Genomic DNA, 288,358 nt, shown 5'->3' with positions numbered 1-288,358 from the left:
TTTCCAATCTTGGGCTGCTATGGCAGTTGGAAAGGCCCCTGGAATTATTTGGTCAACCTGGGGAGCCTGTCTATATTATGGTAGCCTCTCCAGGCAGCACTCCAGTCCATGGCACCGCCTTGGGATTTCCACAGTGATATGTGCTGCAGACCCACCCCCAACATGTCCCTCCTGCCCTCAGTCCCATCCCAGCATACCCCTTATGCCAGGGCTTGTGAAGAAATCCTTGGAAGGCAGATTTATGGCTTTCTTCCACAGGGTCAGCACCAGGGCAATCCTTCATCACCTGGAACCTGGAGGTTTTAAGGTCCTTTTATGTCACTCTGGCCCTTTTATCTGGTTTAAAGGGGTCAAAGTAGAGGTGAGGAACTCACCCTTAGTCTCATCTTGCCATGCCTCAGGACCCCATCTGAAAAATGTGGCTATTTCCTTTATCTATATTGTCTTTAGATTGCAAACTCTTTGGGGAAAAGACTTTCTTATACTGTGTGTTACTTCAGGGCCTAGCCCACAGGGGCCCCAATCTTGGTTGGGGCTTCTAAATACTGATGTAAAATAAATAATAATTTGTTTGACTTTGTATTAGTTCATTTGTGACTTCTGAACACATTCAGTCATCTCCTCTGTTAGTTGAATGGCTATTCTGTTTAGACTAACTGTAGAATGCTGTAAGTGTAAGGCTCTATAACCTTTCCACTACAAACCCCTGTTTTTAGAGGCTTATAACTTAGTGACAAAAGTTCCCTCCTAGCACACATGACTTTAGTTTGGGATTACATTTTATTCTCCTACCAAATTTGTCAAAGTGCACGTTGGCAATTTTTGAATGAAGAGAACATTAAGAAAATAAGATCAGAGACAAGGTGGGTGAGGTAATGTCTTTTACTGGACCAGTTTCTGTTGGTAAGAAACACAAGCTTCCGAGCTTACAGAGAGCTCTTCTTCAGGTTCTGAAGAAGTCAAAGGCAAAACTCACCGGGCTGCTTTGCTTTTTCATTTTTATAGCCGTCTGAACCATTAATATGTACATTTAATGCATATTTAAAACTTTGTGAAATCCCTCAGATCTGCAGATCAGACACTATAGAGATTGTTTCATTTCAGCACAATGGTGTGATCTACCCTAACAACATTCCATATTGTCTAAGATGTTGGAGAAGTTAGTGTATTGACTTTTTGGAACAGAAGGATATCTTGCATCTTGCCCCACTAAGGCTTCTGATTACATTGTCATAACTTCAGGGTAGCTGCATCTCTATTTCTCCCATGGGCAGTCAGGCCTTGTGCTTCTGCCTTTCCTGGGGTGGAATCATTGGGGTTGTCTGACTGGGCTTGGCACCTGTGGTTCTTCCCTTCAGGAGTTTGTGACCAGTGGTGAACAGAATAGACCAAGTATTGTTAAAACTTAACACTAGAAACAAAGCATTCAGAGAAAAGGAGTTTAAAACAACAAAGTGGACTACACATACCTATCTTACCTAAAGACAAACCATCCCGTGATGATGACCCCAGCAGGCCTAGACTCTTCAGACCCCTCAAAGGGTGCTGGGTGTCAGTCTGAAGAGCTCCCCCAAAAATGATTGCTGCCCATCTAGGGAGAGTCACTTTTAATCCAGCCAGAATTTGTCTTCTCAGTTTCTGAGCTTTGTGGGTTTGGTAATCATAGAATCATAGAATATCAGGGTTGGAAGGGACCCCTGAAGGTCATCTAGTCCAACCCCCAAATCAAACCAGTTTGTTGGGATCAGCAGAAGAACAAATTAGTTTCCTCAGGTTCAATGGCTCTCCTATTGTCCTGTAACAACCCTCAAGTATTTGGTAAGGGGACAGTGTTACATCAAGCCATTATTTTGCTTTCCTGCCTGTTTCCCCACAGGCTTGGTGATTTAACCCACTATAACCATAGGGTGGCCAAGCGTCCGGTTTTGGACCAGAAAGTCCAGTTGAAAAGGGGACCTGATGGTGATGGTCAGATCTACTGACTGGACACCCCCAAATCTGGTTACCGTGGGAAGCATGGAGGTGCTGAGTCATCACCCGCGCCAGCCCTTACTCAGCCAGGGCCACCTCCTACCTACATTGGGGGGCTGCAACTCCCAGCCCCAGCTCTGCAGTCAAGACCCTCCCAACCCACGCAGGGAGTGGGGAGAGGGAAAGAGGAGCAAATGCAGGGAGGGGCCTCAGGAAGAAGGGGCAGGGCAGGAATAGGGCCTTGGGGGGGAAAAGGTGGGACAGGGGTGGTTCCGGCACGCCTGCTGGAATGTCTGGTTTTTAAATATTACAAAGTTGGCAACCCTAACCATACAGTAAACATAACCACCACCATGTTAACATACAATATTAATAAACTATTACAGCAGCCCTACTTTTGTCACACAAGTCATCCACATAAGCCAGGTTTTCTTAGAAAGGCCTGATCCAAAGCCCACTAAGGTCCCAGATTAAGCTTAAAGTTCTACTCTGAAAAGGGAATATGTAAAAACAGCACCTTCTTAGTTAGCACATGTCCTCAGGAAGGGGTCCACCGACCTCATTAGCACCCTCCTTGTGGCTGTGTCTGGGTATTAGCTCTCACGCCATCTGGTGCCCCCTTCCATTGGTTGCTCACACTGTGGCCCTCTCTCTCTCTGCGACTCAGGGTTCTCTCTCTTCATGACTCATCCCTCTGACCAGGTCACTGTGTAGTTCTCCCTTTTGGGGTAACAACAACAGCCCACTGGACAAGCTCTCTGGACAAGCTGCTTCAGACAGTCTTCTGTTCCACATCTCCAGCTCCTGTGCCACCTTCCCAGGGTCTGGTAGGGGAATCCAGACCCTCCCTCTGCACTGGGTTCCAGCCCAGGGATCCTATAAGCAGCTGCCAAGGTCTGCTCACTCCCGCTCCTTCCCTGGGCTTCTTCCTACCCAGACTGTCAGGCTCTTTCCAGTCTAGGACCCCAGGGCTTATTCTCCCAACTGAGTTTCTCACTCACCACCTGTCTGTACCCAGAGACAGACTGCAGATTCCCTCCCTGCAGCCTCTTCCTACTTTCATTTTCTGGTTTATAAGCCTAACCCAGCTCCTTCCCAAAATGGGCTTCATCTGCCATTAGGCTTTACTATTCTCTGGTGCCCCTCCAGGTGTAACATATAAGGCTAATTAGCCCCTTCTGGCCCACATTAACCCCAATGGGGCTTGTATGGGGTGTAAACCCATCAGTCCTTCATATGACCTAGAGCATAGTTACTGTACCTGTGAGCAAATGCTCCAGTGCTCTGCATATTCTTCAAGGCTTTTCCTATAGATTTTAGGACAGTCATAAGTGCAATTGTACCTGAATTTTCCCTTTATGGTCCACCTAAAGTACCCACTCTTAGGTTTCTGGATCCCAAGCTGTCACCTCTCTTGGGAAGAGACATGTGTCTCTCTCTCTTTTAACCAGGATTTTTTCCAGCTGCTCAGTTTCCTGCCTACTCTGTGAATTCCCCAGCAAGTCATACTGTCTAAGCAGGCCTGTTTTGCCTTCTCCTCAGAGTACAATTCTCCATGGATATAAGTTACCACACAGCCTTTTCTAAGCAAGCACATTTATTTGTAAGGTGAAATCATTACAGAGACCTCAGATTAAAACATCCTAATAAACTTACCATAGATCACCCCAGCTCCAACAAAGGCTCTGGGAGGAGTCAGTTCTTTAAACCCCATGAAGGGGGTTTTCTGTGGTCACAAGTTCATAACCGCCTGGGCTCAGAACAAGGACTCTATGAATCTGTGAGAGTCACTCCCTTATACAGTTTGGGCCTCTGATCCTGTCCTCGTGTGACAGGTGATCAGTAGACAGAGGTCCTCTCCCTAGGGTAAGGCTTCAAAAGGCTGAGTTCTTGCATAACTGGAGCAGGTACTTTGTTTCAAAAAGTCCTTTTTGAAGGTCATAAGACTTCCCATTAGTTACGTCTCTCTCCTAGAGACATTACATACAGTTCCACAATAATACATACACATTTGCATTTTTAATACAATGAACTCCTAAAATACTTAAGCTAAATTCAGTAAAGTTTGTCCAGGATATTACAGGAAATTATTATATCTGTCACAATGGGTTCTATTCCATATAGGTTCTTATACCATGCTCATCTGCATAGTATCTGATTCCCTTACAGTAATGCATTAAGCTATCTGACTGACATCTGTCATTTGTTTGTTCTCCCATCCTCTCCCCAGAGGAAGAGTGTGCAGTGGAGTGTTTTGTTTTGAATTTTTTTGAATATAGTATGCATGTAAATATATGTTGATATATGTTTATATGTCCATGTTAGAGAAAGCAAAGTCAAAGAAATGTACCTTGTACTTTGAGTAGAAGGTGATATGTTTGTGATGGTCCTTAGTTCCTGTAGGAGATAATTTCTTTTACTTTAACACTGTTTCTCCTGTTAAACTGGTATTTCCAAGCCAAATCTCACAATATTTACCCAAGAAAAATTTCCACTGATTGTATCCTTAGATTGTATTTTCTGCAGCAGTATATCATGAAATGCAGAACTGACCTATACTTACAGTGGGTCAGATTGCACCCAGGTGCTGCATGGGTGCACAAAAGCACCAGAAAACTCCCATCTTCTCATTATGTCTTCCATCCATGGAGTGTTCCCACACAATCGCCAGACCCTGCACTCCCACAAAGACACTCATCTCTCCTAACACCCTTAGCACTGTTGGTTGGCTATAGAAGGAAATACGCGATGGTGCAGAATATTCATACAACACATTTGTGCCCTCTTTAGGTACTGGAGGACCAAATAGTCTATGATTTTAACATAACTCCATGAAGTATGAATGCTGATGACCTTCAGAAGGAGTTGCATAAATAAGCCCAATCTTACCAAGAGCTCCCTTCAGGGAGTGGAGCTCTGAAACATTCTGAATACAGGTCTATGATTAATAAGCACAATCCGGTATATCAGTATTAACTAACTAGTAGTAAGTTGATTTCTGTATTTCCAATGGCCAATAATGATTCTTTCTGGAGTGAAATATTCAACATAGCCGAGTAATTATGCAGAATTATCTGGGATATCTTTTCAAGGCAGCAGCTCTTATGCACTGCTTTGAAAAATGAACCTCTGTATGTCTGAAAAGGACCATTTCTGTCAATTCACCACAGATTACAAAAGATTATTGGGTTCTAGTTTCACCTCATAACAGTTGTCTCTCTGAGCTGCATTGTTTTAGAAGATGAAGCAGCAGAGAAACAGAACAGTAGTTCTAATTCATATCCACTCTACTTTCCCCAACAGCTCATTTTCCTCTCTCTCTCCCCTTCCTTGCTGCTGCTGAAGGCAAGCTAATTAGGCTGTTCCCTCAAGAAATATTTATTCTGAGCTATAATAGCCACATCAGATAGACTGCTAGGATAAAACTCTCCATAATATAACCTTATAAGTGCCTATCAGCTTCTCATAATGTCTCCCTGTCTGCTTTCTTTTCATTCCTCACTTTGCAGGAAGAATTGTCTCATCCTGTTTTCTATTTGAGTGTTAAGCAAATTCACTTCAAAAATTTATGAAATAGGTTTCTTTAAACATGTTTTATATTTCCCCCTCCCCCTGAGCCTCCTTTTTATTGATACATTTCCAAGGCACGAAACATCAAATGTTAGTCAATAGAAATGCAGGATATATATCTATAGCTTTCTTTTTGTGAATGCTTAACCTTCTGTTAACCCAATATATTAAAATTCTTCAAACACAGAGTAGCAATGTTCATAATCTCTAGTTCATTATCTTAATTAGATCTGTCCTATATTATCCCACAGTTTATTCTCATTACTTTAAAGGTGATCAGCCTTAAAAAGGCATGTGAGAAGAATTCACTGAATTCTATTGTGGCAGCATTTCTCTGATCTGTCTTTGAATCTTTCAGGTGCAATAATGATAATGCTACTGGTATGTTTAATTAAAAACTGCATTTGAATAATATGAATATTCATTTGGGGGAATGAACACGGGATTAACTCAGGGGGTAAAATGTCTGTAATGGCCCAAGGAGGTGAACTAAGCTGGGCTCCCCATTAATATATAAATGAATAATTAAAAATGATGAAAAATCCAATGCATCCCACCCCACAATGCTTTGCCTAGGTGGAGTGTCTCCCCTCAGGTAACATTTTGCCTCATAAGCCATTAGTGTTCATCCCTTGATAACAAATTATACCACATGTACTTGACATACAGCCCTGCCCATAAGCTAATACCCTGTGCTAAATCTTCATTACATAATTAAGAAGGGTCATTGGCCTTTGAAAAATCTCAAGTCAAAGTGTTATACCAGGAATAGTCAGGTTCCCTTTAACAGTGTTCTAAGGAAGAAAATAGCAGCTAAGATTAAAAGTGGTTCTCCCGAAAGTTAATATGGCACACAGGAAACTACTCAGGAGGATATGGAAAGGAAAAGAGAAGTTCAAATCTTTGATAATGCAGCTTTCGATATCCAAATCCCTCCTGGGAAAACCCAGCACTTCAATATTCTGGGCAAGGATGTTAACAACGTAGCTTCTTTTTGTTCTGTGAATAACACCAGCAAAAAATATCAAAATGGCTCCTGGTTGTTTATTGTCATTTTTTCTGAGCACAGGAAACATCAAATAATGAACAGCTCTTGTATAGCTTATCTGCCATTGCAGGATGCTTTTTTTGTTAAATAAGGCTACAAAACAAAGATAAAAGCTCTTTGGTATAGGAACATTGTGTGAAGTTTAATGGCCGTTTGCCAGAGAGTGTTTTGCTGGCTGTTAACCAGTTGCCAAGGAAATTCACAGGATGTACATTCTAGAAGATTTTCCAAGAATAAAATGAAGTCAGTTAAGGAGGCTTTGCTTGGAGTGGAAGTGAAGTTCCAGGCTCATTAAGTGGGTGGACAGAGATATCTGACTTCGTGTATACAACCACGCTGGGGGAAACATGTCCCTCTCCTGCTCCTTCGTCACACCCTTGGCCTTCTGTTATGAAGTCTGTAACTGGGACAGCCTCATCCCCATATATGTTGTCTTTTCCTATGAAACACTGATTGTGGCCCTTTTTGCACAATCTCCTTGCAGTCCTACCACTGAATAGAAGTGGAAGCATCTCACAGATAGCTCCCCCATGTGTCTTCATTACCAGAGAGGAGATGCAGGAGTGAGAGGCTCCTCCTGACTCAGTCTTTCCTCACTGCTGCTGAAAAGGAGAAGTCAGAGGGTTGGCAGCTTCTATCAGCCACTCATCCTATGCTCCAGGACAGGAGATGCAAGGGGATAGATAATCTTTCAAGACAGATTCTTCCTACACTGCAGCAAAGACCTGGGAAGGGGCACCTCAATTAACCTAATCCTCCTTGGCACTTCAATTGTCTTTATTTAAGAGAGAATTGCTTTCACTAGAGGTCTAATGGTGTCATTTTGAACTGTTCTATGACCTGAAAAAATACAATACATTTATGTAAATAAGGACAAGATGAAAAAGTAAATTAATATTTAATTAGATTTCTATTAGATGGTCCATTTTTTGCTTATTAGGCAATAGAACTACAATATGTAAGGGAGAGCTTGAAGTCACAAGATATAGCATAAACACAGGCCAAGAATATCAAACGAGTGATTCTGAGACCCATCAAAAGTTGAGATGTTAAAAAGAGCCTGATTTTCAGAGGGTGGTGCACAGCACTGTCTGAAAGATTCCTTCTGGGTATCTCAAGTTGGGCACCCAAATACTAATCGCGAGTCACTTACGAAAATCTTGACCACAGCACACTGGTGCAAATTTATGGCATATGTAAACTCCACTGAAGTCACTGAATGGAGTGGCACCAGAAATAAATTTATCCCAGTACTTCTATCCGAGAGTGGCATAGTAGCCAATTCTGTGATACTGCAGAGCAGAATATGCCAATTCAGTGTTTTGTTGTGCTGGTTATGCTTTTTGCTGTTGATGGACTATTTTGGAGTTATTTTACATATGTTTGGATTTTATGTGGGTATTTCACAATAAGATTTATCCTGCAGGTGCACCTAGTAGGTAGGCAGCTGCGACTGCTTTCCTCCTCTTGCAGTTTCACCCCATTGTGGCATTGCAATGAGCTTGCATTTGTGCCAAAGATTTTCTTAAGACTTTGGCTGGAAGACTAGCGTTCCATGAATAGATCAATGTGATTAATGGGCTCTGTTCTGGGAAGGGGCTGATGCTTGCTTTTTATACCTTGCATATGTTTTGTACATTTTTGCGTAGTCTATGTGCCCATTGCCTGATAGTTAATCCCAACTGTGTCATTTAATAATATGCAACAAACAGAGAATGAAGTGGGACATCCTGCCTATTATGTCCTTGGGAAGAAGGATTTTATTCCCCATCAGATGCCACTGATAAAGCGCGTTGGCTTGCTTTCCTCAAGTGACAATTGCAGTTGTAAGTGTACAGCACAGAGTGCCACTTTAAAACCAAACATCTCAATTCACAAGTGAGAGAAGGATAAAGTTGTGCAGCTGGAGGATGCTATTTCTTCCCAGCAGCTGTCACTGAAAAGGCACGTGGAGGCTCTACATGTCGTGTGTCACAAAAAGCTTCATCCAGGGTTTGTCACATGCTTGGTGATAGAATGAAAAGTGTTTGTCAGAAGTTTTAAATAAAGTGTAATTATTCAGTTGGCCAGATTTTGCCCTAAATTCTACAAAGTTAAAGTCAGTGGAAGTGAGAAATCGATGTACATGAGATCCAAATCCAGCCCTACGTGTTTTGCATCATTTTATGTCACTGAAAGCTACAATGCAGAGAGTTTGATGCTGGTGTGAAATCTATTACTGAGACATTTTCAGTGGCACTTTTCGTTTCATCAGCTTGTGGGTTGTTTGGTCTTAAGGATGAATGAATGTGGGGGTCATCCTGAACCTGAATGGGAAAAAAAGGGAGCTGTAAAATTTGCCCGCCTATATTAATTCTGAATCTTTAGATTAAAAAAATGTTATATGCAATGTCCTCTGTACACTATACATACAGGACACCCAAAGGCTTCCAGAGCCCAAATTCAGCAAGGCACTTAGGCACACACCTACCATGTGGGTAGCCCAATCATAGTCACTAATCACATGCTTAATGGTAGGCTCATGCTTAAGTACCTTGCTGAATTGGGGCTCAAAGCAGTATGGCTGAATTACAAAGCCTTGATGCAGTTAGCTATCAGAGGGTAGGCTTCTACAAGTGAAGGCAGACAGAAATGTTGACAATGAGCCAGTGCTGAACAACAGGCTCTTAGTGATCATCTGAATAAGAATCATGGTGGTAGCCAGAGATGGGACAGGAACTGCAGCTGGTTCAGTGATGTGTCTGGCCTAGGAGTTATGTTAACTCGCACTTATGGCAACATGAATTTTCCCCCAATGTCTTGTTCCCTTTGTTTTGGATTTTAGTCAGCATTCTCCATGTATTAGCCTGTCACAGGATGGCAGCTGGAATGTCCAATTCCAACCTGCAGTTTTTGAAACCTATGTGAAATAAAAATGGATCTCCTGGAGAACACTGTTACCTGCTATTATGACAAGTGGAGATGTACACTAGAAACACAATGCTGTTAATTGATGCAGGGGCCACCAAACAATGCTTTGACACTGACATTTTGAATAGCATTCAATGGAACCAAATGGCGAGGGAACAAAAATCCCTAGCCATTAAGTGCCATGTAATTGTAGGTGAGTTTGAAGAATAAGAGATGACATCTCTGAATGTCCCAGTACATTAGTGCCTTTGCACAAGGACTCTTGTGACAAAGGGGAAGCCTGATGGCTGTGGTTCATTTAATGAATTTTGTATCTTTTCAGATGGAGGTTAAAAAAACATGAGTTACAGTGTGCCTCCCTGGATTGTGTTTATGCCAGATTTTATAAGGCAAATTGAATTGGGTCTAATCAGTATTTGAATGAGAGACTTCTGAAGAACCCAGGATTCTAGTGGAAGTAGTGTTGGTGCTTAGGAGGGGGAACTTATTCCCTCACAATTAGGATGGAATTAATATCCCAGCATGATGCTAGTGGTTCCTTGTGCTGCTATAGGTGACATAATTTAGATCAGAGATAAATCCAAGGTCTTAGCCTCTTAAAAAAAAGAAATTAAAAATCCCATGGCACTTTTCTCAAGAGAAGGGAGTTAACACCAGTTCAGGTTTCAGCAGTTCTTCAACAGAAAAACTTCGAGGGAAGGCTCTGACGAGAGACTGCTGAGTTGAATTGATTTGCAGGCTGGATGCAGTTGACTTGGGCTTGAGTAGAGACTGGGAGTGGATGGGTCATTACACAAAGTAAAACTATTCCCCTATGTTTATTCCCCTCCTCTCCCCCCCACTGTTCCTCAGACGTTCCTGATAACGGCTGGGAGGTAGCCCACCTTGATTGTCACTGCAAAAGGTTTTTTCCTCCCCGCTCTCCTGCTGGTAATAGCTCACCTTACCTGATCACTCTCGTTACAGTCTGTATGAGAACACCCATTGTTTCATGTTCTCTGTGTACATAAGTCTCCCCACTGTATTTTCCACTGAATACATCTAATGAAGTGAGGTGTAGCTCATGGAAGCTTATGCTCAAATAAATTTGTTAGTCTCTAAGGTGCCACAAGTCCTTTTCTTTTTGCAAACACCAGTTCAGGAGCTCACCAATGCAGTTCACCTCAAACTGCAAAAGTTGTCACCCTCAGTCTGGTTCAGGTTGCAAATGAGATTTTGAAAATGGGTTTATTGAGATGCAAACCTTTTTGAACTTCAGGCCTTGGAAACCCATATAAACTGAGTTTCACACAAAATCACCAGCCTTTTGAAAAAATCAAACTTGGAAGATTTTTTCACCTCTTGAAAAATTATTTTTCTCCTTTATTCAGTCATTCGTAATGTTCTTTGTATTCCGTTGTGAACTATTGTTGTGGCACAGTGTTAAAACAGCTGCTGAATTGTCCCTTCCTACTATCTGAGTTACAGCTATATTTTGGTGCTTTGAGAAGCACAAATAGCATGTAAAGTGTTTTGGGATCACACATGATGAAATGAGTTAGTATAACTCAATTGCAAACTGAAGCTATATTTAAAGTTGTTGAAGAGTTTTCATTAGAGATCTTTTTTGGTTTTGTTTTCAGTCAGTCATAGCTTCCCAAAATGCTCACCTTTTGGAATGAAAGTTTTCCGGCCTAGTTTTTTTCTGAAGGTGACTATTTTTTGGAATGTTTGAGGGGAACATAGTTCAACTGTTTTCAAGTGAGAGAAGAATGGAATGGAAAGCACAACCTATTAAGAAGAAAATCTTAATCCCTTGCAAAGTGCCTCTTGTATGGTGCACATTGAATTAGGCTGGGTTCTGCAGAAGACCTTTATTAATTCACTGCATCTTGTATATAGCGGTGTGTCTACACGTTGAGCTGGAGATGTGACATAGCAGACTTACATGGATTCAATTTTTCTGGAATACATAAAATGGTACACAAGATGTTTTACTTGTAGAATACATTGTATATTATATTAATTATATTATAAGGTCAGGCTTGACAAAGCTCTGGCTGGGATGATTTAATTGGGGATTCGTCCTGCTTTGAGCAGGGGGTTGGACTAGATGACCTCCTGAAGTCCCTTCCAACCCTGATATTCTATGATTCTATATTATATTATTTGGGAAATAGTATCTGATCATCATGTAATTGAAGTTTATCATAAGAGGCAAAGTTAAGGTTGTACATTCAAACTTAGTTTTAGCATTTCCTGAATACTTGAGTACTTAACCATGCAACATTACTGATCTGTTAATGTGATGTTTTGATGGAGTATATAAGTATAAGATCAGCCTTCCAGATGAAGTGTAAACAAGCATTGACCATTTTGGCATATTTATTTTTATCAATATCTATGGAGAGAAATTTGTATGGTGTGCACAGAGCATGTCCTGATCAGATGAAAAAATGGTTTGATTTTCATGCAGGGGAAACATCAGGAAGAAATGAATGCAAAGATGATCGCAAAATGTCAATCTTTGGGATGAAATGAGAATGGACTACATTTGTATTATTTCCAGTACTCAGGTCTCATTACAGTCATTTTCCCAATGAATACATGAATAGTATGCTATTTCATCTCCTCATTACCATCTCTGTCATGAAAAGGAGGTTATCAGAATCTTAATGATTCAGTTATTTAAACCTTTTTGAAAGTCTGTCTTTTGAATGACCTGTTTCACCTCCTCCTCACAGGTTACTAAGGATGGGAGTGGGAATTGCCTTCAAATCAAATTACTAAACAATGAAAAGGTCAAAGTAGCACAGATTGCTATTATCTCTATGACAAAGATTATAACAAGAATGGGAAAAAGCCCCTATCTGAATCATTCAATAACGCCCAGCCTCCACCCCATCCAAAAGCAAATGACAGTAACTGTTCTGCAAGGGCTTGATCCAAAGATCACTGAAGTAAACGGAAAGACGCCCAAGGATCCAGATTAGCTTTAGACTAGGGTTGGGATTCACATGAATCCAAATCAGGGCTGGGGCAATGGCAGACAACTGCACTAATGTGGTTGTTCCCATGAGCATGCTCTCTATTTCATGCCAAAATATTTTATGATTGGCAGTTTGTGATAGCAGCTTTGAGCTGGAAGATAGACCTCTTCCAATTTAGGAAGAGACTTTGAATTAAAACTGTGGTGGCCAGTTCAGATATAAAAATTCAAATCTGAACCAACCTTTGAATTTGAAAGGATTCAGAATTAGAATTGCTTGTTTTTAGCCCCTATATAAAAGTAGCACATGACTAAAATAGAAACAAAATCACCATCCTTAACCTAAATTCCATATAGAATGGCAAAAAAAAATTTAAAAAACCTCTGTGTTTGCATCTCTTAATTTCCTACAGCCACTCTTAAGGGTACAGTGAGGTTCTCAAACAATCCAAAACCTAGCAAAGAATTCACACTTTGAGAGTTGTATGTGCTTGGCAATTCTCAAAATGTGTCCCCAAGAGGTTTATACATAACTTGTGACAAACAACCTTTTATAGAGTCTTTCATAATCTTGAACAAATTATTTCATTTGCTTACAAAGCAGCAAATCCTGTCCCCTCCTTTTTTGAGCTGGAAGACATTGACCTTAGAGGAAGCTGTGAGGTTCTGTTGCAAAAAGCATGGGGAGGAAAGGGCAGGACAAAGCAATGAGACTACGCCCTATGAGCCAAAGAATTCTGCTCTGCAGGGGGTTCCTGGGCCTAGCCTACAAGGTGTGGGTAGAAAGGGGTAGAAACAAAGCAGGAAAGAAACATGGGTAAAGCCCATGGATCCAATGACTATATCAGTTTGCTGACCACTCTCCCACAGTGGAAGACTACATTCACTACAGCAGCCCTGAGTGTCTGCTACAGGCTTGTGGCCTGGAGAATAGGGAAGGGTTCCTTTGCTGCCTAACCCCTGCAGATTTCCTGAAGCACGCTGCTCACCCATTTGGGCTATATTCTGGTTCTAGGAATGGTTATTGGGGAAAAATAAAAATTGAAAAGTATTCTATGAAAATAAATGTTTATTTTGCATCAGATTTGGAAGCTACCTCATTACATGGTCTAGCTGAAAGAACTGTCTTCTGCCAGGCGCTGTTTAAAAACATTTCTGAATGCTCTACGATGCTTCACAGACATTTGAGACACTCAACTGGGAACACTGTATGATAGAAGCTGAGATTAGGTATTTTCCAATATCGTTATGACCCTGCGTGTGTTCACTGACCATTTTAAATGGTAAGCACAATTCACAGGCATAGACACTTCATGTTTAAAAAACTGATTTTTCTACGGTAGCCAGTAACATCGCATGAGAGCCTCATGAAACATGCCCAAAGAACAAATACAGCAAAGGATTTATCTACAAAGAATTTTTGAGTCTAAGGTGGCTGTGTTTACCCACATTGTCCCATCTCCATCTGAATAAATAAAGCGGTGTCATGGGATATGCTGGAATAGTGATAATGAGTTTTAAACCCATTTGCCCTGAGAAGTTTCTGCTGATAGTTTGCCTATCAAATGGATTTAAAATTGTATTGTCACTGCGTTGTTTTCTGCACTGATTGCTTTTGTATTGTAGTTCCATGCCTCAATAGACAATTTGATTGTATACATCAGCCACATTGTTCACAGGAGTCTGTCTGTAATGACTTGTAGTCTGAAACCCTTCTTTTTTATAATAAAGCTCCACATTTTCTTCTAAAATGATTTTTAACTTGGGGATGCTACATCTGAAAAAGGATGTTTCACTTTCTGGGTTTTTTTTCCAGCGACATTGCATGTTAGGAGACACTCAGCTTAGTTTTATGAAAGAATGTTGAAGAAAATATTTAGAAGGTAAATACATGTTGTAGTTATAGCTGCAAACATTTCCATGCTTTACACTAGTATAACGTAAACCTCAAGTATCCTGTGTTTAGCTTTCTATTCTTTTAAGTTCATAATGCACTAATCCTGACTCCTGAGGCAAAAATATGTTTCAACAGGTGTGGAGTCTGAAACATAGGAGTAGTCCCATTGGAGTCGATGGGATTACTAACAGTCTTAAAATGAATCCCATATTTAAATGCTTTGCCTAACTGAAGCCTCAAAGATCAGTTTTGAGCCCCTTCATCCCAACAAAACTGAGCCAACCTGTTTAAAATTTTTTATATATTCCTCTGCCAAAGGAGGGCTTTTGGGGGAAAGTTTGGTGGGGAGTCTCAAACATATTTTTGGGGAAACAAATATACACAGGTATTTTACTGTTTGAAAATTATCCTATTTTTTTCCAAAGTGCTCAGGCTAAAAACTCCATATTTTTGTTTTATTTAGCTGGCTTCCATGATGACTGATGCACCGGGTTAATTTTGGAAAGGCTGGGTGGTCACATTGAGAGTTCTGCAATTTAGATTTTGCTAACCTGAACAGCACTCCTTGGTCCAAAATGGAGATGAAAATAACTGCAGACTGTGTTTGTGGACATTCTAAGTTCTGAACTGACCGTGGGCGAGAGAGATCATGCAGGTGACGAAGGACTTGGAGCTAAGGATTTCTGTTCCTCTCTCTGCCACATTGCATGGCCCCACTATATAGCCCTGCGATGGGGTGTACAAACCCCACAACAAGGGGTAAAGGGACTGCTCTGGGCTCAGCCAGCCCTGCCACACCACATCTGTAGGAAATGCTCCAACTGGAGGAGGAGTAAAAAGGCAGGGAAGCAGTTCATTTGGTGGCAGACCATTGGGGAAGAGAGCAGACCTGCAACTCCAGGAGAGCTGAGGGAATGACAGAATCTATCTCTAAGACAACTGTCCAAAGGTCCCTCCCTAAGGGAAGGGACAAGCTGCTACAGAGACAGCCTGAGAGGGAACCTTTCCCTCTCATATGGGCTCTAAGTTTTGTTAATTCCCTGTCATGTGGCTGATACGTCTGTCACCCTTTGTGGGTTGGGGAAAGGTGTGTTACAGCCCTGCTGTTGAGTCTGTAGGGCTGCTCCCACCCCAATCTTGGGGCTGTGTGGCCCTGGGGCCTTAGTCAGTAGCCTGGCCATTGCTAGCAGGGCAGTGCATCCTAATGGCCAGAGTCAGCAATACAGCCCTTGCTAGCAGGGCAGGGTAGCCTAATGGCCAGAGTCAGTAGTACTGGTGAGCTAGGCCACCACCCCAGGGCAGGCAGTGGCCAGGATAGGGGGACCTGGGCCCACCCTCAGCACCAGGTCCTGATCCAGGGCCCTGTTGGTGGCAGGGTTGCCCACCACCAGCTTGGTGGGGATCCTGCTGAAACACACTGTGCCTGTCTATGGTTCTAGAACCATTTCCCTGCAAAGTTTCCCTGGGTCACTTCCTACCCAATTTTCTGTGGTTCACTGTCTCTGGGTCTCCACGGTCTCTCCCCTCTCTGTGGCATCCTGAGCATTTGTGTCAGGGTCTGTCTCTGTAGGCAGTCCTCCCCCAGGAGTCAGCAGCACACCTCCTTTCTTGCCAGCAGTCATCCCAGACTGAGCTGCTCTGCTGCCTTTTATATCCTGCATCCAGCTGGAGCATGCCCAGCAGAGCTAGGGGGTGTGGCCTCCTCAGGCAAGAGAGAAGGGTTAACCCCTGCTGTACCAGTGCAGGGCTGTTACATCCCATCACATTCCCCTTTACTTTGTTTGGACTACCCCAGCAGGGGAAGGCCCTAGGACTGAGCTGGCCCAGAAGAGTGGTCCATGCCACGGGAGGAGGCAGTTGCCACCCAAGAAAGGAAGAGAACTACTGTCAAGGTTCCTTCCCCACTCTGAACTCTAGGGTACAGATGTGGGGACCTGTATGAAAAACCCCCTAAGCTTATTTTTAATTTTTATTTTTAAAATTTCCCCAAGGTACAAAGTATTTTACTTTTTGCCGTTGGACTTTATTGCTGCCACCACCAAGTGTCTAATAAATATATAACAGGGAAAGAGCCCGCTTGGAAATGTCTCCCCCTCCACCCAAAATCCTCCCAAGCCCTACACCCCTTTTCCTGGGGAAGGCTTGATAAAAATCCTCACCAATTTGCATAGGTGAACACAGACCCAAACCCTTGGATCTTAAGAACAATGAAAAAGCAATCAGGTTCTTAAAAGAAGAATTTTAATTGAAGAAAAAGTAAAAGAATCACCTCTGTAAAATCAGGATGGTAAATACCTTACAGGGTAATCAGATTCAAAACATAGAGGATCCCTCTAGGCAAAACCTTAAGTTACAAAAAGACACAAAATCAGGAATATCCATTCCATTCAGCACAACTTATTTTATCAGCCATTTAAACAAAACAGAATCTAACGCATATCTAACTAGATTGCTTACTGACTCTTTACAGGAGTTCTGACCTGCATTCCTGCTTTGGTCCGGGCAAAAACAACACACAGACAGAGAGAACCCTTTGTCCCCCACCCCATCCAGCTTTGAAAGTATCTTGTCTCCTCATTTGTCATTTTGGTCAGGTGCCAGCGAGGTTATCTTTAGCTTCTTAACCCTTTACAGGTGAAAGGGTTTTTTCCTCTGGCTAGGAGGGATTTAAAAGTGGTTAGCCTTCCCTTTATATTTATGACAACTACCATACTACATGCAGCTGTCAGAAGATGCTTTGTGGTGAGTGGATACCCTTCAAGCTGCCTTAACCCAGATGATGACCTAGGAACAATCACAGGAGGGTGGCCCAGGGAGGGCAGCCTTAAGCATCCCCTGGCTGTCATATCACTGATAGCCCTCAAAGGGCCCTTGGTCGGAGTCCAGTTGACTGGGTTCCCCTACCAACAACCCCCCTGCAAGTCCAGGCCCAAGCCCTAATCAGTAGGTGATGCTACCATACCAACCAACCCCTGATCGAGGACCGTCACAAGCCCTCTTCATTCAGGAATTTGATAGCATTTCACAAACATGAATTATGTGTCATATACTGAGCGGTGGATATCATTATCTCCATTTTTGCAGATGGGAAAGCAGAGGCAGGAAAGTTAAGTAGCTGGCTGAAGGTCTCACAATGAGTCAGGGTGAGGATTAGAATTTGAAGTCACTGGGAGTTTTGCCATTGATTTTAATGGGGACAAATTTCACTCCTAGGGTATGTCTATACAGCAGCTGAGAGGGTGCTTTCCAGAGCAGATAGACACACTAGCTGTGCTCTGCTAGTGCACTAAACTAGCAAGGTGTCTTTGATGGCATGGATGGCACCTTGGGGGGTAGCCACCCTTGTATGTACCCACAGGGTTGTGGTTAGGTAGGACTGCACGTGAGCAGTTAGCCCATGCTGCTGCCTCTACTGTAGCAGCTACCCTGCTGTTTTTAGCATGCTGGCTCAAGGAGAGCTGGTGTGTGTCCAGCTACCCGGGCTGGGAAGTACCCTGCCAGTGACTGTGGATGTACCCGTAATCTGTTAGAACACATTACCGCCTCTGCAAGTATTTGTTAAACTAGAGTTGGGGTTTGTAAATATGCATCACCAGAACCTTAACATGACACTGTAGATGTCAGCAACCAAGAACCTTGACAGTGAAGTGACATTTAAAAAAAATCCACATTTGTACATTTGAATGTGAATGTGCACCAGCAACCTTTATTCTCAATTTTAATGCTCCCATTTTTCAATGTACGCCAGTTCCATAGTAAACTTAATGACATTTTTAAAATTAATTATAGCATATTATTTCTCTATAAGCAGAGGAACAGCCATTCCTGTTTCTCTTTGAAATTACCATTTCTGTGTTTTTGTTTAAATATTCTCTTGATTTTCCACTGAAAATACCAAATATTACAGTTCTTAATACCAAGTGAGCCTGTTGATGTCCAATGAACTGAAATTGTACACATTAGTCCTTCTTATTTCTAAAGTGAGAGTGTAAAACTTTCTAGTAAGAAGGCTAGAAAATGAGAAGAAAAATCAATAAATCACTTATGAAAAAGGATTACTTTCCCCAAATTATCCTAACGAAGCATTTATCATTTTTTAATCCTTCACTTTCTCCTCTAAACTGAATCCAATCATCTGTTTAACTCATGCTTTAGAACTTGCATTTTAGCTTGATGGCAATAATAATCAAGTGCGATAAATTAAATTAATATCCTTACAGATACAATTAGTTTAATAACTTTGCCAGCTCGTTTCCCTTATCATCCAGTTTATCACAGTTCAGTAATGTATTACAGTGCACCAAAGGCTCATTCTTTTTCTGTACCCACAATGGATCGATTAAGATTTTAAACATTGCTTGTTTTATTGCTCAAATTAAAATACCTTGCCTTTATATAGCACCTTTTATCTCAAATGGAAACTAAAGTGCCTTATATGAAGAGGAATATTTTTTGTAGGGTTGAAATACATGAACTGCTGGAGTAGAACACAATGTTCATTAACATTCTCAACAACGTTGCTAACTGTTTAGGACAGGAAGTGAAGAATATTATACCCACTGAAACTGCAAATAAATTTAATAAGAGTGTTGCTAGCACACTGGAGCTTATATTACATACAAGGTACATATGCATACACAATTATTCATGCTTGTACTCACACAGGCTAAAATCTATTCTGCTTGTATAACCTGAGTATTTGGGCTTTACGTTACTAGATCGTAGGCCCTGGTTCTCATGGGAGACTTCAATCACCCTGATATCTGCTGGGAGAGCAATACAGCGGTGCACAGGCAATCCAGGAAGTTTTTGGAAAGTGTAGGGGACAATTTCCTGGTGCAAGTGATGGAGGAACCAACTAGGGGCAGAGCTCTTCTTGACCTGCTGCTCACAAACTGGGAAGAATTTGTATGAGAAGCAAAAGTGGATGGGAACCTGGGAGGCAGTGACCATGAAATGGTCGAGTTCAGGATCCTAACACAAGGAAGAAAAGAGAGCAGCAGAATACGGACCCTGGACTTCAGAAAAGCAGACTTTGACTCCCTCAGGGAACTGATCGGCAGGATCCCCTGGGAGAATAACATGAGGGGGAAAGGAGTCCAGGAGAGCTGGCTGTATTTTAAAGAATCCTTATTGAGGTTACAGGGACAAACCATCCCAATGTGTAGAAAGAATAGTAAATATGGCAGGCGACCAGCTTGGCTTAACAGTGAAATCCTTGCTGCTCTTAAATACAAAAAAGAAGATAACAAGAAGTGGAAGATTGGACAAATGACCAGGGATGAGTATAAAAATATTGCTCGGGCTTGCAGGAGTGAAATCAGGAAGGCCAAATCACACCTGGAGTTGCAGCTAGCAAGAGATGTTAAGAGTCACAAGAAGGGTTTCTTCAGGTTTGTTAGCAACAAGAAGAAAGTCAAGTAAAGTGTGGGCCCCTTACTGAATGAGGGAGGCAACCTAGTGACAGAGGATGTGGAAAAAGCTAATCTACTCAATGGTTTTTTGCCTCTGTCTTCACGAACAAGGTCAGCTCCCAGACTGCTGCACTGGGCAGCACAGCATGGGGAGAAGGTGACCAGCCCTCTGTGAAGAAAGAAGTGGTTCGGGACTATTTAGAAAAGCTGGACGAGCACAAGTCCATGGGGCTGGATGCGTTGCACCCGGAATGCTAAAGGAGTTGGCGGATGTGATTGCAGAGCCATTGGCCATTATCTTTGAAAACTCATGGCGATCGGGGGAGGTCCCAGATGACTGGAAAAAGGCTAATGTAGTGCCCATCTTCAAAAAAGGGAAGAAGGAGGATCCTGGGAACTACAGGCCATTCAGCCTCACCTCAGTCCCTGGAAAAATCATGGAGCAGGTCCTCAAGGAATCAATTCTGAAGCACTTAGACGAGAGGAAAGTGATCAGGAACAGTCAGCATGGATTCACCAAGGGCAAGTCATGCCTGACTAATCTAATTGCCTTCTATGATGAGATAACTGGCTCTGTGGATGAGGGGAAAGCAGTGGACGTCTTGTTCCTTGATTTTAGCAAAGCTTTTGACACAGTCTCCCACAGTATTCTTGCCAGCAAGTTAAGTAAGTATGGGCTGGATGAATGGACTATAAGGTGGATAGAAAGCTGGCTAGATTGTCAGGCTCAATGGGTAGTGATCAATTGCTCCATGTCTAGTTGGCAGCCGGTATCAAGTGGAGTGCCCCAGGGGTCAGTCCTGGGGCTGGTTTTGTTCAATATCTTCATAAATGATCTGGAGGATGGTGTGGATTGCATCCTCAGCAAGTTTGCAGATGACACTAAACTGGGAGGAGAGGTAGTTACGCTCGAGGGTAGGGATAGGATACAGAGGGACCTAGACAAATTCGAGGGTTGGGCCAAAAGAAATCTGATGAGGTTCAACAAGGACAAGTGCAGAGTCCTGCACTTAGGATGGAAGAATCCCATGCACCGCTACAGACTAGGGACCTAATGGCTCGGCAGCAGTTCTGCAGAAAAGGACCTAGGGGTTACAGTGGACAAGAAGTTGGATATGAGTCAACAGTGTGCCCTTGTTGAAAAGAAGGCCAATGGTATTTTGGGATGTATAGGTAGGGGCATTGCCAGCAGATTGAGGGACATGATTGTTCCCCTCTATTCGACATTGGTGAGGCCTCATCTGGAGTACTGTGTCCAGTTTTGGGCCCCACACTACAAGAAGGACGTGGAAAAATTGGAAATAGTCCAGGGGAGGGCAACAAAAATGATTAGGGGAGTGAAACACATGACTTATGAGGAGAGGCTGAGGGAACTGGGGATGTTTAGTCTTCAGAAGAGAAGAATGAGGGAGGATTTGATAGCTGCTTTCAACTACCTGAAAGGGGGTTCCAAAGAGGATGGCTCTAGATTGTTCTTAGTGGTAGCAGATGACAGAACAAGGAGTAATGGTCTCAAGTTGCAGTGGGGGAGATTTAGGTTGGATATTAGGAAAAATTTTTTCACTAGGAGGGTGGTGAAACACTGGAATGCGTTACCTAAGGAGGTGGTGGAATCTCCTTCCCTAGAAGTTTTTAAGGTCAGGCTTGACAAAGCCCTGGCTGGGATGATTTAGTCGGGGATCGGTCCTGCTTTGAGCAGGGGGTTGGACTAGATGACCTCCTGAGGTCCCTTCCAAAACTGATATTCTATGATCCTATGAAAGTAATTGTGTTGCATCAGCACAATGTTAACACTGACAGTTTAAACCCCTTCATAGTTGTCTATTAGTATGTTTACAGAAAAGTTTAAAATATAGCTGTGAACTTTTCTGGCATACATGTGGGCTACTTAATCATTTACCAAGGGTTATCAGTTAGCTTCTTCCTTCCACTTATCTATTCTACTGCTGCTGAGAATACCTACAGCCATTTCTAGTTGAAGCAATATTCATTATTTGAACAGCTAAAGACTGGGATACTGGTACCATGCTATGTAGTGCTACATGAAAGAGTAACACATTTCACTTCATTTGAGAAGAAGGGTGATCCAGGAACTGGGGAGACCACAATTCAGTTTCCTGCTCCACCAATGACTTTGTGTGACCTTGGGCCAATCTCTTAATTTTGCTGTACATCTGTACCTGTAAAACATGGCGTATAGCACTTCTCCCTCACAGGGGTGTTGTAAGGATAAATACCTTAAGGATTGAGAGGTCCTCAGATAGTATGGTAGTGGGGGCCATATAAGGACCACATATTTTTCAGGAGGCTTCCTGTACCTGGGGGATTAACTGTAAACTGGACAGGTCAAAGTGTGTGGCAAAGACTCACAATGAGACAGACAAAAAAGTTCATACAGGAAATGAGCCATACTGTAGGATTCCTTCCACTAGTGTAAACAGGTTTTACTAAAACCTTAGCATCATGATTCTGTAATTCTGATTAAAATAATTTTCACCAATAAAAGAGAGGGGGCATCAAACATGTATAGAACAGCAGTAAGTTTAGCTCTAACATGAGGGACTTTTAAGTATCATTACCTTCTCAGTGCCTTAATTTCCCCTCGGATAAAGCAGTTTTGGGTTTGGCTCTCTAGCCAGACCTCAATAAGAGTCCCCATCTGCTTTGGGCTTCAGCAATCAATGTTGTTGATACAGGGGAGTTTCACACCTTCTCTACCTGTGTGGTAACACAATACATCTTCATTAGCCTTACCTTTATCTGCCCCGTTAATGTAGGGTTTCTAATTAATTTGCCTTCCCCTGGGTCTATCAATTGTCTTTCTCCTTCCTGTTTTTCCTAGTATTCACGATGCAGCAGGACTTCCTCCTACCCTCATCCAGCATCGAGCCCCTAAAAGAGGACTGCTACCATCTCTGGGTCTCCAGTCCACACCGGTATTATATTGCTCCAGGCCTCTTCCTTCACCTACTTCAACCCTTCCTGGGGTGCTACTATGTTCTGCTTCCTCTCAATATCTTTCCATAGTGGCCTTCCTACGATGAGTGCTTCCCTTCCTCAGGTCTCTCCACCCCCTCCTTCAGGTCCCTCCAACCCTCACCTCACCCCTTACAGACCTCTCCTAAACTGAACCCAGAACAGCTTTTTTATAGCCTGGCAGTCACATGATACCTTTGTAACATATATACCTTTCATCCATCTCTCCTGAGCATGACATATCTCAGAAATCTCTTGCCTTAACGGGACGAGCCCCATTAACAGCTGGCTGGTGGTGTCAGCTCTTAAAGGCATCAGGATGCTCTGTTACAGGAAGAAGCTCTCTGAGGCTAAATAACCAGGGCTCAAATTGGTCCTCATTACATTTGGTTAGTTAGGGTATTTTTTTTTTGAGCTTGCTATATTATTCAGAATAGGAACTTTCATTTTTTAAAAAAAGTAAGTCTCCAGGCTTTATAACTGTAGAGAAAACCTTGAAAACATGAAGTGTAACCAGTGTATTGACTCTTTCCTGCATTGGCAGAGAGCCTGAAACAATTGCTGTCAGAGGTATGAACTGTTCTGTTCATGTAAAAAGGGATAACTCAAAAGTACAATGATGATAAATTAACTTATTTATTATCTGTTTCACTGCTGCTCAAAGCACAAGAAAGGGAAAGGGAGGCTCACAGAACTGGACACTGTAATTTTGGTGCCATGAGTGGATGGTGTTTGGGAGAGAATTACCATTCCTTTCCCGCAGTCAATCTTATCTATGGAGACAAAAGGCCAAAAGGGAGGAGCGGAGCCCTTGACTACCGAGACCTGCCAAGAGGGAAAGAATCTCAGAGAGCACAGCAAGACCTCCAAGGTATCTCACCAGACAGTCCCATGCCCGGAGCAGGGGGTGCTAATTAGCTTCTTTAACTCGAGAGGCTGCTGCTTCTCTCCACTAGAGTCTGTCTGCAGACTCAGACAGACGTCACTGCATCTGTTATACTCAAATCACATTTCCTAGCTTTTCTTTGAAACCATGAAACACAGTTTTGAAGAAAATTAAAGCTGAGATTCTGAGGTCGTCACATGCCACTGGGTCCTAGGCCCCAGGCCTGCCCAAGAGAGTATCCAAACCCCAGTTAGGGTGAACTAACTTGGGGAGGCCACCAGAGCCCACGTGATCACATTTTGCACATCTATACAAACTGCTGTGAGTGGTGCCTCGTTCTGGCATCTCAAGTGGGTGGAGCTTGTCTTGTGGGTGGAGCTGTTTTGCAGTTTTGGCCCAACAAATAATTAAGTGTTCTCCTGAGCTGTTTTTTGGTGACAAGAGGAGTAAGGTCTCTTTTATGATGTGGGAGCTGGAAAACTTAATTAAAAAATAACCAATGACATAATAGCTCTTTGCAGTTATCTATCCCCTTACCTCTGAGGATCTCAGAGTGTATTACAAAGTTCAATTAACTTAATAACACCTCTGTGAAGCACATAACTAGGTGATACAGCCCTGGATAAGTTTCTATGTTGCTGTTTTTGATGCGATATTTGGATCTCAGGCGCTTCCAATCCTATTGAGTCTGAGCAGCATCCAGACGCTGTCTCTAAGTCCAGCCTATCAGGCACAATCTATGTCTGATACCTCTTCTTGGGATGGGGGTGCAGTGACCCAGCTGACTGAGGCCCCAAGACAAGTACTGACCCCTCCAAGTTTCCTCATTGTCTTATGCATGTCTTCCCCAGAGTGCCACCCCACATGGGCACTCTGTTTTACAGTTTAACCCTTTGAGGACTACATGGCAATTAAAGCTAGGAACATACAGGCTTTTCAAAAGACCTTATTAAACACACACACTTTACTCATGAAAAAGAACCAGAGATTTTATAGATCAATGGAAAAATAACAAGCACTTGCATGCAAACCCCTCCCTCACCACCACTGGGAGTCTGGCTTTTGGTCAGTGTCCTTCAGAGCATTCCAGTCCTTCCTGTTCCCTCACTCCTCTTGCTCAGCCTTTTTGTTCTGACAATGGTGTGTCCCCCTTTGCTAGAAAGCATCTTTTAAAAACTAGTTTCTAACACCAGGTTTTCTTTCTTTCTTTCTTTCTTTCTTTCTTTCTTTCTTTCTTTCTTTCTTTCTTTCTTTCTTTCTTTCTTTCTTTCTTTCTTTCTTTCTTTCTTTCTTTCTTTCTTTTTCTTCTGTTGGGGTTTTTCCATTTCATTCTTTGTAAGCTCACTGGCAGAGGATTGTTACCAGTTAATGGATTGGGCAATAACCTCCGCTGTCCTGCCAGGGCAAGGCTATCCAATTGCTGATAGCCTTTGATGGCCTTTTTTCCATTTCTCAGACATTTGCTGTTTTTCACCATGAAATGGAAGATTTAATCCACACTGAAGGTTATAGTCAGAAATAGATTTCAATAAATCAAATGGAATTCATGGGTTTATATAGACATATTCCCCAAACCATCACACTAGGGCACAAAGACGTTGCATAACTTGCTCAAAATCTTGAGATGAGTTGGTGACAAAGGCAGGAATAAAATCTAGGCATCCTTACTCCCAGACTCCTGCTCTGACCCCCAGACAACAGTCTCACTCTCAATATCACATTGTTATTTCATGTGATAGTTTGTATTTCAAACCTTTCATACATAAAAATGGTTGGTGGGTAGAAAGGAGAAGATGATACAACACTACTATGTTGGGCAGCTCCCACAAAGTGTCTCTTTTATCTATGGGCAGTCACAGAGCTTGATGGGTGTGATATCTGCTTTTCATTCATGCTAAAGGACGAGAGAGCAATCAAATGCTCTTTTGTTCAGTAATAACTAAAACAATGGAAACTGGGACTAATAACAAATGTCACTGACCAAAGACTAGACTGAATGCCAGGACAGGGGCTGAGGATTAACTGGATGGAACTATGTGTGTCTTTCAGTCAGTAGCAATTAGAAGCAGCCAGAAAGTAGGCAGAGAGGACCAGGAAAAAATGAAGAGACAGCAAGAGAACCACTTGTAATATGGGCCTGAGAAAAAGCCAGGAGAGAGAGCTTTTTGGGCACAGTTCCTGTTGGAAAGGCAGGCTTGGAATTGTAAGCTTTTTGTCTGTCCTGTTGTTGTGTTCAGGAAAACGAGGCTTTGTACATTCTTTTAAAATAAACAGGACTACAGCAAAACAAAATAAAACAAACAACCCCCCCACCCAAAAAACAAACAAACAAACAAACAAACAAACCCCTGACTCTATCAACAATTTCTCCTCCTAAAGGCAATCACCTGCCAGACCCCAAATATTTGCTAACTGCTTGGGTCAAAACTGGTAACCAACACAATTCAGCAGTGGAATTCTCTAAGTAGGCAGTAAAGCATGTTCTTCAACTGAGTTTTGAATAATAATTACATTTATGTTGCATGCCTAACTCAAGTTGCCTATATTTTACAAGGACAAAAAAAATATTCAAGGGCCTGATTCTAAACCCATTGATATCAACAGAAAGATTCCAACCGACTTCAGTGGACTTTGGAGCAGGCCTGTACTACTCATGCACTAAAAAATCTTCTCCAACTTACAATGAATTTATGGAAAGAATCCACTTCAGAAAGCCTCAAAACTGCAAGTATGCAGCTTAGTAAGGAAGCTAGTATCAGTTGCCTAAAAATAGCATAGATTTCACTATTCAAATCCAGATGCCTGACGGTGAAGGAGCTGCTGCCCTTGCATATTCTGTCTAGTTTTTAGTGGTTTGAACATAAGTGGCAGAAGACTATGTTTAAGGAAAGACTATAAGTGCCTCCTTTTATCAAATGTTCTGTACACCAAAATGGAACTACTCAAGGAGTTTGATTTCATGACATTTTTTCAATGAACTGTCTGGGGACTGATTTTAGGAACGGTACAGAGAGACTGATGAAATGATCAGTGAATTAAATTCACTCAGATGGATCTATAAAAGAACCTTGTACACAGTCTAATATAGTGCGAGGGTTCTTTCTCTAATACTAACTGAACGGGGCCACTTCTTCCTGAAAAGAGTTAGGGCCATATTCTGTCCTCATTTACACCCATATAAGCCCACTGACCCATGCAATCTTGTGAAATTCATTGCTGACTAGGTTTATATGGAGGTTGAATTTGACTCTACAATGGCTAGAGGCAGTTAATGGGCTCAGTAGAGCAGAAGGTGGTTTGGAGCTCACAGAATTAATTGAGAAGTCTGAGGGGAAAACAAAGTGTAGAGGGTAGAGATTTGATTGTGTGAGTCTGTGATGGGAGAAAGGCTAGAGAGTAAGTTGTTTGGGGAATCTGGAAGGGAGGAGAGAATTGACTAATTAAGGACAGAGAATGTATTGAATAGGTAGGGACTAGCGAATGGTCTGGAAGTGTCAGTGGACAGAGAATGGACTGATGGAGTTAAAGATGGACTGATGACGCTGAAGGGGGCACAGGAATCATTGGGGGCCAACAGGAAGGCAGAAGAAGATGATTGGGAAAAGAGATCTTTGATTTATTGATCTGGGGAGGCAGATAGTTTGGGGAGTTGGAGAAAGGGAAGAGGATGGTTTGGACAGGTATTATATTTGTGTCCTGGGCATGACATTAAATTGCATCCTTTACTGCCTTGTGGATACTTCTTGGTGAAGAAAGGCTGAGAGATCTCACCCCAACAGAAAAGGTGCTCACGCTGAAACAGTAGGCAGTTAGCAGCTCTATTTAGGTTGCTCTCTGGCAGAAGCTACAATGTTTATGTCATTGAACATCCAGACTCGCTCTGGCCTTTGGATTCTGGCTCAGTGTTCTAAAGGGGGACGGCAGGTCTATGGCAGCCTCTGTTCCTCTATAAATTTGCCTAGGCATATGCACTGAAGTTCTCTGCAAGGTGGTCACAGGGATCTGAGAGAGGCATAAGGGCCCTGGGGGCAGCTACCAAGTTTTCCAAGCAGCCCTGTTTAGGGATGGTCTCGTATGACGGTGGCCTTAGAAAAGGTGGGTCAAACAAACCCTGCCTCATTGTTTACATCCTGGCTCAACTGTTTTTATAAGCAGAATTGCTTGCTGGAATATTTGCACTTTGACTCCTGGATACGACTTTGAGGAAAACGGCTGTGTTTCAGAACTGATATTGCAGCTCTTTCAGAAACTTGGCTCTCAGACACAGACTTCATAAAGGAGAAAGACTACACCATTTACTGATATGGCAAACCTGAAGGAGTAAGGGGAGAGCATGGTGTAGGTTTTGCTAACAGAAATGAACTTATGTCATCATGTGAAGCTCCAATTGCAGTGTCCATACCTATCAGGACACTTCAAGTTAGCCTACAGAAGGGATTCATCAACCTCATCAGTGTCTATGCTTCAACTATGCAGGCTAGCAATGAGGAAAAGCGTAGCTTTTACCAACAGCTGGAAGAACTGATCAGCAGGATTCCTCAGAAGGAACCCATCCTAGAACTTGGAGACTTCAAGAGTTGGGTCCAATGCTGAGATCTGGCCCGGGATTCTGGGTAGGCATGGCATTGGACATATGAATGACAATGGTCTGAGAGTTCTCAAGCACTGTGCCAGTCAAGGCTTATCAGTGACTAACACCTTCTTTGTTGGTAACATCAGAAGAACAACTTCATGGAGACACCCGAGGTCCAAGCACTAGCACCAGATGGACTTGGTACTGACAAGACGTACATATTTGAAACATATCTTGCATACACAATCCTTCCAAAGTGCAGACTGTAGCACAGACCACTATCTTGCCTGCTGAAAAGTGAAATTTCAAGCTAAGAAGATTCACTGTAATAAAACTGCCATACAACTTCATATTGACTTGTGCCAAATCAATGATCCTGTCAAGAAACGGCTTTTGAATGAAGAAGTAGCAAAGACAGCCAGAAAGAATGAAACTGCTTCAGATGCATGAGAAGTCTTGAAGACAAGTATATACAATACAGCAATCAAGAGTTCACTGGTTCATAGACCATTTGGAGATACTGCTGCTACTCACTGAAAGGGAAAGATCTGCCCTGATCATCTACAAGTCTACTCCTACTACTGATTCACTCAACAACCTAAGAGAAGCTTGTAAGGTTGTTCAGATAGGTTCCAGGAGGTGTGTGCAAGAATTTTGGCCAGGTCTCTGGAACAGCATCCAATAGGCGACTGACACAGGTGACAGTAGATGGTTGTATGAGGGCTTTAGAAAGGCCATTGGGCTGATAAAGAACAAGATAGCCCCTCAGAAAGATCTGGATGGCAATATCATAACTGATAAAGAGAAGCAACTGGAGATGTGGATTGCGCACCATGCAATGATATACTCAAGGGAGTCTGTAGTAGACTAATGTGTGTTAGACAAATTGCCTGGGTTTGAAGTCATGACTTTGCTGGATGCCAAACCTACACTAGAGGAACTTGAATAAAGCATCAAAAAGATTCCTAACAAGAAAGCTTCAGGATCTAACTGTTTACCTGCTGAAATCTACAAATGTGTAAACAAAGACTTGCTGCAAAGATTGCACAAGGTATTGCCACTCTGTTGGAAGGAAGAAACACAAGATTTCCACAAGATTTTAAGGATGCTCATTTCATCCAACTCTATAAAAACAAAGGAGACAGAAGTGATTGTAATAACCACAGAGGTATATCTCTTCTTAACATCATGGAACAGATCTTAAGCCATATTCTTTTACCTAGACTTAGAACTTTAGCTGACAGAATCTATCCTGAGAGCAAGTGTGGCTTCCACTCGGGAAGATCTACCACAGACATGGTCTTCTCTGTAAGACAACTGCAGAAAAAGTGCAGAAAGAAGCATAATCCACTGTACATGTCTTTAAGAAAAACTTTTGACACGGTTAGTCGGTCAGGGCTTTACACTGTTCTGAAGAAGTTGGGTTGTCTACCTATACTGCTAAACATTGTGAAATCCTTACACAATGGCATGAAGGCAACTGTAAAGTATGGAAACCAAGAGTCTGACTTGTTTAACATCAACAATGGAGTGAAGCCAGGTTGCATACTGGCTCCTACATTGTTTAATATTTACTTCTCATTGCTGCTTGAACATGCATTCCGTGATGTTTGAGAGGGTGTCTATCTTAGCATTGGACATAATGAAGGTTTGTTTAACATTGCAAGGTTCAGAGCTAAGACGAAGATGAAGGAGATCATCACAAGGGACCTGTTGTTTGCAAATGAAGCAGCCCTTGTGGCTCACAGTATTGATGCCCTACAACATCTTAGTACCAAATTCTCTGATTCATGCAAAATCTTTGGGCTAGTAATAAGCTTGAAGAGGACTGTTATTCACCAAGGCTTTTCTGAACTCTTTTCAGATATCACCTTAGATGGTATTCATCTGGATGTTGTTGACCAATTTTGCTCCCTTGGCTCTACTGCAGGGGTTCCCAAACTTGGTTCGCGGCTTGTTCAGGGTAAGCCCCTGGTGGGCCATGAGACGCTTTGTCTACCTGAGCATCTGCAGGTGCGGCCACACACAGCTCCCAGTGGCCGCGGTTCACTGTTCCTGGCCAATGGGAGCTGCGGGAAGTGATGGCCCGACCCGTGCCACTTCCCGCAGCTCCCATTGGCTGGGAACAGCGAACCGTAGCCACTGGGAGCTGCGACCGGCCGTACCTGCAGATGCTTAAGTAAACAAAGCATTTTGTGGCCTACCAGGGCTTACCCTGAACAAGCCGTGAACCATATTTGGGAACCCCTGCTCTACTGTTACCTGCAATGTAGTTCTTGATGCTGAGCTCACTAATAGAATCGGCAAGGCAGCTAGGAACAATAACAAATTGTCAACTAAAGGGAAAATCCCCATTTAGGAGACATGTGTTTTATCCACTCTTCTGTATGGCTCAGAACCATGGACAACTTCTGTCAAACATGCCAAAAGATGAAACCACTTTCATATCAGATGCTTGCATAAAATTCTTCGAATAAGATGGCAAGACAGGGTGACATGTGGAAGTGTTAAATCGTGCTGGTATGTCATTCATGGGAACACAGATTAGTAAGAAAAATTGGCTTGGACATGTCAAGATAATGCCGGATTACAGAATCCCAAAGAGTGTGCTGTACACCGACGCTCACAAAGGGTCTCGAAAGAGAGGCAGACCACTGCGCACGTTTCAGGATGCTTGTAAAGATGAATTAGTATCCTTTGGAATCTCGGTGGATGATTGGGAAATGAGTGCAGAAGGCTGCTCTGGTTGGTGGAGTCAGCTTGTAGATGGATCGAGGCGTTGTGACGCAGACTGGATCGAGCTTTGTGATGACCGGCCTCAGAGGAGAAAAGAATCTGCTGCTTGAATTCAGATCATTGCTAGTGCTTGGGTGTGCCCTACGTGCGGATGGGACTGTCAGTCATGTATTGGACTCAGCAGCCATCAAAGAACTGAGAGGCACATACACCATACACGACAGTGCCATCGAATTGATCGTATTTGTGTGATAAGGAACATGTAAATTGTGTGATGAGGATGCGTAATCACAATAGAGTGAGCGGCAACAATCGACTCTTATAATTTTTTTTTGGCGGGGGGGCAGAGAAACTACGACTCATTGCCTTGTATCATGGAGAAGTCGCTGCAGGGACTCCAGCTGGGTGACTTTTTTTTTTTTCAGACAGCAACTCACATAGGAACTAACAGCAGTGCCCTTGGTGAGCACATCTGCGAACACGAAAAATTACAGCACCCCCTCTGCATACTTAACAATAGGGAAAAGAGATTAATGGATTGATGGAGCTGGGGCAGGGCAGAATATTAGATAAAACCACACATTTGTGTGCATGGTACCTTTAGATGAAGAACAATGTGGGGCTACAGGAATCCTGATGGTGGTTGAGAAAGGTCCTGGGAGTCTCATGCTCCCACAATCAGTTTTCTTTGACAGTCAGTTCAAGCACATCACATAAAGCTCTTACTGTGAACAGTTAAATGGATTAGGAGAAAAGTCAGTACAAACATTGATGAAAAAAATCCTTGGCAGATTCAAGGGCTCCATATCTCACATTATAAGAGTGTTGCAACAAACCTTACAAAGAGAGTGTCACTTCAAACAGGAAGTGCTTCTCATCTGCTAAGGTAACAGATATCCCATCAGCACTAAGGCTAACAATCCCTGAAGGTCAGGCCTACAAGAGGAGCAGAATACATCCAGACAAAAGTAGGAGGACACTGTCTCTGTTTCTTGAGGACAACCAGAATGGTATTGACAGAAATAACTCATGCTCGTTCAGGCACTGACAATGAAAACATATGGAGCAGCAAATCTAAGCTCAAGGTGTTGGATCTACTTGGACAGCTGAATACACAAAGTCAATGAGGTTCACAGATAGTGGTTATTGACAGTTGCCCAGTCAGAGGCAGAATAACCCTCACTTTTGTCAAAGGTTCTGACCTCTGTCCAGATGTCTCTATTTGTGAGTTTCATTAATTGGCTGTGTTATTTGTGGTTGCTATTTCTGATTTGTATCTCACAGTAGCACACAACAGGGGTTTAACTGTTTATAACCTTGGTTGATGTGATGTGTCTGAGGCCAGAAAATAACACTCTTGGGCCTCACACTTTTATTAGAGAGAGGATTGGAAACCTCCAATCCCCACACACCCCTCCCATTCCAATGGTAAATTTTTGTGTCATTCCCAGTTGCCAAGCTCTCTTTTTCTGATTCCATGGTGCTCGTGTCTGAGGAGATGCTTGAGCTGGGACCATTCTATTTCTTATTAGTGTTCGGAGGCTGTATCTTCTCCTTCTATTTCTGTGCTGTTCTAAGACCCAGAAGTTTTTTTCAGCAGAAAGGTGTCCTAGTATGTTTGTACCATTGTGAAATCCTATGTTGGTTCAGTATCCTGCTGTTTTAGATGGCGATTTTATCAGATCAGTGGGGAATTGAGCCAGAGCCCAGTGTGAATGCATCTGCTAATTAAAGCTGCAGCTCATGCTTTCCTCCCTCTTCCTGCCACCCCATCTTTCTGTTTTTATCACATTCACAAGCTGTTGATCACAGAATCCCAGTGTTTACATATTCAGCTCTGCAGATCAAGGAAGCCAAGGCTATGTCTACACTACACAGCCTATGCTGGCAGAGTTATGTTGGCATAGCCCCCTAGAGCAGATGCAGCATACACTGACAGAAGGAGATTTTCTGCTGGTGTCAGAACATCGCCTCCCCCAATGTCATTAGCTAAGCAAATAGGAAGCACTCTTCCATTGGCATAGCTGTGTCTACACTGGGTATTTTTTGCCATAGCTATGTCGCTGGTGTGTGTGTGCCTTTTTCACTCACCTGACTGATGTAGCTAGGGTGTGTAGTTTTCTTCCACACCCTGACTGACATAGCTATGCAGATTTGTGCTGGAAATGGCCCAACTTGATTATCATACACATCGTAAGGAGAGTGATCACTTTAGATAAGCTATTACCAGCAGGAGAGTGGGGAGGGAGGAGGTATTTTTTCATGCTTTGTGTGTATATAAAAAGATCTTCTACACTTTCCACAGTATGCATCCGATGAAGTGAGCTGTAGCTCAGGAAAGCTTATGCTCAAATAAATTGGTTAGTCTCTAAGGTGCCCCAAGTACTCCTTTTCTTATAGCTATGCAAGTATAAGATATAAGTGTAGACTAGGCCTTAGCTGGTGTGCATTAATCATGTTCACAGTCCCCAAAGAGGGTGATCAAGAATGTACATACCTGGTGTTCGTATAGGCACCCTTTAGGAACTAAGGCCTGGTGCACACTACTAGCTACATCCCTCAGGGCTGTGAGCAAATTTCTCGCCCTGAGCATCCTAGTTAGGTCAATCTAACCCCTGGGTAAGTGCAGCTCGCTCGACAGGCGGATTTGTCTGGCAACCTAATGACCTCCTTGCAGAGCGGTGGCTTAACTATATTGACAGAAAAATCCCTTCCCGCAGTATAGGAAGTGTCTGCCCTCCAGTGCTACCGCAGGGTGGCAGCAAACACAGCTGCAGTGCCCCAGATGTGCCGCAGTGGTTGGCTGTACTATAGACATACCCTACGCTTCTGCAGTGCCAAAACATGTCACTATGAGTCGGTATTTTGGTGGGATTGCGTCATTATGTAGCTTGTGCTATGAAACATTTAACAACTAGTAGACGAAAAATAGTACATACAGAAACCCACGATATGTTTACACAGGGTGGGCCTTATTCTTGGTCTCCTTTGATAAAAAGAAGTTAGGCCTACAAGATGGTTGGCAGCGTCCCTTTGGGAGACGTTAACTTTTTAATAGAGGAATATGAGAAGAAGCTGTATAAGAGAAGTTTGATTTTTCTCTTTATTTTTATTTTTTTAAGTGGCACTTCGTCCCCACATCTGTTCCTTCAGGGCAGTGGAATCCTGCCATAGGCTGAACCCTGTGTCCCACACATTCATGTGCGGATGCTGATAGCCAAGCTGAGCCCCAGCTACGGACTTCTCCTTTGTTCCAGACCAGATGTTGTATTTCTCCTTGGTAACAGTTAGCATGGTGGTACCTTATTATACATCTCTCTCTGGAAATTATGCCAGTGCTACTTCAGAATCGGCTAAGAGCTGTGCTGAATCAATGAGACAGCTGGCACCCTCTCTGGGGACTGAACGTTTTACCTTTTGGATTCATGCAGTCTCCGCTTGCTGAGATGTAGGATGCCATGAATGATTTTTCTCAGAGACAGGTGAGAACAAAAGAGCTTTGTAAACCTAATTCAATAGAAGCTGGAGACATGATGGTCTATTGATTACAAAAAGCCCACATACACAGTCCAGTTGCATTTTCCCTGTAATTGATTTTTGTATGAGCTGGAGGTGGGAATTCTATCAAACAGAAAAATGCCATGTCAGGACTTTACTCGATATACTTGCATGTAAGTAGGATTTCAGCACATATCAATGTCTGTATGGTATTTACAAAACACATAAGTGAGCTTTTTGATCATCTACAGACCATACAGATCATATCCAATTGAAACTGAAGGGGAATATGGATAGGCAGAATGTAATAATTACAGATGGGATCTGACCAAGATACAGGAAATAATGCCCCCCCCCAAAGTGGCATATTGTCTTTAGTGACCACAAGTAAGGAGCTCAGTTTTATTTTATCTGAAAGATAGCACCCTCATCTGTGGGCTGCATCCTAACCGCATCCTGAGATAGTTAATTGATAGTGAAAAGAAAAGGAGTACAAGTGAGCTGTAGCTCACGAAAGCTTATGCTCAAATAACTTGGTTAGTCTCTAAGGTGCCACTAGTACTCCTTTTCTTTTTGCGAATACAGACTAACACGGCTGCTACTCTGAAACCCTTACTTGATAGTGTCTTTGATGGATAACTGCTACCTACTGAATCACCAGTATCTCTTCCTAAAGCCTCAAGATATGCCTTGGAGGGTTCCTGTGCAAATACTGACCAGGCTTAGCTTACGAGATATGACAGGATCACAGTACAAGGTAGCAAGGATGCAGCAGTTGTTTAAAGCTCCCTGTTCAAGGAAGAGTTATCCACAAAAATGTCTTGATTCCTTTTCCATAGGAACCCCCAGCCCATATAACTTGCATTTCTATTTGTAGAATACATACTTGTTTCTGCAAGGTTTCCTGGTGACATCCATAGAATCATAGAATCATAGAATATCAGGGTTGGAAGGGACCTCAGGAGGTCATCTAGTCCAACCCCCTGCTCAAAACAGGACCAATCCCCAACTAAATCATCCCAGCCAGGGCTTTGTCAAGCCTGACCTTAAAAACTTCTAAGGAAGGAGATTCCACCACCTCCCTAGGTAATGCATTCCAGTGTTTCACCACCCTCCTAGTGAAAAAGTTTTTCCTAATATCCAACCTAAACCACCCCCACTGTAACTTAAGACCATTACTCCTTGTTCTGTCATCTGCTACCACTGAGAACAGTCTAGATCCATCCTCTTTGGAACCCCCTTTCAGGTAGTTGAAAGCAGCAATCAAATCCCCCCTCATTCTTCTCTTCTGAAGACTAAACAATCCCAGTTCCCTCAGCCTCTCCTCATAAGTCACGTGTTCCAGTCTCCTAATCATTTTTGTTGCCCTCCGCTGGACGTTTTCCAATTTTTCCACATCCTTCTTGTAGTGTGGGGCCCAAAACTGGACACAGTACTCCAGATGAGGACTCACCAATGTCGAATAGAAGGGAACGATCACGTCCCTCGATCTGCTGGCAATGCTCCTACTTATACATCCCAAAATGCCATTGGCCTTCTTGGCAACAACGGCACACTGTTGACTTATATTCAGCTTCTTGTCCACTGTAACCCCTAGGTCCTTTTCTGCAGAACTGCTGCCTAGCCATTCGGTCCCTAGGCTGTAGCAGTGCATGGGATTCTTCCGTCCTAAGTGCAGGACTCTGCACTTGTCCTTGTTGAACCTCATCAGATTTCTTTTAGCCCAACCCTCGAATTTGTCTAGGTCCCTCTGTATCCTATCCCTACCCTCGAGTGTAACTACCTCTCCTTCCAGTTTAGTGTCATCTGCAAACTTGCTGAGAGTGCAATCCACACCATCCTCCAGATCATTTATGAAGATATTGAACAAAACCAGCCCCAGGACCGACCCCTGGGGCACTCCACTTGATACCGGCTGCCAACTAGACATGGAGCCATTGATCACTACCCGTTGAGCCCGACAATCTAGCCAACTTTCTATCCACCTTATAGTCCACTCATCCAGCCCATACTTACTTAACTTGCTGGCAAGAATACTGTGGGAGACTGTGTCAAAAGCTTTGCTAAAATCAAGGAACAAGACGTCCACTGCTTTCCCCTCATCCACAGAGCCAGTTATCTCATCATAGAAGGCAATTAGATTAGTCAGGCATGACTTGCCCTTGGTGAATCCATGCTGACTGTTCCTGATCACTTTCCTCTCCTCTAAGTGCTTTAGAATTGATTCCTTGAGGACCTGCTCCATGATTTTTCCAGGGACTGAGGTGAGGCTGACTGGCCTGTAGTTCCCAGGATCCTCCTTCTTCCCTTTTTTAAAAATGGGCACTACATTGGCCTTTTTCCAGTTGTCCGGAATTCCCCCGATCGCCAGGAGTTTTCAAAGATAATGGCCAATGGCTCTGCAATCACATCTGCCAACTCCTTTAGCACTCTCGGATGCAGCGCATCCGGCCCCATAGACGTGTGCTTGTCCAGCTTTTCTAAATAGTCCTGAACCACTTCTTTCTCCACAGAGGGCTGGTCACCTCCTCCCCATGCTGTGCTGCCCAGTGCAGCAGTCTGGGAGCTGACCTTGTTCGTGAAGACAGAGGCAAAAAAAGCATTGAGTAGATTAGCTTTTTCCACATCCTCTGTCACTAGGTTGCCTCCCTCATTCAGTAAGGGGCCCACACTTTCCTTGACTTTTTTCTTGTTGCTAACATACCTGAAGAAACCCTTCTTGTGACTCTTAACATCTCTTGCTAGCTGCAACTCCAGGTATGATTTGGCCTTCCTGCTTTCACTCCTGCATGCCCGAGCAATATATTTATACTCTTCCCTGGTCATTTGTCCAATCTTCCACTTCTTTTAAGCTTCTTTTTTGTGTTTAAGAGCAGCAAGGATTTCACTGTTAAGCCAACCTGGTCGCCTGCCATATTTACTATTCTTTCTACACATCGGGATGGTTTGTCCCTGTAACCTCAATAAGGATTCTTTAAAATACAGCCAGCTCTCCTGGACTCCTTTCCCCCTCATGTTATTCTCCCAGGGGATCCTGCCGATCAGTTCCCTGAGGGAGTCAAAGTCTGCTTTTCTGAAGTCCAGGGTCCGTATTCTGCTGCTCTCCTTTCTTCCTTGCGTCAGGGTCCTGAACTCAACCATCTCACGGTCACTGCCTCCCAGGTTCCCATCCTGCTTCCCCTACTAACTCTTTTTGCTTCCCCTACTAACTCTTCCCAGTTTGTGAGCAGCAGGTCAAGAAGAGCTCTGCCCCTAGTTGGTTCCTCCATCACTTGCACCAGGAAATTGTCCCCTACACTTTCCAAAAACTTCCTGGATTATCTGTGCACCGCTGTATTGCTCTTCCAGCAGATATCAGGGTGATTGAAGTCTCCCATGAGAACCAGGGCCTGCGATCTAGTAACTTCCGTGAGTTGCCGTAAGAAAGCCTCATCCACCTCATCCCCCTGGTCCAGTGGTCTATAGCAGACTCCCACCACGACATCACCCTTGTTGCTCGCACTTCTAAACTTAAACCAGAGACCCTCAGGTTTTTCTGCAGTTTCATACTTGAGCTCTGAGCAGTCATACTGCTTCCTTACATACAATGCAACTCCCGCACCTTTTCTGCCCTGCTTGTCCTTCCTGAACAGTTTATATCCATCCATGATAGTACTCCAGTCATGTGAGTTATCCCACCAAGTCTCTGTTATTCCAATCACATCATAATTCCTTGACTGTGCCAGGACTTCCAGTTCTCCCTGCTTGTTTCCCAGGCTTCTTGCATTTGTGTATAGGCACTTGAGATAACTCACTGATCGTCCCTCTTTCTCAGATCGTCCCTCCCCTCTTGCGCGCTCCTGCTCGTGCTTCCTTCCGGTATCCCACTTTTCACTTACCTCAGGGCTTTGGTCTCCTTCTCCCAGTGAACCTAGTTTAAAGCCCTCCTCACTAGGTTAGCCAGCCTGCTTGCGAAGATGCTCTTCCCACTCTTCATTAGGTGGAGCCCGTCTCTGCCTAGCACCCCTCCTTCTTGGAACACCATCCCATGGTCAAAGAATCCAAAGACTTCTCTCCGACACCACCTGCGTAGCCATTCGTTGACTTCTACGATTCGACGGTCTCTACCCAGGCCTTTTCCTTCCATGGGGAAGATGGACGAGAACACCACTTGCACCTCAAACTCCTTTATCCTTCTTCTCAGAGCCATGTAGTCCACAGTGATCCGCTCAAGGTCATTCTTGGCAGTATCATTGGTGCCCAGGTGGAGAAGCAGGAAGGGGTAGCGATCCGAGGGCTTGATGATTCTCGGCAGTCTCTCCATCACATCGTGAATCCTAGCTCCTGGCAAGCAGCAGACTTCTCGGTTTTCTGGGTCGGGGTGGCAGATAGATGACTCAGTCCCCCTGAGGAGAGAGTCCCCGACCACCACCAGCTACCTCCTTCTCTTGGGAGCGGTGGTCGTGGAACCCCCATCCCTAGGACAGTGTATCTCATGCCTTCCAATCGGCGGAGTCGCCTTCTGTTCCCTTCCCTCAGATGTATCATCTAGTCCACTCTCCGCATTAGTACCTGTGGAGAGAACATGAAAACGGTTACTTATCTGTATCTGCGTTGCTGGTACATGGACACTCCCCTTTCTTCTTCTGGAGGTCACATGCTGCCAAATTTCTTCACCATCCTCCTGTCCCCGCAATGCAGCCTGCTCTGAATCTTCAGAACATTCTGTCTGTAGAAGCATATCCTGACGTCTGTCCAGGAAATCTTCAGTTTCTCTTATGCAACGCAGGGTTGATACCTGTTGCTCCAGACCTTGAACCTTCTTTTCCAACATGGAGACCAGCTTGCACTTTGTACAGACAAAGTCACTTCTATCCTGTGGAAGAAAGACAAATATGGCACATCCAGGGCAGGTCACACAGCTGAACACTCCCATAGCTAGAGATTTTTGCTGAGCTATGACAGTCCGAAGACTCTGTCTATCTATGAGATGCTGTGCGTTGGTGTGTCAGTGCAATGGTGCCCCCTCTGGCCAGGCATGGTGTGGCACCTAGAATCATAGAATTATAGAACCATAGAATCATAGAATATCAGGGTTGGAAGGGACCCCAGAAGGTCATCTAGTCCAACCCCCTGCTCAAAGCAGGACCAATTCCCAGTTAAATCATCCCAGCCAGGGCTTTGTCAAGCCTGACCTTAAAAACCTCTAAGGAAGGAGATTCTACCACCTCCCTAGGTAACGCATTCCAGTGTTTCACCACCCTCTTAGTGAAAAAGTTTTTCCTAATATCCAATCTAAACCTCCCCCACTGCAACTTGAGACTATTACTCCTCGTTCTGTCATCTGCTACCATTGAGAACAGTCTAGAGCCATCCTCTTTGGAACCCCCTTTCAGGTAGTTGAAAGCAGCTATCAAATCCCCCCTCATTCTTCTCTTCTGCAGGCTAAACAATCCCAGCTCCCTCAGCCTCTCCTCATAACTCATGTGTTCCAGTCCCCTAATCATTTTTGTTGCCCTTTGCTGGACTCTCTCCAATTTATCCACACCTGAGCTCACTCAGTCTGATGATGCTGTTGGATAATGTCATTCTGTACCAAAAATCACACCTTTGTTTCTTTGTGTTTGTGACACCTTACGTCCAATAAAGTGCCTTGTTTCAAGTTTAAAAAACCCCCAAACAAACAAACAAAACAATCTGAAAACTCTCTCTGCTTTTAAATCCATTGGAAGGAGGGGTGTTGGTAGGGGAACCCAAGCCAGCCCATTCCATTGGGTTCCAGCTCAGGGCCATTGAGCTAGATAAGCTGGATCAGCATTTGTTGACTCTGGCTGTGCGCTGAGCTCCTTCCTGCCTTCCCACTGGGTTTCTGCAGGCTCTTCGGCTAGTTGGTCTGGTCGCCTCTTTCTAGAGCATTGTCCTTGAGCGGCTCTTCAGGAGCTTTCTGAGAGGAATTCCCTTCTCCAGCCTGCACACTCATCTGGTAGCCACCCCAACCCTCTGCTTCCCCTCCCTCTTATCCTCCCAGCTGCTGTGAGTCTGCCAATGAGCAGGGGCCAGCAGGGATTATGTTTACCCTTTGGTTGCTGGGTGGCGTGGGTGCCTTTGCACTCAGGGATGCATATGAGGATGGAAGAATGGTAAGTGACCGCAAATAAGCATTTATAGAGAGCATTTGTAAGTACTCAAAAGATGTAATAGCAAGTTAGGTAGCAAGAACAACAACAAAACCATATGGCTGGGTCATGTTTTATTGAATGGGATAGGTCCATGAGGGGAAGGATAAGAGCAAAGAGTAAACACTTTCTGCATTCTGGTTGTGTTTGTCTTTTCTCTGGAAAGAAGCCTGAGGGGCTGCTGGGCTGAAAACAGAATTACTTTTCTTTTTTCATCCTCACATTCCTTCCTGCTTGACCAGATTTATCAAACAGCTTGGTCTGGGTGTCTTTTTTTGGAGCAAGTCAGGAAAAGTGTCAGTGCCGTGCGAAGGTCAGTTGCAAAACTATTACTCAATGCTGCTGAACAGAGAAACAACTACAGTCACAAACCAAAGCTTGTTTGTCAGGGCATGCATTACTGATGAAGGGGAGCAGGGCAGGGGAAGGGAAACCAGAACTCAGGGGTGAAAGCCTGATCCTGTCAAAATCAATGGGAGTATTGTCGTTGACTGTAGTGGAGCCAGGATTTCACCCCAATGTTTCTTTTGGGGAGACTTTATTATTATTATTTTTAAACTGCTTAATTTCCTCCTGTTGGATGCTGCTTTTCTAGCATGCTTACCTCTGAATGATCATAATCCTTTAATATGCAGCTAGCACCCTATTTTAACTGCTATAAGGAAGGGTGGGCAGCATTTATAAGAACTCTGTAGTGCATCCTTTCTCTAGGAAGAACATGGCAGTAGCTTTGAAAGAGACCTTTTAAAATAATTGTTCAGTACTCATAGCAGTTACATTAAGAGCTTGAATGGTCTCTTTTACGCACACCTGTTCCATAAATTACGCATTTGATTTTGACTTCACTGGTAAATTTGTACAAGCTGCTGTCTTACTTGCAGGAGGCATTCATGTCTCCCACATCAGGTCACAATAATTTCTGAGTATCATGGGGAGAGAAAGGTGTATGTGATCACACTATTTCTATACATTCCATACAGCTGGAAACGGTCACTTATGAATACATTGCCTTACTTTGTAGATCTGTCTGCAGATGGTAGCATTATATTTCCGAATTTAAGGAGCACAGCAGAATCTATACCTCTGGCATTTCAAATACATAGTCACCATTGAATTACACGAAGAAGAATGTGTTCTACACACTTCCTAGCAGAAAGAAGCAGGCACTGAAATAGCCAGTGACAGATAAAGACAAGATCCCCTGAGCACCAGGACATAGGTCCAAAGCTCAGAGAGGACCTCCAAATTTAGGAGTGTCGATCGTTCACTCCCAAGAAGCCACTACTAAAGAAGTACCCTGTTGCTCTCCCAGACTCAGTCACTTAGGTTTGTCTACATTCCAAAAAAAGTCATCGTAGGTTAGCAGCTAGAGTTGAACACCAAGCTGCCTTGTAGACTTGAACTTGAGCGGCTAACCTGCGTTCAAAGCTGAGGGCATGTCTACACTTACCTCCGGGGTGATTGATCTAGGGGTCGATTTATCGCGTCTAGTGAAGATGTGATAAATCGATTGCTGAGCGCTCTCCCGTCGACTCCGGTACAGCACCAGAACGAGACGCGGAGGCACAGTCAATGGGGGAGCGCCAGCAGTCAACCTACAGCAGTGAAGACACCGTGGTAAGTAGCTCTAAGTATGTTGACTTCGGCTACGCTATTTTTGTAGCTGCAGTTGCATAACTTAGACCAGCTTAGCTTGCCCCTCCCTCCCCCAGTTTAGACCAGGCCTAAGTTGCTGGGTCTTCACTGCTATTTTAACATGGGTTAATTAATCTGAGTTAAGAATGCAACTTTTTTTGCAGTGCACACAGACCTTATGTGAAGAGGCCAATCTTGAGCTTCTTTTACCTGAAGATTCTGTCAGAAAGCTGAGCCCAAAGTCACTAGGCATTTTAGAGACGCAAGGCTTTCTTCTACCCATGTGGGAGATATCAGCCTCCTCTCTTTTTCCCTCAAGCAAGTGAGAGTAGGGAGAAGGAACAGCTTAGACCCCACTATAGTGAAGCAGTGCAGGGAGATGAAACGGTTGAGTTGCCCACCACCATTCAGTGTGGGAAGCCTTCATCAAGAAAAAAGAATACAGCCTCACTGCCAGGAGATGTGGAAGGGAAGGAATTATCTCACCTGCTGCCTCCAGGAATGGGGATGGAGACAAGGAGTATGTGGGGCTTAAAATGTTGGTGGATCTAGGACCTGCAGTTGTCAAAGGACCAAATAGAAAGGTTGAAAAGATGAAAAATGACGTGCTACTCTTAATCTGATTTCAGTGTTATATGCAGGAAATTATTGACAGTAAAGTAGCCATGGTAGGTCTCCAGCAACAATGACAATGTAGAAGATTAAGCTAGTTGTCATTCTTTTGTCTCTTAAATATTGTGTTCTGAAATGACACACTGATGTGGGTGGCCATCTCATTTTGAGTCATATGACCATCATCTTGTGTTGGACATGGAGACTCAAAGCCCAGCAGTTTTGCCACTGGGTAAAAATTAGGTCTTTTTCAGAAACCTACCATTATTTCAATGGAGTTTTGCAGAACAAGCAAACCTACTATCTATTACAGGTTTGTCAAGTGACACCTGGGGTTAGCATGAATCAAATCTCCTCACAGTTTCTATGATGTATAGTTCCATCTCTTCCTCTTTGCTGTTCTGTGAGCTACTTTTTCTCCTATGCGGCCTGGTGCTTAGTCTCCCCCCACTTCATGGAGAGAGACAGGAAAATAGTCTGAGGGCTCACTTATTTTCTCCCCAGGGCAACACTGGGATCCAGACAAAGAACTCCATGACTCAAAAGTCAGTAAACGGTGACATGTAATGAGAAACACATGCAGGGAGAGCCAGCTAATGCCCACAACCTCTGTAAGACCATTGTAATGAAAAGAATCTTGCGTTTGTCACAACCTGTAATCCTAAAATTATCATATTACTTAATAAAATGGAAATTGACATCAGCATATTTCTACTGAAGTTTCATATCTTGCACCCGACTGAGAACACAGAAGCATCCAGTGCAACATAGCTAAATGAAATTCATGGTTAAGACTAGGAAAAAATGCACCACATGAAAATACAAGCGTCATGTGTTTATGAAATCCCATTTCATGAAAATAAGAGTAAAAAGTATGATTTAATTGGTACAACTATGTTTCCTTGCTGTAGTCCCCCTTTTAAAGGAGACTATATAATCCAAACATTGATTGGCTAGTATAAGATTCACATTTTACTTAAATCATACATCTACCCAATAAATGCAAATACACATGAATGTTGAAGTGTAACACTGTGAAGTCAATGGGTTTCCTCTGTGTAATTCAGGAAAAAGTCATGGTACATCCATGGTGAATATCTTAAATATCTTAAAATGCTTACTTGTTTATTAGCACATTCAATTAGCTGAAAGGAGTATGGGTTGCAAAAATGCTAACTACATGTTCATTTTTCTCCATATTCTTGGCCAACAGCACTCTTGCTGACAATTGCACTTTTCAAACAGTCCAGCTTCATACTTAGCATTATTTATGATTAATTTCACTTTACCTTGTATTGTAGTTCTGGCTACTATATCTCATTCTTATATCTCATTCAAGACAAGAGATGCTGTCCAGACTCCGGCTTTCTGTTTTGTATGTGCTCACATCTGTGTGCACTTGAGCTGGTCAAAAGTTTTTTTGGTCAAAATGAGTTTTCAGTGAAAAATATCTTTTTGGCCAAAATCAAAACATTTTTCAAAATGTGTCTGTTCTGACAAAGTTTCATTTATAAAATAAAATGAAACAAAGCATTTTCACCAGAGTGAAATGTCCCATTTTGATTTTTTTGAGTTCAAATGACTTTTAAAAAAACACATTGCTTTTTTATATCAAAAACCTTTTTAATGTTTTAAAAGGTCAACATCAAAATGAAACAATTTGATTTGATTGAAATGAAATGTTTTCATTGACCCCCAAATATTTTTTTCCCCAAAATGTAATTTTGTGGGAAATTTTGAAATTTTTCGGTTTTGTTCTTTTGGACCGGAAACTTTTGAACTCACAGAAGTCCGATGAAAGAGAAAATCTGGTTCCTGCCTAGATGGAGTGTGCACACTTGGCTGCACTAATAATTGCATGCCCAGATGATAGTTTTTGTACACAAAAAGTCCATTTATCAAAACAGATTTTGTGTGTGCAAATTTTACCATCTGCACATGCTGTCTGAATTGTATCTAAAGAAGCATGAACATTTGTCTGGAATTGTCTGTCTAATCTATCACTGTTCTTATCACTGCACTATTTGAGTGCCAATGGTGCTAGTTGCTCATGGTTCAGTTATCCTCCATATGTTTACAACTTCATTCTTTTCATATTTATTCCAGTATTTTAGTAGGGACTTAAGCTAAGTGCAGGAGTGCTATCCAAAAGTAGCAACAACATCAGCTGGAAACAAAAGAGTTGTACTCAAGATGAAGCTGTGTTGATATTTCACTTTTCTTCCTCCCTAAAGTCTTCATAACTCCTTCAGCAGTTTGGGACTATTAACTATTGTATTTCACAGGATGGCATCAGTTCCTAGACATCATCTTTTCCCATCATTATATGGCAAAAACATTTGTATAGAGCTTTTCTGTACTTCAGTTCTTCCTTGATCCTCTTCTGAAGCCACAATGATGTTCATTACACAGCGTTCCCACAATTATCTTTGTCTGTTAAGGAGCTGGTTAGCAAATGCTTTCCTGGGAACCCTGAAAGACGCTTGGCCCTTAATTTCTTACAGTCTTTTTTCAGCAACTACTTAAGTCTTCTCATGTGGAGGGATTAAAAGGTTGCTTTTTCTCTCAGATTTTCATGATGACGTACAGAGGTGAGTATTTTTCACTCAGTCACTAGGTCTTTAAGCAGTATACATACCTGAGGCTCTTCTTCCATTCATCTTCCTTCCTATCTGTTTCTCCTGTGTAATGTCACTTTCATCTCAGTTTTTTGTTAGCAGCTCATCTAGCAGCAGCTGGTACATAGTAGTACAGTATCCCATTTTCAAGAGCCTGATGCTGTACATAAAAGGATGCCTTTCATACCACGGTACTCTTTTTCATCTTTGTCAGTCACTGGTTCTAGTCCAATGACCTTTTCACTTATCTTTACAATACGCCTTTTCAAAATCACAAACAATTTCTTGCCACCAGCTCACTGCCTCTTCCATTTCCACTCTTTTCCTTTGCCAGAACTGTGTCATGTCACATCTTGTCACTGGGTTGTCACCGCTTTATTGAGAACTGATCTTGCATCTCATTTTTATTTTCATTTCACTTGTATACCACAGTGCCTATAACATCCTCATTTAGGGTTTCGAATTCTTGGCACCATTCCTTCCAACAGAAGAAAAAACAGGGTGAGGAGATATGAAGCTAAGCCAAATGACAAAGTCCTACTATAGCTAGAATAAACACTTATTATTGTGGGATCCTTCTTAAACACCTTAGTGCCTCGCTGTATAACAAGCTCAATTTTACACGGGACAGCATTAAAATGTTTGTATCTCATGATAAAATACTTTTATTATGCTAGGTACTAAATACAGCCATGGGTTGTCAATGTTCTTTGGTTTCAGTGATGAACTGCAGGGTTCATGCATCTTTAATGTCAAGAAGGAGAACACTTACTGAAGAGCTGCTCAATGTGCTGTCCATGTTATTAAACATAAAGACTCAAAAACTAATTCAGAAATGTCTGAATTCCTTAGAATATAGGGATGTTGTGAAAGCTGTGATTTCTGTCGGAGTTTGTTTGAGGAAGGACCAAAGGGAAACAAAAGTAACATTTCTCCCAGCTTTGAACAATGAGTATAAGTAGCAACAAATATATAATATGACATAGCTGGCATGCAGATCTTTTAATTTTTTCATTTTCTTGTCAGCAACTGTTAGATTTTGGGGGAGCCTAAACAGAGCCATTGCACTTCTGGTACTAACCCTCCTTGACGACAGGCCAAATGCCAAGTGAGTCAGAACGGTTGCTATTCTTACCCTCCTCAACTCCCCATCACTATAATCTTTACTCCTGTGTATAAGATCTGAGAAGGGGAAAGCCAACACTAAACGAACAGACAAATGTGTCCCCTTATAGAAGGCCTCCAAACTAACTTCACCCAGCAGAGTTCCAGTCGGGGGAGGAGTCACTTAACCCAGTCCGTAAGCCCCTTATCTCAGAGACTTAAATCAGAATAACCCACTTTACAGTCAGAAAAACAAGTTCCTCGGGCCTAGGTTAGACTAGTGACCTGGGGCCTGCAGCAACCAGCATGACTTCTGATGCACTGTCTCACCCCCATCAGCATCCTTTTTTCGTATATATAACCTAGCCTCAGGGCTTGATTGTGAGCACCAGACTGTCCCTTAAAGGGGTAGCACACCCTTCACACCTTGTTAAAAATGGATGGGATGTCGTTTTAGCTAGAAGTAGAGAAGCACATCATGGGAAATGCATAGAGCAGTGTTTCCCAAACTTGGGATGCCGCTTGTTCAGCGAAAGCCCCTGGCGGGCCGGGCCGGTTTGTTTACCTGCCGTGTCCACAGGTTCGGCTGATCGCGGCTCCCACTGGCCGCGGTTTGCCGCTGCAGGCCAATAGGGGCTGTGGGAAGCGGCGTGGGCTGAGGGACATACCGGCCGCTGCTTCCCACAGCCCCCATTGGCCTGCACTGCGAACCATGGCCAGTGGGGAGCCGCGATCAGCCGAACCTACAGACGCGGCAGGTAAAGAAACTGGCCTGGCCTGCCAGGGGCTTTCCCTGAACAAGAGGCGTCCCGAGTTTGGGAAACACTGGCATAGAGGATAGGTCTCTGCCCCCAGAAGATTACAAACTAGGCGCCAGATTCTGCAACTTTGCTTTCATTGAATAGCACTTATACATGCGAGCAGTCCCATTGGTGAAGTCAGTTGGGCTGCTCCTGAGAATTCATCTTGCTCTGTGTGAGTAAGTGGTGCTGATTCAGGCCCTGCATGGGTAATGGTAAGTGCACCCACACAGAACATCTGAACAAGGTCTTTACTTCACATCATCTCTTAGACAGCTTGTTATGGCTTAACAGCTCATTCCCTGGAGATGAAAAAGCAAAGGGGCAGCTCAACAGCAGAAGAGGAATTTCAGATTGACATCTAGGGCCACCTTTTTAAAAATAGCCTCTGCTTTTGCACCAACAATTAATTGTGACTAGTTGATGCAGCTGCAGATGAAATCAGGGAGAAAGTTGTCTAAATGATATAATTTGCACAGGCAGTTAACTGCCACCACATTTTAAAATCTGCAGGTGATAGAGGGCCCAAAATTATGGAGGCAAAAATATTGAGCAAGTTGAAGTCCCTTTAAATATCTGGTCATCAGTGCTGACAACATGATTCAGAAGGGGTTGATCGACTGGACAGTTCCTCAGGGAGACTGTCTTTAGCAGCAGCAACATTGTGAATATTTCCCTTCATTTTGGTTGATATTATAGGATCAGTAAAGCCTTCAGGAATGGAAGACATGCCACTGGCTGTATCCACTGGTTCAACGATGCACCAATGCGCTCCGATACTACAGATTTACTTTTGACTGTGAAAATGAATATATTGTAAGTGTTTATAACACTTGTATTATTTCCCTCAGGCACAATAGGAGAAGGTTCTGACAGCCAGGCCAGAAAGAAACACTGACCAGGAACTCCTGAGGCCCACTCCTGAAAGTCACCTATGGCCTAATCCTGAACCATTGAAGTCAATAGGAGTTTTGTCATGGTCTTCAGCGAGAATAGGCTCAGGCCATTAACCTCTCTGCGTCAGATACCACATACGTTAAAAGGGGATAATAATACTGATCTGCTTCAGTGGGATATTGTGAGAATGAATTAGTAAAACTATGTAAGTGCTAAGTATTCAAAAGTGCATGGAATTATTATATTGACTCATTTAATTAACAGTGAAGTTATAGTCCATTATATTAATTATATATATCTATGTTTAAATACATGTGTGTGTGTCAAATAATGGCTGAAGCTATATTGTGAGGGCTGTATGTTATAGCAAATGATTCAGCGTTTGCAATAAGTTTTCAGTGTAAGCCCTATTTAACCCTTAAAGAAGCACGGATTCCATTTATTTTAAACATATGCCCAATTCAGCATGGTTCAAGAAGGATGTCCAGCCTACCTTGTAATAAAATGCCACCTCAGCGTGGTTTATAGACGATGCCTTACAGGTATGTGTTGGCTTGGAGAAGGTGTCTGGTACAGCATGATGAAGAGAACAGTACGTTCATAGCAAAAATCCCATTTTGGAGCAGCTGTACGGAGCAAATAGTGTGAAATCAATTTTAACAGTGAATATTAAGTTTTACAGCATTATCAGAAAAAGATGCTATCACTAGTCCACAGATTTTACACTATTTTGTCTTAAATAAGGGTTCAACCAATTAGTCAAGAAGTTACAATTCAAGCCTTTAAAATAAGAGTATACAAATGTAAACTCTCTTCCTCTTTCTCTTTCTCTCCTTCTCTCAAGGTTATGCTCCTGCAAACATTTGTACACGTATATATACTATGGAACTGCTCACATGATTAATGTTAAAGCATAAATATTTGTAGGATCAGGATCAGCTAAAACGGCACTCATTTCCTGCACAATCTTGCACGGAGGAGGGACATATTCTGCATAAATCGGAAACCTCCATTACAATAGAAACTTCGTAAATAGAAACCACCATTACTATACATCTGTGCCACAAAGACATACAAAAGGATGTCCACAAGGACTTTAGTTATCTTTTATCTGCTTGAGGTTTAGTGGTGGAGTTTGTATGGTTGAGCTGATACTATCATTGTTTATATTCCAGCAGTGCCAGGAGGCCTCATTCAGGCCTGGAGTCCTGTTGTTCTGAGCTTTGTACAAATACATAAAAAGCCATAGTAAAGTAGGCTTCATCATCGGATTGGATTCATCTTAATTACAGAAGCCCATTTAGTTAGTATTTATAGCTGAAAAATTTAACCATTTGATGATCACATTTTAAAAATAAAATAAAGAGTATGAATTTCCCAGTTGCCCCAGGGTAGGTATATTGATGTAGCTTGTGGTGCTGAGAATCAGTAGAGTATGCCAGATATATGTTTTACTGAAGAGGGCTCAGGGTCACTGATCACTATAGGATGATTGAAGCCATGTAACACAAAATTAAGCTTAGAATAATACTGTAATAAAATGTTTTTGAGAAGTTGCGTTGTATTTTCACAGTGATCTCCTCAGCCCACGGATGCCTCCTTCCTTCTCTTATGCTCAAATAAATTGGTTAGTCTTTAAGGTGTCACAAGTCCTCCTTTTCTCTTTGCAAGAGTGGCTACTGGGGTGAGTTCCTATTTGAACTCCTCTGCTTTCCACTCTTCAACAGTATCCCCAGGTAGTGGATCTTCTCTTATATACTTTGCATTAGCAATTTTCTGCTTCACTGCACCTCCACTATGAGACAAGCTTTAAGATTTAGTGATCTTACAGCAGAGTTGAGTAACAGCACTTCCATTTCCTTTTACAAAAATTGGCATCTCTCTTGCCTTGTGAGAGCCTTAGCCACTGTCACTCAGACGACAGAGGCATCTAAACAGAAATAGCAACAGAGAAACCCAAGGAAAGAGCAACATCAGCCATTTGAACAACAGACATTTAGCTTTTGTATTTCTTCACTATCCTCTGTACATTATGGAGTAATTTTGTGCTCTACATTTGAATCTGAGCATACATCAAATTGAATCTTGGAATCATGGAAATGGTATCTCAGTTCCTGTGGGTGCATATATATTGTATATACACATCTATCTAACTAGTGTGCATTTGGTTAAGAAGCATAATTTCATTGAAGATGAGGTCTGTCCTTTAGGTTTACAGGCACAATTTGTGCCCATGAAATGAATGATGTTCACACATCTGGGTAGCTGCAGTCTTAAGGCAGGTTTCCACAGTTCAAATGTGGGTGTAAAAATGTGGACACAAGTTGGGCCCACAAAAGGAAAGGGACCCTTCCAAAAACTTATTCCTAACACTTGATTTTTTATGAACTGATGGTTTTATTATTGATGCATTGCATAAACTGAAGAAATTCAATAAATGCATGACATAGGACAACCTACTTGTGAAATAGTAGATGTGTTGGCGGTTTGCATGACTGACAAAGTAAACGATGGAGATGTAAGTAGGACAAGTGACCGACCCCCAGAAATGTGAATCTAAATTTTAAGGCCTGTTATGTGATGCTTGACTGATGCTGCATAATCTGCTGAGACGTCAGTGGACAAAAAGGTGATGTTCATCTTTTTGGTTTGGGCTCATTATGCAATTCTGGTTTAGCAGCTCTGAAACCATTTTTCATTCAAAAGAGAGCTCTTCATTTCTGGGTTGGGTGGAATCTTAAATGCATAAAATCAAATACCCTGATTCTCCTCAGTCTAATTTGTTATGTCCCCTAAATGTAAGGGGAATAGTTGTCTTTCTACAGAAAACATACCTCCTTCATCATCAGATTTAAGACAACCAATTATTTAATTGCTTAAGGCCCTGCAGGCATGCACACAACCAACTTACCAGCCACAGTTATTATCATTGATTATTATTTGTACTATGGTAGTGCCTAGAAACCTCAATTATAAATCAGTGGCCCCTTTGTGGCAGGTGCTGCCCCGGGCCACAAGCTTGATGACCGGCGAGGAGTAGACTGGATTGTACCCACCAAATATCATTTCACATAGTGTCTTGCAAAACCTAGAGTTGGCCATGATCTCCTTGCACATAGCTTGGGTGTAATAGCAATGAAGCACTGCTAAGCAGGCTAGGCACCTTAAGAATATGCAAAGTGAAACTCTTGATTAGTTAGGGACGTATCGTGTCTTCACAGGCCCATGTCAGGGCCAGTGCAAAAGTACATCACCCCAGTAAGTGTTTCAGCAGACGTTGTGTCTTAAACAGGCACAATGCTTTCTGGAGCTCACTGGCACACAGGGAGCACATATCTGTTGATGCAGCATGAGGTCCCCACAGCAGCTCACTAACACGGCTGAAGGGCTTAGATGTGAGGAGTAAAGCCATGGCTCAGCCTTCTCTTCTTCCCCCCATTCCTTTATGGTAGCTAGGGCTGCTATCACTATCCTATCCTTACTCTCAGTTATGTATGGGTTGCGGGATGAGGAGGAAATCTTTGGATACAAACATTCATAATGGTTTATGTTAACACTTATACTGTGACTCCAATTTTATTTGGAAATCAGCATCATATTGACATTAAATATAGGTCCTCCATGGATTTACATAGTGATGAATGTTGTTAAATTGGCAAATTGAGATTCCATGTTTTAAGCAAAAATTATAGCCCTACTGTATAATTACATAGCACGCTTTTGTAACAATGCTAAAACTATTCTATAAGGGTCTGATCCAAATCCCATTGAAATCAGGGGGAGTCTTTCCATTGACTTCACTAGGCTTGAGATCATGGTTACCACATAAAAATTAGCCTTAGGTACAGGTTGGAAAAGAGACGGCTAAGGGGAGATATGATTAAGGTCTATAAAATCATAACTGGTGTAAAGACAGTAGATAAGGAAGTGTTGTTTACTACTTCTCATAACACAAGAACTAGTGGTCACCAAATGAAATTAATAGGCAGCAGGTTTAAAACAAATAAAAGGAAGTATTTCTTCATACAAGGCAGTCAACCTGTGGAACTCCTTGCCAGAGGATGTTGTGAAGGCCAAGACCATAACAGGGTTCAAAAAAGAACTAGATAAATTCATGGAGGATAGGTCCATCAATGTCTATTAGCCAGGATGGGCAGGAATGGCGTCGCTAGCCTCTGTTTGCCAGAAGCTGGGAATGAGTGACAGGGGATGGATCTCTTGATGATTACCTATTCTGTTCATTCCCTCTGGGCACCAGGCACTGGCCACTGGCCCAGAAGACAGGATACTGGGCTAGATGGACCCTTGGTCTGACCCAGTAGGGCCATTCTTATGTTCTTATGTTCAGTGTTTACAATCCTGTCAGAGTGAAAAAAGACCGTTTTGCTGTATCGCTGACAGAACACTGTTAAATGCAAAATGTGAGAAAAGTAGAATATCTAGTCTCATTTTAAACATTGTTCTAGCTCTTTGCCTGTTATTTTAAATTTATGAATAGCTGTGTGCATAATTGTCAGTTTATGCTTGGGAAATGTCGGTTTAACGTAGGATGTATATTGCAGTATTATATGAAAACACAAGGTGGCACTGGAGGATTGTACCAATGCACTGTAATTAAATCCCCTTGTAAATCACATCATTGTCAAAGTCAAGGAAACCATAAATTTTTACATTAAATGATATAAACCACAAAAATTGGTCATTTCTCTTTCTTCTGATTTTGGCTTCACTTCCTAAGAATTTTTAGTAAAGTTTTGTCAAGAGGGAAATGGTGATGAGGCAGTACATAGCACAGCCATTACAAGTGTACAGCAAAGTAATCAAACAAATCGACATTCCTTTGTTTTCAAAACATGTATTTGCTAACAGTGTTGATCCTACAGCTGTCTCTTTTTGTGCCACATGTCCATACCTCAGTGATGACTGCACACGAGAAGATACATTTATTTCCTCAATAATTTATTTGCTACACTGATTGAAGCTTTCTTTCACATAGGTGTTTCCCCACCCTTAAATCACTCTAAATACAAAAGCTTTAGTCTGCATTTGGTTAAGGGGTCTTCCGGGATTCACCTGGGCTCTAAAAAGTTTTCACAACACACAGATCAATCCCAATGGTCATTCTGATATTTCACTTTTGTTCTTCATCTTTGAAAATAATTTACACAAGAAATTCATTATTTATCTTCTTACAACATATGAAATTTGGCAACTTTCTCCATCTACATAAGGCGTGGCCCCTAACCACAGTCTAATATTTCTATTACATCTCAAGAATACTAAATATATTGCTCCAGATTCTCTCTTGGGGTAAACTTGCATAACTCCATCAACTTCAGTGAAGCTATGCCAATTTACACCAGCCAGGGATCTAGTCCATTGCACATATTAATATATGCAGCATGTATAATTGAAGTGTCCAATGCAATTATATTTTTGCTTATGGTAATTTGCCATAAAAAGAACATGCTGTACATAAACAAATAGAAAATATAAATGTAACTTCAAAGGCAGACTGAAAAAGAACATAGTATAGTATAACCCTATGCCAGTGTAAGGTTTGCCCGTGTGGAGTCGCTTGCAGGATTGGGGCCTTAGAAAAAAAGACTGCCTAACTGGAACAATGCATGTCATGGCAAAAACTATTGGATAAGGACCTCAGTCTTGCTTCAGTTGAAGGTAATGCCAAAACTCTTATTGACTTCAATGGGAACGGGAGCTGGCCCCAAATTGTATGGGGCACACAATGCCATCAGACTTCAAAAGTATTTTGAACTCGGAAGTTACTATTCCACACACGGTTTGTATTGTAATGAAAAACTATGTCAAGTCATTTCATGATTACAAAAGAAATAGTTCAATGAAATAACTCATCACTCAAGTGCCGTACATCGTGTGCTGTCTGTTGAGTTAGCAGCAAAATCAGGATGCAGTAGGTGGAGCTTAGTTCACCAACTCATCTTACAGTAAAACAATTAAAAAAACCATGGAGTCTGAGTTCTCATGCTATTTAGTATAAGGGCCATTTCCCCTTACCTGTACACACCAGTGATTGTACTAAACATGAAGGAGATTGACAGATGAACCATGCACTTAGTCTGTTCCCTAAAATATCTTTGTTCCTTTATTAGAGGCTCCCCTAAGAAAAAAATAACTTACATGGCTACTGGAGCAATTCTATTCATTTACAGATCCGAATATTAACTTAGTAGCTGGCACAAAACAGTTCCTTTGCATATGTTAACAGTTGTATCATTAAACATAGGAACTGAGGCTGTTTGTTGCTCTACACAGAATGTGTGGCCTCTGTTCAATTCCCAGTGAGAAAGGGATCACATGACAAAAACCAGCACTAGTTTTCAGTCTTGCTCTCATGTGGATGGCCAAAAAGCCAAAGACGGGATGGGCTTGAAGAATGATCTGTCCTCTCACCTCTCAAGATGGTTGTTTCAGAACAGAGCTAAATAACACTGATGGGGCAAAAAGTGGAAACTTGCCCAGCTTTGCCTTTGCTGTGCCTGTTTTGTAGATAAACAGGCAACTTCTGTCCCCAGGTTTGTAAGCCCAGCGCTATTCCTGAGCATGAGGAATTCCCGTGAAAAGTAATAAGAAAGAATGACAGAAAGAAAGACACTATGAGAGTTCTCCCCAATTATAGTAATATTGGGATAGGAAGCTTATTCTTCCATGTGGTATGAATGGATGGCCCTTGACCACATTCTTGGGGAAGAATCTGACATTATGGGCTATACTGTACTACTTAGGCACTATCCCCAGCAAGTACGGGCCAGAGCTGTGCCACCCTAACCTCAGGGAGGGATTTTGCCTCAGAGGGATACAATCTGTTCCCCAGCTCTCCACTGCTCAGTTGCTCTCTATGGAGCAGCCTTCTCAATGGGGCATGCCTGGCCTACTCCATGGATTGATATAGTGCAACACAGCACCGCCCCCCAACCATTATGAGGCAATGTGCACTCCATGTAGTACATGGGAGGAATAGTTCTTGCCCTCCCCCAAGTTCAGGGACTGTGATTTTCCTTAGCCATTGTATGGGGCATGCAAGGGCCACAAGGGATGGCTTCTCAACCTTTCTACTCTCCCTGTGCAGTCACATGAAACCCCAGAGACAGCTGGACCTGTTGACTCTCCCCTACTTTAATTCCTTCTGTAGTGCAATTTAACGCCCTTACAGCTTCCTAACTGGTGCTATTCAGGTTGTGGTTTTTGCACACATACTTTAAACAGAACTTTTGTTACCAAGTTTTCTGTCTTCAACACATTTGGTCTCTGGGGAGTTATCACTTAATAATCTCTAGCGTAACCATCCTGAAGGATCCCAGTACCTGGATATTAAATAAGAGGTTCACTTAGACAGACTTTTTTTCTTTGTTTGTTGTTGAAATCTTATTGTGTCTTTAGGAAAATCACTCAAGTCTTTGTATTTTCTGGACAGACTATGCTCACTACACACTTCCTTCCCATTACTTTTCTTTATGGTGTTTCCTGGTTTTCTTGTGGGTGTAATTAACACTATTGTATCTTTCAGATAGCCACAGTATAACACTTCAAAGATCTAATAAATGAAATATCTGTGAAATGTAAATACTAAGATTTATTACACAGATTACAGTTTAGAAAAAAAGGCCTCCCATGTCAAGAAGATTAAAAAGCTCTTTTACTTATTTTTATTCATGATCTTGACAATTATTTTCTCTCCTTGAATTCAATGGTCTTGTTATTAAGCAACTGCTGAGCATAATCCTTGTTGTAAAGAAGTATACACATATAAATATATAAATTGCATTCCACTGAACTCAAGCTCACTGCTCAAGATTCTGATCATATACACAAGTGCAAATCTGGAATAACTCCACTGAAGTCCATAGAATCATACCAAATTTACACTAGCATAACTGCTATGAGACTCTGGTGCACCTTTGTACACTACAATCTACTCCATTCACAAGCTATTGAGAGCCAGCCTCAGCTCCCACTGAGGGCATGCCTCCTATTGAATTCAGTAGGAACTGGATCAGGTCCTGAAGCAGAAGGGGAAATTATAAAAACGTATCTCAGGAATTCAAGTCTTCTCTGTGGAAGGGGTTAAAATGTCTCTATTTTTTATATAGAATGTAGCAAAGTGTCACTTGAATGGTGTCTCTGGCTGTAATCACTTATAGGTCAATGGAATAAAAAAACCCCTCACAACCATTTTTTATGAAAAGAAATACGATTACTGCAATAAAATCAAATCCTGACCTTGCAAGATTATATAAATAAAATGTAAACAAAGAATGAAGACAAGGAACTCAGTTTGTACAATAATTATAAAAACTTGGTGAAAATACACACAGTTCCATGGAACAACAACAAAAAAAATCTATTAAATATGTGAAAGGGGTCTGTTTTAAATGGACCAAAGCATGGACATTCAGAGTTCGTTGCAATGGGACTATTCACATGAGTGATGTGAACAGGATTTGTCCCCATATACTCTGTAGTGCAAACACACAGAGGCAATGAAGCTAACGGGAGGCCACAATCTGTCTTTGTTGTGCATACACAACACCAATTGTATTCTTCAGTAGTTCAGCATGCAAACTGATAGAAAGATAAAGACTGTTTTGGTTTTTCATTTCAAGACAGCCACCTTGATATACTAATATAGCTCTTAAAGAGATGGAGCAAAACTTCCATTGACTTTAATAAGAGCAGGATTTCACCCATGGGCACTAAGTGTAACTCTGGATCCTAAATAAGCTGAACTTTGGGGAAAATTTAGATCGGGGCCAGATCCTCTTCTGTGTAAATCTCTGTAAGCTCCATTGATGCCAGTGGAGATATGTCCATTTACACAAGCTCAGAATCTGGCCTCAGACTGTGACCTCTGGCCCTCCTCTATTTCTTTTCTGGTTCATAGGTGTTTCCTTTATTTTTATTTTTGAAATGCTGTTTGACAGAAGAAAATAATCATTCATCGTTTGTGTGAGTTTTGTCATGAGGAACTGAGATCTACTTAGTATATACATTTCTTACACACTTATGCACATGAAATATAGTTTGCACAGCCAGCAGGTATGTTTAGGACAATACCTTGATAGTTATTAAATTATTGTTGTGATTTTCTTCTAATTCCAAAAGTAACTGAACTACATGACTATATGGACTAATCACTTGCCATTGTTTTAGCATTTTTTTTGATCCATTTGAGTCTTCTAAAACTATTTTTGTAATATCCACCCTTATAAACTCTTAAATTGGGATTTTTAATGGGAAAAACTCAGTGACTGAGAGACTGTCCTTTTCCTCAAACTGTTCTGCTAAGGACCATTTTATTAAACAGCATACAAATGGCTGCAATTAAAATGCTCTTTTGAAAAAATCCAATACTCCACCCAGGCTACGGTACTGATATTATATAGACTCACATAAAAGTCAAATTATTTTGTAAAAAGTCACTTGTAGTTAATGTCAGATATTCAATAGCATCACATTTCATATGAAAAATGTCACGTGTGCATATAACAGGAATCCTTTGGAACATTTTGTTTTTTTAAATCAATCACAGCCAGCTTCCTACTTGCTTCTTTAGCATGCTGTTTTCCTTCCATCAACCTCTCTCTGCCAACAATATAGATAAGTGACAATAGAAACAGCCTTTCTGAAGTAAAGCCCAATTCTACTCCAACTGAAGTCAATGCCAAAATTGCCATTGACTTCACTGGAAGCTGGTTTGGAGGAACAGCACCTGATCCAAAGTGGATTGAGGAGAGTCTTTCTATTGACTTCAGTGTGCTCTGGATCAGGCTCAGCATGTGTAGAAGAGAAGCCATTTCTTTCAAAAGTATATACAGCCAAAACCTCTCTCTTGTCCCTGTGATTAGACAACTACCCAGGAGTAGCCAGGAAGTGGAAAAGCGCATTCAGGGCCAGATCCTGCCCTTCTTATTCAGGCAAGACTTTCATTTAATTCACTCAGGGTGACATCCTGGCCCTGTTGAAGTCAATAGGAGTTTTGCCATTGATTGCAGTGGGACCAGAATGTCACCCTTGGGCTTTTACCTGGATTAGGACTGTGGGATTGGGCCCTCCAGTGTAATATCCTCTTAATGTGCCTGATTTAACACACATAAAGAAGAGTCGTCCTCCTAGGAACCCCTTTCAGATTTCCTTGGTGCCCAAGCACGCTGGACAGAACGTGGCATGTCCGTTAGTGCTGGGCAGATGCTCAAAGAGCACAGACACGGTCACTAAGGCTCATAACCCCTTTCCTGGGGTCTGATCCAGGGAGATGCTGAGCTCCCTGATCTCCCATTTACTTAAGATATGGGAACAGATCCTTTGACAGTAAGTCTTAGTACATGCGATCTCTGGACATATCAATGCCCAGAATCCTCTTCCACAGCTCACAGCTATCTGACATCAGAATTTGTGGCCAAACACTTGGCCAAACTGAAAGGATCCTATGGATCTTTCCTGCCTTCTCTACAAGTCTGTTCTCCCTCTTATTGAGCCCCTAGACCTGTAAATGAGAGACAGAGGGCTAGATTCTGCCCCCTTGGTCACAATGAGTAATATTTTACTCTGTGAGTAGCCCCATTGAAAGCAGGGGGATTTATTTGCAGGGTCAGTTACTACTCAACTCAGGGTCAGGTTTCAGTGGTGGCCGTGTTAGTCTGTATCAGAAAAAATAAAAAGAAGAAGAAGAAAAAAAGAGGAGTCCTTGTGGCACTTTAGAGACCAACACATTTATTTGGGCATAAGCTTACTGCTCAGTAGTCATGCTCCTGCTAGCACTGGGAGAGCGGTGGAATCTGGCCCAAGGCAAGGGCGGGGGTTATAGGATGTGTTCTTATAACAGTAAGTGGTTAGAGGCTGGCTGTGTGGGATAAAGCTCCTGCAGTAGAAGGCCGCACAATGGCTATTGACAGTGGCCAAAGGGGCAGCAGGTTTGTTTGCTTTGGGGTAGGAAGATGATGGGGCTATTGATCACCTGGGACTCTTTCCCTCCTACAGTTTCATCCCTGTTGGGGAAGGTGGCCAGGGAGCTAGCTAATCCAATGAATCTCTTCATCATTATTCATGTATATTACCGTAGCCTCTAGACCAGAAACCCAAGCCAGGCCTGGGCTACCCTGTGATGGGAACGGTTTCTGAAGTGGCAGAATATTGGGGTGATTTCCTCCAGGCTGCAAGCTTCATCCTCGATAACCAGAGAACCCTACATACACGGGGGCAGATGAGGCTGGAACAGGGATCTCAGACGCCTTGAGGCGTCCAACCTGTGGGTATCCTGAGGAAAGGACATTGTGTCTTACTGGCAGCGTTCATCTCAAAGCACTGATCACAAATCACCTTTTTATGGCCATGTTCCAAACGCAGCCCCCCCACCCCGAGTTTACACAACACTTTGCAGATCAGAATGGAGCCGTCGGGTTGCGGTATTAATCAGCGGGACGTGCTGGGGTGGGGAGCAGCAGGTATCTGGCAGGACAGCTGGAGCCATGGCTTTTCCAGCCGACCATGCAGACAGGTTGGCTCTTGGTTTCCCTTTTGTCAAACGCTAAATCAAGAGCTTCGGCACGCGACCTTTGGCAACACACCCGGAGAAGGCCGAGGGCTTGGCTAGGGTTCTCCGGAGAAAACAATGCCCCTCCCCGCATTTCAGAGGACCGGGTGACATTTTTAAATAGCCCCCACCCCGTTTTTTTGTTCCAAGACAAAGCCCCGTGGGACGATCGCTGTACAGAAGAAGGCAGACAAGGGCGATCAGACCTCGCTCCTAAGTCACGCCAGTGAGCAGCACCGCGGTGGGTAGCGGGGAGCCAGGCTTCCCAGCTCAGCCCAGAGGGGCTGCAGCGCCCGGGGCTGCTCCCGGCGCCCCCTAACGAGGAAACCCTCCATTAAATCCACGAGGCTGGTAGGCGGCTCCCCCAGCACCTGTAACCCACCTCTTCGCCTGGCTTAGCCTGTCCACGCCGCCTGTCTGCGGTCACCCCACGCCCCGGCTCGCTGGAATTCGTCAGCCGGAAACGATCCACAGAAAGAATCGTACCATTCAAGGGGGGTTGTGTGTGTGTGTGTGTCTGTCTGTCTGTCTGTCGGGGTGGGGGGAAGCCAGCGGCTGAACAATTCTTTATTGGCGTGGGATGTTAATTGCTACTGAAGGGGAAACAGCCTCCCGGTGCTAATGCCGTGAAAAGGGCCGGCAGGCAGCGGCGTGTCCTGGCCGGGACCGAGGAGCCCGGGAGAGCCCCCTGGTGGCAGGGCAGGGCCAGGCACAGCGCCTTGGGCGGGCTCTGATTCGCCGCCCGCTTTGGAGGGACTGATGGGATGCTGCTAAACTCGCCTTTCTCTCCCCCCAGCAGGGACTCTCGGACAGTCCGCGGCTCAGACGCTTTATTTTAAAGACGCGATCGGCCAAGGTCTTTACAGCTAGGTTTGATCAGGAGTGAAACAGCCTCGTGCCCCCCCCCCGACCCCCCCCCCCCGAGCTCCAGCCAACAAGTCCCGTGTAACCGAGACAATCAGCCGGGAAGGCTTCGCAGCGCGGCGGCCGCGGCGCCTGGCTGCCAGACGGGAGCTGGCGGTCCCGGCAGCCTCTCGCTTCTCCCCCTTGTAAGTTTCCTGCGACGTGGATCGAGTCGGGTCCCAGCCAGCGGCGTCTCCCTTCCCGCACGCTGGATTCACGGCGGCACCTGCTTCCACGGGACATCGACGAGCGTGACATGGAGAGGCGACGCGAAGGGGAGCCCCGGTTCCTAGGAGGCTGCCAGCCCCTGTAGGTTTACATGGAGCATTCCTGGCGCGCCCTGGCTGCGGTCGGACCCTACAGGCAGTACGTATGGAGAGCAGCGCCGGGGCCCCGGCTTGCCCCAGGATGCGGTCCTCCGGGGGGCTAGCTGGGGAGGGGGACATCCGCTTAGCCACATGTCTTCGGGCGACCTGCGGCACGCTCGGCTCGGGGCAAAGCCAGGCACGAGTGAGCAGGGGCAGAGTCAAGGCAGCTGCTTTCTTTAAAGTGGGCGGGTGGGCGCGTGTTTGGCTTGAACAGAGCCCGGTCGGGAGGCGAATCGCGTTGCCCTGATCGTAAGCGTCTAGGCGCCTCCTAGGTCCCCAATCCCGGGAGCTCCTGCCCCCCCCTTTCCCTCCCTTCTCCAGCCTGCTGCTGCGTGGCAGTGGCGGTGAACTAGCAGCCGGCTGGAGCCCGGATCCTCCTGATATAAGACAGCCGGGCAGGTCTGGCAGCCAGTGGCACCAAAGACTCCTGCCCAGCCACCTCCCTCGCCAAAGGGCTCCGCTCCCAGGAGCGCCAGCCCCAGCAGCGCGCCAGCCAACCCCGGACCATGCGATCACTTGGCTCTGACGCTGGATTAACTCGATTTTAATCGTTATTTGTCCCCCACCCCTCCGCCTCTCCCTCCTGCTTCTCCCGCCCCCTCTTCCTCTCTTCCCCCCCTTGCCTCGAAGTCTAACCTTGTCTTGTGGTCATGGGGTCTATAATTTCATTTTTGTCTAGGCTGGTGAGAGCTCTGCTTGTTCTGTAAAGTGGATGTCAGGTGGATCTATGGTCTCGAAGGAACAAAGAGCAAACGAAGGGAAAGCCGCGGAAGTTTGAGCCGGGAGGATGCAGGCTGTGTATTGGTACGCGGTGCTTCTGCTGCAGCCTACTCTCTACCTGGTAAGTTTCAGAGGTCCTCTTATCTTGGGGGGGGGGGGGGGGCGGAGGGGGAGAGGGAATCGGGCATCACAGACAAAACCAACCAACCAAAACTCATCACCCCACTCGGATCTCGGGCGGGAGCTCTCGGTTCCAACCGCGTGGTCAGGTTCCGGGGCTATTTCTGCTTTACTTTCCCTGCGTGTGTGAGTGTAAAGCCTGTAGGCTTTGTGCTGGGGCTGCAGCTGCACCTGCCGGCGACTTTCTGCTGGCGGGGGGGCTTGTGACACTAACCAGGAGGGGGAACATCTGCGCCGCCTCGCTTTGACAGCTTTCCCCCGGTGGTTTGGGGGGGGGGGGGAAGGAGGGAGTAGGGGTCTGTAACTTTCTCTCCGGATTGAAGTGTAGCTTCCAGAGCTGCCGATTCGTTCAGAGGACAAGTGTATGCGCTGCAGGATACTCGGGAAGTGTATAAAGCAGGCGGGGAATCATCGCCCCAGAACACGCCCCAAATAGGTAACGGCTCTAAAAAACATCCTTTCCCCACACCCAGGAAGGTAATAAAAGCGCAGGCTTTCTATGCCGAATGCACATTTTCCGGGGCACGTTTCCCCCGTGCCTCTTCTCTGAAGGGTGTGCTTTGAAATACCCTCTCAGCGTGTCTTCCTCGCTCATTCTGTACGGTAGGCAGGTTCTTCTTTACTACTTGTTACTGCTGCTAGAACCCCTTCCGGGTGGGGATCACTGTCACCGAGCCACAACAGAAGACATTCCTTTGGCCATTGAATACAGTACCGTCGTGTAAACGCTCACTGACAAGCGCAGCTAGTGTTTTCTGTATGAATTGTCATTGACTTCCGTAGCAAATCCCCTTGAAGATTACCAGGGGAACACAAGTAAGCAGGAGTGTTATCGCCTTTAACGCACACTTTAGTCCCTATATAATCACAAAGAACAAAGCAGGGTAGACGGCATGTCTTCAGTTCGCATCCTTTCTTTCCTATGGTGCATAGCAGGCAAATCAAGCTCTGGGGATCCGTTCTCGGGTCGGAAAAGCAGTTGAAGCTGCTTCTAGGCTCAGGCTGGGTGAAAATAAGGAAGAGCTGCAACCACGTAAGTGTATTTTCATAGCTGCACACTTAATGTTCAGATTGGACGAGAGGTGTCTTTAACCGGTCACAGGTTCAATGCAAGGGTTCCGGGCTGCTTTTCTGTGCGCTGCTTCCTACACTTGCAGCATGTGTCCGCCGGAGGGCGCTGCGCGTCAGCCTCAGCCCAGCCCGGGACACGTTGGGGGCGAGCAGGTCAGCACCGGGGCACAGATGAGGGGGCACACGTCTGTGTGGCGCCTGCCCGTACACCCTCCCCAAATGAACAGCAGCAAGTCAAGAGGCATAGCTGAGAAAAGTGAAACCACCCCAGCTGGTCTCCTTCCTCCGCAGGACGAAGCAGACAGCGGGGTGTAGAAGGAGGCAGGTCTGGAAGCTTAGAAACGGGAAATGGATGAGGCGGAATATGATGTAAAACGTAGACACGACAACCATAGCAGACGAGAGGGATGCTCGGGTACCGCTCAGCTAACCCGCGGCAGGACTCGAACACACACACACTCCCGACACGATTCAGGCCCCTCGCGTCACAGGTCGGCGGCACATCTGCAGCAAACGTTGCTACTTTGCGTGAATTTTATAGCATATGGCAAATAATCTATCAAACCCAGGCGCGAGATCGATCCGTTGTGCTACATTTTGAATGTGTTGGCTGGTAGTTAAACTGTTTTGCACTCATTACAACAACAGTGCTGGATTTATTCTAACGCGCCGCAGACTGAACACAAGCGCATTAATTCTCCTTTAATTGTAAACTGGGAGCATTTGAAAACCATTCAGTGTGCAAATTATGCTGATTCAATTACCGTTTAGTTACAGACTTCATTACCTGAATGCCTTCTTTTTTTCGCAGGGCTTGGCATTACAGAGGGAAGGACACACTTTTCCAATCTCCCTCAAAACAATGCAAAAATATGATACAATAAAATAGAGAATAAAAGACAATTTAGGGGGAGGGGACACTCTTCAGCCGGGTTGTAGCTTCTGCCAAAACACTCAGGGAAAAAATAAATCCAAAGGATTTCCCCCCCTCTAACCAGATACTTATTTCTATCATGTCTATGAATGTCTTTATACATTGATTCCAACATCTTGCTATAGATTTAACCTGTTTTATGAGGGGCTTTAAAAGTTCGCATTAGGCCCTCATGTAATAACAATCTGATAGTAGCAATGAAGCAGGACGTTTTGATTAAAACTTTAATGCAGTGTCAGGAACCAGCAAGATGCAACGTTGTGCTATGCCTCTCCCGTGTGTGTGTACGTGTGCGTGTGTATAAGCCTTACACAAACGCATACAACTGCATAGAGCAGTTACAACCAGGATTTAAAGGTTCAGCCCCCAGCCATTTAGGATGTGAAAACAACTACGTTCGGATTCCCACGTAGTTTGTTTGGGGAAGGGTCGTATAGGGAAAAGAGTCTCCTTACATCTAAAACAGACAATACCCAATGACAGTGTACTTATCAAGCTTGGGCTGCACCAAGTTAAACAAATATAGATATTTGCCAGCCTGGACTTCAGCTCAAGCCAGTGTTCTCCCTCTTCTCCCCCCCCCACCCGCCGTTTCCAATGAAGTCTTGTAAAATACAGTTCTGTTTTTATGGAGATATATAACCAATATTCCATCCGGCCTTATGTGAAATTTATAGAAGTCACTGCTGATACAGATGAATCTTAATGACTAGGAATTTCAGGTGGAGACTTTCCTTGCGAAAACGGTTTCACAGTATTATATTTATTTATAAACAAGGGGGTACTCCAGATTTGAACAGACATATGTTTCTCTCTCTGTTTTGTACTATCTTTCTGTCCAAAGAGGTGAACTGCTTGATATGGTTAGATTTGATTTGCACAGTAGATGCGTTTCCTTTGGCCTAAAGGAGTAGCTTTTTGGTGGAATTAGGATTTAGTCTTTAAGGGCACACGTTTCCTGTTTCCTCAGTCTGGAGGATATGATGTGAGGCACATTGCACTAGAGGAAGTATTTAAATGCTACACTGTTAGCCACGATTTTAACTAGCGAGCCTCAGTTTCACATTGTTCGTTGGAAAGCTTCTAGTTGCAATTTTCTGATTAAAGTTTTCTTAACTGATAATGCTGCATCAAAACTCAAAATCGCCCCTGACCTATCACTAAATGTAACTCAAGAAAGAAAACATCACGCATATATGTAGTCTTAGCACTTCTTAATTTTGAATGATATATATTAAAAGGGCATTTTAGCTTTACCATAATTGCTAAATAAAAAGCTTATTCTCATTTAATTCCTGTACACTTCCAATATGATGGAATAGAATAATAAAAGTCTAGTCAGACACTTTGTACTGGGTTGAAGCAACATGCTGTAGAAGTAGCGAAAAACAGATGGTTCTTGGCAAAGAGATCCTAAGTGGACTTATTTCTCAAGGATGGGCCAAAGAGATGAGTCGTACCATTTCCACACAAATTGCTAAAGCAATCCACTGTAAGAGTGCAAACGACTGGAGTTTGCTGATCACGGCACAGGTATATCCACGGGAATGTTACATTCCAAATGGAATAACAACTTAATTCCTGTGCAGCAGTTAAAGGAAACACGATTGATTTGATAAAGTAAGATGACAAGCATAATTTCACACAATCAGCCTTTTGGAAGGCTTGCATGCAGGCAGTTAAACCATTCCTACTGGAAAATCTTTTTGTCATTCGGCGGTTGAATGATGTACATTCTTCCTGGAAATCTCAAACAGTGAAGGCGAAGTGTTTGTTGGTCGCAAGGTTTCTATATACCTGTTTTCACAATGCACATCGCATAGACTATCCGAGTTCGATTGTTTTATTGTGAACTTCCAGTGCTTTATATTAAACGAACAGGGTGCATTTCTTTCACTCCCTGGCTAAAAGTGACCCATATTCACTGCCTAGTTCTCATCTGCCAAGAGTAGCTGGTGGAGTGCTAAATACAGTAGCAGCGCTGCGGTGGAGGTTGCTGGGAAAGGGGAGCGTATTGTCGCCTTTCCCAAGCTAAAAATGAAGTTACTCGCTACTGTTTTTTCTGTAAATTAAGCTTTCTACTATTTTTTGGTGGCCTTTGCAGTTTTCCATATATTAAAAGTTACATAGCAAAAGATTTAAATTAACTTAAGCAGGCACCACCTTTGGGGAGAATTTTCTGGTCCAGAGCCGGAAGAAAACACTGGTAAATAGTTCCTTTGATGGGAATTCTTATCAGGATGGCGCTTGTAAAAAAGAGGACTTGTGGCACCTGAGAGACAAAGAAATTTATCTGAGCACAAGCTTTCGTGGGAAGTGAGCTGTCGCTCACGAAAGCTCATGCTCAGATAAATGGGTCAGTCTCTAAGGCGCCACAAGTACTCCTTTTCTTTTTGCGGATACAGACGAACACGGCTGCTACTCTGAAACCTGAAAAAAGAGAGGAGATCCTGGTTTTCGCAAGACAAAGGGTCGCAGAAACCATTTATTCTGAGGAATGATTACGCTTGCCAATGGGTTTCAAAATGTACTGCTCGTGTCCTTCGGTGCTTCACCGGGTTTTTAAAATCATTCCCCAACATTACTGAAGTTTGGGGGCCTTCCGATAATCCGAGTGTAGCTTTCCTGGTGCAGATCGGCTGTTTAAAATTGTCCTCAGTGTACGTTATTTTCGGAGGGGGAGAAAACATGAAGTGAATGGCTACAGAGTTTGTGTACCTCTCTGATTTCTATATGTGTCGCATTGTTTGCGGTCATTTCTGCCTGTTTAATGAGAGCAATTGTTGCTGTGAAAGAAGATGTGGCTGTGAAAACAGAATGATTTTTAAGCTCGGTCCTGATGTCCTACTTTTCCAAACATTTCTCTAGGCTGCGAAGGAAAAAAAGATAGGCAGCATTGTCCCGCAATAACCACTCTACAATATTTTCAAAGGGGTATTTTGAGCTGAAAGCACCTGGGTATTGCTTTTTCAAATAAGCAATTTCCTGCCTTTGGTTTATTTGATGGGGGACGGGGGTGGGAGGGTGAGCAGAGGATTGGGAATGTTTTTTAGTGAGTTCACACCATCTTGAACTAGACTCTTTTCGTTTTCAAATGGCGTTTAAATACCTAAAATGCTGTCTTTTATATAGAATAGCTCCTCCCTGGAAGACACTGCACTCTGATTGCGATGGGAACTGGCTTGCTTGCAGTTGGCAGGTTTCCTAGTAAGTGAAGAATGGTGATTTCTGTCCAGGGCTTAAGTTCCTAACTCGTGAAGAGGCATGTGCAGCAGGTAGAAGTTTAAGGAGGTTTTCTCTGCACTTAAAAGTCCCTTTTGCATAGTTCTTAGCACACAGCTAACTCTTTTCAATCGCGGAGGGAAGCAGTTTGGAATAGCTTTCGCCTTTTAGGAAAGGCACCTGAATGTAACCTAATATCCCCGCCTCCGTGTGATTAGCCAAGTCAGTAACTAGAGGTATCCATTTTAAGCTCCTTAATATTTCCCTGTCCCTCTAAACCGCCATTTTAATTAATAAAAAGACAATTTCCCCAGTAAATCCGAAATTGCAGAGAAGCTGGTTAGCAAATCAATTGCTCGGAATAAACAGCGCCTTGAGAAAATGACTCCATGACCCACCCTTCCTTTCCTAGGATTGGCTTCTGCCCTTCCGATTGCATTTTTGTTAAGTTACGATTGTGATTTATCAGATAGTTTAACTCACAGCTTGCTCTTCTTGTAAGTCAGCATTAAACCACCTCTTGGGTGCTTTGTAAATACGTCTGTCGCATTTTTATGCAGCAGATTGACATGTTGACGACTCTGCTTTAAGGAATGTGACAATAAAGTGTGTGTGTGGGGGGGAGCCAACCCAAAGCTTGGCAAGCACTTCATCAAGGATAAAAAGGTTCTCCGGTAAGGATGTCACTCATTTTATTGTGAAAGTCGAATGAATTACGTTTAATGAAAGTGCTCCCCAGATGAATATTACCAGCAATTTCCTGAGTTGGCTCTGTCAGATTGATATGAGGAAATGCCAACCTGTATCAAAAAAGATCTCCAATCTCAATTACTATGCAAGCTTTCGAAGAGCTGCTTTTATTGATATGGTATATATTGGCGGATATATTGCAAACTGCTTGCCGTTCAGCAGGACTGCCCACCCCCCTAGTTTATTGTTTAACCCTGCGGATTGTTGGCTGTTGTTTAAACTTCTACCGGGTGCCCTGCCTTCGGAGGGGAAAAAACAACCCACAGTCCTGAAAAGAGGAACAGAGACAACAGCCATGTATTTTACATGGGATCACAAACAGAATAGATTTTATTCTAGTTTTAGAAAGTCCCGTCAGCACGCGTGGGCCTAATCGAAGGTCAACCTAAAATGACTAACTTGAGCCACTGCAACACAACAGTATTGGATCACCCCATTGTTAGTGTATTTATAGGAGACAATCCATAGCATTATAATATTTGTTACTATTCGCAATAGCAATGTTCCCCCTTTCTGCCCCGGCCCCCTAGGGCCTCTTGGGACAATTTAGAATTTCCTTAAACCCAGGAGGAGACAGAAAATCTCTTTTGTGTTGTGAGACGCTTTTCTGTTCTATATACTTTATCTGCAATGACAAAATGTGCTGCTTAGAAAGACAGTTCCTTCCACACAATCCATCTTGCTGGGTTTCTCTGTGATTCAAAGAGGGATTCAAAATACCTCTTCCCTCGCACCACATCCTTTCAGTTTTCAACTCGCAGAGACTGAGCTGGGGGGGGGGGGAAGGGGGAGGGCGGCTGCCAGAGAAGGACAACCTACTGATCTATGAACCACAGTCAAGAACTCCTGACTGCAGGGATCAGGGCCAATGGAATCTGCATAAATGGAAATTCTTAGCAGGCATTATAGAAGAGGCGGGGGGGGGGGATATAACCGCCCACCCTTTCCCATTTCTGGTTATTTTTGATTCCTAATTTCATATTCTTTATTGGAGCCGGGGGGAAACTTTATGTAATGCAAGATTAAGCGACTTTTTTTGAAAAATATCCCCCCTCCCTTGGAGATGTTGAATAGAGCCGAAGCAGTTATTTACATCAGTACAGAAGTAGGGGCTGAGAGCGTGGACCAGATGTTTTAGCTTCAAGCTTAATGGCTTGCACACTTACAAAAGTGACCTGGGCAGGCTGTTTTTAAAACGTTTGCCAGTCGCTGGATTCCAGGAGAGTCCAAGCGTCCTGCCTTAGTTTTCAACCGGGAGTGGTAATTTGGAGCAGAAAGGGGTTTCACAGAGCGCCGGCCCGCTGGTAATAACTGGTGGTGTTGTGTCGCCGCGGATTTCCCTCTTGCCCAGAGTTCAGCCGGGGACCAAGGCTGGTGGAGGTGGACTCTTGTCTTTCTTGTCAGTACCCTGGACAGACCCAGTCTGAGAATGGCCCCTCTCCCGTCCCCAGCACACACACACACACACACTCACACACACACACACTCACACTCACACACACTCACACTCACACAGAGCTTCTGGGGCAGGATCCTTATTGCTTTTCAGAACATCTCCAGGACTTCCTTCACCTCTAATGGTTACTTGTTCTCAGCCACCCCAGCACTAGAGTCACGGGATGCCTACTGCTTTTCAGTACCCTGGACAGCTCCTGGACACCCTCTTCCCCCCCACCTCTGACCGCCCAAACACCCGACCACCAGTCACAGTTCGGGGAGCCAGACGCCTCCTGCTCTGCAGCACCCTGGACAGCTCCCCGCTCCCACCCCACCGCCCTGGCACTGAACCAGCCGTCACCTCTCGCCCCAGTCCGCGCTACCGGAGCTGCAAAGTGTGGGCGGGGAGTGACAGCTGCTGTACACTGGCGGCTTCAAGGGGCAGCGCTCCCGCTCCATCTGACTCCAGAGTGCAACTCTCTCTTCCTCGCTGCGGAAACAAAGAGACCGAGCAGCTGAGATTGATGTCTCGTTAACGATCGATGCTACGTTATGCGAAACCACTTGAATAAAACATTTCTCTTTAAGGCTCCCCGCTACTTAAACGGAGACACCTGCCTTTTAAATCACTGCTAAAAGGACCCGACCCCCCAAAACTGGGAACGAATTCCTTGTCCGAGTCACTTAAAAAAATCCCACTTAAAATGTCTCTTTACATTTTTAATTATTCCAGCTTTCAGAGGGGGCAGTGATTATTCACGGGTAACAAAAGAAAACGGCTTAGCAAGCAAATCGATATATTTACTATCATTACTGACTGGGTTTCTCTTAACTGATGCCAAGCCAGACTCATTGTTTTCTATGGCTAAACTGCCCAGGGTGAGGACTTGCGCGGGGAGGGTGGGGGGAGACCTTGAATTTATCATCATTAGATCTGTGGGAAAAGTAACTCATCTTGTTAGGAATGCTTTCATTTGCGCCTCAGTCTTGTCTCTTTCCGCAGCACTAGCTTTGGTCGGAGATATTCACGTTAAATGTATCCGAAATGGACCCTGGAACATTACTGATGTTGAGAAAACCACACTATAGCAAATCCACTTTGTGATTAATTAACAAAGGCACGTCACGTTCCTGGGGACCGACCTAGAGTCACTCTTTTGTTTAGTCAAGACTTGATTTTTTTCCTTTTTTTTTACGAGCACCACCCATTTGATTGAACTCTGAACCGTTTCCTAGTTAGGGATTGGAGCAGAGCAGCGATCATGCTCACTAGGAAACTTTCGGTGTTTGCTCACATGTGAAATAAGCGATCGTGTGGAGCGCCCACGAGCTGCCGTCTTCCTTTAAGTAAGAGATAATCATTAGCTATGTCCTCTGATCGCATAAATCCCAACTTACTATTGACAGAGCTGTCCTCTAGGGGTCTGCTAGCTGAAAGGTGGTTGTCAATAAAACACAGAGTTGACAAGAAAGGTGTAACTGGATGACTGATGGCAAGCCCCTTCAGTAACGGGCTGTGACGGGAACTGCCTGGGTTGGAAAAGGTTTAGGTCACTCTTGCATTGATGTTTGCACCAGTTAGAAGTAGGCGAAAGCATTTGGCGGCAGAGGCAGCCCCGCATCGGCTTAGAAGTGAGCCATTGAATTCCGCATGATCAAACTGTTACACCAGGTCCTGGGGACTGTATTGTCTGATTCGTAGAGATCGTTCTACCTACCAAATGCCATCTTCATTACTGCCTGTGTCTTGCAGACAATCCAGACACAGACAAATGTCTCGGGGAAGGGCGTCTGCTCAGCCCATTGCACCCATCCTCAGCCTATTGCATCCATCTACCGTCTCTTCTTCTTCAGACGGTAGCTGTTTCCCCTCTCTATCGTATTGTGAGGCAATTTGTCTACCAGCTGCTTGGCTTTCTGTTGATATGCCCTGTCAATTAGCACACGTGCCTGTCCAGCTTCGCCAGCGCTTGTTGGTTTGGCACCTCTCCTCTACCACTCCATCCTTAGATGGTTGGTTGACCGTCTGCCTGGAGAGATGATCTGCTTTGTATATTTACAGATTTCTGAAACGAGAGAAACTATATATTGTTTTACATTGTATTCCGGACGTCTATGAAATGGAAAACTCTAGTGCTTTGCTTTCCTCCAACCTCACTTTCTCATCCATGCTCAATCGGTGCAAAGATTTTCTAAGAATAAAAGCTTGGGGTATTTTCTTTTTGGGGGGAGGGGCGTTCTGATTTTCTGTTGAACTTTTAAAATCCACATAATGCAAATATGACTGCCCACTGTTTCTTTGCATATTTTCTAAACTTTTGCCGCTCCCTGGGAAGTGATCCCTTGAGTCTTCCTTTTAGCAGCAGAGCTGACTGCCAACATAATGCCAGGAGTGCAGTGATCTAGTAACATCATTTCTTGGAACCACAATGCCTTTTAGAGCGTCTGTAATTACAATCTATGAGAGATATGTAAAACATATTAAGTGGAGTGTCTTTTAAAAGCTATATTTATGTAGCTTGCTAACAAAGAAAATTAAGGAAGCACTTACTATGTATGTTGTACAGTTTCCTTGATTCAAAAGAAAATGTACTGATTATTTAACTTGCTAGTTATAAAGTCTGAGGATTATGGACTTGACTCAAAACCCATTGAAGTTATAGGAGTCTTTCCATTGACTCCAAAGGGCTTTGGATCATGCCTTATATGCAAAGTGATACCCATAGATACCTATGTTAGACCCAATTTCAAGAAAGTTAAAAAATATTTATTGACTTCTAACTTGCAGGAACAACCTCCCTATTGTTAACCACTGACTCTGAGTTTGAATGTGCAGTTGGCACAATGTTTTTAGCATCAGTCCTGGAGCTGCATGCAAATCAGTGGAAAGAATTAAAAATAAAGTAATGTGTATATACTTAGAGGGGTGATGAAAAGGCAACGTGTGTAGGACAAAACTGGGTTCTAATCTTTCAGTATTAGCTGAGGTAAAGTTCCTATTTAAGTCAATGGAAGATTTGCCTGTGCCAGGGCTGCAGAATTCGTTTCTTGCTGATCATGTAGAGCTTTTTGTCATTGCAAATTTTTTGTTGCTGTTTAGACTCCAGCCTAAATGGAATGCATACTATACTAAACATCTATGCAGCTCTTAAAAGTTTTTAAGTAAAAGTTTTTTTATGACAAAGTCTGACAATGCCAACATATTTATTTTCATATTCATTTTTTGTAAGTCTTTAATGATTGAACTGTAGCAAAACAATTCTTCAGTGATTGCCGTAGGCCTTCAGGTATATAAAACTGCTTGTATGAAGTTAATGGACTGCTTTGTATATTTACAATCTCATCAATAGTGTTTGCATGTATTTAAAATGGGAATAATGTAATCTGGATATGCAGGATTGCTGCACAATCAATAGCAATATACTATAAAATTTTGAGATGTTTGAATCAGAGTGTTAGTTTGATAATCTAACACTAATTTAGAGTCATCCTTGATGTCATTAATAGTTGCTACAGAACGCTTTCTCATACAGCAAAGTTCTCTTTTAACATTTATTTGGGGAATGGTTGACACAAATGAATCAAGAAGGTTTTATACGAAATATTACTAGGTAAAGCATAACAATATTATATTTTTATGAAGTATACAGCTTCTGATTTAAATGATCTTTAAAGATCACAGGAACTAAGATGTAGATGTAGAAAAAATAGAGAGATAGGACATAAAAAAGATGTGCATAGTAAATAACACAATAAACTCCTAGCCATTTGAAAACCATGGGCCGAGTTCTACCACCTCCATTCTTACTAGATATTACCTTACTATGGGATTCTGAGACATTTACTCACATTGAGTGGCATTTTACCCCAGAAGAAGTCCTGGTTACTTCAGTGGGACTACTCATGGTGTATGATACCGGTCATAGTAAGGGTCTAGGAGTCTGTCTCTGTGTGAGTAACTCCATTTATTTCATTGGCACTACTCAGCTATGTATAGATTGTAAACCACTTTTTTGCACAGGTAGGTAGTTACTCAGATGAGGAGTCTCATTGATTTCAGTGTAAGGGGTTCATAATCTGGACCTTAGTAAAGCAGTAGTCAGTGTTAGTAAGTGTAGCAGAATCAGACTCTAAACGTTTATATGGGGTCAGGTTCTGATATCCTTACTTATATTGAATAGCAGCTTACTCTGAGAATAGTTTCACTGACTAATAGGACCATTCCATCATGTAAGATACTATTCAACATGAGTAAGAATATCAGAACATGGACCAAATAGTGTGTCTTTAATAACATTTGGGAACTATAGTACAGCAGATGTCCCGTAGAAGTTAATGGGTGGGTTCAATGCAGTTTTGTTGTAGCTGAGTTGGTCCCAGGTTATTAGCAAGACAAAGTGGGTGAGGTAATATCTTTTATTGGACCATTTTATTTTATTTATTATTTATACCATATTTATTTTATTGTCTGTTGGTCAGAGAGACAAGATGTTGAGCTTACACAGAGGCCTTCTTCAGATGGTTCAAGGCTGATTATAGTGATACTTATAATGATTATAATGATACTTTTTAGTCTTTCAGTTTGTCATAATCAGAGTTTATAAACAGAATGTGTAAATGTGTGACTGGAGTAAGTTAAAGGCATGTATGAATGCTACTTATCTTCATCCCCACAATTTATAGATAGCTATGACATTGTAAAATTATAGTGTTGCACTCCTTTGCAGAGATTACATGTTGGAGAGAGGAAGGGTTTGACATCATGCGGTCATAGGACTATGAATAAATATTAACAGCAGGAGCCAACATCAACTATAGATAACAGGCTTTTGAGGATATAGGCCTTGAATCAGTAAGCACTTAAGAATGTGTTTGAACTGAAACACATATTTAAATTAAGTATCTGCCTTTTTGGAGAAAGATGGGATTATTCATATGTTAAAGATTAAACATATTCTTAAATGCTTTGCTGAATCGGGGCCATATCGAATTAATGCTACCTGTGTTTTGCACTTTTACAGGTAAGTTAAAATATATTCTTCTCCCACCCCAAACAAAATTCCACCACATTTGCTATATATCTAATAAGGTTACAATGTTGTAGAAAAATATCCTTGCCGCAGATCTTGCTGAATTTATTGCCACCTGTTAAAATAATGTATTATGTGTTGCATACAGCCTCTTATCCCAAATATATTCCATTCAGGAGTAATATATAGTAATTAGCTTCTATTTTTGTAAAACGCTTTTTCCGACTCATGAGCTGAGAACTGATCTGGCTGCTGATTCAACATCTTAAGAAATTTGCTGCTAAATATCTTCATCTTCTTTGAAATTAAATAAAAAAATGACTTTTCAAACATCTCATTCTGTTGCCTTTTATGTAATATGGCAATGCAACATCAGGGGCACCATCATTTACTGTTTCAGAAAATTATAAAAAGATGCAAACTGCGGCATATCTGAGGAAATCCTTCATGGTCAGTATACAGTAGTATTTCTCTGTTTTAGATTTGAAGTTTAATTACTATTGATGTAGAGATTTTTTGCTTCTTTCACAAGAAATATGAGTTTGAATGATGAACACAGAAGGCTAGATTTTTTAACCTTACTTATTCTAGCATAGGACACTTGCATATTGATTTAGGGCCCAAGTCTGTTCTGTTGAAGTCAGTGAGAGTTTTGTCTTGTCTTCTATAGAAGAAGAATTGTGTCCTTAGCTTGAGAAGTATCTTACTTTTCAATGAACATTTTGGAGCAATATTTCATTGCCATTTTAGAGTCACATGCAGCTGAATGCAAAACAAGTCCCTAGGCTATTCTTGGTCAGAGTTGGAAGGAAAAGAAAAAGAAAGAACCTTTTGGCCTCTCTAACAAATGTAATAAAACAAATATACATGGGCATGAAAAAGCTTAGAAATGTTACTAATGGTAAACAGTGGTCAGTATGAAATCAGTCCCACAAGGAGTTGAACAACCTCCGCTCACAGTGAAGTCAATGAGAGCTGAGAGTTCTCTAGTCTAGTCCTGTCTAGTTTATCCTTCTTATACTGCACACATCAATCTGGTAGTGAGTCCAGCAGAATCAGGTCCCAGCTTTGTTCTACCACAAGGCTCCTCTTTTAGAGCCCAGTCCTTTCTATCCTTCCACTGGCAAAGCTGCCATTGGCTTCAATAGAGTTTTATCCTGAGTGAGGGCTTTAGTCTCAATCTCTAACTTTTCATCTTTTCAACTCTGAGCTTTACTTATACAATTATAATATTATGAGTGAATCACACCTAATGATACATAATGAATCGATGCTGCTGACAGCCAGTGGAGCGTTTGCTTTAGCTCAATAGCCTACGAAAAGCTTGACAATGGTTAGGCTGCCAGTGTGAACAGACAACTCCATATGATGCTGATCAATATTGTCTCATTGTTTCCTTACACTCCCCCATCTGTGTATATCCATCTGTTGTCTCTTGTGTTGTACTTAGATTGTAAGACAGGGAGCAGCTTTTTGTTCTATGTCTGATGGGCTCTTGGTCCATGAAAATCGCCCTAGGAGCTACAGTAATACAAATATAATAATAATAAAATAATAAAAGAAGCAGCTACTACTTTGTTAGCTAGTGGACTCAAGTTCACATATTCATTGAGGTTGAGGCCTGATGGCCACCGGCACAGCTTACACTCATACAATTTGCACCTGCATTTTTATGCCCTCAGAATAGATTGATCACTTGAGCTCCCTAACCTCCCGACTTGCAAAGTGCGCTCAGGAAATTAGAGGCATAAGTGCACCAGCAAACAGGGACGTTACCCAGCTGAAAACATACTTCATAATATATAGATCTTTGGCTCAATTGTGCCTGTTAGGCATGGCTGTGCTTTGGGAGTGACCTGATGTCACTGCACTCCAGGCTAAGCATCAGAGCTATTCTGCTTCAGACTGCCCAGCATGTAGGGGGAGCATGCTTTCTCCTACACTCCTTTATGGGATGCAGCCTAGACCCTTTCAGAGTCACACACTGACTGAGATGGGGCCATGACCCTCCTTATGAGTTCCCCACCACCTCTGAGGTGTTGTGCACCACCCAGTGGAATAAAGAGACAGCAACTCCTACATTCTGGGGAGCACAGGGATTGCAATTGTGCCCTGCCTTTATGTGGGCCATACAAAGGTTGTGGAAGAGTCCTTGAACCCATCCCCCTCAAAGCACACCCAAGCATGGGCCAAACTAATGGAGCCAAATTTGTAATGTATGATGGTAAAAATAAAAAACTGATTAACTGGTATATTTTGTAACCACTTATTTATCCAGTACTAGTGTCTACCTATAGGCTGTGTCTACACTAGCCTTTTTCTCAACATTTCCCACCATTGCACTATCACTTGGGCAGGTCCCACAGTGGGAACCATGATGAGCGTACAGGTGTAGACCGGATGCAGCTGTTTTAACCCACCATGTTGCCTAGCCCTGCTCAGAGGCTGGTAGAGAAATGGTGAGAAATTCTGAGGAAAATACTGGAGTACAGAAAAGATCATAGGGCTCTTTACATCCCATATTCATCTCAGTAGGTACTGACCTGTGAGGGTTCCATAGACTCCCAAGGATATGCAGCCACCGAGACTGACACCCAGGTTGCTACATTTTTCACAGAAATAAGGCATCTGCCTGAATCTGAGCCACGCCCAGGGCCAAAGTCATGGACTCTGGCCTGCTTAGTTGCCACATATGATGACCAGATTCACAGAAATGATTTTAATGTTATTCAGTGTTCTAATGCTGTGAGCATGTGTGCGTGCATGATCTGTTCTTTCATAGAAAACTGATATTATTCAGCAGGCAATGGATGCGAGGGGGAGATGTGAATCCAAAATTGACATTATGCTTGTTGATCTCTAACCAAAGCAAAGAAAACAGCTTAGGCCCAAAGATTTCACCGTGCAATCAGATGGTGGTCAGGGTCAGTGGAGGAAGGAACCTTCCATGCTGGGAGAGGATCTCATCACACAAGTCATCCAGTCAGGGAGGGGGATCAATAACATGTGATACAGCTGCCCAATCACCCTATGAATAAAGAAAAAACACTTGTGATTAAGTGAAGCAAATGCTCCAGAGGCTGGAATATGCTTGCCTAAAGTGTTCCTTGGACACCTATGAATAAATCAGCAGAAATCAAATACATTCTGAATGGATAATACATGAACAGAAAAATGGCCTTATTAATAGCAAACAATGTGTTTGATTAATTTATCTGCCCAGCTATAGTAAGATTTCAATTCCAGGCCCTGCAGGGTGGAAACCCTACCCAATTGAAAGTATATCTATTTTTTATAAGGCTCCTGGATCCAGACATCCTTTGTGTTTATATATAGAGAACACAAGATGTCTGAACCTGGCTCCTTGTCCAAGCTTCTTTGTTCATCCAACCCCAGTTCTTCCTCTGAACCCTGACTCCTCCTCACCTCTGTCTCTCCTTCCACTCCTCTCCTTTCTCCCACTCCACTGCCCCTCTTTTCCCAGTCTCTTTGCCCAGCCAGACCCAGTATCCCTTCTGGCTCCACATTGTATCTCAGTTTCCATCTCTACCTTGTTCCCTGGTTTCCAATCGTAGTCTCCTTGCCCAACCAATCCCTGTCGCTCCTCTCAACTCCCAGTCAAAGTTTCTCTCTCTCCAATGATGCCAGTCTCTAGTTCCAGTTTCCCCTCCCAGCTTCTATCTCCAGTCTCCTTGCCCACCTAGTCCCATTCCCTCTCTCTTCACTCATGCCAGCCCCCAAATACCAGTACACTTTCCCACGCTCCTTGTCTTACTCTACTCGCCTGCCTTCTCAACCTCTCAGGTCTGGCTTTTATCTCCTCTGCATTTAAATCAGGTAGCTTCCTCCTCCACACTGTCTAGTCATCAGGTGCAGGGTCCACTGAGAGTACAGGAGAGACAGGGTCTGCTCTCACTTCTGTATCCCTGGGCCAGAGGGAGCAAACTCAGTCACTGTGTGGAGATGGCAATGGGTAGAGCTATGAGGACCTGGAGCATGCTCAGTGCGCACAGAATTTTTGGAAATGTCAGCTGCCAAAGTCAAAGAAGTCTCTACTGAGAATGTGCAAACTGAGATTTTTGAAAGGTTTTTAATGTGGCCAATGTTAGGCAGATTGTCACAGGAAAAGCCAAAGCATGTTCTTGGCACAAAGGCCAGGCCCCTGCCAAATTTCAAGTCCTTGCTCCAGAACTTGGGTGCACTTGGGCTTTTCTAAGAAAAGGTCATCAGTATTTTTTTTTTTAACATTGCAGAGCAACATGTTTTGTGCCAGCCTTGTTCGCGGAATTATTTTGGCTGAAATTTTCCACAAACATTCAGCCTGAGGTAGATACCCAGCATGGAAAATTTCAGCACAAATGGTTAAAGTTTGGCAAAGTTATAAGCAACTGAAAACAAGGTCTTAAGATGAGAAGAGTCAGGCAATTTTAATAATAGGCTGGGCTACCAGACTCGCCCATAGACATGCACATCCTACTGAGCATTCTTTTGAGGGCAGTCTATATAATGACAGTGTTTTATAAACATCTCCTGTCCTTATTAACACTGTATCATGGGAACCACACAGGTGCTAACCGGACATGCCAAACCTGTGAAAAAAATGCCAAAATTGGGCTTGTTTTTGGCTTAATTGGTTTGTGAGTAGCTTGTTGGCTAGGTTTTGGCTTGTAGCTTGTTGTGTGTTTGGCTTGTAGCTTGTTGCTTCTTTTTTTTGATCGGCTCCTGGCAAGCCGGGGCAAGGGGGGGAGAGAGTCAGGGGTGCACAGTGGGCCCACCACAGTCCCAGACTGCACGCCAGGGGGATCTAGTCACATAGAGTGTTGGGGTTCTTAGGGATTGGCTTGTTTTGGCCTTGTTTTGAATGGGATTAGCTTGATTTTGGTTTATTTACCGTGTGAAAGTTGGCAACTGTGGTGCTAAGTAAAATGTGAGAAAAATGTGCACTCTACCTTTTTAATGTTTGCGTCAATGTAATTATTAATATAGTGATTATATTAGTGCCCACTATGTGCTAGGCACTTTCAGGACGAATGTTCTCTGCCTAGAGGAGTTCACAGTCAAAGGACAGAGAAAGTGGACAGTGATTATGGGTGGGAAACAATAAAAAGAATAGTTCAAAATACTAACCAGTGCCATTTGCTGTAGGCAGCACGGAAGAAGTAGGATTTTAAGAAGGTCTTAAAAGTGGACAGAGTATCAGTGTTATTGATCAACTATTTTCTAAATGTACATGACATGATCTTTGGAACACACGCATTATGACATTGTTGATCCAGGTAAATATTACATAGTCTTTTATTTATCTCTCTCTCACACCTATAAGACCAGGTCTTTTTTAAACAGCCCACATGATTTAGCCTGTTACTGTAGCTGCAAATGTAATTAGTGACCAGTTTGTACATAGGAAGTTAAAGAACATCAGAAACAAAGTCTATCCTCATTGTTTCTTGTCTGACCATCATAGACGATGGGGATTTTTCTTCATCTGGAGAATGAAAACTGATCACTAGTATCACCAGACAAGGGAGAACTACACTGACAGCATGATGGAGAAAGCCTTGCTTCATTTCAGTCTTGTACTACATTTGACCTTGGGAGAGCTGAGTTATGCCTGGGGGCAAAAAATAAAAAATAGATGTTCAATTTTGTCGCAGTATCATCTTTCACCTTTATGTGGATTTAAAAATGTAAATAAAATTGCCTTCTGTAAATGGTATACATGAAGGTCATATTCATATTCTCCACCAGGATTCAAAATGCCATTTGACCCATCATTGGTTCAATAGACAATAATGCATTCTATTAGTTTCTAGTAATCTACTTTTTAAGCATTTTATAGGCCAATATTTTTATGCTTAGTTCCCAGTTTTGAAAATAAGAAATAAACGTTTAAGCACTTCACTGTAGATTTATTTATAGAATGAGCATAGAATGTGTATCAAACATTGACTTTTTAAAATGCCAGGCCTTCCTGGATGACATTCTTAGCTGCAAAAATGGCTATACTGAATATTAGCAGAGACAGGAGAAACCACTCAAAAGGATTTTAAAGACTCTCACCTACTTTTCTTGTTAACTTCACTGTACCTATCACGCTTAATTGTCTCATGGATCTTCTCTTCAGCATGTTGGGCATATTAGTATTCCTATAAAATTCAATACAAGCAAAAGCCAGTGTATTCATTTCTACAGAGAGTGTAGGTGGGTTGGATAATAGCAATAGGAGTTTGAAGATACTCACACCTTTTAAGAATTGGAATAACTGTTGGGGAGATTTGAATAGTATTGGACTATATTAGCTGCTCTATGACGTTGTTGTTTTGATGAAAAACACCTTATGTTAACTCCCCACTAAAAATCCGTGGGTTCATAACAAGATTCTACCTTGCAACATTGCTTTAAGACACTATGGACCAAATCCTTAGGCGCCTTACATATCTGCAGAAGGGTTTAAAATCTGTGGATCTTCTTCACTGGGAACAGAAAGAGTGTTGACTCTACATCTCCTGCTTGAAATGGAGGCGACTTCTGTAAAGGGTCATCTCAGTTCCCCATGGAGAATATAAATGTTGACATGTGAGGTTTGCCATGGCAAGGGTATGGATATGTGTAGATCCAGGTGGCCACAAACTCACATGTGGGACATCAGTGAGCAATGTTTTTTAGGTTATTCCATATATAGCAGTAGGTAGTCTGTGTGGCTGCTCCAGGTTGGAGTGAAGATTCCATCCTCCTCAACTGCCTCATAGTTCCCATTGGCAAACACTTTTTCTTGGTCTTTGCTTGTGGGCTTAGAGTTGGATCCAGTGAGTATAAGAGGGACATGGGGGAACTTATATTTATGGAAAGTGGAATTTGTTTGTAACATTCACACTACATATATGCTTGTAGAAGAGGGTGGGAAAGGAGCCATATGACATGATGCTAAAGGAAAACCTGTCTGTGTTTATTAACCTAGACAAAGTATTTTAAAGAGTGATTTTTTTTGAGAACTGATATGTTTAAAATTAGACTCCTGTAATTTCTGTCAAGGTCAGTGAGATCTAAGGATATGTGTTGAATAACAGTGGGTGATAAGACACCATTTTGTTTTTTTTAGGATTGCTGTATGGTTTGGAGAATTACCTATGTATAACTTGTTTTGATTTTTTTCTTCTGCTTCTTTTGTGACATGTGCATTCTACTTTTGCATAGTTTTTGAGATATATATACAAGCAGAAGACAGCGCCATAACCCAAATTTTAGATATATATTATAAAAATTATGTGACTAAGGATAGCAAAGCACACTAGCTGGTGATATTAATATTTCGGTGCAGACTGTCTGATCCAAAGATCATCAATTAAGTCTTTCTATTGGCTTCAGTAAATCTTGGAGCAGGCCCAAAGTGTCCTTCATCCAAAGATTTCAAAGCTCTTTACAAAGGTGGATAAATATTATTATTCCATCTTACACAGGCACAAAAATGTGAAGTTGTAAGTTTTCAAAAGGATCCCTTTCAAAAGGGTGCCCAACTCCAAATCTCTATATCACTTGCCTAAGTGACTTGCTAAAGGTCATTTGTGAGCCTATGGTGAAGCTAGATTTAGAATCCCATTCTCCTGACTCCCAGTCTTGTGCTGTAACTACTATACCTCAACCAATAAAGACAAACAGCAATATAAAGACAAACTTGATATCAAAGCTCTGATGTCTCAATGTGAGACAATTGTCCTATCTGCCATAAACAGGGACATTCATATACAAATAGCAATATTCCACCTAGCGAGAAAAAGTAACACTATGATAGTTTTACACATTTAATCTTTAACTGAAGCTGCAGAGCCCATCACAGAATAGAGCAATAGGGGACAGAAATACCAGGAAAAAGTATATAGATTTTTCACTGATGATTTTTAAAAATAGACTTTACTTTCTGCTCATTATTTCATTTCTAATCAATTTTTTCTGTAATATTATGTACATTTGCAACTAACTCCTTTAAAATCAAACTTGTTTATTTCACATTATGCTTTGAGCCAAGAGCAGAGTCGTGTGACAACGAACATAGTTGAAAAGAAAGCCAAACGAAACCAAATTCCCAAACGCTCCCTTAGAAAAATATTCAGCATTCATCACTGTTAATTAAGACTTCACAGAACAGTGGCAAACATCATTCTTCTTGGGTGCAGCCAGCTCATAAACTTTAAACAGCCCTAGACTCTGCTTTATCTAACCTTGCTTGCACAGCTGCACCAGACTTCTCCAGAAATCTTTAGACTTTACTGAACCCCTCCAGCCCTTCTTTTGCAGATAATGGCTTATGTACCAAAGTGTGGTAATTACAAAAGTCCATTGTGCTAATACAAACAAAACCAGTCTGGGATTTACTGTTAATTAATAAATTTTTCACTGGTTTCGGAGAGGATTCACTCAGTATTATTTTCACTGAGATGGAAACCACCCGCTACACTTAACCAGTCCAGCAAAAGCAGTTAAGCACACACTTAAGTATGCAACTGGTACTATTGACTTCAGTGAAGCTATTTAAAAAAATAAAGTTAAGCACCTCCTCAAGTGCTTTTCTGGCTTGGGGCCTATGTGCTGCAATGGATGCTGCGAGATCCTCAAGTAAATATAGGGCTAGATTTTTGTGTATCCTTAAAATGGACTCTACTAATGATCCACTATTAAATGGAATTCCCAATTCCTGTGCAAATCTTCCTTCCTGAAATTTACTTTCTATCAAGTCCCTTAGGATGATGTGGTGCCATCTTCTGTATTATACCATGAAGACTAAATAACAGGGAAGTGTCCACATCCACAGTCAGAATACATTGCCTGGACAGCATGCAGTGTACTTAGATGGGGATTTAACTAGAAAATAGGGCCAACCAAAGGTAACTGTTAATTATTTTACATTTTTGTATTATATCTTGGTGATGGAACCCGCTGTATTCACATGTGACAGGTTAGGAATGTCAGTAATTTTGTATTATATGGTAGAGAAATTCATCCCTTTGCAAAGTCCAAGCACCAGGCTTATGCCCTACTTCAAACAGGGCTTAATTAGGATGTCAGCAGTGAATAGGTTTAATATTGGCCCTCTATACGTTGCTGGATTTCACCCAGAGTTATTTTCACTGTGGATATTGGCAGACAAATTGAGCCCTGAGGTAAGTGGGTGAAACTCCATTGGCTTCCATAGGGTGACTCCACACCTGGCTTTGATGTTGTCTATTGTAAAATATTAATAGCATAAGAAAAGAAGAAAATGGTGAAGTGTACAGTAGCTGCAAATTGATGTAGACAATGGCTGTTGCATTGCCCAGCTTCCCAGATGTATTTCTGTTTAGATGTAGGCTTTGGATCAGGCCCGTGAAGCCAAACCTTTTACAGGGACTTTGCTCTCTAGTTCAGGACTTGGCCTTTGGTTCATGGAACTCCCATGAAGTTTTACATATATATATGTATATATATATGTTATAAATGAAAAAAAAACCCAACCCAACCCCAACAAAAAGCCCACCTCTCCCAATAATCCCCCCCATTTGTTTCTTACACAATCACTTCTTTGACAGTAACCACACTTTGAGCAGATCCTATATTTTAAAAGTTCATTACCCTTTAAAGATTGAAAGGGCCCAGCCCTACTCTTCTTGAAGGCAATGGGAGCGTTGCCTTTGGCTTCACCGAGGGCAGGACTGGGTGACTAAGCATCTTAGAAAAATGGATGAAAATTTTGCATCTGTCTGATCTATTTTTCTCTCTGCTATTTAAAAAGTAAACAAATGTGAAGATCATGACTAGTAAAGAGTTAACACATGGGCCTAGGGTAAAGCTTTATCTGCCTACCAAGCTGTCATGGCTCCCAATAAAGAGAAGCTTCTCTTCTTATGCAAACAGTTTTAACAATTTTAGAAGACTTTGTAGGCCTCTCTGTGCAGGAAAGCTTGTATTGCCAAGTGAGAATCTTAATTTCAGTCATATGCAAGGCCTACAATGCCAACATTCATAAGCAGTCTATGAATAGGAATCAGCAGGAAATTACCTACTTCTTATCAACAGGCACTGTTTGTTCTGTCTGCCAAAAGGTTGGGGGAAAGTATTTAGTATCTTTAGTACAGAAATTGCAAGTTATTTCCTATTTGAAGTGCATTTGCTATGTTACAGCACTAAAATATAACATCCTTTGCACATAGAGAGCACAAAGACTATTATACCTTATAGTACTGCATACCATATATAACAAAAACACTGTGCACTCACATCCTTTCAGATGCAGATACAAGGATCAATTGTGCTCAGCCCTATACAGGTGCATAAGGGAATGGAGGATGGGGCGTTGGAGAAGACTGAAGGAGCCTTCTGACCCCCTGCACAGGAGTCAAATGCAGACTAATGCTCAGTGCACAAGGAGGATTAGGAGAAGCATACGCTGGACCCTCTCAAAGTGTGTTCCCTTTGCCCTACCGAAGACCATTTCTTCCACCACAGAAGGACACTACCATTGACTATGTCAAGTAGGGCTTTTGGAAACACTGGGTCATATTCTCTTCCCACACTAATTTTACAATGTGCTTAATTTACACCAGTTCAAATGATAGACTCATTGTGCTTGCCCGAGGCAAAGTGCTTTCCAGCTCATTGCATTACTTCTTCCCACGGGTTGTGATTTTAAGCTGCAACCGAGCCCAGATAATTTTGCCAGCTAGGACAGCTGGTGGCTTCCTTATTCTTTGTTTGCCTGAAGAAAGTAATGAGCTGTAATCTCCAGAGTGGCACCAAGTGGCTGCTTTCTGGCTGGAGGTGGGCAGCAGAGAATCTACCTCATATCATGGAACTCTCCTCTAGTGTAAAACTGGTATAAAGAGATGGTAGAGGGGTGACAATCTATAAGTAGCTATGTGGGGAACAAATATATAATAAAGGCTCTTCAACCTACCAGAGGAAGGTATAATATGACTCAATGGCTAGAAGTTGAAGCTAGACAAATTCAGACTGGAAATAAAGTGTAAATTTTTGACTTTATCCAATTTATCCAATTATCCATTGGAACAATTTACCAAGGGTCAGGCTGGATTCTCCAAGCAAGATTCAATGTTTTTCTAAAAGATACGTTCTAGGAAATTATTTTGGAGAAGTTCTCTGGGGGAGGTCAGATTAGATCATCACAGTGGTTCCTTCTGGCCTTGGAATTTACAAGACAGTGTAGCTGCCTCTTGTGCGAGCCCCATGCCCAGCCTCCACTGTTGGGACATTAAAGGACTTGCGGGAGCAGAGCTCTGCTACAATGAATTTCCCACTGGCAGCTCTCTTAGGGATCTTATGCTGGTGGCAGAAGTTATAGCTGCTCTTCCGTGGCTCTAACTTATGCCAGGACCAAACAGCACAGGGCCAGGGAACCATAACCAGCTCCAGCAAGCACCCGTCTTCTCTGGGCCTGAGCTCATCTTATGCAGGATGGAGAATCTAACCCAATTTGACTGTATTTGCCAACTTAAAGGAAACTGGTTTCTTATCACAGAGACATCTGCTTCCATTTCAGAGATGACATTTCCTGCTTCAGCTGCTCAAGGCAGAAAATAAAATTGACACGATTTATAAAATCAACTTTTTTCTGTGGCAAACTTGAATTTGTCTTTCAATTGGAGTCTGTGCAGTTCTTAACCTGATGAAAATGGCAAATTGTCCAGGACTCAATCTTCGTTTAACTAATATCTTTACTGTTCAATTTTTTCTCTCTTAACTTTAATTTTTTTTAAAGTAAATCTATTACTGGCTTGACAGCAAAGGAGACTGAAACCTGATTTTATCCAGTGACCCATGGGCTAAAAGCTACTTATCACATTATCAGTCTCCTCAGCTGCCCAGTTACATATAGCTCTGCTTAGCATTTACATTTTCAGTGGTTTTCGAAAACCACCGTGGGAATTTGCAACTCTACAAAGTTACATACAAAATCTACAAGATGTTTTTTATTTTTCAGCTCCTTGACTGTAAATGGAGATTCCATCTTTTGTAAAGCATTTTCAGTGGGTAAAATTACTTCTTATAAATTCCCAGTTTTTTCCATACCAGAGACTGACATACAGTGAGGTTAATCTAACCCATGAACTAGAAAATACAAATATGTTAAAATAGATTAACTATAATATACATAGATATTGTGACAGGGTCGGGGCAGATGGCTATAGGAGAGTAATAGAAGGCAGATATATTAGCCCCAGGCTAAGTAGGTCCCTTTTTCCTGGGTAAGGTAACAGGGAAGGTTCCAGAACAATCAGGAACCTTCTGGAGACAATTAAGACAGGCTGATTAGAACACCTGCAGCCAATCAAGAAGCTGCTAGAATCAATTAAGGCAGGCTAATCAGGGCACCTGGGTTTTAAAAAGGAGCTCACTTCAGTTTGTGATGTGCGTGTGAGGAGCTGGGAGCAAGAGGCACTAGGAGCTGAGAGTGAGAACGCGGACTGTTGGAGGACTGAGGTGTATAAGCATTATCAGACACCAGGAGGAAGGTCCTGTGGTGAGGATAAAGAAGGTGTTGGGAGGAGGCCATGGGGAAGTAGCCCAGGGAGTTGTAGCTGTCACACAGCTGTTCCAGGAGGCACTCTAGACAGCTGCATTCCACATGGCCCTGGGCTGGAACCCGGGGTAGAGGGTGGGCCCGGGTTCCCCCCATATCCTCCCAACTCCTGGTCAAACACAGGGGGAGTTGATCTGGACTGTGGGTTCAGAAAAATGGCCAAGCTGAGGGCTGCCGTGAAGCTCCAAGACGAGCAAATCCGCCAGTAAGCGCAAGACACACCAAGATAGAGCAGGAACTTTGTCACAATATATAAACGTATAGCTATAGAGGTAAAGATGCTGATATAGTTACATATAGATATAGCTATCTAGATTGCTTAATAATACTCCTATGGTGAAAATAAAATAAATGGGCTAGATGCTCCACTGCTTTGCATCTTGTGTTGTCACTTACAGCTATGCAAAACGATTGGAAACTGGTGAAAAAACTGTGAAAGCAGAGTGATAGTGTTTACATCTACTTTGTACAAGCATAAATGACTACACAAAGTACAAGCATGTGTTGGCTTAAGCCCAATGTCATCTCTTGCATTTTTATGGTTGCAGAACTGCTGACCATTGTGACCAAGACTTTCAAAATTGGGAACCTAAAGCTAGGCTCCTGAATCCATCTAAATAAGTAACCAGATTTTCAAAATTGCTTAGAACCCACCAGCTCCTGTTATCATCAACAGATACTCAGGGGGTACAGTGCTTTCAAAAATAGGACTGTTGGGTCAGGTGTCTTTGAAAATTGGGTGCCTAAATAGGTTCTTAGGAGCCAAACTTTCAGCTCCTATTTTGAAAAAATCTTGGCCTACTCGTTTTTCATGGTGGGCGATTAATCACTTAAGTCACACGGTATTGTTCCAGCTGGCTGGTTGGTTGAAACTGTTTGAACATGAGAATAACAAATAATGAACAACTAATAAGTAGTAAAGCTTCAGCAATTTATTTTGTCTGCATATGGTATTTCTATGAGGATATGGTATTTTTATGAGGAACAGCTATCCCCAAAGAGTTGCATGAACTAAAAATCTGTTTGGGAAAATATTTGCAAAGAGGGAATAAAAGGAATGCAAACATCGATGAAGAGAACAGCCATTCTGAATTAGAATGAAGTTTGGTGAACATTGTTTTAGCAGTATTCATAGCTCATGAATACATGTGTCAGTCCAGTGGCACAGCTGTTTGCCCCATTCTTTGTTTTCTTGTCTTCTCCTAATTAAAAGAAATGTTGAGTTTGCTAACAGTGTAGAGGTTTAATTAGGACCCGACCCCAAGTGGTGCTGAGCACTCATAATCTCTCTTGAAATCAGTGGGTTTGATTCTGATCTCAATTTCCACTACTGGCCATTAGTGAAGACAGAGGAGTTATACCAAGTGAGATCAGAAACAGGCCCAGCGCTTTCACAGAAAGTTGAGGGCGTTCAGCACCTTGCAGGATGAGGTCCTTGAGCCATATATAGGACCCTTGATTATCTCAGGTGATGTGGAAAAGATAGATCTTCCTTTTATATGTATTTTTTGTTCATGAAAAGATATGAGAAAAGAATGATTGATTTTCAACATGTATACAATTTCCACGTTTTCACAAATTAAAGTAAAACACCCTTCATGAAAACTATTGAAGATGTGACGAGCCTATTTATACTCTATTAATTTAACTCTGTTAAGGATGAATCACAGATCTTAAGTAATAAAACACAAAATTAATTAGATTGCTCAATAGTGTAATTACTGCTTGATCAACAGTGACAACAAATCGTAGTGCTAGAATCTTCACACGGTATTTGAAAGAGTGTCTGAAATTTAGGGCCAAAGGCAGTCTTTTCCTAATGGGAGAAGGTTTCAGAGAGGGGAGAGGAACAGTATTGGCTGAAGAAAGCCCCCCAAAAGTCAGACAGCTAACATAGGGCAGGCTGGCTCAGGGCAGCCAGGGATGGGGTGTGAACATGCAGTAAGGCACACGTTACTGCTGCCCTGAAAAGGAATAGTATGCACCTGTCTGCTTGCATATATTGCATAGGATAGCACACATTGCTGGCCCTCCAACTGGCAGACCACAGACTTTGGGACTGTGACACGTTAGTGGGCACTGTCCCAGGGTCCTCCTCTGACTGCTCCCTTGTAGGACAATGTGCTGTCTTGACTGCTAGGTGAGTAACCCTGCTGGGGCAGTATCTGGGTGTGCTGGGGAGGAGAGGAAGGAAGTGGCTTCCTGCAGCCTCGTCCCGACTGTGCAACAAAGGCCAGGATTTGGCTCCTAACCTGGGGAATGGTCTAACTGTGTTTGGATTTGGAGTACTCTTGCTTTAGACACGTTGGTACACACATATGTAGTGGTTTTTTTGTATTCCTAAACTACTGACACCAGAGACCAAGGTTTTGTTCTGCAGCTGTTGCTGAGGAATGCGCAGCATAACTCAGGAGGTGGTGGGGGTGCTTTTAAATCACCCTTTATGCTCCCAAAATCCTGGGAGACTCTGTGCTGGGAAGGTCCCCTGGCACAAGGTCCCAAGGGGCCATTACCATCATTGAGGTAAGGGATGCTCTGGTCGTGACCCTTACTGCCGCAGCAAGGGGTGGGGTGAAGATACCAGGGCTTTAAAAAGCCCACTCCTAAGTGACCAGAGGAGCTAGCGAACCGGAGTGGCTAACAGGGGAGTTTTGCGAGGGAGTTCTCCAGTGGGAGTGGGGCTAAAACTCAACATTCTTTAAACTTAAAAGTCAAAACCACCTCCTTGATATAAACAAAACAACAACAAAGGAACCAGCTGCAGGAGTAAAAAGAGAATGCAGACAGAAGTCCAGCAACAGAGTGAGGGCTACCCAGTTTAATGCACCCAATGCAGCACGTACGATTCCCTGCCTTATGGGCAAGTGGCGTGTGTGTGCATTCGGTTCAAGGAGCTCCTGACCCTCAGAGACCATGTACAGGTTTTGGAAACCAGAGTGGCTGAACTGGAGGAACTGAGGGAGACAGAGAGGTACATAGATGAGACTTTCTTGGTCACAGTAAAACAGTCCCACCCCCGGTCTGACAGCCTCTGTGCTGTTGAGGAGGATGAAAGTCCTAGGGAAGGAGAGCATCTAACTGGCACAGAGGGAAACAATCCCATAGTTGGGACCCTCCTTCCAGATGATGTTGTGGTATCCTCTCACACTGAGTTTACCTCCCCGGGGGAAGGAACTCTAGCTATTAGAAAGAGACAGATATTAGTAATGGGAGATTTGATCATTAGAAACATGGATAGCTGGGTTTGTGATGAACCGGGAGAACCACATGGTGACTTGCCTGCCTGGTGTGAAGGTTGCGGATCTCTCAAGACATCTAGATAGACTTATGCGTAGTGCTGGGGAGGAGCCGGTGTTCGTGGTACATGTAGGTACCAATGACATTGGGAAGGATAGGAGAGAGGTTCTGGAGGCCAAATTTAGGCTGCTAGATAAGAGATTGAAGTCCAGGACCTCCATGGTAGCATTCTCTGAGATGCTCTCAGGTCCACGCACAGGTCCAGGGCAGAACTGCAGAATCTCAATGTGAGACAATGGTATAGGGAGGAGGGGTTTAGATTTATTAGGAACTGAGGAAACTTTTGGGAAAGGGGGAGCCTATATAGGAAGAATGGGCTCCACCTAAACCAAAATGGAACCAGATTGCTGGCGCTTAACATGAAAAAGGTTGTGGAGCAGTTTTTAAACTAAGGGCTGGGGGAAAGCTGACGGGTGTGGAGGAGAACGTGGTTCGGACAGAGACATCCCTTAGGGGAGGATCTATTAATAGAGAATCTCTATGTCCTAGTGAGGACGAGAGGATGGAAAATGATAAAATACAGGCAGGGTCTGATCAGAAACAGTCAAATAAAAAAGAGTCCCATTCAATTACATCATATAATGGCAGACAGCTAAAAGGAGACAAGTTTTTAAAGTGCTTATATACCAATGCTAGAAGTCTAAATAATAAAATGGGTGAACTAGAGTGCCTCATATTAAATGAGGATATTGATATAATGGGTATCACAGAAACTTGGTTGAATGAGGATAATCAATGGGATACAGTAATACCAGGGTACAAAATATATCGGAAGAACAGAACAGGTCATGCTGGTGGGGGAGTAGCACTGTACGTGAAAGAAAACGTAGAATCAAATGAAATAAAAATCGTAAATGAATCAAACTGTACCATAGAATCTCTATGGATAGAAATTCCATGCTCTAATAATAAGAATATAGCGGTAGGGATATATTACTGACCACCTGACTAGGATGGTGATAGTGTCTGTGACATGCTCAGGCAGATTAGAGAGGCTATTAAAATAAAAAACTCAATAATAATAATAATGGGGGATTTCAATTATCCGCATATTGACTGGGTATACGTCATCTCAGGACGGAATGCAGAAATAAAGTTTCTTGACACCTCAGATGACTGCTTCTTGGAGGAGCTGGTCCTGGAAACACCAGAGGAGAGGCAATTCTTGATTTAATCGTAAGTGGAGCACAGGATCTGGCCCAAGAGGTGAATATAGCTGGACCGCTTGGTAATAGTGACCATAATATAATTAAATTTAACATCCCTGTGGCAGGAAAAACACCACAGCGGCCCAACACTGTAGCATTTAATTTCAGAAAGGGGAACTACACAAAAATGAGGAGGTTAGTTAAACAGAAATTAAAGTGTATAGTGCCCAAAGTGAAATCCCTGCTAGCTGCATGGAAACTTTTTAAAGACACCATAATAGAGGCTCAACTTAAATGTATATCCCAAATTAAAAAACATAGAACCAAAAAAGAACCACCGTGGCTAAACAACAAAGTAAAAGAAGCAATGAGAGGCAAAAAGGCATCCTTTAAAAAGTGGACGTTAAATCCTAGGAAAGAAAATAGAAAGGAGCATAAACAATGGCAAAGGAAGTTTAAAAATACAATTAGGAAGGCCAAAAAAGAATTTGAGGAACAGTTAGCCAAAGACCCAAAAAGTAATAGCAACTTTTTTTAAAGTACATAAAAAGCAGGAAGCCTGCTAAATAACCAGTGGGGCCACTGGATGATTGAGCTGCTAAAGGAGCACTCAAGGATGATAAGGCCATTGCGGAGAAACTAAATGAATTCTTTGCATCAGTCTTCATGGCTGAGGATGTGAGGGAGATTCCCAAACCTGAGCCATTCTTTTTAGGTGATAGATCTGAGGAACTGTCCCAGATTGAGGTATCATTAGAGGAGGTTTTGGAACAAATTGATAAGTTAAACAGCAATAAGTCACCAGGACAAGATGGTATTCACGCAAGAGTTCTGAAGGAACTCAAATGTGAAATTGCAGAACTACTAACTGTAGTCTGTAACCTACCATTTAAATCAGCTTCTGTACCAGATGACTGGAGGATAGCTAATGTGATGCCAATTTTTAAAAAGGGCTCCAGAGGTGATCCTGGCAATTATAGGCCTGTAAACCTGACTTCAGTACCAGGCAAACTGGTTGAAACTATAATAGAGAACAATTAGACATATAGATGAATTTAATTTGTTGAGGAAGAGTCAACATGGTTTTAGTAAAGGGAAATCATGCCTCACCAATCTACTAGAATTCCTTGAGGAGGTCAACAAGCATGTGCACCAAGGGGATCCAGTGTATATAGTGTACTTAGATTTTCAGAAAGCATTTGACAAGGTCCCTCACGAAAGGCTCTTAAGCAAAGTAAGCTGCCACAGGATAAGAGGGAAGGTGCTTTCATGGACTGGTAACTGGTTAAAAGATAGGAAACAAAGGGTAGGTATAAATGGTCAGTTTTCAGAATGGAGAGAGGTAAATAGTGGTGTCACGTTCTGGGACCTGTCATATTTAACATATTCATAAATGATCTGGAAAAAGGGGTAAACAGTGAGGTGGCAAAATTTTCAGATAATATAAAATTACTAAAGATAGTTAAGACCCAGGCAGACTGCGAAGAGCTACAAAAGGATCTCTCAAAACTGGGTGACTGGGCAACAAAATGGCAGATGAAATTTAATGTTGATAAATGCAAAGTAATGCACATTGGAAAGCATAATCTCACCTATACATATAAAATGATGGGGTCTAAATTAGCTGTTACCTTTCAAGAAAGAGGTCTTGGAGTCATTGTGGATAGTTCTCTGAAAACATCCACTCAGTGTGCAGCAGCAGCAGTCAAAAAAGCAAACAGAATGCTGGAAATAATTAAGAAAGGGATAGATAATAGGACAGAAAATATCATGTTGCTTCTATATAAATCCATGGTATGCCCACATCTTGAATACTGTGTGCAGATGTGATCGCCCCATCTCAAAAAAGATATAATGGAATTGGAAAAGGTTCAGAAAAGGGCAACAAAAATGATTAGCGGTATGGAATGGCTTCCATATGAGGAGAGATTAATAAAACTGGGACTTTTCAGCATGGAAAAGAGACGGCTAAGGGGAGATATGATTGAGGTCTATAAAATCATGACTGGTGTAGAGAAAGTAGATAAGGAAGTGTTGTTTACTACTTTTCATAACACAGGAACTAAGGGTCACCAAATGAAATTAATAGGCAGCAGGTTTAAAACAAAAGGAAGTATTTCTTCACACAATGCACAATCAACCTGTGGAACTCCTTGCCAGAGGATATTGTGAAGGCCAAGACCATAACAGGGTTAAAAAAAAAACTAGATAAATTCATGGAGGATAGGTCCATCAATGGCTATTAGCCAGGATGGGCAGGAATGGTGTACCTAGCCTCTGTTTGCCAGAAGCTGGGAATGAGCAACAGGGGGTGGATCATTTGATGATTACCTGTTCATTCCCTCTGGGGCACCTGGTACTGGCCACTGTCAGAAGACAGGCTACTGGGCCATATGGACCTTTGGTCTGACCCAGTAGGGCCATTCTTATGTTCTTATGATAATTTAGGAGCCGTTACCCTGGTCTGTGCTACAGGTTGTTCCCTTGCATTGGAATGAACCTTCCACTGGATGGCCATGCTAGCCTTAGGCCTGCTTTGCACTATTGGTGTAGCAAGAGCATTTCAGGTACAGCTCTGGATGGGGTCCACATAGTGACTGTCACACATGTATTCCTTACAGAATTAAGGAAAAAAGAGGACTTTGATCACATCGTAAACACAAGAGTGAGAAGTTCTCTCTGGTCATGTTAATGTCAAGCTGGTTTCCATTTATTTTTTAATCCAAGTTGTTTCTATACAACAATGAAAATCCTTATCCATAAATAATGGAGCATTAAGTGGCTTAGTATGCATTCCAGATGGGAAGCACTTGTCTTTTAATTTCAGAATATTTTAAACCTGCATCTGGTGGTTCTGCCCTGTAATGATATAAACTTTCCACAATGGAGACCTTTCTACAGTTGCTTGTTCTCTATTCAGGAGATGCTGGGGATGGCATGTTCCTGGAGGATTAATTAATCATAGAATCATAGAATATCAGAGTTGGAAGGGACCCCCAGAAGGTCATCTAGTCCAACCCCCTGCTCGAAGCAGGACCAATTCCTAGTTAAATCATCCCAGCCAGGGCTTTGTCAAGCCTGACCTTAAAAACCTCTAAGGAAGGAGATTCTACCACCTCCCTAGGTAACGCATTCCAGTGTTTCACCACCCTCTTAGTGAAAAAGTTTTTCCTAATATCCAATCTAAACCTCCCCCACTGCAACTTGAGACCGTTACTCCTCGTTCTGTCATCTGCTACCATTGAGAACAGTCTAGAGCCATCCTCTTTGGAACCCCCTTTCAGGTAGTTGAAAGCAGCTATCAAATCCCGCCTCATTCTTCTCTTCTGCAGGCTAAACAATCCCAGCTCCCTCAGCCTCTCCTCATAACTCATGTGTTCCAGTCCCCTAATCATTTTTGTTGCCCTTCGTTGGACTCTCTCCAATTTATCCACATCCTTCTTGAAGTGTGGGGCCCAAAACTGGACACAGTACTCCAGATGAGGCCTCACCAATGTCGAATAGAGGGGAACGATCACGTCCCTCGATCTGCTCGCTATGCCCCTACTTATACATCCCAAAATGCCATTGGCCTTCTTGGCAACAAGGGCACACTGCTGACTCATATCCAGCTTCTCGTCCACTGTCACCCCTAGGTCCTTTTCCGCAGAACTGCTGCCTAGCCATTCGGTCCCTAGTCTGTAGCTGTGCATTGGGTTCTTCCGTCCTAAGTGCAGGACCCTGCACTTATCCTTATTGAACCTCATCAGATTTTTTTTGGCCCAATCCTCCAATTTGTCTAGGTCCTTCTGTATCCTATCCCTCCCCTCCAGCGTATCTACCACTCCTCCCAGTTTAGTATCATCCGCAAATTTGCTGAGAGTGCAATCCACACCATCCTCCAGATCATTTATGAAGATATTGAACAAAACCGGCCCCAGGACCGACCCTTGGGGCACTCCACTTGATACCGGCTGCCAACTAGACATGGAGCCATTGATCACTACCCGTTGAGCCCGACAATCTAGCCAGCTTTCTACCCACCTTATAGTGCATTAATCCAGCCCATACTTCCTTAACTTGCTGACAAGAATACTGTGGGAGACCGTGTCAAAAGCTTTGCTGGTTTCCATTTACCACAAGGAAGATTTCTCATGGGTTATGGTTCAGCTCATCAGCAGAGCAGGGTGGGAAAGCTTGTACTTGGGCTGCCTGAAGTGCTGTTGACATGTAGTTAGATGGAGTCTAATTTTCAGTATCCTGTTACTAGACCAGTAAACTTCAGAAGTTTGTAGTTCAGCAGAGGGTATAGGTAAAGCTCTGCAGGGCAGGAGACACTGTACAATATCAGTTCTAGCTCCTAGCAACATCACCCATTTCCATCCCAATGCTCTGTTCCCTCTTGTGACAGACGTACAAAGAAAACATTTGATGTAGATATTTAACATCAAAATTTGCTTTATAATTTCCCCAAAGTCGGTGTCATTGGCCATTTGATCACTGAACTTCAATTTTACTTGGGATTACTAAAGCCCTGCATGTAGATGTGACAAATAAAATATACAAGCAAATGTCTTTAGTGTGCTTTCAGCCTGCAGCTTCTGGACTAATGGCCAAATTCTCCCCAATCCAGACTAAAGTCTTTGACTGAGTAGAAAAACAATTTCTATGGGCTATTCTTAGGTGAGTAGGATTTCAGGAGATTTTTTTTTTGCTGCATGAAGGCTTGACACCATTCACTGCATGTCTCAGAAAACAGGGCGGACTGAGGTTTTGCAGAGCTCCTGGCAAATTCCAATGTGTGGGGCTCCAGGGAGGATTGCCAGAAGATGCACATCTTGGTGAGTGAAGGGTGGCGCATAGGTGTTTTCATTTGGTTAGGTGGGGAAGCTGCAGAACATCAATGGAGCAGACACCAGTGCCCCCAACCCTGATACCATACACTGAGTTGTATGAGAATTTAAGCTCTGATCCTGCAAACACTCATGTACACATGAACATGACTAAGTGTAAGCATGTGTCTAAGTGTTTGCAGGATCAGGGCCATAACAATAGACATGCATGTGCATATATATTTGTGTATGTACCCACACCCCTGTCCATACTACTACTACTGAGTGATCTGAACTTCTCCTAAAGTAGAAACGAACAATAATAGAGCATTGTCCTTATAGCTTTTTGGTTTTTCTTTCTTTTCCGTTTCTCTTCCTTCACTTATTGTTCTTCTGTATCTTGATTAATCTTTCCCACAGTCTTTATCAGCATCTGTGTTTTCTATTCTCTTAATTTCTCTCATTTCATGCCTTTGAAATGTCATCTTCTCCCTTGAAAACTCTTTTCAAGGCATTTTTCCTTTCCTAGTTCTCTTTCTTTCACACCAGTTTTTCTCTTTTATCTGGTGTTACTGTTTACACCTTTGTTTATTCACTCTGGCTTTCTTCTCTTCTCTTTGTAGAACTTCTCTTTTTTTTTGGTCTAACCCGTACCAACCCATCCTTTCCATTTTCTCCACCAATTTGAGCCCTTCTATTTATATTTCTTTCCTCACCCCTTTGTGCACTCTGGCCTTTATTCTCCACTCTGGGGATACTGGCTTCTCCAGACAGCTCAACTAAACAAGAAGGAACAAAAATAAAGTCTCCCTGAGAAAGCAAAACATGGGTAATATGCTCTGTGACATGCTCCATCAATTCTGCCTTCCAAAAGGGCAGCTGGAATCAGCAGATTCCTAGAAATTTAAAGGAGCAGTACACCAAAAACAAATGCTAGGAGTTATATAGCTATGTGTTCCACAGAGCAAAGTCCTGGAATCTGCATTCTGGTTAGGGGAGCAGGAGTTAGCAACCATACAGTGTTACATACTCAAGATAGCAGCTGTATTCCATGATGTGAAGCTAGGTTGTAGAGGTCTGATTGGCTTTGAACTACTGACCATGTCAAGCCCAGATTTGGCCCTACATATAGGGGAGCAACAGAGGCACCAGACTGGATGGAAGGGGATTCTATAGTGATGCAACTCTCAAGGCAGGGAAGGAGGAGTTAAAATGGCTTTTGCAAGATTATTATTATTTGTATAACAGTAGTTCCCAAAGGCCACAACTGAGATTAGGACTCTGAGCTAGGCACTATACAAATACATAATCAAAACGGAATTAAGTTAAAGCAAATTAAGCGTGTTTATACATCAGCTTACACTGGTTTAACGGAATCAGTTTAAAAACACACCTTTAGTTAAAGTGGTGCAAGTATGTGTGTAGACATGGCAAACATAGGTTGGGAGGGGAAACAGAGGCACAGAGAGGTGAAATGACATGCCCAAAATCACATAGCCAGTCAGTGGTGGTGCTGGGAACAGCACACTAGTCTCCAGATTCCCAGTCAAGTACCCTAGCCTCTAGACCGCCTTCCAAATATGGAAGCCACTGTCTGCTAGGTGGAATAACTGCAAATGCCAGGAGAAGACCACAGATGCTAATATTCTGAGCTTAGACATTTTCATACAAAAGTGACTAATCAAGCCTTATGGAAGGATGAATTACAATCTGGCTTTGTTTGTAATCAGGCTTTAATATTGAATCACACAATTTTGTGATAAATCAGAAGTTTTTTGACATCTGATAAAACCTGGTGTTATTTACTGCACTTTGTATACATACCTATAATTTGTGTGTAGCCCCTCCCTTAGGGTGTGGCTCAAAGCTCGTCCCTGGCGCTTACTAATTGGAATGGCTTCTCCCCCTCCTCATCCTGGGTTATTTAGTTCAGCACCTGGTGCCACCAACCACGGTGACTCCTCTCTGTGCCTGGGACACAAAGGGTGCTGTCCCCTGGGAAAATAACCAATTCTACTACTTTATTCTCAAGGAATATACTCAAATACCCAAACAACATAATACATTAATTCAAACCCAATCAAAGAGATGCCACACTAAAACTGAGCAATATAACACAGGGTACTTTATTAGGGACATGAAACAAAGGCTTTAGGATAGGAAAGTATTAAGATTAAATAAATCACCAGCAATATAACAAATCCCCCACCTCCCTGCATTTCCCACTGTACCCCCCCAGCTCCCTTCCTAGCACCTTTCCAGCCCAATTTCAAAAGTGACAGGCACTTAGGAATCCAAGTCTCATAGAAAGTCAATGAGACTTCACAGCATTTGAAAATCTGATGTAAGTTCCTAAGTGACTTAAGCACTTTTGGAAAATTTCCCCATAATCTCTCTGTGTAATCATAATCTCAGTAGTCTCAGTTGTAAATTGTGTCTTGTCTCCACTATGTTTTATTGTAGGATAGCTAAGGTGCATTAGTTATCCTACAGTAAAATCACTGTTTTTTTTTTCTTTTTACACAAAGCTTCTAAGGGTTCACCTGATTCTGCAAAGTGATATTATTGGTGATAACGATACTTCCTTTCTTCCACCCTGGTCTGTCTTTTCTGTTTAGATTGTAAGATCTTCAGGGCAAAAATTGCCTATTGCTATCTTGCTGTATAGCATGCCTAGCTCAAAGAAGGCCCAGTTTTAGCTGGGGACTCCAGGTACGAATGTAATAAACATGAAAAAATCCCCACCAATCTGTTCTGGAACAGGCTCTAGAATAAAAACAAAGATGTACAGTGGTCCATTATCCAGCATAATCAATCATCAGAGTTTTCCAAAACACCATCCACAGGGAGCTGTGTCTCACAAGAGCCAATGTAATTACTGTTGCCATTATGGAAGTCCTGGAAGCTAGGATTTTCATGGTTTTTAAAATTGTATCCTGGACTTCTAGTATATTAGGCTTATTTTCAGGAGGACCTCCACACATATGCATCCAGCACTGTGCACACACATACCGTACCCATCCTGAGACATAGTTACACTTGTGCACTCATTTGCACTCATGATGCACATTTTAGAATTTGCACCTAGAAAGTGGGGCAATTTTTCCTGCACATGCGGGTGGGTCTGAAAACATTCAGCCTTTTGGGATTCTTGAATGCATGTGTGTGTTTTTTGATGCAGGAGGGCGGGGGGGGGGGGGGGGTTGGGGGGGATCGTGAGTTAGTAGCTGAGTTTAAGAGAATTGTTGAAGTCTGAGTCCTACTGAGTCATTTAGGATTGCAGAGGCTGGGGTCCAGTAAAGAGCAGGAGATGAGAGACAACCCTGTGGGGATGCAGAAGTTCAGAATGGATTTGTCAGGGGCTAGTGGTCACACTGTGACCATCACCACTAAGGGTTTTCTGGTGGTCTAAGAGCAGGTGCAAATCCTCATTACGTTGCAGAATCAGGTGAACCCTTAGAAGCTTTGTGTAAAAAAAGAAAGTTGTGATTTTACTGCAGGATAACTAATGCAACTTAGCTATCCTACTATAAAACATAGTGGAGACAAGACACAATAGTTTTACCACAAGATAAACGAGGTGACATCAACTCCAAGGGGGGCATTATAGTGTTGACCTTGCCGAGCTACCTCATAGTAAGCTTTTCTCCACTATGTGCATAACTATTCTGCACTGGTTTTGTGCAACGAAATGCACCACGAGACCAATGATATAAGTGAGATATGTTGATGGTATTTTCATCCTTTGGATTGATGACTTAAACTCCCTGATAGATTTCCACCATAACTTCAACAATCACCACCCGTCCATTGAACTCTCTCTAGAACACACCTACACTACCACCAGCTTCCAGGACACCACAATCAGCTACAACAATGCAACCCTCCAGACAACTACATACAAGAAACCCTCGGATCACCACACTTACCTTCATAGATCCAGTAACCACCCTAAACACATTAAGAAATCTCTTATCTACAGCCAGGCACTCAGTTACCACAAAATATGCTCTGAGATACACACCATAACACACTCAAAACTGCCTTTACCGAACAAGGACACTCTACCAGAGAAGTAGATCACATTATGGAACAGACCACCCAAGTACCCCGAGAGAACCTGCTTCAATACAGAAATAAACCCCATTCCAACTGCACACACCTAGTTGTCACCTGTCATCCCACATTGGAATCCATAGAGAGTGTATCATCAAACAATTACAACCCATACTCGATGGGGACCTCCCCATCCTGAAAGATATTTTTCTTGAACTCCCTCTTCTGGCCTTCAAACAATCCCTGAGCCTCTCCAAACCCGTCATCAGAAGCAAGCTCCCCACAGACCAGGACACACCAACTCAAAGCGGCACCAGGCCCTGTCAGAACAACAGATGCAAAACCTGCTACCATGATTAGCATCCCCCACAAAAACACCTTTCAAGATCCATGGGTCCTACACATGCCTATTACACATATGGTGTACCTCATCTAGTACACTAAATATCTCAATAGCAATGATGTGGGTGAAACTAGATAATCACTATGCTCTCGAATGAACTCGCACAGGAAAAGATAAAAGACAAAAACACTTGCGTGAAAACTTTTCACAAAGCAATCACTCTATATATGACCACTCAGTCCTCATCCTTAAAGGAACCCTGCACAGCAGTTTTAACCCTATGATTACAGGGGTGTTAATGGACCACTTCACCTTGAATGGTCCATTGAAATATATGTTAACTACTTATGCTAAACTATCTGCTTGATCTTGTATTTAGCTGTGACACTCTAAGTACCTTTCCCAGACCTGAAGAAGAGACCTGGGTAAGCTCAAAAGCTCGTCAACAGAAATTGGTCCAATAAAAGGTATTACCTCATCTACCTTTTCTCTCTAATAACTATTGTGGCCTTAATTATTTCACTGTAATCAACCTCCTTTCCGCCCCCACCTGCAACCTTTTTTGCAGTGAGGATAAAGCCAAAGTGTTCATGACAACAAAATAGTGATGGGAACATGGTTAGAGTTTCCTGATATTCTAAGTCTCTTTGTTAGTTTAAGGAGATGAACTTTAAAGAGAGATGAACTATAATAGGAGGAAAGCAGCATCTACCCTCTAAAGTTCCTGGGGCTGGGCCTACAAATCTGAATAATGTATAAAACAAGCCTGGACATTTTGCCTTTGAATTTTTGTTACAATGTTCAGGATTTAACAGTTTTACAATGGTTAATGGGGAGGGAGGATAGCCTGGTGACTGAGGCATCAGCTGGGAGATGGCTGACTTGCGTTCAATTCCTTGCTCTACTACAGACTTCCTGTGATTTTGGGCAAATTGCTTAGCCTCTCTGTGCCTCCTTTCCCGATCTGTAACATGGTGATGATAATGCTTCCCTACCTCTCAGGGGTCATGTTGGGGAAACTCCTAGTACTGCTGGGAGGAAAGCAACCACCCATTGAAATTTCATGAAATGATGCTCCTGCAATTGAATCAGTCATGTGAAAAAAAATAGTGATCCATGACTTTTCAGAACTTACCGTGGTGACATTACAGCCCTAAATCATGAGCAAATGCATCATAATGGTACACTCTTTCTTGATCTTATGCAGAAACATAATACATACCATTCAGCAGAGCCCAACCAAACAAATTTGTAATTAAAGTTATTAGATTCTAAGAGTTACAAACAACAGGTTTCTTACGTCCCAATTATAAGAAGATCAATGCAGGCTAGTGCAGTCTGAAATTTTTATGCCATAAACAAAACCAACTTTTTCATAATTTATAGCCTCTAGTACAGAGAGCTTGTAATAACTGAATGCATCCGATGAAGTGAGCTGTAGCTCACGAAAGCTTATGCTCAGATAAATTTGTTAGTCTCTAAGGTGCCACAAGTCTTTCTGTTCTTTTTGCGGATACAGACTAACACGGCTGCTACTCTGACACCTGTAATAACTGTATAGTGTCTAAACCATCTAACCAATAGGATTAACTTGAGCCTATTGTTTAGGTTTACAAATCACATAAAAAACCAGAGGAGATGGAGGCATTTTAAAGATTAAGGAAGAATTTTTGTTGAAAGCCTTTTAATAAGGTATGAAATATACATTTTCTGATTTGCTGCACTCTGGCGCATTTTACTGCAGGTCTGGTTAGGTGTGAACTACATCATTAGTCTTAAAAAACCAGAACCCACGTGATTCCTTGTGTTCTAGGCAAATGCCTGATGATCAAGCCAAGGTTTATGAACTTACATAGACCGGTACACACAGCTCATATGCCTAACCCCCAGGTGACCACCCTACCAGCTACCTGCATCCTTCAGCTGCTGTACCCACGTCCTTGTAGAGTTATCTTTGCAGTTTTCGGGGGGGGGGGGGGAGCGGTGATCTGATAACCACAATGTTGTAGCTGAATGGCCCAATCTGGAAGACATTAGGGGGCATCTGGTGGTTGCTCCCCACATTTTCTATCTTCAGGAGACAGATGTCCCTGGGAAACAGCACTGACTTCCCATTACCCTAACCATGCCAAACGTTTTCATGGGATCAGAAGTGTCCTCAGTCAGCAGAAGTTGTAGGGAAAACACTCCTGGCTCCTGCTGTCTTTGCTGCTAGGCTATCCCCACTGGAGTTCCATAGAAGCTTTATGTACTATGCTAAGTCTTGTGGGCAGCTATGTCTGTATCATTTAGTGTAGCCATGACTGCGGTTTTTTTGCTTCTGTTGTCTATTAGTGTGTGTGTGGGTGGATTAGCAAACACTTCCCATCTCCTCAAATTCTGTTGCACAAGGGATACAGCTGGTTCTAGACAGGGGTGGGTGTCATGCTCAAGGACAACCAATGTAAATTTGGGGTCCTAGAGATGTTTGTGAGAAGTTATATCCTGAGTGGGGACACAACTGGAAGGATGGAGGAGTGTATGTGTGCATGTGACTGAGGAGTACCTTTGGAACTTCTGCCTGTAGAGGTTAGCCAAAGTAACCATATCATATCAGCATAAATCCAACTGACTTTCCTGGTTTCAGTGGAGTCTCATAGACTCATAGACTTAAAGTTCAGAAGGGACCACTGTAATAATCCAATCTGACCTCTTGCACAATGCAGGCCCCAGAACCTCACCCACCCACTCCTGTAATAGGCCCAGAACCTCTGGCTGAGTTACTGAAGTCCCCAATTTATTTGTTTAAAGACTTCACATTACAGAGAATTCACCATTTACACTAGTTTAAACCTGCAAGTGACCTGTGCCCTATGCTGCTGAGGAAAGTGAAGAACCCCCCAGGGTCTTGACCAATCTGACCTGGGGAAAAATTCCTTCCAGACCCCAAATATGGTGATCAGTTACACGCTAAGCATGTGGGAAAGACCCACCACGCAGATACCTGGAAAAGAATTCTCTGTAGTAACACAGAGTCCTCCCCATCTAGTGTCCCATCTCTACCAGTTCGGGATTTTTGCTACTGGCAGTCGCCAATAGGCCACATGCCATTGTAGCTCAGTCAAGCTCAGTCTTAAAGCAAGTTAGGAGTCACTGCAGATTTACACAGATGTAGTTAAAATCAGAATTGTGCCTGACAGGAAATCTGAAGAACTGTCAAAGGTATCAAAACAAATACTGATGAGTCCTTTAAATCCATCAAAAGTAGGGCACCTGAGGGAGAGTGAGTGGCTCTCCCAGACCCCCCAGGCTTTGAGGGTGTACTCAAGAGGGCAAGAAGGAACATAAGAATAGCCATACAGGGCATGGGCAGAGTTTGGGGGGGCAAGAGGGGTGTTGTCTCCCCAAACTATCTGTGTTGACAGTGGGGATTGACTTGAAAGTGGACTGCTGAAAGAATGGTGACTGGTGATGGCCTCAGCCCAGGGCTGGATGAGCCCAGTGCCCCTGGCAGGCAGCAAAGGGCAAAATAGAACCACCAGGCAGTGGGCAGAGGGCCAGGAGAAGGGGCCGGCCTTATGGGTGGGTGCCACCCAAGGTGCTGTGGTCTGGGGGGGCCCCTGTGGTGAAAAGGCAAGGAGTGGGGCAGTCTTGGAGTGTGAGGCCATGGAAAGGAGCTCAGGGCAATGGGAATGGGGAGGCAGCAGGCTCCAGGGGGCAGTGGGGTGGGTGGGGAGCCTGGGGAAGCAGCGGGTGCCAGGGGCAATGGGGGGTGGAGGGTGAGGCAGTGGGGAGGCAGGGGTGATGGGGGGATGGATGGAGAGGTGGGGGGCCAGAGGTGATTGGGTTCATAGGTGGGAAGCCCAAGGAAGCAGTGGAAGTACAGGGACACGGAATTTGTCCCCCCCACACACGTGGCCCCCATTGGCCTGGCTGAAGCTGCCCCCCCAAATATAGAAGTCAAACTATGCCTGTGATACTAGGTCTTCCAACAGTGGCTGGTGCCAGATGCTTCAGAAGGAATGAACAGAACTGGGCAATAAATATTGAGTGATTCATCCCATGTCATCCCATGCCCAGCTTCCGGCAGGCAGATGTTTAGGGACACCCAGAACATGGGGTTACATCTCTGACCATCTTGGATAAAAGCCATTGGTGGACTTATCCTCCATGGACTTATCTAATTCTCTTTTGAACCTTCACAACATCCACTGACAATGAGTTCCACAGGTTGACTGTGCATTGTGGAGTCTGCAAGAGATTGCATAGAAACTAAATGATTTTTAATTGATCTATAGCACAAGGATAATGAGTAAATATCTGCCCTAGGCTTGGTCTTTACATGAAATGAAAGCAAAGCACTGTTACAGGTAACGATAACGCCTCCAATCAAAGTCAATAAGTCAGTGGGAGCAGATGACATTCCGTAGAACTAATGATAACAATGGTAACGTGAACAATGGAAAGTTGTAACTTATCATTAAAAACAGCTGAAATCCCCATGGAGGCGTGTAGTGCGTCCAGTGTTGTACACTTTAACATAGACCGGGAAACATTGCTTCAGTACCTGGCAAAAGTAATAGACAGAGTTACTACTGTAGATGAGTATAAAACTGGTATTGCTTTTGTAAGAGTAAATGGTACCTCTAAGCTGTTAGAATTCTTTGAAAGAGTAGTTCTAAAAGGCTGGGGAAAGGAGAACTGGCTGACATAAATTAGGCTTTCAATAGACCTTTTGATAAATACTTTCACAAAAAGCTCTTGATGAAACTTGGTAATCCTAGGGTGAGAGGTAAAGAATCGTCATGGATTAAAAACTGGGTTTAAGATGGAAAACAAAGTAGGAATTGTCCTCCGTGTGTAGTGTGTAATAAAGAGGTGATCCAGAAATCACTGGTAGGTCCACCGAGGCTTAACATATAGCTTAATGCTCAATTTGCACTTGAAATGAAAAGGCAACGCATTTTAAACAGTTATGGTAACATACGTTTTGTGTGTATATGAACAAGCATCTATCTGTCTCGGTTCTTAGAGGATGCTCATCCCCATTGGATCTAAGTGTCAGCAATTGCACTTGGTTGAAGAACATCTACAGTGACTATGACATGTTTTATGACGTAAATTAATCACCACAGAAAAACATCGTTCCTAACCCCAGTGCTGTAATTTACTGGGGCCGGATTTTCAACTTTCATTTTGTATTTGACATGATATATAGGCCACTGTTGGAGGGCTGCTAAAGGGACTTGATGGACCATCCATCTCTTCTGGGATGGAAATTCCTGTGGACTTAGGACTGCATTTCTAACTGTAGTTTAGGGGCCTCTGAGTATAGGGATAGTAGTAGCTCCCTGCTTCACAGGGACGTTGTGTGTCTAATTTGCATGAATAGTTGTATAGTGCTGGACATCTTCTGATAGAAGGTTCTAGAGAAGTTTAAAACATTAGTATAATAGAATGTGTGCAGTCGTAAAGCAGAATAAAAACTCTCCTTCCAATGTTCCAAATGAACGGACCGACCGCCCCTCCCGAATCCAACCAGTATGCGATACTCACCATTGCATTAGCTTCCCGATATTTAGGATCGGTTACATGACACTGAAGCACTGTGGTCTTTCTAATGATGAAATGGCAGGAATGAGTCTCTTTCTGGACAGTCATGCAGCTAGCACTATCTTTGCCTGCTACCTTGCTAATTAACTGGACCAAAACAGACTGGGCCAGATCTTCAGCTTGTATAAGTCAGCATAGTTCCATTGAAGTGAATGGAGTGCTGTCAATTTATACCCTCTGAGGATCTGGCCCTAATGTGAAAGCAAGAGGAGTGACTGCATTACTAAGTCACTAGCCCATGGTGTGGTGCCAGGATTTTAAGAACTGGCATTTTCTCCCTTAGCCTGGCATAAGCCCTGTCCCAGGGGCCATGTCTTTGCAGAGAAGGAGGGATGATGGACTAGGGGGAATTTATTCATTTTCCTATTTAAACAAAAACACTTTCTCATAACACCAAGGCAATAACATCCCTTGACAAACAAACTCCTACTATGAAGCTGCTCAGGAACTATTAATGCTTTGTCCCTGGAAAATATAGAGGATATTGAGAGCACAACAGAACATTTTACTTGTGCGATTGGGAACAAGGGCAAAGACTTTGTATAGGGGAACAGGGCTATCATCATCCAGGACATTAAAAATATATATAAATCCTGATGCTTGATGCAATCTGGTGCATTAGAAAGACAACAGAATTGCTCTTCCAGAGAGCCCAGGGGATAAGTCACCTCTGGTAGGGACAGTTTATTGATATCCTCCAGGGGTGTGTATGAATGGCATCAGAAGCAGGGGCAGCAACCCTGCTTCCTTGCAAGTGGTATTTTAGCCAGGGGCGCCCCTCTCAAACACTCTCCAGCACATCACGATCTTAGCCGCAACTAATCCTCACTAGCCTACTGATGCGAGTGGCAGTGAGAGCAAGATGCTGTGTGAGTAAGGGTCATTAGTCACCACAGATTCTCATTTGTCTAATGGAGGCGGGCAACAAAACCGAAACGCTGCACGATCCATGCAACTGGATGCAGCAAAATATTGGCAATCTGATGCGGAGAAGCTGCAAATGCGTATGAAGCAAACTGCAGTGATTGTTGCTCTTAGCTAATTGAATCCTGTATAATTTAAATATTTATTTTGCTCTTTTCCTTACCATTCTGATGGTCAGAATGTGTACCGTTTGCTTTCATTCATTCATTTATTATTATTATTATTTGCCTAGAGGGATTGGGACCTTAGTATATTAGGCATCTTGGGCGCGTGTATGAAAAGATAGTCTCCAGCCTAAAAGTGCTTACAGCGTAAGTGCGTGGATAGAGACAACATGTAAATACAATAGCTGGGGGAGTACAAGGTGTAACAATTAGGATCAGTGAAGCAGCCGTCATGTATCTTTTGTGGTGGAGGGAGAGGAAAGCTCCTGAAACAATTCCTCTGTATGCAAACACAAGTGCAGGGAAATTGCTGTTTGCCAAACATTCTAGCAACAGAGCTACTCTCTACCAAGAGTCAGATTTTGATCTCAGTCTTTTGACTCTAGTGGAGTGATTCTGGGTTTACTCTGGTGTAACTGAGATCAGAATTCAGCCCCTAGACTTTTAAAACACGGCGACAGGCAGGGATATGTATTCAAAGCCTAAATTGTTGAGTGCATTGCACCGAGACATTGTTATCCATGGTGACTGTTTGTCTACACACTGTTGACAGAATGATGTGGATCTGACATTGGTAAGCATGGGTTATGCCCTTGCCCCCCCTGCAGGTTGTAAATGGCATGTCGACAGGAGTGCACTGACTTAAAAAACAATATTGCTCTCCACTTTCTCTCACTATCCCCCTCTCCCTTCCCCCTCCATTTCTCTCTCACGGTTTAACTTGTAAATGAACACTTTTCTTAGACACTCACTTGGGAAGCTTGAAAATCAGTCTTAAATGATGCTGGATTCCAAATAACACCTTGTGCTTTTCCAAAGCGTAAGGCAAAATTCCACTCATTTGGCGCAACATGCTCTTTCTAATTTGCGCAGCTATGGCACCATCCTTCCAAGCATCCTTCCAAGCATCTATCTGTCTCGGTTCTTAGAGGATGCTCATCCCCATTGGATCTAAGTGTCAGCAATTGCACTTGGTTGAAGAACATCTACAGTGACTATGACATGTTTTATGATGTAAATTAATCACCACAGAAAAACATCGTTCCTAACCCCAGTGGTGTAATTTACCGGGGCCGGATTTTCAACTTTCATTTTGTATTTGACATGATATATAGGCCACTATTGGAGAGCTGCTAAAGAGACTTGATGGACCATCCATCTCTTCTGGGATGGAAATTCCTGTGGACTTAGGACTGCATTTCTAACTGTAGTTTAGGGGCCTCTGAGTATAGGGATAGTAGTAGGTCCCTGCTTCACAGGGACATTGTGTGGCTAATTTGCATGAATAGTTGTATAGTGCTGGACATCTTCTGATAGAAGGTTCTAGAGAAGTTTAAAACATTAGTATAATAGAATGTGTGCAGTCGTAAAGCAGAATAAAAACTCTCCTTCCAATGTTCCAAATGAACGGACCGCCCGACCCTCCCGAATCCAACCAGTATGCGACACTCACCATTGCATTAGCTTCCCGATATTTAGGATCGGTTACATGACACTGAAGCACTGTGGTCTTTCTAATGATGAAATAGCAGGAATGAGTCTCTTTCTGGACAGTCATGCAGCTAGCACTATCTTTGCCTGCTACCTTGCAGTCTAACCCAAAGCAGTCTGAAAGCATCAGGGTGAAAGATATGCCTGTACAGAAGCACAAGGCTCATCACAACCCATTTAAGTCCTCTGCACAAGGATGCAGGTCACTCCTATGAAATAGACATGATCTCTGTTTTGCCGATGTGGAAACTGAGGCAGAGAGGCTCAATGTCATGCCCAAAGACAAACAGGAAATCAATGACAGACCTGTACTAGAACTCACCTCTCAGTCCTGCACCAGAGCCACAAGACTAATCTTCCTTTCTTTGCCTTAGGTGTGATTTACTTTGAAAGTCAAAAGTCATGGTGTGTTACTCTGAAAATGTAGCAGGATAATAAAAATAATGAAGCAGATGTTTAGAGGTCTAAGGGAGCTTTGTTTGAAGGCTACCCCACCATGAACTCTGGTTTCAGTCTCCAGTGAAAGTGTCTATTTGGATTTTAACATTTTAGCAAATAGAACTATTGTTAGCTACCTTAGTATTCAGCTATGTGATTAATTGAGGGACCCAGCAGTTAACGGACATCTCATTAGCCAATTCATGTAGGCATGCGGTGACTATTCGGGATCACATAGCCACGATTCAGATTGACAGCAGAAACCCAATGAAAAAGTAAATGCATTCTGATACATTTTAGCTATGGCGTTGTCATGGGGCTCGGCTTTTTCTTTTCTTTCATTTCCTTTTTCTCATTTTAATTATGTACTCATGATTGTGACAGGTTTCAGAGTAGCAGCCGTGTTAGTCTGTATTTGCAAAAAGAAAAGGAGTACTTGTGGCACCTTAGAGACTAACCAATTTATTTGAGCATAAGCTTTCGTGAGCTACAGCTTCATCCAATGAAGTGAGCTGTAGCTCACAAAAGCTTATGCTCAAATAAATTTGTTAGTCTCTAAGGTGCCACAAGTACTCCTTTTCATGATTGTGAGACACTAACACGGCTGTTTGGAGCCATGCTTAAAGGAAAGTGCTGGGTAAACTTCCCCACATTGCTCTGCTTTTTCACCACAATTTTGCAACATCCCATGCTATTCCAAGGCTGAGCCTCCTTGTGCAAAGGTTGTTAATTGAGTCATATTGCACGGTTGTATTGGGACGGGAAGACGTATTAATGTGGAACTATGCTGGGACTCCAAAACTCATCACTTACGATGTAAGCCATTGATCTATCTGAGTTTCCTGGGGTAAAAGTTATGTCCATTAAGATACAATGAAGCACAAATGATGTATAACATTGACAATCAGAAATGCCAGATAACAGATTTCAAAAGCATCACATTTTAGCTCCAACATCAGCTTTTTAATGGGAAACCTCATTCACTATCATCAGCATTTTGGTCAGCCAGGCATCAAACGCTAGTATTTCAAATGATCCACGTGAACAGTAGTTCGAGTCTCTAGACTATGTGTTCGATCACATTTTCTAGTTATAAATATATGCATTACATAGACAGATACATATTATAAAACAAATACATGCTAGGAACCCAAAATAGAGAGAGAGAAATTAATCCCATGTATAACTCTACCAAAGCTGGTTCAGTAATACTGTCAGGATTAGGCTGCTCTAATTGCACCAAGACCAGGGCACAGGGAGCTGTAACTGGCTCCCTGGCCATCCACCTCTTTACTGAGTCGAACACAGCAGGAGGGGGGAGGAGGGAATGTGCTTCACTCTTTGGGGTCCCACATACTCACATGGCCAGTTAGCTGGTGCTGGTGGGGCAAAGGCATGATTCTGCCTACTCTCTGCCCAGTACTTGCTTCTAGGTACCATCTAGCACACAACCCCTGAGCTCTCTCCAAAGCCCTGGAGCTAAGATCTGGGTTGCCTTAAAATGGCTGTGCAACTGCAGGGAGTCCTTTGCTTCTTAATGTGTGGCTTCATTAGGGCTCACCATAACCTGGTCTAGATCTGCAAACTGTGGGCTAAACAGCTCCAAGTGTCTCCAAAGAAATAACAGATGGACTACTGCTTATAGGAGTCTTCTTTGTTCCTAATGATCTAAAACATTGTATATGAATATGTATTTTCTGTGCTTCCCTTTATATATCTAATTTCCTTTCTCCAAAGGCACTTATAAATGATAGTATTTAATGCCTGCCTATTGGACTCAGAGAATGTTTCTGACACTTGAGTATCAAGGAGTTGGGCAATGAATCTGAGTGGACTAAATCTAAGTGGCTTATACAGTCTTTAGATTTCAGTGAATAGTAGCTAACAACTGCTGCAAACTAAAGCTCCCAGAAGCTACTGTAGATCTTTATTTAATCTACCCATCTATTGTGTGAACTTGCAACCTATATATTGTATCTGGAAAAATGATTCACTAGGATTTGTACACTTTAGAGAACAAGTTTTTTTCCAATCAGTCCTGGAAATTAAAGCCTCTTTTTGGTAGTGATTTGTGTAGCGTTTGCAATTTGTATCCTCACATTTAGGCGTTGCCAGTGTGGTTGCCGCTTCAGTATTTTTGATGTTTCATGGTCAGCTTCTTTTATCTTCTTTGCAGTTCAATTACTGACAAAAACTGCACATAAGTGCTTTGGGTAGTAAAGTTCCATTTGTAAATCACCATACAACGATGAGGCAGACATGTGTACTGTGACCAAAACTTAATGAGATACGGTAGGCTGATTCATTGACATTGATGGAGATTTCTGAAGTTCCAGACTAACTAGCATTTTCGTCAATGTCTAAAATAAGCAGAGTGTTACTCAAAAAGCTATATAAATTAAACCAAAAGGTTATTTCTTTTTAACTTTTTATTTTTGTCATTGTTAACATGCATGAGTTGAGAAAGATATCATCATTTAAATTATACAGATGTTTATCCTTATTAACATCAACCTAATGCATTATCAAAGGGTTTTATTTTTACAAGCCATGAAGTATTTATTAACACCTGGTTTCCTTGAGTTGTACTGAGTAGCAAACCTTTTGTAACTCCCTGGAATTCATTTAGGTAGCATTTATTCAGTTTGAGTAGTGATTTGATCTGTGTAGTAGAGATAAAACAAATGAAAAAATATTCATCTGCCTCTGAACTATTTCTTGATCTTATGGGGGAGGAAAAAAAATAAAACAGGTCATCAAGAAATTAAACACATAAAGATCAGAGGTAAGATAATGAGCTCATTAACATTGCATGCAGGGTTTGTTCTGAACTTTAAAACATCATATTGCAGAGAAGTCAACATTTAAATGCTGCAATCTAAATTAAAGACTAAACCAAAATGGGCTTCTTTTTCATCCTCTAACAATTAGTCTCTAGATGGATCCATGTTCATGCTTTTTCAGCTGATCTTTCACTTTGTCACGAAGGCGAAGTTCTGAGTTTTAGACTGCTTTTCATTTGTGTTATACACATATAGTTTGTTGCTAGATGCTTGAACACTTTACTGTATACAATACTTAACAGAGTGTACTGGAACTGTGAGAGAGATTTTGGACATAAAACAAAACTGTTGATGTTTGACATTTCTAGCAGCTGTATTTACTTAAAAACATTTTGTGTTTCTATTGGTGCAATTCAAACCTTTGCTTGGTGTAAATGAGGCCTGTGCTGCCCAACAGATGGCTAGAGGTGAGGTGACTGATTGTAAGGAAAAATATCCTGTCCAATCTGCACAGCCATTCCTGAGTGGGTATTTTATAGTCCTTCCCAACTCTTACTGATGGCCAAATAGAGAACAAGCTAGTCTGATTCTCAGTGGAGACTGGAAAGAAGCAGCGATACTCTGGGCTAGGTTGTGGCTTTAGTGTTTTCCCGGAATAAGGGACGTCATGAAACTGCACTGCCCCAGGGCCAGACCAGAGAACAAACTGGGACTCAGATTCACAATTCCCCCCCCCCCCGCCCCACTTGCTCTGGGAAGGGATGAAGTTACTTTATTTCTTTGTGTGGGACAGCTTACTGTCCCCAGGCACTTGACCAATTACTCTGGCCAGTGAGTAGGGTGGGGATGGAGTCAGGCCTTTTCCCACTCTCCACCTCCTGCTGCCCACTTCCTTGGGTGAGTAGCCCCTGCTCTCCCTACCATGGCTAGAATCACAATCTGAGCAAGGGACTGAGGGTGGTTGTTGGGGTCTTACTTCCCTTTATTTCCCTGCCCAGTTGAGTAATGGCAGTGACAAATGAGCCCTTTGTGATTAGTGATGGCTCAGCCATATGATGATGAGCTTATGGAGAGGGAAGGAGTTTGCAGATGTAGCATGGTAACCTTCTGAAATAGACAAAATTGCTTACACAAAATCAGCTCAAGTAGCCACATGTCACCTGGGTTTCTGTTTGCAATCCCTCCCCCACACTGTACAAGGGTAAAGTTATATTATTTTCCAATATTTAGGTCAGAGGTTCAAATCCAAGTTGCCAGTGGACCTGATCCTCTCTAAATAGCATGTGCTTGCTTTGCGTGAGCCATCAAACCAGTAACAGTGTGTGCAAAACTTTATCCACATTTTGCAAGCACAAAAGTGGAGGGAGATATTAAAATTTTTGACCTAAATGAGGAAAGAGCAGCTGAGGTTAGATTTTGCAGAAAAATCCTATGGAATCTATGGAAAACTCCTCTGATAACTGTTAGATACTTGTCTGCTGTCCATTGAATGTAACCAGCCAAACAAACCAAAAAATAATCTTGTTTGGTGCAGACCTCAGTTCTGGCACTTAAACAGCACCTAATATGCCAGCTGCTGCTTTGTTTTTTGTTTGTTTGTTTCTTGCTGTATTAATGGATTGGGCATCACTTTCATTCTCTAGTGAAAAATACGAAAAAGAACATTTAGGAGGACGTGTCTATGCAGAAATAGTGGGGTGGGATGGGGGAATTTGGCAGGGTGAGAGCTGCTTGTGGGAAGAGGCAATCTTTGCATATTTAAATGAACATATACAACCCCATAATTGTACTGAGTGAGTGTGAAGAATCCACTGCAGAATTTGTACGCATGCTCCTTTTACATCTTGCATTTAGTCTCTAAAGCAGCCATCACCATTACAAGGAATAGTAGAGGTCACACCCAGCCTTCATGATCCATTTCCTGCCCCATGGAAGAGCCGTGTTTCCCCCTTGCCTTCAATTATTCCAAAATTGGTAGTAAGAAGATTAAGGAGGAGGAGGAGGAGGAGGAGGAGGAAGGTGTGTGTAAGTTCTAGTATTTGTATTAGTGTTTCATGTATTTCTCTTTGCTTGTGTATTGTTTTCAGTGGCTATTTGATGAATCCTGGTGCCAAGAGCTGGTCTTAACATAATCTTTCATTCTTGGCTGGTAAAATACTGAGAGAGATCAGATACCAGATTATTTTGGCTCCACAAATGGCTCAGTGGGACACAAGTCTATGAAAATAATAAACATAAATACCAAGGTATTTCGGTTTCTGCTGATTTAGGATGCATACCCCTAGTGGTGGGACACAGTTTGCCTCCCCAGGTCCAATTAGCAATAACACACTCTCCTCAAAGCAGCTATGGGCTGATTTTAAAAACTGTCCCTGAGCTATCATCATGATTATTGACTAACTGCAAGTGCAAATGACCAGTTATGGGTCTAACTGTTGACCACCAGTTATAGCCATTTATGCACAAAATTATCATGACTGTGCACATTATCACGATAACTTGCCATGTACATTATGTACAGAACTAAATGTGCATGGTTGCATATGCAATCACATTCACAGGGTTTAAAAAAAAAACCATCAGGCTCCTACCTGTTCGAATGGGAAAGTAAGAAGCCTGTCGAACTGTTTTCTACCTTGCTCAGACAAAAAATCCATTGTATTTATGCTACAAATCTCCTAGAATGTTTTGGCATTTGGGGAGTATTTAGCTGGCCAGTGCTTATAGAGCACTTTGAAAATCCCTGGTTAAGAACTGTAAAGATCCAGAGTTTTCTACAAAAATGTCAATAGTTTTATAATAAGAAAAAGATTTAAGGATGTAAGAAGTAAAAAGCATGTAGCTTGACAATGCTAGTAATTTAATCAGTACCCCACCCTCTTGTTCTTTAACTTTTAAGTGAATATATTTAATGAAAAAATATTGGATGATTATATTCACAGCTGATAATTACACATCCACAGTATTATTCTTTATAAAGTGCATATATAGATGTACTACTGCGTATTGTTCTTTTCCATAAAAATATCTGAGTGCACACACACAAGTTTGCATCTTTTTTTGATGTGACAGGATACAGCACTTTTAAAAGCATTTTTACCAGTGTTTACCACTTGCTTTGTTTCCAGTCTGCATGGCTTACTGCTTATTGTAATTTGAAAAGATTATCTTACTAGGGTAATGAACAATAAAAAAATTTGTAATTCATCCTAATAAGCTTGAACGGTAACCCACATGCCATGGACATTTCCAGCCAGGCATAATTTATTCCCATCTTTGGCTGGGAGACAGTGTGTGTCTTCTTAACTGAGTCCCTGACAGATGGTTTAAGCTTTTTCAGGACTACATTTCCAATCATTTTGCCCATATTGCAAAATTGGCCTTGAAAAAGGGTAAAGAGTTGTTATGCTGCATTAACATCCCTTTTGAATTGCTTGCTGTGAAGGGCATGAAAAAAAGAAGGAAATCAAAAGAGTACTGCTTGAAAACTATGCTATTGAAAGTTCCAAATGTTAGCCATATTGATGATCTTATGTTATATTAAAAATCTCAATTGAAATGTGAAAGTGGACACATTAAATGCAATAATCAAAACACAAACATTCAATAACCCTGGTTCATAAGCCATTCAGATCATATGGGAAGTGTTAAAAGTGCCGGAATTTAGGAGACTTCCTATAGTCTTAAATCCTACTGATATGTACCACCGCCGACTATTAGGTGAACAGAGATTTTCATGGCACCTTTCAAGTTTTGCTACCAGCTCCTAATGAAGGCACTCAAATATCTGCATTCATTTTCCAAGAAACATGAATTGATCCCCTTTACTATGCCAAATTTCCAGTTTCTTTTGCAGCTTCAGCTGACTTCTTCATATAAAGTGCTGTTCTTTTCTTCTTGCCTCCTTTTAGTTTATGATCAAAATCAATGAGGACTGAAGCTTTCCACAGCCATTTATAAAATGCAATTACTGTATACAACACACAGTAAAGCTCCTGTGGTGTATATGTTGAGACAATTTATGCCACTTACCTCCAGAGAGTTATTGATCTTCCTCTGTGAATGTCTTACAAAAGGGCCCCTGAATGCAAGCTCAAGGAAATATGTGGTTATTGGGCTTGATCTATAATTTGATTAATAATGACCTATTACTTGAACTCTGCTCCTTTTCACACTGGTTTTTGTGACCTGGCCTCATATCTTTGATTTTTCCCCCCACTGATCTCCTTCAGATGAATACCTTGTCTTGCTGCCTCTAGGCTCCATCATCATAGTGCTCTCCAGGGTTCAGACCAATGGCACCACAGCAGGAGGCTGCAATAACATGGCAGGGTTCTTTTTTACAGAGATGGAATCTAGGAAGTCTTTGTTAATCCTGAAAACAAGGGGTTGTACAGTAGCTGCAACCGTGCATGTGACTTGATCCGTTTCTTTTAAGCAATTTCCTGCCACCCAAAGGAAGACAAAACAGTTCCAGATAAAGGGCCCACTTCTGCCCCTGACACATAAGCTGAGGCTTCCCTTAACTTGATTTAGCTCCTGTATTTCAGGGCCAGAATTGGGCCCCGGAACAAAAGGGAGAGCCCATCAATTGAGCATAAAGTGGGGGATATTTTATTTATAATCCTTTACAATTCTGGTGGCGGAATTACTGAACAGTAAAACACTTTGTCTGCAAAGACCAGACCTCTATTACTTGATCTCTCAGTACCTAGTCTTAGGTAAATTCCTCAAATAAAAGAGCATCTAGCAGAGTCACTAAACTGACAGTTTCCATTTCTAAGTTCACATTCCTTGGAACTCTGCAGGACTGTTAGTAATTTGCTATATTGTGTGAAAAAACATTGTGTATTGAACGAGTGAGGATCCAGAAGAATTTAATTCCCTTTGGGCATGGACCTGTGTGGCAATGTAAGCTTCGCCATTATATGATTACAGTAAATTGTTCAACCTTGTTCTGAAATAAATGCCCTCTTTTGGGATTAGATAGAAGTTAATTGCCTATTTTGATCACCTTGTAGGCAACAAATGCTATAGTGTGGCCGACAGCATAATACAGTAACATGCATTGGAAATGAGAATAATGGTTTGTTCAAAGGACATCGTCAGTATCATTTGGTCCAAAATTGTCCAAAGCTAATTAATGATAGGATCATTTGAATGGTTTCTATGACTTCCAATGAAAAAAAATGTTTTGGTCATTTAAAATATTCCTTTGCAAGGCTGTGAACCAAGCACAACAGAGCATCAGAATCAGACTGTGGAGCTTACTAGAACTTTAGCAAAACCAAAGTATAGACAGAAAATATAAGAAACAGATAAACAGAGTAAAAGGCGAAATCCCATTAGTTTTCAAAGTGGTTTTCATTTTAATAATCTAAGGTATTATAGTAAGAGAATTGCATCAGATGGGGAGTCAGCACCCTGGGCTGAAATCCAGGGCCCATTTAAGTCAATGGGAGTTTTGCTCTTGAATTCAATGGGGCAGGGATTTCACCCTGATTCTATTCCCAGCACTGGCAATGACTGCTTGGGCAAAGTCACATCACCGCTGTGCCTCAGTTTCCCCAGTGGTTGTATTATTTTAAGTGCTTTCAGATGTTCATATGAAAAGCTGAGTATTATTATTATTACTAATAAACAGATAGGGCCAATTAACCCCTAGAGAACTCTGCTGAAATCAGCATAATATAATGGAGGTGAATTTGACTCACGATTTTTATTGTTACAGCAATCCATGGAGTAATCTGTTGAAACCAAGAAACTAGATTGCAAATTTAGTAAGAGACAATAAAATCTTGGACAGTAGAGAGGAAAAGACCTAAAGTCTGCCAGTTTCACTCCCTTATCAATGCAGGACTGTTTCCTATCATATATTTTATAGTGTTTTGTCCACTCTAATTGTAAATAGATTGTCTAACATGTGAAGTTTATGGACAAAAAAGTTCACCTGAGAGATGAATATGATAAACTCTTCATAAAGCAGAGTGTGATTTAAAGCACTCTCCTTCCCCATGCTACAGTAACTGTGTTTTTAAACTCAAATGGCCTAAATCTATCCTTCTTTACACTTGTGCAACCATACTGACTTCAGTGGGGTTGTATGGGAATATAAAAAAGGCCAGAATTTGGCCCTAGGTAAAGAACTGAAAGAAACCCTAAGCTGGAAAATTCAGTGAATGTTTGATTGTATTAAAAGTATCAGGATCAGCCTGTTGGTCGAGCTGAGCTATGCTTGGTGCAGGACTGGGGAAGGATAGGGAAAAAGTCCCCAAAGCCAGAAGGGACCACTCTGATCATCTAGTCTGACTTCCTGGGTAACGCAGGGCATGGAGCACCACCAAAATAATTCCTAGAGCGTATCTTTTAGAAAAACATCCAATCTTGATTGAAAAATTGTCAGTGATGTAGAATCCACCATGACTATAAATTATTCCAACGGTTAAATATTTATGCCTCATTTCCAGTCTAAATTTGTCTACATTCAATTTCCAGCTATTGGATCATGTTATAGCTTTTTCTGCTAGATTGAAGAGCCCATTATTAAATATTTGTTCGCCCTGCAGGTGCTTTATAGATTATGACCGAGTCATCCCTTAACCTTCTCTTTGTTAAGCTAAATAGATTGAGCTCCTTGTGTCTATCACTATAAGACATGTTTTCTAATCCTGTAATTATTCTCCAGGCTCTTCTCTGAGCCCTCTTCAATTTTGATGAGGGACAAGTCAGCCTGAGGCATAAATTAGAGTAGTCTGAGGGTAACAACCCTGAAGGGGACACTATACCAGCCAGCAACTGTGAGAGCAATGCAATGCTCTGGCTACGCTTGCTTGTCTCAATATGCATCTTATGCTAAGACCTCAGGAGTGGGTATTTTAGAGGCTATGCAAGCTCTATGCTGTCTGGGGATTGCCCCACCTGGATGAATTCTCAGATAGCTGATTAGGAAAGTTTTCTGCCCTTTTTGAGCTGCTGAAATGGGATCTGTCTAATCCTCCTTACTCTAAGGAGTTCTGTTTCTTTGTAGAGTAATACATAAATTTATGTTTGGCACATTTATAAGATACTATTGTTACACAATGAATGTTAAACACCTTTGACTCACCTGAGCTGACAATTGAAAGTTGTATTAATTTTTAAATAGGGATCTTTAGGAACTAAAACCAAGATGTGGACTGGTAACAGCAGCTTGATCTAGCTTGGGTGACCTGAGAGGGATCAATGAAAATAAGTGGTGTTTATTCTCAGTCTGGCAAACAATCCCTATGCCTGTGCCTTTTCATTGTCACAACAGCCCTTGATTGACACTGAAAAATTGAATTATAATATGGGCTTGATTCTCCACTGCGCCCAGTCTGAGCGTAGAGAGAGTGGGGGCTGTCAGGCAGCCAACTGCAGTTTCCTATCAAGCCTTGATGTAACTTAAATCCACAACTGTGGGACCTTATAGGAACAGAGAATTAGGTGTAACGGAACCTCACTCTGCCACAGTTCCTCCTCTCCCTTCCAGCCCCACACTCCAACACGTGCCCTTCCTTCCCTGAATGCTGAGTCTGGCAAAGGAGGTCGTGGATCTGGCTCAGCAGGCAGGGGAGCTGCCTCTGCCAGATTTATGCCAGAGGAGAATCCCCCTATAGAGGGGAAATTTTCTGGGTCACTCTTTTGCTGCTTTAAGTTCACTTTGCTCCATTTATGCGAGCCTGGCAGACGGGAGAATCCAGCCCTATACCTATATATTATATAATGCATCACCTATAGTATATAGAGTACTTTATATATATTAACTTAAATGGCTCTGACATTTGCTACAAATTACTCTAGGGATAAAAAATATATCAATAGCCTTTGAAGATGAAAACATACCACAGGCTAAATCATTAGAAAGCTTCCTGAAATCACAAGCGTCTCAGGAAGGACTTGTTTTGGTGACCCTGAGGGCAAGTCTCTGACATTTTCTTTTTCTCTGCAAAGGCACCTGACAAGCTTCCGTAATTTTGTGATGCTGTCAACCATGTACTTTTTCTGTCCTTGCATCACATAAAGTTCAACTCCTTATAGTATTTGTCAGTGTCACTCTATTAAGGTGGGTGATGCTATTTGGCTTCCTTATGGCCTTTGGCTCCTGCATTCTTGTTCAAAGGGACCTATGTCCAGTCACTTTCTATTCCCTAGTTGAGGATCAAGAGCTACATTGATATGAAGTAGGTTTTCTAATGATCAGTGACAATAGGAGATCTTGACTAACTTCTGAATCCACATGTACATGAAATCGGCTGGCTGGATGGCTCTTTTGATAGCATACCATTGAAGGTGCTTTTTATATGACAATCTTTTGTGAAAACAAGGCCAGAAAGCCATGCAGATATGAAAGGCCTTGTTTCTTGAGAAATCATCTCTTATGCAGCAAAATTTTGTCTAACATAAACAATCCCACTTGCTGTGCCCATAAGAACTCCTAGCACATGTCTGCCACAAATAGAGGAATGCAGTACATTTGATTTGATCACAAATGCATATACAACTAGGAAGCATATTTTCTTTTATCAGGTTGACTCAAAGGAAAACAGTAAGGGAGCCCAGCAGCAGACGGTCCCTACTCCAGCCCAGAGGCTGTTCTGAAGCCTGGAGCAAAGCCAGGGCAACGGCTATAAAGGAGGCCACTCACAGATGCAGATGCCTGTGCTCAAGAAGTGTAATCCAGATCTTGACAGCTGCCAGACTAGCCCCCAGAGTGGCCAACCAGTTGGCTCTTTTGAAGGAGATGACAGGAAGTGGCCAAGGGGACCAGTATGGCAGCCCTCCAATTGTAGGACTATAGCAAAGCCAAGTAAATACCGTGGTTGTATTGAGGAGTTCAGAAAGAGAGGTTCTCCCGTCAGCAGAATCCTAATCTGTGTACTGGTTGCAGCTGAATCTGTGTAACATGAAGGGTTTTAGAGTGAATGTAAGAATAATATGAAATACTTTTGCCTCCTCCCACTTATACCCAACTCCACAAGGGTCCAGGGCAACAGGAGCAGGATTATAAAAACCCAGCCTTCCCATCAGGAACCCATGGATGTCAGTACAGGCTTCCCAACTGGGCTGAGCATTATAGCCCTGTAGGATATCAGGCTTTAGATTTGTTATATTTTTATTTCTAAAAAGGCTATTTTAGTTTATTTCTAATGATTTTATGGCTCCCATTGAGCCCGGCAGAGCTGGCCTTATGTTAATGGTGACACTTGGCTTCATAGGCAAAAAATAGTCCCATTAATTTATTTTTAAAAATTGTCTAAAATCTTGTTTGAGGATCTGCATAACTCATTCATGGTTATGCCATTCATAAGTAATGCACCCATCCCAAACTCATGCTAATAAAAGCTTTATACACACCACAACATCGCCTCGTCTCTCTTTTATATATAGACACACAGCACACACACAGAGGGAAAGTTATAGCCTTGTTGGTATCTTGAATTGGGGCACCACATGTGTATAGGTTCTACAAGCCCTATACCTTCCATAACATTGTCATCCCTGCCTAGCAGTGATGCCTAAGCAGCATTTTTGTGGCCCAGAGAGTGGCTGGACTTTTCATATCCAATGGAATTATTTACATGCATAAATTAATCAGGTGTAAGTACTTGTGGGATTGGGGCCTCGGTTTTCCCCTTTGACATGATTTTACATAGAAAGGGGTGGCATTATAGAAGAGGAAGGTATTACTATTATTGTTACTACAAGAATGAAAAATGAGGTTTCCTACCTAAGATCTTGATTGTGCCTGGTCCAATACAGTTGCATAAAAGGTAGAAAGGAAATAGAAACCTCCAAATTATACTCTCATGGAGTGGCTGGACACAATGCCAGTCGTTGCAATAACATGAACCAACTGCTTTGGGCTAACACAGTGGCCAGTGTTATTATAATTATTAATAATGAACAGATTTATTACCATCGTGCCTAAGGACCAACCAAGAATGGGCCCCATTGTGGTAGGCACCGTATAAACACAAAGTAGTAGCCAATACCTGCCCTGGAGAGTTTACAATCTAAATAGACAAGACTGACAGAGGGTGGGGGAATGGTTCCAACACAAGCAGAGTGAACAATGTGATGGTGGCAAATGGCATGTCAGTACAATAGGTTTTTTGGGAGGTGGTTGGTTTACTTAGGAAGGGGATAAGGGATAGGGAAAGAAAGATATATGAAAAGGGGAGTCTGAAAGGAAGGAGGATGAGGGGGACGGGAGGGGAGAAGAGGGTGGGAGGGGCAAGTGTGGTCTTCAAACTTCAAGGTCTTCAAACTACAATTTGAGGACTTCAATAGCATAGATATAGGTGTGAGGTCTTTTTTAGGAGTGGTGGGTGAAATTCTGTGGCCTGCATTGTGCAGGAGGTCAGACTAGATGATCATAATGGTCCCTTCTGGCCTAAATATCTATGAATCTATAAGTGTGCAGTGAAGCTGAGGTGAAATGACTGCTCTAACCTGCTCCCCTCCTTCCTCACAAACAGTCAATCAGCACAGGGCAGAGAGAGTCCTGTCAGAACTGTAGAATATTCTCTGAATGTCCAGAGGTCCCTGCTTTGGCTGCTTCTGCAGCTGCTCCTACCAGCTCTGGAGTCTCTGGCTATTTCCTCCCGGTAGTTTTCCCCCTAAGGCCACATGATGGGGAAAGAGGGAGAGGATGCGCCCACTTCGGTTCTAGTTTCTCTAGGACAGACGGGGTCTCCTCAGCACAGTTCTGGATGCATGGGTGGGAGATGGGGTAGGGAAGGTTTTGGAGGGAGAGATGGCTCCTGCTGGGCTAGCCTCCATAAAGTGGTTGGTGTTTTGCCCCTGCACGAAAGCTGGTCCTGTATAGGAGAAGTGCATCTTGCGGCTTGAGGAAGGGTGATGAAATAGTTGTGTTCCTCCTCCACTCCTGAGATGCTATCCTACCTGAGGCACAAGGCCTTCAGGAGATCCTGTTGGTGCATTGCACTTCCATGCCACCTCCAAAGTACCCAGTGGCTGAAGAATCACAATCCAGCCTTAATCCTGTTAGCAGTTGACTAGTTCAGTGAGCACTGAAATGGGATGTACTTAATGGGAGAAACCTGTACCATTTATAACACCCAAATATCTTCTTTTTGCTGCTACTTTTCTGTTTTCTTAAAAGAACTGACATATCTGGAACGTGTTAGCCTTGCTGTCTTAGTTTGTCAGACAAATGGTTGAAACATGTTTTCCCATTTATACCCAACTCCACAAGGATCCAGGGCAACAGGAGCAGGATTATAATTTTTTTTTACTTGGAGGAAATAAGTACAGTTACAATGAAATCACCTTGAGAATTCCCACTGTGGAGCAGACTCTGGAGCTTCTCTCTTTTTACATCACCAGAAGAATTAGTGGAAGCAGTTGCTCTAAGCAAAGGGAATGGTGTTGTATGAGGACTCTAACTTTGGTAATTAAAAGGTCCAATCCTATAAGGCGATAAGAGTCTTCTTCAACTCTCACTGGCTTCTGTTGGAGCTGAGAGCACTCAAATCTTTACAAAAATCAGACCCAAATATTGCAACAGTGAAGTAAATTTTCCATAGCATAGTGGCTATTACGCTGAGGCAAATTAATTTAATCACTGCAATATTAAAAACAGAGCAGCTAAAGACAAATATCTGTTGTAACGTTTGAGGGTTTTCTCCCTTTAACTAGATATTCTCATGTTTGTATTCATGGTCCTTTCTTTGGGTCAGACACAGCTCATGACATTTACAGCAGCTCTGGATCTGCTGATTTCTGTTTATCATTTGAATGCATATTGCTGATAAAATTAAACAGAAATTAAAAGCTAGAAAGACACACTCCCCAGCCAGGACCATCAACTACGCTTGAAAGAGGTTTCTGTTGGGTCCTCCAACGTCATTATCAGAGAAGCTGCTGTGTTTTCTCTGCAGTAGGAATGCTAGAGATAGTTTCCTCCTGGCTCCAGCAATTTCCTACAAGTAATAAAATCCCAGGTAAATGGGAAATCTATTTACATTTTCCAGCATCAGTCTGATATGCTGAAACAGGGAGCATGGAGAATGTGCTTACTTGTCCCATGTTTTCAAATGGTGTCAGCAGGTCTTTAATAACTTTTCTTGGCCATATTACTGTTTGTTCAAAGGTATTAAATAAAGAAACACTGGGGATGTGCATGAGATGTTGATGAGGGATGATCTCAGCTAGTTTGCTTCCAGACTACTGCGGTAATTGGAATCACAATCTGGCCCTCAGAAATTGAAGACTTGACTCTCTGAACCTTCTACATGAAAAAGATTATTGCAGAAACATGCTCAAGGAAAACTCCAACTGGCATCAGTGATCATATTGCCCGAGTAGGGAACTGAGTAAAGATTTCAGGATTTGGCTAATAAAGAGGATTTTTATCTCTATCAAAGAGAAAATATCCAGGATACCACATTGAAACCAGCAAGAGGGACACGAAAAACTTTTACTGCAAAGCCTAGTATCGGCTCAAGGATATTCTGTTGGAATACAAGACTCGTTAACTGCTACTGGGAACACGTGGTAGGCATAATGGAAACAGGTGGGGCCTTGTGCTGCTGACTATTTGATTTGTGTTAGGTCTAGAAGACAACAAAAGTACAGTCGGGATTAAAAAAAAACACAGCTCATCTCAATCACCTGTCTGTATTTGAAGTTCTTGAAAAACCACAAGAAAGGAATTGTAAAAGATTTAATGCGAATTGGTTTGCTGAATTATTACTGGGTTTTGTGGAATTTTCTGAAGGTCATAGCAGCTCTGAGACTAACAACTTGCTAACAAAGGTAGAGGGAAGGCTGTCATTTCTTCCATACCAAAGATGCAGGCCATGGTGTTAGCAAACTCAGCCATTAGGAATGTTGACAGCTGGGTGTGTGGTGACTGGGCCTGATAGGTGCAAAGGTGGCAGGTGTCATGAGACTTGCAACTAAATGTCTTGTGAGAGCTGGGGAGGATCCCATGGCCATAGTGCCTACTGGTACCAATGGCATAGGGAGAGGGAAGAGTAACAAATGTCCTGGAAGTGAAATTTAAATAACCAAGAAAAATTACATTTATGGGAACTTGCTCTGAAATGCATCTAGTTCTGGATGCAGGATTAGCTAGACAGGAGGGGCCCTAAAGGTCTCATGCATTGATGAAAAGATGGTGAAAAGAGGAGGAGTTTAAATTTATTAAGGGTTGGAGAAAGTGGTAGAGAAGGGGGAGCCTCTGCGGAAGAGTTGACACTTTATTATTGCCACAGTGGGACGAGACTCCTGGCACAGACACTTGGAAAAGTTTGGGGGACTATAAAAAGTAAGAGCTGAAGGAAAGCTGACAGGTGCTAAGGAGCACTCAGTTCAGCCAAAGGCATCTGCCAGGGATGTTGGTAAGGTAAGATAAAAGAAATTTTAGTCGAAGTGAAGGAGGGACAGGTTGCGATCACAGAGGTACGTTCCAGAAAAGTAACTGGATGTCAAAGGAGGGGTCAGGGAAAGATTTTCCTCCTACCCCAATACATTCTGGAAGGTTTTTATTTTAAATTTCCTTCTAAAGCATCAGGGATGGGCACATCTGGAGATCAGACACTGGGCAGGGTGGATCAGGTCTCTGAGGTGGCACCAAGCATACTCTGTCAAGCGCTTGGCTGTCTGGTTCTTGCTCGCATGCTCAGGATGTAACTGATCACCATACGTGGTGTCAGGAAGAAATCCCCCCCCCCCCCAATCAGATTGTCAATGACCTTGGTTTTTTTTTGCCTTCCTCTGCAGTGTGTGGGTGCGGGTATTTCTTGTCTGGGTATTTCTTATTTAGTCATTTCCTTGCCATTGCTGGGGCCTTGAGCACTGGTGCACCTTGGTTTCTTCTATTCTCTGCCTGTGGCACATTACAAGGTAGTCTTCTGTGGGTCTCATTTAATTTGATCTAATTTTGGATGTTGGATTTAGTGTGTGGGAGCTGGTTGCCTGTGATACACTGAAAGTCAGATTAGATGATCTAGTGGTCCCTTCTGGTCTTAAACTCCATGACTCTAAATAAAAAGAACCACAAAGCCTAAAATAAAATCTGTAAATATCGATATACTGATGAGCAAAGTTTAAAAGCAAAACAAGGTGAACCAAAATGCTCAGCAGTGAGAGGTGGCATTGACATAATGGGGATTTCTAAAACAAGGGGAATGACAGCAGTCAACAAGATACTGTAATACCTGGTTATAAGCTATACATAAAGGGTAGATGAAGTCACCAAGGCGGTAGAATGGCACTATACCATAGAATCAAGTGACATACATTTTCTGAGTGGAGACAGTAGAATCTGTCTGAATACAAACCTGAAATCATGCAAATATACTATAGGGATTATACTACCAGGCCTCTTGATCAGGAAGCACATATTACATGTGTAAATATTAAGAGGCAGCTAAGTAAAACAATAATGGGTGACAGCAAATACCCACATATAAACTGGTCAAAGTGGCACAAGGCTTAGAGATGCAATTTCTCAACAGTTTACATGATTGCTTCTTGAAATATCTAGTTCTATAGCTCACAAGAAGAGAGAATATTCTTAATTTAATGCTATGTATGACACAGAAGTTGGTAAAAAAGTAACTATGGTAAGCCACTAAATACTAGAGACAATAATATAATTAAGTTTGACTCACTAAGCTGGTTTGGGGTGAGAAGCTGATTATTGTCATGGATTAGAAATTGGCTAAGAGGAAGAATAAAGGTGAGAATGAATGGACAATTTTCAATATTGAGAAAGATTGTATTAAGACTGGTGTTGTTTAATATATTTATTAATGATTTGGAAAAGGGGTTGAAGAGGGAACTGGAAAAATCTGGAGATGAGAAAAAATTATTTAGTTGAGAGATTAGAGCAGACCTAATTATAATAGGTTAATAGACAACACAACGGCAGATGGAATTCAATGCTGGAAAAAAAAGCAAGATAATGCTAATTAGAAGGGATACTTTGAACTACGCTTATACATTGCTGGGTTCTAAATTAACTATAACTACTCAGGAAGGAGACCCGGGTGTTACTAAAATTTTAGTTTGAATAAATAATACTGTAGATATTATAATGCCATTATTTAAATAAATGGCATATCGTCATCCGAAACCATGTTCAGTTCTTGTCACAGAGTCTGCTACAAGATATAGCAGAGGGGGTTCATGGGGGGGCTATGAAAATAATCAGAAGCATGAAAAGATTTCCATATGGAAAGACATTGAAAAGACTGAGACTGTTTAGTTTAGAGAAAAGAGGAAACATGAAGGAGGAATGGTATAAAGAAAGTGAATCGGATGCTTCTATTTGCTTTCTCTCAGAATTTAACAACAAAGGGACATTAATTGAAACTGAAAGAAAGCAAATTTAAAACTGATAAAAGGATATACAACACAATATTTAATTAACCTGTGTAACTAATTGCCACAGGATATTACTGAGGCCACGACCTTATCATCATTCAAATAAAAGATTAGACATTTTTATGTATAATGAGAACATCCACAGTACATTAGGTAGGATAAAACAAACAAAATATCAGGGATATAAACTCTATGTATAATTCAACCATTGCCTGGGATTGGAAAAAACTTCCCCCATGGGCAGGTTATTTCATAATTGCCAGCTATGGCTATCTTTTTTCCTTCTTTGTAAGCATCTGTACTTGTCCACTGTCAGAGATGGGATACTGGACTACCTGGGCCACTGGTTTAACCGAATATGGCAATTTTTATGTTCTTACATATCAGCAGAAGCCGCAGGAAGTACCGTATACTGTGCAATCTCCTTTTGATCTTTGACATCTTGAATTCCAATTCTCAAAGCTAACTGAAATTCACAGGGGAAGATGCCAAATACTTTCTCATCACACACCAGATTTACTTAAGAATTCAGAGTTTTCCTGTCATAAAGCAAGTGCTGAGACCAGTGGGACAGAAACTGGTTGTTTTGTATCTGGCTAGATTGACCCTTGAGTGGTGGGTGAGTAAGATATATTTTCTGACATCTGCTGGAAAAACTGCAATTTTCCAACACTAAAAAGAAAACAAGTGAGGGAGGTTATGGCAGTTCTTTAAGGCATCCCAGACTTTGACAAATGTACTGGGTTTTGAGGATTCCAGTTGTTCTTTGCAATGATTTACAACTAATGTGGCATCAGTGAACATGTCTTTTTGTGCAAAGTTGTAACCTGTGCAGCATGGGTACAGATAAGGGCAACAAAAATGATTAGGAGTGTGGAACAGCTTCTGTATGAGGAGAGATTAAAAAGACTGGGACTTTTCAGATTGGAAAAGAGACGACTAAGAGGGAATATGATAGAGGTCTATAAAATCTTGACTGGTGTGGCTGCAGTTCACCATTCCCGGCCAATGGGAGCTGCAGGGGGCCGTGCCTGAGGATGGTCAACGTAAACAATGTGTCTCACGGCCCACTAGCAGATTACCCTTATGGGTCACGTGCTGAAGGTTGCCGACCCCTGCCCTAGCCTCTGTTTGCCAGAAGCAGGGAGTGGATGACTGGGGATGGATCATTTGATGTTTGCCCTGTTCTGGTCATTCCCTCTGAAGCACTTGGCATTGGCCACTGTTGGAAGACTGGCTACTGGGCTAGACGGGCCATTGGTCTGACCCAGTATGGCTGTTCTTATGGCTTATTTGTATATGTTTTTATGATATTTGTAGATAGGAAGATATTGTGAGGTTTGGTTTGGTGTTTTAATGCTGTTAAATTTTCATGGACAAAACCAAATGACCTTTTTCAAGTGTGAAGAATGTATATTTTTAAAAACTGCTCTTTCTGCTTCACTTTAAGAACCTATTTTAAGGTTCATTTTAAGAACCTAGTACATGTACACACACTTTGAATCACATAGCACTCTAGGGTTAGACTGGACCTGCATGGCTGCGCAGAGGAGCAAAAGGGTGTAAACCCCAACTCTCCCTTATGGCCAGATCCTGAATCTGGTTCTGAGAGGTTTTACAGGGCTGCTACACAGCCATGTGAGCAAGTGAGTGAGGTAGGGCGAGCTTTGACTATTTCCCTTCATTGACCCAGCCAGCAGAGCTGAGCTGATGAAAGGTGTGTGTGAGAGAGAGGTGGGGGAGGGAAGTAAGATGTATACTGTTAAGGGCTGCAGTACCTTGGAAAAAGTGAGGGAGCAAGGAAGGAAATGTGATACAGAGAGAGCTCCTGCTGGGGTGGGGCAGCTTGGTTCTGCCCTTTACCTGCAGCTAAGAAGAAATTCTCAATCTAGCCATTAATTGAGGTGTTATTCTTATTTTACAGTGCCCAGAAGCTTCCTAGGTGCTTCCCAGTACAGATAGTCACACATGGTTTCTGTCCTAAGGAGCTGCAATTTATTTTCACACTTGGCACTACATGTGGGATAACAAAACAGTAGGTTGGGGAAGGTCACAGCGGTAAGGGTATGTGGTTTCTCAGCAAAGCCATGGGCACAGCGAATTTGAACACCTTTGTTTTGCATTTACATCCACTTTAAGTGTGCTTTACACTGCCAGAGTGGTGTAGAGAGGCCTTGCAAATTGGAGTGAGGCCCAAATGATTTAGTGAATAAATATGTCTTGGTTGACTCACATGTTATGGATATCATAAAAAAAAGTTGGTCTTAAAGAGGGGTTGAATGATAGGTGGATATTGGCCTGGAGAACTAATTTGGTGAGGGAATTACATGTTGCTAATGGGAACTGTCTCTGAAGGTATTTTATTCTACTGTTGTCATTCTTAGACAGTGATGTTTGTAGAAACCCACCCCCACCTGCCCTGCAACACTGGCAGATTGTGAAAGCATCCAAAATCATCAGAAGTACCATCTCGAGTTTCTGTTGCCATAGACTGAAGTAGAAGCATACTGGGTTTGGACTTGGACATATTTCCAAAGCATATGTTAACATGGTTATTGCATTTCAAAACTGACATGTTTTTCAACACAGGACATCTGTGCTGATAGACAGTATCTGTGAAGTGCACACAAATATGGAATTAAATGCACAGTAAATATACTCATGCAGGCAATGCATTTCAACATTGCAAAGGAGAAGAAGACATGCATGGTGACCTTCTACTCCTCCTACCTCCTTTCCCCACACCTCTCCTGCCCACAGACACCATCAGACCCACTAAACAGCTCACAGTGCTCGGAACTGGTCGCAACACTGTGGTTCCTGATGCTGATGGGAGCTACCTCTTGTTGCTATTGGGACCACATTCCCTCATAGTCCTAGCTCCAATACACCCCTCCTCTTGTCCCCTGGTTGCTGGAGTTACCTGCCCAATCCATCCTGCCTGGAGGATGCTGGAGGGCCATTATTCTCAAGGAAATTCTGTGGAAGGCTCCACATGGGGAGAGGTGAGCTGCTCAGGCCATGTGCCCCCACAGAGATGGCTTTGCAGGGGTTATATATGACACAGTGACCACTGTGATGGGTACCCCCCAGGATGCTACCTGGAACTGGGATACCACTGATCCTCCCTGACCCACCAGCCTGGGCTTCCTTTACATTGTACTGCTGTGACCAGCCTGCCAAGCCCTCTCCTAGGCTTCAACCTGCACTTTTACCAGTACACATACAGGTAGGAACACACCCAGCTGCAGGTACATACAGACACTGATCAGCTCCGCATGGGGAGGCTTCAGCTAAGGAACTTCCCAGCTACTCAGGCATGCACCCCCCCCTCAGAAGTGTAAACCCAAAATTATACTGTCTTGTGCTGCACAGAGGCCTGTACAGTGTAAGCTCATGAAATTCGCCCTCTCCCTCAATGTAGAGAGGAAATATACATCAGTTTCTGCCCCAAGTTATGATTTCCACACACACTGGTTTTGACACACACTGGTTAGATAAAGCAAAAACAAGTTTATTAACTACAAAAGATAGATTTTAAGTGATTATAAGGGATAGCAAAAGATCAAAGCAGATTACCTAGCAAATAAACAAAACACACAAACTAAGCTTAATATACTAAAGAAATTGGATATGAATAGCAGATCCTCAGCCTAAGTGATGATACCAGCAGGCTGCACATTTTTAAGGGGCAAGCTGCACTAATTTACAGCTTAAAATCCCCAGGTGTTCCATTCACAGTCTTAAAATCCCTTTAGCCTGGATCCAGCACTTCCTCCAGTTCAGTCTCTCTGTTCCTTAGGTGTTTCCAAGAGTCTCTTTGAGTGGGGAGTCAGTGAAGAATCATGATGATGTCACTCTACTGCTTATATAGCTTTTGCATATGGTGGGAACCCTTTCATTTCAAAGCTTGGTTCCCATGCCAGCCAGTGGTATCCCAAGCTGGAGTCTGGCACCAGGTGACCTGATCACATGACCCTGTAGTGTTACAGCAGCCATGAGTCAGAGGCTGTTTGTAGTGTCCTGAGGAAGACTCCCTCGGTTCAGGAAGATAAACTTCTTCTAAGGCATATTGTTTTCCTAATGGCTCATTAACCTGAATGGGCCCTTCCCAGCCAGCCATGTAGACTGAGAGTCTTTTGCCTAGTGGTTCCCCAGGTGTAAACACATTTGTAATACAGATATATCGTCAATATTCATACATTCAGATACAAAAATGATACATACATACAAATAGGATAATCATATTCAGTAAATCATAACCTTTCCTATGATATCTCACATGACCTATCTTGCATAAAAGACAGCATCAGAATTATGCTATAATCATATTATAATAATATCACTGTGAAGAATATGGGGTGCAGTGTCACAATCACATTTACTGGAGCTTGTTAATTGGCCCCAAAAGCTGTTTATTACAATGTTTTGGCTGATGAAGATCACCCTATACAGGTATATCTCAATCACACTGCTCAGATGGAGGCTCTCACACACTTGAAATAGTAAAACTTCAAATCCTATACTTTCAAGGTTTTAGCATAGAATGTTTTGAACATTAGCCTATTATTCGTGGAATTCTATTTTGAGCTTCAAGATTCTTTCTTTAAAGCTTTGTAAATTAAGTTCTCTTTTCCTTGATTTCTAAAAATAACTACAGGCAAATCCAGATTTTATGAAGGTCTTGAGGGACAACTAACACCTTCATAAAAATCAGGGTTTAGTTAAAAGAAATTTCAGATTTGATACACATTTGGGATGGATATGAATTTTGGATCAGATGGACATTCACGGTTCACCTGCACATCCTTTCTTTGGACCAATAGCAGTGGTTATTCTTTCAGAGGTTAAGCTATTGTGCTTTGTCCAGTGGACATTCTCTTGACAATAAATATTATAACGAAGGCCTAAATTCTCCCCTCCCTTTGGAAGGCACAGTGGGGCTGAATGACAGAACTTGTGGTTTTGCTGCATGTAGAGGTTATGGGATAGATAGCCAACAGAGAGCTTCTGTAGAAATTCGGTGGAGACCTGTATGCTTGGAGCTCTGATCTTCATGGTCTCCATCTATTGTAACATGGGAAGGTGCTTTGGGGCTGTGGAGAACTGTGGCTAGTGGATGCAGATCCACCAACTAAACTCGTCACAATGTGTTTGTGCATTTGGGGAGGGGGCAGTGGCCACACAGAATATAGCTGTGGGCCTCTGCAAGAGTGTAGAAGTCCACGTTGTTGGATTTCAGTGCAGGGTCAGAGCCTTAGACATATTTTTACAGTCTCATAAGGGTGGTAAAGAAAGATAATGCCTGACAAGTCTGCGTGAATTCGTTAGTAATTAGACTGGATATCTGGTATGCATTTGATACTGGATCACTCAGATATTGATTTATAATGTTGGAAAACATAGCATGGGAATGATTTATTATAAGGGATTCAAAGGTGCGTTAGAATGAGGAAAAGAGGACTGGTCAGGGATGGGAAGCTATAGCAGGTAGGAGGACACAACAAATCTCAGAATTAGAACCACTTCAGTTTATTTTGTATATTATAATGATAGCTGGTGATGACATAATGTGTATACATAAACTGACCTTGAGGAAGGATTTAACTTTAAAGGTAGTTACATATCTTGATAAGTAATTCCGTAGGATCAATAAATGCCGAACAACAATTGCAAAAGAAATAAATGTTAAGGAACCAAAACACACCCATGCTGATTAGAGAAAAAAAGTCAATATTTTCAAATTGGCATGGGTATGTTTAAGCATCTACATTTTTAGTTAGGCACTAAATAAAATTGGCCTGATTTTAAGAGGCTGAGCTTTGTTTCAATAGGAATGCCAAGTGTTAAACATATTTATATCCCTAATTATGGATTTTGAGGCCAAATCTTGGTTAATGGAAAATTTGCCGTTGATTTTAATTGGATCAGAATTTGGTCCTATGTACTTAACTGTAGTTACCCACTTTTGAAAATTTTGGCCTGTATGCATGTTGTAAATAAAAGTTGACAAGGAAAGAATATCCTTAGTTTTTGTTCACGTGTTCCTCTCCAAGCAAAAAATTAACCAAATCCAGAAGTCTAAACCTCCTTTTGATCACTCAGAAGCCAGAATAATCAGTGTCTGGAGCACGGATAAGATTTCATGGGGCTGAAATTCTGAGTTGTTGATTTCTGAAATTTTGAGTTGATGAAAAGGGGTAGGAAATATAACTGCAGTGCTGGCAGTTTAAAGATGACCAGAAGGCAACAAAAACAAGTTAAAAAGAATTAAGAGATGGCATGATAATTTCACAAAAGAAGATCAAAGCAGCTTTAGTAATGCTAGTGAGGAATTAGCTACTGATGATGAATGATCTCAGATCGGAGATCAAATCTAGCCAGCTGGAAATGAAAACTTCTCTGGAACACCAGATGCAAACTGTGCAGAAGGATATGGAATTACAGTTACAAACATCCAGATTGGTCTGGTATATAGATCAAAGAGGTAAGCAACAATTTAACTGACAGACAAAGCTTTCCAGGATATGATTAAGAGCCAAAATCTTTGCTGGCCTTGGAACTTAACAGAGAGGACTTAAATACCCGGGAAAATACCAGGAAAAAAAAAATCATAGGTCTGCAGAATATTCTAGAAGTTTACAGGCCAGATGAAGAAGCAGAAAAGAAAGAGACATTCGTAAAACAAACCTTTTGAAAGATTTTTCTACTCCTACTGCAACTCACAGAGGCCCAGAGAGAAGAGATTAAGTTATCCCTGCTTGAGCAATGGTGGGAATATATTATGGAAGGCTTCTTTGGTCCACTTGTCTATCATATCTCAAATGAATTGTTGGGGAGAAGAACAAAGTTTTTAGCATCTAACCTAAATGTGCCAGCTTTGCTGCTGCTGCAGAATTTATCCTCAGAAAAAGTGAGTTGTTATCCAGCCCTTGGTTGCAAGCCCTGTATATGTCATTTGGAGCCAGAGCTCATCTAAGTCCAGAAGAAGGAAGAGATTACACCTGATCTGTCAGAGGACCTGAGGACATTGGCATATCCAGCATTTCTAGATACCAACATAGGCTCCCAGTATAAGTTAGCAATGAACATATTTATTTATGTCCAACTGGACTTGGATTTGCAAATTAAAATCTATGAACAGAATATGAGAAAATGTTGTATGACTGTGGAATTTGCGGCAACGCTGGAATTGTTCTGCTCATTTGCTCATTTGCACAGCAAAAAAAGATAGCAGCCTTTGTGTGAGAGGTGGAAGCAGCGGTGCAGCCTGAATCCTGTAAGTACAAATGTGAGTCAAGTGCTCACAATGAGAAAGTGGAATGCTAAATGGATGCATTAAATGTCTGAGATACATGAAAATAAGTTAAATGTAATTGATTGTTCAGGGAAGAAATATACAAAGGAAAGGCTCCTAAACCTCCAGGTCTTAACATGAAAATTTGGCTCAAGCTTATTAAGGTGTAGCCAGGGCCACCGCAGAATCTGAAGAAGTGTAAGTGTTCCTGGTTGTCCTGCTAGAAGAGTAGAAACAATTTTACGAGGGGTGGGGTGGCGGGGAAGGATGAGCGCTCCAGATCAGTCAAAGGACCTGATTCTCCTCTCAACAAACCACTTTTTACACAAGTGTAACTCCATTTACTTCAATTGAGTTACTTCTGATTTACCCTGGTGTAAATAAGAGGAGAATTAGGCCCCAGAACTGTACAAGTGAGGATCTTGATATTGAAATAGTGTGTGACAGGCCCAGTGATTTGCTGCCAAGATTTGAACAAGGGGACCCCAGAAGGGTTCCATGTCAGTGAGCTAAACGTGTGACATTTCTTGGTGAGAATAATATTGTCCATTAACCCTCTCCAGATCAGATCTAGATTAATTATGTGCTTTTGCTACTATTTTTCAATAAGTCATTTTATCATGAATCTATCTACACTGACTTTTCATATCTCATGAAAAGCAGAGATTAATATCTCAATAGATATATTTTGAAAGATATGATGAGTTTAATACAAAGACTGAGAAGGCAATATTCAGATCTGGATTCAGATCTAGATTAGGTTTAGTATGGGGTTTAGAGTGTGGGTTAAAGGGGCTATGGCTTGGATTTGGATTAAAAAAAACCTACAAGCTTAAAGCTCCAATGGTGGAAATCTGTTCTTACGGGATTTTCCTTCATTTGGGGCCCAAATCTTCCAAAAAACTCCCACTATTTTTGTTTTGTGAAATCCAAAACAGAACTGAAGAACAGGCCACATCTGGCTTTGAAGTCGACCTGGAACCAAAACCTAGAGGTGGTTTGAGATCTGGGAATTCAAATCCAGTCACCCCCACAATGAAATTTGAAGAGGGTCAGATCTGACATTCTGTTTTTGGCCCAGCTCTAGTTTCATGTGACCCTATCAAAGATCACTGTTTCTCATGCTCTATTTTATTGTGGAATGGGATGGTGTTTGATTTTTATTGATATTGTTGGTACCTGCATTGTTTCTTATGGTTGCTTTCATTACTGTTGCCTGTTTTTAAACTGTAAGATGTTACAGTATTTGTAATGTACCTTGAGGTATAAGTAAATATGGAAGGTAGAGATGACTTAGGTGGGCCTACCCAATACCTGAGAGTGTGCTCTACTGATTATTTTGTGCACAGATTAAACTATGCCCATAGATGATCACCTAAGGAAGCTATAAGCAAAGTGCTGAGTGAGTTTAGCAGGGCAACATCCATTGAAATCAGTGAGAATCATATTGCTAGAAACCCATGTACATTTAAAAGTACATGTAATTTGCAATGAAGATTTTACTCACACGATGAAAAATTATTTAAACTCTCAAAATTAATTAATTAATTAATTATAATTAATTATAATTAACATATTCCATATAATTAACATATTCCAATCTAGCTGTGTGTATTTTTAAATCTGTTTTCGTTTGCTAGTGAAAATGGCACTCTTCTAAATTCTCAGCGAATGATCCTGTGATACCAGATTTGCAAATATCGTGATCACCTGGCAGTATTCTGTGAGTTTATAGGCTGCCTGTGAGACCATAGTAGCTGCTCCAGCAGAGGTAAGCAGGGAGCAAGGTAGAATGCCGAAATGTATCTACATCTACTGGTGCCTGAGGTATCTAAAAAAATGTGAAGGGGCCAGGATGAACACTCTTCAGAGGGTTGTGCTTGCATTAAGCAGCATACAAATTCAGGAAGCTGAGAGAAATGAAAAAGTGATGTTTTCTGCAGATTTTTATTATTTGTTTGATCATAGAGCCTCGGAACTCTTAGAGCCAGATTCTGCGAGGGTGGCAAGTATCTTCAACAAGAGTATTCAGTACCGCTGAGGACTGGACTCTGATGGACAGATATGCAAAACCTTGTGTTGTAGCTGTTTACTCATATTATCCCCTGTAGCATTGTTCTGATTAATATAAACAACAATATTTTAGAATTTATAGGTGAAACATTGTACAAGCAACTTAATGTTCAAGTGGAATATATTTCCCTTGCTTGCCACACTAATCAATAGGTTAATTAATGGTCAGTTTACAAAATACATATGTTCTATACTATTGATTATTTTCATAATTAAAACACAGAAAATTCTAAATATCAACAGTTTTAGATCAAATGGCATCATTAGCATGCAGCAGAGAACATACGCCTACATTGTTGATACCATTTTTCTTCTTTAATCCAAGGCAGCTAAGCTAACTGGCAGCACTTAACGTGATTATGTCAAGATCTCACACAAGTTAGCTCACAGCCAAGGCCTGACATGTAGAGTCAATACGCCAGGGCTAATTATGTTGATGTAGAAAAAGTTACCTTTCTCTGTGAATGATAAATGCTTCAGGTAGATAAAAGCATGTTTGTGTGTTTTGGATTTCACCCTAAAGATTGCACTGAAAGGTCAGCAATCTTTGATGCAATTTAATTACAATATTGTTGATTATGCATGCCTCGTAATCTAATACTCTGATCAAAGGACAAAGTATGGGGTTTGAAAAAATGTATTATGACTCTTAATCACCATTTCAGCTCAATGATGAAGTATGGAAGTGCTAGTAAGGTCCACCTGTGAACTCTTGAAATGAACGCTATAGCTACATTCATTCTGCTTGTTTTTATTTCTTCACAAATTGAACATATTAGCATATTCTTTTCTCTGAGATTTTGTTCGATTGGTGACATATGAACTGGATGGGGAAAGTGGCTCACTGAGATTATTGCAAAGACCTAGGATGCAATTTTTTTAAAAAAGTAAACAAATGCTAATTAAAAAATAAACATTTCCTGGGTTGCGCTCACTGTTCTCTTTCTGACCTTGCTCACTGAGGCTGTTTCTGATTTCATTGTAGCACCCATTATTGATGGAATAATTGTGAATACCCCAATCATGCTGCCACATTTCTTTTATTTTCAGTTGCTTATTTAGTCAGATGAGTAGGTGCTTTTTAAACTGCATGAACATGAATTTAAGCTCACGGGGAAATTGCCTCCTTGCTTAGCCTGTTTCTGTGGTCCCTCAGTCACACACATGCCCAGACTGCTTCAATTTCATCACATACACCTTTATTTCTCAGTTCTCTAGCAAACAGAATATCACACAGGTATACTGCAGGCAGAGACTTCTACACAACTGGATGTCTGAGCTCCGCCCCTTGCTTCCTGTTCCTCCCACTTATATCCTCCCAGCTACTGCCAGTTGCATTAAGAGAAGAGTAATTACCACCTAGGTGTCCCTAATCCCCTCAATAGAAAGTGCTGCTGAGCCTGCAGCCTTTTCTGTGCTGCAGTGATCAGGGTGTTGCTGCTAGCAGTCTGTCACAAGGCAGCACAAACATCCCCAAAATTCTTATATGCATAGGCCTTAACCTACAGGAGGGACTTTCTCTAGAAGTAGTACTCCATGTCCATTCACTCTTCAGCTGCTCTTCTTAGACAGCCCAAATGGTTGCCTGTGAGGACAAGCAGTGATGGTGAGAAATGTGTTCATATTAAAACACCACTGACTGTCCCACAAACACTTTATTCCCCTCTGTTAACATGACTTAATCCTGAGGTGGAAATACAACTTCTGTAGGTCAAGAAATGACATTACAAAGTTAGTAAATTGGTGGGTTTTGTTTCCATGTAGTCACAGTATAGGTGTTGTCCTCACACCTCCTGGAAAATACTTCTTTGGAGACTGACTCTGGATAGCATGCTGATAGTGTCTTGTGGGTAAAGGCACAGGTAATCACAGTGATGTCAGCTGGTAGGTAAATCCTGTGATTGGTGGTACGTGAAACCTCACAGAGCTTTCTAGTGAGTTTTCTGTTTACTTTAGGTGAAAGGTACCTGGAACCCTAGAAATTCTTTCAAGAAAATACTGTTTATCCAATATAAGCTTTAGCTCATCTTGAAAATTGTGACTGAGAAATGTGAGCTGCTGTATTTTCTCCCCAGGACTGACAAGCTAACTTTAAAAATGTCTTACTGAAAAAGTGTGGTGTGCACTGTTGAGTTTCTTCAGGGTCCACCCCACTCTTCCAAGACAGATTTCTTCAGTAATGACAGTTCACAGAATAACTCCCTAGGGGGAAATAAAATCTTGGCATCTGTACTCCTTTTAGGAACAAGTATTCTGAAGAGCTATCCTTGTTGCCTAATGAACCAAGGACCCAAATCTTGGATTTCATTACTGTTATGCTTCCTTATCCCAGTAGAGTCTCTTATCAGAATGTGGACTCATTAAATGCAAGAGGCACTGAGCATCACTCCATTAAAATGTGCTAAGCTAACTTGTTGTCTGACATAAGGTGAAATAAAATATAATTATTTCAGAGTCATTACTACTAGATTACAGAGAACATCACAGGCAAGAAAGTGTGTAAAATGATTTGGTATTCTAAGACCCAGCTTTGAATGTGTATGCAGTCTATTTGGCCCAGGGTCTTCTAGTAGACTAAGCATAGGAGAATTAAAGAGGAACCCTTGAGGTATAATCCTGACTCAGTCACTATTTTCTTGTGTGGCTTTGAGAAAATCACTTAGGGTCAGTTTCTGCCTGGTCTGTGAACAAATGCACAGGAAGGACCATTTCTCCACTGTTATGCCCCACTATATGTTGTCCAGGCACAACATCCGGTGCCTGTGCTTTGCTAAGTAAATTATTTGTCCCTGCTAGTGACTGCTCTGTGATCTACAGCATGATACATGTTCCCTGGAAGCCAGAGATCAGGGAAGTTGCAACCATGCTTAGGAGGTAGCAAACAATACAGTAGCCCCCAAGAAGGTTTTATATTTGCCTGCTCAGGGATAACAGTTTTGGACACTGGGGTGCGGGGGGAGGGAGAAAGGAGAAACTAGAAGTCTCATGTTAAGTTATGTTACGAATCTTGTCAGCATATGATGGGGAACAGCACAAAAGAATGGGTGGAAAGTAAATGAGCACTAGAATGGAGAAAGGTTTGGATTTCAAATCTTTCAAAGGTTTGCAAAGAGATATTATTTCCTTTTGGACTAATACTTGAAGAGAGCTAAAAAAGCACAGTAGATCCCTCTGTTAAGTATGTTCATGTTGACCAAAGCATACTGCAAGTCACAGGATACTTAAATAATCCTTGAATATTTCAGCACATTTAATCCCCAAGTTTCCCTTTAAGATCTGTCACAAGGTTGATACAGCTGCACGATGAGGTTTTTTATGTACAAGAATTAATTTGAATCTACTCATGTCTGAGAACTTCACTCCTATTTAACTTAAACCAAATGATTTGCAGGAAAAACAGCAAATTGTAGAAAAAATAATGATTTGTAGGAATCTGCAGGAGGTCCAAGTCCTAAGTCCAAAAGTGACATTGCTTACAATTACATAACTAGTGTTCCCATGCATTTATCCCAGCACTCACCAATAGCTTGTAACAAATTATAGATTTACACACAGAGGTTTCTATGCAGGACTTTGTGTGAATAAAATGACTATAATTTTTTTCTACCAAAAGAAAAGAATCTATCAAATCCTTGTGGAGAATATAATTTTCTTCCATCTAGTTTTAAATAGTATTAGCACTGCAATCAGTTGTTGAGGTGAAAGATAAACACTTCTGGACCTGAGTCTGAAAACGTAAAAAACACTGACAATAAAGAGAACAGCTCCCTAGCCTTTGTATTTCAAAGGGCATTAACATTTTGCTGTACAGGCTTTATAGCTTCTCAAACTGTTTTCCCCCTCAGTGAACTATTTCATTATTTAAAAACCTGCTACTTGTTCTCATTGAACATTTGGAAAAATCCCAAATTTTGTTTTAGGTTTAAGCCCGAAGATTTCATCATATTATTTCTCTGTCATCATATAATATTATTATTTGATAATTGTTTCTGATTACTTTCCACAGATTAAATTTCAGGGATCATAGTAAATATGTAACATTTCAGAAAAAATAGTCCAGCTCTGTCAGGAAAAAGGGAAATTTAGTATCGTTAATGCTTAAACTACATTTGGAAATAGCACAGAGAAGTCAGTGTCCTATAATTATAAAAGAGAGCAATAACAGTGGGATAAAGATAACCCCAGGTGGTCATCTCCAATGCTTAGAAAAAGGAAACCAAGTAAATATGGGCAACAATCCAATTCTCAGCAGCGAAGGAAGCGTCTGCTGGTGAAGAGAATAGTCGGTGGAGGCTGGCGGGGGGAAAGGGAGAAGTGATGGGTTTCCACAGATGTGCCAGTAGGAGAAAGATGGGTAACAAAGAAGGAAGATGTGAAGATCTGAATAAGATGGTTGAGTGCAGTCACATCACACACTGTGTTTCTGTAACATTTGGGTTTTGAATGGTGTGTTGTAGATTTCATTAGTCTATGTTTGTAGAAAGAATGGCTTCCTTTTTGTCAAGGTAGAGCACTGACGTTGATATGAGATCATGGCTTCTGATTTAATTGGGGATTGGTCCTGCTTTGAGCAGGGGGTTGGACTAGATGACCTCCTGAGGTCCCTTCCAACCCTGATATTCTATGATTCTATGTTTATGTGATTTGCGACTTTTGTCTTCCCATATCAGGTCAAACCACATATACCAGGGGTGGCCAACCTGAGCCTGAGAAGGAGCCGGAATTTACCCATGTACATTGCCAAAGAGCCACAGTAATACGTCAGCAGCCCCCCCTCAGCTCCCCCCTGCTCCCAGAGCCTCCCACCCACAGGCAGCCCTGCCAATCAGTGCCTCCCCATCCCTCCCCGCACCTCCTGATCAGCTGTTTCATGATGTTCAGGAGGCCCGGAGGGGGAAGAGGAGGAGTGAGGTCATAGTAGGCTCAGGGGAAGGGGTGGAGTGGGGGCAGAGCCAGGGGCTGAGCCGTGAGCACCCCCTGGCCCTTTGGAAAGTTGGCCTCTGTAGCTCCAGCCCCGGAATTGGTGCTTATTCCAGGAGCCGCATATTAACTTCTGAAGAGCCGCATATGGCTCCAAAGCCACAGGTTGGCCCTCCCTGACATGTACAATCCTTTACATGTAAAATGCCTTTGACTGTCAATTTTAAAAAGAATGATTAGAAATAATGCAAATAGAGTCAGATCTTGTGGTTCCTACAGGTTTCTTCAACCCTTCCTTGGAAAATCTCCTCTTCAGTGGGAATTTCACTGAGTAAAAACTGATAAGGACCTTTTGATTTGGCCTTTAATTATTACTACAAGAAAAATCAATGGTCTTAGAGCCATTTAAACAATAAAAACAGAATACATTGAAAATTATTAGGAACACAGGAATTGCCATATTGGAGCAGATTACTGGCTCCACTAATCCAATATCTTGCCTCTGATGGCTGCCCATATTTGAGACAGCCGGGTTGATTTATTGCTGTTTTATTACAGGTGAATTTTTAAAACGATTCCAGTGAAGACAAAATATAACAGCAGCTGCTGCTATTATTGACAAGGGTACCTCCAGTTAGACTAAGAAACAAAGTGCCTAGAAGACTAGTATAATGGATTGGGGGAGAGCAACCCTGTAAAGGATGATGTACGAAACACTTAGTCCACAGAGTTTTGAATATATGTGGCCAATCATACCTTCGCTCACATCTGTGCTACAATACAACCTCAATAATGTATCATTTAAGGCTAGACTGTATCCTTACAAACTGTTCTGAGTAAGGAATGGCTCACAGCTGCACTATTCTTGGAGCAGACCACAGAACAATTCCTCCCTGCTTTCTCATTGCTTGGGGAAAGAGTGAGTTACTTCACCCTTTTTCATGGAACAGCTTGCTCCCAGGTAAGTGCCTGGTCTGGCCTATGAGTGTGTATGTTTGAGTGGTGTTTTCCGCACCTTCCCCTTTTCTCCCCCTTGTTGAGTGCAGAATACAAGGCAAGTAGCCTCTGCTTTCCTCCCACAAATGGCGTTAAAATCTGAGCAGAGTCAAGCAGCAGAATACTTACTCCTCCTTACTCCCCAGCATAACTGAGAAAGGTCTGTAACAACCTAACCATTCATAAGCACTACACAATATTTTGTTCTGCTATTTGCCTCATTTGGAGTCTCTCTCTCTTTCTCTCACACACACACATACGCGTGCCCCTTTACTGTTATGTGTTATTTCCTTCCCTTTCCCTCTCCCTTCTACACATTCATTTGCTGTCCCTAGCTGGTATAGTCTTTTCTCCCCTGTGCTTTTGTGGTCTGTAGTGTATCAAGAAAAAAATAAATAAAACATTCAAATAAAAGCAACATGAAGAACACAGAAAGAATCACACAGAGAGGACCTGGATGTGCTGTATGGGGCTGTAATACACTTGAAAAGTCTGTAACATTTATGTGCAAGAGTGCACACTTTGCTTTCTATGCATAGCCGTAAATGGTCCACAGTATCAGTGGAAGAAGAACAGGAAGGGTTTTATTTATAGTACTCAATGTCAAAAAAGAACTTGACACAGAACTGAAGTTTTGCAGTTTATGTAGGTTATGAAAATGCACTTTAGCATACATAGTGCAGCTATCAGATTCTGAAGATTAGCAAGGAGGCGGAAACTAACCAAGCTGGAAAAGCAAACATCAGAATTTAAATATAAAGGAAGAAGACAGGGCCCATTTTTGTTAAAACACCCAATAGATTTGCATGTTTGTATTCAGCAGAGTAAAATCTTTTGCCAATGTTGTCACATTATTTTTAGCTGACATTTTGAAGTCTGTATCTTTGATAGATGTGAAAGGAAAATAGCCTGTACTCAGATGATAGGAGATATTATTAGATCATGAGCAATCCAGATCCCTCAGAACAGAGATTATGTTGAGAACAGACTAAGATGTAACTAGACAGGTTGTGAGGAGATTAAGATTTGCAGGATGGAAAGATGTGAACTGGTTGCACTGCCTGACAAGTGCTTCTAAAACAGACTTTTCTCCCTTCTCTGAGGAACCTTTTTCAAACACTGAAAGATAATTACTCATGATTTAGTCAGGGCATACTGGGGTAGACGTGGAATCTTGCATCCCTGTGTATAGATTAGGTCATGTAGATGAGTAGCTGCAGGGCAGAGCACCGTGATTATGATATTCACAGTGACAAAGTGGAACCAGGTGGACTGGAGAAAAGGTGAGGACAGTGTTACCTAACACAATAAACACTGATCCTCAGCTGGTGGAAATCCACGTAACTCATGTGCTGATTTAGCATTTAGCTTGGAGACCTGACAATAACTACTGGATCCTCCCCACTCTTACATAGAACATAAATGTTCTTGCATCTGTATGGAATTCCAGCATTCAACATTACAAAAGATGTGCCAAAAATCCTGGTGTTCAGTCCTCTTCTTTCATCCTGAGCTTTAAAGCCAGCTAACATTTTCCTTTTTGTCTTGCTTACTTTTAACAACACAGCCCTGGGGTCTCTTTATAGCATATTAAAAACAAAAGGTCAAATTCTCTGTTGGTGTAAAAGAGTACAACTCTATTGATTTCAATGGAGTTTTACCCATTGACATCAGACAAGAATTTGGCCCTACCCTATTCTTCACTTGACTAAATATTTGGGCTGGTTGAAAATACTCTGTTGAAACTTTTTGGATGGAAAACTGGGTTTTATATTCAATTCATTTTTTCATGAAAAGTGTCTTTTTTCCATAGAATATATTGAATTTTTGTTGAAAAACTGAAAACTTTTCAACCTAAAATTTTGGTTTTCATTTTTTTGAATGAAAAGTCAAAATTTTCTGCAGGAAATAACAAAACAAAACAAAAATCTGACCAGCTCTACTAAAAAGCTTTCAGCTAATAAAAATTATTGGATTATAAGATGATATATTCACTCTGGAAACATGCGTCTCTACCACAACCTTTGGATCGAATCCTGAACTCCTTTCTTACTTAGTTTTCATGGCACATAACTGTCATCCCAAGAAGTTTTATCATTGGAGATGGAGTAGAAATCACATACCATTCCTATAGGGGACACTAAAATGAAGGAATCAAGGCAGAAGAGATAACATATGAAAGGAAGCAGAAGGAATTATTGCCGCTAAGCTTTCAGAGCAGGGTGTCAAAATGGATTGACTTCAATGTGATTTTTCCTCAATAACGACTTAGTTACATTTATTAGTTAGGACCTCAGGAATTTGGACCATGCTTTGATATTTCCTCAGTAACTTTCCCTGTTACTTAGCATGAGTAAGTGTGAGAATTAGACAGTGTCTGAAATAGTTTTGCTGTTAAGTATTGACAATTCTCTGATTAGTCTTGTTTTTTTAAGGCACTTCCATGGTATATATTACTGTCTTCATCGTTGGATTGTTGATAGTTACTTTCTAATAAAAAGAAAAGGAGTACTTGTGGCACCTTAGAGACTAACCAATTTATTTGAGCATAAGCTTTCGTGAGCTACAGCTCACTTCATCGGATGCATACTGTGGAAAGTGTAGAAGATCTTATTATATACACACAAAGCATGAAAAAATACCTCCTCCCACCCCACTCTCCTGCTGGTAATAGCTTATCTAAAGTGATCACTCTCCTTACAATGTGTATGATAATCAAGTTGGGCCATTTCCAGCACAAATCCAGGTTTTCTCACCTCCCCCCCCCTCCACAAACTCACTCTCCTGCTGGTAATAGCTTATCCAAAGTGACCACTCTCCTTACATTGTGTATGATAATCAAGGTGGGCCATTTTCAGCACAAATCCAGGGTTTAACAAGAACGTCTGAGGTGGGGGGGTAGGAAAAAACAAGGGGAAATAGGCTACCTTGCATAATGACTAAGCCACTCCCAGTCTCTATTCAAGCCTAAGTTAATTGTATCCAATTTGCAAATGAATTCCAATTCAACAGTTTCTCGCTGGAGTCTGGATTTGAAGTTTTTTTGTTGTAAAATAGCGACTTTCATGTCTGTAATCGCGTGACCAGAGAGATTGAAGTGTTCTCCGACTGGTTTATGAATGTTATAATTCTTGACATCTGATTTGTGTCCATTTACTCTTTTACGTAGAGACTGTCCAGTTTGACCAATGTTGTCAAGGTTCCTCCCCCATTCTGAACTCTAGGTACAGATGTGGGGACCTGCATGAAAAACCTCCTAAGCTTATCTTTACCAGCTTAGGTCAAAACTTCCCCAAGGTACAAAATATTCCACCCGTTGTCCTTGGACTGGCCGCTACCACCACCAAACTAATACTGGTTACTGGGGAAGAGCTGTTTGGACGCGTCCTTCCCCCCAGAATACTTCCCAAAACCTTGCACCCCACTTCCTGAACAAGGTTTGGTAAAAAGCCTCACCAGTTTGCCTAGGTGACTACAGACCCAGACCCTTGGATCTTAAGAACAATGAACAATCCTCCCAACACTTGCACCCCCCCTTTCCTGGGAAATGTTGGATAAAAAGCCTCACCAATTTGCATAGGTGACCACAGACCCAAACCCTTGGATCTGAGAACAATGAAAAAGCATTCAGTTTCTTACAAGAAGACTTTTAATAAAAATAGAAGTAAATAGAAATGAAGAAATCCCCCCTGTAAAATCAGGATGGTAGATATCTTACAGGGTAATTAGATTCAAAAACATAGAGAACCCCTCTAGGCAAAACCTTAAGTTACAAAAAAGATACACAGACAGAAATAGTTATTCTATTCAGCACAATTCTTTTCTCAGACATTTAAAGAAATCATAATCTAACACATACCTAGCTAGATTACTTACTAAAAGTTCTAAGACTCCATTCCTGGTCTATCCCCGGCAAAGACAGAATATAGACAGACACACAGACCCTTTGTTTCTCTCCCTCCTCCCAGCCTTTGAAAGTATCTTGTCTCCTCATTGGTCATTTTGGTCAGGTGCCAGCGAGGTTACCTTTAGCTTCTTAACCCTTTACAGGTGAGAGGAGCTTTCCCCTGGCCAGGAGGGATTTCAAAGGGGTTTACCCTTCCCTTTATATTTATGACAAATGTACATGGCAGAGGGGCATTGCTGGCACATGATGGCATATATCACATTGGTGAATGTGCAGGTGAACGAGCCTCTGATAGTGTGGCTGATGTTATTAGGCCCTGTGATGGTGTCCCCTGAATAGATATGTGGGCACAGTTGGCAACGGGCTTTGTTGCAAGGATAGGTTCCTGGGTTAGTGGTTCTGTTGTGTGGTCTGTGGTTGCTGGTGAGTATTTGCTTCAGGTTGGGGGCTGTCTGTAGGCAAGGACTGGCCTGTCTCCCAAGATTTGTGAGAGTGTTGGGTCATCCTTCAGGATAGGTTGTAGATCCTTAATAATGCGTTGGAGGGGTTTTAGTTGGGGGCTGAAGGTGACGGCTAGTGGCGTTCTGTTATTTTCTTTGTTAGGCCTGTCCTGTAGTAGGTGACTTCTGGGAACTCTTCTGGCTCTATCAATCTGGTTCTTCACTTCCGCAGGTGGGTATTGTAGTTGTAAGAATGCTTGATAGAGATCTTGTAGGTGTCTGTCTCTGTCTGAGGGGTTGGAGCAAATTCGGTTGTATCGCAGAGCTTGGCTGTAGACGATGGATCGTGTGGTGTGGTCAGGGTGAAAGCTGGAGGCATGTAGGTAGGAATAGCGGTCAGTAGGTTTCCGGTATAGGGTGGTGTTTATGTGATCATCGTTTATTAGCACTGTAGCGTCTAATATTTCTCACAGCTCTAGCAATCCATTTTGACATCTTCTCTGAAGGCTTTGTGGCAATGATTGCTTCCCTAACATCTCTTTAGCATATAACATTATCATCAAGAGCTTATCTGGTACCAACTGGAAAGCATTGGTAGTGATGGATGTAGACTGAGCTTATATGAATATAATGTGTTTTTATAAGGCCACCAGTGTACTGGGTGACCACAGTAACTTGAATATGACAAAATGATTAAAAACATACACTTGAATATTAAAATGTACGTAACCCAGGTTAATTTTATGGACTGCACCCCAGAAATGGGAAAATCAGTAGGTTGCATTGAAAAGTTTGGATTTTATTAGTCTGAATGCATAAATGCAGGCTTAGCATGATTATATGCTGATAAGTGCCTATGTAAAAATATCACTTTGATACATCTGCTCCCTGACTGAGTATTATTTACTCATTTTACTGCTCAAAAATAATTATTCTTCTTGTTATCACTGTAGGGTTGAAATCTGAAAACAATTTAAACTCACCTACCTTGGGGGTTCTGCTCCTAAACCTTGGTTCAGGTTTGCCAAGAGGTTTATGAATCAAGACTGAGTTTCTGGGGTTTGAACTCTCCCTTCTCTCCTACACTCCAGTTGCCCTTCTTTACAGTTAAAGTCTTCTGGGGAGATGGCCTGGTAACTTGCACCTCCATACCTGCTTCCAAGCTCTTCAGGACCACTGTGTGACTGCTCCGTTCCTGCCTTCTTCCATGTTCAGGGGAGCTTTTCATCCTTGTTCTGTCCCAGTCCTGCTCTTCTTTGGATAAGGATTGAGAGACAATTTCCCCTCCCCCATCCTGCATCCCCCCATCCTGCAAACATACATCCTTCTCTCACTGCCTCCACTAGCTGGATGAGCCTGGACTCTGAGAGCTATCCAGGTTTCTTATAGGGATAGCCCAGGGAATACGAGGTTATTTGTACTGTCTCTGGGATATCCTTGTCTATTTAATTCATCTGCCAGCAGCCGTGGAACCAGGAGATATTCTTCCTCTAATTCTGCCCTTAAGGGGCAGACTCCTTGCCAAGACTCTAAAGATGAGGGCCTGTCAGAGGGGAAGAGAGTGAATACGATGGGAGGGAGGGATTGTTGTCTTTATTTGAAGGAGACCCTTCTGCAAAAACCACTGTCCACTGAAACAGAAGGCCTGAATACACCAGTCAAGGAGGAATGGGAATCGGTGTGGAAGTGCTGCTTATCTAGCTATCTTAGGTATTTATATAGTCCCAATCACCATAGTATCAGAGCACTTCACAACCTTTAATGTATTTCACCTCATAACACTCCCATGAGGTAGGGAAGTGCTAATATTCCCCATTTTGTAGATGGGGAAGTGAGGCACAGAGAATGACTTGCCCAGGCCACACAGCAGGGACTTGAGCATGGCTGTCCAAGTCCTTGAAAAGTGCCCTAACCACTGGACTATCTTTCCTCTCACCCTTACCCAAGCCAGGGAGAGCAGGGGGAGCTGTGCTTCCCTTTGCTACCCTTTACTTTAACCTCTGGCTTTAATCCCCCCAACCACCCCAGCTCAGGTGTGCACTACCCATTGGATGGATGTTTTTTTGTGATGTCCATATAGCTATGGAAGAGCAAGACAGATTGTATTCTGGTTCTAGCATCCTCCAGAAACTTGGCATTCAAGGTTGTTTGGTAAAATCTTCATCACTTTATTTATTATCTTTACAGCATAAAAATCAGAAAGAACACAGCTTTGTTTTCAAATCTCAGGCTGAGTTTGCAGGGTTGGCAGCTGGAGGAAAATAATCTCTTGATTTATAAACTGAGCAAATTTGATATAGAAGTCAATGAAAGTGAATATATATCGAACCATACAGAATCACTTTTATGTAACCAAACTTTATAATCCTTTTCTAGGGATAAGGTTGCAAGTAAACTTAATTAAAAAACATAAAGACCCACAACTTTTCACCAAGCGCTCTTCCTGCTACACTCAATGTTTGGGAAGTAGCCAGGCTTTTCTAGGGCTTCAGCACTCTTGGATGTTCATTCTCTGTATGCCCTACTTTGTAAGTCATGGTGCATTAATTCCTTACTTGCCCTCATAACATCACCTCTAGCTTGGTGGACTTGCTTCTCAAAACTGTGTAAGCACAGAAAGATCTTAATTAAAATAAAAGGATCATTTACAAAGCATAAGCAGATCCTGGCTCCTGCTCTGGCTGCTTATCCAGCTTGCTGGGAGGGTTTGTCCCCTGTTCTGGAAAATCCTATGGAGCATAGCCCTGCTCTAGCAGTCCTGATGCCACCCCCTGGCAGAAGTCTGGTAGCAAGGGGATGTGGTGGAGATGCCCTTCTGCTTGGCAGATCCTGGGGTGCGAGAATGGCCTCTTAGGGCTGTGACCAGTCAGGCATAAGCTCAAAGAGCTTTGAGGCTGCACAAACTTAACAGGAAACAAGCTCAGTCCCCAGTGATCCCAGAATCAGGGAAGCGTAAAGGTAGTTAAACACCACTTTTCCTCCCCTTGCTGAACTGGGCTCAGCTTAGCTGGACTCTAGGTTCTAGGGGAATATATATTTAAACGTCAACTAAATTTTTTTCCCGAAAAAATAATAAAATCAACACATTATCTGTGGAAGCTAGAGGGCCAAAGATGACGACTGCAAAGCATGGCATATGTAGCTGGTGTGACAGAACTTTAAAGAAGCAACATTTGGAGCTGTGGGGACTCATCTACCCGTCATCTTAATCCTAGAGCATAATACATTTGTCAGTACCTGATTCTTATTATTGGCAGGAATTCTAAAAATATTGCCAGTTATTGTGGTACCTCTCTGAATGATCGTCTGAACCCAGCTATAATCATAATTTCCTCTACTCAAATAAACCTAATGAAATGGGAGAAATAGTACAGTTGGATAATTTGTGTAGCAATAAATTAAAGTGCTATCTGGACTGTCTACCAATTATTTCCATGTAAGGAAATTCAGGACAGATCACCAACATGAGATTCTTGTTCTGAAGAGTGCTGTTTGATTGTGTTTTCTCTCATCTTTAACCAACATCTGAGACCAGCTTCTCATTATCAGCATTCATATCTGAGTCAGCAGGTATGTGAACCTATATTTGCTTCATATTCTTGTGGCTGGGCTCTCACATAATTACATAAATGGATAAAATGATCATTCCCCTCCGTTGTTAACCCTGCTCAGGTCTTATTGCTTCCTACACGTGTGGCACCAAAATTATCTTCTGGATGAGCAGTCACCCTTATTAATAAGCACCATAGTTGTGGAGGGGACTTTATGGAGATTTTTTCAAAAGTCAAATCACTGCCCCAAGAAGTTTACAGAATTACAAAAACAATCTCCATGTTGACTTTAGCTGTAAGAAGTTTAGTTATTCCATTTTCTTGAGATCCAGGCTTATTCTTCATTAGTAACTATGGCTGGGATTTCTATAGCAGCCTGAAGAAGTTAGGAACCCAAATCCCAAATGAAAAACAATGATATATGGATGCTTAACTCCCTGAGGTGACTTTGAAAATTGCAACATTTCCCAGCTGCACTCAAACCTTGTTCTGAATAACTGCTCGAAGGGGAAGGACACCAGCCTGAATGCTTGACAACACCTATAGTCAAGGAGCACATTCTGTTAGTGAATTGCAGTGTAGTTTTAGCTGTGTAGGTCCCTGGATATCAGAGAGACAGAAAGTGGGTGAAGTAATATCTTGTAATAGACAAACTTCTCTTGGAGAAAGAGACACACTTTTGAGCTGCAGAGCTCTTCTGGCCTTAAAGGCTATGAGTGTATGAACAGCAGTTGCTCCAATAAAAAATATTATCTCACCCACTTTGTCTCTCTCATTCTGTTAGTGATAGATTTTTTAAAAGAAAGAGGCAACATAAATTACACCTACAATTATTATACTCGTACATGCAACATATGTATTTGCATGTGCCAATGCCAATTTGCCTACACAATTGCAGTAACTGTGTATGTAAAAGCACATCTGCTAAAGCATATATATTTATAGATCTGAACCTCAAGCATTAAAAAAACAAACCTCTGGTGTTTAATTTAAAAAAACCCTCAAACCTACGCTGATTTCCCCACATTCTCATGTTACAATAGTGAACCTTTTTGTGCTGATGTTACTACAGATTTATTGTGCTTCCCTGCTCTTAGCCACAATTTGAAGAAGAACCTGCTGGAAGTATTGGAAGAAGCAGGTAACACAGCCTCATCCATCTCTCCCTTTTTCAATAGACTGTGCTTCTATCTGCCTCTTCCATCAGCATCTTTTAATCTTTTACTTAGAGTAGGCAGTGGGACTTGAATGTTCATCTTAAACTGTGGATCAACTAAGGCAACTGAGATGAAATAGGGAGACCTTCTATTGGAAATTCTTATGTCCTGGTCACATTTATTATATGAAATATCCATCTAGATGAAAGTGGATGGACTGCTACTGTCCTTTTCAAAATTGTGCCTTAACGATTTCAGTACTTCTCAGAAGTCAGCTGAGTGTGGGTATTATTTGACAGATGCCAGCTTGACTTTTGCTGACATAGTGTGGCCTCTGACAAAGGTTGCAAATTATTGGGCAAAAAATTTCAGCAGCTTCTCTTCTCCATGGTAAATGTATGTGTCTGTGAACATAACTCTGGTCTTCTGCTCCTCTGCCAGCCTTCACAGAATGTACAATTTATAGCTTCCCCTTTTTGATTTCAGTGAGGGTAAAACATCCTTACCATGTTGTTCTCTAAGGGTCAGACTCTGCTTGGGCTCTAAGCGATCGGGCAGTGAAGTGGAGGATATGAAGAGCAAAAAGGTCAGGTGGAAGAGCAATCTCTGTGTTCATGAGAGTGCAGGGAAGGAGTTCCTATTCTCCCAGTGGTTCATGATGCTCAAAAATGAGCAGGGAGGGATGGGGACATAAGGAGGAGCAAAGTAACAGGAACATCCCTCCTGCAAGCTGGGGTATTCAGGGATGCATTCTGCCATTCTGAGCCTGGCACAGAATGTCTCTAGGTATGTCCACTGTGGGAAGGGCTGTGCACTGCCTTTATTTTGGGCCTGTCTAACACTGTTACATGATTTTACTTTCATGGGAACATAGTCATGCTTAATAAATCTGCAAAAAATACACACGAAATCCAAGACCTCTGAAAAGGAGTATAGCATAAACACCAAAATCATGAAAGTAAAATATAATTCCAACAGCAAAAGTTGCCTTGTAACAAATAAATGCTTCCCTTCCATATTTACAATGTACCATTTAGGACTGAAACTGAGCATTAACAAAAGTGAATGTATTTCATTGATCTTCATTGTGCAAGCTCAGAGGAGCACAACAAATAAGCAAAAAGAAGAAATAATGATAAGTAAACACATCTTTAAAAATTCACTCTGTTTTAACAATCCTAGATGTTTGTTGTCAGTAGCACAGGTAAAGAAGTGTGTTCCAGTTTTGTTAAATACAAACTTGAGAAAAATGGCTAAGTCACTGCAAGTACAGTAGCTGAGACAAATGTTGTTTGGAATGACACCAAATGATCTGGAATACTTATGATATGTATCAGTTATGAAAACATATTAACACTCTGCTGCAAGGCTAGTTTAATGTTCCCCAGAAACGCACAAATGAGATACTGTGCAATTGCTGCATAAGTATGAGGTGGTACTTTGTATTTAACGGTGCAAAACAAAGGCTGAAAGTAGCCAGAAAATTCTGCCAGTTTCAGCTTGCATGATTTTGGGTAGGCTTGGTCGATAATTTTTTTTCTAATGAAACTGCATTTGACAAAAACACTGAGACTTTTGATTGAACAAAATTTGTCTTGAAAATTATCAGCTTTCGGTGGCAAATTTTTATCAAAACGTGAACATCAAAAGCCAAAATATTTCTGTTTGGAAATGCCCTCTGGTGTATCATGGACATTACAGTTGATGGAAGTTTCATGCCCCTATTCTTCTCTGTGGGCCAGGTTCCTGAGCCAAACAACACCTCCAACGATGCACCACTGCCAGGAACTCTCAGGATTTACCACGGTGGCTCCATAAGAAGGGAGGACACAATGCATTATGGGAGATGTAATATAGCCTGGGAACCTGGCCCACGGAGAATGAGGTTCCATAGTGAGATTTCTAAATCACAATTGTTGTTTTATTCAGCTGAAAGCTTTTGGCTGAAATTTTTCAGGTTTTGATTTTTTGCTGAAAAATTTCATAGACAATTTTGACTTTTCTGTGGGGGAATATCATTTTTTTCCAACCAACTCTATTTCTGAGAAACTTCACTGTTATGTTAGTTTAATGAGTTTCTTCTTCAGTTTTGGGTCCATCTGACTCAGGGATAGATTTAAGAGTCAGAGCATGGTCAGCAAACATACAGCATGAGGGCCAATGGTCATGTCACCTTAGGCTTTTTTAAATATAAAAAATTTAAAAAAACTCATAAAATAAAAATCACAGGCCTAAACAAAAGTCGAATCTCACCCAAATTGTGTTGGTTTGTGTATTTTCAGTTACTGGAACCTTGCACCTCATCAGCACTTTTTCTTGGCAAATTGTCCTATGATGCTGTACAGCTCCAACCTAGCTGTCTCATCTGTCTCAATTGCAGGGAGAACTAGGTCACTCAGCTGTGTCCATGACAGTGTTGAATGAATGTAATTTTTGATATGTTTTTATGTGCTCATTCAGCACTAGCTACTCCACTTGGTCTGGTGAGAAAGTGTCTCCACAATATTTCCATTTCTGGTAAAACATTATCAAGAGAACATGACACTATGAAATCCAAGTAGCTCTGGACTCCAAGTGACAAATTGAACACCTCTGTGTTATTGGTAAAATCTTGAAAGACATAATCTTGTGAACCAAGTCTACAGGAAAAAACATGAGTGTTTCCCCATGAGTTTAAGAACTTCCTCCTTTGTCTCTTCTAAAGTTATATCTTGAAGTCACCTGGGATGGAGGAAACTGAACAGAGTAGCTACCTTTTGAAATCCCTCACACTGAGATTTTAGTTTCCTGATCATATTGTCTAAGACCTCAAAATATTTCCTTCAATGGTTGTCCTTTTTTCTAACACAAAATTGTGTGCAAATTCATCATCCATGCAGTATACATGTCTCTTCCTGTGGCTTGGATAGTTTGCTTCCCACCTGTTCTGAGATTCTTTTATAATTTCCTCAAACTTTTCTTCAGATCTGAGTTTGCTGAGCTCATTCACTGTGCTCTCAAATGTCCAGATGACTTGAAACAGGTCAATTTTCTTTAACTGAAGGATTCCAGAGGCTGCAGTCATGATAACTAAGATCCTATTCCACCATAACACATTGAGGTAGAACATCTGATCCATCAAAGACAGGTTGCTTTTTGCTCAATGTATGTGCTTACTACTGCTGCATTCAGCAACAGTTTCATCTTCTAGGCATTCAATTATACTCTGAAAATTTACTATCATTGCCTCAGTGACTTTCATTTGAGCTGCCCATCTAGTCTTGCAATCTGCCTTTAGTTGTAAAGGTCTCCTTCATTCTTCAGAAGCCTGTTCAATTTCATCTGCTGCATCTATCCTGTCAACTTCTTCAAGGGCCTAAAGTGCATCATCAAGTTCCTTTTCCCTTTGCATAACTGTACTCTCTCAAGCAAGAGTTTGAAGATAAAGATTATTTTTAGACTTAAAAGCAGCAGAGTCCTGTGGTACCTTATAGACTAACAGACGTATTGGAGCACAAGCTTTTGTGGGTGAATACCCACTTCTTCAGATGCATTTTTAGACTTAATCATTAATGTTTCCCATTGATGGCTAGAGTCTGCAAAATAGTTATATATTTCCTGAAAAGTTGTGAAGAAAACCTTCAGGTCTGGAAGGGTCTTATTTTCAGCAGTATGAACCAAAACTAGGTTAATCTGAGGTAGAAGTATGGTCCATACACTTTGTCTGCCTTGCCTGAAAGATAGCTTTTTTTTTTGCTTGAAGTCCTCCACAAGCTCTGGCCATACCACTGGCTCCATCATATTACTGTCCAGATATATATTTGGGGTCTAATTCATACTTGAAGAATAAAACATAGGTTAACAGGTCACATAAGAATGGAGCATCTACCTCACTTACTGCCACAAAGCTTACAAAATGCTTTTTTGATATCTACTTTTCCTTCAGTTTGATCAATATTAACAAAGCGATGCAAAATGGCCATTTGATCAAATTGGCTAATATCCATGGTTGCATCTGTAATGATAGTAAAAAAGTAGCTTCTTTGAAGCTATTAAGTATGCATCTCCTGGTTTCTGATGCTAAAAGATTTGTAAGTTCATCAGTAATTGTCAAGTATTTGATTCTCTTGGTGTCACTGATATATTGGGCAACAGTTGTATTGTGTCTGGCAAGTAGCTTAATGATGCTCAAGTAAATATCACATTGTTGCTCTCCAACACTTTATGGTGGCCGTGGAAGAGGAGGCGTCAACTAGTTAAAATTTTGACTGTGTCAAGCAATATTTGTAATACTTCTTGCCATTTTTATTTTCAGATGCTTGTTTATCAAAATGTGCACTGACAGTATGACACTTTGCTAACTATACAGCTACCTCGTATGACTGCACATGTTCTTTGCTCCTCCCATGAACAGACACTGACTTTAGCATATTCTTCCAATCATTGAAACCTGTTGCCCATGTTAATTTTCAAGTTCCTATGTCCCTGAACAACCAACAAATGTGACAATATGCATAAGCTAAAAGATATGAGTATACTAGCCCTGTGATATGTAAAGCTTCATGTGGTGCATTGTTTTATTCCATAAAATGAAGATGAAAAATGGTGGTTTGTAGGAAAAAAATAAACTGTCTATGTGGAATATCACTTTCAATGAGCTGGCGAGGACCAGTCTGTTCGAGCATATGCAACTGAATCTTGAAAGTGATTTTTATCAGATGGGAACTTCAAACCTATTTCAGCAGGAAGACGGCTCTGATGTACTACATTGTTGCACTGCTTATCTACAGGACCTTTGGTTTTGCTCCATTCAAGTTCATCTACAGGTCTTTGGGTTTTTCAGCTTTAAGATCATCTATGGGAACTTTGGCTTTGTTGGTATGTAGCTCAGCTTACAGGGTCTTCAGTTGTGCTGGTTTCAAGCAAAGTTTCTCTAGAAATATCATCAGCAACTGCTACAGGTGAAACTTCAGAGGTACTGCACAAATTGTTTCCCTGACTTAAACCTTGACACAATGACAAATTCATGCTTGCTGAATTGAGATGAAGTTCTTGACTTTCTACTTCAGACTGCAGGCACTGATCAGAACGTTTACAAAAGGATAGTTTCTGCTGCTCAGGATCTTTGGAGGCAATTTGTAATAACAAAATCTCTCTTTCTTTTTGTTTTTTAAAACCAGGCTTCTATTTGTATTTATGGTTTTCATTTTCAGATACCTTCTAGTATGAGAATAAGGAAGTTGGAAGTATAGGCTGAAATAAAGTATTTTTGTACTGCTTTATTTATCTTTCAGTTGTAGGGGTAATACTAACAAAATGTTGATTTTCTGTGCAGAATCTAGCAGAGATATGCAGAACTAGAGTGGGGCTGGCTGGGGAGAGTGCTGTGGGGCTGGGGAGAGGCTAGAGCAGGCAGGCACATACCTCTCAGTGTCCCACAGCAAGAGGAGGCTATGGAAAGAAACTACATTTCCCAACAGCAGCCCTTTCAGCACTGGAGCATACCCAGTGGCTGTGACCCCTGCTGGATGGGATAGGGAACATCTGTTCCTATCTGCCACTGTGTACTGGGCATGCTCAAATGCTACAGGACTTTGCAAAGGCATTGCAGGGCAGGTGGGTGTGGGTTTACTAGGACCGCTATAAAAATGGGGGCTGATGGCTGGGAGTGTGTTAGATACATGTAACTCATGCATTTGCATCAGCACTGAGGCGGCGGTGGGGAGGGGAAGGGGGGGGGCCCTGCCCCTCCCAGTGAGGGGTGACCGACTCAGTTACTTGTGAGGGTATGGCCCCAGAATCGAATGGGGGGGAGGCAGATGGCAGTGGCAGAGGAATAGCTGCTGCAGCTGTTCAGGGGCCCCTGAGCTTGGTGGTCCCCTGCAGACTCAGGGCTGCGCAGATGCAGGCTGCCCAGGGGTGCTGGGACAGTTTGTATAGTGGGGGTTTTGAGAGCCATTGAACCAAAGTGTAAACCCTAACTATAATGGAAACCACTTCAAGCCAGGGGGTGCTGCACCCTTAGTTCCAGGACCTATGCTGCTGCCATTGTTTGCAGCCTGCTGGCTCCTCTAGGAAGAGCAATGTGCTGGTCCCCACATTTCAAGTTGCCTGGGAAGGGAGCCTCCAAAACAGTGGCTGTGCCATGAATTCTGGGGAATATTGGGACAGGCAATGGCAGAGCCTCTGTTTTGGTCAGAGGCTCCTCCTCCCCCCCCTCCCATTGCTGGGGCAAATTCAAATGAGGGCAGCAGGCATTGGCAGGCTGCTCTTCTTAGCAGCTCTGACTCTAGCTCTGGTGGCAGCAGCAGAGGTCGCTTGCAGCTCTTGGCTGCTGCGACAGCAGTTCTGGCTTTGGCAGGAGCAGTGGTGACGGCTGTAGCTGCAGAAACATCGGTGCAGGGCCCAGGGAACTGGATGTGGGGGAGGCAGGTGATGAGGCAGGGAAAAGTGTGTGTGTTGGGGGGAGGGTGAAGGAAGTGAGTGTGCATTTGAATGTGGGACGTGTGCGGGGGCCAACAATAAAAACCTGCACCATGGCCCGTCTTTTTTGTTCTCCTGCTTCTGGCAGATGGGAGAAGGAGATGGGGTCCGGACTAGGTGGGGCCTAGTCAGCATTTTCTGACCTCGCTGACTGTTAAATCTGCCATGGATCTGACTCCAAAACCTCAAGATGGACATTCCACTTAAAATAATGCTTAACATTCCTGTAGTATTTTATATCTGTAAAAATGCTGGACAAACTTTGAGCAGGCGGATGGGTCTGATAACATTTATTTTACAGATGGGGAACAGATAGTTAAAATTGTTTGCCCAGGGTTACACAATATTTTAAGGGAAGAATTGGTATCAGAGCCCAGAAGTTCCTGTCAAATCTGTATCCTGTCAGCTAGGTCACACTGCTGCTTTCCTTTGTGTCCCCCGCATACGCCACACAGTCTTCCCCCAGCATGCCAGGTCTAGTAGGCTCACTGACTCCAAATGTTATTTTCTTGCAGGTTGGAGGCTTGTTACATAATCAGGAGAGAACTATCTGGTCACACAGAAAGCAGATAAAATGGCTGCTGGACCTCCCTCCAGTGAGATAGGGAAAGTGATAGAGTTTGTCTGTTTCACGAAAGGGACATGATGTGTCAGAGAGAAGCTCGAAATGTGTCACTTCTGGGCTAGAAGTACTGATTTTTGCCTGGTTTCAGCCTACATACAGCCCCCAGAATATTTCCCTTACTTCGAAAATCTTTTAAGTGCCACCGCATAATAGGTTTCCCCATCCTTTAGATCATTAGTCAGATAAATTCTGCTACTGTTTTTACCCAGTCATGCCCATTAGGCCAAACTCAGATCAAAATTGGGCCTAGAATTTAGCCCATCAATTGTAAATATAAAAATCCCAATGGAGAAAATAGCACTTAAAATGGTTGGGGCCTAATCCATGAGTCTCACCTTTCTCAGCAACATTTATTTCTGCATATGGACCAGTCCTGGTGTTTGGTGACTTGGATACAACTGGGTAAGTTCTGCCTAGTTCTTATGCAAATGTGCCAAATGACTGAGGGAGTCGGGGTCTCCAAACACCTTCCCTTTATGGGGTTCCTCAAGGGGAGCAGTGCCCCAGAATGGATGAAAAGGAGAATGAAGGGCAGAACCTTGGTTCCACCCCTGCGTTTCAGCCAAACTTGCGGGCGGAGTATGCAGCACCCTCCCTGTGCGCTGAGGAGCTCTGGGGAGCAGACTTCCTCCAGTGCTGCCCTTGGGGTGGTGTAGCACTGCACTGCCCCTAAGTCAAGTCTTTGCCCAAATGGCCTGGTGCTTTTAGGCTCATTTTCCACAAGCCCAGCACACAAATGTGTAAGTGTGGAGGGAGATCTCCATCTGGATCTGCTAAAGCACTCGCTGTTGCTGATAAACAGATTACATTTAAAATTAACTTGAAGCAAGAGCAGATGACAGCTTTGAAAATGTTGTTAAATTGAAATATGAATGGGATATATGCTACTGTGGGGGGGAAAAAGCATGCTAACAGAACAGTTTAAATAGCAGGCTTCTCCTTCATTCCTTTTCTTCCAAGTGCTTGTGGTAAATTACTGGCTTACTACTCAGACGCCAGCACATATTTCACCACCTTGTTTCATAAGTCTCAATACAGCGGTTAGTGGGAGGACAGCCTGTAATTATGCTGTAAGTTATCAAACAAACTGCAGATGCATAAATGGGAGGGTAGGGTTAGAGACTTGGTTTTGAAAGGGAACTTTAATATTAAACAAACTTGTTCTTTTTGGAAGGGGCAAAGTGGAAAAGTGGGGCAGAATGTATTGTGGGTCTGACTGAAGAAACCAAATCTTTCCCCAAAGCTCTGTGTATTTAGAAAAGGCACTAAGATATCACAACCATAAACGTTGCCTTTCATTTAAGCAAAGGACACTCCTTTTAAAAATAATTCATCTTATGATTTAAAGCATCACACGCACATAGGCAGTGAATGGTCAGATTTTCAGTGTGATGCAGACACAAAAAATTGTGCTAGCACATTAATCAGACATGTGGATACACTATAGCTAACCTGCACATTCAGAATTTGCATGCATATACGGTAGCTATATGCAATCAGTTTTAGCTATCTATCTTTGATACCTCCTCTAAAAAGACTCAGACTTTAAGGCCATAAGGGACCATCATGATCATCAAGTCTGATCTCCTACACATTGCAGACCACAGAACATCACCCACCTACTCCTGTAGTAGGCTCATAGCCTCTGGCTGAGTTACTGAGGTCCTCAAATCTTGATTTAAAGGCTTCAAGTTACAGAGAATTCACCATTTACTCTAGTTCAAACCAGCAAGTGACCTGTGACCCACGCTTCAGAGGAAGCTGAAAAAGCCCAAGTTCTCTGCCAATCTGACCTGGAAGGAAATTTCTGTAGTAACTCAGCATATGGCAGTTAGTTAGATCCTGAGCATGTGGGTGAGACCCCCAGCCAGACACCTGGGAAAGAAATTTTTGTAGCAACTCAGAGCCCTCCCCATCTGGTGTCCCATTTCCAGCCATTGCAGATATATGCTAACAGCAGCCGCAGATGGGCCATATGCCATTGTAGGAAATCTTAAAACAAGCTCAATCTTAAAACAAGTTAGTTTTTTTGCTCCAATACACCACTTGGAAGGCTGTTCCAGAACTTCACTCCTCTGATGGTTAGACACCTTTGTCTAATTTCAAGCCTAAACTTATTGGTGGCCAGTTTGTATCTATTTGTTCTTGTGCCATCATTGACCCTTATCTTATGGTGTTTATCCCTCTGATGTATTTATTGAGAGCAATCATATCTCCCCTTAGCTTTAATTTTCTTAGGCTAAACCAGCCAAGATCCTTAAGTCTCCTATTGTAAGGTAGATTCTCCATTCTTCTGATCATCCTAGCACACCTTCTGTGCACCTATTCCTGTTTGAATTAATCTTTTTTAAACATGGGAGACCAGAACTGCACACAGTATCCCAGATGAGGTCTGACTAGTGCCTTGTATAGTGGTAATAACACTTCCCTATTTCTATTGGAAATACCTCACCTGATTCATCCTAGGATTACATTAGCCTTTTTCATGGCTGCATCACATTCCTGATTGACCAGTACCCCCAGGTCTTTCTCCTTCTCTGTCGATTACAGCTGATATATCACTACCTTGCAGCAAGATTTCTTGTTTTTAGTCCCTAAGTGCATGACTTTGCACTTTGCACTATTAAATTTCATCCCATTTCTATTACTCCAGTTTTCGAGGTTGTCCAAGCCTTCTTGTATGATATTCTGGTCCTCCTCCATATTGGCAATACCTTCCAGCTTTGTGTCATCTGCAAATTTTATCAGCACTTTCCCATTTTTTGTGACAAGGTCACTAATGCAAATGGTAAATAAGACAAGTCCCAAGATCAATCCTTGCGGAGCTCCACTAGTAATCTCCCTCCAGCCTGACAGTTTAACTTTCAGCATGACCCATTGTAATCTCCCCTTTAACCAGTTCCTTATCCACCTTTAGATTCTTGTATATACCCCATCTTCTCCAATGTAATTTATAATTTCCCATGTGGAACTGTATCAAATGCCTTACTGAAATCCAAGTAGATTAGATCTACTGCGTTACCTTTATCTAAAAAATCTGTTATCTTCTCAAAGAAAAAGATTAGGTTGGCCTGGCATGATCTACCTTTTTAAAAATCATGTCGTACTTTATCCCAGTTACCAGTTACCAATATGTCCTTAACTACTTCCTCTTTCAAAATTTGTTCTAAAACCTTGCATAAAATTGAGGTTAAACTAATGGGTTTATAGTTTCCCAGATTACTTTCCCAGATCACTTTTAAAATGTAGATACTGTATTTGCAGTTTTCCAGGCACAAGGTATGACCCCCAAGTTTATTAATTCATTAAAAATCCTTGCTATTGGGCTTGCAATTTCATGTGCCAATTCCTTTAATATTCTTGGATGGAGATTGTCCAGGCCTACCAATTTAGTCCCAATAAGATGTCTGAGTTTGGCTTCCCTTTTGATGTGGTAATTTCTACTCTATATCCTTTTTCCCATTAGCCACTCTGCCACTGCCCCCAAGATCCTCAAATTAAAAATTGAGGCAAAATATTCATGTAGATGTTAGGCCATACCTAGATTATCTTTGATGTCCACCCCATTCTAAGTGCTTAGTGGTCCAATTCTTCTTTCCTTGCTTTGTTTTTATTTACATGGCTAAATAAACTTTTGCTATTGGTTTTAATTTCCTTTGCTAGGTCTAGCTTTACTTGGTTTTTGGCAGTTCTAACTTTTTGTCTTATATTTTCTGACCTCTAAGAGGTAGCTTTTCTTTCTGATTCATCCCTTCTTCCATTCCTTGTAGGCTTTCTGTTTCTCTTAATAACCGTTTTGAGATGCTTGTTCATCCAGTTTGGTCTACAACCCTTTCCTATGATATTTTTCCCACTTGCTTGGGATGCAGGCTTCAGATAGTTTCTGTAACTTTGACTTAAAGTAATTCCAAGTCTCCTCCACATTTAGATACTTGAGTTCTTCAGTCCAGTACACTTCCCTAAAAAAAAAATCATCAGGGAATTAGAATTTTTAAAGTTTGGCCTTAGAAATCAAGGACCCTAGTTGCAGACCTATTTTTATTTATCCTCCCATTTAGTTTAAACTGAATTAACTCATGATCACTTGAACCAAGTTTGCCGTCTACAGCTAGTTCTTCTACTTACCAGTATTAAATCTAAAATGGCATCACCTCTTGTTGGTTTGGTGACTGTTTGGTGAACAAATCTGTTGGCTATCACATCCAGGAATATCTGGGCCCTACCATTATTATTAGCCTTTGTCCTCCAGTCTATATCTGGGAAATTAAAATCTTCCATAATCACACAATTCCAAGTAGTATTTGTTACATTAAAATATTAAAGAGGTCGATATCCAGATTAGATCTGGGGGGTCTGTAGCATACCCCAAGCATTATACCAGAGGAGCCTCTGTTATCTTTCTTTCCCAAAATGTTTTTGACCCAAACAGACTCTGTTTTATCTATTTCATCACTTCTAATTTCTTTACAGTCTACCTCGTCATTAATATACAGTTTATACTCCACCACCTTTACTACTCCACCACCTTTACCTTTATTTCTGTCTTTTCTGAGCAGCACATATCCTTCAATACCTGTATTCCAGTCATGACTACTATTCCACCATGTTTCCATTATCCTTATAATATCTGGTTTCACTTTCTGCACTAATAGTTCTAATTCCTCCATTTTGTTGCCCGGGCTCTTTGCATTGGTGTACAGACATCCTAACTGTTTCTGCTTTGTATCACCCAGATTCCTCACCTGATTAGGTGCAGTCATTTTACTGCCTTCCTGACTTTTACTCAGTGGTACTAGCACTATCTTTCCTATTCTTGTCCTTTCTCTTATCCTTTATTGGTCCTTTCTCCATTTCTGTATTGTTATTTACTTGATTCTCCTCCCATTAATTATTAGAATCAGGTGTGGAGATTACAGGAGCATCTCCCAACCATCTCCCACAAATTCCTCATCTAAAGCTCTTTGAATCAGTTGTGCCAACCTCCATCCCAGAAGTCTATTTCCCTCTCTACTCAAGTGGAGTCCATCCCATGAGAACTGGGGATTGGTAATCTGATTAAACAAAAATCTGAGCTCAGCCTCTGCTGAAAACTTAAAATGGACCCAAACCCAACCCTTTTGCAGGGTTTTGTATTGTATTTGTTTGCTTTTTGACCATATCCTTGTTCCAAGCAGAACTAGAAGCAGAAATGCTGAAATACCATGAAAAAAGCTGTTCTCATAGTATTTCTAACTCAGCTCAATGCAGGAAATGCCAGGGATCTCATCTTCGACTCCACTTCTACAGATCCAAGAGGTCTGGATCATTCATACAATTTTCGGATAAGCATCTGGACATAGGGGTACTTGTCTGAATGGAATGAACCTCCTCCAAGCCTTTTAAAGTTCACCCATCCATAATGCTGTACCAGTAAATCTGAATGTGGTGCTGCTATTGATATTATACAGTGAGTGTGCTCTTTATACAGTTAGAATAAATGTTGTGTCAGCCTTAAGCTTAGGAGGAGATGGTTGAATCGTATTTGTCCAAATATAAAGCTAGGCAAATTTGTACCTTTGTGGTTTTACAAAACAAATTCAAACCAGTGGATTGACTAATTTAATGATTATAACCAGTGAACAAATGGGAGGCTGTGGGTTATCTGTCAATTATCCCACATTGACATGCGGTGTTGATACTGGCCACCCAATTCCCTAGTGATTGATTGGATGCATTTGTGATAGTCTATACATATTTGAAGGATGAGGGAGGAAGAAGAGAACAGCAAGGGTAGAACTGTGAAGAAGCAGCTTGGTATCAACAGAACTGGGGTAGAGGACAAAGAGCGAGTGGGAGCGAGGAGGAGGGAAGCAGAAAAATCAGACGCCTGTTATTATTCATATGACCCTTAGAGGGGAGACTGTCTAAAGACCAGAGGAGGTAGAAAATGGAGGCAGGGAGCCTGTTCGTAACTCTCACTTGAGGTATTTTTGGTATTTGCTTTCTGCTGCAGTTTGACCTTTTGTCTGAATGTGTCAGCTTGCCTGCTGTGGAACCAGCATCCAGGGCTTGTATGGTTCAGAAGGCCAGGGATATTTCATGCTGATCAGGCACTTAATACATTGTCTAATACATAAGGCATGCAAATTGTCATTACAGCCATCTGCAATTTTCTACAAAGGTTAATGCCTTTTAAAGGAATTTCTTTTTCTGGTGAATCCATACCATGCCAAACAACTATAGCTCTATTATTGCAGTAGCACTGAGCTCACCTTTAAAGGATACAGGTGATCCCACATGAAGCACGTTAGTATTCTCTTCCTTTTCATAATCATAATCAAGGAGTCTGGTTAAGTGTAGCTCTCAGTACGTGAATGTGTTCATTGTTTACAAAACCAAGTACCTAAAGCCTAGCCACAACAAAAATTCATTACTGAAGAGAACATTTACTTACATCTTCATTATACTCCTGTTTATCCAAAACCCTATTAACCAAACATCCACATTATGTGAATCCCCTCCTTGTTCCCCAGCATGAGATACATGTCCCCCACCATGACTGTGAGGAAGAGGAGCTCTTGGCCATGGTGGAAGCCACCCAGCTACTGAATGGCTCCCGCAGCAGTGCATGGAGCCCCCTGCAGCCCGGCTGTTATGGGACTGCTCACTCCCATGACACCAGTCCCTGCAGGTGGAAGGTGCAGGGTGGTGGAAGATGCTGTGGTCCTGGCTGGGAAGAACAGATATCCCCCCAGCCAGGTCTGCAAGGAGGAGGAAGCCACTCTACTGTTGAATGGCTCCTATCATCTCGGTTATCCAAACTCCCAATTACCCAAATAAAATCCATGTCCCCCATGCTGTTTGGCTAATTGGAAGTATATATTGCACTGCTTAACACGTGGATTGAATGAAAATTGACCATATGAAATGGCTCCTTCTCACTTGAGAGCTCAAGTGATCACGTCTGAAAGATCAAGTGACTCCTTTTACATGTCAATGTCGAGAAAAGCGTCTGTTAATAATCACACATGCTTGCTTCACTATCCTAAGTTTTTACTACCTTTCACTCCTCCAGCTATTGGAGAGTGAGCTGGATTCTATTCTGCTACAGGCTACACCGGGAGATCTGTTTGATCACATTCTGATTGCTCATTTTTTATTAGTGACAATTCGCGCGCCAGACAGTATCTGGTATGTCCAAGGCTGAGGTTGCAGGGCTGAGAGTTAGGGGGAAAAAAGCCACCCTTTCTTTTGTATTAGTAAACTCAGCAGGTTGATCTTGAAGTAAGCTGGGTCGAGAAACAATACCATCTTTACTGTCATTTTCCAGAGTAGAATTACACTTCAAGTTTTAAAGTAGACCATAATTTGCTAACCTGAACTTGATTAAATGACACACTTTATAATGAACATAGAAAATCAATGCTCTGTCCTCACTTCTCAGCAAAGAATTATTAGCACAGCCCCATAGCAAAGTCTCTCCATTACTAAGTTTCCAGTATTTTTTAAAAACATATACATTACATTTACAAACATACTAGTATTATAAAAAATTAAAACTGAGTTTCAATTGAAAAGCAAGTGAACAAGAACACTCTGTGATATATTAACTTTGCTTAATATTATGTTTGTTCATTTAGGTCTCAGTTGGACCTATTGAAGTTAATGTCAAAGCTCTCATTGGTACCAATATGCATTGGATTAGCCCTTAAGGACCTGATCCTGTACCACTGAAGTAAATGGAAAGACTCTCGGTGACTTTAATGGGTATTGGATTGCATCCTTACTAACCTAGGGCTAGATTGTGGCATTTAGCTACAGCCTTGAGTAAGGAATGGCATTTAAGTCCTGTTGTATATGAAGATGTGTTAGAAAACTGGCACATCTTTAGAAATATTGGTATATATTGTTATTTATTTTTGCATTATGCTAACACATAGAAGCCACAACAGAGACCAGGATTCCACTGTATTAGGTGCTGTAAACACACACGCACACACATAGAGAGAGAAACATTCCTTTCCCTAGTTAATGTTTTGATCAAAAGACATGATAAGAGATGGTAGAACATCTATTTGCTTTCATTATATTTAAAGAGAGGATATAAAGTCAAGTATACTATATATTTTGATAGCGGGACACCTTTTTAGGTTCTGTCTTCTTGAAAATAATGAAACTTGGAAATATCGATATATTAGGGTCTGATCCAATGGAAGTCTTTCCATTCATGTCACGAGGAGCTGAGTAGTTAAAGTACAACCACACTCTTACACAAATAGCCTGAACTGGCTGACCTTCAGAGACTACTCAAGGCCTACCTCTTCACCTAGGCTTAGTGTAGTGAGGGCACAATGAGGGAAGTCAGAAATTGCAGTTACATCCAGTCATTTTCAGGTTTCAGAATGGAGAGAGGTAAATAGTGGTGTCCCCCAGGGGTCTGTACTGGAATCAGTCCTATTCAACATATTCATAAATGATCTAGAAAAAGGAGTAAACGGGCAGGTGGAAAAATTTGCAGATGATACAAAATTACTAAAGATAGTTAAGACCCAGGCAGATTGTGAAGAGCTACAAAAGGATCTCTCAAAATTGGGTGGCAACAAAATGGCAGATGAAATTTAAGGTTGATAAATGCAAAGTAATGCACATTGGAAAGCATAATCCCAACTATACATATAAAATGATGGGGTCTAAATTAGCTGTTACCACTCAAGAAAGAGATCTTGACGTCATTGTGGATAGTTCTCTGAAAACATCCACTCAGTGTGCAGCGGCAGTCAAAAAAGTGAACAGAATGCTGAGAATAATTAAGAAAGGGATAGATAATAGGACAGAAAATATCATGTTGCCCTATATAAATGCATGGTATGCCCACATCTTGAATACTGTGTGCAGATGTGGTCGCCTCATCTCAAAAAAGATATATTGGAATTGGAAAAGGTTCAGAAAAGGGCAACAAAAATGATTAGGGGTATGGAACAGCTTCCATATAAGGAGAGATTAACAAGACTGGGACTTTTCAGCTTGGAAAAGAGACGGCTAAGAAGAGATATGATTGAGGTCTATAAAATCATGACTGGTGTAGAGAAAGTAGATAAGGAAGTGTTGTTTACTACTTTTCATAACACAAGAACTAGGGGTCACCAAATGAAATTAATAGGCAGCAGGTTTAAAACAAATAAAAGGAAGTATTTCTTCACACAACGGACAATCAACCTGTGGAACTCCTTGCCAGGGGATGTTGTGAAGGCCAAGACCATAACAGGGTTAAAAAAAAGAACTAGATAAATTCATGGAGGATAGGTCCATCAATGGCTATTAGCCAGGATGGACAGGAATGGTGTCCCTAGCTTCTGTTTGCCAGAAGCTGGGAATGAGCGACAGAGGATGGATCACTTGATGATTACCTGTTCTGTTCATTCCCTCTGGGGCACCTGGCACTGGCCACTGTTGGAAGACAGGATACTTGTCTAGATGGAGCTTTGGTCTGACCCAGTAGGGCCATAGTTATGTGCTTATGTTCATTGAATTCAGACAGAATTATACTGTAAGGCATGCATCCATTCTGTGAAAAATCCAATTGATCAGAATATCTTTTGCTGCATCGGGCTGGTAACAGCCATAACATTTATCCTGTTTAACACATACTTCCAGCTACCTAATCACTGAGGAGCAAATAGACAATTTACAGCCCATGAGTCTGCAAGTGAGGCAACTGGGTGACATTAATTCCTATAACCAGTCTTCCAGTAGCTACAGGGACATTTAGCATGTGGCCCACTTGCAGTATGAGTGTCTATAAGTCAGACTGAGATCACATTCCTTAACAATCCTCATGAGAATGAGACCAATAACAACCACATGCAATTACCACCACTAGTAGAGACAGACAGCTCCGCTACCTCCTGGTGTTATGAGGAGCAACAGCTCCATGGTCATATCACACAGAATCCTAGAGGGAAGAGAAAGAGTTCTACCAGCTGAAAGAGGAGTGCAGGGGAGATATAGTTACATTTCTACTAATACAGGATTAATTGCCGCTTTTGCTGCTATATAAATGCTATAGTTGTGGATAGCAGAGAAAAGAAACAGAAAGAGAGAAGGTTCAACTGTGGCCATGCTTTGTAACCAACATCTACTCCTATGTTGTTCTGGAAGAGACGGGGAAAACAGACACTGTAGAAATAATAAATGGCGGCTGGGCTTCTGGTGGCAAGGAGAAGTTCTCATTCCACTTCAGAGGTCTGCAAGGCATAGTCTCCAGGAAATTGAAAAGCTGCTAGTGATGCACCAAATAAGCATTTTTTTTAAAGCTAAAAGTATTTTGGGAAAAAAGATGTCAGGCACTGTGATGACTTGGCAGCTGCCCAACAAAGAGCAACTAGAAATGTGCGGATCAGCATTTGAGAAAAGTTTGGGAAGAATGAAGTTGCATCTGCTTTTCAAAAATAGTTTACTTTGCTATTTGTCTTCTGTGGTTGCTGGGTGGAGGGGAGAAATCTGTGCCTTGTTTGTGGCTTAGCGCAAAAGAAAATATTGAAAACATTTTTTTCTGACGCTGGGAGTTATAGGACATTGAAATACTAATGTTTATCAAATGCAGTACTTATCCTGTTACAGCTGGGACTGTAGAAACTGACACCATGGTATAGTTTGCCTGTGTCTCAGACATACAAAACCCATGAAAATGGCTTCTGCACTGAAATAATTCCATATGAACTCCCACTAGCTTCATCTTGCACCTCTGAAGTCAGTGGAAGTTTTGGTATTGACTTCAGGAAGCAAAACCAGACCCTTTGTGTGCTAGAGGACTACAGATTCTGGCCCAAGGCAGTTATAGACTTTCTAACACTGATAGTATTGTAGAAACATAATCCAGTCTCACGCAAAAGGAATTTTCTAAAAATCCACTGAAGGGAATTTAGCTTTCCAATATCATGTGACGTGTATGTGGGAATTTGAAGTTTCTAAGAGAACCCAAAGAGAGCAAAATAGCACATCATTCTCCCTTCCTTCTCCCCCCGCCCTTCACTGCAGGCCACATATATTTTGTTCTTTATTTAAAAAGCAAAGGGAGAGATTGGAACATTTCAGATTTAATGAATATTTACACTGGAGAATCAGCCAATGGTTTGCTTCATGGGCACAGAAGCCTATGCCCTCATTCTCCAAGCCTTTGTATTCAGCTGTAGACCTTTGTAAGTAATTCACAGTGAGTAATTTAACCAACTAATTTAGATTTCACCTCTCTTTCTGGTTGCAGAATGTCCACTAGCATGTTGAAAACTCCTTAAATCTTTTTGATATTCCAAAGTATTAAATTATATTTTCCTCACCTTTTTGAAAAAAAAAAGTTCTTTAAACTGTGAACAGTTCTCTGAAGGAATTTGAGTCTGGATTTGTGCTGGTTAGTTGTGATTAGCCAGATACGTTACATGGTATTGTTTCTATTCCATGTTAGGATAAGGATGTGAGTATGAGCATGTGTGAAAAATGTTATTTCTCCAAATGCACATTTGACTTTGAAATTCACTTTCAGCAGGCAGTCTTGCCAATTTCATGAAGTTTACAGAAAGCAAACGCAATAAGGACACAAATAGGGCAGAAAAAAACCATTTAAAAATTCAAAAGATATTCTAATATTTTGTGTGGTATCCACTCCCCTGTATCATGAGCAGAATTGATTCTGGTATAAACAGGGCAAATTTTCATTTTTCAAATGTTCAGAAACCTGAAGGCCCACAGACTCTGCAATTATAATATATTTGCACGTGTAAACTGGATAGTTGCCCACTCAAGATGGCAGATTGTGCAGCATGCAGAATTACCCAGCATGGATGTGTTCCAACTGTTTTGCTTAAGCAAATGGAAGTGCAAGCATATGAGTGCATTTTTGTAGGTGCAAGAGGGACTCCACTTTTTTGAAAACTTGATCCACTCTGTTTACCTAGCCTCTCTCAGCTGTTAGATCACAGGAATGGATTTTCCATGGGATTTGTGTTCCTAGCTAACTTAGAAAGTTCTTTTGAAAATTCTACCATCTACATTTTGAATGTGATCTCCTACATGGCAATAGAATGTGTGTAAGGTCTGAATCTGGAAAACGTGAGGACCATGTGACCCCATGGAGTTTGTGCACTGCTCAGCATCTCTTCAGAGGTGATGATTAGCACCTTGTGGCATCAGTCCCTTGTTGTGTGACAGGCAAGTGGTATTTTAATGAAAGAGAGAAGTGTGTCTCAAAACTAAACACATTTTAGCTTTTACAACTATTTTTATAGTTTGTGTCAATCTTCCAGAGCCTTGGGCAGTGCAGGCAAAACGCCAGCCTTGGCAATCTTTTGAGATACTCTAATATGCCAAGTTCTGGCAGCCTCACATTGTTATCAGAATTGTTTTCTCAGCCTTAGTAAATTGCTCCAAACATTGTTGATGGCTCTTATGGATATGGCATCCAAAGAGACCATAAGTTTGCTAGTGAAACGTTGCAAAGAGAATAGAAAGAGTTAGTGTCACTTCTGATTCTCATTACGCTTTTTATCATGACAATAGATTAATAAGAGCTCAGTTTCTGCTTTGCTTATAGTCTTTTCCATAATAATACGGTATTAGAATCCTAGTGCTTATCATACTCAATGACATATTCCATAGTGTTACAAAATGTAGTGGAAGTACACATATTATTACATATAGTATAGTATTACATGCAAAAAACTGTCAGTGCAATATCATGAGGGAGACTTTACATGCTCAGGAGAGTCAGGAAATTAAAAGTTATGATTCCCACAGCAATGTTAACTTGGCCCTTTCACATACAGAGAAATTTTTACTACAGTGTTTGGTGATTACTTTTAAGCCAATATGTAATGAGGATGTTTTGAGTCCTGTGGGAACCATAACTTTGAATGTCCTGACTTTGGGACATGTAAATTATCAACCATAATGTTGTATTAACATTTATATTCTTTTCAGTATAATTTCATTGATTTAAAAACATAAATAAAAAGGAAAAGAAGTGAAAATAGTCCCTGATGCTATTTAAAAGCTTTTTAAAATGAAAAACACTAATTAGTTGCATGTGTTCATGCAGATTTGCAAATTCACTATCTAATCAGGATTTTAAATACATCTGTGTTTATTATACCGTGCATACACTGTTAGGGCCCAATCCTGAGAGGGGCTGAAGGCCCACAAATCCCATTTTCTTCACTGTGAGCTGTGGATGCTCAGTACCTGTTTGTTCTGTTTAACGTATACTTCCAGCTACCTAGCCACTGAGGAGCAAATAGACAATTTACAGCCCATGAGTCCACAAGTGAGGCAACTGGGTGACATTAATTCCTATAACCAATCTTCCAGTAGCTACAGGGACATTTAGCATGTGGCCCACTTACAGTATGAGCATCTATTAGTCAGACTGAGATCCCACTCCTTAACAATCCTCATGAGAATGAGATCAATAACATCCACATACAATTACAACCACTAGTAGAGAGAGACAGCTCAGCTACCGCCTGGTGTTGTGAGGAGCTCAGTACCTTTCAAGATCAGGCCTTGTTATGCATTTAGGGCGCAATCCAATGCCCAGTGAATCTTTCAATTAACTTCAGCGAGCTGGATCAGAACCTTAAGCTTGACCCAGGAAAGCATTTAAACATGAGTAGACCCACTGACTTAAAAGTTAGGTACATGCTTAAGTATTTTGCTGGCTTGGGGCCTTAAATCAGCCAGGAAAATGAAACTCTTTGTGGGACAGACCATCTTTTTGTTCTGTGTTTGTACAATACCTAGCACAATGGGGTGCTGGTCCATGACTAGGGGACCCAGTCATTATGGCAACACAAATAATAAATAAATAATTAAATAAAATGCATTGTGGACCAGATCCTGCAGTGGGCTAAGCACCCTCAGTTACCACTGAATGTAATATCTTGTTGAATTAGGCTCTGTACATTGTTTTCACACAGTAATACCTCTGTTTCTCATCTGGTGCTTCCAAGGGCTTGTCCATCTGGGGACAGTGAAGAAAGTTAATCCAAATGAACTTTCAAAATGGATTAGTTAAACGGCATTAAACCTGTGTGGCTGCTCTGATTTAGAATGAAAGTGGCCTTAATTCCATTTAGCTTAATTCACTTTGTGAATACAAAATTCACAAATTAAGCTAAACTGAATAAGGCTACTTTAATTCTGAATAAGAACATCCACACAGCATTTTAATGCAGTTTAATTAATTTACTTTGAATTCACACCTTTAGTTAATTTGGATTAATTTTCCTGACTGTCCCAGGTAGGCAACCCCTAAATTTGGCAAGCTATGCATTCCTTCCTGGTGACTAAACACATGTAAAATTTGAAGTTTGCAAATGAAATCTTTTTGGAGTCAGCAACGCACAAAACTACCAGAGCATTTTCTTTAAAATTCAAAAGACACCTTTTTGAAAGGAAAAGCTGATCAAGTTAAATTTTATTGTAAATTCTTCACCAAAAAATAGTAAATTTTGGACTAAAAACATACATGAAAAAATTCAGTCCAAATGAGAAAATCTTTCAGAATATTATAAGCACCTGTAAATAGACTTTAGAGCAAAAGTGCCTCTCCATCTAAACTGTAGCTTCTCAGTTGCAGTAACAGAAATCTATAACAATTTGGAATATTATACAATTTTTCACACTGGGAGAAGGCTTTTCTGTTCTGGCTCCTTGGATCATGGCAACCTTCCCTTTACAGAAGACAGTTTTGGACGTGACATGATTTCATCTGGTGCAAGGCAACATGGCACCAGGAGTCTGCCAGCCAGAGTTAGAGAGATAGCAATTTATCATTCCCTTAATGGATTAAGCAGTGTTGCTCTCAGCTCTTGCTGACCAGGTATCAATCAGAATCAGATACTCACTCCTATATGTTAGGGAATTGCACTGGCACAAGGCAATAGGATCACCCAGATATTGCGCTTTAATGAGCTGGCTCTTCTTTTCTCCACAGGTAGTCAAGGGATGTCTAATAATGCTACACAAATGTTGCAAAATAAAAAGTACAGTACACCTACTATACCACAAAACCAGGATAAAAATATGCAGCCTTATTCCCATGAGAACAAGAGAAACAACGAAACATTGATGAATTGCAATAAAATTCTATTAATACAGTGAAGTGACACACATAGCAGTCAGGCTGCAGTTGTAACACTCTATACTGAAGTGAAGAGCAAAGACCTCTTTTATGCCTGTAATATTTTGCACTCTCTCAGATGTCACTGATTGGTAGATGACCTAATTTTGGAGCACCACTGGTGACAATCTAGTCAGAAATTGACATAATTATTGTGTTTTTCCCCTTGGAAATTAAAACATGGGTAAATTATTTCTATTTAAAAAAGGAAATGTTTGTAGTTTGCAAAAATGTTTCCTATTGGCGCTTGCAGCATTGCTTTCGGAAGTGGTATTATTTGTCATTTTTGAAAACTGCTCTTAAGATGCAGAAGTTGTTAGTGGAGTCGTATAATTTATTAGTAATATCAGCTTCACAAATATACTGGCCCTAAAGACAGAATTAAGGGTTGATTAATACGCATTGTGTGCCTTTCATATCACATTTGCAAAATTAGGATGATATTAGCAGTTTCCATAGGAAAGTCTTGCAGTAAGTAAAAAGGTTCTGTGCATTTGGTGGTGGACATAGTGTGGTAACTGAGAAGTTTCTCAGAATACACTCTCCTTTTTTAAGTGATCACCCGGGGATTGGGTTGTTGAATATTTTGGGCAGGATGGTCACAGTCTATTCTGAAAATATCTTTCCTAGAGGGGGTTCCCCCCCAAAAAAAATACTTCTGGGAAAAATGGCTTTTTAACTAACTGGTAATTTTTGTAGAACATTTTGATTTTCATCAAAGAATTTTTGTGTTTTATGCTTTTTGGCTTATTGACAAAAATCTAAAATTTTTCAGAAAAAAATGGACAAAAATGAAAAATGTTCATTTTCATTGAAAATTTTTGTGCATATTTCTTTGGTGGTTACCTCCAATCTTTCTGATAATGCTGGTTTTTCACTAGTATTAGACTTCCTACCCATTTTGGTCATTCCACTAATAACTCTTTATGTGGTCTTATTTATTCAAGCTGTACAAAAGTAAAATGGTCACCTATTCAAGGCGGTAGGTGCCCCTGCCATAAATTACTAAATCAAATCAAAGAGCCTGCAGAACACAAAACTCCCCTCCCAGTCCCAGATCTACCCTGTACTGCTGTCATTATGTTTCATCAGCAATTAGTGATGTGGAAGAATTGTAGGAAACAGCATTTCTTAAAAATATTCTGAGAGGCCAATGTTTCATGCTGCCTCAGCTTGCATTCCTGAGCCCTTGGTTCCTCTTCACCAATCTCCTGAAACATGTCCCCCTTTGTACAATACTGCTTAGCAGATCTAGACTGTTGGATCTAGACTGTTCTCAGTGGTAGCAGATGACAGAAGGAGGAGTAATGGTCTCAAGTTGCAGTGGGAGAGGTTTAGTCTGGATATTAGGAAAAACTTTTTCACTAGGAGGGTGGTGAAGAACTGGAATGAGTTACCTAGGGAGGTGGTGGAATCTCCTTCCTTAGAGATTTTTAAGGTCAGGCTTGACAAAGCCCTGGCTGGGATGATTTATTTGGGATTGGTCCTGCTTTGAGCAGGGGGTTGGACTACCTGACCTCCTGAGGTCTCTTCCAACCCTTATAGTCTATGATTACATAACTCCCGTGAAAACCCTCCGCAGCGGCCGGCACAAAGAGATGTGAATTGCATTGTGACCTGAAGTTCACAAACTCATGAGAAAGGAACTTGTTCCGGAGCTAAGAGCCACAGTAGAGAAAGCTGTACCACCAATCTCCTCTCTTTAAAGCTGAGGGTTCCAGCTTCAGTGTCTCTGATGTCTGGCATGAGTAAAGAGAGGTAACTCTTAAGAAGCATAGTCCAAGGTTATTTAGGGAGGGCTTTAGAGGTTAAAACTAACAACTTACATGTATTGTCCCACGTTTAAATATAATCAGACATACATGTTCCCCCAAAATTCTCATTTTAAGTTATCCAATATCCAGATATTGTAAGGCATGTCTGTACAGTTCCTGGAAAACTAGATTGTGAAGTACATTGGCACTTGAAAGGGTTCTTGCTGATATAGCACCATTGAAAGAGTTAGCATATGTTTTTCATGGAAAATAAGGCCAATATGTATCTGAGTGACCAGGAAGGAGATCTTTGAGAATGGGGTGTGTGGAGGGGTGAGGAAGACAGAGAGAAAGAGAGGACACAAAATGTTTTCTAGCTAATGTTGGTACTAGTTCTTTCACTTTCCAGAACAGTTGAGGTTAAAAGAAATGTGTTTCGGTTTATTGCAAGCAGAAACGTGAAAAGGCTGTTTATGAAGATTATGAAGTTTTGCCTATTTCAAATATAGGTAAGAGTTTGTTGTTTAGAGTTGATGGGTGAAATCCTGGCATTCCATCAAAGTCAAAGGGAGCTTTGCCATTGGCTTCAATGGAGCTGTGATTTCACCACAGGTTTGGCAGCCTTGAGGACCCAGTACAATGTGTATTTATTTGGTTTGGCTTTTGGTTGATTTTTGATCAGTTTTGTAGTTTATCCAATGACTTGGCTACAGTAGTGTTTTTGCCAGGTAAATTTTGGCTATGTCTACATTGAGAGCTGGGCGTGTGATTCCCATAGGGTGACCAGATGTCCCGATTTTATAGGGACAGTCCCGATATTTGGAGCTTTGTCTTATGTAGGTGACTATTACCCCTACCCCTGTCCCGATATTTCACACTTGCTATCTGGTCACCCTAGATTCCCAATTTGCATAGACTTACCCATACTAATTCTCCTCAAGCTAAAGTGCTAAAAATTGCAGTGTAGCCACCCATATTACCCTACTGTTTACTTCCATACCCCTACTCAGTTTTGTTGCCTTTCTCTGTGCTTTTTCCAATGTGAATATAGCATTTTTGGGATAGGGCAACCAGAACTGCATACAGTAGTCAAGGTTTGTGTGTACCATGGATTTATATATTTTCTGTCTTACTATCTACCCCTTTGCTAATGGTTCCTACCATTCTGTTAGCTTTTTTGCTTGCTGCTGCACATCAAGCAGATGTTTTCAGAGAACTAGCCACAAAGACTCCAAGATCTCTTTCTTGACTGATAACAGCTAACATAGTTGGGATTATGTTTTCCAATGTGCATTACTTTTATCAATGTGGAATTTCATCTGCCATTTTGTTGCCAGGTTACCTAGTTTTGTGAGATCCCTTTGTAACTCTTCAGAATCTACTCTGGACCTAACTATCTTGAGTAATTTTGTATTGTCTGAAAACTTTGCCACCTCACTGCTTACCCTGCCCCCTTTCCAGATCATTTCTGAATATGTTGAACAGCACAGATCCCAGTACAGATCCTTGGGGAACCCCACTATTTACCTCTCTCCACCATGAAAACTAACCATTTATTCCTGTCCTGGAATCCCCAGACTGTAGCAGTGCATGGGAGTCAAAGCCTGCTTTTTTGAAGTCCAGGGTCCTTTTCTGCAGAACTGTGCTGCCCAGTACAGCAGTCTGGGAGCTGACCTTGAAGACCGAGGCAAAAAAAGCTTTGAGTACTTCAGCCTTTTCCACATCATCTCTCACTAGGTTGCCTCCCCCATTCAGTAAGGGTGTCAAGGTTCCTCCCCCACTCTGAACTCTAGGGTACAGATGTGGGGACCTGCATGAAAAACCTCCTAAGCTTATCTTTAGCAGCTTAGGTCAAAACTTCCCCAAGGTACAAAATATTACACCCGTTATCCTTGGAATGGCCGCTACCACCACCAAACAATTACTGGTTACTGGGGAAGAGCTGTTTGGACACGTCTGTCCCCCCAAAATACTTCCCAAAACCTTGCACCCCACTTCCTGGACAAGGTTTGGTAAAAAGCCTCACCAATTTGTCTAGGTGACTACAGACCCAGATCCTTGGATCTTAAGAACAATGAACAATCCTCCCAACACTTGCACTCCCCCTTTCCTGGGAAATGTTGGATAAAAAGCCTCACCAATTTGCATAGGTGACCACAGACCCAAACCCTTGGATCTGAGAACAATGAAAAAGCATTCAGTGTTTTACAAGAAGACTTTTAATAAAAAATAAAAGTAAATAGAAATAAAGAAATCCCCCCTGTAAAATCAGGATGGGATATATCTTACAGGGTAATTAGATTCAAAAACATAGAGAACCCCTCTAGGCAAAACCTTAAGTTACAAAAAAGATACACAGACAGAAATAGTTATTCTATTCAGCACAATTCTTTTCTCAGCCATTTAAAGAAATCATAATCTAACACATACCTAGCTAGATTACTTACTAAAAGTTCTAAGACTCCATTCCTGTTCTGTCCCCGGCCAAGACGACTACAGACAGACACACAAACCCTTTGTTTCTCTCCCTCCTCCCAGCTTTTGAAAGTATCTTGTCTCCTCATTGGTCATTTTGGTCAGGTGCCAGCGAGGTTACCTTTAGCTTCTTAACCTTTTACAGGTGAGAGGAGCTTTCCCCTGGCCAGGAGGGATTTCAAAGGGGTTTACCCTTCCCTTTATATTTATGACACGCCCCCCAAATCTCAGCTAGGGTGAAACACTGGCTGGGATTTCTTCCTGGAGCTCTAGGAAAACAGAGTTAATAAGACACATGCATCTCTAAATATACTACCAAGTACATAAAGACTAACAATATTTTCCACATCTCAAGGACGATTTTAACCAGTTGATTCTGGGAAACTTTCACGGGAGAGTGCATCAGCCACTTTGTTAGAAGCTCCTGAGATGTGTTGGATGTCGAAATCAAAATCTTGGAGAGCTAAACTCCACCGAAGAAGTTTTCTGTTAGTTTCTTTGACGGTGTGAAGCCACTTTAGTGCAGCATGGTCGGTTTGCAGGTGGAAACGCCGTCCCCAAACATATGGGCGTAGCTTTTCCAGAGCGTAGACAATGGCATAACATTCTTTTTCAGTGACTGACCAGTTGCTTTCCCTCTCAGACAGTTTTTTGCTGAGAAACACTACAGGGTGGAATTCTTGATCAGGTCCTTTCTGCATTAAAACTGCTCCCACACCACGCTCGGATGCATCTGTGGTTACTAGGAACGGTTTGTCAAAGTCTGGGGCCCTTAGTACAGGGTCAGACATGAGTGTCGCTTTAAGCTTGTTAAAGGCCTTCTGACACTTTCCGGTCCACTGAACAGCATTTGGCTGTTTCTTTTTGGTTAGGTCTGTCAGTGGGGCAGCGATTTGGCTGTAGTGCGGTACAAATCGTCTGTAATAACCGGCCAAGCCTAAGAAGGATTGAACCTGTTTCTTTGACTTTGGGACAGGCCACTTTTGGATAGCATCCACTTTGGCCTGTAGGGGGCTGATAGTTCCTTGACCCACCTGGTGTCCAAGGTAAGTCACTCTGTTTAGGCCTATTTGACACTTCTTAGCCTTAACAGTTAGTCCTGCCTCCCTTATGCGCTCAAGGACTTTTTGTAGATGTTCCAGGTGGTCTGCCCAGGAATCTGAAAATATGGCCACATCGTCAAGGTAGGCGACTGCATATTCTCCTAATCCCGCTAGGAGACCATCTACAAGTCTTTGGAAAGTGGCGGGTGCATTTCGCAGCCCGAAAGGGAGTACATTAAATTCATACAGCCCGAGATGTGTGATGAAGGCTGACCTTTCCTTGGCAGATTCATCTAGCGGTACCTGCCAGTACCCCTTGGTTAAGTCCAAGGTAGAGATGAACTGGGCCCTTCCCAGTTTCTCTAATAGTTCATCTGTGCGTGGCATGGGATAGTTGTCTGGGCGAGTTACAGCATTTAGCTTACTGTAGTCCACGCAAAAACGTATTTCCCCATCTGGTTTGGGAACTAGAACCACTGGAGATGCCCATGCACTTTCAGAGGGGCGGATTACACCCATCTGTAACATATCCTGGATCTCCCGTTCTATAGCAGTTTTAGCTTGAGGAGACACCCGGTAAGGTTGGACCCTAATTGGGTGAGCATTACCTGTGTCAATGGAGTGGTATGCCCGTTCAGTCCGTCCTGGGGTGGCTGAGAACGTTGGCGCGTAGCTAGTGCACAGCTCCTGGATCTGCTGTCGCTGCATACGCCCAAGGGTCATGGAGAGGTTCACCTCTTCCACACCACCAGCACATTTCCCTTCGTAGTAGACACCTTCAGGCCACTCAGCGTCGTCTCCTCCCTGGGCTGTAAACTGACAAACCTTTAATTCTCTGGAATAAAAGGGCTTTAGAGAATTAATATGATACACCTTAGGCTTTCGGTTGGAGGTGGGGAATGCTATGAGATAATTAACAGCTCCCAGGCGCTCCTGGACCACGAATGGCCCTTCCCACGATGCTTCCATTTTATGGGCCTGGAGCGCCTTTAAGACCATGACCTGGTCTCCTACTTTGAAGGAACGCTCTCTGGCATGTTTATCATACCAGGCTTTTTGCTCTTTTTGAGCATCCTGTAAGTTTTCTCTAGCAAGGGCTAAAGAGGTTCGGAGGGTGTTTTGTAGGTTGGTTACAAAGTCCAGAATGTTAGTTCCTGGAGAAGGTGTAAATCCCTCCCATTGCTGCTTCACCAACTGCAATGGCCCCTTAACCTCACGGCCATATACAAGTTCAAATGGGGAAAACCCTAAACTGGGATGTGGTACAGCTCTGTAGGCAAAGAGCAACTGCTGCAATACTAGGTCCCAATCATTGGAGTGCTCATTTACGAATTTACGTATCATGGCCCCCAAAGTTCCATTAAACTTCTCCACCATGCCATTTGTTTGATGATGGTAAGGAGTGGCAACCAAGTGATTTACCCCATGAGCTTCCCAAAGGTTTTTCATAGTTCCTGCCAGGAAATTAGTCCCTGCATCTGTGAGGATGTCGGAGGGCCAACCTACCCTGGCAAAAATGTCTGCTAGTGCCTGGCACACACTTTTAGCCCTGGTGTTGCTTAGAGCTACTGCTTCCGGCCATCGGGTGGCAAAATCCATGAAAGTCAGTATGTACTGCTTTCCTCTGGGTGTCTTTTTCGGAAAAGGACCCAGAATATCCACAGCTACTCGCTGAAATGGAACTTCAATGATGGGGAGTGGCTGGAGAGGAGCTTTGACCTGGTCTTGGGGTTTTCCCACTCTTTGGCACACCTCACAAGACTGGACATAGGTAGAAACATCCTTGCCCATTCCCTCCCAGTGGAATGACCCCCCCAAACGGTCTTTGGTCCTGTTCACCCCAGCATGGCCACTAGGGTGATCATGGGCTAAGCTCAAGAGCTTGGCCCGGTATTTAGTTGGAACTACCAACTGTCTCTGAGGATGCCAGTCTTCCTGGTGTCCCCCAGAAAGAGTTTCCTTGTATAAAAGTCCTCTTTCTACAACAAACCTGGATCGATTAGAAGAGCTGAGAGGCGGTGGGTTGCTCCGTGCCGCCGTCCAAGCTCTCTGGAGGCTTTCATCTGCTTCCTGTTCGGTCTGGAACTGTTCCCTTGATGCTGGAGACATCAGTTCCTCATGGGATTGTGGACCTAGGCTTGGTCCCTCTGGAAGCGATATAGGGGATGGAGCTGTTTCTGTTGACTGTGAACCGCTCTCCGCTGGTGCACTATGTTGGGATTCAGGCTCCGGCTGAGCCTCTTGTGTAGGGTTATCGGCTGCTGCCAGTTCAGGTTCGGTGGGGCCCTCTGGTGTTGAGGTTGCAAGTACTGGATTCAGTGCTGACACGGGGTCTGGTGTTGGTTGTTTGGCTGGTTCCGGTTCTGGGACTGGTTCCGTCTGGGTCTCTGGGACTGGATCCACTACTGCTGTTGCAGACATTGGCCTGGGGTCCAGGTCCATCACCTCTGACTGGGTCCTGATAGAAGTTTCCGGAACAGAGCTAGGCCTCACGGCTTGTTTAGCCTGGTTGCGGGTGACCATTCCCACCCTCTTGGCCTGCTTCACATGATTGGCCAAGTCTTCCCCCAACAGCATGGGGATGGGATAATCATCATAGACTGCAAAAGTCCACATTCCTGACCAGCCCTTGTACTGGACAGGCAACTTGGCTGTAGGCAAATTGAAAGAGTTGGACTTGAAGGGTTGAATCGTCACTTGGATCTCTGGGTTGATTAAATTGGGGTCCACTAAGGAAGCATGGATAGCTGACACTTGTGCTCCGGTGTCCCTCCACGCGGTGACCTTCTTCCCACCCACACTCACAGTTTCCCTCCGCTCCAAGGGTATCTGGGAGGTATCTGGGCCTGTGGACCTCTGGTGTGATTCCGGTGCAATGAACTGTAATCTGTTGGGGTTCTTGGGGCAGTTGGCCTTTACATGCCCCAGCTCGCTACACTTAAAACATCGTCCAGCTGACGGGTCACTGGGGCGAGGAGGGTTGCTGGAGAACGGGGTGGTGGGACGATAAGGGGTCTGGAGGGTTCTTTGGGAGGTAGGTGGGGCTTTGGGCGGCCCCCGGTAATAGGGTGTGGTCTGGGGTGGTCCCTTCTGGTCTCCGCTCCAACTGCGACCAGTTTTCTTCTTCTCTGCCACCTCCACCCATCTGGCTCCAATCTCTCCTGCCTCGATTACAGTTTTGGGTTTCCCATCTAGGATGTATCTTTCTATTTCCTCAGGAACACCCTCTAAGAATTGTTCCATTTGCATTAGGAAGGGCAAATTTACTGGAGATTCAACACTTGCTCCTGATATCCAGGCATCCCAATGTTTTACAATGTGGTAGGCATGTCGGGTAAATGACATGTTTGGTTTCCACCTTAGGGCTCTGAACCTCCGACGAGACTGCTTGGGTGTTATCCCCATTCTGACTCTCGCCTTGGATTTAAACAGTTCATACTTGTTCATGTGTTCTTTAGGCATTTCAGCTGCCACCTCAGCTAAGGGTCCACTGAGCTGCGGCCTCAGCTCTACCATGTATTGGTCAGTAGAGATGTTGTACCCAAGGCAGGCCCTTTCGAAGTTTTCTAAGAAGGCCTCAGTATCATCACCTGCCTTGTAGGTGGGGAACTTTCTGGGATGGGAAGTGGTACCTGGAGAAGGATTGCTAGGGTTTGTTGGTATATTCTGCTGGGCCTTTATCCTCTCCATCTCCTCCACATGCTTCCTCTCTTTTTCCTTCTCCTCCTCCACATGCTTCCTCTCTTTTTCCCTCTCCTCCTCCACATGCTTCCTTGCCTCCATTTCCCTCTTGTGGGCAGCCTCTTGGTGTTGTTCTGCCTCCCTTTCTTGTTCCTTCTTCAGCTGCATGAGTTCTATCTGTCTTTCATGTTCCCTTTGTTTTTCCTCAGCCTGAAATTTGGCTAATTCCAGCTGTAGTCGAGCTGAGGATTTGGCCATTCTAACCTCTCTGTTTTTAACTAACTTTACACCCGAGGTTTAGAAATAAACAAACAAAACTTGGCTGTAAAATTTTGCTGTGCTGGAATAGAATACCTATTCTCTGATAGTGATTGTCAGCCTACAGAAAAAGACAATTCCCTTGTCTCTGCTCTGGGCCCAAATTAAAGCAAAAAACCTCCAACTACTTGGAAACCTGCTTACCCAGCCCAAAGAAGAAAAAAATTTCTTTTCAAACCTGTGCTCCTTGTAAAACAAAAAAAAAAAAAAAAAATCAAAATCCTAAAAAAAAAACCCTGCCACTTTTGTCTCCAGGCAAATGGGTAGAGCACACACCCCCTATTTACTTTTAGGAAGAAAAGAAAAAAAAAAAAAACCTCTGGGTTGGAAGACTGTGAATTTCCCTGCAGGAGTTAAGTACCCTGCCTCCAGGCAAAGAAAATCTGCAATTCACAAGATAATCCCCTTTTGTCTCTGCTTGGCCACAAAGCAGAGAGAAACCAAGCTGCTTTCAGTTTCAAAGCTGCCTTCTGGACTTCCTAAAAATTCCTTTTTAAAATCTGTATTTCTAGTTCAAAAAATCTCAACTGGATCTCAAAATGATTTCAGGTTAATCCCACCACTGTGCCACCATGTCAAGGTTCCTCCCCCACTCTGAACTCTAGGGTACAGATGTGGGGACCTGCATGAAAAACCTCCTAAGCTTATCTTTAGCAGCTTAGGTCAAAACTTCCCCAAGGTACAAAATATTACACCCGTTATCCTTGGAATGGCCGCTACCACCACCAAACAATTACTGGTTACTGGGGAAGAGCTGTTTGGACACGTCTGTCCCCCCAAAATACTTCCCAAAACCTTGCACCCCACTTCCTGGACAAGGTTTGGTAAAAAGCCTCACCAATTTGTCTAGGTGACTACAGACCCAGATCCTTGGATCTTAAGAACAATGAACAATCCTCCCAACACTTGCACTCCCCCTTTCCTGGGAAATGTTGGATAAAAAGCCTCACCAATTTGCATAGGTGACCACAGACCCAAACCCTTGGATCTGAGAACAATGAAAAAGCATTCAGTGTTTTACAAGAAGACTTTTAATAAAAAATAAAAGTAAATAGAAATAAAGAAATCCCCCCTGTAAAATCAGGATGGGATATATCTTACAGGGTAATTAGATTCAAAAACATAGAGAACCCCTCTAGGCAAAACCTTAAGTTACAAAAAAGATACACAGACAGAAATAGTTATTCTATTCAGCACAATTCTTTTCTCAGCCATTTAAAGAAATCATAATCTAACACATACCTAGCTAGATTACTTACTAAAAGTTCTAAGACTCCATTCCTGTTCTGTCCCCGGCCAAGACGACTACAGACAGACACACAAACCCTTTGTTTCTCTCCCTCCTCCCAGCTTTTGAAAGTATCTTGTCTCCTCATTGGTCATTTTGGTCAGGTGCCAGCGAGGTTACCTTTAGCTTCTTAACCTTTTACAGGTGAGAGGAGCTTTCCCCTGGCCAGGAGGGATTTCAAAGGGGTTTACCCTTCCCTTTATATTTATGACAAAGGGTTCCACACTTTCCCTGACCTTCTCCTTGCTGCTAACATACCTGCTAACATAACTGTATAAATCCTTCTTGTTACCCTTCATATCCCTTGCTAGCTGCAACTCCAGTTGTGCTTTGGCCTTCCTGATTACACCCCTGCGTGCTCGAGCAATATTTTTATACTTCTCCCTAGTCATCTGCCCAAGTTTCCATTTCTCGTAAGCTTCCTTTTTGTGTTTATCTCACTGAAGATTTCCCCGTTAAGCCAATTTGGTCGCTTGCCATATTTGCTATTCTTTCTGCACATCGGGATGGTTTGTTCCTGAGCCCTCAGTAAGGCTTCTTTAAAATATAGCCAACTCTCCTGATGGAGTCAAAGTCTGCTTTTTTGAAGTCCAGGGTCCATATTCTGCTACTCTCCTTTCTTCCTTTTGTCAGGATCCTGAACTCAACCATCTCATGGTCACTGCTGGCCAGGTTTCCACCCACTTCTACTTCCCCTACCAATTCTTCCCTGTTTGTGAGCATCAGGTCAAGAGGAGCATGGCTCCTAGTTAGTTCCTCCAGCACTTGCACCAAGAAGTTGTACCAAACACTCTCCAAAAACTTCCTGGATTTCTGTGCACTGCTGTATTGCTCTCCCAGCAGATGTCAGGGTGATTGAAGTCCCCCATGAGAACCAGGGCCTGTGATTTGGAAACTTCTGTTAGTTGTCTAAAGAAAGCCTTGTCTACCTCATCCTCCTGGTCTGGTAGTCTAGAGCAGATGCTCACCATGACATCACCCATGTTACTCTCACTTCTAAATTTAACTCAAAGACTCTCAACAGGCTTTTCTCTATTTTCATACTGGAGCTCTGAGCAATAATACTGCTCTCTTACATACAATGCAACTCCTCTACCTTTTCTCCCCCACCTGTCCTTCCTGAACAGTTTATACCCATTCATGACACTGCTTCAGTCATGTGAGTTACCCCACCAAGTCTCTGTTATTCCAATCACATCATGACATGATGAAACATGATTTCTCTTTACAAAAACCCTATTGACTCTTCCACAACATATTGTGTTAATCTATGTGTCTGATAATTCTGTTCTTTACTATAGTTTCAACCAATTTGCCTGATTCTGAAGTTAGGCTTACTCGTCTGTAATTGCCAGGATTGCCTTGGGAGCCTTTTAAAAAAATCAGTGCTACATTAGCTATCCACCAGCCATCTGGTACAGAGCTTGATTTAAATTATAGGTTACATACTAGAGTAGTAGTTCTGCAATTTTATATTTGAGTTCCTTCAGAACTCCTGAATGAATACCATCTGGTTTTGGTGACTTATTACTGTTTAATTTATCAATTTGTTCCAAAATGTGTTCTGTTTATTTCATCAATTTGTTCCTCTGAGCACCTAAGTATTTATCCTCAAAGGAGATTATATTTAGAAGGTGTTGATTTAATACAGTATGATGACATGTGTGCCCTTTCTCAGTATCTTACCTTTGTTCTCTTAATTTGGCTTTACAGAATGCTACATCGCTTACGGAAATAAATAATAAATACCATGCCTCTTGATGATTGCATAGATTCACTGGCTATTTTAGAGAGCTGGTTCGGACATCCAGATCATTCAGAGTTCAGAAGCAGTATGCCTGCCTGGCTTTTCTTTACATAATCAGCCATTTTGTTGGGGATGATGTGGATATGCATCTATATATTTATTTTGCAATATGCATTCAGGATCCTTTTTGTGCATTATGGGAGGAGCACTTTCTGGTTTTATGTTAGGCTTGATGTTGGGTGAAATTTTTTGATTAAAACATTTTTTTGGTGAAAAAACGCAGATTTGGGTCAACCGAAATATTCTGCAAATCAGTGTTGATTTCCCCTAATTGTTTCACACCAAAACAGAACAAACAAACAAAATAAAATAAAAAATTGAATGGTTTCATTTAGAGATTTTCAAAACAAAATGTTTCAATTTTTCAGTTCAGGATGACTTTTCATTTTGAAATTTCCTTCACTTTAATAATAAAAATAGTAAAATAAAATAAAAAGCTCAATCCTGAAACCAAATGTTTCATTTTGGGTCAAACAAAAGGTGTAGCTCAACCAAAAACCTCTATTTTACTTTTCCAGTTTGTGGATGGCTGAACGGCTTAGATTGCTAATGCTTTTTTCTTTGTCCCAGTATCCCTTGTCCTCAGTATCCTAGCTTTTGTTTGATGTAATTTCCTTAGGTAGCATAGCAGATTGCACATTGTCCATTTTTGTAGACAGTTCTTCAATCTTTGTGTTGATATCCTGCACTAGAGAGCTCTAATAAGGTTCTCATTCCAGCTGTGCTGATGTAAGTGAGGATGGCCTGGAGCATGCTTTTGCTTTGGTAGCATTTCCAATTGGCTACATCAGACGTTCTTAACGTATTTACCACTGTGGGCCACATCCAATTCTACCTGTATGGCCCTGAGGATGTCACACGGGCGGCAGCTTTGTGCTTATTGGGCCGCAGGTTGAGAACCACCGGTCTACATCTTCGCTTTTGGATATAAAGAAGTTTTGTGCAGAATCTTATGGTTTGGCTTTTTCCCTGTCTTTTTTTTAAATGCAAAACATTTAAATGTTCTTAATTTGAAAAGCGCCCTCCAATTGTGTGTCCACAATTTAGAATCTAGAAATAACTGTAGGAACAATTTTTCATGTGAAAATAATTGCAGCTACATTATATAGCACTTCACCTGATTGCAGTTTTAATCTCTTTCCCACAGAGCTTTGGTGAAGTGTGTGTTGTGTGCGTCTCGGTCTCCATAATAGTGTTTCTGAGTTTCTCTCTGCATGTTTTTCATCTGACTGTTACTGAAGATCATACAGTACATTGCATTTGGTGGTTTCATTAGGTTCTTCTCTCTTTTTAAAATTAATTATGTTTATTATAGTAGTGCCTGAGGACCAACCAAGAATGGAGCCCCATTGTGCTAGTAGTAAAATGTAAACAGACAAGACTCTGGTTGTCAGTATAAGTGCTGGCGCTGGAGGTAGCAAACTCGCATCTCCTACCCTTCCTAAAGATTACTTATATTTTCAAAGTGAAAAGCTGGGACTGCAGAAGTGAAGAGTGTCCCAGGGAAGTGTTTTAGCAGGGATGACAGGCTGCGGAATTCTAAAGAAAAATGAAAAAGAAAATCCTGAATTGGCCCCACAGAAGCCTGTATTCTCTGTTCAATGAATCCTCCTTCTGCTGCCTGCAGCGTACATACTTTAGGGACTCCAGAGGCTAGAGGATGCGGAGAGCATGTGGATAGAGCTTTATAGTCTGACTCTGTGGGCTAACCTGAATTAGACCCACAGAGGCCCGAATTCCCTTGTTCTGTGCCTCCTCCCTCTGCTCCCAGCAGTCTCCATGCTGCAGGGCCAGGTGTCTTTGGAGACAGCCAGGTGTACTGCAGCCTCCAAGAGATGAAACAGCTCTAGTCCATGGGGCTTCTCCAGCAGCAGCAAATAGTACTGCACCCTGCAGGGTGTCAGTCATACTACATGGCATATGTAATATAGCTCAGCGCTTCTCAACCTTTTTATTTCTGAACACTTCCCCCAACATGCTATAAAAATTTCTCGGCCCACCTGTGCCACAACTGTTTTTTTTGCATATAAAAGCCAAAGCCTGCATTAGAGGGTAGCAAGCAGAGCAATTGCATGAGGTCCCATGCCACAGGGGCCCCCGCAAAGCTAAGCTGCTCAGGCTTCAGCTTCAGCCCTGAGTGGTGGGGCTCATGGCAGCGTGGCTTCGGCTTTCTGCCCTGGGGCCCAATGAGTCTAATGGTGGCCTTGTGTGGCGGCCCCCCTGAAACCTGCTGGCGGCCCCGCAGGGGGCCTCGGACCCACGGTTGAGAACTGCTGAATAGCTGATAGCTGTAACATGACTGGCCTCAAATGGCCAGCCACCCCTACTTAGATGTTTTCCTTTGGTTCATCTGTTTCTTAATTTTTAAAATTCTTACCTGATTAATTTCTCAATGCTACTTGGTATGTCAGCTTTCACATACCCAAAAGATAGCCTTTGTTGTAGATCTCTGGTTTGATTTATTCGGTAGTGTTGGATATTATAACAATTACTTATTGAATAAGTACTTATTGAGCTTACCACCAATGTGCTACTATCACATTATTCACTTTTTTATTCTAGTGATAATAAGCTGAGTCTTTTTCAGGCTTTTGATAGGATTATGAATTCTAAACTATCAGGTTTTTATTCGAATTTAGTGCTAACAGCCCTAATTAATTTATTCAAAGAACCAAAGCTACTGGGGCCAGTTTGCCATGAAAGGTAGCGTGCATCAAGCCTCCACTTGTGTGGAGATTCTGGAATTGTGTTTATTTTCTGTTGTTAATATTGTCTGTATTCAGAGTGGTTACTTTCTTGATACTTATATTCGTGACCCATATGACTGTTCAGGAGTACATAAGAAAGGATATCTTTTGCCATTATAAATATCATAAGAATCTCCTTCACACCTGGCTGTGTTCATTCTTCAACCAAATTCACTGCCATAATCCCTTTGCTTAAGATAGCTTCCTTGGCTGAGGACAATATATTGAATTATTGTCACCTTTCCAATTTGCCTTTATAGACATGAGACTGAAACTGCACTGTCATATAATTTTCCAAATAATAACCTTTGAAAGTAAACATGATCTTTTTGATGCATTTCAGTCAGAAACGGGACATGGCTGTGGCTGGCACTAAAATGACTCTTTTGAAGGTCTCCAAAGATCTTCTTGTTGGCAATGGATTTCGGAGCCTTTTTGTTACCTGGGCTTTAGTGTTTCATTTATTAATTGTATTTGACACTTCTTTCATTGTCTGGATTTCTACGGGATTCAGTTATCCAGTTCAGTGCTTTTCCTTTACATTTTTCTAACTTTTATTTATTTACCATATCATACTTAGTGGTCACCATTAGAAGTCAACATTTACCAACAGTTACTACACAGTGGACACAGTGATTTTCTCCTACTTGGAAAAGGCAATATCTGTGGTATATCAGATGCCATGATATGGGTAAGGGTTAGATGGTATTAATTTGGCACAGGCCTAATTGTGTTGGGTTGGCAAAGAGCTGCCCTCCTGTAGGCTGAACTCCTGGAGGGAATATGCAGTGGTACTTGCTGTATCACTGCTTTGGATGGTGTAGCCTGCTGTCCCATGCTGGCATGCCCAGTGCACTCTGTAGGGTAGTGCAGGGTAGGCATAAGGTCTGGGACCATCATCTTCCCAAACCTTTTTGAGATGATTTATGTCCACAAAAGTGCTTAGAGGGACCAGTCCCTGTGTTACTGTAAGTGCAGGGACACCTCTTATAACTAGCCCCTGCATGCTTCTCCAGAGCACCTGTGCTAGGGCAAGAAATTATCTGGCTGTAAGTGTGGGCAAATGTTGATTTTTTTAAAATAGAGATCACTGTATGAACACATTACGGTTGTTTCTTAGGCCCAAAGGACACCATGCCAAAATAATCCATGACCTTGTCCCTGAGACTCCTAACGAGGGTGCAAATTAGTGTCAAGTGGTGTTTCTTGTGACATAAACACCTGTCTGCTAGGAATCGGGATTGAGGATACCAAATCCTTTCACATGCCACCAAATTTCCTTTCAATTCTAACACATTTGCTCCTTTTTGGGCTACATTTGAACCTGTGACCCATAAGCGCATGGCATGTGATTGTGAATATCATATTATCCCTCCCGCATCAGGCCACTTTGTGTTAGTTCTCAGTGCTTGGCATGATTTCTGCTTTCAAATGTAAATGTATATCTATTTTGTCTAATCTGGTTCATTATTAACTACAGGGCCTGAGCTTTAATAATATTAATTGACAGAATTCCTTAAGATACATGGGAACAAAAGGGCCATACACATTTATAAAAGTGTAGTATGGTGGTGCTTATGTGTCTATTTTGGCACAACAGAATGCCAGTTGGGGGATGGCAAAGGCTAATACTCAACAGATGGCAAAGTCCTAAAACCCATAATAATGGCTGCAGTTATTTTCATTACTGTCATTTGGTGACACATACAATAGTGGGAAAAGACTTGAACTGGGTAATCACAGTAAATATACTCAAAGGGACCAGATGCACTTCAAACTATCAAAATGGTGATGGATGTTCAGGCTGAGTGCCACTTCTGCTCATATGCTAGGTACATTTATTGCTAAGGATTAGAAGCCACATTGCTTGTTGTCATAGACAGCACTGGCATTTCCCCTTTCTGTAATAACAAAGGGGAAAATTGGCATATGTTGTAATGTATACACAGTACTCTGCGGAGTTTGAGTCTGTGTCTCATCACATATATAAATTTAGTTTGCAGATGTTCAGCATGAGTGATCAAAATACCCATTTTTGACAAAAATGATTTGTTGTGGAAACCTAAACACTTTTCAGAATAGATCCTAAGTCTCTCTGAATAGTACTGATTAAAATAGCATTAGTTTAGGGAGAAAAGTCATCAGAAGACTGCATTTCAGAGTTTCACAAATTTAAAGAGATTTCCCTCCCCCCTTTACAGTTCATGAAGACTATGAACTGTTTGATATTTTTCTTATACTTTGGAGTTTTTCTGATTTTTCTCAAATCTGAAGGATAAAATTATGATAATCTCTGCTCTGACAGAGACATTGGCTTTCTAGAAAATTAATTAGATCATATTTGAATATTCATATTGCTGCTTTGCATCTAACTCTGTAAAAATAGTTCTTGTTGATTGCCTGGGGATTTAGGAATGACCTACCATGACCCAATTAAAAAAATGTACAACAAAGCAGTCCTTTTTTCTGAGCTGTTCATTATAGACTCTACCATTGTTATATGTTCACTGGTTTTAGCTCAGCTTGTGTTATAAGGCACTAGGGTGATCCTTTCATGTTTACAATATTTTTCTAAAATAAAAAAAATCCATGTTGCTTAATATAACAATTCTTTACCAGGATCACAAACTGTACAACAAAGCTGGGACATTTCACATCTGCTGTTGGTGATTTAATACTCTTAATATTAAGACAGCTCCTGCTGGGACAAATTTTAAACGGTCTCTTCCCTCTGCTGGGCTAACAACATAATAGGGATCAAGAAAACAGTTCCGAACATGGCACTGCTAAAATCCCTGCAAGAAATTCTAGGTTAAGTCATCGTTCTGACCCTACTTTTTTGTAACCAGTGCAAAGCAAATTGAGAAAACCTGCAGAAAAAGGCTAGTTAAACTGGTCTGCTCTTTTGTGAGGTGCTGTCGAGCTACTTATCTGGGGTCTTTGGTGCAAATCCTGTTACATTTCATGACCTGTATAAAATAGAGCATTAAACCTCGCCATAAACAAGGGGAAATCATAATTCGACATGAATGGGAAATTGAAATTATAACAAGACACTTACAAATCTGCTAATAAGATGAGACAGATATTTGCTTATGTTGCAGCAGTGACAGCTAAAAAGAGCACAAGCTTATTGAAAGGATTTTCTTATTTTGCAAATGTACTCTGTGTATATTTGTGCTGCAATTTCAAAGTGTGCTGTTTGCATTGCATTCAAAGCCCACTGTAGTCTATGGGAGTCTTTCCAATGATTTCAGTGGGTTTTGGATCAGGCCAATAAAGCATATTTAATTTATTCAAGCCTCATGCACAATTAAGCTGGACACCTTGTGACTATAGCCCTTCAGGCTGATTTGGGACCAAAACATGGGCTATACTGGGACTCATGAATTTTGGTTCAGTTCCTACCTCTGTCCCAAATGTCCTGTGTGAACTTGGGAAGGTAATTTAGCTCTAGATTGTGATTTTAGGCAGAGCCCTAACCAGCTGCAGCTGCACTATCCCAGGAATAGCTGAGACATAGTGCCTCAGAGACAGACAGTCCTTACTGTCCATCCCCTGCTTCCTCCTTGCTCTGGGGCCAGGAGGGGTATTATTTTCCAAATTACAACACCCTTGTACAGGGCAGCTAGTAGAGGGATGAAGCCAAAGGTCCACCCATTTCTCACCTCTTCCTGACCACTTGCTCTGCAGAAGAAATAAGTAGACACATTTTGCCTGCTTACCCCTATGTACACAGACCCTCGAGGTCCTGGTAATCCATGCAGCATTGTAAGGGTTTCTACTCCCCTTAATCCATTTTATAGATGCATAGTCCAATTTACAATCTAGATTTAATATCTCTGGGCTTGGTTTTGCCATCCTTACTCAAACATCTTACTCTGCATATAGACCCACTGAACTCAATGGCACGTACTGAGTAATAAAGTCGCTATTCAACACAATTAAGGGTGGCCAAGTCAAGCCCTCTGTGATTCCATTCTCCATGTGTAAACTGGGGATGATCATATACCCCTATTTTAAAGAGGTGTAGTGAAGTGAAAATAAACGAATGATTATGAAGGGGTTGAATACTATGGCACTGAGGGGCATATTAAGTAGCTAGATACCTAGACAGACAAGCTGAAACAAAGTAGTACATCAGCAAAAAATATGAAAAAATAACAGTGAAAATGTTATTTGAACTTATTTGAATCTCAGAAATGTTCTGGTTAGAGTTCCTACTTGACCAATACAGCATGTCTCTTATCAATAAAAATGTAGACCATACAGGAACACTGTCAAGTAAAAGTAGCCATTGAGGCACCGATACTTAGCTTTATGAGGTGATCTTTTTCTTAGATTGAAATCTCTTCTGGTCTCTGTAATGAGTCATGCTAAGTCATGGCACTATATAAATAATTATTATTAATAATAATGACTATTATGGAAAGAATGCTGACCTTTTGGTCCTGAGTTTTATTTGAACTTCCAATATTGCATGTACAATTTTGCACTTCCGGTTAAATGTAGGGGTGAACGTACAGGGACAATGAATTGTGATCCCCGAATTGGAGGTCATTTTTGAAAATGCAGATCTCTGTCTTGATACTTTTAATTTTTATTATACAAAATATTGAAGGAAATAGAGGGTCTGAATGAGGTAGAAACTGTGGCAATGCAGTGCTAGTTTTGTTCAGCTGGTCCAAAGGTGCTTAGATATTACAATCATGTGCTGTGGTTTTTTTCTAAATGTTAATCAGTATTGAGTAACCTAGTGCTGAAGTCTCACTCAGGAACAAGACAGTAATCTTTCCAGGGAACATAGTACTATATTTTAAAGACCACAGTCCTGCAGCAAGTGTGAAGACGAACCAAGTGTTACAGCAGATAGTACAGTGGTTCTTAAGCTTTTTGCTGTTGTTGTTGTAGATGATTCTTCTTGCAGTGGAAGGGTGGATAAGTGCCCTACCCCATAAAAGAGAGGTGAGGTGGCATGATCAAGGTCCCCAGCTGGTCAGTAGCAGAGTTAGGATTAGAATCAAGGTTTCCTGAGTTCCAGTACACTCCTTGATGCCCTGGAAAACACTGTCTTCCTACCTATAGCTTTATAAATACTTTTACAACGAGGATGGAGTAGGCACAGGTTGAAGCAGATTTCTCTGATCCCACTTCTACACTCCTCTTCATTGCAGCTCCTGTAAGATGATCTGGTGCCTCATCAGAAACCACCACAAAGCTGTCTTTAAAGAACAGATACCATTTTTAACTTTAAATAGAAGTGCCAACAGAAATGATGACACCAAGTGCCTTCTTTTTCTTAAATAGCTGTCTTTGCTTCAAGTCAGTGTTTGGGCAATAACCCTGAAAGCAATTTTTAATTATGAAAATCAATTAATGTTTTCATTCCAGCTACTGCAGGTGTACAAACAGTTTAATGTCAAAATTCTCATCAATTCCAAAGTGCTGCATATAGAGGGAACTGGAGTTCAAAACTCATTGAAATAAATCAGCGAAACAGTTTATTTATAGCATTTTCTTTTGAGTCACACACTGTATGGCATTACTTATACTGTAGAACTGATACTCAAGATTAATTTCAATAGCATTCTATTGACACTTTCTATGTTTGACCTAGGCTAAAGCTATTTAGCTGTGAGATAAAGCTTTTGTCCCTATTAACCAAGTTTTTTCTTTCTACTCTAAGGGGGAATTTCTCCTCCCAACCAATTTGGGCTTGATTGAAATTCCATTGAAGTCAATGGGAGTGTTTCCATTGACTTCAATGGGCATTGGATCAGGTTCTTTGTGAGCACCTAGAAGACAATAGTATGATTAGTAGGCAACATGGATTAATCAAAACCAAATAATTTTCCAAACTAATTTCATTTATTTTTCAGTAGATAACCGTTTTGGGCCTGCCTCCGTTGAAGTCAGTGGAAAAACTTGAAACTCTTTGTGGATAGAATAAACACAGAGAATACAGTGGCCCAAATTTTAAAGAGTGCTTTCTAATTTTGGGAGTGAAACATGAGACACATAGGTCCTGATTTTTAGAGGGAGTTGTGAGAGCTCATTAACCTCTGAACTATACACCCCTAAATGTGTCTAAAGCTGGGTACCAGAAAACAGAAACCCTGAAACAAGAAGCCATTTCTAAAAATGTGTTCCACTGTATCACAAGTTTACTAATGCAGCGTAGTTGTAGCCATGTCGATCCTAGGATATTAGAGAGACAAGGTGGGTGAGGTAATATCTTTTATTGGACCAACTTCTGTTGGTGGGAGAGAGACAAGTTTTCGAGCCACACGGAGCTCTTCTTTCTTTCTTTCTTTCTTTCGTGTGGCTCGAAAGCTTCTTTCTCACATAACAGAAGCTGGTCCAATAAAAGATATTACCTCACGTACTTTTTCTCACAAGTTTAGTAAAGTATTTGGTGCATTCTTATAGGAAAATTAGAGATAAATGTATGATTGGAGTTACTGAAAGGTAGTTACATAGCTGAGAAATCAGAGAGTGTAATTATCAATGTGTCAATTTCAAACTAGGAGGCGGTTTGGATGATGGAGTCCCACCTAGTTCAATATTCTAATTACTGACTTGTGGAGGGAGCTTAGAGTGTGCATACACATAACAAAACCTTTAGAAATAGAAAATACCCCCATGCGTCTTTATATTGTACAGAAACTGAACCTTTCCAATGCTTATTTAACACAAAGTGTTTTAAAGCATGTAGAGTTGATCCCCAAAGGATACAAACAATTTGCATAAAGCATAGAAAAGAGCTCAAGATAGATTTTCAGTCCATTATTTGAAAGGCCCTTTTATCATTTGTGGAGTGGTGGATTAGCTCTTTAACAGAAAATAGCAATAATTAGTTATAATACCTGACAGAACTCAATAAATATTTACTGTTTCAGGATTATTTATTATTTGTATTACAGTAGTGCCTAGAGGCCCCAGCTGAGATCAGGGCCCTGCTGTATTAGGCACTGAGAACAATGGAATCTTGGTACATAACTAGGGCTCCCAGGCACTGTGATAATAAAATGAATAAATAATAAATATCTAAGATAAGGCAGTCCCTGCCTCAAAGAACTTACAGTCTAATATAGGTAACACAAAGAAAGGAAAGCACAGAACCAAAGTGACTTGCCCAAGGTCACAGAACAAGTTAGTGGCAGAACCAGGAATAGAACCCAGGTTTCTTGAGTATCTGTCTAGTGCCCTCTCTGCTGGACCATGTTGCTTCTCAGTATAACCTGCCTATATTTAAAAAAAAAAATCAAAATAGATGTTAGAAGTATCTCTCATTGTTTCTGGCAGACCCTTTGAATCCCTCCACTAGCTCCAGGGGTGCTGGAGCAATTTGTATAGTGGGGATACTGAGAACCATTGACCAAACTGGAAACCCTGTATATGATAGGAAACACTTCAAGCCAGGGGGTGCAGTAGCACCCCAGTACATCTAGTTTGAGCACCTATGACTAGCTCCCCATTACATCAAGCTTAAATTTCTCTTCCTTGCCTTCACAGCCTTACACAACTCCTTCCCTGTATACATCTTCAACACTGTCTTTTCCTGCATCTTCTCTGCGAATTCTTAATTTCCTTTGAACTGGTTCATTCATCCATAATCTCTCTGGGCACTGTGCCTAAGCATTACAACCAGTAGGTCTTCTTACATTCTACGGTATCTCTTGGCTGCCAAGAGCTTTCATTCAGTCTCTTCATCTCCCCTCCCCTCTCTGTTAAGTGTCCTGAAAGCCCTCCTGCCCCCATTACTACCCTCTTTCCTCCCTGACATTCTCAATCAGTCCTTTATAGTTGGGTGCCAGTATCTGAGTCAGATGGGAGTCTGTGCTTTGCTGCAATTTTCCAGTCAGGAACTGAAGTCTTTAGCACTGCAGTCTGCATATTAGCGAAGTAGCCTGCACTGCTTTGTCCTTTTTATATTGTATTTTCAGATAGCTGATCATCCTTTCCGCCTTCCTTCTTGCTCATTGAAAAAGTGATGGAATGGACAGTGAATGAACACATACCGCAATGAGGCAAAACCAGCAAAGCAACCATAACACAGAATGCATTAAGCATTCAGCTTCTGATGTATTCCCTTTATTTAAAAGGAATTTAACAAGTAAAGAAGAACACATATTCCTAGTGAATTCAGCTGAACTGGTGAAGTCCCTCTATGCCGAGCGAGGAGAAGGGGATGGATGCTGAAAGCCTGGAAAGGGGGATCCAATATCACTTACGTGCTCTGCAGGGACTCTATCTCCCCTACTGTGAAGGCTACACTGGGGCCGGATTAAAGTGGGATGCAGAGGTGTGGGGACAGGGTCAGTGGATCTAAAAATACGTGGGATGGATTCCCTCCATCGCTTTTTCTAGGCTGTCTATAACCTGAAGTTTAACCTGACCTCAGTTATTACAACATAGTAATATCACAGTGCGGTTGTGCTGCCTGTTTCCTACTTCAGTAGTTCTGAAACATCTCTAAATTCCTCAGTTCAGGTTCTGGCTTGGTTTGACAAAGATCTTCAGCCGTCTACAGTGGTGAATTTTAGTGCAGTACCATGTGGGATTTCTGCAGATGAGCCATTATTGACTGATGACCACTGTATTTTGCATGGACATGAAAAGATCTTGTCCTTTTCATGACATTAGCCTCTTGCCAGGTGTCTTTGGCCCAAACTTTCCCCTCCTCTTATGGTTGGGCATTGCTCAATGTGTGGTTAGTTACTGCTCTTCATCCCCATTTTATAGATACTAAATTTATATAATTGTAAAGCGTAGTGGGATCTTTTGGGATTTACCGTATAGTGAGAAGTGATGCACCAATTAATTAGCTGGAATTTTCAGACTAGTCTTTGGGTGTGTCTTCTTCAGGCCGAGCTGTAAAATTAAAATGACAATGGAATTAAACCAGGGCCTAAGGGCTTTGGTGATGTCAGAGCGTGAAGCACTCTCTTGATGGGAAACCATAAATGCTAGAGGATTTCACAGATGGATGACATAATTCAAAGTAAAAAGAAAAGGAGTACTTGTGGCACTAGAGACTACAGTACTAGAGACTAACCCATTTATTTGAGCATAAGCTTTCGTGAGCTACAGCTCACTTCATGGGATGCATGAAGTGGAAAATACAGTGGGGAGATTTCTGTGCTGAATGTTCCCTACCGTCTGGCTAGCGGAGGTATTCAGCATATATTTCTAGGCTTAATTCCATTTTCATTTTAGCACTGCAGTTCACCTTTAACCATTGTATGTGCTATTCTAGAGTTTGATCTTGAAGTCATCTGGAGAGACAGCTTATTTGAGCTCAGAGAGTAGTCGATGCTTTTGCAGCTGTTTGTATAGACTCTTGCCATTTTGTAATCAGCTCATGCCTTTTTTGCATTAGGTGTGTGACACTGTTTCTGCAATATAAACTGCACATTGACAAGTCAAACTATACACTGTTGTCATCTGCCAGAATGTGATAGGAACTTATTTACAGTTGAGGCACCATCTATAAGATCGTGAAATGAATTTCTCCAGCTAAAATAAAGACATAAACTGGCACTGAAATAATATCAAAGACAAATTTCTCCTCTTCAGAGATTAGACTCCCAAAAACAACATTGCTTTTTATTTTTGGCAAGAAAAACAAAAACTCAAAAGAAAATGAGCTGATTGTATATTAAATCTAAAGTGCCACAAACATCATTTTTAAAAAACATATGAAGACAATGTCCCTGCTCCAAAAAGCTTACTATGTAAAGCTCTAGTCCTGCAGTTGATGCTTTGTGGCTGCATCCCTGTACTAATGCAGAGCCCCTTGAAGTCAGGCATAAAGGCATAAAGGTGGGTCTATGCTAAGTTAATTGAGGGATCAGGGCCTAGGGCTAAGATGAAGAGATAATAATCAAACAGAACTATGGCTATGATAAGAGAAAGGCTGGATCAGTGGTTACAGCACTAGTTTGGGACACAAGAGGCCTATGATCAATTCTCTGTTCTGCCACATACTTCCTGTGTATAGCCTCAGTCACGTCACTTAGGGCCAGATTTTTAAATGTATTTAGGTATCTAAAGATGCAAATAGATGCCTTGGGGGATTTTTGAATGTGCCTAGTGCCTAACTCCTATTGATTTGAAAATTCCATTATTTTAAATTTATTTATCACACAGTGTTGTCTGAGATACCACAGATTTCCTCCTCTGCCTAGGGACTATAAGAATAGGAAACAGCTGTGGCCTGAGATAATATTGTGTGGTAACTATTGGCAAATGTTTCTTTTAAATAGCCATCGACTGCTGTATAGAGTGCCTTTCATTTCAGAATCTAAAAGTGCTTTATAGTCATTAAAGCAACACACAACATGGTAGTTTCACATCCCAGGATTTCATGCAGATATTTCCATTCATTCCATCTGAGTTAGCAACCACAAGTTACCTTCTGCATTCCTGCTCCAAATCTCAGACTGAAACTCAGTTGAAACTGGCATATTTTTGCTAGTTTGGAACAGAAATCATACCAATCTGTGAATTTTCCATTATTTTAAAGTAAACCTTTAGGGCCATACTGTAGATGATCCTTGTCAGAGAGTGTGGAAGGAGGTCTCTTTTCCAGCTTGAACCTCCTATTTCAGGATCAGCCAAACAGCAGTCTCTGTGCTCAGAATTGTGCAGGGCCTATTTCCTCAGGTAGCCTGAGGTTAAATCACCTTGAAAAAGTTGGGTAGGGCAAGAGGGAGGTGGGGCCAAGGCCTTATCACCCTCTGTACTGGCCCATGAAGCTGGCTGAGCAGACAGGGGGGAGCTTGTTGTACTATCCTATGGGTAATAAGAAGAACTGTGAAATGCACAAGGTTCAGTCACAATTCAGAGTGTGTTGCAAGGTTCACTTTAAGATCATGAACCTTGGGTGCCAAGCTGGTCCCAGTTCCAAGTGAACTGAGGCCCACTTTTGAGTTGGCTGATTTTGTGTCAGATGGTGTAGCTTTACCATCCAAGGAAGAATCCTGAGAGGGCACTGTGTCTCCCAGTGCTCTCTGCCCACCGCACACTTGCTAGCAAGCCTGGTCAACACAGTCTTCTCTTTGCACCTGGCCAACTTACCTGGCTAGTGACGAGGGAGAAATGAGCTATGGCTCTAACTCATCCCCTTCTCTTCCCATTCCATTTGGGGTGATTTAGACCCCAATGGTTGATACTAAGGAAGGAGCAGGTCCTGTGCGCCCCTGAGAATAGGCACTGTTATTGTGCCCGGCCCCTGTTGTACTATCACTGGATGGTCAGTTAACCGATTGATAAACTGAGGCACTTAATGAATTTGCTCTAGATTACACAGTGACTCATCTGAAAAGCTGGAAGAGAATCCATGAATCCTGACTCCCATCTCTTTGTCTAAGCAGTAGAGCACACTTTCCTCAGCATATATCTCTTCAAAATTGTGTTCCACAGATTTTTTGTGTGTGTGATTTAAAGTTTTAATTATAGAGAACAAAAGGAAATGTACATAACAATTTCAATCAACATCTTGCTATAAAACATGTGCTGGCTTTTTCCTTTTAAATATTATTTCCATCCATTACTTCCAAGGGGCTTAGAGATATGAATCATTCAACTGAACTTAATTTGAAATTGCAACAATTTACTTGTACAAATTATAGGCAGAGATTTCTGTGTTATCCACATATGATTATATATTGACCACAATATATTTGAGGTTTAGAGTAGAAAGTTTTCATGTTGGCTGGAAAAAAGGGACTGGCAGTGGGATATATTTAAGTAGCAGCCTCAGGGTGCTGTTTCCTCCTAGTTCAACGAAGGTTCAATACTGTTCCTGATAAATCAATCTTATAATTATTTTGTGTGTGCATATAGATATACCCACAATCTAGAAAAACAATATGAATACACAATATATTATATGCATATTTTGCAAATGGATATTTAGAAACCTTGCTTTTAATTATATTGTACAGTGGTTGCACAGACTATACCCATTTACATTCTATTTCAAAAGTCTTAATTTGACAATTCTGCACTGACAAGCAGCCTATAGTGGGCAGCCATTTCTCACTGTTTACAAAGATTCCACATACTGCTAGGTATCTAATTGACATTAGACACACATCTAGTTGTCAACACACACAGGACAGTTTAATGAAATGATATAGCACTGACAAAGAAACAACAGAAGGCAGCGTGATGACAAAGCATCATTGTGGGCACGGAAAAGATGTAGGGATGTGCTGATGCTGTGTTGTAGGAGGATATTAGAACAGCAAGGTGGAGAGAGAGACAAGCTTTTGAACTTACACAGAACTCTTCATGTCTGGGAAACATACAAATTTGCATCAGCACAGCTGTGCCACTGTCTGTCGGTGAGACCTGGTAGCTATTGTCAGCGGGAGAAGCTCACTGTTTAGTGCTTTCTACATATGGGGATAAGGTCGGTGTGACAGGTTGCTGGCTAAGGAAATCTGAGCCAGTCCTCTCTCACACCAGCTCCAATCAAGAAAGAGGAATTTGAGCTGGCTGACTAAGCCCAGGCCTGATTGGCAATTGGGGAACAGCTGCTGGCCTCATTAGGCAGGGACTATATAAAGGCTGGCTGGAAAGAAGCCAGGAGGGAGAAGGAAAGGAGGAGCTGGTGAATTAGAGAGAGTGGGAACTCTTCTCTGCTGGCTGCAGGAGCTAGCTAGCAGTCCCTGACGCTGTACGATTGAAGCTGTTTGTAGCTAGACGGTGGTGGGAAAGGATACTGTAAATAAAGAGCATGGGTGATTGCACCAATGCAGACATCTCTGGCTGGTTTGTAAGCACCGCAGGGGCAGAAGTGAGGAGGGCACAGCAACACCCTGTTACACTTGGTATAACTAGGTTGCTCAAGGATTTGGATTTTTCACATCCCTGAGCACCATAGTTATACTGAAGTAAGTATTTCATGTAGATCAAACCTCACAGTGTCACAGCTAAATACAAGGTGGAAGAGATTGTTTAGCATAAGTAATTAACATATTTTAAGGGACCATTCTAGGTTAAATTGCCTGTTAACACCCTTCCAGTCACAAAGAGGAAAAGCAAGTGGGAGGGGAAGAGCAGCTGAGTGGGGTTGCTAGAATTCTTTGAGGTGGAGTCAGCAGAAGAATTCTTTCACAACAATGACAACACCACTCACAATTACCACATCCCCACTGACAATCATAAGGAAAAAGAATCATCTGACTGGACACCAAGAGAGGATGAAACCTCATTCTTGATAATTACATTGATTGCTTTAGTAAAAAATTGACCATAAAATCCTTAAACATCATATCCACCAGAATATCTCCACCACCGAGAGGACAGCTATACAATCCCTGAATTCTAACCACAAGATAATGATCAAACCAGCACACAAACGGGGCGTCATCATAGTCCTTAACTGTGATGAGACCATTAACGAGACCAACTGACAACTCTGGCACCACCTATAATAAAGAAGTCAAAGACCACCCCACATCACAGTTTACCCAGGAATTTAAGGATATCATCACATCCTTTCCCAAATAACTCCAAGAGAAACTCTACAAACTCATCCCCCATTAACCCACCCCAGAGACCTTCTAGATGCTTCCCAAGATACACAAACAAGGGAATCCAGACAGACTCATCATATCTGGCCCATGGTACTCTCACTTAAAGAATATTTGGACTCATAGAAATCATCTTCAAGCCACTCACCACACAAAAGGTCAGCTTCCTCCAGGACACAACTGACTTCCTCTACAAACTCTGAAACATTAACAACCTCCCTCAGAACACCATCTTTGCCACCATGGATGTTGCCACCCTGTACACCAACATCCCTCAAAATGCGACATTGCTGCCTGCCTCAAATATTTACAAGACAATGGACAACTTTCATATATACATCCTAAACTTCCCCATTTCACTCTGACTCATAACAATTTTACATTCAACAACAAACACTTTGTCCAAACCATGGGAACAGCACCAGGTACTAGGATGGCTCCCCAATCTGCCAACTTCTTCATGGGCCTTCTTGAAGAAGAATTTCTGGACAAATGCACCACAAAACTAGTGATATACCTGAGATACATCAATGATATTTCCATCCTCTGTATAGATGACTTAAAATCCTTCATAGATTTCCACTACAACTTAAACAACCACCCTGCATTCAATAAGCCTGCTCTGAAACACTCCCACACGAGCATCACCTCCTGGACACCACAATCAGCTGCAACAATGGAACCCTACAGACAATTATATGCAAGAAACTCTCGGCTCACCACTCCTACCTTCGGAGATCCAGTAACCACACCAAACACACCAAGGAATCTGTCATCTACAGCCAGCCACTCAGTTACCATAGAAAGTGCTTTGAAAAGAAAGTCTGGCATATACAATATAACGGACTCAAAACTGCCTTCACCAAGCAAGGACATTCCACCAGAGAAGTAGATCACGTTATGGAACAGGCCACCCAACTACCCCAAGAAAACCTGCTTCAGTACAGAAATAAACCTCCCTTCAACTGCACATGCCTAGTTGTTGCCTATCACCCCAGACTAGAACGCATACAGGGTAGCATCAAACTACAACCCATACTCAGTGGGGACCCGATCCTGAAAAAAACCTCTTTTATGGCCTTCAAACAACCCCTCCCCCGCCAGCCTCTCCAAGCTCATCATCAGAAGCAAGTTCTCCATAGACCAGGACACACCAACTCCAGGTGGCACCAGACTCCCGCCAGAACAACAGATGCAAAACCTGCAGACATCTTTTCCACTGCTACAATGATCAACATCATCCACAACACACCTTTCAAGATGTATGGGTCCTACACATGCCTATCACAACATGTGGTGTATCTCATCCAGTTCATTAAATGCCCCAATAGCAACTATGTGGTGAAACTAGTCTACACTGTGCTCTTGAATAAACTCACACAGGAAAATGATAAAAGATAAAAACACCACATCACCTGTGAGTGAACACTTTTCACAACGCGATCACTCTCTATCTGACCTCTCGGTTCTCATCCTCAAAGGAAATCTGCACAATACTTTCAAAAACTGAGCCGGGGATCTTAAATTCAGTGGACACTGGATTTATGGCTTATTACAACAATCTATAACCCACTAACAAACCCCTCTCCCCAGCTGCTTGCCCCTCCCCTTAGAATCATAGAATCATAGAATATCAGGGTTGGAAGGGACCCCAGAAGGTCATCTAGTCCAACCCCCTGCTCAAAGCAGGACCAATTCCCAGTTAAATCATCCCAGCCAGGGCTTTGTCAAGCCTGACCTTAAAAACCTCTAAGGAAGGAGATTCTACCACCTCCCTAGGTAACGCATTCCAGTGTTTCACCACCCTCTTAGTGAAAAAGTTTTTCCTAATATCCAATCTAAACCTCCCCCACTGCAACTTGAGACCATTACTCCTCGTTCTGTCATCTGCTACCATTGAGAACAGTCTAGAGCCATCCTCTTTGGAACCCCCTTTCAGGTAGTTGAAAGCAGCTATCAAATCCCGCCTCATTCTTCTCTTCTGCAGGCTAAACAATCCCAGCTCCCTCAGCCTCTCCTCATAACTCATGTGTTCCAGTCCCCTAATCATTTTTGTTGCCCTTCGTTGGACTCTCTCCAATTTATCCACATCCTTCTTGAAGTGTGGGGCCCAAAACTGGACACAGTACTCCAGATGAGGCCTCACCAATGTCGAATAGAGGGGAACGATCACGTCCCTCGATCTGCTCGCTATGCCCCTACTTATACATCCCAAAATGCCATTGGCCTTCTTGGCAACAAGGGCACACTGCTGACTCATATCCAGCTTCTCGTCCACTGTCACCCCTAGGTCCTTTTCCGCAGAACTGCTGCCTAGCCATTCGGTCCCTAGTCTGTATCTGTGCATTGGGTTCTTCCGTCCTAAGTGCAGGACCCTGCACTTATCCTTATTGAACCTCATCAGATTTCTTTTGGCCCAATCCTCCAATTTGTCTAGGTCCTTCTGTATCCTATCCCTCCCCTCCAGCGTATCTACCACTCCTCCCAGTTTAGTATCATCCGCAAATTTGCTGAGAGTGCAATCCACACCATCCTCCAGATCATTTAGGAAGATATTGAACAAAACTGGCCCCAGGACCGACCCTTGGGGTACTCCACTTGATACCGGCTGCCAACTAGATATGGAGCCATTGATCACTACTCGTTGAGCCCGACAGTCTAGCCAGCTTTCTACCCACCTTGTAGTGCATTCATCCAGCCCATACTTCCTTAACTTGCTGACAAGAATACTGTGGGAGACCGTGTCAAAAGCTTTGCTAAAGTCAAGAAACAATACATCCACTGCTTTCCCTTCATCCACAGAACCAGTAATCTCATCATAAAAGGCGATTAGATTAGTCAGGCATGTCCTTCCCTTGGTGAATCCATGCTGGCTGTTCCTGATCACTTTCCTCTCATGCAAGTGCTTCTGGATTGATTCTCTGAGGACCTGCTCCACGATTTTTCCAGGGACTGAAGTGAGGCTGACTGGCCTGTAGTTCCCAGGATCCTCCTTCTTCCCTTTTTTAAAGATTGGCACTACATTAGCCTTTTTCCAGTCATCCGGGACTTCCCCGGTTCGCCACGAGTTTTCAAAGATAATGGCCAATGGCTCTGCAATCACAGCCGCCAATTCCTTCAGCACTCTCGTATGCAACTCGTCCGGCCCCATGGACTTGTGCACGTCCAGCTTTTCTAAATAGTCCCTAACCACCTCTATCTCCACAGAGGGCTGGCCATCTCTTCCCCATTTTGTGATGCCCAGCGTAGCAGTCTGGGAGCTGACCCTGTTAGTGAAAACAGAGGCAAAAAAAGCATTGAGTACATTAGCTTTTTCCACATCCTCTGTCGCTAGGTTGCCTCCCTCATTCAGTAAGGGGCCCACACATTCCTTGGGCTTTCTTCTTGTTGCCAACATACCTGAAGAAACCCTTCTTGTTACTCTTGACATCTCTGGCTAGCTGCAGCTCCAGGTGCGATTTGGCCCTCCTGATAACATTCCTACATGCCCGAGCAATATTTTTATACTCTTCTCTGGTCATATGTCCAACCTTCCACTTCTTGTAAGCTTCTTTTTTATGTTTAAGATCCGCTAGGATTTCACCATTAAGCCAAGCTGGTCGCCTGCCATATTTACTATTCTTTCGACTCATCGGGATGGTTTGTCCCTGTAACCTCAACAGGGATTCCTTGAAATACAGCCAGCTCTCCTGGACTCCTTTCCCCTTCAAGTTAGTCCCCCAGGGGATCCTGGCCATCCGTTCCCTGAGGGAGTCGAAGTCTGCTTTCCTGAAGTCCAGGGTCCGTATCCTGCTGCTTACCTTTCTTCCCTTCTTTTCCTCCCCATGACTGGAAGGATGTTAACGGGCCACTTCACCTTGAATGGTGCCTTGAAATATGTGTTGACTACTTATGCTAAACAATCTGTTCCACCTTGTATTTAGCTGGACATACTCAGTAAGTTTCTCAGACCTGAAGAAGAGCTCTGTGAAAGCTCAAAAGCTTGTCTGTCTCACCTAGAGAAGTTGGTCCAATAAAAGATATTACCTCACCCACCTTCTCTCTCAAATGTAGGGATGGAAGCAGTTATAGAACCTATGATCTGTGGTTACAATTTTTAATGTTACACCCAGAGACTGTAAAAGTAGAATCTTTTTCAAATTTAAGACTAGACAGAAATAGGGATGTTAATGATGGTTTGGAGCAGAGTTACGGTTGTTTGAGTTACTTTATTTTACACTCGGTTTGTCTGTAAACCTTAACTTTGAATTTCTAGGCTCTCTTTCTAACATTGGTAATTTTTACAAAATTACAATGTCCATTCAAGGTTTTCTTTGGTTTAAGTAATAGATTCCACCTTAAACCTTGGTTAATGTGGTTGTTTGCCTGGGAATGAATACAGTGTCCTATGTATGTACTCTCTTGACTGCTATTCAGGAACTTCAGCTAGTGCAGGTCACAGCTGCTAGTTTCCATAGAGGTGCTTCTCTTATGATGTATATTATAACTGTGCGCAATAAACGGCATTCTGTCTGTTTCTGGATGCTGTTCAAGGTGTTAATTTTCATCATTAAAGCCCTATTACAGTTTATATTCTGAATAGCTTCGAAATCACCTTTCCTTATGGACCAGCCTGACAGATGAGATCCAATGTGATGCTCTTGTCAGTGGTCCCCCAGTTTGAAAATTGAGGGATTAGAATTAAGGAGTTGTCATTTTTTTGGGGTGGGGGGGCACTTGAATCCTGGAATTTACTTTTCCTGTTGGTCCAACAAAGCCCATTTTTTTTGTTTTCAAGGCACTCTGCAAGCTTTATCTGCATGTATTTATCTTTGTTTGAGGGAGGTGGCCTGAAGTGATTGAGTTTAATTTTGGTATTTTGAGAGAGTGCTCACTGACTTGACTTTTTGACAGTTTAATTATTTAATTTATAATTTGTTTGAACTGATTCACGTTGGGCAGAGATGTTGTGATGGGCATGTTTTTAACAAATTGCAAAATACATAAAATAACCAACACACAGATCTCTTAATGGTGAAATCGTATTCAAGGAAAATTTTTAAAGATCATTACTCAGTCTTAGATAGGGCTTCTATCTTCAGCAAATCTCTTGATTAAGAAAACTACCTACGGTATGCAAAAGGACAGCAGGGCAAATTTACTCTCTTGGACAAATCTTAGAATAATGAAATGCTGACATACTGAACAAGAATCTCTAAACCCCAAGCTTCTCCAAGGTCTGTGACCTACTCATCCTTCATTTGGATTGAAGATGACAATTTGAAGCTTTTGTATCCCTTAAAATTTCGGTATTCAAAAGGTGGATTAAGAGGAAACTATCTACACCAAAGTTTTCAAATCTCTATTGAGACTATCATCTGCCTCATCTACTAGATTTTGAAATAACAACATGACTCATCAAATCAAAAATGGTAACAGAAGAACTCAATCTAACTGAATATAGCAACTTCCTAGGGTGATAATTATTAGATGAAGAGGAGGGACATGAAATAGTCATTGAAAACAAAAATGATCCAAATAGGTAACTTTAATTAAATCATAACTGAATAAAGACAAAGTATAGTTGCATCCACATAAATATTAAAATCACCCATCAGCAAAATTCTCATGTAAAGAAGTACAATTCCAAGTCAAGTCTGACAGAAATTCAGAAAAGTACTTCAAACAAGCTATGGCCCTTGGGACAGGGCATAAATAACAGTAACAAAAGAAGGACTAACCCAACAGATAAATAGCATGGGCCTGATTGACCACTGAATTTACGCTTATGTAATTTCACCGATTTCAGTGCTGGTTCACCAGTGTAAAACTGGAACAACATGCTGTTGAATCAGGCTCAAAGTTGTTAGGGGGCTTATTCCTTCACCCACTTACTTCCCTGGTCCTTCTCGCATGAACAGAGAGCAACAATACCCAAAGTCCAAAGGTGCAAACAATTCGATGTTTATTGGGGTGAACTTCCAGCAAGCATGATTCCAGTTTCCTTCCTTAGTGTCCCCCTTCCCAGCTCTGACACCATAGAGCCTTACACCTGTTTCAGAGTAGCAGCCGTGTTAGTCTGTATTTGCAAAAAGAAAAGGAGTACTAGTGGCACCTTAGAGACTAACCAATTTATTTGAGCCTTATACCTGTGTCCCTGTTCCCATTCCTGCCCTTAGCCAAACATGATTCCAATTTCCCCACCCCCATTCCCTGTTCCCATTTCCCCAAACTTCCTGATTGACTGCAGACTATATAGTAAAACTTGAGTTCTTCTTAGCTATACCTTAACCAATCATTTTACTGAAATTTAACTAACCAACCCTAACATATTGTAACATGATTATTTAACCAATTATATCCCACCACCTTAATTAGTTTATACCCAGCAAAGTTAATTATACAGCAGACAGAAACAATCACAGAACCAGACGGAGATTATACAGACAAACAATGGGGAAATGGGGACTACAGTGGTAGAACAAACACAGAAATGAGGATTTCACATCCCAGCTATTGATAAGTGAGTTCTTGCCAGACAGGATGCTATCAAACTAAGTTTCCTTATACATCTTCTAGGCACTTCCCTTTCTCCGGAGGTGATAGGCATTATCAGGACAGGATTGTATTCCTAACAGCCCAATCACACCTTATTTCAGTGTGACTAGTTTGGAATGTGAGGAGGTGACCATTCGCTTCCCAATTTATGGCTGCCTCTGTTGCTTAGCCAAAGGCCTTAGCCTAGGAACAGGGCTTCAGACTGTCACAGTAAGAGAAGGCCTTTACACTGGCAGACAGTGATTTTGATTCTTTCTTTTATACCTCTAACTAGCCAAGTGATAAGAATACACCTAAATTCTTAGAGTATAGGCCTTTACAGACAGGCCTGAATATCTATATCCTAACAAAAGTATTCAAAGAACTCCCAAAATTTAAATAACTCTTGTACATGTTTATCAATAAAACAGGACTGCCATCACATTTAGCTGTGGGTAGCGATAAATCTAATACTCAGGCTGCAGTGAGGGACATAAAAGCATGATTAGCTCAGCCAAGTTTCGGTAGTGTCCAAAATATCAATTCAGTGACCTAAAGTGAAATTATTAATTATTATTATCTTCAGATTTCTACCATTTTGTTTTGGCACATGGAGTCTACCATGTCTGTGGTTTTCGATAAAAATCTAAACCCTGAAATATGACTTTGGCATTGTGCAGATTTGAATCTGAACATCGGTACCACACAAAGGCTCGATTCTTCTCTGACTCAGATTAGAAATGTGAGTCATTCAAATCAATGGAGTTATGCCAGAGTAAAGGTTTGTCCATATGGGGAAATTGACAAAAATAGCCTTTTTTAGAATAAGCTATTCTGCAGTGGCTATTCCCTTGTGGACACTCTTATTCCACAAAAATAACGAGGAGTCCTTGTGGCACTTTAGAGACTAACAAATTTAAGGTGCCACAAGGACGCCTCGTTATTTTTGCTGATACAGACGGCTACCGCTCTGACTCTTATTCCAGAATAAGAGTGACTTTTCTGAGTTAGCTTAATCCACTTTGGAAATACATAACACTGGTACATATGAGACAAGTATGATGCCAGGTAACCAATTGTCAGGAGTGAAATTTTTTGAATGAAACAGTAATAGTGTATGTCTTCGCTCAGAGTTAGCAGAAGCAGCCTGTCCTGTGGCAGTTACTATACCAGATTACATTCCTTTCTTACTTACTTTTTCAATGTCATAGTAAAAGCTCAGAATAAAACTTATGCAGGTTATGAGCATTTTTTGTAAATTAAGGCTATATTCAAACAGCTTGACATTTTATACCTTCTATTTTACTTCTCCCTCTGCTAAAATGAGTGCTGGTAATGCATATATTTTGTGTACTGGAACAGGTCATGTCCCTTTCCGTCACAGTCCACCCTGTTTTGTGATTGTGCACCCTTGGATGCATAATGGAGATATGGCCACTTGTGCATAAAGAAGCATAGGTTAAATGAACTGTAAAACGTTGTGCTTTATTGGACAGCACATTTTGGACTTTTTTCCCCTGAGTGAATTATTCAAAAGTCCTGCGTAAATGGTGCGTAACTTTAAATTGGATCCATGGACTGCACATCAGATATTTGATTCTCCTCTTTAACTTCATTTATCACTTAATAACAATATTGCTTTGTCTTTTTTATTAACTTTTTATATTTTCAGTAATGAGCAAATATTAGAAAGTAGTGCCTAATATCTTAAACTGTTATCTCAGATTTCCTCCTCTCATTTAAATAATCCTTCATGCTGATTTGAGAGGTCATTTCTTGCTGATTCAGAATGCTGGTGCAGGTGAAGGAGTGTGATTGTGTTAGGATAGAGATTGAAATTGATATTGATATGAGACACATTGAAACTGATATTAGATGGGATCAAAGCTTATTGTGGAAAGTCAGGTAAAGTTAAAGAGGATATTCTGAGAGATTAAGATTCTCTTGAAAAGTATGCAGGTTTCTTCTGAACGTGGCTTAACATTTTTAAGATGGATCTGTTCGCTTTTGACAGGATTGATTGAATGAACTTGGAGGGAATGTTTGCAATTGATGGATGGAAATAGAAGAGCACTCTTCCCCCTCACTTCCCCTGCCCCCGCCCCCCCACACACACAAAAAGAAAAAGAAAAAGAAAAGAAAAAGAAGATTCATACATTTTTAATGAAGGGAATATTTTTGATAGAATGGTGTGTATGTGTACATTCTCCTGTGGATTCCTGTGACCTGTTCAGCATATAATATTGGGTTTAATGGGGCAAAATTAGATGCAAACAGTGCGGAGAAGTGGAGTTTCTCATAGGCTGCATTCACATTGTTCTTCCCTTTCAATTATTTTTCTAACTACTCTAGTGTAAAAGCCATAAAGGATTGAGTTTATGTCAGAAGAATAATCTTAAATTAAAGGGAATCTTGTGATTAGATCAAGATGTGATACTGCCTGGAGGAAATCAAAGAGGGATAGTCAATGTGCATGTGGCTTCACCACAGAGCCAAACCGTGCTAACAGCACAGAGCTGCACCACTCCAGTGGGAGCACAGGGAGGCAGGCTTGCCAACTCTTGCGATTCTCTCGTGACTGTAGTAATTTGAGGGTGTATTTTAACCTGTTTCATGCAAACATGATGAAAGAGTGCCAATTCATGAATTTTCCCATATTCAAAATGGCCACCATCTGCTATCACTGCCAATGGGGCTGAAGCCTGAAAGGTGGCCACCATGTCCCTACAGGCTGTCTGCATGTGGAAGTAAGGCCACCCTTAATAAAGTTGGAGGCTGTCTCCCACTATTTTCAATTAGATTGAAGCCAGGCCTAGAGGCAATATGGCTGTCACTCTGTGGTTCAGAGTCAGGGAGTTAGTCAGGGACACAAGGACTGTGAGGAGCAGAAGAGACACTCTGAAAGGTGGATGAAAAGAGTGAGGGGAGCAGGAGCATGGGAATGAGGTGCAGGGAGATGGGGGAGAGAGGGATGAGAAGTGGAAAGACAATCAGGAGGAAGGGGGTGTAGGACAGAGCAGTGAAGGGGAGGGAAGTGGGGTGAGGATGGCCTGGAACAGTGGGAGGCAAGGCAGAAGGAGTGCTGCCCAGTCTCAGGCAGAAAAGTGGAGGCACACGGAGGTGGGGGAGGGCGGGGATGGAAAAGTCTGGGAAGTGTTGCTTCCTTCTTTTCATCAGTGGAAATAACCTAGGAAGGGAGAGAGTCAAGATAGAAATAGGGAATGGAGAGGTTAAGTGAAGGCTCCATCTGAGCAGCCGGGGATAGGCGTACTTTTTTGTAATAAAGGTTGACTTTTCAATCTGAAATTCTCATACATATGTTGGCAGAGGAGTAGGGGGAGTAAAGTAAAAAGTAAACAGAGTCTAAAAAAATTTTTTGATTTTTTAAAAAATCTCATGATTTTGAGAGGGAATCTCAGGCTTTTTGGTCTATTGCTTTTGGCAGTACTGAGGAGGCATTCTGTCGCTTTGTGTTGGGGGACTGCTACTCTCCTTTCAGGGGTGCAGTTTATTCCTCCACAGAATAACTGCATATAGCTCTGCCTATACCCAAATTGTCTCTGTCCCTTTTGTCTCATGAGTTGTTCCAGTGGATGGAGAAACACAGTAATAGCCCATGAGGTTTGCTGAGTGTAGAGGCTACAGTTCAAGGCCTCTCTTCAAAAAGTCTAATCCTAAAAAGCATGTGAATGTTTGTGCCTGCATTTGCATGTAGAAAAACCCACTATTCAAATGGGGTACACGTGCAGAAAATGAGAAACTGCCTGTGGAATTACTTGATTTTCTGCTGTGGATTTCATGTGTGAATTTGGGTAGATCTAAGGTATGTATACATGCATTATTTTGCAGCTGGAAAAGGCATCTTCCTTTAAAAAATATGTAGCCTTTATTAGAAAGGTGCTAAAATTCTTCTCTAGATGACAAAGGGTGAAATCAACTGAATATGACTATTCATTGCAATGCTGATCTAAAGTAATTGCTATAGTGGTGTACATTAAAACAGAGATTTTAATTAAAACAGAGAATTTAAATGTCAGACCACAAAATAACTATTCCCCTCCTGTGCAGAACTGGTGAGGTAATGTCTTGAGTAATGCATGAGTTTTAAAACTATCAAAAGATAGTTCATTTGGTCAGAATATGAAAGGCAAGGAGAAAAATTAAAAGTTTAGGAACTATTGTCTGTGAAGGGAACTTAATAACTGAAGGGTGGAATATTCTCTCCCCCTCTACCATGCACACTTTGAGATCTGCACACAGAAGGGATGTTCCACTTTCTACTCAAAACAGTGGCATATTGTCTCCACAACATCATCCCCCCGTCCCTGTTTAATGTGGAGGGAAGAGCACTCTTTGGGCTTGCTTGGGGATCTGTGCACAGAGAGGAGGGGGAGCAGTGTATGAGAACAAGTATGCTATGAACTTTATCCTCCCAACAACGCCCCCATGGCAAGAAAAAATACTTTCTTCTCCACAAGGCAAATGCTTGAGGGAAGTCCCAAGAGCAGTGGCATGTGTAGTCTCTAATAGCATGGCACCACTGGTTTGCACCATCTGGTAGTCAGAGAGGGGAACAGGGACATCCTGATCTAATATGGACGTATAGTGCCTTCAGGGGGATACCTCACTCGGACTATGAGGAGACTCCATGAAAACCACAAATTCCTGATTGTTCTTTCCGAGGAGATGGGGAAGGAGAGACTTGGAGGGGAAATGAGATCAAACAATGTACCCTTTATGGAAAAATTGGATGAAAAATCAAATGCTCTTCTCCCATTGTTTTTCTCCTCCATGTTCCCTTCTCATAGGTTTCTCTGCGGAAAGGGTGATTTGGCTCTTAATTTGAATGTTCTCTAGTGAATGCTAAATCCATTTCTATTGTTTTAATATAGCACTGAGTGAAGACAAACTTTTATACAGCTTCTTGACATATATGTATTAGGAACTAAGAGGAAGCCAATAGTTTAGGTCCATATTAGAATATGATAGTTTAGAAGTATAATGTATCTTATATTATAAGGTCTTGCAAACCAGGTGTGAGATTCTAGGAAATAAGACAAATGATTAGTCCTTGAGGGCAGTTTTCACAAGTGCTACCTGTCACAATTGGGACTAGGTAGATAATGGAAGAGTGGAAATGGCTGAAAAGCTAGTGCACATGATAGGATTTATATTTCTTTGGTGTCAGGGCTATTACAGAAGAGGGAGCAAATATATGCTCTATTTGGGAAGCCTGTGCCTTACCAGAAGGGTCACCACAGTAGTAACGTAGAGGACAGATATAACAGTGTCGGGAAGACATTTTTAAGCACTGCATATGAGAAACAAGAGGTCCATAAAAAAAACAGTAGAAAGAGATTAGTGTAATTTATTGATGGAAGCACTAGACATTAAATTAATGATTTGCCTCAGTGTTCACAAAGGAGGATGGGGGACAGATGCTGGAAACAGTCATAAATTTCCCAGGAGAGGAAGAAGAAATACTGAGGGAAATTAGGACCATGCCAGGACAGATGATCAGGATATTAGAATGTCTGAAGACTAACAAAGCTCCAGGGCCAGATGGAATCCATCCCAGAATTCTGAAGTGGCAAAAGAAATAGGAGAACCTTCATAGGTGTATTCAAAACCATCCTGGAAACAGGGAAGGTGATGATGGACATGAAACAAACCTTATACAGTATTTAAGGAAACTAGGTAGAAGATGGGAAATTACTGATTTATAAGCCTAATTTCTGCAATAAGGGACAGTGACAGCTAATCAGGCACTCTCTAAAATGTTATGATTTAATTAAGGTCAGCACAGATTCATAAAGGGAAGACTTTTAATATTATAATTGGTTGAGACAACCAAATTAAAAGTTGATTGTGGGGAAGCTTTAGACATAATTGCCATGGACTCGAAGAAAACTTTGGCTACATAAAAAGCAGATCTTAGTTTGTTAAACTTCTTGGGACAGGGACAATGTTTTTGCATTTCTTTTTATAAGGACCTGATTTTCCAAATTTCTGACTCCCTGCAACAGTCACTGAGCTTGAGCAGGGCTATGGGAGCTGTGCACTTTTCAAAATCAGACCCCTGGCACAAAGGGGTCCCAATCCTGAAATTAATAATATATTCTGATCATAGTGGTAATAAATGACCAATTCGGTAATGCTGGTTTAGTTGGATGTGGGGAGGAGATGATGAACGTCAATAAAGATAATACTTAGTCCTATCTTGAGGGCAGGGGACTGACTAGAAGACTTCTTGAGGTCTCTTCCAGTCCTATGATTCTATTAAACATTGAAAAGGCTTGGATACTGGAGCTACTAGTTACTGGGAGTCCTAGATGAAGGAAAATGATTAGTGTTATTCTGCCAGTATCAGTATAATGATCATTTTTGTTTATTTTAGCAATATTTGGAATCAGGAACGCAGGCAATGTGGTGGTGCAAAGTGATAATGATTCAAAATGGTGAGGAAGTAGTTAATATGAAAGAGGTGGGCAATACAATTCACAGTTACTTTGGAGAGCTCAGGAACATTGACTGGCAAATTGTTTCTACAATTAATTTAGAGAAATATAAGAAAATTAAACCAGAAGGGGGAAAAAAACAAAACAAAAACCCAAACACCTCACAGTCCTGTGAAAATGAATAATCCTTCAAAAGCCACATGCAACAAAACACTAATCAGGAGAAGGATCTAGAAGAAGTAGAGCTGGGTATATAACTCACTTCTCAACATAACGTTTAACAATAATGAATACAGCAAACAAAATCAGGATGTATAAACAGAAGTACTGAATATCAGTCAGAGGAAATTACTGTAGCATCCTATAAAGAACCAGTAAATCCACTCTGGGAAACTGTTCATTGTCTGTCACTTTTAAACTCATATTTTATTGGTATTTCAATATTGAAGAGAACATCTTTATACAAATATATAGCCCAATAATTCTACAAAACAAAGCATATGGGTCTGCATGTATTATTGGAATAAAATTGATTCCTAGGAAGATCCTGGTCTGTCATCAACAAGTGACACAGTTTTGCTAAATGTTTTATAACTAACCACTTTCCCAGTACTGCATGACACTTTGATTAAAAAGACTAGACTGATATAAAATTAACATGGCACACATTAAATGGATTAAAAGTTGTCTGATAGGTCTCAAAATGGGGAATCGTGGGGTACATGGGAAATCATCATCAAATGGGTGTGTTTAAAGAGGGGTCCTGTAGGGACTGGTTCTTGGCCCTACACTATTTAACATTATTCTCAATGACCTGGAAGAAAACAAAATCCTCACTGACAAAGTTTGCTGAGGACACAAAATTTGGGGACTGGTAGGTGATGAAGAGGGCAGGTCACTGTTAAAGAGTGATGTGGATCGCTAGGTAAGCTGGGTGCAAGCAAATATATGTTTAAACACAACTGAATTAATTATACACATCTAGGAATAAAGAATGTAGGATGGGGAACTCTATCCTGGGAAACAATGACTCTGAAAAAGACTTTGGGGGTGGTGGTATACAATCAGCTGAAGATGAGCTCCCACTGCAATGCTGTAGCCAAAACAGTGATCCTCGGATGCGTAAGCTGGGGACTCTTGAGTAGGAGTAGAGAGGTTCTTTTACTTCTGTATTTGGCACTGGTGTGGCCACTGCTGGAATATTTTGTCCAGTTCTGGGGTCCACAATTCAGGGAGAATGTTGAGAAACTGGAGACAGTTCAGAGAAGAGCCATGAGAATGATTAAAGGATTAGAAAACATGCCAAATAGCGATAGACTCAAAGATCTCCATCTATTTAGTTTAACAAAGAGAAGGTGAAGGAGTGACTTGAGTACAGTCTATACGTACCTAGATGGGGAACAAATATTTAAAGGCGAGTTCTTCAGTGTAGCAGAGACGGTATAACATGATCCAGTGACTGGAAGTTGAAGCCAGACAAATTCAGACTGGAAATCAGGCATGCATTTTTAACAGTGAGGGTAATTAACCATTGGAACAATTTACCAAGGTTCATGGTGGAAATATTTAAATCAAGACTGGATGTTTTTCTAAAAGATATACTGTATTTTGAGGAAGTTCTATGGCTTGTGTTATACAGGAGGTCAGACCAGATGATCACAATGATCCGTTCTGGCCTTGGAATCTATGAAATGTATAAGAATCATTAATGAATAAGGGAAAAGGACCCAGTATTAACATTCTGTATGCATATGAATAATTTTTTATAACGTAAAGAATTAAGAATACAACTCAAGACAAAACAACTTTAAAGGGGCCCAGAGAACTGCAAGGCTCAACACAAACCACATTAAATTATTACTTTGGAGTTACAAGCTTCTGTCTTTTGCTCTGTAGTACAGTGTTGACACCTGTTAAAAATAAATCTGTGCCTTTATAGACAATGTCCTGTTTTCTCCTGGGAGTTGCCAAGTTTTATTTCTCCCTTCCCCCCTCATTGTTAATAAAAAGAGCACAGAATCATGGTACAGGTACGATAACCATCCTGCCCCAGACACAACAATTTGTCATTTATGTGTTCCATAAAAATGGGGTCTTCTTTGTGGTTGAAGTCTGGCATCTGTGGTGTGTGTCTGCAGGTAAATTCCAACAGATTAAAACCTTTTTAGACCTGCCTGTAATGCCATGAATGTAGTGTTTGCCCCATTTCTAGTTTTCTAATGTGGATTCTCCTTTCAAGATCCACAGTTTTTAACAGCATTGATTAGTAACTTGAGACCAAAGTCCATTGAAGTCAGTGATCCATCAAAGTTAATACAAAAATTTCAGTGGGCTTTTGATCAGCCCATATGTTCTCTGGCATTTTGGACCTTCAGCTTTTTCCACATTCACTGGAAATGATTTCAATTGTTTCCTCTGAAGAGGGCAAGGCAGATTAATCGGATTTCATCAAGGTGAAATTATTTTCTCACAAGATATGGATCCTGTTTGCTGAGTCAAAGATTTTGAGGAATCTGGAAAGAAAGTGCTCATGACACTCAAGAGGGAATGTGAGTGAGAGCTGAAAAAATGTCATGTAATTTTCTATTCCATTGCTTTTTAAAAGAGGCAGAAGAAAAGCCTCCATATTTTCCAGGAAGGACTGAGCATATATTACAGTACCTGAAAGTGACCATCAGTGCCCACTGGAGTCATTACTTGATACTGCTTCATTAAGATGGGTAGCAGACTGCCTGCTTATTATCCCTTGAAAGTTGGAATGGCCCTTGTGTGGATGGGGATGGTGGTTAGGATAGTCGGGAATGGGGAGAAGTGACTTCCTCTTCAGATGAAGGACTCTGCCACTAACACTCAAGTTGATAAAATCCACAAATTGCACCATTTTTAGTGCTGCCTCTACTAGTGTTGTTGCTAGACAAACGACTGTTGCAGTTCCCTTTAAGCATCATCCTTTTTTCCATTCCATGTGTCAGCCCAAATATCATGAGTAGTTTGATACTCCAGGTGCTAGACCTGCACCTTATACATCTTTTGAGTCAGATCTGCTTAGACCAAAAAAACAAATTTTTTTTCCCCCCACTCAGCATTGCTGAGCCAATACGTATACATCTGTGGCAGAGCAAGCTGCATTCTATTCTGTCTGCTGCACCATCATCATCAAATTGCTAGTGAAAGTATGATTCAGGAATAACAGTGTAGGTGACAGTTGATGTATGAAGTAGGAAGAACACATCTTAATTTGCAGATCTGAATTTGAGCTAGCAAGGATAGCAGACAGGAAAATCTTGTTTAGACGTGTAAACTGTGAGAATTTGACATGAAACCCACTAATGAAAAATAAATATGGAATGCCAAAATACCATCGATACAGTCAATTTTCTATCAAGAACAACAGCTTGTCCCCCCCCCCCCTTCCTGTACTTGTAAATGTTCACTGTTTCCTTTTATACAGATGTATTTTATTTCTTGTTATTTAATACAGCTGTGTGAAAAATGTCACGTCTCAACGATTTCACAGAATGGTCACCATTAAAAAAGTCAACATTTCCCAACGGGCACCATGGAGTGGTATTTGAAGCATCACATTTCTATTTCTTACTCCCATATAAAATGTCACAGAGTGTTAACGGTGGGCCAACGTTAATTTTTAAGTTCTCAATTTAGTAAAGCATCACGATTCAGGACAGCACTTCAAAATGTGCCTTAGCCCCTTTTTAGTACATATAAGTTGTCTGAATTGGGGCCTAAATGATGAACAGTAAAGGAATCAAAAATTGTGTTGTTTTGCTGTGCTAATGAAAACCTGAAAGAGGGCTTTTTTGCCCCACATTTTTTGGAAAGGCAAAATAATAAAAATAGCCCAAACATTTTTGCTCATTTTGAGTATTTGGTCAAGGTGTCAGCTGCTTATATACCATAGAGAAGGGTGCTGTAAAAAGAGAGAGAGAGAGTATTTCAAAGCAAGCAGGTTTCAAAGAGCAGGTTTGTCCTGGTTATTTTTTAAACTTTAGACTGGCAAACAGAGTTAAAAATGAAGCAGTAATAATATTGCATTTCACTAGGTATAGCTGTTTACAGCAGAAACTCTATGAAAGAGCAATACACGCTGCCATTATTAGGGGGTTTTTTGCCTAGGAAATTCTGTGCATCCCTAGTTAAGCACAAAGTGACTTGCTGAATTTTATCTCCATTAGCTCAACTAACAAGGCCCAAACGAGTATAAAATGGTGTGATTTTATGACACCTCAGGGAGGGGAACCCTGTTATCTTTGGTGGCCTAGTGGGGTAAGTATCTCACAGTACGTTTGCAGCTGGGAGTTTGCCTTTAATGAAGCCACTGTGCATGGTAATATAGATAAATAAATAAGGTCCCAATCTTGGAAGCCCTTTGCAGGTGGAACTCATATTGTGTTCATTGGGTGTTCTGGGTAAGGAGGGCTTGCTGGACAGGGTCCTGAATAAATATATGTTTGCTATTGTGTTATTAGTTCCTGAAATTTCACACCAAAAAAGACTCTCCATGTGTGAGTAAGGTGGCTTGAGGCATGTGCAGGCTCCCCAAAATGTGAGTAGCCCTAAATTGTTTTTGCTGAGAGGCACCTCTGATCATTCTGACCTCCCACTTGTTTCTGTTGACCAAAGGAAGCACCGCACCCTGGTTTAGAGGCATCTGGGTGGCATGTGTAAGATTAGGACCTCTGACACTCAGACACCCTTGGACACTGCTTACATCTACTGGTGTAGCAAGGTAGTCTCTTTGGTGTCACTTACATGCCAAGGACCTGAAAGTATATAAAGGAGTATAACAGAGTGGAGTGGGGTCAAAAGTACAGCACCAAAAGTGTCACTTCTGAATCTAGCCTTCTGTCTCTAGATTTCTGGGTGAATGGGCAAGGAGCCAGCCAAAAGACCAGAGAAGGGCTCACATTTGGCTCCCAAAAGGGCCCTTGCTTCTGTACCAACCATAAATATCTTTGTGTGCACCTCTGAGTTGTAAAACAGTAAAGCAATCCCCAACCCCATCCTCCTTCTCACCGCCTGCAGCACTGTCCCCTTCTTCCCTCCTTCCCAGCACTTCCTCCAGCTCAGAGTGGGAGTGGAAAACTCTGAACTACAGCAATTGGGAAGAAGGGAATGATTTTGAGCGGAGTGATCTGAGAGGGAGGTTGAGGGAGCTTTTTCTTTTCAGCCACCTTCTTCTTCTCCTTTAAAGATTCAAAGCTATAGATGGGCACTCCAGCAGGGTCCCAGGATGCTGCTGGAACATCCAACCAGCTTGCAAACTGGCTCCTTTCGGGGCTAAGTGAGATGAGGCAGGGAAAGGAGTTCTGCATGTCAGAGAGGTAGGAAGGCAGCTGGTTGCCTTAGCATGACTGAAGGGTTGTGAGATCAGAGACCTCTGGGATCAGGGCATGTAACAGCTTCCTGCTAAAGGCATGTAAGGCCTTTAGCAGGAAGCTGTTCTTCCTTCATAAAGCAGCAGCTCAAGAGAGAATGGGAAAAGGGAATCAATATATGCCAGCAAAGTGCCTGTATAGCATACTGCTGTGAGGGCCAGATCCAGAGTCCACTGAAGGTCATGGAAAGGCTTTCATTGTCTTCTATGGGCTTTGGATCAAGCCTCTGAAGCAGCCCAGTTTAAACACATTAATCACTATTGCCTCTGTTGTGCTCAGTTTCTTAAATTTCAGTTAACAGAAGGAATTATTTTCAAGATTTATCTCACTGGTTGTCTGACTTGATTGGTTTCCCATTAAAAGCTGGAAACCAGTTGGGATGCAGAAGATGCTTTCATGATGGAGGAATTACTTAAATGGGAAACTGTCAGTGCAAGGACAGCTGATGATTGTACACTCTTTTCCATTGATATAGTTGGCTATTTTCTTGTTCTTACAGCACAAATACACCAATGTGTTGGCTATAAAGCCTGGCTGAATTTTCATATTGGCTGCAAACTTGTGATCATTCTCAACTGATCTTTAAAAAGGGCATTTGCTCTTCCCTTTATTTGATTTCTATCTGCAGTTATAAAATTAATCTCCCCACCCCCTGCTGCAATGAGCTGTATACGTGAGAGTTCAGTTTCTCTTTTAGCATAAAAAACTTTTTCACAAAGTTACAAGCGGTTGAGTGCATTTCTTTATTTATTTTAAACAAAGCTCTTGTCGTTTTGTGCATTTCTATTTTATCCATGTCATTTTGGTTCTTTTGTTTTATACGTCACATTTTTTCAACATTCTTTTTTCTTCCCTTCAAGCCTGGTTTATAGTCTCTGACAGGATTCTTTCTATGCTATCTGCCAAAACATCTGTTCCTTTCCTGAATAAAAGGCTTCCTTCTCCAGAAAGTGTCACATAGGTCCACAAAAACGGTAAACCTTTCTTTCTCAAGCCGACTTTGCCAATGTTAGACCAGTATTTAGAAGCTTTATACCCTCATCTGTCTTGTCTCATTTTTCATTATAAGTAATTCTGGGAGTTTATTGGAAAAATGACTTTGCATCTTTTGAATTTCAACATACACATTCATTTTCAAGACCCAATTTTAGATATTTGTACTTTCTATTTTTAATCCTGGTTTGTTCCCTGCATTACTAATCAAAGCAGACTTTTTTTTAGTGTTTTAAATACCCTTTGTATTCTGAAGTCTATGCCTAAAACTGATCCCAGATAAACAGACTTTTGTTTTATACTATCCATCTGTGTTGGTAGGACCACTTTTATATTAGAACTTTTATTGAGCAGCTTCTAATATAACTGCTTTAGTCACATCTTTTGGACTGATTTCTTGATGATGCTACAATTTTGCCTATCGGGCAGCCAGAGTAGGTTTGCTTTTGGATTCCATCTATGACTGACTAGTTGGCCTGGGTCAAGTCATACAATCCTTCAGTGCTGCAGTTTTCCTATCTATGAAATTGGAATAAGAATTGTTACCTGTCTAACAGTGATGTTGTGAGTTTGGTTTATGTTTATAAAATGCTTTGAGAATCTCAGGAAAATTTGCTCTATATGAGCAAAGTAGTAAAGTTTTCTCAACCCTCAGTATGTTATTTTTAATAAATAGCTGATATCTGCCTAGTGCAATTTAAATATTTTTATTTCTTCAATATATTTAAAAAAATCCATCCTTTTCTTTTTATTTTACACAGTTGAGGAAACCAGGACATTTTTATTTGCGTTATTCTGTGGCCTGAGTGGCTTGTAGCTTGTTGTTTAGAACATTGCCTCTTGAATATATTGGTATTTATTCTATAAAGAGGAGGGGTTGCAGGTGGATTTATTTCAAGTTCCTGCAAATAACTAAGGCCTAATAATTTAAATAGTCTGGGGGGTAGAGGTCAGAAAGACCGTTCTCCTAAGAGTAGCTGTGGGGGTGTTTTAGGCTGTGCTGAGAGACATTTCAGTCTTCTGAAATTTTCAAGGTATAAAATTCCACAAAATTAACTGATGAAAAATTCTATGCGAACTCTGATTGAAAAAAATCCACAATTTCATCCACCTTATTTCTGGGAGAAGTGTGTCTCCATTCTAAGATGGGAAACAGTGGTACTGGGGTTTCTCCGTGGAACTTCACCAACTCATCAACCTGTAAGAGGGCAACCAAGTTTCACTACATTCTCTCATATAATGTCAGAGCTTTTCTCTGTCCCCAGCAACAACTGGTAAAAACCACCTGCTTCATGAGTAATTTTTGTTACTAATGGAGAAAAGTCCCAGTATAACAAGGAAGCAGGGGAGGAAAGATCCCAATACTGATGAGAATGGAGAAGGTAATAATGTGCATTTCAATATAAATTGATATTGACTGGGAGATTCAGAAACCATACGGCAGATTTAGGTCTTGGCCACACCAGTACATTATTTTTAATTAAACAGTAGAAAAGGAATGCTATCTTCCTTGTGGCTGGAGCTGATATCTAAGCAGTCTTTAAATGACCAAGCAGGGAAGTAACTCCCATTTTAACCTTCTATGTGGGAAACTAACATCTATCCCATGGGGAATCCATAGACTTTTAGAAACGTAGTACTGTACCATGCTATAAATTGTAGGACAATAGTAAGTAATCTGTCACAGGATCCTTTAGAAATTTATGTATATATATGTATATTATGTATACACTCTGCAGCAGAGTTGCTGCTGCAACATGCCCTCTCATGACTGGATATGGCATTGCAGCAGTTGTGTCTCAGTTTCCCTCTTGGATTCTTTGGCCTATTCTGGCTATAGGGGTGGCCTGATCCTCTGACCAAGACATCTTAAAGAGTCTGACCCCTTTCTCCACAGGGCCACAGAGTTCTTTAACATGCCCAATAGAAATATAAAGACAACTGAATCTTCAGCCCTAACCAGGCTCAGCTGGCCACCCCTCTTCCTCATAGGCAAGCCTCAATTATAATGCAAGGACCTCCTATCTGTCCTCGGGTTCCTGTGCCTCACCCCATCCCTTAGTCTAAGGCTGGCACAGTTCTCCAATTCCCCATGGTTTCAGGCAGGCCTTCATCCCTCAGCAACTCCTGATCTTCCCCTCGGCTTCAGGCTCACCTCAGGAACAAAGTGTCTGCTTCCTGCCCTTCCAGACTTATTGGCCTTCTATTGAGGCCCCTTCCCAGAGAGAGGGAGCTCACTACGTCCTCCCCCTGGATCTCCTCTCCCAACTGACCTTCTCTCTCCTTTTTAAGTCCATCCCTCCCCTTCACCTGAGCATGCCCTCCCTTGGTGCAGTCAGTAGGTTACTGGCATTCTCAGGCTCCCTTAAACCTTCTGATGCCTATGCTGGGGTTAGATATCTCACACATACATGTATGTAATGGCAGATTATTTACTAACTACTAACATATATGAAAATACTAAAACCTGAACTCTGTACCAGCTTCTGCTGGCCATTTGTGAGATGACATCAATTTCCTAGTTCCTAAATTCTGGTTGATCTCTTATTATTATTTAAATTTGAGATAAGGATAGACTATGTGCTCTGTAAGGCTAAGCAGTCAAAGCAGAGGGAATCTGAATTAACTTCTGAGGTCACGTAATTAGAGCCAGAGACATGTCTTTGAGAAACAGTGGCTGTTTTACAATATCTTTGCAACATGAAGGAGTAATTGGATCAGATCAGGGGCAATCATGGTTCAGAAAGACTGAAGTAAGGTGTATTACAGACTTAAAATTAGTTACATTTACTAAGATGCCTGGATTTCTTTCTAGAAATGATGCAGTCACGGAGGCAGGGGGAAGAATAATTATGAAGGTCTTGTTGCAATCACTGTGTTATAAAATGAGGATATGCATTTGAATGCTAGGACTTTAACCTGCTGCATGTATTTTATTCCTTTAACCTTCTATCTTCTGCTTGAATGGGAAAGATAAAGCATTTTAAATTGGTACAATCTAGTAATGTCCAAGGTAAGTCAAAGAGAATCAAAATACTCTTGATTCTATTTATTTGCCTTTTAAAGTCCATTTTTAGATCAAGGAATATTGGCAACTAGAGGCAAAGTGGACTTTTGACCACTAGTAGATTATCTGCAGTGGAATATCTACAGAATTTTTCCACTGGATCTCAGGATAAACATAGGCTAGGAGGAACAAGTATCATTGATTCCAAAGCCAGAAGGAACCATTGTAATCATCTGGTCTGACATCCTGTATAACACAGGCCATACAACTTCCCTGAAAAAATTCCTAGAGACTCTCTTTTAGAAAAACATCCAATCTTGATTTAAAAATTGTCAGTGATGGAGAATCCTCCCTGATCCTTAGTAAAGTGTTCCAGTGGTTAATTACTCTCACCATTAAAAATGTATACCTTATTTGCATTCTGAATTAGTCTAGCTTCAACTTCCAGCCATTGGATCGTAATATATCTTTCTCTGCTAGATTGAGGAGCCCACTATTAAATATTTGTTCCCTGTGTAGGTACTTTATAGACTGTAATCAAGTAACACCTTAACATTCTCTTTATTAAGCTAAATATATTGAGCTCCTTGTGTCTATCAATATAAAGTGTCTTTTCTTATTCTTTAATAATTTTTGTGGGTCTTCTCTGAACCATCTCAAGTTTATCAATATCTTTCTTGAATTGTGTGCACCAGAACTGGACACAGTAGTCCAGCAACAGTTGCATCAGTGCCAGGTAAAATAACCTCTCTACTTTTACTCAAGACTCCCCTGGTTATGCATCTCATGATCAGCTGTTGATCATGATCAGCTCTGCCACCAACAGAGGTTTTGTTCAATAGAAAACTAAAAACAAAAATGCCTAATTTTGTAGAAATTGATAAAAATGACTTGACTATATATAAAAAACCTGAACAAACAAAAACTGTTAAACAAAAAGTTTAATATGACTGGGGGTCATGAGAACTTGAGTGTTTGCAGCAACATGATCATGCCCGCATCTATGATGGAAAAACTTGGTCAAAAAAGGCAGAGGTCTCTTGTGAATTGGCTTCTAGGCCCTATGAGATTGTCACTGCTGAGGGACTGACATATAGACGAAATAGGAGACACCTTCAACAAATCCCAGGCTGAAGGGAAGACAAGGAGACAAGTCATGAGATAGCAAGAGAGGAAGAGTTCAAGTCTTCAGCGATGGAGGAGCATGGCTGGTACTTAGCATCACAATGTAGAGACTGAAGCAATGACATATAGATCCATGAGACCTAGCAGGCACCTCAAAGACTAATAGAAAATTGTTAGTGCATTATTAGGTTTCTTTACTTGTATATATACTGTTGTGTATTATGTTTTTTCATGTTTTTTTGGAAAGGAGAGATGTGAGGAAACCTTTTAAAGAGAGCTATACTTGGGCTCCACTGAGTCTGACAGAGCACAAGGCGATGCCGTGATACAGAGAGTCTCACAGAGAGCAGTCAGACTTCATGGATAGTCTAGGTCTTACAGCTAATAATAAGCATCTACCTCAGTTTTGTCTAAGTATCCTTCATAAGAACCCACAAATATTACAGTTTACACTAGCTGAGGATCTGATCTCACTTATTTAATTATAAAACATGCCTATTTACAATTTTAGGTTGGGCTCACCTGAATTGCAGGTCACTTAAAGTAATCTTTAAATGAAACTATTAGAGGTCTAAGGTGATGATTTGACATCCCTCATCTTCAGGTCAGTTCACAAACAGGAAGAGCTCAGGAAGTAGCAGGGCAAATTTCCAACATGTGCTTCAACCATGAAATGATAATTCTTAATCTACTTTTGAATGGGTGGCAATCTCAGTGCCAGTTCTGTTTGTTCCCTCGCTAAACAGATTACCAGGAAGAGCATCCACTGGCAATTTGGTGTTTGTGATACAGAAAGTGTCTATTAGGAAATGGATTGTGATCACTAATTGATTTCACATATACTACTACCCATCAACCAATAGACAGTTGATCACTATTGACCTTTGCTGGATTTGAACTAGAAACCTAGAGCTAAGGGTCTCTAAATCATTATCAAACATCCCTGCCACATCCCCCGCTATGCAGTGTTGTTTTTAACCCTACACTGTCAACAGGAATAGGCTCAGAAATGCCAGTGTTAATTAAAATCGTTGGTTGATATTTTCAGACTAAATATGGATACAGCTGTCTTACTACAGGTGTCCAAGTCTGAAAACCTGGGCCTACTCTTCCAAGACCTCCAGATGAGCATTCTGACTTGAAACCAATGGCAGTTCCAGTCATCAAGGAATTATAAGATTAGGTTGTTTTACTGACAGTTCTCTCATCAGAAACAGAGGTTCTGAATCTTGCCAGTTACAGTTTTTAGGAGGCTCAGTGAACATTTGTTGGTTTCAGCTTGTATAAAGTTCCCACCTCCTAAGTGCCAGGAAAATCCCAAACAACTCGAGATTTGCCTTGTGTTGGGTTTTATTACAAAAGTTGTACATATGATTAACAACAAAATGCTTTTGCCTCCGTGTGAAGTTTCAGGTTTCTGTGTGAAGCACAGAGAAGCAATTTTCTTTTAGTCATTCCTGAATACATTTGCCTTGTTCTGGGCTTACAGTTTCCCTCCCTGACTCATATTGTTCTTAGATAAATACTGGCAGCTTTCAGGCTTTCATTTAATCATAGATACCATTGTGATGGGTGTCTTATTTGCAAATATCAGTCTATCCTGAGCTTAACAGGCAAACAATCAGGATTTAACTACTAAAACTATGCAACAACATTCTTACAAAACTCACACTTGGTACATACGTGTTTTCTCTGACTGTACTTAACATTACATAAAACAATACGCTACCTGGTGGCTGGTAATCATAGTTAAATTGGTATTAACTTGGAGAAAACAGTTTCTTATGGATATGACAGTTGAGTGGGTAGGTTCATATACCCAAGAGAGGGGTGTGTGTGTGTGTGTGTGTGTATATATACACACATATATATACACATACATACATACACACATACATTCACATACACACCCCTTGGGGATATGAACCTACCCCACTCAACTGTCATATCCATAAGAAACTGTTAACTGGTTAATGATGCTTAAGATGCATGCATACTTAACTTGTTCATTTACTGTATCAAAAAGCTACAGCTTGGCTTTATTTCTTATAATAGATGGTTTGCAGATATCAGATACTATTTTTTAAGGTCTAGTTTCTATCCATATTGCCACTGATTAAGTTTATCTAAGATAATGAATTTGGTTTCAGTTTTGAGCCACTTTGCTTAGGAAGTTGGATATTGTGAAAAACGTTAATTTACAAGAAACCAAATAGCTTTGTTAAACAGTATTATTGCAGGATTCTGAATCTCTTGTGTGTGTTGACAATGGGAGGTTGCAGCCCACATTTTAAATTTTAAAGGGAAAGACACGATGGGAAAAGTTTTGTAAAATGTTTGATTCTAGAGGTTTGAGACAAATAGAAATAGTTTCCTTCAATGCCCAGTTAATTCAACTGGAGTCTTTCCCCAACTTAAGTGGGCACTGGACTTGACCAATACATGTAAAAAAATAAAAGCCAGAAATAGAAAAACTTTTTAAACTGACCCACTTTAAAAACAGCAGATTAAGCTAAAGAACTCTGGGCTTAATCATGCTCACCTAACTCATGTGATTATTTAAAAGTCAATGAAGTTAGTTATGTGATCAGGGTGAGAAAGATTTAGTCTTTTGTCTATATTTGCAGAAATCAAATTCAAGTTTTATTAAATACATGACAATCCAGTGGAAACCAGGGATGGGGGGAGGATTGCAAATGGCACCCCCATGAGCAAGCAAGGCCCACTACACCCTGAGGGGATTGACTTTAAGGGAGGGCAGATGGTGTTGGCAACTATGGCTCTTTGCATGGCTTTCAGCTGGGGGAAAATCCCTGAAAACTGAAGTCAGAGATCCATCCCCAGGGCGTGAGCTAAATCAGCAGCTTGTGGCTGCTCTGGCTGGTTTTCTGCTCTTTTTATTGCCACAACTTGCCTCTGGGCTGGCTTTCTGACACCAAAAAAGCTTGTGACCTTTCCAATTCATTTAATCTGATTTTATACCTCTGCCAAATAATTTAATGAACCTCTTTTTCATGAATGAACAAGAGAGTGTGATCTATTGTGTAGGGCATTGGATTGGGAGTCAGGAGATCTGGAGTCTATGCCTTGCTCTGCCACTGTCCTGCTATGTGACTTAGGGCAAGTCATTCATATGTTTCTCCTTCAACCCTTTCTCTGTCTTGTCTATTTAGACTGTAGCTGCCTTAGGGCAGACACTGTTTCATACTGTGTATTTTGCAGTTACTAGCACAATAGGGTCCTGATCTCAGATGGGGCCTCTAAGCTCTCAAGTAATATAAATAAAAATATATACCATTAACTATTGTTAATGAAAGAGACAATAGCAGCTCTCCTTCACACCAGGCAAAATGGACTGCTAAGCATGGCTATTTAAAATGTGGTTTAGAAAATATATTGTAGTGAAACTATAAGTGTAGGAGTGAGGTTTTTAATATTTTTTCAAAGCTATGTTTTGTATCAGTGGTTGGCAGTAACAAATGAAATTTTCTTGCTAAAGTAAATTTGTTTTCCATGGCTGCTCAGCCACAGAACTATAGCAGATGAGACCATGAAAAGATACTTCTTGCTTTTGAACAGATATAGGAATATTTCGATAGATTATGATCTTCATCCATCTTCGACTAGGTAACTTGAATGTTTATTCTCTTAAAGGCAATCAGCCAAAATCTGGAATGATTCACTGCTGTGAAATCCCATGCGTAAAAGTGGCTGGACAGCTGTAAGCATAGACAGAATTTACCTAAATGACTTCAACACGGCCAAACCGGAGATGGTCAAAATGATCTGTGGTCAAATAAAAATCAACTCAAACATGAAGTTGGTTTTTTGTTTTTATTGTTCCAAAAATTCTGTTTTCTCCTTTTTCATTTGTGAGTACCTCTGCACTTCCTGGTTCCAGGTGGAACTGCTATTCCACAGCAAAGTCTGAACTTGTGGTATTTTCATATCTCCCCGACATGCTGGAGATCTAATCTCAAAGCCTTGTCTTGTGAGAATTCCAGCTTAAATTCATGGATGCCTGTGGTTTTCTAAGGTTCAGATAAGCCTCTAAATCCCACACATTTTGTGGGTTTCCCAATAAACCAAATATTGGCCAGCATGAAAAGGCCAAACAAGTCCCAATTTGTTTTACCCATGTGACTAGCCCCTGTGAAGTCAGGTTTGAATACCAGCTTACCATCCCCTTCTCCCCTCTGTTTTTCCTTCTAACAGAAAAAGTGAAAAGTGAAGACACCACAACTTTATTAGGACAGAAACAGCATTTGCTGAAAAATATATAATCTTTCAGCCACCCGTCATTTGGAGGAAGCACTTAGGACTGGGGCACTCCTCTTTAATTTATTCGTTTGGACCAAGATTCCTTAGGTCACATTGTGTCCAGCTGCTTCATGTGTAAGATGAGGGCTCAAGAAGTCTCCCCCTGTTGTTTTGCACAGCAGCTGAGTACAACTCAAGTAACTGCAGATCAGACATTTGGAACTTTTTCTGTAGAATTTAAAAGAGAAAATATGAAGAATTTATGAAATTTGTGCTCAGGCTTTGATAAAATCTCATTCCTGGATTCTCTGGACACATGAGCTGTGCTTGGCACAAGTTTACAAGTATAAAATGACTGTGGTATTTGCCAACACAGACATTAAATAAACAGTATTTAACCCATTGTCAACCACTTTGGGATAACTTGAGAATGAAAAGCCCTGTATCAAACTGTTATGTTGCAGGCACACAACAACCCTGACAATTATGCTTACTGTCCAGTAGCTGGATGTGCTGAGACAACATTCATATATTTCCCCTTAAGTTTTTCCTTTCATTGGGAACAATTTTTCATAGAACATCCTCCTTCAACTTGTGTGTCAATGCCCTAAGGCCTTTTTACTCATCTAGATTTAAATTAATGACCTCACTGATGACACCAGCAATTGAACCATCGCTCTCAAGAGCCAAGAACAGCATATTGAATTTGATTAATACTGCTGGCTACTAATTTTCACTTTTAATTAGGTATGACACTATTGTAGGAAGAAAATACTGCAGTGCATAAAACAAATAGCATGCATCTGCGGCAGCATTCTACTGTATGACCCCAACCTGTTTTATTTAGTTGAGCTGCTACTGAACGTTCTTCCACAACATCCACTTGGACTGATAATGAGAAAAATACCACAAGCCTAAAGCCTACCTGTTAAAGTTTAAGGATAATCTAATGTGAATAAGTAATTTGTCAGACAAATGTTGTTAGATTACATGATGCGTGAACATGTATCTAATGGCATTGGGTACTTTCCTTTATCTCTTTGATACATTTACTGGATGAGTGTCATGTGACAATAGTGAAGAATCACAGAAAGACCAACATTCTAACACAAGAGGTGGTATTATCCCTGAAGCTACTCATGTCTCTGCTTCACAGTAGAGGTTCTGCTGAGAACCATTCTTTGCCCCTCTGCTGCTTGGTTTCTTGTTTGGGCATTAAAGAAACAGCACTCTTGTTCTTTCAGTGGAGTTTTGCTGGCTTTTGACATCTACACACCAACTGAGCAAGTAGAAAGCAAACATACTTAGCAAAGAAAAAAATTCCCACTCCTCATTACATTCTCAAGGATTGGAAGATTGTGCTGATAGTGTTCACAAGCCAATATAGCGGGAGTATTGTGTACTCCCAAAGGGAGACATTTTGAAAAGCACATAGAATTGAACTTCACTGGAAGTTAGGCATACAGCTGCCCTTTGCGCCTTACAAAAAATCTCCCCTAAAGTATTGGAGTGTTAGTCTGTATCCACAAAAACAATGAGGAGTCTGGTGGCACCTTAAAGACTTACAGATTTATTTGGGCATAAGCTTTCGTGGGTAAAAAACCCACTTCTTCAGATGCATGGAGTAAAAATAAATATATTGGTACATGAAGAGAAGGGAGTTACCTTACAAGTGGAGAACGAGCATTGACACGACCAATTCAATCAGGGTGGATGTGGTCCACTCCCAATAACTGATGAGGAGGTGTCAATATCAAGAGCGGGGAAATTGCTTTTGTAGTGAGCCAGCCACTCCCAGCCACTCCCACCAAATTAATAGTGTTAAGTTTGCAAATGAATTGTAGCTCTGCAGTTTCTCTTTGAAATCTATTTTTGAAGGGTTTTTTTTGAAGGATGGCTACTTTTAAATCTGTTATTGAATGTCCCGGGAGATTGAAGTGTTCTCCTACTGGCTTTTGTATGTTACCATTCCTGTTGTCTGATTTGTGTCCATTTATTCTTTTATGTAGAGACTGTCCGGTTTGGCCAATGTTCATGGCAGAGGGGCATTGCTGGCATATATCACATTAGTAGATATGCAGGTGAATGAGCCCCTGATGGTGTGGCTGATGTGGTTGGGTCCTATGATGGTGTCACTAGAGTAGATATGCAAAAAGAAAAGGAGTACTTGTGGCACCTTACAGACTAACAAACTTATTTGAACATAAGCTTTTGTGAGCTACAGCTCACTTCATCGGATGTTGTAGCTCACAAAAGCTTATGCCCAAATAAATTTGTTAGTCTTTAAGGTGCCACAAGTACTCCTTTTCTTTTTGCGAATATATACTAACATGGCTGCTACTCTGAAACCTGTCATTAGAGTAGATATGGGGACAGAGTGGGCAACGGAGTTTGTTACAGGGATTGGTTCTTGGGTTAGTGTTTTTGGGGTGTGGTGTGTAGTTGCTGATGAGTATTTGTTTCAGGTTGCGGCGCTGTCTGTAAGCAAGGACTAGCCTGCCTCCCAAGGTCTGTGAGAGTGAGGGATTGTTTTCCAGGATAGGTTGTAGATCATTGATGATGTGCTGGAGAGGTTTTAGCGGGGGGCTGTACGTGGTAGCCAGTGGTGTTCTGTTATTTTCCTTGTTGGGCCTGTCCTGTAGTAGATGACTTCTGGGTACCCGTCTCGCTTTGTCAATCTGTTTCCTCACTTCCCCAGGTGGGTATTGTAGTTTTAAGAATGCTTGATAAAGATCTTGTCTCTGTCTGAGGGATTGGAGCAAATGCGGTTGTATCTTAGGGCTTGGCTGCAGACAATGGATCGTATGATTTGTCCTGGATGGAAGCTGGAGGCATGTAGGTAAGTATAGTGGTCAATAGGTTTCCAGTATAGGGTGGTGTTTATGTGACCATTGCTTATTAGCACTGTAGTGTGCAGGAAGTGGATCTCTTGTGTGGACTGATCCAGGCTGAGGTTGATGGTGGAGTGGAAATTGTGGTAAACCAGGTAGAATTCTTCAAGGGCCTCCTTCCCGTGGGTCCATATGATGAAGATGTCATCAGTGTAGTGCAAGTAGAGGAGGGGCGCTAGGGGATGAGAGCTGAGGAAATGTTCTAAGTCAGCCATAAAAATGTTGGCATACTGTGGGGCCATGCGGGTATGCATAGCAATGCCACTGACTTGAAGGTATAAGTTGTCCCCAAATCTGAAATTTGGGTGAGGACAAAGTCACAAAGCTCAGCCACCGGGTGTGCCATGGCCTCATCAGCGAAATGTTCCTGACAGCTTGTAGTCCATCCTTTTGTGGAATATTGGTTAAAGATCTCCTACATCCATGGTGGCCAGGATGGTGTTTTGAGGAAGATCACCAGTGCATTGTAATTTCCTCGGAAGTCGGTGGTGTCTCAAAGATAGCTAGGAGTGCTGGTAGTCTGAGGAGAGTGTCCAAATAGCCAGATAATCCTGCTGTAAGAGTGCCAATGCCTGAGATGATGAGGTGTCCAGGATTATGGATCTTGGGTAGCAGATAGAATACCCCTGGTTGGGGCTCTAGGGGTGCGTCTGTGTAGATTTGTTCCCGTGCTATAGCAGGGAGTTTCATGAGCAGATGGTGTGGTTTCTTTTGATACTCCTTAGTGGGATCAGAGGATAGTGGCCTGTAGAATGTGGTGTTGGAGAGTTGCCTGGCAGCCTCCTGTTCATAATCCGACCTGTTCATGATGACTACAGCATCTCCTTTGTCAGCCCCTTTAATTATAATGTCAGAGTTGTTTCTGAGGCTGTGGATGGCGTTGCGTTCTGTACGGCTGAGGTTATGGGGCAAGTGATGCTGTTTGTTCACAATTTCAGCCTCTATGCATGTCTGCACTCTATGTAGAAGTCCAGTCTGTCAACAAAAAACTTAAACAAAAATCTTCCAAAACAGACTTCAAAGAGAAACTGCAGAGCTACAATTCATTTGCAAACTTAACACCATTAATTTGGGCTTGAATAGGGACTGGGAGTGGCTGGCTCACTACTAAAGCAATTTCCCCTCTCTTGGTGTTGACACCTCCTCATCACTTATTGGGAGTGGACCACATCCACCCTGACTGAATTGGCCGTGTCAATACTGGTTCTCCACTTGTAAGGTAACTCCCTTCTCTTCATGTGCCAATATATTTATTTTTACTCCATGTATCTGAAGAAGTGGGTTTTTTACCCACGAAAGCTTATGCCCAAATAAATCTGTTAGTCTTTAAGGTGCCACCAGACTCCCTAAAATAGACATCTATTTATACACAATAGGTAACTGCAGATGAAAACAGATGATTGTTTATAACAGGAATACATGGGCTGGCCATAGAACTGCTTCTTGTGTATGCGCCTGTTTTCATTTATGCATGCCTATGATGGTTGCACAATTTAGGTGACTATTTTTTAAAATTTGTCTCTCAATATCCTTGACATGAAAATGACACATTCTATCAGCATTAGTGGCTACTGTAACCTTATCAAATAGCAGTTTTGTGCTACTTCATGCAACTATGAATAATCCATTTATCAAGCGGATTAGTTATATGAATATTCTAATGCTTCTCTACAAAAAATATGGTGCAGTAATAGACTACTCACATTGACTCACAAACAGCAGTAATGGTCTACTCACATTGATATTAATATGGGAGCTTTTAAATTTTATTGATTTATGGAAGAGCTTAACAATGAAGAATTTTCAGCTAAATGTGGATAATTAGTAATAAGTTACTAGAGGACAATGTTTTGCACATTAGAATACTGTCATCTGCTCCGCTCAATCAGCACAGAACTGCTATTTTCTTGACCGCCTTAGAGTCTTTTTCACCTTGTTCATCCTAATTATGTGGTTATTCATTTATATGAAAAAGGGCATCTTCTTGAACATGGTGGGTATATATATATAGCAGACGACAGCGCAGATTTTTATTAAAATATTGCGCTGTGACCTTTCAGCTATATTCTAATTTTATTTAATATTTCTTTCTACATGTATGCAGAAACTGGCAAGCCAATATTAATAAAAGAGGGCTTACAGGAGTGTGGAATCAGAGCAATAGATCCTTGACAAAAGTTATTTACCTAGCTAGAGTTTCATTTGAAAGTTAACAGAACTCTGTGATGCTTGTATAAAGCAGTGGTCTTAAAACTCTGTTAGACATTTTAACCCACTTTAATTTATTCCATGAAAATTTAATCCCCTGCTGAATGGAGCTGGTGTGAATTTTCAAAAGTCATAATCCACTGAAGTGAAAAATCTTTAATGAGGACATAGGCACCAGGCTTCAAGGGTTTAGTTTAAATTCTTTCTAAAAATGTAAAACAGAGGGCAAGAGTTAATAGGATATTTCATACAGTTACATTTCAATCCTCCTCCAAATCTTTATAAATTCACTTGCACCTCCACCATTAGAACCATTCTGGCTGAATTTCTCACACTTCTGAGGCAAAAATGAAGAGCTGTAAAATCGTAATGTGAGGAACTACGCTGTGTATTGTAACTCCGTTTTCTTTCAGATTACAGACTATTATATTACACATGATGGCATAATGTCTTCTAAACTGAAAGAGAAATGACATGGTTTACAAGCCAAACTGCATACATTCTGACATAATTATTTTATCATGCAAGAAAATGAAAACAAACTACACAACATCAGACACTTTTCTGGCTCTTCTGCTGCTGTGGAAGTTTTGCCATTGAATTTAGTGGGGACGATTTGTCCCTTAAATTGAAAAGTTATTAATGCTCTCTGTAAAATTGTTCCATAGAAACAATTGTAAACATATTTTTACTTACTCAGTGAATTTTTTAAATTATATTATATGACATAATACCTGTAAGAGTCACTTGGGGCCAGATTTTAAAAGATCTTTAGGCACCTGGATATTAAGGATGGAAATAACTGACATGACCATTTGCATTAGTACTGTATATCAGATTTTTTGATGAAAACTAAAAGTTTTCTGCACAAAGCAGACACAGTCTGCAAAAAATTTTGTTCCATCAAAAATCCAATTTTCCACAGGAAAACAATTTTAATGGAAACAATTTTGACCAGTCCTGCCCAAGATATCTCTGACCCTGTCAGCAATGCTTGGACAATATTTTCACTAGTATGGATGACTGCACATTTCCAATGTGCAGTAGTTGGCATGGAGGGCATTTCTCAGCCTTAGGTCTCAGAGTATTTTCATTTTCTTATTATCTTTCAAGTATAATTTTTATGCTTTTATTTTATTTTCCTCTCATGGTACATCAAGGCAGAGAAAAAAGCCCAGATTCTCTTCATGCCCTTTTCTTTTCTAACCTCTTGATTATTTACTTAAGAACTATAAAACAACTTCTAGAGCCAGATCCTCAGCTGGTGTAAATGGAGCTATGCAATTAATTAATCCAAATGATGATCTGGGCCTTAAAGCTTAGACACCTTCTGCATCCTTGTTTCTTAGGGATCATACTGATCAGTGTTCATATGAGAAGAACAAGAAATGTGCCCTTTGTTTTGTTTCCCGGGAAATTGCAGCAACATCAACAGCAGAGGATGTTCTAGTGGATTCAGCTGATCATGTGCGCTGAGAACTGGAACCTCAGCAAAGTAGATCAAAGTACAACAGGGTCCTAAATCTTCAGATCTTCCCATCAACCAACCAACAAACAATAATGTTTATGCATAGACATTGGATCTAGGTGAGAATTCTGAGTGCTTGTGTCTTGTCATTAGAGTGCCATTTAGACCTATGTGATGTTCATATTCCTGTACTAGCAAAGTACCTGAGGCATCTGGCCAGGGAGTCAGAATACTGTGTTGCTCTACACAGTGAATATGCAAACACTGAGCTGACAAATTCCTATTACGGTATGCCAGCCAAAATTAACTTGGGTTTTTTTGATTAGTTATTTACCTGAAGAGAGAAATTTCCTACCTTGAGTATTAGATTGTTTGTTTGCATTTCCATTTGCCCTCAAGTATTCATACATTTAGAGGAATAAATACATAATTTCTAAACCAATACTGTAATTACATATAATGAACTGTAATAGATCTACAGTATAATGAAAGACTAAGAAATCAAGAGTCATTTTGTACCACTTGGATATTTAAAAAAACGTATCTGATCTCAAGCATCCAGGTTTGGCCTACGGTAGGTAATAAGTTCATGTGCATGAGGGATGTCTTTAAATTGAACCCCAAAGGCTTTGAGGTAAATGAGTTACCCTCTCTTAGGGAGTCTTAAATGAGACAATAATACTCATGAAAAACACATCTAATGAAGTTAATGTCAAATCAGTGAAATATCACTGTGAAAATGTCTTCAGTCTCTAAAAGGATCAGACAAAGACTGGAGTGTTTTGTTGAAACTCAGTGAAACTGGACATACAAATCAATTCCATAGTCATGAAAATATACTTTGTCTCCATAATATAAACTTCATATATTATTTTCACTGAAAGCTCTGTCAAAAATTACAAAAAATATATTGAACAGCAATTTGTCATTATTCATGGGAAAAGGATGACCAGACGATAGTGTGATTTCTGATACCAAGAGGGTCTGGTGACTCTATCTAGAGGAAATATGCATTCTCCATCTAAAAGGCCAGGACCAAGGCCCATTGTACTCATTGTGAGTCTTTCAGTGAGCTCTGTGGGCTTTGAATCAGGCCCCCAAATATCTTCTACTCTTTGTTGTAGTTCCCTTCTGAACACCACCTTCCACTATTATACTCATTTAAAAATTGAAAGCATTTCTTTGTTGAAGAAAAAAAAATCATGCATTGTAGTAGGTATACCTGTCAGCATTTCATACTTTACCTATTACTATTTGTATTATGGTTGTGCCTAAAGCTCCCAATGAGAATCAGAGCTCCTTTGTGCTACGCACTATATAAACCTATAGTAAGAGACAGTCCAAAGAGCTTCTGTTGATAGAAACTTAAATCATAGTACAGATTTTGGAAATGTAGTGTACAGTACAACCCAAATAAATCTTGACATTTATTGTCCATGATAGTTAAATTTACTGTGATGTTTATGTAGGCCCAATGCTAATTATAGCGAATACTACAAATCCCCCATCCTGCAAAAATGTACTCAAGTAACTTTCCATGTGAGAGGAGTCCCACTGAACTCTACTGCAGTATGGTAAACAATTCAGTGCAGAACATATCAAGAATTAAATGGCACCTGATATATATTCAGTGAGATGGGGGAAGAGAAAGCAAAATGGATGTTATAGTACATGTATTTTTGAACTGTGTGTACATGCTCTAGGGATGAAGACATTCACAACTAATTGAAATACTTAATATTTTTTGCATATCATTGAATATTGAAAATTGGTCCTGTTTTCATGATATTTTTATGCTAAAATGGGATCATTTTCAAGTGCAATAGTTTTTGCTTAACAAACGTGCAAAATGTCATAGGTTTGGATGTTTTCTTACAATTATATTACAGTTTCTGTGACAGTTTTGAGATGGTTGGGTAGATGTGAACACATATATAACAAAATCATAAAATAAATCCTGCTTTTCCACATGGCTGTATTAGCTGTATTCCACTACATGGTGCGCACATCTGGGGGGATATATGTATAGTTACAATACAACACAGTAGTAGTATGGGAAAAAGCTATAGGGTTAAAAACAAGATACTATCATTTTGCAAATAATACTACTTTGATGAGCAATGAATTGTATTGTTAGCCCTTTTGGGTGCTCTTATACTGTTTAGTCAGACTCTTTGCTTAGATGCCTGACTAGGGAGGGCAGGAGCAGGTCTTTAATCATGAATGCAGCCAGTTACCCAAATAGAAAATCACAAACAGAGGTCTCAGGGCCAACTGCGTGACTAGAAGCTCTTAAACTATTACAAAATCAATGAGAGTAACAATCAATTGCGTTTGTTAGGTCAGATATGAAACAATGTGTCTTGCTTGGAATTTGAAGCTTCCATTTAAACTTGAGATATACTAGCTTTTAAAACACTCATGATTTGTAGCCGACAGCAAGTATTTCAGAAATATCCACTTCTTCTCTGGGGTGCTTGGTTTTATGTAGTCTAAAAAAAGAGCTTTTCTTTAAAATGAGCTTTATGGTATTACATCCGGTTATGTGGGAATTTGCTGTTTAATCCTATGAAATGTAACTCACTGGAACACAAATGTTTTTTAAAAAAAGGAAGGAGAAGAAAAAGCAAACTGACGAGAGTAAAATATGAAAATAAGCAATTTATTTCCTACCTTCAGATTGCAGGTACACTAAATCTGCTAGTTAACTGCTTAGATTCATGCTAGACTGGCACATTTCTTTTAACCACATTTCTCCTATTTTGCTCTCACTCCTCATAAGCCTCTGCAAAATTATGTTCTAAGTCTCTCTCCCCATGATATCTTCATTGCTGCTTCATTAAGTAGTTCTCCTTCAGAACATTTCATTACAGCCTCTCTCCTTGCTCACTGAGTTGATGCTAAGACACAGGTACAAACCACCTATCAAATGCTTGGCAGTATTTATCCTTCCTGCCATTCAAAAGATGGAAAAATCATCCAAGGGATTAATCCTAAATAAAGAGCACATTCTATTTATTTCTTCTCTCTGCCCTGTCCCCACCCCAACTTGAAAGGCATTGGTGCTATTCTGCTAATACTCTGACTGACTTAATTTTTTTTTAAAAGGCTGTCATTGTACCTGTCATCCCTTCAAGATGTTTAGTTTCCATGTAGCATGTCTGGGAGGGGGCGTAACTACCCTGGGAAGAGAAATCTGGTCAGCAACACAGTTCAATTCCATGTTTATCAGGATATGGAAATATCTTTGTTATATTTGCTGCCTTTCAATACAAATATCTCTAGATTGCACCAGCAAGAAGGCTTCACACTATACGTGTTATATTGTTTCCACTGAATTTCAGGGAGTGGCGATATGTCCAGTTAATTTTGATAAAGGGAGGAGGCATTTATAAAAGCAAACAGGATAAAGGGATGGCTCCTAAAACACCTGTATGATGAAAGTACCAGCGAGGGCTGCTGTGATGCTCATTGTAGCTAGGCAAAGGAGTTAAGAGCAGCATCGGTCCACTTACAAAACCAAGACTATTCAGCTTACCCTTCAGATAGTATGACAGTGTGTACTTTATTTTTAAAGCTAGAAGGGAAAAATGAATATGGTTAGCTTAGGTCTTTTTGCTCTGGTGCTGACAGATGTGAGAAATTGGCCCTGACGTTTTTAGATTCCTCAGGATTTCAGGGCAAGGTTTTCATGATTTTATAAAACTTTGATCTGTATTTTTGAACTGTTCATTTCACTTAGATATTCACTTTTGTAATCTTCACTTTAGGAGTCAAAACACTCACTTGGATTTCAATGCTGTATAATTCACTTGGGACTGAAATATGGCTTGGGCTGCACAGTGGTACAGGGATATCAGGCATCCCCTCTGCAGAGCTGTTACATCCTCTTTGCCTATAGGTGGGGGTGGGGGGAGAATTGGGCAGAGCCTTGGCTTTGCCCTTTCTCATCCTTAAAACTAATTTTAACTCTGTTTAATTCTGAACTATAATCTCTTTGGCCTTAGATGGGAGCAATGGGTTTTGTAGGTACCTATCTCAATCTGATCTCTTTTTTCCCCCCCCCCCAGGTCACATGTGCAAATTTAACAAATGGCGGCAAATCAGAACTTCTAAAATCAAGCAGCTCCAAATCCACACTAAAGCACATATGGACAGAAAGCAGCAAAGACTTGTCCATCAGCCGACTGCTATCACAGACTTTTCATGGCAAAGAAAATGATACAGATTTGGACCTGCGATATGATGCCCCAGAAACGTATTCTGAGCAAGATCTCTGGGATTGGCTGAGGAACTCCACAGATCTTCAAGAGCCTCGACCCAGAGCAAAGAGACGGCCCATTGTCAAGACTGGGAAATTTAAGAAAATGTTTGGCTGGGGCGACTTTCATTCCAACATCAAAACTGTGAAGTTAAACCTTTTAATAACTGGGAAAATTGTTGATCATGGCAATGGGACGTTTAGCGTTTATTTCAGGCACAATTCCACTGGCCAAGGGAATGTATCTGTGAGCTTGGTACCCCCAACCAAAATAGTGGAATTTGACTTGGCACAACAAACGGTGATTGATGCCAAAGATTCCAAGTCCTTTAACTGTCGCATCGAATATGAAAAGGTCGACAAGGCTACCAAGAACACACTCTGCAACTATGACCCTTCAAAAACATGTTATCAGGAGCAGACCCAAAGTCATGTGTCATGGCTCTGCTCCAAGCCCTTTAAAGTAATCTGTATTTACATTTCCTTTTATAGTACAGATTATAAACTAGTACAGAAGGTGTGTCCTGATTACAACTACCACAGTGACACACCCTACTTCCCTTCGGGTTGAGAATGAACAACATGTGTCTGAGACTCAAGCCTGAGGAATAAAAGAGGTCATATGACAGGGCTGTTACCTCAAAGAAGAAGGCTACCCCTATTGCCTGGAATGTGTCTACACTCTTCTGCTGCTGTCAACTGGCTGAAAATATGTTAGTGGAAAACAATCTAATGTAATTTCTGCCCAGTCAGCTCCATGTATCAATCTAGTTGTAAATCACTATGGATTCGAAATAAAACCACACAGACAAGCACTCTTTTCAGCTCACCTCTATTAAGATTCCTGTTAAGAGGGCTTTCATTGTCTGATACATAATGTTTCAGGATAACCTATCATCAAGCCAAAAGGATTAACTAGACAGAGAATGGTTTCTAACACAAACTGTTTTGGAAATCAACGTTAACGTCTTGAATACATGCCAATCAATAACCCCCACTCATGCATTCTACTGCTTAGACTAGCTGTACTGGTAAATAATACTATAGGAGTAAATGCTGGTTAAAATGGGGGTGGGGGAAGTGTGTCTAGAATTCAGTATTCCTCATTATATGAACACAGCAAAGTATAGTGACTTTTTTCCAGCATTCAGTAGGCACATTCAAGGTGGCGTTAGGTGGCTCTTTTTCTGTGGAGGGAGCCTATTACTAGTAAAGATAAGCAGACATTTGGAATTTACATGTAGGCAGACATTATTGTTACATATTTCTTCACTGAACATTTAAAATGGCAGAGTTGAGACCAGCTGAGCTACTTAAAAACTCTCCAACTGTTCTGCAAGAAGGAAAATGCCTGATAGACAACATGTAAGTTATAAGTGGCTGTTTTATCTTTATTACAAATATTGTAACAAATTCAATATCCTAGTCTTCATTTGTATGAATGGTTTGTATTGTACATAGTTTAACCAGTGTTATTTGAGCTGCTTATTAATATTAACTTGTAATTGTCTCTCTGCTTGTTATTGGTTAAAAACAATCAAGGAAATGAGGAATCCATTTTATCAATGTAGCTGTAAACTCCATTAAAAAGACAGAATAATGTACAAAGCATTTATTCAGCTAAAGTATTGTTGAGAGCTATACATATACAACATTACAATCTGTCTGTATTTAGATATTTTATTTCCAGACAAAAAATGAACTGTACATAAAAATAAAATACTTAAAGTTGAGTTTCAATATGTACTGTGTAGATGGTGGTTTAAATGGTCCAACAAGAAGACTACGCTCAAACTCCATCATGGTTTTCAATCTCCTGTCTTCAAATTTGTGCAGAATTATTCCAAGCTATAGCACGCAGGCAGATCTCAGTGCCGTCATAGGGCCTTGTTGACTTCAGTGGGAGCCATCCCTCAAAGAACAATTTGCAGGAGCAGGGCCTAAATTATTATTAGTCATAAATGAAAGCAACTTACCAATTTAAAAGTAGGAAAAGTTGTTCTGTGTGTGCACAAGTCTGCCTTTGCCTTAATTATAGCCTAGTGCAGGCAAAGACCTCCTTGTATGTAGTGGAAGAATTTTATCCCTCTAATAGGAAAGCAGTTGATTGTGTATCTTTTTTGTATATAGCAGCACACTTTGCCCCACAGCTTCCAGCTATCCAACCACAATAACTTCACTGGTATGTTTACACCTAATTGAAGGCGGCTGGAAAGCATCTCAGATTCCCTCTCATTTCTCTTAGGATTACCATTTGTGCCCACCCACACATGAATTTTATCCTTCGCTCCTAGATGGCTGCCAAAGCTATGCTGAGAAAAGTCTATGCAGGAAACAAAGAGAAGCCTTTCCAAAGCCCAAACATGCACTTCTCTAATGCTCCGGAGATTCAAAGGTCTAAGAAGTGAGAAATCAGAGACCATGTCCAATCCCATGTTGAATTGCCTGGGATTTAAATCAAGATCCCAGATGACTCTTGTCACCTTAACCCTCTTACTAAAGAATAGTATGAAAATGAAACAAATGAATAAAACTAATGACAAATGTTTCTACCATTGACTATAAGTGAAGGAGAAGCTTCCACAGTATCAAGTCTCTAACTCCTCGGAAACAATATGATAATGGAAATTATTCCTTCATAATACAAGGGGACAATCTTATCACCCTGGATCTGTGAACTCTGCACAGTTTTGGAGAAAAAGATGGTCCAAGCCATAAAGTTCAGATTCTGATCCACATTTCCACAAAGTCCAGGAATATGCAGAGCCAGGATTTTACTTCTGCTCCACCTCTGCTAGTAATTGTGAATAGACTGCTAGTGATTCATGATTTGTATTCTGTGAAAAGTATCTGTTCTGCATATTATAATACATAAAGTTGAAATACTCCACAGTAAGGACGGGCTCCATGTTGAAGTCAATGGAGCCAGGATTTCAGCTTAGGAGTGTGTAAAATACCAGTATTAAACATTATTAGTAACCATTAGAATGATTAATAACCTTTTACACAGGGCATGAGCCTCCACTGACCGGCACTTTTTGTAGTCATTTATATTTGTGCAAAGTGGGTGTAAAATGTTATCACTGGTAGTAATTTATATCAGCTTTGTATGTGCACTCAGTGGTCACCATTTTCAGGTTTTCCTACTCCTTTTTTAAAAAAAAACTTTCCAAATTACGCAATAGATACATGCTTGCTTACTATATACCAATAGCACAACCGCTGTCAATAGAAAAACAAACCAACCAACGGATAGTGAGTGAGTCAACTCCTTCTAACTATGGAAACTTGGTACTTTTTGCTGCTTCTGTCACTCTCATTAATACTATCTTCCTTAACTGTTTTTTTTTAATTGACTACTGTTTTTCATGAACTTAATTGACTTTGGACTCGGAATAGTCCTTTTAGTTGATCTGGATGTGAATATGAATTATAACTCAGTGCATTGCTGAGATACCTAGTTTCTTCACAAGACTCTCTTGGGGAATATTGCATGTGAGGTAAACTTGCTGAAACATGGTTTTAGTCTTCCCATGTGAAAACTGAATCTAATGAATGTAAATACATAGTACCCTGGCTCTGTTAGACAATGTACTTCTGGGTAACTGGGTCTGTGAGTCAATAGTGCTTAGTTAGACCAGGCAACTTTGGAACACAAATCTCTGGCATAAGAAAGATTTTGGGTGTTGCACATTTTCTTTCTAAATGTACATATTTTGGAATTGAGAGGGGTGATGTTTGGTTTTTAACAAACCAGGCTATTGAGTATTTTCTTTGTCTGCTTCTTGTTTTGTTTTAAAGTTTCATAGAATATCAGGGTTGGAAGGGACCTCAGGAGGTCATCTAGTCCAACCCCCTGCTCAAAGCAGGACCAATCCCCAAAATTGTCTCATGCTTTTTATCATTATTTTACTATGTATGCAAGGAATAGTTTGATAATGGGATATGGGACTCGAAAATATTTGCTACTGACCAATCATTATTACAAAGTGACTAAGAATGTATGCTATGATTCACAGTATGTATGTATGACACACAGCATCCTCATATAAATAAAAAATCCAAGATGGTGAGGCACTGAATGCACTAGATCAGATGGTAACGTAGTCAGCTATGAGCTGACTGGTTCAATGCCAAGGCACTAGTGGCATTAGTGACACTAGAATGAAGAGGGGAAGTATAAAGACAGAAAACAGGGATACACAGAAGCAGGGCTGGCTTTACTTTTTTAGCTGGATCACAGTGCTAAACTTTTAAGGAAAATGGGAACACCTTCAGTTTATGTAATGACAATGGATATTTTTGTTAATCTACGTCAGAGGCAGAATATCCCTCTTAGTCTCTCCTTGTTGAGGCTTCACTTGTACGGTTGTAATATAGCCTGGCCCCCTCCCAACCATCAGAGATCAGAAGCAAATTAGCAATTCCATATGAAAAGCAGCTCTTTGAACTTTGTTTGCTTAAAATGTGTGATGTTCCAAACTAATGGAATTCAGTGGGAACTCCTTATAATGAACAGAGAAATAGCAAAAATTCCATTCACGGTAGAGTGGAATGGAAGTCTCAGATTGTGTCAGTTCATATAACTATGCGGATATATATTTGTTCATAGTGATGTTTTATATAAAAAAAAGTCTTCACTCTAAGAAGGTTATATTGTAATTCAGTGGGTGGATCCTCATGTATTCGCGTTCAGAATTCTATACTCTAATTTGGAATTCTCTAGGTAACCCAAATTGCTATGCAAACAATCTGTTAGATAACTGTGTAGGCAAACATGCATTGCAATGAATCCTTTGTTCTGACTTGGACAGCCACCAGAAATGGACAACCTCCTTCCGCTCCCTTTAACATTTTGACCAAAGGACAGTGCTCGCCAGATAATATTGAATTGCAACTTCAGCACTGCATGTGACATCCATGCCCTTCTGGATTATACTAAACAGAGTCTAAAACTTGAAAGGAACGTTCCATCCCTAGTGAACTGTATTTGATTCTGTATCTAACATTAGTATGGATTTTAGGTCAAGAAAGATGCAGAGGAAAAGTTTCTATAGTTCATTAATATGATCATGTCAAAACACAGAGGAGTCAAGGGGCCAAGATTCCCACTGACTTTAATGGGAGCTGGATTGGAACCAAAAAACTATTGCATGTAAATAAGACAAATTGAGTTCAATTATGTATTAAATATGTATTTTACACAATGTGTAAAAATCCTAACTCCACTCTTTTTTCAGATCAGCCCTTGAAACGAGAGCAAATAGTGAACATTAAAATTATCAAGCCATTCGGTCTTCCTTTTCTAAATTTAACCACAGATGATCCACATGTTATCTTCATGACACATACATATATCCTGAACCTCCTTAAAAAGTTGCCGTTTCATAGAATCATAGAACTGGAAGGGACCTTGAGAGGTCATCTAGTCCAGTCCCCTGCACTCGTGGCAGGACTAAGTATTATCTAGACCATTTCTGACAGGTGTTTGTCTAACCTGCTCTTAAAAATCTCCAGTGATGGAGATTCCACGACCTCCCTAGGCAATTTATTTGAGTGCTTAACCACCCTGACAGTTAGGACGTTTTTCCTAATGTCCAACCTAAACCTTCCCCCCTGCAATTTAATCCCATTGCTTCTTGTCCTATCTTCAGAGGTTAAGGAGAATAATTTTTCTTCCTTCTCCTTGTAATACCTTTTACTTACTTGAAAACTGTTATGTCCCCTCTCGGTCTTCTCTTTTCCAGACTAAACGAACCCAATTTTTTCAATCTTCCCTCATAGGTCATGTTTTCTAGACCTTTAAAAATGTTTGTTGCTCTTCTCTGGACTCTCTCCAATTTGCCCACATCCTTCCTGAAATGTGGCACCAGAACTGGACATAGTACTCCAGTTGAAGCCTAATCAGAGTGGAGTAGAGCAGAAGAATTACTTCTTGTGTCTTGCTTACAACACTCCTGCTAATACATCCCAGAATGATGTTTGCTTTTTTTTTTTTTGCAACAGCGTTACACTGTTGCCTCATATTTAGCTTGTGGTCCACTATGACCCCCAGATCCCTTTCCGCAGTACTCCTTCCTAGGCAGTCATTTCCCATTTTGTATATCTGCAACTGATGGTTCCTTCCTAAATGGAGTACTTTGCATTTGTCCTTATTGAATTTCATCCAATTTACTTCAGACCATTTCTCCAGTTTGTCCAGATAACTTTGAATTTTAATCCTGTCCTCCAAAGCACTTGCAACCCCTCCCAGCCTAGTATCACCCGCAAACTTTATAAGTGTACTCTCTATGCCATTATCTAAATCATTGATGAAGATATTGAACAGAACCGGATCCAGAACTGATCTCTGCAGGACCTCACTCATTATGCCCTTCCAGCATGACTGTGAATCCCTGATAACTACTCTCTGGGAAGGGTTTTCCAACTAGTTTTGCACCTACCTTACAGTAGCTCCATCTAGGTTGCATTTTCCTAGTTTGTTTATGAGAAGGTCATGTGAGACAGTATCAAAAGCTTACTAAAGTCAAGATATACCTTGTCTACCACTTCCCCCCTAGTCACAAGGCTTGTCACCCTGTCAAAGAAAGCTTTCAGGTTGGTTTGACATGATTTGTTTTTGACAAATCCATGCTGACTTTTACTTTTCACCTTATTTTGTTCTAGATGTTTCCAAATTGATTGCTTAATTATTTGTTCCATCATTTTTCCAGGTACAGAAGTTAAGCTGACTGGTCTGTAATTCCATGGGTTGTCCTTATTTCCCTTTTTATAGATTGGCACTATATTTTCCCTTTTCTAATATTCTGGAATCTCTCCTGTCTTCCATGACTTTTCAAAGATGATATCTAAGCCATTAGAAATTTCCTCAGTCAGATCCTTGAGCATTCTAGGATGCATTTCATCCAGCCCTGGTGACTTGAAGATTCTAATTTGTCCAAGTAATTTTTAACTTGTTCTTTCCCTATTTTAGCCTCTTCTGATCCTACCTCATTTTCACTGGCATTCGCTATGTTAGACATCCAATCACCACCAACCTTCTTGGTGACAACCAAAACAAATAAGTCATTAAGCACCTTTGCCATTTCCACATTCTGTTATTTATTTCCCCCGCCCCATTGAGTAATGGGCCTACCCTGTCCTTGGTCTTTCTCGTGCTTCTAATGTATTTGTAGAATGTTTTCTTGTCACCCTTTATGTCTCTAGCTAGTTTGATCTCGTTTTGTGATTTGGCCTTTCTAATTTTGTCCTTATATACTTATGTTATTTGTTTATATTTATCCTTTGTAATTTAACCTAGTTTCTACCTTTTGTAGGACTCTTTTTTGATTTGTGAAATCTCTAATGAAAACTTGCTCAGAATAACTGCATTCTTGTCAAAGATTGTGTGCCTTAAAAATAGCAAAATAATAATTTTATTTAACTTTTAAATTGCAGTAGAGTCTAGAGGTCAGCCAGGTCAGGGTTCCATTGTACCAGGCGCTGTACAAGCGTATAGAAAATAGCTCCCTTCCCCCAAACAACATACAATTTTCAAGCCACCAGACATCAAAGCTATTGTAAATTGTGTATACACAATTTTAGAGGTATGATTTACACAATTCTCTATTTTTTTTAAAAAAATGTATACATTTCTCAAAGATACTCCAAACTGCTATCCAATATTTGCGAATATTTTAGCTTAAAAGCCTTCCTGACTTTTTGTAAAGGTTCTCTTCCAACTATAGCAGCGTTGGGTGGACCACAAAAGGTTAAGAGGTTTGATTGATTTTGCAGAAGCAAAAGTTTGAAGACCTGAGTTTCACTTACACTTAAGGCCCTTTTGTGAGTCAGAACATTTCCTGCAATCTTTTAAATGTACTGCCATTAAGTGTCACTTTCAAATCCGAAAACTTTCAGTTCCATCAGGCAAGTAAATACATGAGGGTCTCATACTATTGGCTAAGAGAAAATAATGGCAATTTTAAACTATAGTTTTCTCCTACTGCAGTGATGCTAAAAACAACAAATGGGTTTATTCTCAAAATAATTTTGAGTACATCCATATTTACAGCAAAGTTTAACACCTATCTTTTTTTGTGGCTTATGAAATGAACACTTGCTAAAATTCAACAGCCACATTTCTAAGGGGCAAATAAATTCCTGGGACTGTGGAAATGTTGCATTCACTTGGGTATTAGGCACCTGATAGCGTCTGCTGATAAGTATAACAGCGTCTCTCCAAAAGGGTAACTGCCTCCTCTGGGCAAAATAAAACCTTTTCATTACTTTCTACTTTTCCTGCTAATTAACTAAAATGTTATCATTACCCAAACTAACAAATAGATCATCTGTTCTGTGAAGGAGTTTATTTTTTTCTGATTAAAATGTTAAATGTTTCTCTTCAACTTGTTTATTTCACTTGTGCTGTACAGTTGGCAGTTCTCTAGTTCAACTTAGACTGTCAAAGGAGTGGAATAAGTGATGTTAAATCATTTATCTTAGTCATTCAGAAGAATACAAATATATTAAAAAAAATCTCAGATACTTGTGATGGCTTCAGAGCGGGACCAGACCAGCTGCTCACTGCAACTCCAGTCCTAATTAACAGCAGAAAAAAAAATCTACAGGATGATTAAGTAAAGTTAAAGATGTGAGACAAACTGACAAAAGCCAAGGCAATTACAAGTTAAACCTGACACTCTATTCTGCATTCATCTCCATTTTGCCTGGGTATTGCAGTACAGATGGCATGAAAATCAGTGTAAATCATAACCCCTCTTTTGTTGGTGTAGGATGCCTGGTAGCAGAACCAATTTAGTTCCTTGCCAAAGGCAGATTTTGGGAAGATGGGCTACACAGGGGGCATACATCCCTTACATAAAGTGAAGCAGAGTTTTATGGTGGCTCGTGTGAGATATCGCAGCACAGATGCTATGAATGTTGCACTTCATCTAGGTTATTCAGTTCCTGGTACAAGATGCATAAACCTCAAGCTGAGCAAAAATGGAAGTGCCAGTTATTGGTGGAGAAGGAATCTGAAACAATAAAAGTATGACAATACATAATAATTACCATGACTGTTGTAAAGCACTTTGAGCTTCTTGTATGGAAGGAACTATTTAATTAGTAACACGGCAGGGAGGTACAGGGGCGAGGCTGGAAGATCTACTGCTAGGTGGTGTGGTATGCGCTAAGTACAACTTTGCTAACCATAATGGTAAATACTAAGAGCAGAAAGAGGAACTGCAGAACATCCCCATTCTGTTCCTGCAGAGATAGAGGACTGTGAAGATGCCAGGAGGCCTGGTGGGGAAGAGGTTTCCATTCCCTTCCAATGGCCCCATTACACAGCCCTATATTCAAGCTGTGATCTTATTGGGAGGATTTGAGTCTTACTGATCTAAGACTCACACTCTGTCTACTAAAGGCAAAACAGGTGAAGGCACAGATGGATGGTGGTTCATGTTAAACTTTACATTTCCTTGTCTTTGTCATAAATTTAACAATTTATGTAAAAGCAGATATTTTATACTGCAGGTGTCAATTGATTTGTCTTTGTTTAATGGTAGCTGCTTATTTAGGGCTACTATACAAAATGTGTATTCATAAAAGATTCAACATCAGAAGAAAATTTCAGAGTAGACATACAGGTTAGGTATATAACTCCCTTCCCACACCCACACATTTCCTAAGATCCTTTTACCACCCATGAGTTCACAGGCATTCACTTTGCATTGGAGTGATCAGTCCCTTTCTAGTTTTGGATTGATGATTTTTTTCCAATAGTATTTATAGTAAGAAAAGTTGCTATCTGGCGCTTAAGTTCTGAACCCAGCTGCTCCTTTCAAGCCATATTTTATTTGTTTGCCAAAAATCAAATAGTTTTTAGTATTGACAGCACCCCAGAAAAGCAAAATTTATTCATCCACGATCAACAGTATTGCCAGCTATACTCAGATTGCACAGTGGAAGTTGCTGATTATGAGTGAAGCAGAAATAACACAGCTTGTCAGGAATCATGATGATCTTGAAGAGATGACGGGTATAGTTTTGTTTTGCTCTTCAATTGGGGGTCAGGGAGAGGCAGATGCCTAACAAACTGTCACCCTAAATTTCCATCTTTGAAGCCAGGTTTCAGAGTAACAGCCGTGTTAGTCTGTATTCGCAAAAAGAAAAGGAGTACTTGTGGCACCTTAGAGACTAACCAATTTATTTGAGCATGAGCTTTCGTGAGCTACAGCTCACTTCATCGGATGCATACCGTTGCATCCGATGAAGTGAGCTGTAGCTCACAAAAGCTCATGCTCAAATAAATTGGTTAGTCTCTAAGGTGCCACAAGTACTCCTTATCTTTGAAGCCCTACATCATAGCTATCACGATCCTGCTATGGAGGACTAGACAGAACTCTCTGTAGTAGCCAGCAGCTTTGCTCCTTAAATCCCTGAAAGGGGTTGCTGTTGTGTGATGCAAGTTACTCCTCCAAAGAGGAAGAAACCAACATTTTAAAAATTTGGGTGGGTGAAATTAGGCACATATGTTTTTATTTCATTAATAGCCTTCAGGCAACTCAGTTTTAAAATTTTGCCCTGGGTATGATAGGTCAGCATTGCTGCTGGCACATGGATAAGAGTTTGACAGCTCGATTCCAAACTGGATCTTCCACAAGGTTGTGCACAGCACTACCATTGGACCAAACAAAACAAACAAAAAATTAAACCTTAAATGTAACCTTATCTGAAGATGGTTAGGTTAGTGAGCCACAGAGAACAAAAGTGATATCAATAGTTGCTGTGTAACTAAATGTTTTCACTTTGGGCTATGTCCTTATAACACTATTTCAATAATCTCATTGAAGTAGATGGGACTGGTGGTATTTTTATTGTTTTTTTCCTAAATATACTAACCGCCACTGCTTTAATCAAAGATATTATAGATAGAATTTCTATCAGATGCTCTAGTCCATCTCTCTACCAATGCAAGAGATGGTTTCCTACAATACATTTCTTGGTGTTTTTGTCCAGTCTCATTCTAAAAGTCCCAAGGAAGTGAGCTTCTGTCTTTTTCCTAAGGAAGACTATACCACTGTCTAATACAGCTGACTGTCGGAAAGCTTTTTCCTCATGTTAAGCTAAAACATTCCCTTTTCCAGTTTCATTCTTTAAGTTCTAGTTACACTCCATGATTCACATTAAGTTCTCATTGTTTCAACCCTACAAACACTTGTAGACTTACTGTATCTGATCTTAAATTATCTAGCCAAACTATCTGTATTTCTGCCATTTAATCACCTTTCCTCAATCAACTCCTTCCAGTGCCCTGATCATTTTTGTTGCTTTTCTTCTCACATCTTTCTGGTAATGAGATGCCTAAAAATGAATGCAGAATTCCAGGTGCAGTCCCACCAAAGCTGAGTAGGACTATTACCTTCCTGCTCTGTGATTAAATGCCTCTGTGCACATAGCCCCAAATCACATTGAAAGTTCATGTCATATTGGCTGTTCACAATCACTTCTAAACAGTGGTCCACTGTTGCCCAGGTCTCTTCCTCTTATTCAGTATTTATGTTTTAGATTAGTTTTTCCTCAAGGGCATTAACAGACATTTTCCTAACTTGTTACTTCCTGCAGCTGTTTCCTCTCTGGAGCCCCTTTCTATTATACTTCTGTCACACCTTCTCCTTATATAATGTCACCTGTGAACTTCACTACTGTGCTTACTCTCACTTTCAAATAATTGATTAAAATGTTAAACAAGAGCAGTCCCTGCAATGATCACTCCCTTTCTCCATTGGCCCCTCACCATAGCTTGATAGATTGCTGTTTGTTATTTCCCTTCTTTTAAGGTCATTGAGCCATTTTTAGTACACACAATAGTATTTTAATCTAGGTTAATTAGGATTACTTTTCCACATGAGAGTTTGAGAGATATGTAATCAACTGTTTTACTAAACTCCATCTAATAGGATGAATGCATCAACTAATTTTGTAATGCTACACACCAAGAAACATCAATGTTACATAAAATTATTCCTCATCTGAGGATTTAAGTGTAATCTAAAATGGGGGAGGGAGGTTCCTAATCACAATGGGGAAACAGCTACAGAAAAGGTAAAGACCAGATTTTCAAAGACAGTTACGTGCCTAAAGATGTAACTATAAAGAACTTCAGTGATTTGCTCAGTGTCAGAGCAAATCAATGACACAGTTGGGAAGAAAACCCAGAAATTCAGATTTCCACTCCACTGTTAACCACTAGATGCATCTTTCTTTTGCTTCACTGGTATCAGCTGTTTCCTACCTGTACTCTGCCTCAGTCAAGTGAGAACATAACAGGAAGTTATAACACAGAGTTTCAATAGCCAGCTTGTGATTTCTTTCCCTGTCCTAAAAGAAAATGCCCTGAGACTCCTTTCCTGTTCCCTACTCTTATGTTGTTCAGAATACCTGGTGGCGAGTTACCAACTGAAGATAATTAGCTGTCACTTATCATCAATTATCTTTTCACATGTCTCATTTACAAATTTCTGTAACTTTTAGTTGGCTCATCTACCATATCCTAAACCTTCTCTCCCTCGCAGAAAATGGGGAAGTAGCCATTCCACTGGATACTAACCTTTCACCTGCCAGGTTTGGTTATGTTCCATCTATCATCAGTGTGGGACATATTGCAGTAAATACACAGGCTGTCTGTTGTGCTCCCTCATTTAGCTCAATTGGTTCCTGATTCAGGACACCTTCACCTCATTGTAACATGCAAGCTGAGCAAATCTGCTATGGAAATTCTGATGGAGAATACATATGAAACACCAAACCCTCTAAAACACAAGTTAAATTACCAAATACAAATGATGGAGATTGCCTCCTTTGTAAATTTTAGCCTAGTGGCGATGGTACTCAAGTAGCATGTGGGAAACCATAGTTCAATTTCTTTCTCTGTCTCATAAGGCAGAGGGATTTGAACAGGGGTCTCCCACCTCTCCAATAAGTGCCCTAGCCACTAGACTATGTGGAGTGGTCCATCAATCTCTCCTATTGAAGCTGTTCCACTGTGTATTGCTAATTAAATATTAAGTGGGCAAGAGTGATAATGACTGTATAGTCCAGTGGTTTTAGTACTCACCTGAGAAGTAGGAAACTACTCTTCAAATCCCTTTTTCTCCTCAGGCAGAGTGGGGAATTGAACTGGGGTTTCCCACATCCTAGGTGAGTGCCCCAATACAGTGGGCTAAAGCATATAGGAGCACCCCCTCATCTTGCCCTCCCCCTTGAGGATTTTGGCTAGAATATCTATCAGAGACAGGATTAGAATCCAGGTCCCATTCCCCTCCACCCCAACTTGGGCTCTTTTCACTGACCTCTATACAGTCAGAAATAGCAGTCAACAGGAGAGTGGGATTGTGAGGGGGGTGAGAAAACCTGGATTTGTGCTGGAAATGGCCCAACTTGATTATCATACACATTGAAAGGAGAGTGATCACTTTAGATAAGCTATTACCAGCAGGAGAGTGGGGTGGGAGGAGATATTTTTTCATGCTTTGTGTGTATAAAAAGATCTTCTACACTTTCCACAGTATGCATCCGATGAAGTGAGATGTAGCTCACAAAAGCTTATGCTCAAGTGAATTGGTTGGTCTCTAAGGTGCCACAAGTACTCCTTTTCTTTTAGTCAGAAATAGTGTATTTGATTGGCCAGATTTAAATTCAGATCTCTAAAGATGACTTATTGCTAATATAGTAACAATGCCTGAACTCTTTTTATTCATTTTTGGTTTCCAAAAATATATCCATATCCCTCCCTTTTCCACCCAAATTTACAACCCCAGCTCTCCCCAGTCTGTAACAATCCTATAAATCAGCTTAGGCTCACACAGGTGGAGGCTTAATGGTGCAACAATTACCAAACTGGCATTTTTACCGTGGCACTTTTTAGACCACAGTCACACAGTTTAATGAAATGAATATGCAGGGACTAAGCAGAACACTGATTACTGACTAAACGTGAAAACTGCCATGTATCAAGGGAACCAGTGATTTTTTTTCTTTTGTCTGCTTTGGGGAAAGGAAAGACAGAAACTTTGCTTTTGTACTCGAGTGGATTTTTGAGCGTTAATTTGAGGCAGAAAAGTCTCTGTTTTTGGAACTAGTTACTACTAGTAAAGGCCCAATTTTATGCCACAAATAGTAACAAGTGAAGTAATTTTCCAAAGGAGGAGGAGATCTGTAGTTTCTTTCAGGTTCGTGCTGCCAAATCCTTATGGATTAGAAACAGCCCTGTGCATTCCTGCTGCCGGTAGGAATACCAGCTTTGCCTGGATTATGGCACCACAGAGGTCCCCATTTGCCTTGTTTTTACAAAAGCCATTTCCTCAATCTCCTACATTGTAATGGGCATCATATGGCTAAAATAAGCTATGCATGGCTGCAAAGGATTTTAATCTTTTCATCAACACAATGATTTTGACCTTTAAAAATGTTTTTGATTGCGATCTCTAATTTTAGGTCATTTAGTTTTAAATGGAGTTGCTCCTTGTTGATAAGCTTTTAAATGCAAATATATGGATGACAGAAACCTACCTGAGGCTACTTTTTACATCATTTTATTATACGTTAATATCTATCTAAGGCACTTGTATGGGCCCTATTACTGTCATATTTGAGAGCCTCACAATCTTTAATGTATTTATCCTCACAACACCCCGGTGAGGTAGGGAAGTACTATTATCTCCCTTTTACAGATGGGGAATTGAGGCCCACAGGCCCAGATCCTCAAAGGTATTTAGGTGCCTAACTCCCATTGATTTCACGCAGCACCTGCATATATTTGAAGATATGGGCTTAAGTGACAGCACAGCAGGGACTTGAATATTCATACAAGGTAGCACTCAGTAGCTGCAATCAAAATGACAGCCCCATTGTACAAGATGCTCTGTAAACCCATACAAAGGCAAGATCTCTGCAGCCAGGAGTTTATAATGTCAGAGAAGTGACATATGGAGAGGGAAGGATGCAATCAGATCAGTACAAGTTTATATACATATTTTTAATTTTATTAACTCTTATAAATAAAGTACCAATTTTTGTCATGTGCCCTCAGTCTGGCCATCATAAACTGGCTCATTTCCTACAGTGTCTGGGCAGAGATGGGTCCTTTTTCTCTTCAGTTGTTTATATTTCAAGTTCTCTTAGGGCCAAGTTGTGGCATTTAATCAGAGGCCCAAGTCAAGGACAGTGTGAAGCATTATCATCCCAGGCAAAGCTCTGTAAAGGATTGTATCTCAGGAAGGAAAAATGCCTCTCCAAGCATCCCAAGATGCAGTGCAACTGCCCAGGCCGCAACCTTTAAGATGGTTCAGTCTGATCCCCCTAATGTTGCCACCCATGCTACAGGAGATGGCTCTGCCTCTTCCCTACTCCCTTGAGCGAACTGGGCATTCCTGTGTGGGCCTGCACAAGCGGAAAAAAGGCTTCTTGCATTTCCCCATATCCCCTCCAGCCCCACACTATGCGGTCGTGAAAGGGTCTGTTACCACAGACTTTCCTTTGTTGCACATATTCCATTTGAAGACAAGCTGCTCTTCTAAGAGATGACAACACTTCTCCATCTACAGTTCTAGGACATTGCTTTGAGGTTTTTGAAAGGCATTATTGAAGACTGTCATTATTGCCAATCTTTTCTTTGCAGGTTTGAACTATCCAATGCCCTCGCAATATCACAAAATAATATATGGACAATCTGAATCACACAGAACAGTTCTGAAGGTCTATGGACTGAAAATAAATTGCTGGTTATAAGAGATTTGGCTGCAGATTCTATTTGTCTGTCAATCATTTGAAGTAACTGAACTGGACATGATCTTGAAATGGGTACAGTGTGTTTGACTTGAGACCGTGTTTTTCTGCTGTGTATATTTTCAAATATGGCATCAGATATCACCCTCTATCATTTCGCTTTCCAGTGAATGTTACATTCAGTTACACTCCTAATGATTTAGATCTTGCAAACATTTGCAATCTTCTTATTGGGTCAGTATTTGGCCACTTTTCCTGCTATGGGAGGAGGGTGAGGAGAATAAAAAAGGACTAAAAGAGCTTTGGTTGTTTAGCCTACAAAATGAAGGTTGAAGCGATATGATTGCTCTCTATAAATTCATAGAGGGGTAAACACCAAGATGGGAGAAAAAGCTATTTAAACTAAAGGACATTGCTGGCACAAACATAACTGGGTATAAACTGGCCATGAGTAAATTCAGGCTGGAAATTAGAATAAACTTTCTAACCATCAGATGAGTGAGGTTCCGGAACAGGCTTCCAACAGGAGTAGTGAGGGGAAGAAGTCCAACTGGTTTTAAAATGGAACTTGATAAATTTATGAATGGGATTATATGATGGGCTACCTGTGATAGCAGCAGACTGGACTCAGTGGCCAGGAGGTTCTTTTAGTCCAATGTTCCCATCTCTCTCCATGCTAAACATTGTGGTAAATATTTACAAAAATATCAGTTCAGTACTAAGCACTCAGTTTTATCCAAATCCCTAATCTGAACCCAAATCTGACTGCATACCCTACTCCTTTAGGGCATGAGCTCAAGCCAATTGAATTCAGCGACAACACTTCCACTGAAGTCAGTACACTTTTGTTTAGCTACATAATGGCTGCTACTCCTGACTGCCATCCATCCTAGCTCAAATGGTTGGCTGATTTAGTGTAGGCATCACAACAGAAGTGGGGTTGAGAATGTACCTGAAGCAAGAATGTCATAGGTAGGACCCTTCCAAATGTGAAATCTGGTCTCCCCCTGTGACTTTTGTGTGCTTTTACCCTATACTATACAGATTTAACAGGGGAGACCAGTGTTTCTCAAATTGGGGGTCCTGACACAAGAGAGAATTGCAGGGGTGGGTCACAAGGTTCTTTAACTGGGGGTTGAAGTATTGCCACCCTTACTTCTGCGTTGCCTTCAGAGCTGGATGGCTGGAGAGCGGTGGCTGTTGGCCGGGCGCCCAGTTCTGAAGATGGTGCCCCGCCAGCAGCAGCACAGAAGTAAAGGAGGCAAGACCATACCATGGCTTCCTTACTTCTGCGCTGCTGCTGGCAGCAGCTCTGCCTTCAGAGCTGGGTTCCCATCCAGCAGCCGCCACTTTTCAGCTGCCCAGCTCTGAAGGCAGCGTCACTGCCAGCAGCTGCGCAGAGGTGAGGGTAGCGGTACTGCAACCACCCTTACAATAACCTTGTGATGCCCTCACAACTCCTTTTTGGGTCAGGACCCCTACAATTACAACACGATGACATTTCAGATTGAAATAGCTCAAATCATGACAAAAAGGAGTACTTGTGGCACCTTATTTGAGCATAAGCTTTCGTGAGCTACAGCTCACTTCATCAGAAGCATGTAGCTTATGCTCAAATAAATTGGTTAGTCTCTAAGGTGCCACAAATACTCCTTTTCTTTTTGCGGATACAGACGAACACGGCTGCTACTCTGAAACCTATCAAATCATGACATTTACGATTTTAAAAATCCTATGACCATGAAATTGACCATGAATTCGGTAGGGCCCTAGTCATAGGTGAGTATATTACTGGGAACCTGCTGGAAATTTAATGGAAACCTGTTAAGTGGGGTTATCAGTTAGGTGCATTTTGATGGGTTAGAGGAGGTAGAGAAGACCCTGATGTGTCTGGAGACTTGGAACAAGAAGGGCTATGAAGTTCAGAGAACCTGATGGAAGGAGGGTATCTTGGGGATATAGTATCATGATGAACTTGGAGCCTTTTTGGAAGAAGCACAGTTTAACAATTTACAGTATAACTTTACAGTTATCTCTGGGAAAGGCTACTTTGGAGTTCGGCCTTTCTGGGGGTTTTCAGAAAAGGATGATTTTATGGGAGGGGTGATTATGGGAAGTAAGGAACACTATTTTCTGATACACAGAGAAGAGACTGAAAACTGAAAAGGCTGAGGTTCAGATATGCTTAAGATATGCAAACAGACAGTCCAAATTAAAACAACTCCTCTGCTCCTTTAGACCTTAGCCCACCACTAATTAGCCTTTGTATTGGTAGAATGTCATTTGTCCGAGATCTCTTTTACATATGTTTGTAGAAATTTGATGCTCATGCAAGTGAAGGTCTTAAAGCCCCTTCAGCACCAGAACCAGACATGCTGTATACAGGCTGGGACAACTCAGCCAGATCACCGCTTAACGTTGTACAACACTCCAGTTATACTTGCTCATCCTTAGCACAGACCATAAAGCACTATAAATTGTGTGATGTATCACTCATTAAAGACTTGGATGAGCTCTCCAAACTCATTCACTCTGTAGTTTGAGATCTGAGTTGAACTTGAGAAGTCAGAGGTGAAAAATTAGTGCCTTCAGTCCATATAATTTAGCTCCCAAAAATATAAAGGAAAATTCAGCCCTACTGTAAGCAAGCATAGATGGATGCATTGATCTTGGTGGAACTCTGACCATTTACAGCAACGTTGAATTGGCCCACTGTGAGAAATTTGGGGGAGGTGATGTAATGCTTTGGCATCTTGTAATGTTTTGCTTGTTTGTGGGGATATAACCTGTCTGCAGCAGATCAAAAAAGAGTCTTAGCCATGGTCCAGGAGATTACATCTGAACAGACTTTACCAGAAATATGCTCAGTATGTAAAAAGAATAGCAGTACAGCTGACAATATTCATTTATGTCAAGAGTTAACTGTTTATGCGTTCAGTGAACAGAACTTACAACACTATCTTTAATAGCACCATCTGGTGACTTCCAAAAGTGTTTCACTGCGAAGATGTGGAATTAAATGGCCACATAGCTTGAAATTTCATAGTGTTGCAGTTAGCCTATAAGTAGGAAAAATGCTATACTACATGAAAGGGCTGATGGAACTTTTTTTTCAGATCAGATATCTGCTACCAGACCTGCTATCTTTATTTATTATGACAGACAGAAGCTGCATGAATTGATAAGCAACTTCTGTATCTATGAATGGCTGGATACTGTGGTTCACTGACTACTTGAGTTATACTTGGGTAATTTGGCACATATCATGCAGAAAACACAGTAAACTCCTCACTCATGGTTATTCTGTTTTTTTTTTTGCAGAGCTATGTCATTTTGTTTTCTGCATGCACTCCACTCATACTAAACTTGTCGTCTGTCATCTAGCTCACTCCAGCGATTATCTGAATTCTTTAGTGCATTTTGGGAACAGAAATCATTATGGAGGCTGAAAACATTTCCATCAGTTATGTACATCTGGACAATTTTAAGTGATTTTTCCTTAAATACAAATACTCTTTTTCATGGGCCTAAAGAATATATTTGACAGGCTGCTTGCCAGATTTTGACAAGAGTCTAATTTTGATGGGAGCTGAGAAGGTTTACAATGAATGGGTGCACTGTCAGTTTGGTAAAAGCATTCAACAGATCCCACATTTGGGTACGCATTTCATATTCAGTACCTAAATAATTCCTTTCCATTAAAAATCAGCTTTAGAAAACATATTTTAGTTCATTTCACACTGTGTTAATTGTGTAACACACTGTAACCATTACCTTTTACCAGCCACAGTTGCTCATCTAATGGAAAATGATGAATTTAACAAGGAATTATTATAGCTGTTTGATCTGAGAATGCACATGTGGACAGTGGGGGCTGCTGGTTGGAACATATTCCATTTTCACCCCCGATGAATACATAATTGAATTACAAGCCTCATTTTAGCAAAAATGTACAATAAACTGATGAGCCCTCTGTTTCATAGTTAAACATGTTGAGTAGTAAATATATATTTGAATTCACTGAACAAATGCAGACAATTTAGGGTGGCTTAAAGGCTACTGTGAAATATACTGTATATACTGTATATATATATAGTGTATATAATACTGTATATTATATTTGTATCTATATGCAAAACTGAAGGGCAAATATCCCTTTTTACTATACGTTAGAAGAATTTTGCAGCAATTTTCATGACATATAGGAAGGGCTTTAAATCTCTGACTTTGGAAGTCAGCTTTTATCTGTCTCACTGCTAACAAGAGAAGTAAGCGGTATACATGTCAATACAGTACAAAAGAGTTACAATGGAAAACATAGCACAGCACTGATAAGAATGGTGTTTCAGGTTCTGCTTAATTTGAACAGACAAGGGGCTGAATAGTGGTGTTGCTCCCAATATTTTGGGGCTTTTTAAATTATATTTTTATCAGCTTAGTGCTAATGAAAGTAATCAACTTTTAGTTTTGGTCTGAGTTAGATGTAACACAGATGCACATTAGGCAAGTCTAGTACCTGCCCTTTTCGGTGGCCAGCAACTAAGAATTCCAAGTAAGCAGAACATGAGGGATGTAATGATAAGTCATTTTGGTAGTGCTTCAGGTCCCAAATAAGACCCCATTTTGTCACTTGTTATACAAACACATAGGGTGAAATCCCAGCTCCATTGAGTCAATGGCCCTTGGTTACAATGGGGACAGGATTTAATCCATAGTAAGAGATAGTCCACGCCCACAAAAGCTTATAGCCAAAATAGACAAGACAGACTAAGGATGGGAGAATGGAAATGTTATTAGCCCCGTTTTACGGAGGGCGAACCAAAGCACAGAGGCATTAACTGTCTTGCCCAAAATCACACAAGAAGTCTGTGGTAGAGCTGTTTATTGAACAAAATCTCCTGAGTCTCAGTCCAAAGCCTTCGTTCGTCCTCTCAAAATAGCAGCTGTTTGCCTTGCATTTAATGAATACCAAGCAGAAATAATTTCAAAAAACAACTAATTTGTGCACACCCTCACAAAGGGCCAGAATGTGGAGACCTTACTCATGCTGCTGAGCCCTTACCCATGGGAGTAGTCCCATTCTGGTCTGTGGGACTACTTGTCTGAACAGTGGCTCACCAGGATGAGTGAGGGTTCCATGTTCTAGGTCCAAATGTGTTTCAGCAGTGCTTGAAAACCAGACCTATATGGAAATGATGAATGGCAAAAAATGATTATCCTAGAAGTCTCTTTTAAAGATCGAACTACGATTTACAAACATGTTACTGCCTTCAGCAGAGTTTGAATTGCTGCAGCAGACCTCAAATGTCTACAGCATCCATTTTAGATTCGTGGTGCCTTTTGGTATTGTAACAATATAAATATGAATGCAAGAATGAAATAGACTACTCATTGTAATCCATATTCCCTCATGGCCAAATTGATCAAATTTGGATGACTAAATAAGTGGTCGGATTCTCAGAAGTGCTGCACTCACACCCACGTCTCGATCTGTGTTTAAAACCATTGACCTTCGGCCAATTGTGCAGTGTCCTACAAAAGGAAGCCCTTGACATTTCAGCAGACTAATTCAGTGTAGCAGCTATGTAGTGAAGTTCCTGACAAAAGGCTCATCCTCATTTAGGGTTATCAAGTTAGCTCTTTGTTCTGTACCTTCCAGGATATCACATGTCATCTCTTGAATATAAAGACAATACAAAGCCAATGCTTAATCCACTAAGCCTGTTTCCCTCTGACTGAAATTGGTATTATTTTGAATTCCAATTTCCATGACTGCACTGGGTCTGGGATTCATTGCCTCTTAGAATATGGTGGCAAAAAAATTCATTGCATTGCTGTACAGCTTAAAGGAAATCTTTTTTCTAATTTTGATTTTTCTTCATTACATTGTTATTTATTTAGCTTATATGATGGAACACTGATAAATTGGACCCTGCTCATATTGCATGTCATATTGGTTTGAATTACAATGCTTAAACCTCCCAGTAAGTGCAAGCAAAACTGGAGAGATTACATCTTTGATAAGATTACAATCCCCTCATGTAAGTAATATTAAAATTGACTCTGAATATAATCAAGAATTTGTCCTGTTATCTTTAATTGATCTTCCATAGAAGGATAGTGCCAACTGTAGATGAAATTGCAGCAAATCACAAATCAAAGGAATAATGTAAAATACGACTGTAAAACAAAATGGGAATTTGTGCCTATCTTGGACCTTAAATGTTATAAATTGGCTCACACTGACAGGAGAGGCCATCTGACACTTTTGGAAAGAGTATGTGGAGCAAAACAAAGACAACACAAAATTATATGCCCAATTTTTAAAGAAATGCAGGTTCACTGAAAGTGAAAAAAAGGTTTTAGCAATTTTAACGTTTTTACTTATTTATTTATTTATTTATTTATTTATTTTGTTTTTTAAGCAGTTAGACTAACACAATGAATGGTGAAAAGAGGTGGATGAAAAGAAGGGACATATCTCTCATGATATTTTTCACAAATATTTTTCCTGTATTTTGACCAGTCTCACTATGAATTCGAAAAAATCAAATTTCTTTAACTGCCAACTGGTCTTTATTTGAGTTCACCTAATTGGATACTAATGTAAACTTCATCCTGCATTTTGCTGAGCACTTTCAAGTAGGTGCTGAAGCCACAATTTTAAAATGTAGGTGCCTAACGCCTTGTTTTTAGAGTGGCTTGGAGGTGTTGACATCAAAGGCAGTTGTGGGTGCTCAGCAGTAATGAAAATTAGGCCACTTATTTATGTGGCTAATTATAGAATTAGGTATAGAATTTAGGCAACAAATACTATGAAGCTTGAACTAGGTCTTGGGGGTGGGGTCAAGATGGCTGTAATCTGCCATTTTTATACCCTTTCAATCCTGCCACTGTTTGCAGGCTGGTTGGACCCCTGGTGCCACTTGGAGCAGATTCTAGCCTGCTCTAAGTTATGAATAACTGCAACAGCTCCCAGTGGGCTGTTCTGACAGCATTCTGCCCACATCCCTTTCTTTGGCCATGCCCTATTCTGCAGTCACACACCTCCTATGCTGGGGGAGGAGGCTGTTAGGTAATGGGTTATTCTGCTGGAGACTGCCAAGAAGTGACAATGAGATAACCAGCTTTATGAAATAGCTTCCATCCCCACTGAAAGACTTTATACAAAAGCTCTTGTGGTTTGTATAATTCCTCCAGTACTAGTTCAGCCATACAGTAGACAGTTTGAAGTTAAATATATAAACAGTTCCAATACATTTTGGTGGTGCTTAGGCGTTGACTTATGTGGTTACCATTTTGTAATACTTGTATATTCTGAAATTCTTTTGCTTCAGTTATTGTCTGTCTTTCTTGTATGCCATATGTTGTGTATTTGTATGCATAATGTATGTGTATAAGAGCATAAGTTAATACCTGCATGTACAGGTTGATGTTTTCTGTACTTTGCACCTCCTTTAAACATAATGTTTTGCTATACACTATTCAAAACATTAAAAACCTTTGGGTAATGTGCCCAGCCTTTGAACAATAATAATAACTAAGATATAGATTGCTTTTTTGCTTTGTGTTAACTGTGACTTTTTTTACTGTCCGTGTCACTTCTCATTTGTTCCCAAAGTGGAATCACTGACCAGTGTGCTCACACAGAATATAAAACACAAAATAACAGTAATAAATAATTAAATATCCTCTATTCTTTCTCCTTTCCCGTATTAGACTTGTGATAGTTGGAGATTCAGTAATGAAACACAGTGAGAACTTGTCTTTGTTTTAGTTTATAATATACTGGCTAGTGTGCATACATACTATCAAACTCCATGGGGTATAAAATCGTGTTGTCCGCTACTGGCTGACCTAGAGAGATTAGCTGTAATACTACTAAAGCACGGATTATTCTTTACTACACTTTAGTAGGTAGGGACTTGGGGGAGTTTTGGACCAAAAGTTTTATTGCTGTTTAAGACTGTGAAGCTCATGAAACCATGTCATGTAGCATAGCTGGCAACAGTGAGTATGTATGTAGCCAGGGGATTGTTACAAGCTCAATATGTGACATAGTAGTGCAATGAAATCCGTGTCTGAATGGCTGACAGCAGGATGTCAAAGAGAGTTACCGTTTGTCTAACAGGAAGAGTGGTCTCAGAGGCAAGGGGCAGCCTTTACAAAGGTTTTTATGTGCTTCTCCTCCAGGATCCATTACAAGAGGAATTGCACACTATGAGAGCTAGTCAAATACTCTTTGACAAACACATAATTCAGTGAAAGTTGCTGTTTCTCTTTGAATCATTTAGGAGACAAACAATTTTTCACAGTATTCAAATAGCTCTATAGTTGGTTTGAATATTTCTTAGAAATAAATTTGAGATATAACAATTTTCACTGTGCAAAACAAAGAAAGACGCAACCCCTGCTTTGAAGAGCTCACGCTAGAATATAAAATGAGCTGCAACAAGTGAGTGTAACAAAGAAAGGAGGAAGGAAGGGGAGAAAGGACAAAAGGGAAGCAGGTTACCTGGTTACGCAGGCTCACTACATACACAGCTTAATGGTTGCAAGTCTTTTACAAGTTTTGTTTTCAGTCAGATTATTTGCTTTATGTGCATGCCTAGAAGATTCACTTGATGCCAGTATGTAAGCAAGTACACATTATTTTTCAGTCCAGAGGTTCCTGTATTTCAGTAGTTGGTGGAACAATTCCCCACACAGTATACAGAGTAAGTAGGCTGCCTATCCATTTATTAAGTTTGCAAAGCACCTGGTTAGATGGAACCTTTTCAAAGGTTTCTCGGTGCGGCCATCTCATAATAATTGAAGTATTTATGTAATGCCATAGATGTGGCTGGTGTTTTACAAAACAGATGACGATGTTTTCCTAAAGTACTTTAGATTGAAGAGCCACATTCTGCATCCCTTAATACAACTACTATCAAGTCTGACCTTACATAAAGGTGAGACAAAAGGGGGAGATGACAATATGGGAAGGGGGAGGGAGGAGACAGAATAGAAATAATTACTAGGTCACGTGGGAGGCTAATGCACATGTTTTGATTTGTATAATTCTGTTTAGCTATCTGATTAGCATGGTGGATGTGGTCAACATCCGGGTCAGAAAGGGAGTTCCAGAGAGAGATGGCAATGTGAAAGAATACACAGAGATAGGTATTGGAAAAGAACACTAAACTGAATCCAAATGAATAACTTGGTCTGGTTGATAATAATAATAATGGCACCTGGTTCTTCTACAGCACTTCTCATCTGCAGACCTCTGAGCACTGTACAAAGGAGGTCAGCTTCACTACTCCCTTTTTACAGGGGGGAGATTGAGGCACAGGGAGGAAGGTGACTTGCCCACGGTCACTCAGTGGGCCAGTGACAGAGTCAGGAATAGAACACAGGTCTCCAGAGGCCCAGTCCAGGGCTCTACCCCATAGACTGAGTAAAACTAGAGAAGAGCAGGAAGGAGCTAAATTGTAACCTACTATTATTAGTATTAACTCTTATGGAAGTATTTCCATCCAGGTTATTACCATAGGTTCTGATTCAGGCATCAGATTAATTACAAAGATTAATTGTCGCCTTGGATGGAGCTAACAAATACTATCTCAACAGCAGGCATGAACTCATGTCTAATCATGAGTTATTATTTGTTGATGCCCTTCAAAGTGAGATCATGTTTGCTGCTTTTATCACCTACAAGAATGCATGTGAATTGGCATTTTTCCTACTTGTGTTGCTGGCCCAGATGGGCTGCCTGCGAGAAATTTCTCAGCTTCTTTAATGACCCACATCTTTGGTTTAGGCTGAATAGCAGGCAGCGCATGGTGACAAAGTGTATGCTGTGCTCCTCTAACCCTGGGTGGCTTGTGCTAGACCTAGCTGGTCCCCTGCCCAGTGAAGACACAAAGTAACAATATAACATCCAGGGATCTGTGGGCATATTGAAACCCTGGTTGTCCCTTTGTCCCCTGGCCACAACCCCTTAAGGGCCAAATTCTGATACAATTCAACATGAATAAAGGTATCCTACTCCATGAACAGTCCAATTGAAAGTCATGGGATTACGCACACAGTATGCGAGTCAGAGCATAAGAGTTTAGCCCTATAACAGTATTAGGTGATGTTGTGAGAACAGGGTGGGATGGTCATAAGAGCCACTGCACCAACTCTACACTACTGGAGGATCCTATTACTTGGGGTGATTGCCCCATGTAGGGGGATCCTCCAGCAATGTACAGCCGGTGTTGTACCTATGCCAACTTTACAATCTGGCTCTGCTGGTGGTGTGGCCCTTACTGGACCCAAGAACGTGGTCCCATATTTTTACTCAGATACTCTGAGACAAGCCAAGTTCTAAAGATGTTCAGACTTCTCCGCCCAAACTTTATTCTGCAAGTCTGTCTTCTTAATGGTACCTTTAGTTCAATAAAGAATGTCTATGTCCATTCAGGTTTAGCTGCGTTGCTGAGAAAGTTGTTTACACACATCTGCATTATTCTAACCTTCCATTCCATAGGGGCAATTTATCCCTAGCACTGTCAATATCACACAGCATGAACCTAAGGCTCATCACAAGTCTTGTTTTAATTACTCTGCTTGTCTCTGTATGGCCAGTTAGTATTTGCGATGGTTCATTCTTCCAGTTTTATAAAATAAATGAAACCATTCTCATTGGATTAATAACCTGTCTTTGATTCTGTCCATCTATTTTTGAAAACATTCAGTTTTGCTTTAAAATCTAGATTTTCAGTGAACTGCCTACATAATTACTATTGTATTGGAGTTGTGAGAGACCTTGCTGGGTGCATGTTAATCGCACTTGCCCAGCATAAGTTAGAGCTGCCTGAAGGGGCTGATAGGGCAGATATAGATCAACAGAGCATCATGGTACCCAGCCACACCCCCTAGTCCGGCTTTCAGGATGTAGTATGGCATAGGGTCTCCTGAGACAGGTGATTCTCCTAGAGCTATAACACTACTTTCAAGGCTACTTTGCACCCGCACAGAGGGCACAAAATCAATGAAACTGGTGAGCCACAAGCTTATGTTATTGTCACAATGAGATCACAGAATTACAGGAATCAGAACTGGAAAAGATCTAATAAGTCAACTAAGGCCACCCAATTTTCCTCATAATGTGGCAAAACCCAGACAGATTTTAAAAGGCACTAGATGTAACATAGAAAAAAATGCTGGTTCTAACCAGGGAAGTGAGTAGTAAATTTAGGGTTTATTTAATATTCCACATACCACTGTGCATATTCCTAAAATGTCAGTGCACATTTTAAAAAATTCACTGCACATTGCAATTCTTTGAGGATCCATAGCATCATGTTATAATTCTGAATATGGTTTATGGTTTATGAGAGAAGCTTGTAGTTAGACAGGTTACTGTGTCAGAGACAAGAGGAGGAGGAAGGAGAGTGTGAAGGGGAATATGAAAATATCACTATAAAATGCTTTAATTCAATAGGCAACCTGGATTATTTCATAGCAGCATTTCTCTTTCCCTATGCCACACCCCCAGCCCAGGAACTGGAAGATAAAAAGAGAACAGGAGTTTGGATTAATATCTCACAGCAGTTGAAAGGAGCCTGCCATGTAGACATTTATGAAAGACAGCCAAGTGGTGCAGTGGATTAACACTGTACTTTCCTGTCAATACTGGAGACCCGAGTTCAAGTTTGGCTTGGATAAGCAACAAAGGGAAATACAGTTCATAGAGCTGCAATGGTCTATTTGAACCTTCCCCATGGGGATGGGAAGATCTGTAAAATAATGATTCACCAGCCCCACCCCACACTTACTATGCCTCTGGGGATGGAAGAAACGGGTGTGAATTTTTCAATTGTGTTAGCTCAACTGGTTTAGCTTACTATGACTGAAAGCTCTGTTAAGATGCAGGCTAACATATCTGAAGCTGTGTTAGCTGGTCATATTGTAGTGTAGGATCTCCCCTACACTTACTTGCTAGGCTACAACATGGCCAACTAACAGAGCTTGAAACATGTTAGTCTTTCAATGGCGCTTTTCAATCGGGTTGAGCTAATGCTGTGGAGCTAGGACCATTGACAAAGACAATTTTTTTGCCTGCCAATACAGGGTCAGTGTGCTGCACCACTTAAACCCTGAGTAAAGGGCTTTTTGCAGGACTTTGGCACATAGGTGAATTTCACCTCCTCTTTGCTGAAAATATATGGATACGATGCTGATTAATTGTATTCAGGAATATCTAGTAAGAAGTAAAATTTGTTTTAAAAATTAAGCTACAATGGAGAAACTTTAATTAAACCCCTTGAAGCAATAAATCAGCAACAATATATTAGACCAAGTGAGATAGACTCATTTTCCTATAGATGCCGGTATCTTTTCTGTGGGATGTAACAAAGATATTATATCAGTGGAAGATAAGTAAATGGCACTTTTAAAATTACAGCAGTTCCTCACTCTATGAATACATATTAAAACAAATGGGTTGTTCACTGCACTCTGTAAATGATAAACCTTCAGAAATAGCTGCCCCTTAATTTCAAGCAGCATTATCTCGAGCAACAATACTTCAATGATTTTGTTCTTATTTTTAAATGACCTAAGCACAGGGTAAGCGACTGATAATGTTTGCTTCTCAGAATTCTATTGTAAAATGATCTCTTCATTTTCCATGATAGATTGGCTTGAAGGAAATCACATTTTGGATGTATCTAGTAATTACCAGCTTTTCCTAGATACATCTAAATTAAAGCACATATCTTAGCAAAATTCACATTTGGAACATTTTAAATCAGAACTATATTTTCAACAGGAGCAGAGGACCTTCTAGACTTATCTGTGGATTAGTATAGTGTCATCCACATAAATCTTATGAAAGATAGAATGAGTCTTCAATAGTGACAATAATGATGATGATTGCAGTTAGATTAATTTAGCCAAAGAAAAATAAGGAATTATATATGTTGTATTTATTTCTAAGATCTACACTTTATGTTACGGTTTAGTCTCTAGGTTAGAATGTTAAATCTTTCCCCCCATAATTTAAAATATGGATGATGGTTTTGTGAAAGTTAAGAAAATTATTTATTTTAGGCCTCACTTTCATTTTTGTTGTATTTATATAGCACCTAGCATAATGGGATTCTGGTCCATGACTGGGGCTTCTAAATGCTACTGCAATACAAGTAATAAATTATTATTATTATTATTATTATTTGGAACTTAATTCCCTGCCAGGGTCATTGTTGAAGCTGAACCATATTATGTGGCCAGAATGAACTACTGGGAATTTATTTTTTAAAAATCATTCTTTATTTTGAAACATTTCTTATTGAAAAATATATAAAGCAAGCTCTTGGAAATATGAAACTTTCAATGCTTTCTATCATGCAAAGAAGTCAAGATAACTGTAATTTAAGTATCCATATCTAAACAAGTGTAATTTCATTTATTTCGAGATCAGGGACTAATATTTTCTGGAACCTTGCATACTTGTACAAAGTATAGTTATACCAATCAAACAAATGTATATGAAAGGCATCTGGGATTTTACTGAATAAAGATTTCCCCCCATGTACATACTACAGACACCTGTGGTACCTTTAGCTAGCTCTGTAAGAACAGCTGAAGATAGTATTGGCAGTGTAAAAGCTGATCTCACCAAAACTGACAGACTCAGTGAAATAAATTTGCATAAGTAGAATTGAGGGGAAATTTCCCTCTGCTAAGAAATTGAGAACAAAGATCTAGAGTGAACTGGAAACATGGGGACAAAATGGAGATAAAAGAATGAGATCGTTAGGTCAAGTCCTTCAATCAGCTAGTCTATTTTTCAGACCCAGGCTAACTCACTGACAAAAGTACACTATTACTCTTCAATCACACCTCAAGTCTGCAAATCTCTTGATGTCTAGAAACTTTGAATTGTTTTGCATGATTTATGCAGTTACATTTCAACTTAATAACTTTAGTTTCCTCTGCATACAGTACTTTGCAGGGCAGTATACACTAGGGTTAATGTAAGATGTGTCATTTTATTTTTACATAGATTTTTTTTAAATGTCTGCAGTGTAATCTCTTTGTAATAGAGGTAACATTAAAATGCTATATGAAAAATTATGTAGACAGAGCCAAATCTGCATAACCAAATTGAATTAATTAGAAAAAAACCTTTATACCTTGCCACTAGGATTTAATATGAATTTGAGGAAATATAATTTCTGAGAGATGACAATTTTGAAAATACGAGGATGATTTTCTGGTTTGAATATATAACCAAAGTTTATAAATAATTCCTGCCACCCCCGCAAAATGACAGTCACCTAAATAGTAATATATTTGCACATACACTGGGTAAATGCTGCAATAAGGCCCATCACAGATCTATTGTCCACTCCTATTAGTCATCTCATTTGGCAAACTGAACATGAATCATTTGTGTCTAGCAGCCCTTCTGTAGAAAAGATCACAGAAATAATATAAGATGTTGAAATGGCAGAAAGCCATCCTCCCAGGAGGGTTTTGCCAATTAGGAAAGAGCTGAGAAGCTTGAGATGGAACAGGCAGCCTAGCAAGGATCAGGATCAGAAATAGGAGAGTTTGAGGGGAAAAAAGAAGAAGGAAAAATTGTGTAAGTGGAATTAAAAAAAAAAGAAAACAAAAAGAAAACCAGAGGTGCAGCTGGTAGTGTGAAATTAAAGTTTAGAAGCTGCTTCAAAATGCTTTAGCCCATAGAACCTGATCCTCCACAGCTTTGCACTTTGTGTATTCATTTACACCTGTACCCAACTGAGTGTAGTGCTAGTCTGTGTTAGCATTTTACATTCACATTGTACCCATGTAAATGACTAGACAGTGTACAAGGCAGTGGAGGATCAGATTCAGAAGGTGGGTAGTATTTTGATTTTAGAATGCCAGTTTTGATAGGGACTCATACCCTGCAGAGGGCTATATTGGAGTAATTATTTTAAGCCAGAATGCGATGCCTCGCTCAACATGACAAAGCTGATATTGGACCTGGGTTTTATTGTACAATGAGAAACCCTTCTCATTGGGGGAAAGCACTTCACAGAAATCCAAAACAGGAAAAACCAATCAATGTGGCTGAGGATTCAGCATAACATGTAGAATCAGCCCTTTGAGTATGTGGCCAAGGTATTCAAAGCTTTAGACAATGACCATACGGGTAACATTTGGGGAAAGGATAACCTCTGCATGGACAGTTCTTAAAAAAATGTCTGATAAATGGATAATAAATAAATTTTAAAAAACCCATCCACACAGATAGCTTAACTGAGCCAATGACAAATTGTCAAGGTGCACAGAGGAGAACTTCTTCCTGTGTGTTTGCAAGTGGCGCCTTCCGATTTTAGAATCGTCCATGGATTTGTCACCCGAACTTGCAGTCGCCATACGCATCGCCTTTGTAGGAACAGGCTCATCCAGGATCAGGCTCATGATTATGCTCTATTCAGCCAGGCTGTTAATGAAAAATAACCCCACATGTGCTGTATCAACCAATACTAGCACAGAATTACTATGAACACTTTGTCACGTACATTGGAGTAGCGTCTCAGGGACTCAGTGAGATTGGGGACCCATTGTTATAGGGGCTGTAAATATAAATGGGAAGTTTAGGTCCCTGCTCTGAAGATCTTACAGGTGGAACAGACAACATACAAGGGGAAATAGGGGCAGACAGCAAATGATTAGCCTAATGTCAGACAGCAGGTCAGTGGCAGAGTCAGGAAGAGAATCCAGGTCTGAATCCTAAGCTAATACCCTAGCCATTAGACCACATTGTCTTCCATTTGGCCCTAAAAGTAACATTTCTCTGTTATGCTTTGAAGTAGCAGTATGCTCAGACTCACTCCCGGACACTCACTCTGGCAGTGTCCACATGTGACATTGCACTCTGGCTTGCAGCACAGCAACTTGCTGTGTTGACAAGCCCGTAGTTTCTAATCCTATAGTCAGTACTGTGAAGGTGGGCCATTGTACGTATATGGGGCCTCACTGATTTCAATATATGTTTAACACCAAAACTAATGCACTGTCTCACGGAGGCACAGATCTTGCAACAAGCCAAACATGGCCAGACCCGTGCACCATGGGAGCTCATTATAGCCCTGAAGCCTTAGTATGAGTATCCAACTAGACACCTTAACATCTCCAGTTGCCTGTTCCCACTTTAGCAGTCAAGTACTATCCAATCAAAACTACAGAACAGTTAACTAGTTGCTATTTTTAATGAATTTTCATCATTTTTTAAATGTACCATTAGAATAAAATTTTTCCTTAAATCCAGTGTTTTTCTTTCATGTTTTTAAAAAACTAAGACACAAAACTATTTCCTCCAGAGGGCTCAATTGTGCTTAAAAATGAAGTTTGTAGTTCTCCTTACATCCATTGGAAATATAAAGGATTCTCTTGTTTAATAAGAACACTCGTTCCTTAACTGACAAAGGAAAGTTGAGTCAAAGAGCTGGCTGAACAGTATAGAAGTGAATTGTGAATATTTTGTGAAACAGTGCAGTGAGTTTCTTCCCTTTTCTTCCTTGTTCATTAACATGTAGAAGATTAAGCTGTGAAAATATTTGTGAATCCTACAGCCTGAAGGAATTTGAGCAGGAATGAAGATGCCTGTGTAAACTCCTACCAGAAGAGTATTACTAAGTTGTCATTATTTGCTATTCTTCCTTTGTTAGTCTTCTGTTTCAAAAGTTTCAATCTTCCAATCAGGGAGCAGAAACAACACCATATGACACAGATGACAAATAATTGCATATCATAGATATCAAATAAGAAATGTAAGATGTAGTTCACAGGCAAACCAGAGGCTGAAATTGATTCATACAGTGAATTCAGTGAATACTTTTGAATAGAAAGAGTATGCTTGGAAAACAGGATTAGTTCATGAATTCTTCAGAAAATCCACTCGCCCAGTCCATAGCCAGGTTTCTAGGCTGCAGCAAAGACTGCTCCCATTCTCTCCTTGGCCATTCTTCCAGCTTAGTACCTGGAATAGATGTTCCAGTCTCTTCTGTGTTACTTACACAGTGTATTAGAGCTTCTGGAGCTGTATATCTTTTAGCCCTTCCCATGAACCATCCCCGTCACTGCCTTTGATGGGCAAGGCGGGTCCATAGCATCCCTCCATAGTACTGTATGCATAAGGTGCAGCAGACCCTTTGCACATGGCAGTTCCCCTCTCCTCCAGGAAGCCTCATTCTGAGCCAGGGTGGAGGCTCTTGTTCTTACCATCCACACCAGTGGGTATTTCACCCTGAGCTTCCTTTCTCACCCTTAATTTGAAAGAAATCTGTTTAGCCATTTTTTAATTAGAAAACCATAAAGGGAAAAGTAGTCAGGAGTTTTAAGATGCATTTTCTATGAGGTTAGTGATCTGTGAACGAAAAAATTCTCTTAGCAGCATTGGTACGATGAATTGTAATGGTTCCCCTAGGGCTATTAAAGGATCAGATCATTAATCGGTGGACTTCAAATTCTTTAAATATGCCTTAGAACATATTGATGGGCTCTGAAGGAGCCAGAAAGACAGTATTTCTTAGGTCCCATATATACATAGGTATTTTTCTAATATGCTCAATTTAAAAAAAATGCTAATTATATATTTGCCTGATATACTAATATGGCCCTGATTCTGCCACCCTTACACATGTGGAGAAGTGAGTAGCCCCATTGAAGCCAGGCAGAACTGGGCTCAAAATAAGGTTGAAACTTCTCCTTTTTCTCCTAAGAACATTTGGCCTGATCTGTGCCAAACCAGGCAAAATGGGCCAATTTCAGACCTGGTATCAGTGGAGGAGCTGCTGTTTGTGCTAGGTCTGAATTTTGATCTGTGTATTTAAATGTCTGGTGAGTTTAACCCTCTCTCCTTACAGACCATCTATCCATAACAGCAGAAGAATAATTCAGAATAACATGAAATCTCCCATTCACCGCAACAACCACAACTGATATTAGCTGAAGCCATCAAAATTACAGGACTGATGCCATTCAGTCCTGTAATTCAAAATTTGAACAAGAAAAGTTCAAATTCTCCATGTTTACTTCTTCTCATCAACTACTGGAGTCTGTCACTTTACCTGAAGCTGATTTGGTATTTCCAAGGTATTGGAGTTCTATATTTAATTTTCACCCATTTTAATTTGTTTGGAAAGAGGAAAATGGTATATATAAGCAAGCAGTGCTATAATCTATTTTTTCTAGAAAATAAATTAAATGTTTGCTGGAACTAGAGCTGGTTGGGAATTTTTCAGCTAAAATTTTATTAGAAAATGTTGTTTTGTTAAAACCAATTTTTTTCATGGACACATATCAGTTTCAGCAAACCTTTCGTCAGGAATGATTCTTAGTTTCTGGATGCAATTCCAGGTCAAAATGTAGATGTGGGTATTAGAGTTTGTATAAGAGTGTGTGTGAGAGAGAAAGAGAAGCAAGCCCCACTAAAGGATAGTTAGTAGCTTGGTGGTTAGGGCCTTCATCTGGAATGTGGCAAATCCAGATTTAAAACCCTGCTCTGTCTGATTCAGATACGGGTCTCCACTGTCCCAGATGAGTGCCCTAACTTCTGGGTTATTAGCGATTCTGGAGTGGGCTTTCTCAGAATTTGTCAAGAAAAATGTTGAAAGGTCTGGTTTTTGTTCCAGCGCAGAATGGAAACAAATATTGAAACAGCAACCTTTTTTGTGAAATGAAATTCTTGTTTTACATTTAGCCCTAACATCTCAATGGAATTACTATAGGAATAATTATCAGTAAAACATCCTGGTTTCATGAATCATATTGCGATGTCCATCCAGTATTTTCTAGTTTTACATTGTTCATCGAGGAGGTACAAGCTGACTGGTGTGGGGAAGGAATCTAGTAAATTCAAAGAAATATTCGCTGCAACTGAGAGGATTCATTCAACCTCTCCAATGATATCTTTAAAAATGGCTAGACTATTTTCGAACTTGTCCATACACTTGCCTACGCTTGCGGCAACATGCAGGGTATCTGTAGGGAATGGCAGGCTCTGACCTGTGCAGCTACCTGCGCATATGCATGCATTAACTCCAGGGTAGGTACCCTGCCTGTCTCTCTACACACCCAAACAATGCCTCCCATATCTACACTGCAGTTTTTAGCAGTGTATGCCTCCCCCCTGCCAAAGCCTTTCTCCACTGCCAGAGTCTTGCACTGTGGTGGAGAAAGGCTCCAGCAGCGGGACACTACACTGCTAAAAACAGCAATGTAGACATGGGAGACACTACTTGGACATGGAGAGAGACTGTCAGGTATATACCCTAGGGTTCAGTCATGCAGAAAATTCTTCTCTACACTACTTGCCGAAGCGGTGCCTCTTTATCTGCTCTACTATTTATACCTGTGCTAGCTGGACACCCAGTGCCTATACTCTACACCCCACTGGAAGTGTAGACCTACCCTTTGTGGCAGGGTTTGCTAAGTTATAAACTAGCTAGTATATTTGTGTAACACTGCCTTCTGTTGACAGGTTTCAGAGTAACAGCCGTGTTAGTCTGTATTCGCAAAAAGAAAAGGAGGACTTGTGGCACCTGAGAGACTAACCAATTTATTTGAGCATGAGCTTTCGTGAGCTACAGCTCACTTCATCGGATGCATACTGTGGAAACTGCAGAAGACATTATATACACAGAGACCATGAAACAATACCTCCTCCCATCCCACTCTCCTGCTGGTAATAGCTTATCTAAAGTGATCACTCTCCTTACAATGACAGGTTTCAGAGTAACAGCCGTGTTAGTCTGTATTCGCAAAAAGAAAAGGAGTACTTGTGGCACCGCAGAGACCAACCAATCCACTTGAGCACAAGCCTCCGTGAGCCACAGCTCACCCCATCGGATGCACAATGTCTTCTGCAGTTTCCACGGCATGCATCCGATGAAGTGAGCTGCAGCCCACGAAAGCCCACGCTCAAACAAATTGGTTAGTCTCCAAGGTGCCACAAGCACTCCCTTTCTTTCTCCTTACAATGTTGTATGATAATCAAGGTGGGCCATTTCCAGCACAAATCCAGGTTTTCTCACCCTCCGCCCCCCCTCCCCCCACACAAACTCACTCTCCTGCTGGTAATAGCCCATCCAAAGTGACCACTCTCTTTACAATGTGCATGATAATCAAGGTGGGCCATTTCCACCACAAATCCAGGATTTCTCACCACCCCCCTTTTCCAAAAACCACACACACAAACTCACTCTCCTGCTGGTAATAGCTTATCCAAAGTGACCACTCTCCCTACAATGTGTATGATAATCAAGGTGGGCCATTTCCAGCACAAATCCAGGTTTTCTCACCCCCCCACCCCCATACACACACAAACTCACTCTCCTGCTGGTAACAGCCCATCCAAAGCGACCACTCTCGCCACAATGTGCACGATAATCAAGGTGGGCCATTTCCAGCACAAATCCAGGTTTTCTCACCCCCCCGACACACAAACTCACTCTCCGGCTGGTAATAGCTCATCCAAACTGACCACTCTCCTTACAATGTGTATGATAATCAAGGTGGGCCATTTCCAGCATAAATCCAAGTTTAATCAGAATGTCTGAGGGAGTGGGGGGGGGGGGAGGAAAAAACAAGGGGAAATAGGCTACCTTGCATAATGACTTAGCCACTCCCAGTCTCTATTTAAGCCTAAATTAATAGTATCCAATTTGCAAATGAATTCCAATTCAGCACTTTCTCGCTAGAGTCTGGATTTGAAGTTTTTTTGTTGTAAGATAGCGACCTTCATGTCTGTAATTGTGTGACCAGAGAGATTGAAGTGTTCTCCGATTGGTTTATGAATGTTATAATTCTTGACATCTGATTTGTGTCCATTTATTCTTTTACGTAGAGACTGTCCAATTTGACCAATGTATATGGCAGAGGGGCATTGCTGGCACATGATGGCATATATCACATTGGTGGATGTGCAGGTGAATGAGCCTCTGATAGTGTGGCTGATGTTATTAGGCCCTGTGATGGTGTTCCCTGAATAGATATGTGGGCACAGTTGGCAACGGGCTTTGTTGCAAGGATAAGTTCCTGGGTTAGTGGTTCTGTTGTGTGGTATGTGGTTGTTGGTGAGTATTTGCTTCAGGTTGGGGGGCTGTCTGTAGGCAAGGACTGGCCTGTCTCCCAAGATTTGTGAGAGTGTTGGGTCATCATTCAGGATAGGTTGTAGATCCTTAATAATGCGTTGGAGGGGTTTTAGTTGGGGGCTGAAGGTGATGGCTAGTGGCGTTCTGTTATTTTCTTTGTTAGGCCTGTCCTGCAGTAGGTGACTTCTGGGAACTCTTCTGGCTCTATCAATCTGTTTCTTCACTTCCGCAGGTGGGTATTATAGTTGTAAGAATGCTTGATAGAGATCGTGTAGGTGTTTGTCTCTGTCTGAGGGATTGGAGCAAATGCGGCAGACTCCAGCGAGAAACTGCTGAATTGGAATTCATTTGCAAATTGGATACTATTAATTTAGGCTTAAATAGAGACTGGGAGTGGCTAAGTCATTATGCAAGGTAGCCTATTTCCCCTTGTTTTTTCCTACCCCTCCACCCCCTCAGACGTTCTGGTTAAACTTGGATTTATGCTGGAAATGGCCCACCTTGATTATCATACACATTGTAAGGAGAGTGGTCAGTTTGGATGAGCTATTACCAGCAGGAGAGTGAGTTTGTGTGTGTTGTGTGTGTGTGTGTGGGGGGGGGGTTGGGGGGTGAGAAGACCTGGATTTGTGCTGGAAATTGCCCACCTTGATTATCGTGCACATTGTGGCGAGAGTGGTCACTTTGGATGGGCTGTTACCAGCAGGAGAGTGAGTTTGTGTGTGTGTGTTTTGGGGTGGGGGGTGAGAAAACCTGGATTTGTGCTGGAAAAGGGCCCACCTTGATTTTCATACACATTGTAAGGAGAGTGGTCACTTTGGATGGGCTATTACCAGCAGGAGAGTGAGTTTGTGTGGGGGGAGAGGGGGCGGAGGGTGAGAAAACCTGGATTTGTGCTGGAAATGGCCCACCTTGATTATCATACAACATTGTAAGGAGAAAGAAAGGGAGTGCTTGTGGCACCTTGGAGACTAACCAATTTGTTTGAGCGTGGGCTTTTGTGGGCTGCAGCTCACTTCATCGGATGCATACTGTGGAAACTGCAGAAGACATTGTGCATCCGATGGAGTGAGCTGTGGCTCACGGTGGCTTGTGCTCGAGTGGATTGGTTGGTCTCTGGGGTGCCACAATTATTCCTTTTCTTTTTGCGAATACAGACTAACACGGCTGTTACTCTGAAACCTGTCATTGTAAGGAGAGTGATCACTTTAGATAAGCTATTACCAGCAGGAGAGTGGGGTGGGAGGAGGTATTGTTTCATGGTCTCTGTGTATATAATGTCTTCTGCAGTTTCCACAGTATGCATCTGATGAAGTGAGCTGTAGCTCACGAAAGCTTATGCTCAAATAAATTGGTTAGTCTCTAAGTACAAGTACTCCTTTTCTTTTTGCCTTCTGTTGGATGCTCAATTGTATGACATAGGCCCTATCCTGCTCACAGCTTGTGAAGATTCTAATGGCTTGTCTGCACTAGAAAGTTGTACCACTTATTATATGGATAGAGTTAAAGCTGTAAACCCTCCCTTGACCCACCCCAATGTAGATGCAGTTATATCAGTATAAAGGTGCCTTATAGTGGCGTAACTATTCTGTATGGAAAAGGCATTAATTATGCTGGTATAAGCATATCAGTATATATCAGTATAACTGTATTCACATTAGGGCTTATACTGGTAACAGAGGCGATGTGTAACTGTGATGGGGTGTGTGTGCATATTTTGAACCCACTCCTTGTTAAAAAAAATATAAACATAAACTCTGGCAGAAATCGGGGAATGGGGGGACACATGACTCCACATGTTTCCCCCCACATCACTTCTGTCGGTATAATTAAATTGGTGAAAAATTCACACCCCTAACCCAAATAGTTATACTGGTAACACTTTTAAGTACACACCAGGCCTCATGAAAATTCAGGTGGTAGGGGCTTTGTATTTAGAAGCAGAAAAGTGTAGTTTCAACCATTCTGTTAGCATGAAATAATGAATGACCTTGGTATGCAGCCTGGTGACAATGGCTGGTCATGGATACTTTTTATCCAATTTCAATTTTGGGGGGTGGGGGTGAATGCAGAGGACAAGGGCAATCTGATCACCAACAGTACCTCCATTACAAAAAAAATTATGCATTTTGCTAGTAGCTCTATCTTACTGTGGATTCATCACCGTTAGGTGTTATACACAATAGAATTACCATGGTAGACCTTTCTGTTTTGAAAATAGGCTATAGAAAAGCATGCAAGAAAGGGTCCTGATGTTATATACCTTTGATTCCTTCAGACATTAAACTGTCCTTCTAATCAGAACATAGCTATTCTTTGTATAAGGAGTCCTGTCACTAGTGAAACGATAGGATCATTTATATTTTGGATCAACACGTACCAATTAAAGAATCTCTGGTGTATTAAGAGGGTTTATTTGGTCTTCGTTCTATTGTTGTTTAAATGCCAGTAACGGCCAATTGTTGGCCATTGCTGGCTCCTTGTTTTTAAATTGACAGCTCACGGCAGGAGGGCACTTCAAAATGTCTGGCAAGCTCTTTGCTCCTCATAACTACTGCTGTGCTCAGCTAACTGAGATTTGTGGTAGCACAAACCTTTGAATGGCTGACAGTGTACTAAGCATCAGGTACATTAGCTTTTTCGTTACCATTTTAACTTTTCCTATCACAAACCTCTCTCATGATGGATTTTCTGTCAACTGAATTAATAACAAACCAAACGGGGGGAGCTATTTTTAAATGAAAATTCTTATCACAAAAACTTTCTCCTGGAGGGATTGTCTTCTGTAATAGGTTACATAACATGAAAATACATATTTTTAATTGCAGGTTGTCCCTCCCCCATCTCAAGCCCTATGCAGGAGACAAAATTAAAGTAAACCAAAACATCAAACCCTCAATTCTAGAATAACATTAAGGACTCTTGTGCCAAATCTTGGCCCCGGACCATAGTCTCTTTGTGCAGTGGTGCAAAGGGACATAAAGCTGGCTTTACAAGCTGGCTGAGGAATTCTTCCCCATTGGCTGGTATACCTGTGGCATAGCTGGATCTATGCCACTTACTCTGGCAAAGAGAGCATGTCAGAGGTATGCTGGAGGCAGGGAATGTGGCTGGAGCACTCCAGCTGGCATGACAGCCCATTGAGGGTGGTGACCAGCCAGCACAAGCTACAGCAGCTGCTTTGGTTTGTGCTGGGGCCCAAACAGACTGTCAGTTTGCCCCAGGAACAGAGGGAGCATAAAGGTTAACTGTCTTTTCCCCCTGGTATATTACACCACGCACAGTTCTACTAACCCCAAGACTGGGCCCATTGGCAGCTTCCCTCCTATTTTTTTCAGAGATGGCTGACTGACGCAAGAGGAAAAGTGCTGATAATTAAAATAACAAGCAGAGAAACTAAACTATTTTCTTTTAACTTCAGTTTCCCATATCTTTACATTGGCTATTACAATATTGAAACAATAAGGAATGTACATTTCATTCAGTAACCATAATAGAGCCATGCAATACAGTTATGGGTCTCAGAGTAGCAGCCATGTTAGTCTGTATCTGCAAAAAGAAAAGGAGTACTTGGGGCACCTTAGAGACGAACCAATTTATTTGAGCATAAGCTTTCGTGAGCTACAGCTCACTTCATCGGATGCATTATGGGTCTATTACAGGAGTGGTGGTGGGTGGGGGGGGATGATGTTCTGTGGCCTGCAACGTGCAGGAGGTCAGACTAGATCAGAGGTGGGCAAACTACAGCCCGTGGGCCGACCCTCCTGCCCGGTCGGCTGGTCCCCGGCCCCTCCCCTGCTGCCCCCCACCTGCAGCTTCAGCACGCCGCACAGCCGGTGCAATGCTCTGGGCGGCCGGGCAGCGCAGTTGCAGAGCTGCAGCCTGAGCCAGTGCTCTGGGCGGTGCGGCTGCAGAGCCACCAGCCACCGGTGCTCCAGGCAGCGCGGTAAGGGGGTAGGGAGCGGGGGTGTATAGAGGGCAGGGGAGTTCTGCGGAGGTGTGGATAGGCGCCAGGGTGGTCAGAGAGTGGGGATGAGGGGAGTTGGAGGGGGCAGTCAGGGGTGGAGGGTCTGGGGCTGGTCAGGGGACAGGGGATGGTGGATGGGGCAAGAGTTCCAGGGGGGGGCCAACAGGGAACAGGGGGGGGGTTGATGGGGTAGGAGTCCCGGGGGGGCCATCAGGGGACAGGGAACAGGGGTGTTGGATGGGGCAGGAGTCCCAGGGGAGCCGTCAGGGGGCAAGAAGCGGTGGTGGGGGGGTCAGATAGGAGCCGGGCCACACCTGGCTGTTTGGAGAGACACAGACTCTCCTAACGGGCCCTCCATACAATTTTGGAAACCTGATGAGGTCCTCAGGCCAAAAAGTTTGCCTACCCCTGGACTCGATGATCATTATGATCCCTCGTGGCCTTACAGTCTATGAGTCTCTGTGTCTGTTTGGCTCAGAGCTCCACCAAAGTCAAAACCAGCCTTGGTTACAGTTCAGCCTATATTTACAAACCAGAAGTGGTTCCCTTCCACTTTCTTTAGTTTCTGCAAACCCTCTGCTGAAACTAGATGTAAGTGGGGGAATAGTCCCACTATTGTGGGGAACTTTCCTGGCTTCTGCACTACCAGGGTAAAGTGGGTTAGCGAAAGGATATGGTCCTCGCTCCCACTTCCTTTACCCAGTGCCTCCCTGCCCTTGAGGACTCCCCTTCCACTCTCCTGTCTGGCAGAGTCCTCATAACCCCAACAAAGGTTGACCCAGGATTCCTGGGGGGCTCGATCCCCAACGCTGCTGTGGTCACCTAGGACAGGGGCTAGAGTGTCCCCACTCCGGGGTACTCTCTCTGCACTGGGCACTTCTCTGACCCACTGACCATTACATACAAGTTAAAGCAAATGCAAGTTATTTAATCAACAATTAATTTTAAAAAGAATAAGAAAAAATGGGAAAGGTTAAAGGAAACACATCGACCCGCTCTGTGGCAGGGAACATCACAAACAGTGTGTCTGGAATGTCAGGGCAGTTCACAGTCTGTTCCTTGTAAGTTCCAGGCCTTCTTCTCAGGCCTGGCTGTGCTGCAGGGATGCTGTGGGTTGGACACACTCTCTGGTGGTGGCCACACACTCTCAGGCTCTAAGTGGTAGGACCCTTCTTCCCAGTGTCACCCCCACCCTGTCGGGGTTATGATCCAAGCCTGGCCTGCAGAGCCTCTTGGCTGAGGTGTCTCCCTGTGCTGGGCCCACTGCCCAGGGTCCCCCTCGCTCTTCCCAGCTGCTCACTGCACCCAGCTACGGACTTTTCCAGCTCCAGCTCCACCACTCGGTCTCTGCGCTGCTGCTACTGCTGCTCTGCCTCCAGCTCCCTGGGCTGCTTCTTTGGCCCCTCTGCCTCTGGTTGCTGCAGCTCTGCTCCCGGGACAGGTCTGCTCTGCAGGCTGCTTCTGTGACTCTGCTCCCAGCACTGACCTGCTTCCTGGGCTGCTTTTCTGGCCCCTCTAGCTCTGGTTGCTGCAGCTCTGCTCCCAGGGCAAGTCTGCTCTCTCTGGGCTGTGCCTCTCGCTTTGCGGCTGCAGTTCTGCTCCCAGGACAGGGTCTGGTCTCTCTGGGCTGCTTTTCTGGTCCCTCTGGATCTGGCACAGCTCTGCTCCCCAGCTTATCTTGGTCCCCTGCTTTCTCCTTAGCTCAGCCCCACTCTGTCTGACCCAGGCAAATCCAGCTCACACGGAGGATGGGACCTCCCTGGCCTCCTGACTCCCTGATTAGCCTGCCCGCCCTGTCATTCAGGCCGACCTGAAGTATTGGCCTCTACCCATTATTCCTGGGGGCTGTCAGTCTCAGGGTCCTGATTCCCCATCAACACTTCCCCCTTTTTAGTACTGGGAGCTAGCCAACCAAAACACCCCCACTGAATGTTAGTAAGGGGGCAACAATCCCCTTACATAGATATTACCTTACTCACCACCCCCTGATCATCTTTCTCCAGCACCACTGTCCAGATATTCATGAAGAGTCTGAAGTTGCTGTTTGGCAGTTTTCAGAGTAACAGCCGTGTTAGTCTGTATTCGCAAAAAGAAAAGGAGTACTTGTGGCACCTTAGAGACTAACCAATTTATTTGAGCATGAGCTTTCGTGAGCTACAGCTCACTTCATCGGATGCATACTGTGGAAACTGCAGCAGACATTATATACACACAGAGATCATGAAACAATACCTCCTCCCACCCCACTGTCCTGCTGGTAATAGCTTATCTAAAGTGATCATCAAGTTGGGCCATTTCCAGCACAAATCCAGGTTTTCTCACCCTCTGCCCCCCCCCACAAACTCACCCTCCTGCTGGTAATAGCCCATCCAAAGTGATAACTCTCTTCACAATGTGTATGATAATCAAGGTGGGCCATTTCCTGCACAAATCCAGGTTCTCTCACCCCCTCACCCCCCTCCAAAAACCACACACACAAACTCACTCTCCTGCTGGTAATAGCTTATCCAAAGTGACCACTCTCCCTACAATGTGCATGATAATCAAGGTGGGCCATTTCCTGCACAAATCCAGGTTTTCTCACCCCCCCCCCCCACCCCCATACACACACAAACTCACTCTCCTGCTGGCAATAGCTCATCCAAACTGACCACTCTCCAAGTTTAAATCCAAGTTAAACCAGAACATCTGGGGGGGGGGGGGAGTAGGAAAAAACAAGGGGAAATAGGCTACCTTGCATAATGACTTAGCCACTCCCAGTCTCTATTTAAGCCTAAATTAATAGTATCCAATTTGCAAATGAATTCCAATTCAGCAGTTTCTCGCTGGAGTCTGGATTTGAAGTTTTTTTGTTTTAAGATAGCGACCTTCATGTCTGTGATTGCGTGACCAGAGAGATTGAAGTGTTCTCCGACTGGTTTATGAATGTTATAATTCTTGACATCTGATTTGTGTCCATTTATTCTTTTACGTAGAGACTGTCCAGTTTGACCAATGTAAATGGCAGAGGGGCACGGTCATATGGAGTAAGTCACATGTCATTTCTTCTGTGTTCTTGACTGATCCTACCCTCTGTGATTAGGAGGGTCAGCAGAAGCTGTATCATTTGGTTTCTCAGAAAGGCTGATTCTTTTCTGTAGTGCCATTCAAGGAAACTAGATTACATTACTGGCTGCCGGCAGTAGTGCTTTACAGCAGAGACTTCCTGAAACTAACATCTTAGATTAGATGCACTTAGACTTAACATGGTTTAGTGGTCTCTCAGTAAAGGAGGCTTTGGTTAAAGATGAATTTGCTTAGCTCATCAAACCTTTTCTTGCAGAGTTCTTGGGATCCAAAGCAATGCAGGTCTCCATCAACTCTAGTCTGCAGAGTTTATAAATTGTGAGGGGAGAGAACTCGCAGTCTGGGGAGTCTTTATTGGAATTCCAGGATCAAGCAATTTGCAAGCTCTTAAGTGTCCATTCATGATCCTACTGCCCAGTACAATAATACAGAATGCAAATGCATGCTTTACTCAGACATGGTATTGAGTGTAAATACATACTACATTCTTTCCAAGGCTTAGCAAGGGCTGCTGGTTAATGTAGTCCACATATTGATTCCTTGGGTGTTATATCCTTGCTTCTACCCTATACAGGCATAACAGGGCAAATTCATCCCTGGTATAATTCTACTGACCTAAATGAAGTTACATCTAGAATTAATTTGACTAATTGTCTCCATCGCCATTACTTTTCATCAGAGCAATTCTGGGTCTCTGTATCTTCTCCTTTAGCCTATTTGTAGAGAGTTGTCTACACTCCGCAGAGATGGGCAAGATGTATGGTGCTTTAAAAAAAAATCCTTATGTAAATTATTCTCTTGGGCCCCGTCATCATTTTGTAGCTCTTCTGACTAACTTATAAAATGCTCACGACTACCTCAAGAGTATTACAGCAAGCTGCCAACAATTTAAGAGACTATTTCACTGGGACATTCCTAGGACCACGAATCCAAAGGGACATTAGTAGGACCCTGAATAGAATAGAAACATGACATCTAATCTTAACCATTAGCCAACAAGATGGGTTACCTCCTTCCATTTACTTTAATAAAGGGTTAATTAGACATCATTGTTATAAAAATGATATTAATTAGGTGAATGAGGCGAGCAGGATTTCTTCCAGCAAATATGAATGTACACTTTTTCCATTATAGTAAAAACTGTCTTCCTCTGAATTGGTCAATTCAACTGAAAACATGATACAATAATACTATGGGTGTATATTAAATTGTGAATGAATGACGTGTGTGTTTTATTAAGGAGTTTGTTGCAGAATGATTCTAATTTTTAACAGGAATCCTGATGGGGATTGCTGGAAGCATACACTCCCGAGTGCCCTGGGGCCATGCTCTGCCTCTTCAGCCAGCACTGCTCACTTTTGGAGCTGAACTAGCTAGCTCCAGTCCACTGGCCGAACAAGGTCAGCAGGCAACATGTTTGCCAAAATCCTTCTGTAGATAGAGGGTGAAATCCAGGCTTTGTTTAAATCTGTAGGAGTTTTTCCATACATTTCAATGGAGCCAGGGCTTAAATTCTCAGAGATTATTTCTGGAGTCCTTCATGCCTTCCCTACATTTGGGGCTCTGGGCTTTAGCTGCGGGGTGGGGAGTCTCGGGGCTTTAGCAGGCACCGGGGCTCAGGGCTTTGGCCCCGTGGCAGGTGCCAGGATTCAGGGCTTCTGCCCTGTTGGATGCCGGGGCTTCAGCCCCATGGGGTGCACCTGGGCTTGGGGCTTCTGCCCCTCAGGGCACGCTGGAGCTCAGACTTTCAGCCCCATGAGAGGCGCCAGGGCTCCCTCTGGTTTGAAATATTTACTGGAGTTCCACTCCAGATGGCTCCGGCTGAATTTAAGCCCTGAATGGAGCCAGGATTTCACCTATAATTTCTGCTGCTGAGCTCAGTAGCCCTGGGATATGCTAAAGAATGATGGAGAATTGTGGGCTGAGTCTTTAAAATTAAAGGAAAATTAACAGAGAAAAAGAAGTTATAACTTTCCTTGGGAATTCCTTCTTAGGAAGAGAGGAATGAATGATATCAATATGTTTCTGTTGCTTACATTCAGCATTATTTTTGATATGGACAAACTATACATTTTTTACTATTTCTTTGTATTTAAAAATAGTTGGCTTGATTCACCCCTACATTATGTTCTATGCTAATTTGATTTCAATGGAGTTACAGGCACCGGAGTAATGCTGGGGTGACTCGAGCCTTAAAGGTTAAAATTAAACTACACATACGTTTATAATTGGGGGCCGTAGGATAACGATAGGATCAGGTGCACATTCTTTGCCATTTTACTGCCGATTAAAAGCAGCTAACCTGGTTTTCTGAAGACAAAATGTAATAAGCCAGATCCCTAACTGGTATAAATCAGCATAGCTGTGGTGAAATCAATGGTAGTATGCTAATTTATCCCAGCTGAGAATCCAGCCCACTGCTTCCTCATGCCCATGTTTGGTTTCCTTATCAAACCAAAACATTTGTCTAATTTCTATTTAAAAAATGAATGTACAGTATATTAGAGATGAACTGAGATTGGATTTTATTTCAGTCAACTGGAGCTGCTCTTATTGCTACTAAAATTTCTCTTTAGTTGTGGACACCCCAAACAATGTAGAGAGGCCACGCTTTTTTACATTGCTCACAGACAGGGTTCTTTCCAAAAGGCGGTATTTCAGTGGTGTCGATATCACAGAATATGCTAATCAGTAATAAGCCATTCTGTGATATCTTTCCCATAAATCCTTTTTATAGGGTGATATTTACAGGAATTATGTAATGCAAGATGTCAGCCGCCATTGGTACCAAGATTAGTTTGCTATTTAAACTACCATTTTATCTGCTGGCCTCGAAATATCAGTGCACTCAGATACCATATACTGGAATTTGTGCAAACTAGGGACCCAATCCTGCTGCCATTGCAGTCAATGGGCATTTTCCCATTGGCTCCTGTGGAATCAGAATCAGACTCTAGGTTTGATGCATCATTAGTATGAATCAAAGCAAATCTTGTTACTTTTCTATTTGAAGCACAGTATAGTCCCTGAGTACAAAATCCAGGGAAAATTCTGATCTGCTGTTACATGATCTGGGCCTTCAGGTTTCAGCAATTTTCTAGTAGAATAAGAACGTATTGTATACTCAGTGCACAGAACTTTATGAATCTTTGTGCAATATCTACC

The 288,358-nt window shown here is 41.5% G+C and overlaps 1 protein-coding gene across 1 annotated transcript; it reads left to right on the top strand.

The window, feature by feature from the left end:
• The first annotated feature begins 60,079 nt into the window (after window positions 1-60,079).
• Window positions 60,080-242,969, top strand: NXPH1 (neurexophilin 1). Its single transcript, XM_073333864.2, has 3 exons — window positions 60,080-61,106; window positions 61,788-61,949; window positions 241,077-242,969. Exons 2-3 carry the CDS (start codon window positions 61,896-61,898, stop codon window positions 241,836-241,838), a joined length of 816 nt encoding a protein of 271 aa, XP_073189965.1. The 5' UTR covers window positions 60,080-61,106; window positions 61,788-61,895; the 3' UTR covers window positions 241,839-242,969.
• Window positions 242,970-288,358: the final 45,389 nt, after the last annotated feature.

Source organism: Lepidochelys kempii, chromosome 2, assembly GCF_965140285.1.
Source record: "Lepidochelys kempii isolate rLepKem1 chromosome 2, rLepKem1.hap1, whole genome shotgun sequence".
Classification (NCBI taxonomy): domain Eukaryota; kingdom Metazoa; phylum Chordata; order Testudines; family Cheloniidae; genus Lepidochelys; species Lepidochelys kempii.
The sequence above is the reverse complement of the archived record's forward strand: the minus strand, read 5'-3'. Positions and strand labels throughout refer to the sequence as shown.

Bases quoted from the DNA above. Each gene is read 5' to 3' on its own strand.
- NXPH1 (XM_073333864.2), top strand. From the start codon at position 61,896: ATGCAGGCTGTGTATTGGTACGCGGTGCTTCTGCTGCAGCCTACTCTC. The intron at 61,950-241,076 runs GTAAGTTTCAGA...CCCCCCCCCCAG, and splicing joins TGCAGCCTACTCTCTACCTG to GTCACATGTGCAAATTTAAC.